This window comes from Dasypus novemcinctus, chromosome 1 (assembly GCF_030445035.2).
Source record: "Dasypus novemcinctus isolate mDasNov1 chromosome 1, mDasNov1.1.hap2, whole genome shotgun sequence".
Classification (NCBI taxonomy): domain Eukaryota; kingdom Metazoa; phylum Chordata; class Mammalia; order Cingulata; family Dasypodidae; genus Dasypus; species Dasypus novemcinctus.
The window spans coordinates 191,544,441-191,811,570 of record NC_080673.1 but is presented as its reverse complement, the minus strand read 5'-3'; the positions used below and the strand labels follow the sequence as shown (position 1 = coordinate 191,811,570).

The window sequence follows — 267,130 nt, the reverse complement described above, 5'->3', positions numbered from 1 at the left end:
AATTTGGTGAATCCCAAAACAGAAAAAGATTATGTTGTTGAACTAACCCATTCCTGTGTGTGTGGAGCCCTTTTGATTGGACTGCATCGGTAAGGCATGACTCAGGTTGGGTCTCCGTCCTCTTTCTGGACCTATATGTAAAGGGAGACGCAGAGAGAGGCACAGAGAAAGGAAGCTGCCATCTTTGACCCTGCCGTGTGAGAAAGGACTCGAGGATCACTTGTAGCCGAAGCTTTAGCACAAAGCCCCCAAGAGGCTGGGCCCGTGGAGCAACTCAAGGACAAAGAAATGAGCATATGCCTGATTGCCTAGCGAAGGCACGGACCCCAGCAGAGGTCAGCTGTCACATGCTTTGCCACATGGCAGGACACCAGGATCACCAGTAGCTGACTTTGGTGAGAAAGTATCTCTGCTGAATCCTTGATTTAGGCATTTCAGGGCCTTAGGACTGTAAGCCTTTACCCCAAATAAATCCCCATTATAAAAGCCACCCCATTCCCAGTACTTTGCATGGGCAGCCCTGTGGCAAACTCAGACAGAGGGGTGTCCTGGTCATTGAAGGAGATTTACAACATCCCTGCTGTCTTCCTGCTAGTTGCGAAGAGAGAGCAGCGGCCCCTGTCCTCTTTCCCCCAAATGTCATCCAAATATCACCCCGGGTGGGGATTACTCTCAGTTGAAAAGTACCATCCTCACTCCATTGTGCCTTCTTGAGAGCAGGATCCTGTAGTATACATCTCTGTAAAGGTTCCCTCACCACTACCACCCCCCCCACACACACACAGTGCCTTGCACTGTGTGCTCAAAACACTTAGATGTTTGCTTAATAGATGAGTGCCAGATGAGGCACACAGAAACACATCAGAGAACATAGAGAACAGAATGTAGCCAGAATCATATTTTATTTTCAGAGGATGCATTACTAGAAATAGAATTGCTAGAAGACTGTATGGAGAGAATACCATTGACTTATTGCCTTCCATTTGCCAGGGCCTGTGCTAGGTGATCTGGGTGTGCTATTTCATTTTGTCCATATAACAATTCTATGTATGACAGATAGAAACCTTAGGCGTGAGAATCTCAGACACTTGTCCAGAGAAGTAGGGATTTGAACCCATTTCTTCAATAGCTAGAATTCTGCTTAACCCCACCTCCACTCAGCACAGCAAAGACTTGGTGGGAGTCAGTTGTCTTTTGGAAAGACTCCATAGAGTCTTTCCAAAAATAATTACTTAAACCCTAAAATATGGTGGTAGGTTGATGTATGTGCCCTAATGAGGGAAACATGTTTTAATCTTAATCCATTCCTGGGGGTGTGAATCCATTGTAAATAGGACCTTTTGAAGATGTTCTTTTTCGTTTAGGTACGGCCAACTGAATCAGAATGGGCCTTAATCCTGTTACTGATGCCTTATAAAGAGGAAACCGTGGGGAGGAACTAGAAGTCGGAAGGCAGCTGAAAATGGGAAGAGAAAGGAGGGGGCTTCTCCATGTGAAGAGAAATCTAAGGAATCCCAAGGATTGTCAGACTGTAACCCGGGGTTAAGAAGCAACAAATGATTATGTTTACTGAATCATTATATAGATGCTTTTTCCTTTTTTACTTTCTAATATATTGTAAAATAGCCAAAAGTAAATACCTGAAATTACTGAAATTCACTAAACTAGAACCCAGGTGCCATGATCTTTAATAATAATTATAAAACGAATAACCTTTATCTTGTGATTGTAAAAATCCTGTAATTGGCCCCCACATGTACTTCTCTCCCCTCTCTTATGATCACAAAACAGCCCCCAATATATTAATATATTAATGAAGGACTAGGCATATAATAATCAGAACATGCTCAGTAATTAGATCATCTCTAACTTATCATGCCAAGCCACTAGACTCATCAGCATAAACCTGTCTGTCGTTTTGCTGCTAAAAAACTATCAGAATTACTGCAGTTCTGGGAGATAGATTTTTAGGCCCATAGGCTACCTGCTCTCCAGCTTTGCACTTAGCAATAAACTCTTTCTCTCTTTGAAATCCCAGTGTCTCAGGAATTGGTCACTGGAGCATGTAGGACAGAAAAACCCACTTTTGCTCAGTGACAAGACCTCCAGAAAACTACCAACCATGGGGGAAACAAGCCTTCCAGCCTCCAAAACCATGAAAAAATAAATTACTGTTAAGTCAACCCATTGCTCAGTATTTATCTTAGCATCTGGAAAGCTAAGACAAACCCTAAAAGTTGACATAGACCTATCATTTAGGACAGAAATACATTCAAAGGTATTATACACTTCCTGACTTCTCAGTCAGTGTTAGCTAACATTACTGATGACTTGTCAAGGACCAAACACTCTTCTAAGCCTTTTTTATATATTATAGCATTTCATTACCAGAAAAACATTTGCTCTTCCAAGGTCATGGAGATAAAGATGAACTGTTGTGTGTGTGTGTGTGTGTGTGTGTATTTTAAAGATTTATTTATTTATTTCTCCCCTCTCCCTCCATTGTCCTCTCTCTGTGTCCATTCGCTGTGTGTTCTTCTGTGTCTGCTTATGTTCTCATTTGTCAGCTCTGGGAACCGATCCTAGGACTTTCTGGAGTGGGAGAGAGGTGATCATTCTCCTGCGCCATCTCAGCTCCCTGATCTGCTGCGTCTCTTACTATCTCTCCTCCATGTCTCTTTTCGCTGCATCATCCTGCTGCACCAGCTCTCCGCATGGGCCAGCACTCCTGCACGGGGCAGCACTCCTGCGTGAGGCAGCACTCCTGAGCAGGGCAGTACTCTGCATGGGCCAGCTCACCACACAGGCCAGCTTGTACCAGGAGGCCCTGGGCATTGTACCCTGGAACTCCTATTTGGTAGGCAGGAGTCCATTTGGTTGAGCCACATCCACTTCCCAGCTTTTTTAAAGTGTTTTAAAGGCCTGAATCCCAGCTCCAGCCCTGACATCCAGTCTTCTCAGGAGAGAAATGCCTGGAATCTTACATCCACTGCCCACTTCAAAAGGTTGCTGGAGCATGGAAGGTGAGAGCGCTACAGTGAAAGCCCTTTGGACATGGCAAAGTTCCACACACGCTCGCTCGGGAGACACTCCTTTATTTTCATTGTGAGGAGGCCACCGACGAGAACTCCAACTATGAAGAAGGAAGCTGACATTTCTATTACCGTGTTCCTCTGCCCCCTAAGCATTCTCCAAGCCAGGCGCCCAAAACAACTGTGGCCTTCAGGGCAGCTGCCCAAAGTCCCCTCCAGCCTTGTAGGATCAGAGTCTCTGAGGCTGGGGCTGGGCATCCATGTTCTCAATAAGTGATTCTTGGGCAAGTAAACTTCGAAAACAGCCAAGGGTGGACTGTCAACTCATGGAAGGGTGTGTGCCTCGGCCTCCATCCTGCTGTCCAACGTAGGTGGTGAGTCATGAATGAGAGTTCTCTGACCAAAAAAGAAAATTTCTGGAGCTACTTCTGACTCATTTGCTCCCCAAAGAATTAACGGAATGACTGCTGATCATCACATGACACTAAATTGGCATTAAGCCAGAGAGTAAAAGTCAAAATCGAAGCCACAGTAACAAGATAGAAACTAGGGAATCCTTCATTCCTGTTGCCCTCAGATCAAAGGTAAAAGACAGACCTTCACTATTAGAAGAGATAAATACCCTAGCAGGGTGATTCTTTTTTTTTTTTTTTTTTTGTCAACACAATAGGAAAACACGTTTCCCTCCCATTTCAGATGACATGAAAGGCACGGAGTGGGGAGGGATGTTGGTCGAGCCACCACAAATTGATTCATGTTGCAATTTGACCCTTGGTGGACTCACCCAGTGATAAATCCGGGAGCCATAAAGCCCTGTTTACACATTTCAATTAAAAGCCTTGAGAACGGGCGTCTTTTCATGGTATTACTAACAGTTCTGGGGATCCTGACAGTAGTGACATTTAGAGAATGAAGCGCCAGGGCAAGCATCAAAGAGATGGACACTTGATACTGTGCATTGTTGGCAATATTCAAATGCTAATCATTCTGATTTAGTTTTCCTTCTACCGCAGGCTTTTTTTTTTTTTTTTTTTTTGAGGTTGCTTAGCACCTCTTTACCCTCAGATTCTCGGATCCACTTGGTTTTGCCTATTACTAACTTCCTAGTCATCATGAGATCCACACCAGGGCTGTTTAAATACTTGAAACCAGAAGCGGTTAAACCCTCTGCTGAAACATTAGTCCAGTGGGAGATATAGGGTTACTTCCCTCAGTCACCAACTCCGCTACACTAGAGTCCAGTGAAGACCTCTCTGTAAAGGCTTCCGGATGCGGGTGTAGTAAACACGGGCTGAGAAGGCCAGGGTGGAGGCAAGAAGAGGGACGGGGGAGAAGGGGTGTGCGTGGAAGAGCTGGCCTTGGAGCAAGGGATTGCTGAGGTTCTGGAAGATGTCCGCCCCTCCCCGCCGCTGCTTGGTGCCTTTGGGGATGAGCTTCTGCACCCCCTAGAATGCCTGGATGGTTCAAAAAGGCGTGGTACGGGCTGGCGTCTCTACTCAGCTTCTCCTCCTTCATCCTGATCATCATTGCCCTGGCAGCGCCCCACTGGCTGAGTGGGAAAATCCTCTGTCAGACTGGAGTCGACCTGGTCAACGCCACGGATCCCGAGCTGGTCAAATTCATCGGGGACATTTACTACGGGCTCTTCCGAGGGTGTAAGGTGCGGCAGTGTGGCCTGGGGGGCCGCCAGTCCTGTTTCACGAGTGAGTATATTTAGCACATGAGAGCTGCTTTAGGACACTTGTTTCTTAAAAATCTGTGAGCGTGCTGATGTCTGAATGTGGGATTTAATGACTGCTGCCTCCACGTAAGGTGTAATGTTGATGTCCACAGGGAGCCTAGGGTCCTTGTTGGGCCTCAAGACGAGGTTTTTTCTTTTTTTAGTTATATGAACACTAGAAATAGATATTTGCATATTTTTATAGTTTACCTCTATCAATAATAGCCATTAAAATATTCAGTGTTTGCTTATGTGTGCTAGACAGTGTATCAAGCACTTTACATGGCTTGTCTCATCTAAGCCTTACAACAAACATATAATGAAGGACTATTAATGCACCCGTTTTGCAAAGGGGTACATTGAGGCAGGGAGAGGTTAGGTAACTGCCTAAGGTCATCCAACAGGGAACAGTGGAGTTAGACGGCAGACTCAGGCCACGCGACCCCAGAGCGTGCGTTCTCAATCACAAAACAAGCAGGTGTACACTGCCTGCCGTGGGAGCCTCCAGGGAGTGCGTTAACTGCTTCCACTTATATTTATGCAAAAGCTTCAAAGTCAGAGAGGGAGCGAAAAGGCCCTGTGCCTGCGCTCTGGAGTCGGACCAGCCGGGTTCGATGTTTCCTGGCTGGGAGACCTGGCGCAAGGTTCTTGAGTGCTCTCCACAAACGTGAGTGGGCACAGGCGTCGGCTGGCATCCAGTGTCGCGCTGGAGCTGCTCGAGGTGCAAACAGAGCAGACACACCGGCGGGGCAGGAATCCAGACAGGGTGTAGGGTGGGTCTTCTGCAAAGGAAAAACACCGAATCGAAGGAAGGCAGTATTCCACCAGCGCTTTGAATCAAACAAGTAGATTGAATCAAACAATTAGATTGCTGCTGCGAGCAGTGAAAATCACATTTAATCAACGTAATGTTAAACCAAGCTGATGAGGAATTTATTCATTACTTGATTTCTATATTTCAGATTTGTGGTAGTTTTTGGAAGTCAGGCCAGTAAATTATCTTACTAAATATGTAAGGACAGAAAGCTGGACTCATTGACAAATATAATACAAATTTATATCACATATGTATGAAGGAAATACGTATTTGCTATACTCAAGAAAAAAATAGTAGTGGAGTTTATAGGTTAATTATATCAATGACATTGAGTGCACTAGTCCAGAATCTCTGAGCACATATTTAGATTTACCCAGCAATGAAATTGGACCCTGAACATCGGAGAAAAATAGTTGAATTAAAAACATAACATTAAAAAAAGACTGGAAAAAAAATGTGCACAAGTAAACATAGAAATAAAAATAAAGGAAATGCTTAAAAATGAATGTGAAAACTATATGTAGCACCTGATTATTTTTTTTTCTTTTAAAAAATGTACTGTGGCAATGAACACATAACATAAAACTTGCCATTTGAGCCATTTTTAAATGTACAATTCAGTGGTATTAATTACCTTTTCAATATTGTGCTATTATCACCATGATCCCTTACTCGATTTTTTTAACTTTTTATTTTGAGATACTTTCAATCACAGTTTGAAAGGACAGTTAACTTACAAAAACAATACAAACTCTGTACAGAGAACTCCAACTGTATCTACCGATCTTTACATTTGCTGTGTTATCCTATCTACCTGTCACTTATCAATCCAGTGTCTGAACACTTGATATAGGTTATAAACATCATGCGCCTGAACACATAATATTACCATGTACATTTCCTAAGACCAAGGAGATTCACTTATATAAACATCTTAACTACGTTATCCAGTTTAAGAAATTTAGTATTGATATGTGGATTAGAGTCTCTATGTCCCCATAATGTCCTTTTGAGCCTTTTCTTCTACCTAGTTAGTTCCCACCCAGGATCACGTATTGCATATAATTGTCGTTGTCTCTTTAGTTGCTCTTTCTTTTTATTTTTTATTGAGGAAACATATATACAGCAGAAACTTTCCCATCCAAACCCTTCCCAAGCATACCTACCATTCATTGAGATTAATCACATTCAAAATGTTGCAGTACCCTCACCACCTTCCATAACTAAAACTTTCTCATGTTCCCAAACAGAAACCCTATACCCACTAAGCATTAGCTCCCCATGCTCCCTGCAGCCATCCCTGTCCTCTTATTTCTGTCTCTATGAGCGTGTGTATTTTCCAATATTTTCTTTGTAGCTACCATGGGGCTTAAATTTAATTCCCTAGATCTGTAACAATCTCATTTGCTTCAGTAGTATACACAACCTATGTTAACACAATCTATGTTCCTAACCCCTCTATCCCTTACCATTGTATAGTTCTTGTCACAAATTGTACACATTAGAAGTTTTAAACCACTCACTGCTTTGTCAATAAATTTTATGCATTAACCTTTTAGATCCTATAGGAAGTGAAAAGTGGAGTTACAGCCAAAATACAATAGTATTGGTATATATATTTGCCCATATTATTACCCTCACTGGAGATCTTTCTTTCATGTGACTTTGATCTGTTGTCTAGTATCCTTTCCGTTCAACCTGCAGAACTCTCTTCAGCATCTCTCCTAGGGCCAGTTCAGTGGTGATAAACTCCTTCAGCTTTTGTTTAACTGAAAAGTCTGACTCTCTCCCCCATTTTTGAAAGACAGTTTTATCAGATATAGAATTCTTGGCTGGCATTTTTTTTGCTTTTAGCACTTTAAATATGGCATCTCACTGCCTTCTTGCCTCCATGGTATCCAATGAGAAATCCGCAGGTAAACTTATTGAGGCTGTCTTGCATTTGACACATTGCTTCTCTCTTGCAGCTTTCAGAATTCTGTCTTTTTTTTTTTTTTTTTTTTGCCTTTATAATGGTTATTTATTTGGAGTAACAGCTTCCAGTCTCAAGGCCATGAAAGTCCAACTCAAGGCACCGTAAGAGGTGCTTTCTCACCCAAGTCAGCTACCATGCGTTGAAGCTTCTGCCTTTATCTTTGACACTTGACAGTTTGATTATAAAATGCCATGCTATTGGTCTATTTAGGTTTATCCTGTTTGGAGCTCATTGAGTGTCTTGGCTGTGCCTATTCAAATCTTTCATTAGATTTGGGAAGTTTTCAGGCACTGCAGGTTCTTCAGGCTCTGTTCACTTTTCTTCATTTTTTCTTCCATCTGCTCATCAGACTGGATGATTTCAATTGTTTTCTTTAAGATCACTGATTCTTCTGCAAGTTCCAATCTGCTGTTGAAACCCTCTAGGGAATTTTTTATTTCTATTGCTGCGGTCTTTGGCTCTGTTTGGTTCCTTTTCATATTTTCTATCTCTCTCTTGATATTTTCTTTGTCTTCATCTATCATTTTCCTGATTTCCTTTAGTTCCTTGTCCATGTTTTCCTTTAGTTCTCTGAGCATATTTAGGACCACTTTTTAAAAGTCTTTCTCTGGCATATCTCAGATCTGATTCTCCTCATTGATAGTTTCTAATACTTTAATCTTCTTCTTTGCCTGGGCCATCACTTTATAGTTCTTTATATGTTTTATAATCTTTTGTTGAAACCTGAACATTTCGATATTTTAATGTGTTAATCCTAGAATTTAGATTCTGATGTGCCTATTCCATAAACTTGTATCCAGCTAATGTTATGACAGAGATTTCCTTAAAAGCCAGGAGAAAAAAAAACGAAGAAAAAAGAAAATACCTTTCTGAGTCTTTGCAAATTGACCTGTGCCAGTGCTTTCCATCAGGGCTTATTCATGCTGAGTTTAGAGAATACCTAAAGGCTAAAGCATAGGGGCTGCCCTGAACCTTTCTGCATATGCATCTTATTTTGTTCATGCCCATGTGGCCTTAGGAATTCCCCAATTTACATGAATACAAATGTCCCATCTTCCCTAAGAAAGAGTTTCCACATATTCCAGGCACTGAACTGTATGTCCTACAGCTAAACTGGGACCAAGGACCTACACTGGGAGCTCAGGTGGCTGAGCCAGTGAGAGGATGGGGAGGGGTCAGCCAGGGATCCACAAGACCCTGTTGCTTTTATTTATTTTTTTCATTTTTTTAATTTTTAAAGAGGCTTTAGATTACAAAAATGTTACATTGAAAATACAAGGTATTCCCATATACCCCATCCATACCCCCTCCCACACTTTCCCCCATTAACAACATCTTTAATTAGTGTAGTACATTGTTACAATTGATGAGCACATATTAAAGCATTGCTACTAACAATGGTCTATAGTACATACTATGGTTTACACTTTTTTAAATATACTTTTAAAAAAATTTTTAAAGATATTTAAATTGCATAAATGTTACATTGCCCCACTACCAGCCCCTCCCACACTTTCACACATCAACAACATCCTTCATTAGAGTGGTACATTTGTTAAAACTGACAAACACATATTGGAGCATTGCCACTAAGTGTGGATTATAGTTTACAGTATAGTTTAAACTCTCTCCCACACAATTTTGTAAGTTGTGACAAGATATATAATGGCTTGGATCTGTCATTCCAATGTTATTCAGGACAATTCCAATGTCCCAAAAATGCCCCCATATTTCACCTGTTTTTCCCTCTCCTTACACTCAGAACCTCCAGTGGCCACTGCTTCCACATCAATATAAAAGTTCTTCCATTGCTAGAATCACAATAAGTCTGTAGTAGAATAACAGTAAGTCTAATCTAGCCCATCATTCATTCCTCAATCCTGAGGATTCTAAGATGGTGATGTCCATTCTGCCTCAAATTGAGATGGGGCTTAGATCCCATGGGGCAGATGGATGGGACTATCTTGCTTGCAATTGCAGACTCTCTCTGTTCCTTGGAATGGTCATTGTCCATCATTATCTCCTTGTTAGTTTTCCTGGGTGAGTCCAATGTACTGGTGAGTAGGTCTTGCAACTCTGTAGAGATGCATGGCCCAACTGGCACAAGGAAAGCCCAAAGATTTTAGTCTCTTGGATATAAACCAACCAACTCTAGTACTAACTAAAGGTTCAAATAGAAGGTGCAGAAGAGCCATGCATAGGGAAACCACAACTGAGTCCAACTCTATCACACTAGGGAACATAAATTCCAAAGTAGGGCCCACTGGCAGAGCACCAAACTTCTGAGCTGTTAGCCCTGCCTATACTGTCTGGATATCTCCAGAGTCCTCAAAAGCCCTGCTATTTGAGGCAATATTTACCGTGGCAGTCAATGGTATCCTGCTGAGATGTGCATCATTGTAACCTCTAGAATGACCTCCCAACTCACTTTGAAGTCTCTTAGCCATATGAACTCATTTGTCTTTACCCTTTCCCCCTTTTGGTCAAGGTCTTTTTCCAGTTGCATTGCTAGTTGCTGCTTCATAGTAATCCCTCAGTGCCAGGGAGGCTTATCCCCAGGAGTCATATCCCATGCCAGGGAGAAAGTAATGCATTTATTTGCTGAGTTTGGCTTAGAGAGAGGCCACATTTGAGCAAAAAAGGGGCTCTCAGGGGGTAACTCTTAGGTAACCAATGATATTAGGCTATGTTTCAATTTCAAAAAACAAGGTTCATAAGTACAGTCATCAATATCAAGGGCCTGTCAATGGTCCATCCTCCTTCACTAGTCACTGCCCCTGTATTTGGGGGATTCTTGTTGTCCCATTAGAGAATGTGGCAGAGCTCCCCAGAATGGGAATTCAATATTCTTTTGGTTATTGTGTGAAGATCCTGCTGCTTTTAAGTACCCTTTTTCTCAATTCAGCACTTGCCCTAGTCTTGCAGGTCTTTAACTATTTGCTTGTCTATTTGGTTTTTTTGGAGCTTTGAGAAAGATGTTATAGCCAATTTTTGCTGATGGTTCAAAGTTTCTGTGGGAGTGATGGAGCCAAGAAGCTTCTCACTCTACCTTCTTAATCAGGGTGGGGCCAGCACTGGATTCAGAACTAGATTAGCCTGCTATCAAGAACTCCATGGGACAAATGGTGAAATTTGAATGGGGATAGAAGATTAAAGGCAACAGAGCTAACCTAATTATTTTGATGATTGTATTGCAGATCCATATGAGAATGTCCTTTTTGAGGAGAAAGACCTGAAAGTTTTCAGTGATGCAGGGCCATCAGGTTGCATGGCTCCACGGAAAAAAGTCCTTTGTGCCATTCTTGCAATTTTTCTGAAGTTTAAGGTTATTTCAAAACCACGCAAAAACTTACATTAAAAGGTGTGGGGGGGGGGGAATGACACCATTTTTTAAAGAGTTGTAGGCCATTAAAATGAACAAACCCCATGAAGGAAGTTCCAAAGCTTGAATAAGGGAGTGATAGATTCCATAGCAGCACTATTCTAAAGAATAAATAGCAAAACAGACCTTAGGGAATGTAATATAAACAGCTCATGATAATTAGATAACAGGACAGGTTACCATGATATAATCACCTTCTTACATACTAGATAATTTATCGATAAGGTTTATTATCTATTATCTGTCTCCTGCTGCAGGAATGAAAGACTCACACACCAAAACTCATGTGCAGGAAGGGTCCCACCAGCTTTCTTTCTCTTGTTTGTATGTCAGGTATTTTTGGATTCAGCTAAGGGCAGTAGTGAAAGTTAAATTTCTCAAGGATGTTTTATCTTGGAACAAGAAACCTTGTCCCTAGACTCACATCCTATCTAGCAGCAGAAATGCAAGAGGAAGTTGTTTTCAAACTTCAAGTGAAAAGAGACAGCTTGTGCAGAGATAAGCAAGGTCAGAGCTATTTTTGCTCTGAGGCAAGAACAGATGAGTTTTTATAAATCATTTAACCATTCCCTTGCTGAGATGGTAGAACTAATCCCCACAGTCTCCATCCCATTAAGATGTGGCACCATGAGGACAAGGATATTATCTTGATCATCAATGTATCCAAAGGTCCTGCAACAGTATTAGGGGCATAGGAGATGCTCAAAAACCTTAGTTAAATGAATAACGATAAAATAATTTCAGACTCATTTTGGACTGTTCTTGTGCAAGATGCCAAACTTGTAACCTCTGTCATTACTAATCCTCGTAAACAACCCTACCAGTTAGGAGAACACTGAGGCTCAGAGAGGTTAAGAGAGTTGCTCAAGATCACGAGCCCATGAATGCAGGAGCCAGGTTCCAACCAGGTCTGGAAATTAAATTCCCCTACATTTTTATGTAACATTTACATAAACTAAGTATCTTTTTTTAAATTTTTTTAAAATGTATTTTAAAAAATTAAATTGCCAGCAGTGAATTGCTTTGACAGATGTGGCCAAATGACTCTCTAACAAGGTAATATACATTAATATTCCCACAAGGGCTGAGAGTGCCTCTTTCACCATGAGTCGTCCACACTAGGTATTGATGACATCCTGATCTTTGCCAACCATGTGACATTATCTACTTTAAGTGTCTGGTGAAGGTTACCATGTTACTCTTGTATCCTAAGGATTGAATGGGCAAGGAAAGGGATAATGAAACCAACTATTAATCAGGCATAAGGTTGCATGTTTTCAATAGAAATGACTGAGGAGTTAGGAAGAGGGGAGGGGAAGTTGAAGAGACTTTGTGAAGGAGAAAAGCAAAGGGAAGAGACAAGGCTTCAAAAGAAGAATCCCTTGAAAAGAAACTCATTTTCCAGGGTGACGTTTCTTGTGTCAATGGGATCATCATGTGGTGATAGTTAAAAATCAGTCGAAATACAGAACTGGAAAGTTAGATCAGAACTAAGGATATAAATGTGGAGTGTCTGGAGCTTGTGAGGGTAAAGGATACAGCAAATTAAAAAGAACCATGCCTCGTTCTCTGGTTTGGGGGACACCTGCCTTCAGTGAACTAAGGGAGGCAGAGGAGTCAGCCAGGGAGCCAGAGGGGCAGGATCAGAGGGTGGGTGTAGAACCAGGAAAACTGGGAGTCCAGGCTTGAGGGAGCAGCAGAGGAGGGGCTGGTCAGTGGCAGCAAGGGAATCAGCAGGGGTAGGGTCAGGAGCTCAAAAGAGGGACCCAGATTTGGCCAGGAGGCAGTCAGGAGAATCCTTAGCGTGATTTCAGAGGGCTGGGTATGTGCAGGAATTCTTCAATTTTCAGAACTTGAAATTCTTCATTTTTATCTACTTTACTGAAAACAGAAACTCAAAGTTCTCTATACTCTATAGTATATAGGACTATAATCCCACACAGAGTTTAAGATCACCTTGCTCCAAAACAAGGGACCGAATGGCTCTAAGGCCACGGCTAATGAAATTGACCTCATATACTCATCATGAGTATTAAAGGAGATGACGGATGCAAAAAGCTCGGCATGAGGATTAAAGGAGATGACGGATATAAAGAGCTCGGCCAGTGCCTGTCCTCAGTAAATGGCAAATATCCTCAGTAATTTCCACCGTCCCCAGGGTACTGATGAGGACATTGAGGATCGGAGAAGTCACATGACTTTGTAGGGGAAAATGGTGTTGAGCAGAGTCCCATTTTACAGTTGTGACAAATGAGCAAAGTTGGTATTTGTATCCAGATCTTTCAATGCAGCCTCACTCTGCTGCACCCTACTACACTCTTCACAGACCCCTCTTGCTGCTGATTTATTGAAGTCACCTCTCAGACTAACCCAGATTAAGGCTTTGAGATCAGGCCTGTGGGATGAATTCCACTGGCCAGTTTCCTTTGCTAAAGAGACACCATCTGGGGTTTATGTGCATAAACTCAGACCAGATCCCAGAGATGCAAGGTCAATGTAACTGAAATCAGCTGGCCATGCACTTTGATTTTGCAGCCTCCCTAAGGAGGAGAGGACTGCTAGTCAGTCCACAAGTGGTGCATCTGGGGGCCCTGTATTCAGCTGGGGAAGTCTCCTGCCTTTTGAAAGTCCAGTGCTTGCAGCCTTGGCCCCATGGCCCTCGATTAGAGCTTTCACGGTAGTGAGCAAAGCTTGGGCTGAGATTGAAACGTTGTCTGTCTCTTCTCTCCCTAGTCTTCCCACACCTGGTGAAGGAGCTGAATGCAGGCCTCCACGTGACGATTCTGCTTCTCCTCCTGCTGGCCTTGGCCCTGGCCCTGGTCAGCATGGGATTTGCCATTCTCAACATGATCCAGGTCCCCTATCAGGCAGTCAACGGCCCCGGGGGCATCTGCTTGTGGAATGTCCTTGCAGGTAAGGATGGCCCCAAGGGAGAGAAATTTGTGTCCACACTAACTACATGGGCTCTGGGTATTTGGATAGACAATGTGAAGGAATGAAAATGCCAGCCACTAGGGGAGTGGGTGTCGCTCAGTGGATGAGTACCCGCTTTCCATGTACGAGGTCCCGAGTTCAATCCCCAGCAACTAAAAAAAAAATCATTTAAAAATAAAATAATGCAGACTAAAATGCCCGTCACTTATGCAGCTTCCCTCACCAGAGTCCCTCACATGACCTTCTGGATGGGCATGGATTTCCCCTTTACTAAAAGTTACAGTATTTGCCACAATAAAGAAGCAAATGGTGAGAGTGCTGAGGCTTAGAGCAGCAAAGAGAGTTACGCATGTGTCTTGTCTCCTAGGGCTGCTGTGACAACGTACCATAAATGGGTGGCTAAAACAACAGAGATTTACCCTCTCACAGTTCTGGAGGCTAGAAATCAGCAGGGCCATGCTCCCTCCAAGAACCTTTCCTTGCCTCTTTTACCTTCTGGTGGTGGCCAGGAACCCTTGGCGATCGTTGGCTTGTGGCTGCGTTCTGCCTCTGTCTTCACATGTGGTCTTCCCTCTGTCCCCAAATCCCCCTCTCCTTGTAAGGACACAGTCACTGAGTATAGAGCCCACCCTGAGCCAGTGGGACCACACCTGAACTTGATGACAGCTGCAAGTTCATGGGTTCCAGATGGATATGGGCAAGGGGAGAGCTACTCGACCCACTGCAAGGAGAAGGGAGAAGAGAGAGGACTGAGAGCTGGGGTGGGAAGAGGCAGGGACGGTGGCACAAGTGAGGAGGTGGACCTGCTGCTGCTGAGGCTCCGAGGAACCTCCATGTAGACCCTAGAGACCAGCAAGTTGTGTGGGAAAATGGGCTGTCTGCCAAAAAGTAGGTCCAATACCTGGGCTGACACAGGGAAATGAGCGCCATCTGGCGGCCAATGGTGGAGTCTCCTCTTCCACCATGCAGCATATTAAGACAGATAGGGTTCATTGGCTGATTTCTCCCTCCTGTCACCTCCCCCTGCTATTGCTGTACCACCCCCTTACACTGGGGGCCACTTACTGAGCATCTTCTAAGGGCTGACCATGGACCTGACAGAGCTACATACCTTATTTCTTTTAAACCTCACAACTACCCTGAGAGGAGGTTTGATTGGACCCTTACTGACAGATGAAGAGCCTGAGGTTCAGAGAAGTTAAAAGTACATCCAAGGGCAAAAAGCAATGAGTAGCAGAGGTGGGATTTAACCACAGCTATAATTGCTATTAAGCCCTTCTCCTTTTCGTGACCCCATGGTCTCATATAGGACCATTTTCATGAGTCAAAATTAAGACAAAAGAGATATGTATGTGCGTGTGTGTGTACTTAAATCATCTGTAATAAAAATAACAAAATCTAAAGAAATGTCTAAAATTCCAGGTTAAATGGTGATAGTACCATAAGGAAGCAATAATCCCTCCCCACCTTTGCCTTAGACAGGGTGGCCATAAAGTCTGGAAATGCTGGTAATGCTATTTTATCATGTACTGTAATATAGCATCAATACATCAGTTATGCTGTATTTGCCTATATTTGCCCACTGGTGGCCACCCTGTAGAATCACTTATTCCCTCAACTCAGCCCCCTTCTGGACTACAAGTATCTTAGCTACCTCTGACTGAATCTTCATGGTGGCAGACATGTAAAAAATGTTCAGTCTTCATTAAATAAATGCATATATCTGTCAATTTCCTTCCCCAGAGAGAGAGCACTCGTCTTCTACTGATGAAAGTATAAAACAAGAGGCAATTTGACAAAACTTTAGTAGCAAAAGGCACAAAAAATGTGAATACCCTTGGAAGAAGCAATTCCACATAAAGGATTTGTGTTAAGGAATAACTGGACAAGAGCACAAAGATGGACATAAATGGGCATTCATGGCAGTACTTTATAATATCAAAAAATTTAAAACAATCTAGATATTCAGAAAGATCACACTTAAATAAATTATAGGGCATCCCTAGAATAAAATAGTGTGCATAATAAAATATTATGTAGTATTGGGCTGTAAGAAAATATTTAATAAGGAAAAAAAGCAAGGTTAACACAGTGAGAACCCCTTAATATCTATTTTGTTAAAGAGAGCAAAATGTAAAGAAATACACCAAAATGTTCATTATATTTCTATCCAGCTGTTGGGATGAAAGTAAATTTGTATTTTCTTCTTTGTGATTTTTTCTGGTGTCCAAATTTTCTTCAATGAACATATAATAATCTGCATGAAATAAATATTCTTTTAATTAATGGAGATCAAAGCCATAGAGAGGAAGAGGGAGAATGTCAATGTTTGAAGCAACAGTTAGGGAAGTAGGTGGGGCTTGGATCTGCATTTCCCCTCTCTCCTCTGCTCCTTCTATGCCTTCCTTCTCTTATCTTTTCTTCTCATCCTTAAGCATAGAAAGAGGAATTCAACAGTCTCACCCCAGTTTGAAATTCCATCTTCCCACATCGTCCTCAGGTCTACTGAGCAATCCTAAGATAGATAACATGTTGAACTTCTCCAATCCTAGAAACTGGATAAGGGGAAAAAATTATCAGGATGGATGTTCCAAGTCGATCTGATATCACGTGTATTTTCCTTCTCACCACAGCCCTCCCTCTTGCTCTTCGTGCTGTCTGGTGTCATCTGCTGCTTTTAAAAGCAAATTAAAATTTGTGGCCCAAATAATTTTTTTAGACTCAAAGCGAGTTGGTCATACATGCCACAGAAATGCTACCTTACCTACCGGTGGGACAACTGCAAAAACGAGCCGTGGGTAAAGGTGACACATTTGGATTTCAGGTGGAGCGGTGGCATTAGCCATCACCAGCTTCATGGCCGCGGTGAAATTCCATGACCTGACCCAGCGGATCTCCAACTTCCAGGAGAAGCTCTTTCAGTTCGTCGTGGTGGAAGAACATTATGAAGAGTCGTTCTGGATCTGCGTGGCCAGCGCCTCGGCCCACGCAGCCAACTTGCTTGTGGTGGCAATCAGTCAAATTCCCCTCCCCGAGATTAAGACCAAAATAGAAGAGGCAACAGTCACAGCAGAGGATATCTTGTACTAAGAGCCTTCTCCTGCTCATAGCCTTTCCCAGATCAGTTCTGTAGGGGGATGGAAGCATCATTTCTTTGCAGCCTTCACACTTGAGTATGTCCAAGAAGAATGAAGTGTGGCAGAAAAGGAAGAACTTTCCCAGAATCCCTGGCCTCCCTGCCCTTCTCTCTCACTGACCTGTAGTTGAAGTGGTTCCATGATAGGGACTGGTCAAGTGCAGCCAGCCGTCTTTCCCTGTGACCCATTGGTAAGCCCTGTGCTCAGGCCACCTGTGATAGCCCAGCTCTTGGGAGGTAAAACTCATTCCCTAGCAGACAGTGACCTTACTGGCAGATTCCTTCCCATTTCCTGCCCGCCATCACCCATCCTCTCTAAACATACGCTGGGGCCTGCCTGGCTACATGTGTATAATTTATGGTACCTGATGCAGCCCTGCTATTCTATCTGCTGCCAGCAGGGAGGGCGCGGAGTCCCTCACCTAATGCACGCACACAGGGAGGGGTGCATGTAGACCACCATCAGCTGCACAGAGAGACCTGCTGGCCATGGGGACCGATTCCCGCTGGTGAAGCAGAGCTTGTGCCGCCTCTTCTCTATATGAGTAAACGCTGTTCCATCCAGTGCCACTGTGAGTTGTGATTTTATTGGCGACACCGACACCTGCAAACCACATGGTGTGGTGGGACTCTAAGGGCCGTGGTTATAATCTTGCTACCCTCCACACAGTGAGACTCTTCCCTCCTGGATGGGGTAATAGGTGTCTTTCTTTCTGACTGAAAAGTCCTGGTCTAGGAATTGGAGGCTCCATTCAAGCCTCAGTCCTGCCACTTGCCAGCTGTGTGTGACGTGGGACAATTCACTTATGTCCACTCCTCCGTTTCCACCATCCTATTTTCGGGTGACCTATATTCTAAGGATAAACTCCATGAGTTTACACTATGTATTTAATTTGTAATAGCACAGTCATCTGGTGTTTGTCCTTTTGTGCCTGGCTTGCGTCACTCAACATAAGAAAAACCTCACACTGCCAGCCTTTGTATACTGTGGGCACTCTATAAATTTAAGGTATTATATGGCCCAATAAATGTCTACTGACTCCTGGTCTGTTTCATACAATATTAGGGGGAGAGGTGAAGAAGAATATGATAATGTCCCTGCCCCTGCCTGAAACACCCAATCTGTCCACATGACACAGGAATCAGCGAGCAACAAATAACCTAGAATGAAAATACATAACGTTTATGGAAGAGTTGTTATATGCTGGAAACGGTTCTAAGGGTTTTACATATGTTAATTCATTAGGTTCTTACTACCTTAGGTCGTAGATACTATTTTTTTTTAAATCAACTTTATTGATATGTATTAATAAAGCGTACAATCTATCCAAAGAGTTCAATCAAAGGTATATTTTTTTAAGACTTATTTATTTATTTCTCTCCCCTTCCCCCCCCCCACCCTGGTTGTCTGTTCTCTGTGTCCATTTGCTGTGTCTTCTTTGTCCGTTTCTGTTGTGGTCAGCGGCATGGGAATCTGTGTTTCTTTTTGTTGCGTCATCTTGTTGTGTCATCTTGTTGTGTCAGCTATCCATGTGTGCAGCACATTACTGGGCAGGCTGCACTTTTTTCGCCCTGGGCGGCTCTCCTTACAGGGCACACTCCTTGCGCATGGGGCTCCCCTATGCAGGGGACCCCCCTGCATGGCACAGCACTCCTTGCGCGCATCAGCACTGCGCATGGGCCAGCTCCACACTGGTAAAGGAGGCCCGGGGTTTGAACCGCGGACCTCTCATGTGGCAGGCGGGCGCCCTAACCACTGGGCCAAGTCCACCGCCCCAATCAATGGTATTGGTATAATCATATATTAATAGTTGTGCGTTTCTCATTTCAGTCACAAAATACTCATCACCACTCAATCTTTCCATACTTCCCCTACCATACAGAGCTGCTATTCTACTTTCATCTCTCTTGTTTATTTGTATTTATATTTTGTAAAAACAGTCTTATACATGCAATATTACCTATATTCATATTTCACATGATGTTTCACCATGTTATATGGTCCCATGTTATATTTTTTAGCTTTCCTTCTAGTAATATACATGTTCTTAGACTTTCCCTTTCAACCACTCTCACACCCATCAAATAGCTCTGCTGATTACAAACAGTGTGATGTAGGAAGCGGATTTTGCTCAACGTATAGAGCAGCTTCCTACCACATGGGAGGTCAAGGGTTCAAACCCAGGGCCTCCTGACCCATATGATGAGCTGGCCCACATGTAGTGCTGATGTGCACAAGGAGTGCCCCGCCACACAGGGGTGTCCCCCATGTAGGGGAGCCCCATGCGCAAGGAGTATGGCCCGTATAGAGAGCCACCCAACACAAAAAAGTGCAGCCTGCCCAGGAGTGGCGCCACACACACACAGAGCTGACACAGCAAGATGACGCAACGAAAAGAAACAGAGATTACCGGTGCTGCTGACAAGAATACAAGTGGACACAAAAAGAATACACAGGGAATGGACACAGAGAGGAAACAACTGGGGTGGGGGGAGGGGAGAGAAATAAATAAATAAATAAATCTTAAAAAAAAAAAAACACTGTGATGTGCTCTCTCCATTTCTATTTATTTCCAAATATTTACAACCTTTTTACCAACTCTGCCCAGATTAATCCTCAGCTTTCTCTTTTCTAACCTCATTCTATTTTCTGGTGATCTATATTCTAGTTATTAACTCCATGAGTTTAAACAATACATTCAGTTCATAATAGCTCAATCATACAATATTTATCCTGAGTCTGTCTTGCTTCAATCAACATAACGTCCTCCAGTTTCATCCACGTTGTCATGTGCTTCATGGCTTCATTTCTCTTATAACTGCATAATAGTCCATCATACCACAATTTTTTTATCCATTCATCTGTTGATGGATGCCTGGTTGGTTCCATTTTTTGACAATCATGGACACCACCACTATGAACATCAGTGTGCAGGTGTCTGTGTCACTTCTCTAGTTCTTCTGGGTATATACCCAGTAGTGGTATTGCCAGGTCACATGGTATATTAATCAGCCAAAGGCATGCTGATGCAAAATACCAGAACTCTGTTGGGTTTATAAAGGGCATTTATTTGGGGAGAAGCTTACAGTGTCACAAGGACCTAAGGACTCCAACTCAAGGTATCATAAGAGGTAATTTCTCACACAGAGTCTGTTGCCACGTGTTGATACAAGATGGCAGGCGATGTCTGCAAGTGTTCAGTCTTTCTCCTCCTCCCAAGGCTCTGTGGTTCCAGCTTCTTCCAATCTCAGTTGTCTCTTTCCCAGGGCTTGTTCCTCTCCTGGCTCAGGGACTCTGCTCTCTCCACAAAGCCAGCTGTAAAATGTCAGGCAAAGGGCTTGTCTCTCTTCCCAGGGTCTCTGCCACCTCTAATGGAGCCTTCTCTCTTTCCTCACGTTTCTGCTTCTCTGCATATTTTCTTCCCAGGCCTCCAGCATTAAAATTCCAACTGTCTCCTCTGCCTTGTCATTTTCTCTGTGAGTCCCCACCCACCGAGGCGGTGGGGACTCAACATATTACTAATGTGGTCCAATCAAAGCCCTAGTCATAATTTAATCAAGTAAAAGTGAAACCTTTGATTTCCATACAATCTAAGGGTATCACTGACCCAGAACAGACCAGTTTACAAACATAACCAGTATTTCTTTTTGGAATTCATCAATAATATCAAACTGCCACACATGGCAAGTCTATATTCAAGTTCCTTAGGAACTGCCACAGTTCTCCACAGTGGGTGTACCATTCTACATTCCCACCAACAGTGAATAAACCCTCCTATCTCTTCACATCCTCTCCAACACTTGTAACTTTCCAACTTTTTAATAGTGGCCATTCTAATACATGTAAAATAATATCTCACTGTAGTTTTGATTTGCATTTCTCTAATCACTAGTGATGTTGAATGTTTTTTCATGCTTTATTGTACATATTTCAGAATTTTCTATATAAAGGATCATGTCAGGTCATAGATACTATTTTATCCCCAAATTTACAGATGAAGCAACTAAGGTATAGAGAAATTGGGTAGGATTTCCGGGAAGATGGTGTCCAAGTAGATAGGCAGAACTCAACTCTCTCACAAGAAATAATGGAGAAAGGGCAAAAACCTACCCGCGGGAACTGTTTTGGGGTTCTGTAGAACAGGAAAGCACTACACATCACCCAGGAGGGACTGAGAGAGGTAAAGAAGCCAAAGGGAAACCATGACTTACTTGCCCCTGTGGCTGGAAACAGCACACATACCCCACCTGCAAGGCAAATAGCCTCGATAAAACCCCTGGCTCAGTGCAGCCAGCTGAGTGGGAGGGAGTGCTCCCTGGGGAAAAGAGGGGTCTGGCAGAGGGTGGAAAGTGGTTTCTTTTCAGTGAGTTTCACCAACTGAGCCCCCTTTGACTCTCAAAAAAGACTTCAACTAGCCCTGAGGTGGCCCCAGGGAGAGGGAAGGGGGCACCTGATCAGGGAGGCTGTCTACCCAGCCACCCTGGGTGAGAGAGGAACTAGGTTAGTAAGGAGGCAGAGACAGAAGCCTAACCAGCCTGGCTCCAGTAAACTGTTAAAAGACCAACTTGCCTGAGGGAACAGGGACGAGAGAGTCAGATAAGCTTTCAGAAGCCTACTTAACCAGTGGAGCCAGTGTAGCTCTGTGAAAGGTTTTTTGCCTTATGTATATGAGATCCCTGGTTTAATTCCTGGTACCTCCTTAGAGAAGGGAAACTGCCAGCTTATCAGGCACACAGCTGGACTGTATAGACAGCTCTTTTTTTCTTGTTTTAGGTCTTCTTGGATCTGTGATTTTTTTTTTTTTGGCTTTTTTCTTCTTTCTTTCTTTCTTTCTTTCTTTCTTTCTTTCTTTCTTTCTTTCTTTCTTTCTTTCTTCTTTCTTTCTTTTTTCTTTCTTTCTTTCTTTCCTTTCTTACCAGATACATCACCTGCAGAGGGCAGGCTGCAGGATGATTGATTAATGAGTACAAGAAACCTGAGAATGGGAAGCCGACTTGGCCCAGTGGTTAGGGTGTCCGTCTGCCACATGGGAGGTTCGCGGTTCAAACCTCGGTCCTCCTTGACCCGTGGTGGAGCTGGCCCATGCGCACTGCTGATGTGTGCAAGGAGTGCCCTGCCACGCAGGGGTGTCCCCGCGTACAGGAACCCCACGCTCAAGGAGTATGCCCCGTAAAGAGAGCCACCCAGCATAAAGGAAAGTTCAGCCTGCCCAGGAATGGCACCGCACACACGGAGAGCTGACACGAAAAGATGACGCAACAAAAAGAAACACAGATTCCCATGCCACTGATGGCAACAGAAGCGGACAGAGAAGAACATGCAGCAGATGGACACAGAGAACAGACAACTGGGGGGGTGAGGGGGGAATAAATAAATTTTAAAAATAAAAAAAATAAAAAAATAAAAGAAACCTGAGAAGCTTCTTAGGGACCTAACAGGGAAGGATGTTTTTCCTGGGTTGTCTTTCCCTTTTCTTTGTTTCCTCTTTTCTTTTCTACCTACTTTATTTCTTTTCTTTCATTCATTTTTCAATCTTCTGTCTTCAGTTGCTTTTCTTTCATCACCTCTTCCTGTTTGGCCTTCATTTTCTCTCTCTCTCCCCTTTCTTTTCTTTTTTCTTTTTTTTCCTTCTTTTTCTTTTTCTTTCTTCTCATCTTTTAAGCCTTTTAATTCAGTCTATTTTTTCTCTATTTTGTTTCTTGTTTCATTTTTTTCTATTCCACTATTTTTATTCTTATTCCTTTGTATTTTTTATGAATTTTTACTCATATTATTATTTTCCTAGCTCTTGTACAGTTTCTCCTCTACCTTTTAAAAATTATTATTACTGCTATTCTTTTCCTCTTCTTATCTTTCTTTTTCTCTGGTCCTAAATTTTTTTCAAAGGAAAGCAGACAGCTGCAAGGATATAGAATAAGAGGAACTAGGTGTCAAAAAGGAACCTTACCCCACACACAGGCACACACACAAAACCCTAGAATAGAAATACAAGCTAACCAACCTAATAAGTCTATCAAGATAAATAGATGCCTAGACACAAACAAAAATTTACAAGCCATACTAAGAAACAGGAAGACATGGCCCAGTCTAATGAACAAACTAAAAAACAGGAGGGGATACAAAACATGGGACAACTAATTAGAAATGACCAAACAACTATCCTGAACCAACTTAATGAAGTAAAGGAAGAGATAAAGGATACTAAGAAAACACTGGGGGAACCTACTGAAGAAATTGTAAACATACATAAAAAGGTAACAGATCTGATGGTAATGAAAGGCACAATGCAAGAAATGAAAAATACACTGGAAGCATATAATAGCAAATATGAACAGGTAGAGGAAAGAATCAGTGATGTCAAAAACAGTACGTCTGAAATCAGATAGATAGAACAGATAGATAAAAAGATAGAAAAAATCCAAGAGACACTTAGGGATTTGAATTAAAACATAAAATGCATGCACTATAGGCATCCCAGAGGGAGAAGAGAGGGAAAGGGGGGCAGAAAGAGTACTGGAGGAAACAATGGGTGAAAATTTCCCAACACTTTTGAGGGACATGGATGTTCATGCCAGGAAGTGCAGCACACCCTAAACAGTATAAATGCTAAGAGACCTACCCCAAGATATACTTATCAAATTGCCCATTGCTAAAGGCAAAGAGAGAATACTGAAAGCAGCAAGAGAAAAGAGATCTATCGTGTACAAGGGAAGCTTGATAAGATTAAGTACTGATTTCTCATCTGAAACCTCGGAGGCAAGAAGGTAGTGGTATGACATAGTTAAGGTGCTTAAAGAAAAATATTTTCATCCAAGAATTCTGTATCCAGCAAAGAAGTCATTCAAAAATGAGGGAGAATTCAAAATATTCACATCAAAAATTAAGAGAGTTTGTTAATAAGAAACCTGCCATTCAAGAAATATGAAAGGATTAAACAGGAAAGAGAGGGTTGAGGAGAGTGTAGGCATGGTAAGAATTGGTAAGAGTAACAATAAGAAAAATTAAAACAACATATGACATATATATATAAACCTAAAGAAAATATGTCTAATACAAATAATTCCTAGATGTAATAACATTGCGTGTTAATGGATTAAACTCTCCAGTCAAGGGACACAGATTGGCAGAATGGATACAGAAATATAACCCATCTATATGCTATCTATAAGAAACTCACCTTAGACCCAGGGACCCAAGGAGGTTGCAAGTGAATGGTTGGAAAATAATTTTGCAAACAATAACCAAGAAGGGCAGGAGTAGCTATACTAATATTGGATAAAATAGACTTTAAGTGTAAAACTGTTGTAAGAGATAAAGAAGGACTATATATTAATTAAAAGGGGTAATCTATCAAGAAGAAAGAATGGTCATAAACATTTATGCACCTAACGAGGGTACCTCAAAATATATGAGACAAACATTGGAAAAACTAAGTGGATTTGTTGGGTAACTTGCAGAAGGGCAGGAATTAAATTTAAGAAGTCTGGAACTAGAGTTTATACTTTTATCTCACTTCGTTCATCTGTTTCTTGATGCATATGCAATTAAAACACCATGTGATAAAATGCTATAATAGTATAGGCTTAAAAGACCAAGGAAGTAATTAATTCTTTGGGATGGTGTTATGGGTTAAATTGTGTCCCCAAAAAGTTATTTTGAAGTCCTAACCCCTCGTACCTCAGAACGTGACCTTATTTGGAAATGGGATCTTTGAAGATGTAATTAGTTCAAATGAGGCCAAACTGTAGTAGGGAAAGCCCTTATTCAATAGACTGGTGTCTTTATAAGACGAGGAAATTTGTACAAAGAGATGCAAGGGGAGAAGGCCATGTGGAGGTGAAGGAGGCAGCTATTGGAGTGATGCATCTGCAAGCCAAGGAACACCAAGGATTGTGACAAACACCAGAAGCCAGAAAGAGGCAAGGAAGGACTCTCCCGTACAAGTTTCAAAGGGAGTATGGATGGACATGTTAACACCTTGATCTCAGACTTAGAATCTTCAGAGCTGTGGCATAATAAGTTTCTATTGTTTTAAGCCATCTAGATGTGATAATTTGGTACTGCAGCCCTAGGAAGCTAAATCAGATAGGGTATGGTTTTAAGAACGTGTCGCAAAGTTGACATGTGATCTGAACTTTGAAAGATGAGTACACTTTTTCCAGTGCTGAAAGAGGCAAGGTTGGAGAAGGGCATCCCAAGATGAGTAAATAATGAGTGTGGGCAGAGAGCATGGAATTACAAGGAGGCAATACCCAGTGGCTGAGAAGGTTGCTCTAATTTACCTGTTAGATAAACTCAGCTGTTCTGTATAGGGTTCTCCTAAGTGGCCCACAATTCCATTAACTGATTTTCCCACAGTGTCTACTGGGATGAATCCTTTCCCAGGTCTCCTAGCCTCATGCTAAGTAAAAGCTCTCTTATCCCCCAAATTAGCTCTATGGAAAATGACACCTGATTTGGACACCCTCTGCCTTTGCTTACCACTGGCCTTCGGGATGTTTTCTTGCTTTTCTTCTGTTCTGAAGGCTTATTATTCCCTGCTGAGCCTTTCCGTACCTCCCAGCTCTCTAACCCCATCCCAGGCACAGAGTCAGTAATGTTTAGAGAACTGATGTCGTTTATCAAGTAATCAGATGGCACATGGCTGGAAGGGATGATTAATGAGATAGAAGATGGATCTAAAAGATGATAACAGAAAGGCAGTCTTAAAAATTCAGAGGAAATGTCTGTGTCACATGGAATTGGAACATTAAGTCCTGCTGACTTTTTTTAAATCAACAATACACATACAGAGGAATTTGGCCACAGTTTATATGATAACTATCTGAGGACCTTGGGACATTTATTCATTCAAAGAGTATAGAACACTGATCTAGATCCCGGCGATGTATCAGTGAACAGACGTAATGCCTGCCCTCCCAACTGTTCCTTCGCAGAGCTGGAGGGAGCTACTCAAACTGCAGCAGCATGTGGTATAGCTACCAAAAAAGTTAGCACAGCCGTAACCTTCGACCTGATCACTGTCTTGTGATGTGACAACTATCATAAGGAGAAGGGGCAGAATCAATTAGTTTTGCTTCCAAGAGGAGAATTAGGGTTGACCTTGATCAAAATAGACGTGTTCCAAGGAGTCAGAGAGCAGGGTTTTTATGTGTATGCATTTTTCCAGCCATAGAGTTTATAGCTTTTGGAAGATTTTCAGAAGAATTTGTCACTCCTTAAAAGTTTTCAAACCTATCAGGCAAAAATACAACCAATGCAAACTGTGGATAGTAGTATATAGTAATATATTAATAATCTTACAGTAAGCATTTTTTTAAAAAAAGGAAATACACTAAGGGAAAGAAACTAAACACAAGGTACTACATATTTCTTGAAGCCATCAATATAAAATATAAATACAAATAAACTAGAGAGACAAAAACAGGATAGCAGCTATGTACAGCAGGGGAAGCATAGAGATTTTGAGAGGTGATGAGTTTTGGGGTTTTTTTTTTTGTATGTTATTATTATTATTATTATTGGAAGAATAAAAATGCTCTAACAATGATTGAATTGATGAATACACAACTATGTAATTATACCAAATACCATTGATTGCACACGTTGGGTGGATTGTATGCTCCATTAATATGTATCATAAAATTGATTTGTTTTAAAAAAAAATTCTTTCAAACTATGATCCTTTAGGAAGCCTCCTTGATGTTACTAGAGATAGCAACATTCACCTGAAAGACAATCTCTTGGGGATACTAGAGAGGCAATTCCTGTATAAAATTTAGGGGGTTAGGTGAAAAGGGAAGAGATTAAATATCTGAATCACAAAACTCACAAACGTTACTCAAAAGTATAGAGAAAATGTGCCTCCTTTATTTTGACTCTAGTTTATCTTGTCTTTTATGAAGAAAAAGTTAAATGCCCAGTCCAATTTAAATTTAACCCAACCTGATCATTTTACCTAGCTCTTTAGGTAATGTTAAGCCTCTCTGGGATAAAGTGGCTGGTTCCTCAGAAAGCCTCCCTGCCCCTACTTGTCTCCCAAAAGTGGCACTTGGAGCACAAGAGAGAGGGGCACACATATCCTCCTGATTTCAGGGCCTCCTGCTGGCTCATGGGCTGCACTGACTAGTATTTGGTTTCTTGTCCACCTGCTGCTGCTCATCCTGCCAGCCTTCCGGAGGCAATCTGAGTGTGGAATAACATGTAAAATGTTCTCTTAATTGGCCCAAGCCTGGGCATTGCCTGTGAGACTTGTCCTGACCTCAGCTCCTACTGGCTGCAGATCCCTGAGCTCAGCTTGGCTTTCACATGTCAAATCCAGGCAGAGTTATGTTACAAGCATACTTCGCTAACTTTCAAAAGGATTTGAAACTCTCTGAGAATTGGATTAAATAAATCTTCACACTTTAAAAAACATGTAATAAAAAATCCTATCTGTCATTGTTTTTTATCTCGTTTTCTAAATCATAAAGCCACCGTGCAATCATTTAGGATTAATGAGAACTAGTGTATGCTTTAGCAAAGGGTGACAACATAATCCAAAACCACAAATGTATGAGTTTCCTCTTACTGCTATAACAAATTACCATAGCCTTGATGGCTTAAAGCAACACTAATTTATTATCTTAAGAGTTTTTGAGGTCAGAAGTCCAGAATGGGTCTTATTGAGCTAAAATTAAAGAGTCCACAGGGCTGCACTCCTCCTGGATGCGCTAGGGGAGAATTTATTTCATGCTCCTCCCACTACTGGAGGCCGCCTGCATTCCTTGGCTCATGGTTCCTTCTCCATCTGCCAGCAGCCACTTCATTCTGAGCACTGACTGATCCCATGACTGGGATGACTCTGACCCTCCTGCCTCCCCCCTATAAGAACACTCGTGATTACATTGGACCCACCCAATAATCCAGGATTACCTTCCCATCTCTAGACCATTAGCTTAATCACATCTGCAAAGTTATTTTTGCCAAGTAAAGCAACATATTCACAGGTTCCAGAGATTAGGACAGGGACATCTTTGGAACCATCCTTCTGCCTATCATAAAAATGCTCTTCAATCCAAGATTGCTTGTTTTAACAATATTCCAGGGAAGAAAGCAATGTTTAACTGTAAAGTTCAGAAACAAAAGGCATTGGCTTAACCATTCTCATTATTAATAGATTAGCATTACAATTTAGAGAATACTCCCTGGGAGTGGGGTGCTCACCTACCTGAAATACATAAACTTATTAATTATGGTGAGCACATCTTTGGATACACAGAGGGGAAAGAGGAAGCCTAGGCTAGGCAAGGCACAAGGAATCTCAATGGTAAACTGTGACTGTAGGATGCAATCACACCTGTGCCCATTTTCAATAAATTTCGATATATGGAGAGTTCTTCTTTCTCTTTCTCTTCCTCCTTTTTCTCCTCCTTCTTCTTCTCCTCCTCCTCCTTCTCCATTTCCTCCTCATCCTCCTCTTCTTCTTTCTTTAGTTTTGGTTGTTAAATTAAAAGTAGAGCTTCATAAGAAACCGCTGGAACTAAATATGACACGCATGAAATTCTTGTCCAATAAAAATAATTTTCTGTCCTACCTTCGTCATATGATCCCATTTTCCTTTCTACTGCAATGCCACCAGCTAGTCAGCAAAAAGAGCCATACCTCAGCATTCCCTTAGTGAAAATCCTCCACCACGCTCTTGAGCAGCACCGAGAAGGGCTGCTGGCCTCACCTACACATCTTCTTTTCAAGAGAATGGACATTTCTGATCCATTCACTCCCTCGTGTCTCCTGCCACCTTGAAATCATTTGGGCTGAGAGAATTGTTATAAAAGAAGAAAAAATATATTGCATCTTTATTCTTCCCCAAGAGGCCAATGGCAAAAGAAAACCTGCTTTCATCGCAAAGTTATTTGTCATCGTTGCTTATTATTTTCCCCAAAACAAAGAACAGCCACCAAAAAATAAGCGTCGGGCTGCTGTGGTAATTTGAGAACACTTTAGTTTCCATTTGGGAGTAGGGATGAGGCTCACCCACCATGGAGGGCAAACTTGCATACAAACTCTATTTGCCAAGCTCTCCCTTGACAAAGCAAAAGAGGAAAGCAAGAAGATAGCACAAGCACGCCACGGCAGCATGTGCCTGAAAGCAGAACACACTGACGTCACGAGGTGCTTAATCAAGCGCTTAGTGAAAAAGTGATTGCAACTAATTTTGAGAGTCTTCAAATTTGGGACCAAAAAGAAAAATGACCTCTGAGATTTTTCTCAAACACTGAACACTCATAATCATTTTTGAATGTGACGTATCCTTGCTAGATTTTCATTATGAATGACAGCAAATTTTGATCATATTTCCTGAAAAGATGATGCAATATTACATCATGATGTAACAAGACAATTTTAAAAAGAATGGTCTCATCCCAATACCTCAACATTTTTAACAGTGTTATTGAGTTACAATTTATATGCCATAAACCTTAACCATTTAAAATGTACAAATCAATGGTTTGGGACATATTAGTAGAATTGTACAACAATCACCACAATCTAATTTTATGACATTTCCATCACCCTGAAAGGAAACCCATTCCCGTTGGCAGTCACTCTCCATTCTCCCACCCCAGCCCTGGGAAGTCACTAATCTGCTTTCTGTCTCTATGGAGGTGACTATTTTGGATGTTTCATATATTAAGAAATGGAATTACATAATACGTCATTTTTTGTGACTGGTTTCTTTCACATAGCCTAATGTTTTCAAGGTTCATCCATGTCTAGCATAATATCCCAACATTTTAACTTCTGTATGCTATCATGGTATCCCTAATCCCAAATTGTGTACATTATGTATTTATTTTCATTTTGCTTCCTTCACATACAAATATTTAATCTCTTTTTTATTTCTATATAGTTTTCTTCACTGTAAATTTGTGTGTTAATTTTGTTTTGTAGGAGGTACCAGAGAGTGAATGCAGGATCTCATACTTGGGCAAAAGGAGCTCAAACCATTGAGCTACACCCGCTCCCCTTCATTATAAGCTTGAATGATTTATACCAGTTTCAAGTTCCATGACATCACCCTGCAGTGGAAATTTCCAGGCCTGTCTTTCCAGACAATCCCACCAGCTCCTGTAAGCCCCATGATTAAAGACAAATATGTTTACAAAATCTAAGCCAAAGGAGGCATGTAACAATAACTACTTTAGTCCTCAACTGTCCCCTCCTGCAGCTGAATGAAAGCTTTATCAGGGAAACGGTGATATCATTTCCAGGGCTGGTGAGCACAGCGATTGGCAACCTCAGCTGAGCTTCTCCTCAGCAAAGGTGGAAGTCACCGTTGTTCCTCCCAAAGGGCCATTGTGGCAAAATGAAAAGTAAACAAGCCTTTCACCAAGGCCAGCCTGGTTCCTCATATTTCTAGCACTTGTTTCTCACACCCAGTTATATCAACAAACATTGCTTTCTTTCCCCTCTTTGGCATTATAGAAAATTTCAAGGATATTCAAAAGCAAATAAAATACTGTAATGTATCCCCATCTGCCCATTACCCAGCTTCACCAATTATCACGTGGCTTGGTAAACTGTCCCTTCATTCACCCTCCACTCCCCACCTCCAGTAACAAAAGCTTCTTACTGAAAATATTTCCAAATGTTGGCCTGGGTCTCCCTGCTCTGTCCTCCCATACCATTCAATTAATTTAAGTCTATTTTCAGTACATAGTTGAGGGGCATTACCCTGTGCCCGGCTCAGAGCTGGGTCCTGGGAACACAAAGATGAATATGACATTGTTTGGGCAGTGGACAGTTGAGGGAGCAGAAACACAAACATGCCATTTGATTATAACGGGAAGCTGGGGGCTGGACACAGCAGGATCCTGACACAGCCTCACTCAGTGGCCGCGTGGTGGGTTTGTAAATAAAATCATTAATAGTAATGACATGCTGGGTGCAATTTCCAGCAAAGTCGCTAGGATGGAAGTGTTTGCATGATGTTATTTTAAAGGTGACACAGAGTTCAAGTAGCTCCTGCAATGGTTGGAGTTGGCTAAATGTGAATGCAGGACTGCTTTTCTGATGCATTGGGCATGAATCTGAAAATCTGACAAACCTAGAGTACTGCAGAGTCACTGTGATGGTCCTTCTGTTTCCTACACTTTCTACAAACTTCCCCTAAGGCAAGCAGACACAGGGCCTGCAACCAGCATGAATGGGGAAAGAAAAGGCAGAAGCACCCATAATTAATACCAGGCTCACAGGTATGAGTCTTAAGTTAAAATATGTATAGACACATAAATACCTATTGAGCTGGCCACAGATGGGGAAGAAATTGGATTTTCTGTGTAAAACCACAAATAAGCCCCACCTGCACAGCAGCTCATACAACCCCCACAGGTCTAGGGCAGCTGACCCCTCCTGAGGTAGAGAGCTGGTGGGGCAAGTTCCCAATGTCGACACGAATCATCTTGCCTCAATAAACTGTCCCAGTGGTACATATCCTTGCAATCTTCTCTGGGACCACTCCGCTCTGAGACCCTCGCATGCTCACAGGTCGCCATGGGAACCAGGGAGGTGCTGCGCCTGGAGGAACCAGGAGAAACTTCCATTCACAATCAGTTTTGAAGAATGAGGAAGAGTTAGGCAGGCAAGTAAAAGGTCTCGGGTGAGGGCTGAAATGCAAGCCGAGGCAGGTCCTGCGTCAAGAAGCTGTTCTCTATAAACAGGGGTCAAGTGCAAGGCAGGAGAGATGAGGCAGGGGAGAGAGGCAGGGCCAATGGTGCTTCTCGGTCCTGTTAAGAAGCGCAGGCCCGATGGAAGGATGAGAAGCAGGACACCTTGCAGCCAGGGTCATATTAGAGAAATCCTTCTAGCAGCACTGTGGGGCAGAGGAGGGTGGGAAGCTGCTGCCGAGGGAAAGGCAGAAGGGAGAGTGCCCAACCTGTTCAGCGATGTAACAGGTGGAGTGGGATGTGGAATTGGGGGTCACTTCTGGAAGTGTTTAAGGCAGGAGAATCATAGGACTTGATGACAGATCGAAAGTGGGGATGGAGGAGGAAGAAGGAGCCAGGGGGTTCCTGAGTTGATGACTGGGTAGAAGGTCAAAGTAAGTAACTAAAACGGGAATCCAGGAGAAAGGGCAGTTTAGGATGAGTTGTGCTGGAGAGCCTGTGCGTGGGATATTAACATGAAAGAATGCACCGCTGAAAATTGCCTCTACGTGTAGAGCATTTCACTAAGCGTGAGACTATCATGATTCTTGTCCCATTTCTGGGACTGTTATGCCATGTGCAGGTTCTGAGCCTCAGTTTCCTCAATATTAATACCCTGTATACCTTGACGCATTGTTAGGATCAAATGAAAATGAGAGAATACAGGCAAAAACTCTTTGAAAACAGTACAAAAGCAGTATCTTTCAAAAAAGAAACTTGTATACTTATACATAAGCTTTCTCAGGACACCAAAGGATAACTTAGAAACTTCACTGAGCTCATTGCGGCCCTTAAGGGTAATTTGCCTCACAATGACAAACTGTTTCCAAGGAATGGACTGTTTATCAAATCCTAGATCCAGTAGTGCAATGTTTCAGAATCCTTTCTTTTTGTTTTGTTCCACTTGTCACCCAAATGCTATAACCATGTGGTAGCAATTGCTGTTTCTGGAAACTCGGTCAAAATGGGCTATAACGCTGCCTCATGTGGTAGGGCTGATGTGTAACTATTAAAAATGATGTGTTTCTTTAAAATTTCTTAGTGGTAGGAATATTGTAAATCAGAGATAAATTGTTTAATTTGAAACAATTAGAATTTCAACTGCCTTAGATCTTGTTGCTTTGTTAAAACCATGAGATAATTGTTTTTATTATTGCTGTTACTTGATATTGCCCCAAAGCATGATTGTAGTAATCACAGTTAAAGCAATCCAGGGTGCGAAATAGTTTGTTTTCTGTGATTCTGAGATAAAGCACTTCAAAAAAGATGCAGTATGACCACCTGTCGCCACTAGAGGGAAGCAATCCACCGGCAATAAACTCCTGGGCTGGTTGGATCAGGGGATTCTGAAAGGCAATTCCAACTCAGATTCATCCTACGATTCTACTATAACTAGATTCCAATGTCAAATTCTAATTTAATAAGGAAAGCCCTTTGTGTATTTTATATATTATTACTGGCAAAGTATGATGGTTGTTATTTCTCAGGGAAGTTATGGGACCCTACGAGGCAGATACTTTAGTGGACTTTTCAGTAATCTAAACTCACAGCAGTAGAAGTTTTCCTGTCTGGTCTGCAGGGGGAATGGAAGGTCCTGAAAAATAAAAATATTTGGTTTGGTTCATTGAGAATTCATCAGATATAAAATAGTCATAAGCAGGGCAACTTTGACAAGTGCCTGGCCTCACTTTCTATCTATGAAGTTTCACTCTTAAAAGTTATTGTCATTAAAACGATAACATGCCCAGAAAACTTGGAAAATACAAGCCTATGAGAAAGAAGATAGCTATTAAACTACTATTAATATTTTTAAGTGTATTTCATTAAATGGTTTATTTAATTGTCAACACCTTCATTTTTTTTCTGGGATGAGAAAAGCAGGATGGAAGGATGGATGGATGAATAGATAGATAGATATAAGGGACCATCTCAATAATTTCCAAATCTGGCTGACGGTCAAAATTATCTAAAAACTAAAACAGAATTAATTCGTTGAGGGGAAGGAGGAGGGAAGATGGATCTTAGAATGTATGTGTATGCATGCGTAGTTCCCCAGTTGATATTTTAGGGTTGGCATTTGGAAACTACTAAATGTGCTACAGATTTTGTGATTGGCACCACAGAAAATATACTGTGCCTGAATGGTTAAGGACTTGAATTAACCCAAATATTGAGACCTAATTGGAATTACACTTCTTTGCAAAAAAAAGAAAATATTTTGCAATATGAAAACCTGTGGAAGACATAGATTTGACATATCGAAAACTTTAATGATACTTTTTTATAAAATCTGATAATTGATTAGAGGAAGTTTATTCTATTTTCTTTTATTTATTCGCCCCCTTGATGCCGGCACTTGCTGTCTGCTCTCTGTGTCCATTCACTGAATGTTCTTCTGTGTCTGCTTTTCTCTTCAGGAGGCACTGGGAACCAATCCTGAGACCTCCGACATGGGGGAGAGGCACTCAATCACTTAAGCCACCTCAGCTCCCTAGTCTGCTGTGTCTCTCACTGTCTCTTCTCTGCATCTCCCTTTGTTGCATCATCTTGCTGTGCCAGCGCTCCACGGTATAGGCAGTCAGCTCTCCATGGCACTGGCCAGCTTAACTTCACCAGGAAGTCCTGGGAATCAAACCTTGGGCCTCCCGTATGGTAGATGGGAGCCCAATCATTTGAGCCACATCCACTTTCCAGAGCAAGTTTATTTGAAGTCTCATCTCCTGAGAGCAGTTTGTCTCTGGAAGTATACATAGGTGAACAAACTGCTGAACAAGGAATGAGAGTCCTCCTTCACTAGAGACTTTCAAGAGTAAAAAAATAAAAGTAGGCTCTCTAGCATTTCTCAGGAGAGTCACATGGGAAAAACAGAATATTCCCCAAGAAGATTCGTTCAGAGAATTATTGAAGTACAATCCCAGCCCTGACAGAAATGAGAGAGTTGATTAGTCCCCTTTTCTCTTAGCTCATGGAGGAAGAAGAATGCAGGGAAGTTTTGAAAAGAGCCTATGGTAACGTGTTCAGTGAAGAGACCTTGGGATTTGCTTCTTTCTTGTGAATTCCGGGACCAGCCTCAGCCATGTGACTGGATTCCCTGCTATAACTGAGCTACAGGTGAGATCGCCCAGGGGAGACTACCTTGAGGAGCGCCTCTGAGGAAATGACTAAGAGTTACCAGAGATGTCTTAGTAACAGAAAGCTCGCAGGCCTGAAGCTGGAGGCAAGAATTAGAAAAGAAAGAGAAACAGCCTCCACAGGCTACAAAGCACGCCTGAGTGACTGAACCTTGGAAGTTATGTAAGGAAAGTCAACGTCATTGTCAACATTCAGGAGACATGAGAGGACAGATGGGGCAGGATTTCAAGAGAAAGAACTGGCTGTTGTAAAAGATACACAGTAGAGGCCTGAATCAGATAGGAAAGGCAGAAGCTCTTTATGTTCCACCAACGGCCAACAAGGCATTCAACATCTATATTGATAATGTAGAGTCTTCAACTGCTTCTGCCCACAGTCCAGCTCAGTGATGCCCAAGGATCACAATGCCTGGTCTGTGGCTTGGAAAGTCCTCTCTGGGGGCCAGAAACAAGTCAGTGCTCCTGAAACAAGCAAGGTTGCCAGTCAAGTGTAATCTATGGACCAGTAACATCAGCAACACCAGTCAAATTGTTAGAAATGCAGAATCTCAGTTACCACCACAGACCTATGAAATTAGAATGTATATTTTTACAAAATGCCCAAGAATTTTATGTAGAGGCTTGAGACACCCTGCTGTAGACCACTGACCTATATGATGGTGGATGAATGGCATCAAGAATGAATGAGGGAGAGTATGGGCCATGATGTGGACCATTGACCATGAGGTGCAGAGATGCCCAGAGATGTACTTACCAAATGCAATGGATGTATCATGATGATGGGAATGAGTGTTGCTGGGGGGGGGAGTGGTGGGGTGGGGGTGATGGGGTTGAATGGGTCCTCATATATATTTTTTTAATGTAATATTTTTACAAAATCAATTAATTTTAAAAAAAAGAATGAATGAGGGACACATTGATTCTTAAGTTTAAGGGAATGCTCAGCATGAGGATTTACTTAATATTTATTAAAATAAATATGGACCGGGAAACGGACTTTGGCCCAGTGGTTAGGGCGTCCGTCTACCATATGGGAGGTCCGCAGTTCAAACCCCGGGCCTCCTCGACCCGTGTGGAGCTGGCCATGCGCAGTGCTGATGCGCGCAAGGAGTGCCCTGCCACGCAAGGGTGTCCCCCGCGTGGGGGAGCCCCCACGCGCAAGGAGTGCGCCCGTGAGGAAAGCCGCCCAGCGTGAAAAGAAAGTGCAGCCTGCCCAGGAATGGCGCCGCCCACACTTCCCGTGCCGCTGACGACAACAGAAGCGGACAAAGAAACAAAAGCAGACAAAGAAACAAGACGCAACAAATAGACACCAAGAACAGACAACCAGGGGAGGGGGGGAAATTAAATAAATAAATAAATCTTTAAAAAATAAAATAAATAAATAAATAAATATGGACCAAAAACAACCAGCAAGATGGCAGCAGAGTATGGAGCTCCTTGAGTCAGCTTGTGCTACAGGGCAGTTACTAATCACCCAGAGCTAACTAAAGCAACTGTTTGGGGCTCCAGGAGACCAGAAGAGCATCCTGCAACATCCTTGAAGAATGGAAAGAGGAGACTGCCCTTCTGTGGAGAAGATTGGTGAGTAAAGCTCCATGCCATTCAGGCAGGTGCCCATCCTTCACTGATGGTACAAGCCACCTCAGGAGCCATTCTGCAGCTGGAATTGGAAGCTCCACTTCCCAAAAACAGGGGAGGAAGAGATGGTTCAGCACCAACTTCAGCTACTGATTAGTAAAATCAGCTGACTAAAGTATAATCCTAAGAATAGCTAAAGTTTGAACCTGTCCAAGTCAGAAAGAGCCTGATAGCCACCATTTTGCCTCCATCCCCAACATGACAGGAAGCCGGGCTGATTGAAAATCACAGTGACAGTAGGGACCAGCTTCTTTCCACCCAGATCAGATTGCAGCCCTAGTCTAGGTGTCAGCCTCACCTCTGGCAGGGAGGAAGCTGGTGGGACCTGTACCAGGCTCTCTGGGTAATTGCAGGTACATTTGGCTGGCACAGACTGAATACTCAGAAGTCTGCTGGAGCAACTGTGGTTGTTTTGGACACTCATGTCATAGACTGCTGCTCACACTTGAAGCTCCATCCTTGCCCCAGGTAGGGGAGGAAGGGGCATGAAGCTTCATCAGTCTTTCTGGACAACTGCATCTAGGCCCACACAACTTGGATTATTATATATGACTGTGAATCTGTACCTACCCTTAGCAAAGGAGGAAGGTGGGAGAAGCTTCATCAGTCCCTGGGGCGTCCACAGCTTACCACACCAACTACACCCTTGGCTCCTACTACACAACCAGCAAGGAAGAAAGCATAAGCAAGCCCTAAACTAAAGAGAGAAACTGCACCCAGAATAAATACATCTAGTAAGCCAGATGCAAAGGCACTAACAAAAAATTAAAATCCATACCAAGTAACAGAAAGATATGGCCCAGTTAAGGGAACAAGATAAGCCTCCAGATGACACAAAGGAGTTGCAACAACTAATCATAGATGTTCAAACAACTCTCCTTAATAAACTCAGTGAGATGGCTAAAGAAATTAAGGATATTAAAAGACACTTGGTGAACACAAAGATTTTGAAACCTTTCATAGAAAAATAGTAGCTCTTATGGGAATCAAATGTGCAGTAAGTTAAATTAAAAATACACTGGAGGACTAAAAAAGCATATGTGAGGAGGCAGAAGAAAGGATTGGTGAGCTTGAAGATATGGCCTCTGTAAGTGAACATACAAAAGAGCAGATGGGGAAACGGACTTTGGCCCAGTGGTTAGGGCATCCGTCTACCATATGGGAGGTCCGTGGTTCAAACCCCGGGCCTCCTTGACCCGTGTGGAGCTGGCCCATATGCAGTGCTGATGCGCACAAGGAGTGCTGTGCCACGCAAGGGTGTCCCCCGCGTGGGGGAGCCCCACGCACAAGGAGTGCGCCCGTGAGGAAAGCCGCCCAGCGTGAAAGGAAAGAGCAGCCTGCCCAGGAATGGCGCCGCCCACACTTCCCGTGCCGCTGACAACAACAGAAGCGGACAAACAAACAAGACGCAGCAAATAGACACCAAGAACAGACAACCAGGGGAGGGGGGGGGGGAATTAAATAAATAAATAAATCTTTAAAAAAAAAAAAAAAGAGCAGATGAAGAAAAGAATGGAAAAAATTGAACAACTTCTCAGGGAACTAAATGACAGCAAGAGACATGCAAACATATGTGTCATGGGTGTCCCAGAAGGAGAAGAGAAGGGAAAAGGGGCAGAAGGAATATTAGAAGAAATAATGGTAGAAAATTTCCCAACCCTATTGAAGGACATAGATATCCATGTCCAAGAAGCACAATGTACTCCCATCCAAATAAATCCAAATAAACCAACTCCAAGACACATACTAATTAGAATGTCAAATGCCAAAGACAGAGAGAATTCTGAGAACAGCAGGAGAAAAGCAATGTATAACAAATTAGGGATACCCCATAAGATTAAGTGCCAATCTCTCATCAGAAACCATGGAGGCAAGAAGTCAGTATTGTGATGTATTTAAGAACTGCAAGGGGGAAACTCCCAGCCAAGAAGCTTAAATCTGGCAAGATTGTATTTCAAAAAATGAGGGCAAGTTTAGAACATTCACATTTAAACAGAAACTGAGAGAGTTTATAACAAAGAGACCAGCCTTGCAGGAAATACTAAAAGGTGTGCAACAGTCTGAAAAAAAGAGAGAGAGAGGCTTGAAAGACAGTCTAGAAATAAAGATTATATCAGTAAAAGTAACTAAAAGTTTCAAAAGAGTGGTGTAAATAAAATGACAGATAAAACCCAAAGATCAAAATGGGTGAAATAAGAACTGCCTTTACAGTAATAACATTGAATGTTAATGGATTAAACTCCCCAATCAGAAGACACAGACTGGAGGAATTGATAAGAAAATATGAGCCATCTATATCTGTCTGCAAGAGACTCACCTAAGGGTACCAATAGATTGAAAGTGAGAGGCTGGAAAAAGATATTCCATGCATGCAGTAACTAAAAAAAAAAAAAGCCAGAGTTGTTATACTATTATCAGATGAAATAGACTTTAAAGGACACTAGTAATGCACAATCTGAGGAGGAAATCACGGAGGAAATTCCATTAACAATAGTGACTAAAAGAACCAAATATTTGGGAATACACTTAACCAAGAATGTAAAGCATTTGTATTCAGAAAACTACAATGCATTGTTAAAAGAAATTTTTTAAAAAGCCCTAAATAAATTGGAAGAACATTCCATGCTCATGGATTGAAAGACTAAATATCATTAAGATGTCAATCCTGCACAAATTGATATACAGATTCAATGCAATCCCAATAAAAATTCTACCAGCATTTTTTAAATAAATAGCATGATTATCAAATTCATGTGGAAGGGTAAGTAGTTCCAAATAGCCAGAAACATCTAAAAAAGGAAAAGCAAAGTTAGAAGACTCTCACTTCCAGACTATAAATCATATTAACTAGCTACAGTGTTAAAAACACCATGGTACTGGTATAAATACAGACACATAGACCAATGGAACTGAATTGATGGTTCAAAAACAGACCCTCACATATATGGTCAAGTGATTTTTGATAAGCCTGCCAAACCCACCCAGCTCAGGCAGAACAGTCCATTCAACACATGGTGCTGGGAGAACTGGATGTACATAGCCAAAAAAAAGGAAGAGGACCCCTATCTCTCACCTTATATAAAAATGAACTCAAAATGGATCAAAGACTAAACATAAAAGCAAGAACCATAAGGCTTCTAGAAGAAAATGTAGAAAAACATCTTCTAGACCTGGTGGTAAGTGGTGGATTCTTAAAGGAGATAAGAGGAGGACTGAGATGGACTACCGATACTTAATGTATGGAGAAGTTTTAATTAGCCTTCCTGTAAAAGTGTGGAAATTGTTGATAGTAACATATTATAGCAAGTAACAGCTGGTCCACTTTCTCTGGCTATGGAATATGGCTGGAAAGGGTAGTCTAGGGAAGTAAAAGTCAACTGAAAGAAAGCTAGAGAATAAAGTAGGGTCTGAAAAGCACAGTAAACCCAAAGATGGATGAGAATTGTGGTTGATGTACAGATACATGAGAGTTCTTTGTGAACTAGAGCAGATGTACATCAATATTGCAGGGTAGTGGGAATGTGGAGAAGTATGGGAAAAATACAACTGGAGTGACCTATGGACTGTGGTTAACTCAACAGCAATATTGTAATATTCATGCATCTATACCAAAGATATACTGTGTTGATAATGGGGGTATGGAAAAAGTGTACCAAATGTGTAGCAAATGTATGCTATGGACCATGGTTCACTTAATAGCCTGATGATATTATCTCATAATCTATAACAAATATTCCACCATAGTGTGATGTGTTGATGGAGGGGTGTTGTATGGGAGTTCTGTACATGTGCACAATTTGTAAGTTCACAACTTCTGTAATAAAAATGTATTTTAAAGAATAATAGGGTGGGTTGGGGGGGAATACACCAAATGTAAGATAAGGACTATAGTTAGTATTAAGACTTTGATGATATTCTTTCATAATTTTTAACAGATGTCTCATGACAATGCAAGGCGTTGGTGGTGGGTTGATATATGAGAGCCCTGTATGATGTTACGCATGTTTGCTTTGTAAGTTCACAACTTTTACTATACACTTATTGTTTATGTATGTCCATGTATAAATGATATTTTTAAAAAGTAATAATAGGGTGGATTGGGGGGGAAATACACCAAATGTAAGACACTTTGGTTAGTAATAATAATTTGAGGAAGCTTTTTCATCATTAGTTAAAAATGTTTCACAACAATTCAAGGTATTGGTGGTGGGGTGAGATAAGAGCCCTGTATGATGTCATGAGTGTTTGTTTTGTAAGTTCACAATTATTACTATACACTTATTGTTTATGTCTGTTTATGTATGAGTGGTAGACTTGAATAAATTTTTAAAAATCTAGATAAATAAATAATAAGGACGTTAGTTACTAAACTTATGTCAATATTGGTTCACCAATTGTAACAAATATACCACACTAATGTGAACTATTAATAATCGAGGAATCTATGTGCGGGAGAGGTTGGGGAGGTTTCTATGGGACTTTGTACTTCCTATACAATTTTTCCGTAAACCTAAAACTCCTCTAAAAATAAAGCTTAACAGGAAGCAAAAAACCTGAGCTCCACATCTACGGATGTGAAAAAAAATCTTACTAATGCAAGATGTTAATCATAGGAGAAAATGCTTTTGGGATATATAGGAACTCTATTATTTTCACAATTTCTCTGTAAACCCAAAACTGTTCTAAAATTAAAAGTTTACTTAAAAAATTTATCCCATGATGTAAAGTACACCAATCACAAAACACCCTGCACCAATCCTTCATCTTTTTTTAGAAGACACAGAAGACATTTCAGTACAATAATAATAACTACTTCGTTTGGGCCCTTTTAATGTTCAAACCTCTGTTCAAAGAGCCTTATTTGTACTGCTTAACTTAATCCCCACATTAAACCTATGAGGTGGGTGTACTGTTATTCCCCTTTTAAGAGGAGGAAACAAGAGGCAGGGAGGGTTTGAACAGCCACTGGAAATGTGGCTGCAGATGCCACAAACATCCAGCCAGTCCCCAAAACCGGCAGTGCCTCAGACTCAGCCGCGAGGGCTGAACAGATCTTTATGGATCTGGCAAATTACCTAGCAAGTCTTTTTTTTCATCATGAATTCTTCCACTGTTGGTGAAAATAGACTGCAAAATATGTAATGGCATAGCTTCCTGAGAATTATACCAGGGTTATTCTTGTGTTGATTTAATTATTATATCAAAAGTTGAAACAGGGAAGTGGACTTGGCCCAATGGATAGGGTGTCCACCTACCACATGGGAGGTCCACGGTTCAAACCCCGGGCCTCCTTGACCCGTGTGGAGCTGGCCCATGCGCAGTGCTGATGCATGCAAGGAGTGCTGTGCCACACAGGGATGTCCCCCACATAGGGGAGCCCCGCAAGCAAGGAGTGTGCCCTGTAAAGAGAGCCACCCTGTGTGAAAGAAGGTGCAGCCTGCCCAGGAGTGGCGCCGTACACACACAGAGCTAACCCAACAAGATGACACAACAAAAAGAAACACAGATTCCTGGTGCTGCTGATAAGGATAGACGTGGTCACAGAAGAACACACAGCGAATGGACACAGAGAGCAGGCAACTAGAGGGAGGGAGGGGAAATAAATAAATAAATAAATAAATAAATAAATAAATAAATAAATAAAGTTGAAACAGCTCTTTCCCAAAAGTCATTTAATACTATTCTCTAAATTTTTTCTTTTACCCTATCACTGCTTTGGTTTGGTTTTGTTGTTTTGTTTTTTAAATAGCAGCACAATATTATAATCATACCTAAAATATTAATACTTTAATCAAAAAATATTAATATTATAATCAAATACCCTGTCAGTGTTCAAATATTTGTGATCATCTCATAAACTCTCTTTTTAACCATGTGAGTCAAGATCCAAATAAGACACACATATTGCAATTGATTGATTTGCCACTTGAATTTTTTTTAATCTTTAAGTGTTCCTGTTCCTTTTCTTTTTTTCCCTTGTAATTCATACAGAAAATGGGTTGTTTGTCCTGTATAGTTTCTCACACTAAAGATTTGGTGATTATACTCCTGTTAACATGTCTCTTTGTCCCTTGTGTGTTCCTTATAAACTGACAACAAAGGTTAATTTTATGTGTCACGTTGGTTAGGTTATGGTGTCAAGGTGTTTGGTCAAACACTGACCTAGAAATTTCTGTGAAGGTGTTTTGTAGATGTGGTTAGCATCTACAATCAATTGACTTTATTGATAATTTGGGTGGGTCTCATCCAATTGGTTGAAGGCCTTAAGAGCAAGAACTGAGTTTTCCAGAAGCAGAGCTTCTACCTTCAGACACCATCTGCTCCTCTCTGAGTCTCCAACCTTCTGACCTCCCTTGTGGAATTCATGTGCAAGAATACAAAATCACTGTTACATTACAGATCTCAGGCTTGCCTGCCCCCACAATCTTGTGAGCCAATTTCTTAAAATAAATCTCTTAATAGATTATTACATGGATATGCTGTTGGCTTTGTTTCTCTGGCAAACCCTGACTAATACGCTGGTAGTTAGGTTTAAAACCTCAATCAGATTCAGATCTGACCTTGGGGAAAGAACTCCTTTCGGTGGTACTATATTCGTCCTGGTAGATCACATCAGGAGGTAGATAATAAATCATTATCTCTTTGCATTGCTAAGATTAATCAGTGTGTTCAGGTGTTACCAGCCTCATCTACTCAGGTTCCTTACCAGCTTTAGCAGCAAGTGGTGGGCATAGCCTAGATCCAGGATTTCATTAGGGTTTACAAAATGGTGATAGTCTAACCACCAATTCTTTAACATTTAAAAGCCAGGTTTCTTCTACGAATAAGTACTTTCCCACATCAACTATTTTGGTACATTGAGGTACAATTCATGGAGAAAGGGCAGGATAAATCCTTGGTTCTATCCCTGATTTCCAGTTTTCAAAATAATGTGTTGGTTCCCTAACATCTTCCAAAGGGGACCAGAGGATTTTGTCTTTGTTTTTGTTGTTTATTGTTTTTCCTTCTGGAATCATTATGAACTCATGGATTTTAACACTATTTACATAACTAAAGGGAATTCAGCAACAAAGTAGGTGGCAGGAACATGGGTCCTGAAACCCAGACCCAAGCTCCAACCAGCCCCACCACTGCCTCCCTTGTGTGATTTGGAAAGCACATCACTCTGAGCCTCAGTTTCCCCCTTTGCTACAATGGAAGTTTATTAAAACCCATCTTGCAGAACTATTGCAAGAGTTAAGTGACTGTGAGATGGAGAGGGAATGTGAGAAGACAGTGAAATAGAAAACTCTAGAAATCAGTCCCTCTGTTGTAGAATTTGAGAGAAGTTCAATTACTTGAGTATAGAGAGGCCAGGACTCAGGAATGATTTTGAGAAGGAAAATTGGTTTATTGACAGCCAGCTGGACTCGGGAACTTTCTGTTTGAATCCCGAGCCCCGAACAAGATTTTTTAGTCCCTTTTATACAGAGAGGAAAGGCCAAATGGTCCTTTTGTTTCAGTTCTCAATAGGCTTGAATTAGCATATATTTCCACATCTTAGTAAGCTCTTAGCATGGACCTCAGGCATTCGATAAGCTTTTAGCATATTTGCTTTGCATTTCCCCTGAATACTGAAAGTTTATAGACCTTGCATTGTTAAACTGTCTCCTGCTCACCAAGGGCAGGACTGCAACCTTTCATCATCCCACACCCACAAGTCAGATAGTTTAGGTTACCTCTGAAGAGACAAAGAGCCTGCCACCCATAGCCCACATCATTTCCCCCCTTTGCCAAAGTTTAACTTGCTAAGCTTTGGCATAATTATTGTTGGAGCTATGAGGTGGATGGCTGTTTGTTGTTTTGATTGATTATTTATCAATCTTTAGTGTAGCATCCAGGTCTGTTTTTAAGAGTTTAGAAGTTTTCATTCTGGACAGCAGAATCCTGGGGCAGGGGCCTCCTGCAGTCATCCTGCGGCCACCGGTGCTCACATGGATTTCCAGTCAGGTTCCAGATCCATCTATTAATTTTATTTTACCCTTGAAGAGTTTACACCTTTAATTTAAAAGGGGTGCTGAAGGGAGACGGATCTCTTTTCTGTAACTGCTTCCTGCTGGCCATGGGCTGTAGTCATTGCCTAATAAGGTGTAAAACTCTTAATTTATTCTAACTGGAGGAAGATGGATCTGGCATTCTGTATGAAGTTGGATGAAGTTTTCATATGGTTAATAAGATGTTCACTCTGAAAGAAACAAACTTAATTAAAAATTTGGAATATCCATTTTTAAAAGAGGACACATTGGATTACAGAGGTAGACAAGGTTAGGTGCCTATAAAGATGGCACTCCTTAAAAGCTGGTGGGAACAGCATATATATTCTTTTTTAAGTTATTCATCTTTAGAGAGAAACTGCAACAGACACTTAGCTTTGTCTGAAGACACATTCCAAGCTGTTCAATGATTGGCACTCATTCGCTCTGTCAGATGCTCCTGGTAAACTGGCACTCCTTGGGCAACTGGCTTCACTCAGGATTAGAACACTAAGTTGGAAATTCTCTTCATTTTCACCTGTGGGAGTGATCAGAACTACAGAATAAAGGTTTTTTTTTTTACACCTTGGTTTTAATTGTATAATTTCTAGCAATTTGGACTTGTTCAATAGGTGACTCACCATCAGCAAGCAAGCCTCACCTTTGCTACACAGCAGAGTACAGTAGAATATAGAAGTTGACTGAGACTGGCTGAGACTGCCACCTTATTCTATAGACATGTTTTTAACTGTTTAGAAAATGATTTTACCAGGAATTTAACATGTCTAATATACTTCTGCACTTGATCCAAAATAGAAAAGATAACATTATAATTATTAGGCATATATTTAGTACAGTATAAAAGTACAGCACTTAATATTAACTAATGTATTACTTAATGCATAAGGATTAAGAGTTGCAATTATTAGTTTTGAGTTTCAGGTTTGTAATACTTTACATGTTATCTCTCCATGAGAGCAGGCCATAATGCCAATTGTGTTTAAGTTTCACTTACTGTATCCTGGTATCATGGCTCCACTTAGCATGTTCTTCAACACAGTGAGCAAGTCGCAGCATCCTTGATCTTAGAGAGAATTTCCAGTATTCTACTAGCCTGGTGCATAGTGCTCTCTGGCACTATGGAACAGAGCCAGTCTGGAGGCGATATCCATTGTACACTTGGCTGTACCGAGTCATTATTGGCTGCTGCAGGAGCTTGAAACTGCAACGTAGTTTCCATCAACTTCAGGAGCAGAACCAGAGGCTGATATAGCAAATATTTTTAATTGAGGGGTCAGTGACCAGCCTAGCCGATAACTCACATGGAGAGGCCACCTGTAATGTATTCAAGGTCTGGTTTGAATGCACAAGAGTTTGACAATGTTAAAGTTTATTCCTTGTTTTTATACATATTTTAAACAACTTAATGCAACACATATATCAAATGACTGTTCACTTACACAATTTTACTATGAAGATAACAGTAGGTACTTTAGTAATAGAAGAAAAATATTATTTTTCATTTTTAAAATGAAAACAGAAGATTTCTAATAGAATCAAGATAACTTTTTATTACCATTTACTTAAATATGTACTTTGCGGTGGCTTTCAGACAGGTTGTATTATCATTAAGTTATTTCTGCTACCAATACCAATCTAAGTTTTAGTTAACAATGACTTCTAGAACTAGAACTATTTAAACACTTTCAGTTTGGCAGATGTTTTACAACCTCCTTATAATTGACTATAACCACATTAACTAGACACCTCATGTTTAAATAAACTTATTAAATTACAATTACCAAAGAAATTTACTCTATTTATTTAAGAGAGCATATCTACAATCTTTTTCCTTTAACCTAATTTCACCAATGTGAACTTACAATTTTCATTACTCTAAAGATTTTGTATAGATAATGTTAATTTAGTTTATAAAGTAACTATGGGAGATTACACTCAAGTTAAATAAAATTGAAACCATAATAGTTTATGCAAGGAATGTTCTCTTTTTCCCTTACAGGAAGCTAAAAACTTCTTTTCTTTAAGTTATGAAAATTAATAATTTAAAAGCATACTGATTACCAGGTTTTAAAATAGATTACACAATTACTTAATTTTTTAAATCATAACCCAGGAAAGATCTCTCTATAGTTTTTATGGACTTTCCTTTACTTACTGAAATTTGTTAATAGAGCCACTAATTACCTTTATTTTGTTGGAAAGAAATCTTCTGGAAGAAAATAAGGCTCACCAGATTGTGGAGAAGAAAATAATTTATTCTCAATCTTGCAAGAAGGGGCGCAGAGCCAGATATGGGTGGTGCCCCGAACAAAGAAAAATGACACACAATTTATACCCCTAAGCCTAGCATGCAAGCTCTTCCTCTGTTTTTTCATAGATTGGATACTTTAGAAGTTACCGCTTATCTGAAATCTAACTTTCTCACGCAAAAGTTTGTGATTTAACTGCTTCCTCTATCACATTCCAACCATTTTAGTTTTTACCTTCTCCCCATTGTCAAATAAGGAATAGAATTTAGTGCTGAAATGGCACCGACTTAGCTCCTTCTTGGGCATCCTTCCACTGCCCATAGGACTGGCCTAAACTGGTCTCCTCCACTGCTGTCCAACCCGGGAGTGGGAGACTGAGGCAGCAGGCCGCCAGGTTACATCAACATTTTTCTTATGTGAAAATTAACCTAATCTTTGTTTTTTACATTTTATGGCTGACAAAAGGTTTAAACTGGGAAATTACCAGGCAAACTGATTCTTAATTCCCTAGCCTAGTAGATAGGTTTAATCTGCTACACCTAGTCTTGCCTTTAAAGCTCTTGCAAAGAGGAGGCCCTTTCCCAATTGTTTCTATAATCAGATTTCTATGACTTTTTCATCCTGCTTAGTTTAATTTGGGCTTTAAGAATATTTATTTACATATATAACTGCATATTTAATTAACAATTTGGATAGAGCTCTTTTAAGAATTTTCATTTGTTAAGTTGGTATCATTATCCCGATGTACGAAGACATACACTGAGCAAATAGGCAGACACAAAGAGTTAGACACAGAAACAAAACTCATTGATATTATTTATAATTTGCATTATTTTATATACTTTTTAGCTTAATTTGGAGTCCTGAAATATATATTACTTGTAACTGCATATTTAACCTCAACAATTTGAGCAAATAGGCAGACATGAATAGTTTGACACAACAACATAACTTTAGTTACTTTAAACTTCTAATTCTTACAAAACAAGTGTGACTGCAAAACATTTCAGAGACTCTTGAAACTCTTCTTAATTTGCACTATGACTGTGCAGTTTTATACTATGACTATGCAGTTTTACACAAGAATTTTCTTTCTTAATGGATTGTAACCAAAATGTTCTCAATGCTTTAGCACTATTTTTTTGTTTCAGAACTTTATATTTTACTTTGAATTTAGCAGAATTTTGGATAAGCAACAAGATTAATTTTATATATATATACTGAGGCTATTTGAAGCCTCAGGGAGACAGACTGCTTTCTCTCATGAATTGCCACTCTTAGGAACACTGACCGTCAAGGCAGGAGACTTCTCCCCCTCCACCCCCCTTTTTGATTTTGGAGATAATAAAACTCCAGTGGTCATTTAACCTTATTCCATTAGGCAGCAATTTATTTAGTTTACACTTGAATTCATGAGAGAAAGGGTTACTAATACCAGGAGAGGAGACAGTGATGTCCCAGCTCTTCTCAATTATGAAATAACCATAGGCAAAGGCAAAGGGTGAGGTTAGGCTTGAAGTAACCATAAACAAAGGAAAGGTTAGTTTAGAATTTACACTTAAATAATAGTTTCAGGCTAAATTCACCCAGCTATAATTTGTTATTGTCTTTCCACTGTTTTATAATATAAATGCATTTATAAATGATTTTAACTCTTAGTTACAGTTTTTATTAATTTTTTAAAAAACCTATTAATTTTATAACACCTTTAAATACCTTTCATTCGACTTATAACATATTAAATGAACTTAACCATTACTTTAATTTTTCCTTTAAAGTAAAAGAATAAATCTCTTGCAGTTAGTTTGAAATAAAAAGCTACTTTTCAGGATTTGATTTCTAGAACATAAATGTTCTTTTAAAAGAGGTAAGACTCTTCTTCAAACACTGAGGAAATGATGAGGTTAAAGCACAAGAAACTATTTTGATAAAAGATTTTCTTTGTATATTGATCTTACTCAATTTTAATAATAAAAATTTTCCTTCCACAAACCTTCTACACTTTCAGTATTCATTCAGGTTTTGTCCCACACTCTACTCTTTCCAATAATCAATCATTTTACCTTAGGACAAAATCATCTTCTGTTTCCTTAACAATAAAAACACACTCCATATATCCCACATACTAAATTACCAGGCAAACTTCTTACAACATATAATTGCCATTAATACTAAACAAGCTTGTTAAAATAATGACCATTTCTTCACTTTAAATACTTAGTAGCATGTAATACCAGAAACAGTTTTTTTGGAAGCAAGTTGGCAGGGGAGACTGGCTGCCGAATAAGTTTGTTATAAAATTGCCTTTTATTATTATTATTATCAATTCAGTTTTTGTTAAATGATGACTTTCTGCAATTAGCCATTTAAATACCTTAATTTAAACAATGCTTTGTAAAACTTTTATAATTATTTATACCCTTAAGACAAATTTTACCTTCACAGAACACATTCTCTTACTTAAAGTTACTACAATACCTTCTAAGAACCTGGGCAGAATGCAAAGGTATTTTGGCTTTGACACCCTAGGGAAGGAACTTTACTGCATTTATTCTGATTCTGCTTTTTACCCCCTTCACTGCAGTCGGGTGCACAACAATCAAACAGGAATGCAGCTTATGAATAGAAGGTGTGGACTCACTGGAAAGGGGCAAGCCGCTACCCCCTTTCCAGCTTTCAGGTCAAAATGGGCAGACAGAACCTACTCAAATTCAGCAACTCTCCAGGGGACCCAGCCACCCTGACTGGGGCAGCCCCAACAAACTTGGGTGCATGGCGCGGACACAGATGGCCTCCAAGCCCCGGCAAAGGGCCAGACCAGAGACAAGACAGCAAAGCATGCACAAACATCTAGACTCCGCAAACATCCAGACTCCTCAGTTTTGCCCCATAATCATTTCACTCCCTTGCCAATGGCAAGGGAGGGCTCCAGCTCAGCTGTAATTCTACTTTACATAAGGACACAACTCCAACACTAGCATTGAGCTGACACAGACAGAAGCACAAAGGTCACTAATCTGACCCACAAGTTTATATATATTTTCACCATGGCTGCCCCCACAGCTATCACAAACTTCAGAACACTTAACATTTGGTATAAAGCAAATTCATTCACAATTTAGCACCATAACAAAAGATTTCAGCTAGACTTTTCCCACTGTTTAAACTTTACACCCAGACCAAGCTCCACCAGAAAAGCTGATCCATTTTCCTGTAACCAAGTTTTTTTTTTTTAATCTAGACCAATTTCCAGGACATTAGGACTTGAACCTATAAATAGCCCTTTTTACTAAAATCAAGACTCCACTCCTTTAGTGAATATAAGACTAGTACCAGATTCTAACATGCAGTTAGACAAACCCAAAACACCAGGGCTTTTTCCCGGTTTTTCTCCAGGACATTAGGACTTGAACCTATAAACAGCCCTTCCTATTAAAATCAAGACTCCACTCCTTCAGTGGATATAAGACTAGTACCAGATTCTAACATGCAGTTAGACAAACCCAAAACACCAGGGCTTTTTCCCAGTTTTTCTCCAGGACATTAGGACTTGAACCTATAAACAACCCTTCCTATTAAAGTCAAGACTCCACTCCTTCAGTGGATATAAGACTAGTACCAGATTCTAACATGCAGTTAGACAAACCCAAAACACCAGAGCTTTTCCCCGGTTTTTCTCCTTTTCCCAAGCCTAGAGAGAACGGCTTCCCCCCAATTTTCTGGGGCTACTAGGGTTCTCTCAGGAGGTGATCAGCCTCCCCTTCCTAGCAATTAAAGCTAGGGCCTTCCAGACTGTACTCACCCGGGGAGTCTTACCTTCTTCCATGTTCGGAGTTCTTTTTCGTTCCCAGAATCTTTCTCTTCAGACCTTCCATTGCTCTCGATTTTTGTTGGGCAGATTCTGGTGGAGCCCACATCTTTTCTGGATTAAATTATTCCAGGGGCACCCAGATTTGGGGTTCACCCGAGTCCTCCCGGCTTCCTCAGGGATTTGGAAGGGGCAGCAAAATGCTACCGTCTCTGGTCTTCGTTTGTTGTCCCTTCATGGTCGCCAAAAATGTTGTAGAATTTGAGAGAAGTTCAATTACTTGAGTATAGAGAGGCCAGGACTCAGGAATGATTTTGAGAAGGAAAAATGGTTTATTGACAGCCAGCTGGACTCGGGAACTTTCTGTTTGAATCCCGAGCCCCGAACAAGATTTTTTAGTCCCTTTTATACAGAGAGGAAAGGCCAAATGGTCCTTTTGTTTCAGTTCTCAATAGGCTTGAATTAGCATATATTTCCACATCTTAGTAAGCTCTTAGCATGGACCTCAGGCATTCGATAAGCTTTTAGCATATTTGCTTTGCATTTCCCCTGAATACTGAAAGTTTATAGACCTTGCATTGTTAAACTGTCTCCTGCTCGCCAAGGGCAAGACTGCAACCTTTCATCATCCCACACCCACAAGTCAGATAGTTTAGGTTACCTCTGAAGAGACAAAGAGCCTGCCACCCATAGCCCACATCACCTCTACCAGAACAACTATTAAACAGGCAGGAACTGTCTGAACCAACTACTTTAAAACTCCAGAGTCCAATAGAACAGTGTACAGAATCCAGGGAAGAGTGGGAGGAAGAGACTAGTAAATTATGGTAAATACAGTAATTGCTCTCTTCCTGTGGCAATTTGCTGCCCAGCTCCTACTCTCACAGCAGGCAGCAGTGGAATCCAACATGTGGTGTAGCTTGCATATGACAGAGAGGGACATAAAAACCTAGTTCTACCTAAGGTCTGGGTAGGGGCTCATGAGCTGATTGCTGGTCACAGGTTTTGATTGGCTACTTCAGATCACTGGGGGCCTGGCTCTGAGGGAATTCACTGTTTCAATCTGCCCCAGACAAAGGTGGTAGAGGAGACTTAAAGACAGTATGCTTCCTCAGAGCTGTGACAGTTTAGACCTGCATTTGTTGGGAAGGGGCCGAGTCAAGTAGCACAGCTTTGGGGAGCCATGGAAGAAGCTCCTGGTGCCCTTCCTGGCTCCTCTTTCACCCCCTTCCCAGGGCTGTTTGGAGCCAGTCCATGCTCCCTTTGTGGGCCCCTGGCCTTGTCCCAGATGGGAAAAACTGGTTTGGGAAACTCCTCTTCAGCACACCCTCCTCCCACCCCCACCTAAGAATTTTCCTTCCAGGCAAAAGCACCTTGAGACAAGGAAAGCAGTGTATGAAACAGTTAAGGCAGGCAGCCTGGGGCAAAGGCTTACCTGCCTTAAGTCTGGAAGTGGAATACCCAGGAGAGGGAAAAGTTCTGTTTTCTGGAAAGTAGAGCAGGCCTTTAAACTCCTGTAGACATGGGAACTCCTAAGGCTACTAGCAAGCACAAACCCAGGACAAGACAAGGGCACAGAAAACACAGGGAAAACCCCGGACTTTGAATTCACCTTATGCTGATCTTTGTGATAGGAGGGCTAAACTCAGACAAAGAGCACCAGTCAATGCCAAGTCAATTTGAAAGTTGTTGAAAAGTGTTTTTTTGCTTAAGTTTGCTTGCTTTTGTTAGCTCCTGACACTCAAGAAAACCCCTGTCGTATCACCAGCTGGATACAAACTCAAGAAACAGACATCTCAGGGAGTAAATCCCAGAGCTAATGTTTTTAAATACTAAAATATACAGTGTGTAACAAAAGATTACAAGACAAATACACAGGAAATTATGGCTCACCTGAAGGAAGAGGATAAAATCCATAAAATATTAAATAAGATCACACAATGTCTACACTGGACAAAGACATTTTTTTTAAAAGATCTTCAATATACTCAAGGGTATGGAGGAAAATACAGAGAAAGAACTACAGTATATCAGAAAACAATGGATAAACAACTTGAGAATCTAAAAAAAAAAGAAATGAAAATTTTTATAAGGAACTAAACAGAACTACTGGAAGTGAAGACCACAATAACTGAAATGAAAAAGACCCAGGAGTGTTTCAATAGGATTTGGAGCTAGCAGAAGAAAGAATCAGTGAACTCAAAGAAAAGAACAATTGAAGTGAGTCAGGCTGAGAAACAGAAAGCAAAAGGAATTAGAAAAAATAAAGTTAGCTTAAGAGACCTCTGGGACACATTCAAGGATACCAATACATGCATTCCAGGAGTTACAGAAGTAAAAAGAAAGAGAGAAAGGGGTATGAAGGATATTCAAAGAAATAATAAATAGTAGCTATGTATGGCAGGATAAACAGAAAGACTGAGAGGTGAAGACCTTCTTTACTTGTTTGTCTGTTTTTTGTTGTTTATTATTATTGAAATGCTCTAATAATGATTGAAGTGATGAACGCACAACTATGTGATTATACCAAGTACCATTGATTGAATAGTTTGGATAAATTGCATGCTTTACTAATATGTACCAATAAAATTTATTTGTTTTTTTAAAAAATGACAGAAACTTCCAAAACTTAGCAAAAGATGTGAATATGCACATCCAAGAAGCCCAGAAAACACCAAACAAGATAAACTCTAAGAAACATGCACTTGTCATGTACTGGTCAAACTGCCAAAGGCAAAAGACAAAGGGAGATTTATGAAAGCTGCAAGAGAAAAGCAAATATTATGTAAAAAGGACTCCCAATCAAATTAAGTGTAAATTTCTCATCAGAAACCATGGAGGTAGGGAGTTGAAATACTTAAAGTGCTGAAGAAAACACTTGCCAATAAAGAATTCTATATTCCACAAGACTTTCTTTCAAAAACAAGGAAGCAGTGATGTCATCCATGTGACAATGTTAAGACACCCCCTGAAAAAAACTTCCCCAGAGATTAAGGAAATAAAAGGACAATTCTCACTTGCTTAGAACTCTGGAGGACAGTAGAGACTTGGGGAAGACTCCACAAACGCTGAATTAAAGAAAGAGAAAAATATCTGGTAGGAAATTTCTGCCCCAGACCCACCAATACACTTTTTTTTAAATTAATTTATTTATTTATGTCTCTCCCCTTTCCCCATGTTGTTTGCTCTCTGTGTCCATTCATTGTGTATTCTTCTGCGTCTGCTTGCATTATCCCGTGGCACTGGGAAACTGTGTCTCTTTTTTGTTGCACCTTTTTGCTGCATCAGCTCTCTGTGTGCAGTGTCACTCCTGGGTGGGCTGCACTTTTTTCACATGAGGCAGCTCTCCTTGCAGGGTGCACTCCTTGCATGTGGGGCTCCCCTAAGCAGGGACGCCCCTACATGGCTCAGCACTCCTTGCGTGCTGCAGCACTGTGCATGGGCCAGCTTACCACATAGGTCAGGAGGCCCTGAGGATTGAACCCTGGACCCTCCATATGGTAGACGGACACTCTATGAGTTGAGCGACATCTGTCCACTTCCCCCACCAGTACACTTTTTCTCCTTCACTCTGTCCCATGCAGCTTGGGGAGTTGCTCAGAGGCAGTGGTTTGGAATGCTCCCACTTCCCACCAGGGATAGTGGTGGTAGACCCCTACACATATCCAGGCACAGGGACCCAAGCCCACAGAGATCCAGGGCAGAACACAAGCCACTGAGAAGTGCTGCATAAAAAGGGACCCCAGGAGAAAGAGAGAGAAAGAGAAAGACGGAAAGAGAGACTGGGGTAAAAGTGCCCTGCAACTGAAAAGTGCTGTGTTTATTCAGCCCAGTTTCTGTTGACTGGAACACCTAAATGCAAAACAGACTTTCCTAGAGTAAGTCACCTTTATGGATTAATCCCATCTGGTTCCCTGGGGCAGGATATTCTAATAGGGAAGAAAACCAGAAAAAAGGTGAGGGTTAAACTGAATTGCTATAAGAAAGAAGGGCCCAAGAACTGAACAGAGTAAGGAAACTGGAGCACTGAATGAGGGAGAGAATATAAACAAATATTAGAAGCTGGGGAGAAAATTCTCTTCAATTTTCTTCAAATTCAATTTCTCTTCAAACATGAACAGATCAGATAAAGATTCTGGAGAAGGAAAAAGGGAAAGTAAGTTTTCTCCTAGAGGTGAAACAATTACACAAAAAATACAGTCTTAAAAATTGTACCACATATCCAGGACAAGAATCAGATGAAGAAGAACTGAGAAAATTGGGTTATTAAACATGGGCTATTCAAAAGGTCTAGAATAAGTTGGACCAAGCTTAAAAGAAGAGCCTTAACACAAAGCAATACAACAATAAAAACACTAGACAAGAGGGAGAAACTGACATTTAGAGTTAACTCATCAAAATAATCAGATGCCTGGAAACCAGCAAAAAATTAAAGCAATACTAAGAAACAGGAAGATGTGATCCAATCAAGGGAACAAATTCAAACTCCAGAGGAGACACATAATTTGGAACAACTAATTAAAGAAGTTTAAACAAATCTCCTAAATCAATTCAAGGAGATGAAGGGAAATATGCATAAAGAGATAAAGGGCAGGAAGTGGACTTGGCCCAGTGGATAGGACATCCCATTACCACATGGGAGGTCCATGGTTCAAATCCTGGGCCTCCTTGACCCGTGTAGAGCTGGCTCACATGCAGTGCTGATGCACACAAGGAGTGCCTTGCCACGCAGGGGTGCCCCTGCATAAGGGGCATAGGCCCCATAAGGAGAGCTGCCCAGCACGAAAGAAAGTGCACACATGGAGAGCTGATGCAGCAAGATGACACAATAAAAAGAAACACAGATTCCCATGCCACTGACAACAAAAGAAGTGGACAAAAAGAAGAACATGCAGCAAATGGACACAGAGAACAGACAACTGGGACGGGGTGGGGGGGGGGAAGCAAGAAAAATAAATAAATAAATCTTTTTAAAAAAGAGATAAAGGAGATTAAGAAGACAGTGTGTGAGAATAAAGAACATAGCAGAATTTATGGAGATGAAGGCACCAGAGTAGAGATTAAAAATACACTAGAGGCATACAACACCACCAAAATTGAACAGGCTGAAGAAAGAATAAGCAAACTAGAAGACAAGACCATCAAATGCATGCAGTCAGAGACTTCTGGGAAGATGGCATACTAGAAAGACATGGAACTATCCTCTCTCCCAGAAAAAAATAGCTAGAGAACAGGCAGAAATAGCCTGGGAAAAAAAAATCTTCTAGAGTTTAACACACCAGGGGAAACCTGGACACCAACCAGTGGAGAGAGGGAGGCAAAGCAGAAGAATCATGACAACAAAACTGAGTTAAAAGCCACAGCTTCAAATGTTAGGCACTGCCCCATACAATAGACACTTTTGAATTCTCAGGCCTCAGGGGCTGGTGGCTATAGATAAAGGGGGCCCCAGGGATCCACCTCCCCAGAAAAAGGGAGAGAGAGAGAGTCTAAGGCTAACTCAGCTTCTGACCCACAAATCTGGCCTACTATGTCCCATGCCATTCCAGGCCAGATGGGGCCATGGCATTGTTTGCCTTGAGAGCCAGCAAGGGACTAAAGCTATTGACCCTCTCAATCTCCTTCTCTACTGACGGCAACTGGTTGTTGAGCATGCAGAGGGGAGTGGAATTACTTCCTACCCAGGGAAAAGGGAGGGGACTACCAGCAAATGTTGGAGAATTGCTTCTGAGAAAGTTTGAATTACAAAGACTCATAGCCTTCAGACAGGAACCTCTGTCACATTGGTCCAGCCCATGTTGCAGCAAGCACACTCCAACCCTGCATTGAACTAAGAGGGCTGTCAAAGAGGGCCATCTGTTGGCAGACCAAAGAAGTGCTTGAGAGGAAATTAAAGGTAAATATGTAAGAGAGGCTTTTTCTGGCCTTTACAGCCTCCCTCCTCAAGGCCCTCAGAAGTGGTCTACAACCAATTACTGGGTCCCTGACCCAGATTTGAGAAGCTAACAGGGACAGTCCTAAGACCCAGAACAAGCTGAACCAAGAATCAAAGAACAGCAGGAACACACAATCTCCCACCACTAAAACCCTATGAAAGAAAGAAATCAAGCATTTAAGTAAACTCAACACCCTAATCAGAGGCCTAGACATCAGCAAACAATTACAAGCCATACTAAGAAAATGGAAGAAATGGCCAAAGAAAAGGAATATATGAAAGCCCCAGTTGAGATGCAGGATTTTGGCAGCATTGGGGATCTCAGTCTCTTTCTGTTGCATCATCTTGCTGTGTCAGCTCTCCGTTTGTATGGAGTCACTCCTGGGCAGGCTGCACTTTTTTCATGTGGGGCGGCTCTCCTTATGGGGTACACTCCTTGGGCATGGGGCATCCCTCGTGGGGGTCACCCCTGCGTGGCACGGCGCTTCTTGCGCATGGCAGCACTGTGCATTGGCCAGGTCACCACAAGGGTCAGGAGGCCCTGGGTCTGAACCTTGGACCTCCTATATGGTAGGCGGACACTTTATCAGTTAAAGCCAAATCTGCTTCCCCATCCACGACTTTTAGAAGGTCATGTGCTCTTGGTAGGACACAGTATCTGAATTTATTTTCTTATCACCTGACAGGGTGAGTATTTGGAAAAGATTATCTCTGTCTATGATTTTGTACACTTTTGTAAAAGCTGCCCATTTCCTCTTCACAAATACACACGCATACACACACATAAACATGTTTTCCCATATACCCCACCCCCACCTCCCACCCCCACTCCTCCCACATCAACTTCTTTCATCAGTGTGGCACATTCATTGCATTTGGTGAATACATTTTGGAACACTGCTACACAACATGGATTATAGGTTACATTGTATTTTACACTCTCCCCAGTCCATTCAGTGGATTATGGCAGGAGATATAATATCCTCCATCTGTCCCTGTAATATCCTTCAGGACAACTCCAAGTCCAGAAAATGCCCCATATCACACCTCTTCTTCCCTCTCCCTGTCCTCAGCACTACCATGGCCACTTTCTCCACATCAATGATACAATTTCTTCCATTGCTAGAGTCACAATGGAATTTTACTCAGCTATAAAAAGGAATGAAATGCTGATACATGTGGCAACGTGGAAGAACCTTGAAGTCATCATGTTGAACAACATAAGCCAGACACAAAAGAACAAATATTGTTCAATCTCACTGATTTGAAATAATTAGTATAAGCAAATTCATAATGTCAGAATCTATACTATAGGTTACCAGGGATCAGAGGGGAATTAGAGATTATAGGGTTGAGGCTTGAAATGTACAAAGTTTACATTTGGGAAGATGGAACTGTTTGGGTAATGGGTGATAGCTATGGTAGCACAACATTGTAGCCCCTTTTACTGCCCAGGGCCTGAATGAGAAAAAGTGTCAGCAATTTAATTCTGCAGTCAGTGAATAGAACAACTCACTCTTTACAAGTGACTTTGTAATACACATGCAGAAAAATGCACACATTTTTAGAATAAAGCGTGGTAGATTTTCACAAAAGGAAAATAGCCTTGTTTGGTGGCTTGAAACAATGTAACCCAGAACAACTAGTGTTCTTAAACTTAAGCCATTCCTGTGGGCATGAACCCTTGAGAAAGGGACCTTTTGATGAGGTCACTTTAGATAAAGTATGATACAGGAAAGGTCTTAATCCTACTACTGAAGGCTTTTGTGGCAGCTTATTATTTTATGAATCCCAAAAAAGAGAAAGATTATGTTTGTAAACTTGTCTATTCCTCTGATTGCATAAAATTCAGCGGAGGTGTCTTCAATTAGACTATCTGTTAACATTAGGGCTTTTGATTTGACTAAATCAGGGTGAGTCCCCAAATAGCTAAGGCCCTGGGGAGAGATGAACCATTTTTCCCTGATAGCTTACAGCCGGCCTTGGGAAGAGAGCCGAGACTGATATAGGAGGCCGGGAAAGAAACCAGTCCTATGCCAGGAGAGAGAGGACTTCACTTAAGCACAAAGTGAAGCCTCAAGAGGAAGAGGAAGCCTAGAGGGGAAGGCAGAGACCAGGCAGAGATCAGCCACCATCTTGCTTCGACATGTAGCAACACACTCTGGTGAGAAAGCAGCCTTGGGTTGGACATTTTACAGCCTTCTAACTGTGAGATTTTACCCCAAATTAATACCCTCTATAAAAGCCAACAGATTTCTGATACTTTGCATCGACAGCCCTTTAGCAGACTAAAACAGCCTTACAGGAATCGTCATGGTGAGAATAAAAGACACAGAGGTAACAGCCAGAAACTGAAAGTCAATGGAAACCAGATGAGAAGGGAGAGGCCACTATGTGCATTGTCATGTGACAGAGGTGCCCAGGGCCAAGGATCACCAGAAGCCAGCCCCAGAACGCCAGTCTTCAGGAAGAAAGCATCACTTTGATGATGCCTTGATTTGGATTTCTTCTAACCTCAAAACTGTGAGATTGAAAAATTCAGTGTATGTAAGCCAACCCATTGCATGGTATTTGCTTTAGCAACAAAGGAACTAAAATACCTTGGAACCAGCAATAGAAGAAGCATTACTGGTATCCAAGAACCATGTCCGCCCCTGCTTGCTCCTGATCTGAACACACTCTGACTTCTCATAACAAGGACTTTTTAAACTTTAAATAAATGATATTATACAGTATGTACTCTTTGTGTCAGATATCTTTCACTCAACATTATGTTTATGAGATTCATCCATTTTATTGCATGTAGCAGTAGTTTATTCATTTTCATTGCTGTATAATATTCCATTGAATGCATATACCCTAATTTATTTATCCATTTTACTGTTGAAAGGCTTTGAGTTTGTTTACTGTTGAAAGGCTTTGAGTTTGTTTCTAGATTGAATCAATTCAAAATAAAACTGTGCATGTCTATTGGTATATATATGTACACATTTCTGTTGGGAATATACCCAAGTGTGGAACTGCTGGGTACTAGGGTATACCTATGTTTATCTTTAGTAGTTACTGCCAAACAGTTTACCCTCTCGGGAGCAATGTATGACAGTTCCAATTGCTCCACAGCCTTGCCAATGCTTTCCTTTATAAATCTTCTTCATTTTCACCATTCTAGTGAGTGTGTAGTGGTATCTAATTATGGGTTTATTTTACATTTCCCTGAATGCTAAAGATGTTGAGCCTCTTTCATATGTTTATTGGTCATTAGCTATTTTCTTTCACGAAAGAACTGTTCAAGACTTTTGCCCATTTTTCTATTGTTGTCTTTTTCTTACTGATTTCAAGTATTTCTTTATTCTGGGTACAAGTTTGCTGCTGATTACATTGGTTGAAAATACCTTTCCCCACTCTATGATGTGCCTTTTCACTCTCCTAAGTCATTTTAATGGGTAGAAGTTCTTTAATTTCAGTCTAATGGAATCAATCATTCCCTTCATTGTTAGTATTTTTGTACCTTATTCAAGATCTCTTTGTCTACTAGAAGGTCTCCTGTGTTATTTTCTTTAAATTTTATTGTTTAACCTTTCACATTTATCTGGAAATGGCTTACATGTTTGATGTGAGGTAAGAGTGAAGATACTTTTTCCCCATATGACTATCCAGTTCATCAGCACCATTTATTGAAAAGACTATTCTTTCTCCAGTGCTCTGCAGTGCCATATTTATCATAAATTAGGTATCCATATTTTTACCCTAATCCGTTTTTAAATATCAGTTTGACATAATTGGCACATTAAATTATACTGAAATAAATCTCAAATGTCGGCATATTTTACTAAAGATCTGGCCATGATACTCTGATACCTCTCATTTTTAAAGTTGGAATTATTCCTCTAGGGGAGGGGTGAAATGCCATGAAAATTCCATTGCAGCTGTAGCCTATTCCAGAGCCTTCCCAACTAATATGAAAGGAAAATTGTTTTAGGGTTAAGAATGTGCATGGAGAGAGAAATATATATATATATATACCCTTCACCACATAAATTCGTTTATGTCATAAAGAGTAACTAGCTTCTTTTTTCAATCCTAGGATTTTCCTAACCTTTAATGTGTTAATACCTAGTGTGCAGCATCAAGAGGAAGCATTTCCAAACTTGTTTGACCACAAAGCCCTTTGGTTTCAGGACTCTTCTCTTAGGGAAAGAGAAGCCATTAGCTTCCTGCACCAAAACTATGAGCCACCCTCACATCAGAGCTCATGCTTACCTTCCTCCTGTTGCCAGTGGGGAAGAGGCGGGCATACTAATGTCAAGGGGTGTCCCTTCACTTCTGTTCCCAAGTGGCCATCCTCTTATTTCCTTTGGGAATTGATGCTCTCATCTGCATCTTTCCTCCTTTCTGGTGGCTGGCTCCTTCCCCAAAACATTTAAATACGCTTTACTTCTCTCCTACCTTTAGAAAACAACTGAGGTGAATGTCAAATGGTACAACTACCTTGGAAAACAGTTTGGCAGGTTTGTTTTTGTTTTGTTTTTAATAAACATACACTTACCATTTAATCCAGAAGTCATACTCCTGGGCATTTCATTGCAGCTTTATTTGTAACTGGAAACAATCAAAATGTCCTTCAATAGATGAATGGTTAAACACACAACAGCTTGGATGGATCTCAAGGACATTATGATGAAGGAAGAAAGTCAATATCAAAAGGCCATATATGGGGAGAGGATGTAGCTCAAATGGTTGAGTGCCAGCTTCCCATGTACTAAGTCCCAGGTTCAATCCCTGGTACCTCCTTAAAAAAAAAAAAAACAAATAAAAATCAAAAAAAACAACTATCATTGGGGAGCAGATGTGGCTCAGTGGTTAAGCACCTGCTTCCCATGTACAAGATCCTGGGTTCAATCCCTGGTTCCTCCTAAAAAAAAAAAAAGCCATGCATGATTCCATTTATATAACATTTTCAAAGTGACACACTATGGAGATGAAAACAGAATGCTGTTTGCCATGATCAGAGATGAGGGGAGGAATGTGGGTGTCGCTATAAATGAATAGCACAAGGGACATCTCCGTGGTCATGGAAAAGTTCTGCATCTTGATCACAATGACGGTTACATGAACCCACAGATGTGGTAAATGGCACAGGAGTATACGCACACTTTTTGATATTATACTGTAGTTATGTAAAATGTAATATTGGGAGAAATGGGGTAGGGGCACAGGAGGCCTTCCAGCACTATTTTTGCAACTTCCTGTTTATCTCTAATTATTTCAAAATAAAACATAAAAAAAACCCACAACAGCAGCGGAGATCAGGGAACACCAAGCAACAGCAGCAGCAGCAGCAGCTCACCACCTACCTCAGACCCCGTGTTCCTCTGCAATGAAACATCTTTCTCTACTTCTTCATAGTCAACTTACTGAAAATAATTTCCTTTAAATTATGCTTTCCATTTCTACCACTTTCTGCTTCATTACCTGATTTATTCGCTTATTAATCAAGGATTTATTAAGTGCCTATTATATTTTATGCCCTGTTGTAGGTTCTTGGGACATGTCAGTGAACAAAACCTTTTCCCTCACGTAGCTTACTTTCAAGTGAGAGTGGGACAGATGGGCGATAAACTAAGTAAAGAAGCAAAATAGCACAGTCAGTGCTGATAAATGCTATGAAGAAATGTTAAAAAAGAAAAAGGGATAGTGCTTGGGTTGAAACAAATGTGATTTTTTTTTTTTTTGAGGAACCAGGGATTAAACCTACAACCTTGTACATGGGAAGCATGTACACTCCCCAAGTTGGGGTTTTTTGGGGTTTTTTTCAATTTTGTTTTCAGGAGGCACTGGGGATTGAACCCCAGACCTCATACATGGGAAGCAGGTGCTCAACCACTTGAGCTACATCCACTCCCCAAAGGTGATTTTAATAGGGTTGTCAGTGAAATCCTCACTGTTCAGGTAACATTTGAGCAAAGACCTGAGGAAAGCAAAGAACTAAATTTGGCATAAATCTGGGAGCCTCATCCTTGAACAACAAGTACAAAGGCCCTGTGGCAGGGGCATGCCTGGCTTTTTCAAGGAGCAGCAAGGGACCAGTGTGATTGAAGCAGAACATGTGAGAGGGGAGAGTAGTAGGAAAAGAAGATAAGGTTATCAGGCGGAGGTGAGGAGACAGGATCACACAGGATTTTATTGGACATTCTAAGTCAGACAAGTAAGTGAGTTGGAAAGACCTTCGAGGGTTTTGATCAGAAGAGTGACATGATCTAACCTATATTTTTTTACAGAATCTGCTCTGTTGAAAATGGAATAGGCCATTGAAATGGCTTTTGCTCAAATAAATAATAACCTCCATGTATTCGTCAGCCAAAGGAGTGCTGATGGAAAATAACAGAAATTGGTTGGTTTTTATAAAGGTTTTTATTTGGGGTAGGAGCTTATAGATATCAGGCCATAAAACATAATTTACTTCCCTCACCAAAGTCTATTTTCATGTGTTGGAGCAAAATGGCGACCAACGTCTGTGAGGGTTCAGCTTCCTGGGCTCCTCCTTCCTGGGGCTGGCTTCTCTTTCCTGTGAGCTTACTTCCTGGGGCTCCAGCTTAAGGCTTCAGCATCAAATTCCAACATCAAAACTCCAACATCAAAAACTCTCCAACTCTGACCTTTGCCATGCCTTTTATCTGAGAGTCCCCATCCACCAAGAGGCGAGTACACAACACCCTACTGACACAAGAATCCAATATAATCTCACATGCCCAGAGGAAAAGACCAGTTTACAAACATAATCCAATATTTCTTTTTGGAATTCATCAATATTATCAAACTGCTACAACCCTCTACCCCCAGATTGTTGGCCTTCACAGCCTCTCCCTTCCTAAACAGGAAGAGAGTATTTTCATTCATATCCAATGATTGTATCAAGCTGATTCTGTGTTTGATTTCTCAAATGGAGCCATGGAGCAAACTGGATCAATAGCTTATGCACACCACCCTCCGCCAGCAGCCTACATTCTGCTAAAAGAAAATTTTCAAAAAAAAGTTAAAACTATGATTCTCATGCAGATTTAAAAGCAAATCTTTTATTTAATTCAAGAGAGAGCCAGGTAAATGTTATAGCTGGTTCAAAAGATAATTCTAAGCTTCCTGACCGTGAAGTATATTATAAAGCTACACTGGTCAAAACAGCATGGTTGGAAACAGATGTGGCTCAAGCAATTGGGCTCCTGTCTACCATATGGGAGGTCCCGGGGCCTCCTGGTGAAGGCAAGCTGCCCTGCATAGCAAGCTGGCCTGAGTGGAGTGCTGGCCTGCGCAGCAAGCTGGCCCAAGTAGAGAGCTAGTGCAGCAAGATGACTCAACAAAAAGAAACACAGAGGAGAGACAATAAGAGACACAGCAGACCAGGGAGCTGAGGTGGCACAAGAGATTGAGCACCTCTCTCCCACTTCAGAAGGTCCCAGGATCAGTTCCCGGTGCCACCTAAAGAGAAGACAAGCAGACACAGAAGAATGCACAGCAAATGGACACAGAGAACAGACAGCAAGGGGGAGTTTGGGGAGGGAAAATAAATAAATCTTAAAAAAAAAAACACAACAGCATAGTATTGGCATAAAGATAGACACACTGATCAGTGGAATGGAATTGAGAGTTCAGAAATAGACCTTTATCTCTATGGTCAACTGATTTTTGATAAGCCTCCCAAGTCCACTTTTCTGGGACAGAAGAGTCTCTTCAATAAACAATGCTGGAAGAACTGGATATCCATAACCAAAAGAATAAAAGAGGACCCCTATCTCACTACCTATAGAAGAATCAACTCAGAATTGATCAGTGACCTAAACATAAAAGTCAGGACCATAAAACTCCTAGAAGATAAGCTAGGAAAACACCTACAAGATCTTGTGGTAGACAGTAGTTTCTTAAACCTTATACATACCCAAGGCATAAGCAACAAAAGAAAAAAATCAATAAATGGAATCTACTCAAATTAAACACTTTTGTTCTTCAAAGGACTTTGTGAAAAAGGTAAAAAGGGAGCCTACTAAATGGGAGAAAATATTTGGAAATCACACATCTGACAAGGGTCTAATATCCATAATATAGATTTATAAAGAGATCCTACAACTCAACAATGAAAAGACAAATGGCCCTATTTTAAAAATGGGCAAAAGAGCTGAATAGACACTTTTCTAAAGAAGAAATAACAAATGGCATAAAAACTTGAAAAAATGTCCTATATCACTGGCAATCAGGAAAATGAAAATCAAAGCTACAGTGAGATATCATTTCACATATACAAATGTTGAGGAGGAAATGGAGAGATAGAGAGATAGGAATGCTTATTCACTGTTGGTGGGAATGTAGAATGGCACAGCCACTATGGAAGTCTGTTTGGCGGTTCCTAAGGAAGTTATATATAACTTCCACGTGATCTGCCATGTGACCTGGAAATATCACTGCTAGGTGTATACCCAGAAGATCTAAGAGCAGGTACATGAACAGACATCTGTACACCAACGTTCATGGTGACATTATTCACAGTTGCCAAGAGATGGAAACAACCCCGGTGTCCATCAACTGATGAATGCCTAAAAAACTGTGGTATCTTCACATGATGGAATATTATTCAGCACTAAGAAGAAGTGAAGTTGTGAAGCATATGACAACATGGATGAACCTGGAGGACATTAGGTTGAGTGAAGCAAATCAGATACAAAAGGGTAAATAATGTATGATTTGCTATTAGGAACTAAACATATGAGTAAATTCATGGAGGTGATAGCTAGAATATAAGTCACCATAGAACAGGATGTAGTTATAGAACAGAAAGCTGAGGCTTAATCTGTACAGAATTGGGTAAAAAATTGTTTGGAAATGAATATTGAGATTATTTTATGAATCCCAAAAAGAGAAATGTTATGTTTTTAAACTAATCTGTTCCTGTGGGTGTAATACTCTTTGATTGCATTAAATTCTGTTTGTGGTCCTTTGATCAGAATATTTGATAAGATCACTTTAGGGCTTTTGATTAGGCTTTGTCAGTGTGGTGTGACTGAATCTCCAACCACACCCTTGCTGGGTCTGATAAAAATGGAGACACAGACAGAGAGACAGACACAGGAAAAGGAAGGTGCCTTGTTTGAACCTGCTCTGTAAGAGAGAAGACTAGGTGATTGCTTAAGCAATCACAAAGCCCCACGAGGCTGGCCCCGCAGAGCAGCTCAAGAGATGAGCCCTGCTCTATGCTTACAGCTGAACTCAGGAAGTAAGAACAGCAGCCAAAGCCAATATAGGAGGCCCTGAAAGAGACAAAGCCTATGCCTGCTTACCCTCAGCTGAGCTCAAACCTCAGTAGGGAGAGATGGGTGGGCCATCTTGTTTCTTTTTATTATTATTATTTATTAAATTGTCTTTTTAAAAAATAATACATAGATCACAAAAAATGTTACATTAAAAAATATAAGAGGTTCCCACATACCCCCCCCCCCACTCCTCCCACAACAACCTCTTTCATCATGGTGGCACATCCATTGCATTTGGTGAATACATTTTGAAGCACTGCTGCACCACATGGATTATAGTTCGCGTTGTAGTTTACACTCTCCCCCAGTCCATTCAGTTGGTTATGGCAGGATATATAATGTCCAGCATCTGTCTAACAGCTGACTGTGATGAGAAAGCATCTCTGATGGTGCCTCGGTTTGGACTTTCCATGGCCTTGGAACTGCAAGCTTTTACCGGGAAGAAATTCCCTTTATAAAAGCCAACCTATTCCTGGTACTTTGTATCAGCAGTCCTTTGATGAACTGTAACATGGACAATAGTTAGTAGTAATACTTTAAGGATACTTTTTCATAATTTGCTACAAATGTTTCACAACAATGCAAGATATTGGTAGTGGGGTGATGGGTGGGAGCTCTGTATGATGTTACGCATGTCTGCTTTGTAAGTTCACAACTTTTACTATACACTTATTGCTTATGTATGTTCATGCATGAAATGATATACTTCAATAACAATTTTTTTTTTAAAAGAAGAAAAGAATTCCAAGATCAGACACATTTATAGACCAGGAATATTGAAATGAATGTGTAAATGGAAACAAAACTGGGTTTAGGCAGGGGAGGGAGGGCTGTCTGTCTGTTATGCCTCAAATGATCAGAACAGTAGATAAGACTATTTGCATTGCATAACTACCTACAATTTACAGAGCTGTAGAATAGCTTGCCAAGAATCTGGATCAGGTAACCCCAAGGGGTTTCTGCAAGAGCCTCTAGGCAATGCATAGTTTCCCACTGAAGCTCAACTTTCCCCTGCATTGCTCAGTCTTCACCCTTGAACCCAGTCTCCATCAATCGTACAAAAACATAGCTTTGACTGGCCCCAGCTTCTACAAGGAGCATTATTAGCTCTATATTTATAACCATGTCAACAATAAACTTTTCTTCCTGCCTTTCAAAATACTCTTTGAACCAACATCACTCTCCTTATAAAACCACCTTTTATTCCAGTCAGGCCTGACGCCTCCACCTCAAGGCAAGCTAACGCCCTCTTAGATACTCATCTGTCTTCTGATGCTCCCTTCATTTATCTGTATCCTTCCCATCTTGCTGGCTCAGTTCAAGCCTTTTCTTGTTTTAGCAGTTATTATCTGTAGGTTACAAGTGGTACCTATCCTCTTCCTTCATAATTAATGCTACATTCATTAGTATTTGATCATGCAGGCATTCATTTTATGAGCACTTGAAGAGGTACACCAGTCTAGACTCTAGATCGGGATACTGGATATAGAGAGATGAAAGTCTGGTAGAAATAATGAGAAGAGAGGTGATTAGTGCTCTGACATTTGTCTTGAGACAGGTTATTTTGGGAGCAGAGGGAGGGTCCATAATCTAGAAGTAGAGGTCAGCGGAGGTTTCCTGGAGGAGCTGGCATCATCAGATCGAAGCCTTGGGGATAAAGGGGGGGTAGAAGGAACGTGAGCATATGTACACAAAATTTTATGAAGTCTGTACTCCCCCCGCCTTTTACAGTCATGCTATATCTTGCAGTATACTTTTGTAGCCCATGACTTCTAACAGAGAAAAAGTGTAAGCACCCTGTAAACTTAGGGTTTGATGGGTGACTAAATCTTGCAGCTCAAAGTGGTCAATACTGCTTGACAAGGATAAAGGTTATGGGGGGGGGGGGGTAGGGGAGAGGAGAGGTACTCTGAAATGTATTTCCCTCTTATCCCGTTAGCACACGACATGTACATGGTGTGATACTCGAAGCAAAGAGAAAAGTAAAGGAGGTTGCGCCAGGAAGCACGTTATGTCTGGCGGGAGCAGCAGGGGACTCACACGCGGGGCAGGGACTCCCCGCAAGCCCCGCAGGCCCAGCGCGCCGCCGCCGCCTCCCGCGCGCTCCAGCCTCACTGGTCGCGGGCAGGGTTAGGAAATTCCAGCGTGAGCTCGCTGAAAGGAAGGAAAAGCTATTAAGCGAATCCGAAGCTCTTTCTCTGGAGCGAAGACAGATCAGTTCTGGTGAGCTTGATGAGTTTATGAATTCATTAGGAACCATCTAGAAGGGGGCGCGAGCCTGCCGTCCTCAGCCCGCCCAGCCCTCCAGGAAGCGCGGTACGGTCTGCTCTGCTGCCGTCCAGCCCTCGGACAGTGGATCAGACAATCTTTCCTTTCTGCGGTTGACACCGAGTCGGCGGCTTTCCTCACTTCAGCTGGTGCCCTCCACGCCCCCCCTGCAAAAATCAAAGATCCCGCTAAAATCCGCATCAGGCATCGGTGTAAATTAAGGGGGATTTTCGTTATCTCTTTTCCCGTTTCCTCCTGTTCTCCGCGTTGCATTCAATTTATACTGTTTATAAGGACTTTAAATTACCTTTGAAAAAATAAATACATTAAATCACTGAGCATTATTCTCAAAGCTGCTCCTTCCAAACCCAGTATGTGGCTAGCGGCCTTACAGTGTGGTGCCCTTGGGTCATGTGGAAGTTCGGAAACTAGGACAGGAACAGAATCAAGTCAGTGGGGTCGTCGTCCCCAGCCAGGCACACCTGAGGCCACGACGCGCCCAAACCCAGGGCGGGTCCCAGAAAGGCGGCGCCGCGTCCCAGGACTGCTGGGCAGAGCTCGCCCCGCCCCAGGCCCCGCCCTCGTGGGCGTGCCCCACTAGCGACTCCGCCCCCTTCGTCGCGGGCGACGGTAGACAGTCGTGCCTTGCGGCTCGCGGGGCCCGCGGGTCTTCCTGGAGGCCGCGCCCCTGAGCCCCGCCCCCGTGGCTCGACCATCCCTGCACGGTCCAGCCCGCAGGCGCGAGACGTCCTCCCGGAGCCCCGCCCCTCCGAGCGACCAGGCCAGCCCGGCGCACGCACGCCTGTTCCACGCCCGCCCGCCCGCGAAGGCCACGCCCCCATGCTCGTGCCCGAGTCCCGCCTCCAGGCACGGACTTGCTCGCCACGCCCCCTGGCTTCCGCCGTGCTCCCCAGACGCGCGCCCAGCGACCCCTCTGCGTCCCCTCCTGACCTCACGCGCGCCGGCCCGCCCCCGGAAGCCCCGCCCTCTGCGCGCATCCGCCCTCACGTCCCGCCCCCAGGGCGTGTACCCGCCCGCCCGCCACGCGCCACGTGCCCGCTGGAGGGCGGTGCAAGGGGCAGCGCCGGGAAGATGTTCTTCTTGCTGCCCCTTCCGGCTGTCGGGCGAGTCGGGCTTCGGCGTCTGGGGTGGAGGCATTTCTGGAGCCGGGGTCTGTCCGCCGGAGACATGACGAAGGTGAGAGTTGGCGGCCCGCTCCGGGGCGGCCGCGGGAGCCGAGCCCGCGGGCGGCGGGGCTTCGGGACGCTCCGGCCACGGTGCCCGGGGCTTCAGCGCTGAGTTACAGAAACCGTTTAGAAAAGTCCCCGACCCTGGTCGGACTCAGCCTTGGCAGGGGCCGGCGACTCCGAGCGGCGGATGTCCCCGTGCGTTCCCTAGCCGGCTGTTTTCCTTCTCTTGCTTCGAGGAACGCTAGGACCTGAACTCTCTGGACCCGAGCCATCTCAGTCGGTGCCTTGCGCTTCTTTCTTTATTTCTTGTGGTCCGCCAGGACCCCAAGAGAGGACGGTGCTAATATTGTTTCCAGCCCAGCCAGGAGAACGCCTCAGTTCAGCAGGGTGGGAATCTCTTCTCTAAGCTCCCAAAGTTAGTTCCCGGGCTGCTCGGCACCTAGCCACCTCCCTCCCCCATGGCTCCTCGGGAGCAAATTGCCTGGAAGGGTTTCTAGAGAAAAATAATGTATGTCTAGGGAAAAGGGCTTTTGCAAAGAGACTCATCTCTTCCTGAAATTAGGAGAGTGTCTTCCAGAAGAAGTGCATTTTCCACCTAATTGAGCCTTCCTCCCCCCTGGTCGTGGAGAAAGTCACAAATGTGAGCTGGCCGAGTAGTACCAGCACAAGCTTGGGAGTCGCTCCTGAGGACCAGAAAGAAATGACTGTCCTTGGCCAGGAACGTTCTAGATAGGGCTCAGACCTCAGAGAAGACAGTGGAAGGAGCAGATACCTGTCCAGTGCTCTTCCCGGTACTGTGTGGCGCCCTTTGCAGGTAACAGCCCAGATCCCCACTTGATTCCAGAGAATCCTGGGAAATGGGTACGCTTCAGAAAGTTAGAACCTGGTAAAGTTACCAACGCAAGGAAACCTACTTTCTTTGTAGGAAAGCTAAAACGGACACTAGTTGGCCTAAGTACTGGTGTGGTTTTGTGGAAAAGAGAAAAGATTGGGTGCTGGAAGGCATCCGGAATCTCCCATGAGCTGCTGAGTCAAACAACCAGGTTTCACTTTCCTTCTGTGTTCAGTGAAAGTAAGACTAGCTGTTCTTTCTACCTTGCCAAGTTGTCCTTAGGCAAACAAAAAACATTATTAAAGTCGTAAATTTCTGTGGGTTTATATCAGGTTTCTGGGGTCTGGGGTTCGTGAAGGAGAGGAAGGGGTCAGCCACTACGGGCTTGGCAGAATGCCCTGCTTCTTCCCCTCCCTGAGAAGTTTTTATTTTGTTTGACTTTTTAAATTTCCTTTCAGCCTAGAGTTAGCCAAATTACCTAATGGTAATGGCAGGTACAGCTAGGGGCTTAACTGCAGTGGGGTCAGAGAATATCCCACATTTGTATTTGAAGGTCTGACTTGGTTACAAACAGATTTGTTTTCTTAAACAAAACACCTTTCTGCTCTTCTTAATTTGGAAGTGAAGCCCTTTTTGTTGTGAAAGCCTTTTCTTGATTTATTAGGAGTGACTGACTGTAAAGGCCTGGGACACATCCCAGGACAGGAAGTAGTGACAGCCTTGCTTTGGCAGCATTTTTTTTTTTTTTTTTTTTTTTTGAGGAGGAATTAAACCCCGGACCTCATATGTGGGAAGCAGGCACTCAACCACTGAGCTACATCTGCTCCCCAATGAGAGTTGGTTTTTTCCCTTTGTTTTTAGGAGGTCCTGGGGACTGAATACATAGGTGGCTCTGTGGGAGGCAGGCACTCAACCTCTAGAGCCACATCCGCTCCCCTTTGGCAGCATTTTGAAACCCTGAGGCAGGCCTCAAGTGCAGCTGATTGTCCAGCACCTGCTCCTTGACCCCCTCACTTCTCCACCCTGCCCCCGCTTTGTTCTTCTGTCCTTGAGGTGTGTACATCTTTGGTGGAATTATTTGCTCTTTCTGGAATCTGAGACCTCCCGCGTCCTTCTCTAAGGGATCTACTTTAATTTTATTCATCCTTTTCAATTGTTTTCAGGGCCTTGTATTAGGAATCTATAGCAAAGAAAAAGACGATGATGAGCCACAGTTTACAAGTGCAGGAGAGAATTTTGATAAATTGGTGTCTGGAAAGCTGAAAGAACTTTTGCCCATGTAAGTGTTCAACCTGTGGATTCCATTTGTGACAGAGCCCTCCAAATTGAAGAGGATTTTTTTTCCTCTTTGTTGTTAGTAGTTAGAAGGCAAGTAAATGCCCTGGCCAGTAATTTATCAATGAAAGTGAAAGTATATGTTTCTGGGATGTGCTTTGGTACTTTTTGTTTCAGTATGAGTGAGTCTACAATTCTGGGAAGTCAGAGAACTTCTAGGCAAATCACAACCTTATTGTGAGAGCTTGATTCAGAAATATCTGGAAAGTACCAGATTTCCTCAGCCAACCCACCTGTCCCAAGTTAGTTTCTTTCTGTCCTTATCCAACCCTCCTGCCTTCCCACTAGCATTTCCACCTTATTTAACTCCCTTTCACCAGTGGGAGACCACAGTGTCCGTGGAATAATTAAAAACCTCTCTTTAATTGCATGCCTTGAGTTTCAAAGGTGTCTCAAATTTTAACACCAATCACCAGGTAATGTAGTTAGACTGCAGTTTCTAATTCAGGTAGTCTAGATGGGGCCTGAGATTCTGACCACTGATTAGCTAGGGTTTAGTGGAGGCAGTGAACCATTTGAGTTTCCAAATCCTTCTGTGCTCAGGCCAAGTTGGCAGAAATAGAAATGTCAACATAAGCCCTTGTGACTATATATTATTTGGACCATGGTAACCTATTAGAATCTAGTAGATACAACTTAATAATAGACACAGGGGCCTTGATTAATTGATTAATCCAAAAGCTAACCTTAAAGAACTGAGAGTACAGAGAAGAGGGGCAGAGACCTTTCTAAGCAGTGGGTCTCAGCTGCATAAACCAGGGCATCTGTGTTCAGCCCTCTGTCTATGTCACGCATCGTCACCCATTCTGTTTAGAAATTGCCTGGTGTCCCATCTGTAGAGAAAACCAAGACCCCACAAAACAACCCCCAAGCTAAACACTGCCATCAAGTCTGCCCCTTAGGTTACCAACCTTTTTTGATGTATCTTTACTAGAAAAGTTTTAGAAGCATTTGGGTCAGCTTGTCACCAAGAGCTTAAATCACCCTGCGGCCACGAGGGATGGGGAATGATTTCCCATCCTGGGCATCACTTTCTGTTGTTGTTTTCAAATAACTTTGTGTTAACTCTAATGTGAATGTTTGGTGAATAGTTTTTTGTTGTTTTATTTTGGGGGGGCAGGTTTGGTTTTTTTGAGGTACCGGAGCCAAAGATTGAACCCCGACCTCATGTGGGAAGCCAGCGCTCAACCACTGAGCCACATCGGCTTCCATGAATTGGTTTTTATGTTTGTTTTGCTTGTGGTGTTTTTTTTTCAGGAGGCACCAGGGTACTGAACCTGGGACCTCGTGTGTGGGAGGCGAGCACTTAACCACTTGAGCCATATCTGCTCCCCTAAATTGTTTTTGAGCTAGAATTAGAGGTGTTGCATCTGAGAAATCTGACCCAAGAATATTGTTTTTTGATCAAAACTTAAAATCCACAGAAGGAATTTGCAGGATATTGGAATAATACTAATAATAGGTATTTCTCACTTCCAAGCAAGCAGAGCAAATTCTAATTCTAGAACAACTCTTCCCTCTGGTTTTAGATCTGGACCACCCCTGAAGGCAGGCAAAACCCGCACCTTTCATGGTCTGCATCAGGTATGAAACGAGGATAATTTTCATTCAGCAAACCCTCAGTGAGCACCTACCATGAGCCAAGTACAGTGGCTGCAGAGTCGAACTGAAATTTTGGGTTGGATTCGTACAACTTTATTCCAGTACTAAGCCTAAGTACGCTTTAAGTTTGTTTAGAGACTAATTGCTGTCAAAAAGCACTGCATTTCACATATTCATAAATCTGATTTTTTCAGTGTCCATGGTTCTGGCACTGTCTTCCATAGTAGAATTATTCCCAGATTCTCCTCACTCCACCTTTGAAACAGGGTATAAAATCTGACCAGGGCACAAGGGCTAGAAAGAAATAGATTTCACTGTGCGTTGATCCCTGTACTGAAGTTCAGGTAGTTGTGTGGAAAGGCCGTAAGTCTCTCCATATGTTCTTCCCGATCATAAAGTCCTTTGAAGAAATAGAGCGGTTGACTGTGTGTGTCTGCAAAACAGGACTTCCCCAGCGTGGTGGTGGTCGGCCTCGGCCAAAGGGCAGCCGGGATCAACGACCAGGAAAACTGGCACGAAGGCAAAGAGAACATCAGAGCTGCTGTTGCAGGTTACTTTCCTTTTCAAGTTTAATATTGATAGAGTTTTTAAGTTTTTTTTTTTTTCCTTCCCACCATCAGTCTCCCTTAATTTCTAAAGGTTCTGAGTGTGAATAGTCCAACTTGGGGTTGGTGAGGATGAAAAAGGTGAAATAAGATTTTGTGTATGGGAATTTTCCCTGAAAGAGTCAAGGCCGTGCTACTGGTCAAAGTTCAGTTAGTGCATGTACTCATAATTTAAAGATAACCTAGTATTGGTGGACCAGATCAGATCAAAGATTGCTCTGATTTATTAAACTTGTCTTTCTCTGTAAAATAAAGCAGGTGAGTCAACGGATACCCCAAGTCTCCTCTTCCTGGGTTGCAGAAGGAGATAATTCTGTCATGAGAGCCTTGGGAGTCCTATAAAAACTGGTTCCACTCCGATGGCTCGACATTAAGAGAGGAACCATATAATTTAATCCCTGCTGATTTCCTGAGGCCTCTGCAAATTGAACTTTGCTTTCACTGTGCAGTAGATCCATTCCAGCAATTACTTTTTGTCAGTGCTTCCTATAAACGTGCTTTGCTGTTAAGGGGGGTTTATTGACTTCTGGAAGGACGCGTTGGCATAGGATATGGAGCAGTGTTAAATGTTTGAGTGTTTTTATAGGTTTGGCTTTTTGAGCCTGCCTTCATGCTTGTGCATCTGGGCGTCCATGAGCCCAGGAAGAGATTTCAGGCTCTGAAATTCAAGCAGGGTTTTGGCATCTGTAATTTGCCTTTGCAAGGAAGGCTGTTGTTTGATGAATTGTTGTCTAAATTTATCTCCTCCTAAGCATGACTTGCTTGGCAGGCTAGACCATGGAGTTGCACATGAGGGATATCTAGAGAGGTAGAAGAAAAAAAGGCCAAGCCTTCCCCTTTCTAGTGTTAAGGGATGTGCCAGAAGAAGGATGTAAGCAAAGGAGTGTAAAGGAGTCAAATGCAGAGGAAGATTCTTAAGGATCTGGTTTTTGAAATGCTCTTTCATCCTTTCTGCCTTCTTACCATCACCTCTACCATGTTCACACAGGAATAACTCAGCTTGACACAATGGTAAATTTCCCTTACTGAGGATGCTTGGTCTTTTACTAGAAACAGAAGCTTTGGTTTTTAATATTTCTTCTTGTGTCAAAGGTTTTATTGCCATTTATTCACTCCTGCAGCCTTGACCTTAGAACCTCTGTTTTATCAGAAAGTTACGGTGTGAGAATTTTCTTCCTTTTTGTAATAGAACTCTTCAGTGTTGTGCAACTTTTAAAATTAAGTAGAGTCATCATATTTACAAATCAGTGACAATGGAAGCAAAGTGTGGGGGTGCCTGTTTATAGCTTGTTATAAAAGGTGTGTGCCTGTCCTGATTTGTCATGGGGATGGTTTTAAAAGTCTTCAGATAGATGCAGTTGAGTCACTTAAGAGCTGAGCAGGAGGACGTGGCCTTTGACTGGAGGCTGTGGTTAAAAGACGCTTTGGAAGGCTTTTCTAAAGCAGTGATAACTAGGTTGATTGATCCTTGGCCTTGTATGTATCAGATGCTTGTTAAATTTACTTTCAAAGTTCATGCTGAGTGGTTATATCATTTTTATTGAGGAGCTTTTGCTGACTTCGTCTTAATGAAGTGCTGTTAATGATGGCCTTTGCTCGGTTCCCTGGATGTAATTACCCTGTCATCATTTCTCTGTCATTTTTAACCAGTACGCTCTTGGTGATGGGGAAGCTTCATCAGGAAGCCCTGTGTCTCGGAAGTAGTACTAGAAGTAGTACTCATAACAGCTGCCACTTAGCCGGTCCAGCTCTGTGATGGAGCCGTGCGGCCGTTTTGTCCATCAGCCTGTCCTCGCCTCCCCTGTGAGGTGTGTGCTTGTCCTCACCTCACGGACAAGGAGGCTGAAGGCTGAGTGGTCAAGCATCAGAGCTGGGAATTGAAACCAGGTCCCGTTGTCTCCACTACACACCCCACCTACCTCTGCCTTCTGATGTGCCAGTTGCCCTTGACTGACTTTAACTTTCTGGTTCCTCTGTCCTTTCAAAGCGGGTTGCAGGCAAGTCCAGGACCTGGAGCTCTCTTCCGTGGAGGTGGATCCCTGTGGAGACGCTCAGGCTGCTGCGGAAGGAGCAGTGCTCGGTCTCTTTGAATATGATGACCTGAAAAACAAGAAGAAGACAGTCGTGTCGGCGAAGCTGCACGGAAGGTGATGGAAGGAAATCAAGATCAGGGCTGCGTTTTGACAGCGAGGCCTTTGGTCGTGAGCTGCCTGTCTTTCGGTGTCGGGCACCTTGCGCGGCCTGTCTCTGGCCTCCCTGTTGCCTCGGCCATGTTCAGAGTATGATAACCAACCCTGGGCCCTGCTCCTGGCGCTCGTCCTGCGCATGCTTCCCTGTGGCTGCCTGGACCCCTCGTGCTTGTTGGTTGCTAGGAAGCCGTAACCAAGTGGGCTCTTAGCTGACAGGGAAGGAACTAGATGACAGAGGAGTCCCAGCAAGTGTCAGTCCAGATCCCTTCCAGTTAACCAGGATTTCCTGGCCCCATGCTCAGAGCTGGAGGCACACAGGTGATGTTATGTGGCCCTTGCCCTCCTGGCCTAGTTGGGGAGCCTTCTCTTCCAGCAGCTGTACTGAGCACCTCTTACATTCCAGCTCTTTTCTAGGGTCTGGGAGACCAGGTCCCTGTTTGTTGGGTGCTGTGACATCGCAGGGGGGCTCTGGGCACTGCCCGGTGGTGGGCAGCTATCGTGACAGGTGAGAGCTGTGCAGCCAGCTTGCCTGGTTTGAACCTGGCTTCAGCACTTACTTGCTGGGTGACCTTGGTTAAGTAACTCTGTGCTTCATCTTCATTTCAGTAGGATCGTAATAACCTATTTCATAGGGTTTGTATGATGATCAAGAGATCAAACTTGTCAAGTGTGTGGCAGTGATAAACTGTCTAAAATACAAGCTGTTCATGTATCCATCCCTGTGCTACCCAAATTAGCTCCTTTTCTGTCCAGGAAGAGCTGGGCCAGTGAAGCTGTGCCCTGTCCCAGCTCTCCTGAGGCCGCTCCTTGTTCCCAGGTGGGTTGGAGTTTAGAGCCCTGCCCCAGGCAGAAAGAAGCGCAAGGGCCTTCAGCTCCACTCAGAACTGTGGCAGGATGCTCCCCTTCCAGCTGGCACTTTGGGCTGCTTCGTTCCTGATGCTGTGAAGGAGACCCCCACGGGCCTTTCTGGGGAAGCCTTTTGTGTCAGTTTACCCGGGAGTGCATTAAAGACTCTATGGTCCAGCCACTTTCATGAGGATTCTAAAATGAAGTGCCAGCTAGGCCCCTGGGAGAAGTGTTTTCTAGCTCTTTGCAGTACACCGTCTGCCTCCCCGGGCCAGACCCACGGTATAGATCCAGTTCCCAGGTGTTCCTCCTCGCTCACCGTAGTGGACCTCTTTTATTCTAGAAGGTAGAAAGCCCTGAAAGCGAGGTCCTGTGACCGGCACACTTGTCTGATGGTGACTCTGCTTTCTCCCATCAGCGGGGACCAGGAGGCCTGGCAGAGGGGAGTCCTCCTCGCTTCAGGGCAGAACTTGGCGCGCCACCTGATGGAGACCCCAGCCAATGAGATGACACCAACCAAGTTTGCCCAAATCATTGAGGAGAACCTCAAAAACGCCAGTAGTAAGACACGGGTCTGCATCAGGTAAGTCACAGGTATAGCACAGGCTTGTAGGGTGTTACCGCCGGAAGGAAACTTAACACGTCCGAAAGTCAAGCTTGCTGGTCGTTCAGAGGAGTGACTTGAGACCAGAGAAGGGAGGTGGCCCCCAGGAGCCACACACTGGGAGAAGGGCTCCGTCCTTTGCCTCCTGTCTTTCATTGCCTTTGAGAGAGTGCCGTGGTTTCATGCAGCATACTGTATTGTTTTTTAACAACTTTATTGAGATATGTCACATACTGTACAATTCACTCATAAAAATTGTACAATTCAGTGGTTTGTAGGAGATTCAGAAAGTTGCACAACCATCCCCACAATCACCTGGGGAAAAAGCCCTGTACCCTTTAGCCCTCACTTCCCAGTTCCCCCAGTCCTGGGCAGTCACTCTTCTACTTTCTCTCTCTAGATTTGCCTGTTCTGGACATTGCACACAGACGGGATCGTACAAGATGCCTGGCTTCCTTCACCTAGCACAGCTCTCAGGGTGATCCATGCTGCGCCATGCGTCAGCACTCCATTCATTCTCGTGGCTGAATAATATTAATATTTCATTGTACAGAGATACCACATTTTGCTCATCATTCATCAGTTTATTGGCACTTGGGTTGTTTTCTTTTTTGGGTTCTTACGAGTAATGCTGTGAGCAGCATCTGTACACATTTTATGTGCACCTGTGTTTTCACTTCTCTTGCATATACACCTAGGCATTGAATTGCTGGGTCAAGTGGTAACTCTGGTTTTGCTTAGTTGTTTGAGGGCTTACGTGTACTGTGTTTCCATTTTAGTGAATTCTTCCTGCCTTTTCTCTGTCTTGTCACAAGGGAAGAATACAGCAGCTTGACGTGGCATGGAATAGAAATTTCTGCCTTGTGGGTTACCTCAGCTAGACACCAGAATTGGTATTCCTAAGCAGTCCTCAAGTATCCTCCTCAGATTGGGTTGTTGGACCTAAAAGCTGCCCTCTCAGGTTCCATAACCCTCTTAGAATCTCTCTGCAACCCTTTAACCAAGGCTGAGCATTTAGGGATTTAGGATTAAAATAAATCAAAAGTTAGGTTTTCTTTACCTAAAGATTTCTTCACTATTAAAGTTATTTCTCAAGGGAACTTCCATTTAAAAGAATTCCCCAATACTTAACTGTGACTAGAGTTCACATTATTTAGGAAAACCCCTTGTTGCCTGAGCAAAGGAATAATTGTAACCTTCGGGAAATGTACTTAGAGATTGATAACATTTTTGGAAGGGTTAGTCTATTTTAATCTGTAGCATTATTTAGGTTCTATCAAGGCATCTTGGGAAAGAATACTCCTTGTTTATTTGAGGAGGAGCATGTAGTGGGTGTGCTGTCACACATCAGGGATGGTACCTGCTGTGTGCCTGGGAATTTGGCATACAGCGATTAGTGAAGGGCTCCTTGTCCTCTAAGAATTCAGGATCTCGTGGGAAGGACCAAGCAGGTAGAGGGCTGTGGAGGATGCTGCAGCAGCACAGAAGTCACAAGGGCTGGGGAGGAGCCAGGAAGGCGCGAAGACGGTGCCTGAGCAGAGTGTGGAAGGTTGCTTTGAATTTAACAGGCCGAGAGGGACGGCTGTTTGGGGTGAGGGAGTCTGTGTGCACTGGTCCTTTTGGAAATTGCAAGGCGTGTGGCCGAGCAAAGGGAGAGTTTCAGCCAGAGATGAAGCAAGACAGGAGGATGGGCCATAGGTCATCAGACTGGCTGTGCCAAACCCTCTCGAGTGCAGGTAGCTGTAAATCACAGACATGCATGCAGGACTTCAGAAGGACAGGACTTTAAAATATCAAGTACTGAGTTTGTGACTAAAAATGCTAACACTATACAGCCTTACTTCTTTGGAAGTGATTTTCTTTTAACAGTCATACCTTCCATTTTATATTCTTTTCCCTTTGGGATTTGGTGGTCGGGCCTGGAAATGTAAGCTTTTCCTCTTGCCTGGCTCCCGTGGCCAGAATCAGTAAAGGGCCCTTTTGTTTCCCCAGCCTAGAAAGAAGAGTAGTGTGGCATCCATTGTTAGCACTAAAGACTGTTCTCAGCGCCTCTCACCCCACCGATCCTGTGTTGATTAGTTCATAACTAGTTACTTGTCCACGTCAATCAAAAGCATCTCAAACCGCCATTGAAACCAGGGGAAGCAATGCGACCACAAGGAAAAGAAAGCAAAGAAATAGGACGTTTTGCCCAGACAGTGGAGTGCAACTTTGTTCTTCATCGTTGTTCACTTGTCTGTTTTTGGAAATGCCAAAGATAAAACAGCAGAGCCCTTAGCTATCTTTAAGCCTTGCTGACCTCACCTTATATAGTTAAAACTTTGGAAATATGTGAATAGAGTAAGGAAAAGAACCAAGTAATAATTATTTATTGACTGTGTGCCGTTGCCTGCAATTGTCCTAGGTGCCATTCCTGAATTCTCTCAGTAATGCTGTTGATCTCTGGTGGAGTTGTCACTGACCTCACTTTTTTGCCCAGGAAACAGGCCCAGAATCAAGTTACTTGCCCAAGAATATACAAAAGACCAGTGGAATGTGATCCTCAAAGCTTTCAAATGGGTCTCTCTTTTAAGGGGTTCTACAGTTTACTTTTTAACACAAGGGTGAGCTTTTTCCAAGTTATTTTGAAATATCAGCGCCTTTACTTTTTGTCCCTTTTCGTCCTGTAGACCCAAGTCCTGGATTGAGGAGCAGGGTATGGGCTCGTTCCTGAGTGTGGCCAAAGGATCTGACGAGCCTCCAGTCTTCTTGGAAATTCACTACACAGGCAGCCCCGATGCAGGGGAACCGCCACTGGTGTTTGTGGGGAAGGGAATTACCTTCGACAGGTACTTCTTTATGCTTTCGTGCTTTGTATTTCATTGACGCCTTTGTATGCACATGTATTATTGAGTGCAGAGTTTGCTTCAGACAGATCTTATACTTCACTCTAAATATATTAAGCTACCAGTTACAAAATGCATGCCGTGTGTCAGACTCTGTTAGGCATTTCACACATGTTGGCAGCTCTGATACTACCCCAGTGTAGTAGATAATTGTAGACATTCTACAGGTAAGGGGACTGTGACTCTCAGAGGGCTTCTTAGTTTGTACAGAGTTCCACAGTGAATGGAGTTGAAAGTCAAGCTCAGGTCTGTCTTTAAAATTGTCTTCCCGCCATACACTCTGGTTCCCCTGTGTGGACATAAAAGATTCTCCACATTGATGACATGGAAGCTGCTGTTTGGATTATCCCGTCTTCCCGTGGCTTGCTTCAGATTGCTTTTTTAGCATACCAGTCAAGCTTCTACTGATCTCATTTAATGACATTGGCATCTTTGTTGGAAATAGTGGACGTTGTCACTGTGGGTTCCTTCACCAGTACCAGTGACCACGTGTCTTCAGTGCTGTGGCTTTGAGCAAGCCTTAAAATCAAGTAGTCTCTGCCCTCTGATTTTGCTCTTCCTTTTCGAATTTACTTTGGCTAGTCCTTTGCATTTTCCTATAAATTTTAGAATCTGCTTGTTATTTTCAATGGAGAGTTAGGCATGAGTTGAGATTTTGCTTAATATCTTTGTTTTTTGTTAAAAAAAAACTTGGGTAGCTGTCTTGAAAATGAAATGGAGGGGGTAGAACTGATACATGAGACCCATTAGGAGGATACAACAGACGTTCAAGTGAAAGGTGGTGGAGAGTTCAGCTAGACTGGGTGCAGGAAAGGAGGGTCAGGTGGATTTGAAACTATCGGCCTACAAACGGAATTTCAGATGTACCAACTTGGCCCTTTGCCCCCATGGGGTTATCCCTGGACTTCTCGAACCAAGGGTTTATTGTTTCTTATTTTGAGCCAGTGGATAGTCTTTAGCTCTAGGTGTAAATGGCAACTATCTAGTTATCAAGACCGTCTGAGGTAAGTGAGAAATAGGACCTGATGTCTAAGGAAAGCAGACTTCAGAGCAGGGAATTAAATCTCCCTAAAGAGTCACCAGGACAAGTCAGCAGCCGACCTTGCTTAACTCAGTCGAAGCTCCTCATGTTCTGCCTGGCCTGCGAAGCAGCCTGCCTCTGGGCTCTTAGAAACTGGAAGCAGAAAAGTCACTCATGAGTTACTGAACCCTATTTTAGGGATGAAGGTTGGAATTCTTGCTAATTAAGGCCACACTTGGCTTCCTGGTTTCCTGCCGTCTCCGAGGCTTTGGGCCCATCTGTGCTTGGGGTTGTATTTTCCCGTCAGGCTACAGCACACCTCTGAGGGGTGTCGGGGAAACGATCTACCTTTGCTCCAGTGCTTTGGAGGAATGCTCTCATTCTTCCATGACCTCCTCAGCTCTCCTGATCAGCTCCTGGCCGTCAGAGTCAATAATGTGACTGAGTCATAAAATTTGCTGAAAAGACAAATTTCCAGGAGTTCTGGGGTCAGGAGTTAATAAGCCAATACAGAGAAGGAATTCGAGTGGTGCTGGTTTTGTGATGTCTCCAGCAGCACTGCTTAAACCTTATTCAGATAGAAATGAGCCAGGGCACCCTTCTGTATCCCTGGAATTGTAACGTAGCTCTTGTAAAGATGACAGTGGCATCTTTTAAAGTGTTGAAATAATTCTGATTCTAAATTGAGAAATTTACGTTTCCTTTGCCAGGTGGATGGTGCTCTGGCGAGGCAGTTAACTCTCAACGGGTATGTTCTTCGTTCTTAGCTCTTCATACTGCACCTTGTCCTTTCCCCCCACAGTGGCGGCATCTCCATCAAAGGTTCTGCAAACATGGATCTCATGAGGGCTGACATGGGCGGAGCTGCAGCTATCTGCTCAGCCATCGTGTCTGCCGCCAAGCTCGGTTTGCCCATTAACATCGTAGGTGAGTGGGGAGAGGGAGTGTTTCCCGGTGAGCTCCTGGAATCAGGTAGAATGGTGGCACACAGTCGTGGTTTCTTTGCATCTGGAAAGATAAAGAAACGGTTTTTAAATAGCTTTTTGTCAAGCAGAAGCTCTTTATGTAACTACGCGTTTTATCGTCTGAACAAATCAAGTGACCTGTTTCGCAACCAGTGAACAGTAACTAAAATTCATTGTTTTCACTTCTGCGAAAAGTGGTTAGCAGTCAGGGGTGTGTGGCGTTAGTTGTGTGGTTTACTGCAGTGGAAATGCCCCGTAGTCAGGGTGGAAGGGCGTTACCGGCTCTCAGCCCTTGGAGGGCTGTGGCTGATTAAATGCTGGGGTGTGCAGAACGCGCCTGGAGCAGCACTAGTTACGGGGTTTCAGGTGCTGAGCTGGGAGTTTGCAGCTGGGGGAGGGGTGTCAGAGGTTAGGTGAGTCACCCACATCCCGTCCATTGCGCCAGGAAGGTGAAGTGAATCCAGTTCTGTCTGACATGCCTCCTCCCACCCCTGTCTTTAAACATCACAGTCTTTTTTTCCTTCCTGAACTATCTGTAAGTAAGTTAGAGACATCATGGCACATCACCCCTAAATACTTCATCATTCATCAGGCTTTTCCTAAAACAAGGGTCTTCTACATAAAGACGACACCCTTATCATTTCCAAAGATCACTACAAAACCCTAATTGACGCTTCCCCAGCATGTCCCATGTTCCTTCATATGTTCTTTCCTGATAGGTTTGGCCCCGCTCTGTGAAAACATGCCCAGCGGTAAGGCCAACAAGCCGGGGGATGTCGTCCGAGCCAAGAACGGGAAGACCATCCAGGTGTGTGAGTGCAGGTGTCCAGCGCCCTGCTCCGGGGCTCCTAGAGGAGCCCATCAAAGCCACAGCTGCACTTAGGGCAGGGACGGTGCCAGGGCCCGGCTGTGTCCCTGGTGCTCGGTAGCTTCACATGCAACACCAGGTGTATTTCTTCCTGGAAATTTTGAGACTGTAATCCCTGCCTCCTTTTTCCTTCTACTCCCTATGTGCGTGTCCTCACACTTTATAGGAGTTTGCCACTCGCGCTGCAGAGCTTGGCAAAGCAGTGAACGTGTGGGCTCTTTTCTGGACATGCCTGTGCCACGACTGGTGGTTTCCACGTTCTGGGCTCAGGTGGGAAACACGCCATTTCTCACGGACCTGCACTCTCAGGGAAGGGGCAGCAGGTTCTCCGCAGTGATGCATGCACGCATGCGTTCACGTGCTACCCGGCATGACTTGGACCCTGTCCAGAGAACGCACGCATGGCCAGGTGGAATGGCTGTGGTTGCACGAGCCGCCTTCAGTTCTTCAGCCTCTTTATATTCAGAAAGCTGTACACTTTTCCCTTCTTGTTATAAACTCACTGGCAGGTGACCTAGCCATTTTCCAATTATTCCAGACCCGAAAGGCATCAGCATTAGGGTGACTTGTGTAGGTAAAAGCTCTGGCCCAGAGATTATGAAATTATATCCAGATTAGATCCAGTTCTGCTGTTTCAGATTGAATGCAAGCACATTTCTGAGACGAGATGGCAAACCTCACACTGGTTTTTTCCCGCTTTTAAATGGGACAGTGTTAGGAGTGTCTGGTTTTCGGTGCTGACTTAAACCGTTCTTTCCTGTGTGATCTGTCTCTCACAGGTGGATAACACTGATGCCGAGGGCAGACTCATATTGGCTGATGCGCTCTGCTATGCACACACCTTCAATCCAGAGGTCATCATCGACGCTGCCACTTTGACAGGTGAGACGGCTTGTTTCTCTAGTTATTGTTCAAAGAAAGTTTTATTTCTTTCTTCGAGTTCACAGATCATCCCCTAGATGTTATTTTGCTAAAACTTGCCTCTTTCTGTTTATATACGAAGATATTTCACCAAAGGAATTGTTTTGCAGTTATATATTGTTTTGAATACCAGGTTTGTTGTTTTAAACCATTCCAAGCTGGACCTTTAAAAAAAAAAAAGGGAGCAGATTGGTTCATCCAGGGCAGCATCTAAAAATGACATTGGTTTAATAACCATTTGATTCAGATTTGAAGAGTAGTAATAAATCCCACACATGAGTAATTTCTCCCCCACCCCCCATGGCTCCCTTGTTTAACTCATTTTGCTCGTTGTCTGCTCTTTGTCTCTCTTTCTTTAGGAGGCACCAGGAACCGAACCCTTACCTCCTATGTGGGAGGCAGGTGCTCAATTACTTGAGCCATATCTGCTCCCAGTGATTTCTTTTTTTTTTTTAAAGATTTATTTTATTTATTTCTCTCCCCTTAGACCCCATTGTCTGCTCCCTGTGTCCATTCACTATGTGTTCTTCTGCATCTGCTTGCATTATCCAGCGACACTGGGAAACTGCGTCTCTTTTTGTTGCATCATCTTGCTGTATCAGCTCTCCATGTGTGTGGCACCACTCCTGGGCGGGCTGTGCTTTTTTCATGTGGGGTGGCTCTCCTTGCAGGGTGTACTCCTTGCATATGGGGCACCCCTACATAGGGATGCCCCTGCGTGGCACAGCACTTGTTGCACATGGCAGCATGCACATGGGCCAGGAGGCCCTGGGGATCAAACCCTGGACCCTCCATATGGTGGACAGATGCTCTATCAGTTGAGCCACGTCCGCTTCCCAGTAATTTTTTTTTTTTTTTTGGTGGCCTGTACAAGTAATTTCTTTTTTGTTGGTTTTTTTTTTTTGTTTCTTTTTTTGCTATACAAAGCAGCTTTATTCAATCAAATGAGTTTCAGATTATATCAAATGATTATAACAATTGAGCAATCACAAAAGAAAGTAATCAATTAAAGACATAGGAGAGAATGAAAGTAAAGACAACCACTCACCAAATCTGGGGAAAACTCAATTTCTGATCTCTTACATGGCTAGGGAGCCCCTTTGCAGTCAGAGTCCTGATTTGAAAAACTGTCCCAGGCAGAGCAGCTCCTCCTGGGTGGGGATCCAACTGGCAGTAATTTCTTTTTAATCATCGTAATGTATTTGATGTCTCCTGACTTTTTAAAAAAATTTTTTTCTACTTGACGTTACAAAGGCGGGGAAAGAGCCCATGGTGGGGTGGCAAGCTCCTCACTTAGCAGAGGCAGCCCCGTGTACTACGGGGTGGAGAAGAGAAGCTCTGAGGCCAGCCCAGCTGTGGCCCTTCATGGCCGGGCCTCCCTGGGCAAGTTATCGAACCCCACAAGCATCAATAACTGGGGATAATTCTTTTTACCTCACAAAGTTGTGAAGACTGGAGGGAGGTTTGGGGAGCATCTCTAATCCAGCGCCTGTACGTGGCAGACATCTGCTGAATGAGGTCTGGGATGCCACCGGCTCCACAGGTTCCTGAATAAATCCCTAAAGGGTGACAGACTTGGTCTTATTACAAGAACCCAACGTTCATAATCTTTCACCGCACACTTTCTGAGAATTTATTCTGTCTCCACCTCTTTTAAGATTAAAATTCAGATCATTTTCTCATCTTTTGGCTTTCTTTGTTTCCCTGGCCACACGAGCCTTTACTTTAGCAGAAATGGTGCTGCGTTTTCTTTTTACATGGGTCTAACAGTAACCCACAGTTGTTTGCTCTCAGGTCCTTTTTTTTAGGCTGGCATGGGAGCCTTGCCGTGGCCTTTGTCTCCCTGTTCACTTCAGCAAACACTTCAGGCTGAAGGGCAGGGGCGGGACGGGGCGGGGGCAGGAGTGGAGGGAGTGGTGGGCAGGGCACAAAGCCGAGACCCCCCGGTGAGGCAGCTGCCCACCCTTTCTACAAACGAGGAGCTGCAGAGACATGCACACCTAAGCTTCACAAGGTAAAAGTGTTCATAATTGCCACTTGGAAACACTGTTTCCTAGAAGCTGTCAGTCTCTTATATTAAAAAACCCTTATTTTTCCATTCCGAGAGCTGGAGAAGGTGGGAATGTTGGCCGCAGGTATCTAAGGGCCGCTGGTTGGGTGAGCCGGCAGATCCTCCTCGCCATGTCCTGGGCTGCCCTAAATACTGAGCTCTTCCTGGGCTCCAGGAGCTGGGATTCAAAGGGGAGAGCCAGAAACAGTTTCCATCCTCAGGAGTTGTTGGCAGGAGGAAGTCGGTGTTCTTTAGAGACAGAAGACCTGGTTTTTCAAAGGGTCCTGCCTCTTAACAGCCTGTGACTTGGGATAAGGCTTCAGTCATCTCACCTGTACAAGGAGTATAGCACACCTGGTATGCAGGTATAGGAAATAGTTAAAATAGAGCGTCGTGCAGCCACTGATCATCCCAAGAGCAAAGAAATGTGAGGTCGTGAGGAAGTTTCATGTATCACTAAAGGAAAAAAGAAGTTTACAGAGCATTATACATTAGTAGCTTGAAGTTTCAGTTTTCCTTGGGTTATCAAGCAGTTTCTTGCAAAACTGCAGTTAAGGGTTAGAGAGCAGCCTGGACATACCTTGTGTTATAGGTAACAATTGCCACCTTGTGACAACTAGAGCATATCCCTTGATTTGAGTGGTGTCTCTCTTCTGACACTCCATCTGCAGGTCCTAGCACTGAATGATGGTGGGTTTGCAGTTTTCCTTTCAGCCAACACTTTCTGAGCCCCTCTGTGCCGGGCAGTGTGTAAGCCTAAGTGTGTGCTTAGGAATCAGATTTGGTTCCAGCTCCAGGGCTCATAGAAGGAGAGCCAGGCAAATACCAAAGGAAACCACTGGCAGCTTACAGCAGAACTAAGGAGGGCAGCATTGAGCTCCAGGCAGGAACCTGGAAGACAACCTGGAAATCTGTATTTTCATATGGAGTGACCTGATTTTTTAAAAATCGGGCAATCTTTTAAAAAGCCAGCCATTGGGACAAAACTTTAGTTGAAATGAAGATGCAGCAGGTAACTATGATTCAGTAATAATAGGCTTTTAAAAAAAGTCTTGTAGCAAATTACTGGGATGTGGTTAAAAATATTGAAAAATTGGAGATGCCTAGATGTCCAGTAGCAAGTAAGTTATACTTCTATCCAAGGACTATTTTAAAATAATTAAAAATATTTTCAAATGTTTGTTTCTAAGAGAGGAATAAATGTTTATTAAAGGATAATTGGAAGGATATATACTTGGACACATACAGTATGGTCTTAATTGTGCTTTTAGAAAAACACCAGAGAGGTCTGGAAGGAAACACCTCAACTACAGAATGTTTTTCCCTGGGATGAGGTTATTAATGTTTGCTCAGGTCTATTTTTGCCTTTTCTTTAATAACTGAAGGTGAATTCTACCCTAAAAAGGCATAAAAAAGGTGTTATGGATTTCCTAGGAGTATCTAGTTTTGAAAATGAAGGAAACATTCAAATAGGGTTAAAGGCTACGTTTTTGAACTGAGCAGCAGAGGAACCTATTTGCCTGAAGAGCCTGAACATTCATCTGAGTGGGGGTGTCTTACAGGTGCCATGGATATCGCTTTGGGGTCAGGTGCCACTGGCGTCTTTACCAATTCGTCCTGGCTGTGGAACCGATTATTTGAGGTAGGAATAATGTACATAGACAGTGATACATAAATTAATGGGGGTGATAATTAAATCATTCTAGCCTTAGAAGGATATCTTGCCTCAGCCCCTGTGTTAGTGATTTTCAGGCTGTGGGTTGTCCTTTGAATTGACATGAACCCCAGCATTTACATTATGCTTTGGATTCTCTGTAAATGTTCCTAAACCCTCCTCCTTCCCTCCAGTAGCCTTCAAATGATGTGGAAATCTGCAGCAGGGACCCTGCCAACCTCTGCCCTCTTGCTGTCACTCCTCCCCAGCTTTTCCCATAATGTTCTCTTCCGGTTCCTTCCTCGCTCTCTCTTTTCCACTTGCTCTGTGGGTGTTGCCCCTGCCTACCCCTTGGTAGGCAGTCTAGGCCACCTTCTTACTTTCTCAGTTCTCGGGGGGAAGCTCACCACGGCTTCGACTAGCACCTCTCCGCTAATGATGCCTGGTCTCACCCCTGAGCTCCAGACTCTCTCCACTTGGCTGTTAGACAGCTCCAGCACCTCATTCATTCATTCATTTATTCATTCATTCATTCACCAGGTAATTACTGGGAGTTTAATGTGTCCCAGTGGTGAGCAAATAGAAAACACTCCTGCATACATTGGTGGCATTGGTTTAGGGGACCGGACTTCGTTCTCACCCTGAGCTGTTGTCCATCTGGTCGTTTATGAAGAGAAGCGCTCTGTTCCTTGCCTCCATCATGCTCCACTGTGTGGTCTCCTTCCAGGCTGGGGAAGCACCTCTCCTCTGGCCTCCCCTCCACCCCGTGCCCCTCTCCATCATGGCACCCACAGCAGTGTTGTTTGTGGTGGTGGTTTTGATGCTGCTTGATCATTTTAAGCTTTTTTAAAAATTAAAGCTAGACATGTAGGCACATTACTTAAAATCAACAATCAAATGTCTATAGGCACCTTCTTAGCTGTTTTCTTCCGGAGGCAGCAGCCACTTTCAAACCTCAGCTGATTCCTTTGCTCTCTACTCCCACGCCTCAGAATAACAGCTTATATTGCTGCTACTTCATTTCTCAGTTTGGGGCCTGATCTTTGATTCCTTACCACAGCATTTAAAAAGATCTGTTTAGGGGTATGTTTTCCAGCTAGCCGGTGGGTCCCTTTGCTGGCTCAGATTGTGATCTGTTTCTTTGTAATCCCTCATATCTGGGAGGTGCTCAGTGTCACCTCAGTGAATGAGCAAGTCGGTAAATGATTATGTGAACAAAGGAGGTTGCCTTAACCTCAAATCCGGTGGCCAGTGGGGCTGTTCCCGGCATGTGCTTCATCAGCACACCAAGGCGATGGCCTCACAAAGACACTCCACCCTCATCAGGCCCACAAAGTTTGTGTGTAGTACAGAGGACCAGCCTGTTCATTTAAACCAAGGCTCATGCCTGCCAAGCAGATGACACCCTCCTCACTTGCTTCCTGTAGGCAAATCGACAAGGGAAATCAAACTGTAGTGAGAAAGATCTTTGTTGGGCTCAGGAGAAGTGTCACGTAATATTAGTTGGGTGATTTTAGCAAATGCCCTATAAATTTATGGAATTGCTTCAGAATACCCTGGTTTCTTTTATAATTCTTAAATATATTGTTAATTAGCTGAAAGAATTCTCAGTTTTAGTTTCATGTCTTAGGGTAACATTAAAATCGCTCTTTCCTTCCTCCATTGAGTGTGTTGAAGCCGTGAATTTACTCAAACTACTTGATCCAGTTTTCCAGTTTTTAAAATACCGTATCTCTTTCTCCTTTAGGCCAGCATTGAAACAGGAGATCGTGTCTGGAGGATGCCTCTCTTTGAACATTATACAAGACAGGTTGTAGATTGTCAACTTGCTGATGTTAATAACATTGGAAAATACAGGTATGTAAAATGAGCTAGGTGTACATTTTTACTATCTTCCTTGGCTACAAAATGACTTTTCAGTTTTATCCCCTTTTACAAAAGGTTTAACTCTCTAATTTCCCTTCAGCATAGTGTTTATAAGCTTTCTGATATCTTTAAGTTTCAAAGTATTGCTGCAACATGTTTTCAAAATTTTGAATATTTTCCAGTCTAAATATCCTTCTAAGCAAATTGTGAAGGAAAGCGATGGAAAAGATGAGACTTTTATAACCATGGTAAACAGGGCTCTAGAATTTATCCTTTACTGCCTAAAGCCTTACCTAAAAATGTCTTTTTTTAAAAAATAAGTTATTTTGGAAGCAGTTTGTGGCTTAACTTCTGAATGGGTCTTAAGCTTGACTGCTGCCCAGGGGTCACAGAGCCCGCTTGGCAAGAACGCGGGGTCTTAGGAGACTCTCGGTGCACATGGCATGGGATGACATAGTGACCTTGGTCTTCCTTTGCAGATCTGCCGGAGCGTGCACTGCTGCAGCGTTCCTGAAGGAGTTTGTGACGCATCCCAAGTGGGCCCATTTAGACATAGCAGGTGTGATGACCAATAAAGACGAGGTCCCGTACCTACGGAAGGGCATGGCTGGGAGGCCTACGAGGACTCTCGTTGAGTTCCTCCTCCGGTTCAGCCAGGACAAGGCTTGTGCCTAGTCCACATCCTCATTTCTCTTCACTCTGTTTTAATTGGCCAGTTGAGCTTCAAAATATTTTTGAATGAATGGAATAAAATCTTTTAAAGGAAACAAGGGTGATATTTTAAAATGCCAAACAAAATGAAATTTGTCTGCTTTGGTATTTCACTATCTGCAAAGATTTTAAAAAGTAAAGCAAATCCCTTGCTTGGGAGGGTTTTAAAGATACTCTATAAATGAGGGTCAATTTTTAAAAATACTACCCAATCACTTTTCTGGGTATATATGGTTAAATTGAGAAGCAAAACTGTATTTTCAGATTGATGATACTGGGAACCTGCCCAACTAAACGTTTCTATGCAATTGTCTTAATAAATCTAACTTTTTGTGCTCGCTGGTGTGGCTCTAGCATTTATTTATAGCTTGCTATGAACCCAGTGACTTAGCTATAACATACTTGTCTTACTGGGTTGTGTGGCGTGAACTGCGTGATTCACCTGGTCACAGTGATGGAGGTATTCTCACTGTTAATCACATTGACTCATTTGCTGGGCTTACCAATTTGTGTCTTAGTGGCACGGCACATCGCTACCAAAAGGAAACAGCCAGAAAGGAACAGTATTGACCTGACAGTTGAGAACTCACCATCTGCCAGGCATTGTGTTAAGTGTTTTTATGTATTAAAGTATCGAGTTCTCTCAATAACCCATTGAGGTAGGTAATATTATCCCCATACTACAGATTGGGAAAAGGAGGCACAAGAGAGGGTTAGTAACATGACCCAGGACAGGGCTGCTAAGTGGTAGATGAGAGTTTTAAACTGGGCTCTCTCCCTCCACAGCCCAGGTTCTTAATTGTTACCCATTAATGCTTTGTGTCAGTTTAGACTTGAGAGGATGTGGAATTTTATTTCAAATTCTGAAGAAGAAACAAGATCATAAAAGCAACTGTGAATTACTCAGATATTGGCTTACCTCCTTGGACTGTTAACAAAATTTCATTTGTGCAGTTTTAGAACAAAGCTCTCCTCTTCCTCTTTTTTTAACTTTTGAATCAAGAGGATAAAATTACCCATGAATAGGTTCTATGCCTCCTTTTTTTTTTTTAAGACGTTGAAAATGTTTGGCAGGAAAAGCTAATTGCAGTTATTTTTAACATTTTAAAAATCTGAAATTATAGAGGATATTACATATAAAAAGGGACTGTAAACAGGCATGCATAGTCATGGTGTTTATAGAATTTGAGAAGACAGGCAGGAGGAGTGGATAAACACAAGCTCACCTGGGTATCCATGCCCAGAAGCCATGGTGTCAGGAAAGATGGGATCAGAGAATTGGAACTACTGGCTTTGGGAAGGAAAACAAAAAATTGTGATTTTTTTCAGAGTAATTCAGAGGGCCAGTTTGGGATTCCATAGAAGGCTTTTAATCTAGGCTTCTTTACAGATACAAGACCATTCAAACTCTGTTTACAAGTGTGTAGAATATGACAAGCATGTCACAGGCCCTGAATTCATTTGTTCATCTAACCTGGTTGAGAGGAAACATAATGGTTATCATTGCCTAAGTGTCTGGCTGCCAGATCCTACAAAAGCCCTTTGATGATCCCAGAACCATTCTTGGAGGCTGGCGGTTAGCATCCCCTCTGTATTAACAAGGGTGAGGGATGGCTGTGGAGAGCAGCAAATCCAAAATAGCAGTAATTTAAAATGTTAATTAAAGGTATAAAATGTGGCTGAATGCAGGGGTGTCCCCGCATAAGGGAGCCCCACACGCAAGGAGTGCGCCCCATAAAGAGAGCTGCCCAGCGCGAAAAAGTGCAGCCTGCCCAGGAGTGGCACCACACACACGGAGAGCTGATGCAGCAAGATGATGCAACAAAGAAAAAGATTGCCGGTGTCACTGACAAGAATACAAGTGGACACAGAAGAACACACAGCAAATGGATGCAGAGAACAGACAACTGGGGGGTGGGGAGGGGAAAGGGCGGGGAAGGGGAGAGAAATAAATCTTGAAAAAAAAAAATGTGGCTGAAAGAAGGGAATCCAAGGCTCAAGAGTAGTCCCAGGGCCACGGGGTAGCCCTATTTGCATCACCAAGCCTTCAAGGCTTCTCAGTCCAAGGCTGCTATTCATGGCAAAATGCAATTGCATTACCTTTTTTTTTCCCCCGTATGTGGGAAGCCAGCGCTTAACCACTGTACCACATTGGCTCTTCTGGATTGGTTTTTTCATTTGTTTTGCTTGTTTTTGGTTGTTGGTTTTTTTTTCGGAGGTACAGGAAATTGAACCCGGGACCTCCCATGTGGGAAGCATACGCTCAATACCTTGAGCCACATCCATTCCTCACCATTACCTTTTTTTTTGTTCCCTACCCCCCCGCTCTTGCGGCTTTTTGCTTGCTGTCTGATGTGTCCATTTGTTGTGCGTTCTGTGTCTGTATTTATTTTTATGTTACTCCCCTCGCCCCTGGCTTACGGCTTGTTTGTTGTCTGTTCTCTGTGTCCATTCGCTGTGCACTTCTCTGTTTTGTTTTGCTTGTCTCCCTTTTTTGTTGTTGTTGCGTCACCTTGCTGAGTCTGCACTCCACAGTGCTTGCAGGCTGGGCGGCACTCCAGGGTGCTTGCGGGCGAGCCTGCCTTCATGAGGCCCCAGGACACGAACCCAGGGCCTCCCATGTGGTAGAAGGGAGCCCAACTGATTGAGCCACAGCTGTTTCCCCTCACCATTACCTTTTAAGGAGTGTTCACTAAAGCCCACATAACGCTCCTGCTTATATCTTCAACCAGAACTGCCATGACAATTGCAAGGGATTCTAGGAAATGTCAGTTTTTAGCTGCATGCATTGTTAACTGATAGGAAAAAGGGGAGAGAGGACAGGAGGTAGGCCTCTGACACCATTGGGGAGATAAGAAATCTGAAGTTCAAAGAAGAAAAAAATTGCTAATGCTTGTGAACTAGAAAGTAGAACAAGGATTAGAACTCAGATCAACAGATCTGTGAAACCTAGCTTCTGTGAGCTCCAACACACATCCTCAGGCACAAGAAACCATTACTGATATTTCTTGTTTATTCTGTATCTGTGGATATTGAATGTCAATACTGGATGCAAAAGGAGAGAACGTGATGGAAAATGAACTTGATGAAATCTTGCAAGTTAAAGGAGGCTTTTGCGTTAGTGCAGAGTAGATCTAAAGATGGCCTTTACCATCCAAGGCTACTGTTTTGGAGTGAAAAATTCATTGATACAGCAAGCATTTATTCCATGCCTGTCCTGTGCCAGGCATTGCAGAAGGTGCTTGGGATGGCAAAGAAAACAATACAGTGCATGCCTTTAAAGAATCTACAATCTAAGGCAGGCCAGTTGTTTCTGAAATCATGCCCTATCACTTACATCAAGCAGGTAGCATTGACCTGCCCATTTCCTGGGTCCTTTTTCTGCTGCCGGCCTGATTCTATAGTCTACAGCTGTTGCTGGGCCACCCATGAACTGTAGGCTCCTCCCTTGTATCAAGATCATTGGGAAACGTTAATCTAAACCCTATCTGGAGGACATTATGTTGAGTGAAGCAAGCCAGACACAAAAGGACACTTACTGTATGATTGATTTGGGATGTGGGTGGGAGGCTGCTCATCGCTTCGTAGATAACCTGAGCTGTATGTATCCTGAGCTGTGCGTGTGGGACAGTAAGAAGCTGCAGCCCTGCCCTTGGTAACCATGGCAATGATTCCAGTCCCAGAAAACAATTTAGCAATAGCTGCACCCCTGCCCTTGGTAACCATGGCAACGACTCCAGTCCCTGAAAACAATTTAGCAACGCAAACTCTATATACATACAGTCAGTCCAGAGAGACTGATAATAGTGATGCCAAAGCTTAAATAAACTTAAACTTGGCATCAAATAGGGAAATATAGCCAGCCTGTGCATTAATTCAAAATTATCTAATTCTGTATCCAAGTGTGCCTGGAAATCCAATTAAGTAATATTGGCCCTTTAGACTGAATGTTCAGAAAGGCTGTGTATTCAAGGTTGCATCCAGACGGAATGTGGACAATATGTTAATTCAAAACCTACCTGGTACTCAAACAACTAACAAAGTCGTTTTCTTTCATAAAAGCACCATTTGACTCCCCACTCTGTATAAAAGGAACTTGAAAATCTTGTTCGGGGCTTGGGTTTGTTTTTTTATTTTTAATTTAAAAAAATTTTTTTTTATTACATTCAGAAAATATGAGGTCCCCTTTACCCCCCACCCCCCTCCCCCCACTCCTCCCCCCACTCCTCCCCCCATAGCAACAATCTCCTCCATCATCATGAGACATTCATTGCATTTGGTGAATACATCTCCAAGCACCACTGCACCTCATGGTCAATGGTCCACATCATAGCCCACACTCTCCCATGTTCCACCCAGTAGGCCATGGGAGGACATACAGTGTCTGGTAATTGTCCCTGCAGCACCACCCAAGACAACTCCAAGTCCTGAAAATGCCTCCACATCTCATCTCTTCCTCCCATTCCCCACACCCAGCAGCCACCATGGCCACTTTCTCCACACCAATGCCACATTTTCTTCGATTACTAATCACAATAGTTGATGAATAGAATATCAGTAAGTCCACTCTAATCCATACTCTATTCCTCCATCCTGTGGACCTTGGATTGGTTGTGTCCACTCCACATCTATATCAAGAGGGGGCTTAGATTCCACATGGATGCTGGATGCAATCCTCCTGCTTTCAGTTGTAGCCACTCTTAGCTCCCTGGTGTGGTGGTTGACCTTCTTCAACTCCATGTTGGCTGAATGGGGTAAGTCCAATAAACCAGAGTGTAGGAGCTGAAGTCTGTTGAGGCTCAGGGCCTGGTGATCATATGGTCAGTCCAAAGATTCAGATCCTCTGGGTATATATTAAACCCCAGCACCAACTACAGTTCTGGTAAACGTAACAGGAGAGGCTTGTGAAAAAAAGATCACATCTGAGTCCAGCTCCTTCACACAGAAACACAAACTCCAAAGAAGGGCCAACTGACATGGCACTGAACTCCATCTGCCATGACCATAGAAACTGTGGGTCTCTGTAGTCCTCAGAAGAACCAATACCCGGGGTTGTATCTACTTTATCTGTCTCTGGGACTCTGCTGAGGTGTGCATAAGGGCAACCCCTCTGATAACCTCCTGGCTCCTTTTTGGAGACTCATGGCCATATAAACTCATTTGTCCTTTCCATTTCCCCCTTGATTCAGGTCAAAAAGCATTTTTAACTCCTGGTATTATATGTAGACTGAGATATTCTGCTGGTCCAAGTTGTCCCTTGTATTCAAGGTCATTTTCTAGTTACATCATCAGCTGGTACTTGGTAGTAATCCCTCGGTGCCAGGGAGGCTCATCCCCAGGAGTCATGTCCCACGCTGGGGGAGAAGGCAATGCATTTACATGCTGAGTCTGGCTTCAAGACTGGCCACATTTGAGCAACACAGAGGTTCTCAGGAGGTAACTCTTAGGCACCCTGCAGCTCTAGGCCTTGTTCTTATTTCAGGTGCACAGGCTCACAAGCATATTCATTAGTATCAAGGGCTCATTGTTGGACCTTCGTTCTTTTTTGGTCTTTGCCGTTGCACTTGGGGAATTGTTGCTGTTCCTTTAGGGACTGTGATAGAGCTCCCCTGGCTAGGAACTCAGCACTCCCTCAACTGTTGTTTTTAATTGTATCCACTATGAAAATATCCAAACATTTTTATGTACCCTGGATATATGCCCTATAGAACTCCCTGCCAACTCTGTGTCCCCTGTCAATAACATCCCACACCAGTATTCCTCCGCTGCCATTGTTGAACCTCTCTGTGATCCAAAACTTCCTGAAAAGTGAGGGGCTTGGGTTTTTAACAGAAAGCTCCCAAGTCCGGCCAGCCATAAAGAAATCTTTTTCCTTCCCCAAATTATTCCTGAGTCCTGGCCTTTCTATAAGCAAATAATTGAACTTCTCGACTTCTACATCATGATTGTATTACTATGAACCAAATACATTGTGTAACATATTGTATGATTAAAAATAAAATTATAGTTATCCAGTACATTTAACTGAGAAATGTAAGTTTTTATTCAACTGTGTTTTCTTTTAGTTTTTAATTGTTTATATTTTCAACTATTAAATGTACAAAGTAAAGTTAAAAATAAAACTCTATCTTTAAGAAATACTAAACAAATTTGGTTAAGCATTCCATTTCTTTTTTTCCTAAACAAATCAAGGCGTGTATCTGACCACATCTCACTACCTCTGCCTCTACCGCTTTTGTCCAAGTCACCATCCTCTTGTCCATACTCCTAGAATGCTGCCTCACTGCTCTCCCTGCCTCCACTTGTTCTTCTGTTATCTGTGCAAGCAGAGCTATTATTTTTAAATGTAAATCACTCATGTCATGCCCCTTTACTCAACAAGTTACTCAGGGTTATGCCAGGCACTCAGCTGAACTCCCTACACTATTATCTCGACCTCTCAGTAATCTTTTCTGAGACAGTGGTCTCTACCATTTTAGAGATGAAACAGGTTTTCCACAAAATCCAAAAGATATGGGTACTTTATGTGTGCTCCCAACCCTGGGTAAATTCAAGAGAAATACCACTGGCTAGTCTCTTCAGCAATTTACATGGTGGCTAGGAAAAGAAACATTTACAATACAAGAAACAGAGTCCTCTTACTAAGCCAGACAGGAAAGGGATTTGCATAAAAGTGAAATAATGTTCCTCTTCTCATTTTCTTTTTGGAAAATAGAATTAATGTTTTTTAATAAAAATATATTAGCATGTAATGGGTTTGTTATTTTAAATTTTTTTTGAAAATTCTGTTTTAATTTAGGTAGATATTGGCAGACATAACCCACATAAACAAAAACTTTGGGATCCTACTTTGTAAGCATGTAAAGGAGTCCTGAGATCAGAAATGTTTGATAATTGTTGGAGTCCTTCCTGCTCTTCTTTTTGTGTTCATTCAGTCAACAAACATTTCCTGTATCTATTTTATGCCAGGCACAGTTCTGGGTATTAGGGATAAAGACAGTCCTTTATCTCATGAAGCTTGCATTCCACTTGAGAGATTTCATTAATGAAGAAAAGAAGTTAGCAAGATAATTTCAGAAAATGTTTAAGTGCTGTGAAGAAAATAAAAAAGGTGAAGTGACAGGGCTGAGAGTGACTCTAATTTAGATGGAGATGGGAAGGTGACCTTTGAGCTGAGACCTTGTTGGCAAAGGGAAGTCCCTGCCTCTTCTCTAATCTCCTCAGCCCTGGCTCACTTGCTCTGGCTTTGGTGGACTCCCTGTGGTTCCTTAAATATGCCAGGCCCCTCTGTTTAGAAAGATCTCCTTCCTAACTTTTCATTCCAGTCACTTCAGTTCAGGTTTCTTCAGAGAGGCCTTCTTTGACCACCTAGTTCAGAGAGCACCATCACACTGACTATGCCCGTACTGGGCTTTTTTTTCTTCCTAGCAATTATCTGTACATGACATTACTAGGTAGTTATTTCTCTAAGTGTTTGTCTCTACCATAATAACAACAGTATGCTCCACGAGGGCAGAGCCTTCAGGTGACTGCTGCAACCCCCAGATCATTAAATAGTACCTGGGACATGCCGGCCTTGATAAATATGCTGGATGATCACTGTAAAATCAAATATAATGGGGAAGAAATGTTACTTAAGTTTAGCTTCTGAAATGAGTGCTCACGTGTTAAAAACAAGTTAAAAGATTAGCAGTGACTTTCTCCTGGATTATAACCATAAGTGTCCAAAGCGAACACTGCTAGGCACATGGGAAGCCTCAATAATGCTAGTCGATTTTGTTACCTGTTTCGTCCCAGGAAAATTTAGGGAGAACTTTGTCTTGTTTCTGCAACAATATCGACAGTAATTGAATTAGTAATTGGTACACAGTGAGCTCTCAATAAATGTTTGTGTAGTGACTGGGTGACCGCCTCGTTTTACAAATTGGTAAACTGAGGCCTACAGGGAGAGGAAGTGACTTGGCCAAAGTTATGCCATGCGTGTGGGAAAAGTCGGAACTAGCACTGGATATCCCGACTCCCGCGAGCAGGCTTGCGCCACCCACCGGAGTCATTAATTTTCGTCTCCACCCAACTCTGTCCTATCCAAAGAGTTCAATTTTCAAGTTAAGAAAAATAAAAGAAAAAGCCTCGCGGCCTCTGCATCCGGAAGCAGGACGGAACCGAAGCAAACAGCATCCGTTTCCTTGGCGATCGAAAGACACTTCCCGGCCACGCCCCAGTTTTTCACGTGACCCTCGGCACCACGTGATCGGACCTCCGGCGCCGGCTCCCGCGCATGCTCAATTGACCACTTCCCAGCCATTCCAGAAATGGCGGCTCCGCTGGGAGGCATGTTCTCTGGGCAGCCCCCGGGACCCCCAGGGCCCCCGCAGGGACTCCCGGGCCAGGCTTCGCTTCTTCAGGCCGCGCCAGGCGCCCAGAGAATCTCTAACAGTACCTTGGTGGATGAATTGGAGTCATCTTTCGAGGTAGGATGTCATCCGGCGGTCTGGATCCTTCTCCCGCCATTCTTCCGCGAGCTGCGCATGCGCAAGGTGTCTTCTGGATGGGGACATTGAGGCTCTGGGAACGTGAGTTACTCGCTTTAGGTCCTACAGTGAGTGTTGGCCGGGATTCTAGAGACACGTCTTGAAGTTTGCCAACCCCCAACTTTGGGATCACGCCACGTTCCCAGCCGGCTCTGGGAACTAGGACCGAGGAAAGGAGGAAAGTTGGGTGTTAGGGAGGGAGGAAGGCAGAAATGACCAGAACTCCGAGCATCTTAAGGAGTTTGCCCTCTAGCAAGGAAGGTGAGCTATGTACAGGTGACTGTTAAAGTACTTGGGATGTGGTAAGAGACACGGGAGAGGTGAAAAAAAAAAAGTACTTTGGTGGTTCCGGTGCTGTCCACAGTGGAAGATTTGCCATTATTGCTGGCAATTAAATAGTATAACTTCGACTTGAAGTTATTTTTTCCACATTTTTAATCCTAATTATGTGACACATTGCATGTAATATGCAGTAATATATGAATATAGTTTGTAAATGAATATATTACTGGGGTTGCACAGGCAAAATGTTTTTACCGATGGCATGCACAGTTAAAATTTAGAGATATTGGATTTAAAGGGCAGAGAAATCTGTTCTGTCTGGGAGGAGGATGAGACACCTTCCGCGAGGTGCTAACCCATAAAGGGACAGATATGTGTTAGAGCAGCACCTGACATTGTCCATGAGGTGAGATGTCTCTCAGTCATGAGTGTTTGCTGAAAGACTGGCCAGGTAGAAGTCTTGGCCAAATCTGGCCATGTCACTCTGCTGCTTAAAACCCTTCAGTGACGACCTGTCTCTCTTGGAATGAGACCAAAACCTTTACTGTGGTCTTCCAAGCTTGACATGATCAGGTCTCTACTTGTGAGCTATCTTTTGCTCCAGCCACACTAGACCTTTTCTGCTGTGCTATTTGTTTTTTCTTTGTGCTACCAGTCCCTTTCCCCCAGCTCTGCATCATTTCCTCAGTGAACCCTTCCCAGGCCCTCTTTGAAGTACTTACCACTAAATCTAGCCCCACGAAGGCAGAGTCCCCCCATTTTGTCCCCTGCCCATTTGTATCTGTAGTGCTAATACAGTGGTAGCAGGTCACAAGTGCTTGATGAATAGTCATCAGTGAAGGACCCCCTTTGTCTTTTGGGCCCTGTTTTGGGTGCAGAGAAATCGTGGCGGGGGGGGGGGGGGCGGGGACGGAGAAGACAGTTCTTTGAAGGAACTTGTTAAGGTATAGTTGTTGCCTGCTTGCCTGTTTCTCATTTCTTTCGAGTACAGCTCCTCGAGGTATCCAGCTTTCTCATTTTTCTGGAACTGAGCAAGTTGCTCAGTAAATGTTCTTGGATGGGATGGAATGAGTGTTTTGAGATCATGCACTCTTGTGGTGGATGGGAAACTTGGAGGCTCTCTCTACCCATCTTCTCCTTTTATGAATGGAGAAACTGAGGCTCAAATAGGGAAACAAATCTTGGATTTGTGGAGTTCAGGACTAATTTCTAGGTCTCTTGACTTTCAGGCAAAGGCTCTATGTCTTGGGTGTACTTCTGAAAAGCATATTCTTTTTTTTTTTTTTTAAGATTTATTTTATTTAGATCCCCCCCACCCCATTATATGCTCTCTGTGTCCATTCACTGTGTGTTCTTCTGGGTCTGCTTGTATTCTCAATAGGCAGCTCCGGGAACTGATCCTGGGACCTCAGCTCCTGTTCTGCTACGTCTTCTTGTTTTATCTCCTCAGTTGCATCATCTTTCTGTGCCAGCTCACCGTATCAGCTGGCACTCCTGCACGGGTGGCTTTTCCCACGTGAGGCGGCATTCCCACACAGGACGGCTCCCCTGCACAAGGGCACATTCCCGCATGGGCCTGCACTGTGTGTGGGGCAGCTCGTGGCGTGAGCCAGCTTGCCCTCACCAGGAGGCCCTGGGCCTCAAACCCTGGACCTCCTAGACGAGAGCCCTATTGGTTGAGCCACATCCGTTTCCCATATTCTTTTTATAGAATGCCTCACATTTGCTTCTCCATGTAACTGCTCAAGTGTCTATAAAAGCCTGTGCATTTAATATTTTCTTTAGAGGGAAAGGGAAGAGGGTCCTAAATTTTTGAAATGGCGTTTCCTCCCACCCTTCTGGTGGCCCTGCTGGCTCTGGGGAAGCAGCCCCAGGTTTGTTCATCAGCATTGGGACTGGTTTCTCCTGGGTGGGATGTTTACCGACAGCTACAGGAGCCAGGTTTCATAAAGCAGGCACCACCACCCACACCCCAAATCCAACAGGAGTTAACTGACAAAGTGACATGCAGAATAGTCTGAGTTTTCTTGATTTGTTGGGTGGTTACTGGAATTCCCCAGGGGAAATCCTGCAATTTTCTCTGTAAATCAGATGGGGGAAACTGCAGGTGTGAGAATTTGTTGCTTCCCTAAGAGCCTTCACATCTAGCTGATGGCCTAAATTTGGGCCCAGATCTCCTGCCTCACACCAAGAGTAGATTGCTCAATGTTGGCAGGACTCTACTTTCCTGAGGTTTGAGACTTCCTTTCTAACTCTTGCTTTCTCCCCCTACCCTCAGCTCCCAGCCCTATCTTTCTTGCTGCTACCAGTTAGAGGGAACTGTAATGGGACTTGGTTATCCATGTGACTCCAAACTTGTCCCTCAGTCCTCCCAGCCAGTCATTAATTAACACGTTTTTATTGAGCGCCCTTTTGTGCCAAGCCATTTTCCAGGCCCTAGGTGTACAGTGGTGAATAATACAGTCAGAATCCCCACCTACTAAGAGGGGCAGATAAGAAGGGACTAAAAGAATGGAATGATGTGAGTTAACTGTGTGGAGAAGATAAAGTTGGGTTGGAGGATGGAGCATGGGGAGGAGAGCACCGTTTAGAAAGAATAGTCAGGGTGGCCTCTCTGAGGACGGTTGACCTGAATCCTGCGTGGGCCAGGGGACAAGTCATGTGAAAATCAAGGAGGGGACTGGGAGTAGAATAGGGCCCCAGGCCCTAGTAAAGAGCGAGGTAGTGGGAAAAGGGGCAAGTGGAAGGAAATGAAATCAGATGCTAGTGCCAGCAGATACCAGCTGCTGCCTTCTTCCAGCTCTCACACTGTAGGCCTAATTGGGACTTAACTTACCAGGCGTCTTCGTTGGCTTGTTGTTATAGTGTGTAAAGCCCAATGAGCTTTAACTCATCAAATAATATACTCATGGAATCACTTCATGAGAAATAATTTCTTCCTCTGAAGTAAAAGTTTCGATATGTTGTTGATGATTTTTTTTTCTGATATAAGATTGTTTGATCTCCTAGGCTTGCTTTGCTTCTCTGGTGAGTCAGGACTATGTCAGTGGCACCGATCAGGAGGAAATTCGAACTGGTAAGAATTCTCTCCTTTTAGACAGTGGTCTTGCCCTCAGAAAGATTCCTGATTGCTGATTTTATACTTGAAGTGTTTTAGTCTTGCTTGTATCCAAAAAGAAATTTCCCTGGGAATAAGATTTGTGTAGATTATCTCTATAAACTGTTAATGCTTTATTCTTTGTTGAGTTTATTAATTGACATCTCATGTCACTTTATTTTTTTAAAAGATAACATGAAGTGCCTTCAGCTTAAACAGTGGGAATTAATTAGCTTTCAACTGTACAGTTTTTTTAATTTTTTGCACATTTTTCGCCCCTTCCTCTACTCCTGCTGTTTTTTGCTGTCTGTGTTGTCTTCTCTTCTCATTTTCTCTCCCGTAGGATTCACCAGGATTCAATCTTAGAAACCTCTGATGGGGGGAGAGGTTCCCTGTCAATTGTGCCACCTCAGTTCCTGGTTCCTGCTGTGCTTCACCTTGACTCTGCCCTTGTCTCTCTTTTGTAGCATCATCATCTTGCTGTGTGACTCACATGTGCAGGGCACTGGCTCACCACGCGTGTACTCGCATGGGCACTCATGCAGACACTGGCTCACCACTCAGGGACTCGCGTGGGCACTGGCTCGCCATGTGGACACACTCTTTTTTTCACCAGAAGGCCCCAGGAATTAAACCCAGGTCCTCCCATATGGTTGGCGGAAACTCTATCACTTAAGCCATATCCACTTCCCTCATGTCACTTTTAATGGGTGTATAATGAGTTTTTCAAATTGGTTCTAGGACAAAGAAGACTAATAGTATGTACTGTTATAAAACAACAACAAGATTTTATTATTTTTTGAGTAGGTGTTACAGAGAAAAGTTTCTTGTGCTTCTCCCTTACTTCCTACCCCAAGTTCTGCCCCCAGAGATAACCAGTGCTACCATTTCTTTGTATCATATTTTAAATATTCTGTTTTAACTGGAAATCAAGGTGCTAATGGCTGGATCTCTAGATCATTTTAAGTCATAAGAACTCACAGCTTTTGTGTTAAGACCTTGTATTCACCCAATAAAAGCATGAGTTTCCCCTGTTGATATGAGTTAACACATGGGGAGTTGGGGTGGGAGGTGCATTGTTAAACTGCAATGGCTGGAATTAATATATATCTGAATATATATCTGAGTAAAGTGCGTTTTGAGATGCTTACAGTTCATTTTTGAGGGAAATATGTGTGTCTAGTGTTTTTTCTTAATACTTTCGGTTTTTTTATTTTTAGGTGTTGATCAGTGTATCCAGAAATTTCTGGATATTGCAAGACAGACAGAATGTTTTTTCCTACAAAAAAGGTTGCAGTTATCTGTCCAGAAACCAGATCAAGTTATCAAAGAGGTACAAATTTACTTTTGTCCTCAACTTTTAGAAAGAGCAAATGTTATCAAGATTCCATTTGCGATTTAAATGAGATATACCCTTTTCCTCTTAGTTACAGTAGTGTTTATAGGTTGTGTATAAAATGTTGCTGGTTGTCAATATTCATGACAACTTGGATAAGTAATGGAGCCAGGGAGTGGGGGGTGAAAGGAGAGAGCTTCAAACAGAATAGCTCTGGTTTTGTTTCATACAGTGGGCTTTTATGGAAGATTTTTTTTAAAGAAAAAGGTGAGCTGTTTCAAAAAAGTTGAAAAACCTTTAGTGTAGATGGTAAGTTCATTTTGGACAGGACTGACCCCAGTTCCTTGTGTCTCCACTTACCCAATGCCTTAGCACAAACGAAGGGCTCTTAAATTTTGTTCAATGAATACAACAAGTGGTGGACCCAAGTTGCTTGAAACTCAAGATTTTGTTTACCTCACCTGTTCTAAACTAGGGGCATTTGGGAATGTGTTGGGGTTGTCACGGAAATTGGAAAGCTTTAATGACATTTAGAGGGTGACCAGGGAAAAGAAACCACTTGTAGGGTGGAGGAATGAAGAGTTGTCCTGCCCACAAGGTCAGTAGTGGTCCCACTGAGAAACACAAATTGAGATTAGTCATTTTCCAAAAGCTTTTGAAGTAACTACTCCCATGAGCTGACCAATTAATCAAAAAGCTTTTTATTCTTCATAATATCAACTGTTGAGAAGAAGGTAATATTACAATTCAACTTGTCAAATCATTTCCTCATCTGAACACTTGAATAACAATACAGGTGTGTTTAAGACCAGGTCTTGGCGGCGGACTTGGCCCAGTGGTTAGGGCGTCCGTCTACCACATGGGAGGTCCGCGGTTCAAACCCCGGGCCTCCTTGACCCGTGTGGAGCTGGCCCACGCGCAGTGCTGATGCGCGCAAGGAGTGCCGTGCCACGCAGGGGTGTCCCCCACCTAGGGGAGCCCCACACACAAGGAGTGCACCCCATAAGGAGAGCCGCCCAGCGCAAAAGAAAGTGTAGCCTGCCCAGGAATGGTGCTGCACACACGGAGAGCTGACACAGCAAGATGACGCAACCAAAAGAAACACAGATTCCCGTGCCGCTGACAACAACAGAAGCAGACAGAGAAAGAAGATGCAGCGAATAGACACAGAGAACGGACAACTGGGGTTTGGGTGGGGGGCGAGAAATAAATAAATAAATATTTAAAAAAAAAAAAAAGACCAGGTCTTTATTAAAGAACTACAATACCCATATTCATAAAAAGTTCTTGAAAATTATATTTTAACATTCCATAATCTGAATTGATAGGACAGTGGTTATGGATCTCTTTTGAACAGATTAAATATGTGTTTTAGACTTCAGCACTTGCCTAAAGCAGGAGTACTGGGCACTAGGTTAGGAAAGAGACTGATTTCTTATAGGCTATTGTTTGAATTTTGTAGCTTGCTTATTACTTATTTTACAAAAAAATAATTAAAAATAAAAACCCTCAGCATTAGACAGATATCTTTCATTGGAAGACTTGCTTTGTCGTATTCAAATAGTAGAGCCCAGCAGAGTAACGGGCTTAGTGTGATCTAATTGATTCTTTGTGTTTCGTATTCATTTCCTAGTGTTCTTGACAAACTGGGAACTGTATTCATTTTTCAGGAGTTGTTTTGACTTGCTTCATTACTGTCATTGTAGGATGTCTCAGAACTAAGGAATGAATTACAGCGGAAAGATGCCCTGGTTCAGAAACATTTGACAAAACTGAGGCATTGGCAGCAGGTGCTGGATGACATCAACGTGCAGCACAAAAAGCCCGCTGAAATCCCTCAGGCGTCCTTGGCCTACCTCGAGCAGGCATCTGCTAACATACCTGCACCTATGAAGCAAACCTGATGAAAGAGCAAAGTGGATCAGCCTGAAATTTATCACACATTTGATCCAACCTGAAAACAGTTTTGCAAAACATGAGTTTTTGTGGATATGGCATTTTGGAAGAACTCGTTGACAGGGAATGAGATGATTTTTACTTTTATGCTTCTACTTAAAGTATTTACTCTATTTTTATAAGCTGTTAATTTCTTTAGGACTTTCTAAAATGCCTATAGCTTTGGTAAACTGGTAAGTTTTTTTGTCTGTAGCTAAGTTTAGACTGTTAGTATGACACCACTTATAGATTTCCTTTTGTGTTTTTGTTTGGTTTTTCTGGTTTTTGTGTGACTTTTCAACTTTGTATTTTTCTTTTTTAGATCAGTTTGTATGATCTGAGGGAGAAAATTAAAACTAGCCTCGGACACAGAAGATGAGGATTTTGGTTCTAGACCTTTTAAGATAATTATTCCTCAGTGGTAGTATAGAAAAATATGTAAATTTGCTACATTTTGGGACTTTGAACTACCTCAAGAAGAGGAATCTAATTTAACAGTGTTTAGTATTTCTGGGGATCTCACAATGAAGCTATTTTGTAAATAGATAGAAGGAATATAATTATATCCTAGATTAATCTAGTGAATTTACCATAGAATTCTCAAGTTGATCATTTTATTTGGGGTGAGTTTGTTATATGTGGTGGTTTAATTTTGAGTGGATTGAGAAAGGGGTAAAAGAGGTGATATGCCAAATTTTGTTACACTGAATGAATCAGTTTAGTTATGTGGTGGACCTGTTCTTACATTGGATGGCAGTTGGGGCACAGGTGAATATGAAGGATTGAAGTTGCTGTGGTTTAGTTTTCTTTTCTTTTTGCTGTTTTAGAGTGCAAGCTGTCCAGATCTGAGCCGACAGTTGTGCTGCCAGGTCTCGAAGTAGTTGATTAAGAGCAAGCCAAAATGAAAGTAACAGTCAAGTCTGTTGGCTTGGAGAATCTGTCCTTGGACAGTGTTTTTAGCCTGGTCCAGCGTCTGGCATGTAGGACACCTTTTCCATGTTGTTTTGGCATCTTCTGATGACAGTGACATTTGTGTAGGCCCAGTCTAGGATGGTTCTGGATTTCCAAGGCCTGTTCTCTTGTGGATCCAGGAAGTGATTGGTTGCATATCTGCCTGCTTTGGGGAGAGGACAATTCATTCGCCACATTTAACTGACAAGCACAGTCTGCTCATTGGTTCTCTCACTTCATAATTGTAGAGGCTGTTCTGGGAGACATCTTCAAGGGTAACTGAAAGCTTATAGGAGCAGAACTGATTTTCGTCCAAGTGTTTCATCCTCTCAGGCAGGCTTGGTTTATATATCAGTCCAAAGCTTGCTGGTGACCTAACCAAAAGGCCAGTCTGTTAGCCACAGCCTGTGCATCACCAAAAATGAAGCTCGGTATGTTCATGGTCTTCCATAGGCCCTGCTAAGATGGCCGACCTGCAGCAATTCCTGCCAGGCTTGGATCCCCAGCACACTTTTTTTTTTTTTAAACGCCTGCCTCCTTCATCCCACCCCACGCCCCGCCCCTGGTTCCTTAAGCAGTGCATAGGGAACTACTTCCCAGGCTTTCTTTGGACCTCCCTGTTTGCTCTGTAACCCAACTCATTGGATGAGCTTGGCTAGGGAGTTGGATTAAAGAATAGTATCCCTCAGAACCAAATAGCTTTGGAAACAATCTGTTAGCATTCACCAAGAATGCCCCACAGCTTCCACTAGCACCTCCCAAGAACCACTGGCAAGGTGCTCCACGGAACATTCAGACTCTTGTGGAAGGATCCACTGGCATCGTCTGAGAGTGCCCCATGGACTCCACGAGCACCGCGTTCGTGAAATGCCCCATGGGCTTTCAGGCCTTTGGTTCTTCCACAGCAGCATTGTGCTGAATCCACCACTGTGGTCACTGCATGAGTTTGTCAATAGCTGAACTGAGTGGAGAGAGCTCAGCTGCCAGTGTCAAGGTGGTTAAGATAACATGCCACAATGAAAGTAACAGTTAAACCGATCATCACTTCCTGTGATAGTACAAGCAAGAGGCTAGACAGGAGAAAGGACCAGCTCACCCAGTGTTCTGGTTTTCCCCTGTCAAGGCACTGGGCCAGGGTCAGGTGGATCAGCACAGACATGGGGGTTGTCCCACTGCTGAGGGAGCCCCAAACAAAAGAATCCTGCCATTTTATGGACCCAGAGGGGAGGGAGAGGAGGGCTGAGTAGGAGTGGAAAAGTCCCGAGTACTGAGTGAAGAAGAAGATCTTCAACTTGCCCCCGCTTCCCACCACTTTATGAAGGTCTCGGCAGAGGCACCTGGGAGGCCTTGGCTGAAGGCTGCTCTGAATGGAGGCATCTGGGCTGGGAATGCAGCCATGCCCAAGAGCGCAGCCAGCCAGCGACCTGGGTCCTCGACTCAACTCCTTTTAGACTGCAGTGGACCGGCTGTGCTTCAAGTCCAGTGTGGGAAGAACAGCTCTCCCCCATGAGGCTTGCCTCATGTAACTGCCTGTTATTGGGCCTAAAGGATCACATGCACGATTGTGGTTGGAGCGGGACTGCTCAGAGGTCCTGCTAATGGATGGCATTGGTTCCAATAGTCTGGGGCCTCAGGCTGGGAGTTGAGTAGCAGGGTCGCCCTCAGCTCTCTCACCGCCCCAGAAAGCATGCCAAGCCTCCTCGTTTGGGAACTGTCTTACCCTCCTGCTATTTCATAGGCCCCCTCAGGTTCTCTGTTGAATTACTGTTGAGAAATACAGAGCAGCATTGTTCTCGTCCCTAATTGGATAAGGTTTTTGATTCTGTTTTATATCATCTCATTAGATTACATCCCTCAACTCAAACACCCTGTTGTCTTCTGAATGGGCTGCGCTTCTGCGGGTGCCTTGGCTTGTTTGTTTCCTCCAGTCTTGAAGGCGCCTTCCCACAGGGAGTGACATCCTACATGGTCCCAGGTCTAGCTCAGATGCCACCTGGTCCATGAAGCCTCCCAACTCCTCCCCTCTGCTTGCCCAGGACTCTGTATTTTTTCTCTCGATTCCCCCTTGTTTGGTTCTCGTCCATGGTTCAGTGATTTATATATCTGCTCCTTGCTGCTTTGAAGCTGGTAAAAAGCATGCACTTTTCCCTTTTGAATATTTAGAGCAGTATGTCCTTCACCTTTTGTACTTAATCCTTACGACTCATTTGCATGTGTATATATGATGTCTGGCGTATATACCTGGATTCCCAGCTTGAGGCCAGTGAACCCCTGACAAAGGTTACAATACTTATTCACCTACTTTTGATGATTAAAAAATTGAATAGATCTCAATTAGAATGTATAGGTTAAGCAAAGTCTTTAAAAGTTTTTACTCACATATCACTTCAAGATTGTTAACCTGGTTATCTCATGCTAATTAGCAGCTCTGAATGGCAGATTTCTTGATTAAAACCTGAACTGGTTAAGTTTTAGACAAATCTTTCAATAATAAGGGGTTCTTGGTGTTAAGATTGGGGACTATTCTACTTGGGGTTTAGTAAAAAAAGTTAATGTATGTACCAGTTACTGCTACTTCTTTCCTAAATTCGAAATTTTCTTTCAAATAAAGATTTTTCAGTCTTGTCTGTAGGCAAACTTTTTTTTTTTAATTCCATATTGTTGGTTGATGAAATAAACTCTGAACTGCTGTCTTTGCCCTGGAGCTCCCATGGGCCTGGTTTTCTTATTTTCTTTCTTTCTGCCCCGCCCCCCCCCCCAATTCCTCCACTCTCCCCATTGTCTGCTCTCCGTGTCCATTTGCTGTGTGTTCTGTGTCTGCTTATAATACAAGCCACTCATTAGGTGGCTCTGGGAACCAATCCTGGGACCTACCGGAGTGGGAGGGAAGGGATTACTCTCTTGTGCCACCTCAACTCCCTGTTCTGCTACATCTTATTTTCTCTCCTGTGTGTCTCTTGTTGCATCATCTTGCTGCGCCAGCTCTCAGTGTCAACTAGCATGCCTGCGTGGGGTGGCTTTCCCGTGCTAGGCGGCATTTCCACACGGGGGCTCTCCAGCATGGGCCAGCACTCCACATGGGCCAGCTTACCCTCACCAGGAGGCCCTGGGCATCAAACCGTGGACCTCCTATATGGTAGATGGGAGCCCAATTGGTTGAGCCACATCTGTTTCCCTGCTTGGAATTAAAAGATGATCTGCCTTCCTATTCCCAAGCTCTGTCTTCATCTAATTTAACCTTTCTAAGCAAAAGCAATACAAGTCACAACCATTTTTATTGCCCAGTTGTTTAGACTTTTATTCAAAAAGCAAAGATTTGACAGTGCATAGAATAAACACGTCTCATGGGCCACGTGCTGGGCCAGCACCAAAGGACTGAGATATTATTTTGCTCATTGTATAGAGTCTGGTCAAATCTCCACCAGAGGGTAAGAGAATCAGTGAGGGGGGAGACTGAGGTCAGCACCGTTGGTGGCCATATCAGTTCCCTTAAACCTCCCGAGAATCCATGCAGTGGGGAAGCCATGCACCAGGAGGCAAATGGCCCAAATCCAAAGACCAGGTTGAGTTCAGCAGCAACTTGACACCAAAGAGCAAATGCTCTAGAAACTTTCACAAATTCCCAAGTTGCCAGTAGAGCCAGGGCAGTGGAGAGGTATGACAGGGAGAGGCTCAGTTATTCACAGAAAAGTCCTTGCAGTGCTCGATGGCAGCCGTGGCTGGCACCATCATGCATACCATTTTGCTGACTCCTCAGAGCCCGGATGAGGTAGGTCTTAGTCCCTCTGTTACCTGCCATGGACTTGAGAAGTGAAAACATCCCACCCAAGCCTGCCAAGGGTCTGCTACAGTCCATTCCTAGTTATTTTTATTGGCTTTCCTGGTTACTTTGAACTTTGTTTTATTCTTTCACATTGTTAGATGTGCATTCTTGCATTTGTTAATTTTACCTAGAAAGAACTTTTTGAGTGGAGATGACTAGCATCCTAAGGAAAAATGAAAAACTTTTAAAGGAGCCGATGGAAATCAAGTTGGATATTCTGCAAAGTGGAGTAGGTACGAGTGCTAAACACCAGAAACACATGTGTAGATCATTAGTAACCTAGTAACATTTCCCCATGGGTGCTTTTTGATAACACTGGTTCACTATATCTCAATGTAAAGAACTTTGTAAAATAACAATTGTCACATGAAACAGTATGAAATGTAATGCCAAAACTGGTTTTAGCCATCACATATAAATCATAGTACAAGCAAGTTATTTGGTTGGTTGGATTTTTTCGTTCATTTCCCTCAGTCGGATATTTTAGAAGAAATGTTTTTCAGATGTCCTCTTTGTGATGGGTCAGGAAGATCAGCTTAGAAAGAAAAGTACTTGGTAAACCATTCCTGGTGCACAGAGCCCTGTTTCTGCTGGGCATCTTTGGGTTGGGCTGTTTCACCATCTTCTGTCCTAAAAACAAACAAGTGTTCTTATTATTTGAAAAAAGTTTTTCAAATTATTCAATATACCATTTAATATTCCTCTACCTTTTGGGGAAAGATACCTACTTCTTTACTCTTCAAAAAACACTAGGGAGACTTCAGGAAGATGTTGGACTAGAACAACATGGGACTCACATCTCTTCCAGCAAAATAGCTGGAGGACAGGCTGAAACAGCCTAGAAAAAGATCTTCTAGGGTTTAGGACACCAGGTGAAAGCTGGACACCACCCAGAGGAGGGACAAAGGAGGAAATTGAGAGGACAGAACTGAGTTGAAACCAGCGGCAGCTGCTGCCGGCACCATCCCCCACACTAAAGACACTTTAGAATTCTGGAGCCTCTGAGCCTGCGACTACAGACAAAGGGGGCTCCAGGGATCTACTACCCCAGGAAAGGGGGGAGAGAGGGACACAGTCTAAGGCTGACTCAGCTTCTACCAACAGATTTGATCTGCTGTGTCCCACAAGCCCGTCCGGGCCAGGTGGTACCACACAGTGGTTTGCCCTGGGAGCCAGGGAAGGACTAGAGAAATCCTACCCTCCAACCTCCCTTTCTTCTAGCTGGGACTAACTGTGGGGCCCCACTAGGAGAGAGGAGAGAGAAAGACACAGCCTAAGGCTGACTCAGCTTTTGGCTCACGGATTTGGTCTGCTGTGTCCCAGGAGCCCTCCCATGCTGGGTGGGGCTGGGCCATTGTCTGCCTTGGAGCCAGCAAGGGGCTAAAGATAGACAACTTTCCCCAGCTCCTCCTCTACTAACAGACTGACTATTGAGGACTAAGAGGGGAGTGGAAATATTTCCAACCTTGGAAAAGGGAGAGGGCCGCCAGAGAAGGCTGTAAAACTGTCTCAGAGAGTTTGAATTACAAGGCTCATAGTCTTCAAGGAAGCTCTACCACATTGCCCCAGTCTGTGTCGCAACAAATACACTCTGACCAGGCACTGAGCTGAGCTGCCAAAGATCACCATCTGCTGGCAGAACAAGGAAGTACAAGCAAGAAAATTAAAAATAAGGAGAGGCTTTTTCCACCCTCTTTAGCCTCCCTCCCCAAGGCCCTAGGAAGTGATTCTACAACCAATGACTGGGTCCAGTGCCCAGTTCTGAGCAAGCAGCAGGACAATCCTAACAATCCAGGTCGAGCCAAGAATCAAAGAGCAGTGGTAACACAGCCTACTGCCACTAAATCCCTACAAAAGAGAAAGAAATTGAGCATCTGAGTAAACTACATCCTAATCAGATGCCTAGATATCAGCAAAAATTTATGAGCCTTACTAAGAAAATAGAAGACATGGCCCAAGAAAAAGATTATATTAAAGTCCCAGAAGAGATGCAGAATTTGAGAGAACTAATCAGCGAGATGCACACAAATTTCCAAAATCAAGTTAATCAGTTGAAAGACAATATGTTCAAAGAGATAAATGACATCAGGTAGACACTGAGCAAACACAAAGAAGAATTAAAAATCCTGAACAAAAAAGTAATAAAGATCATGGGAATGAAAGATACAATGGGTGAGATCAAAAACACATTTGAGGATGTGACAGCAGACTCAAAATGACAGAGGAAAGAATAAGTGATACCAAAGACAGAATGGCTAAAATTGGAGAGGGAAAAGAATGGAAAAAATTAAGCAGAGGCTCAGAGAGTTGAATGACAATACAAAATGCAACAACATACGTGTCATGGGAGTTCCAGAAGGAGAAGAGAAGAAAAAAGGGGCAGAAAGAGTATTTGAGGAAATCATAGCTGAAAATTTTCCATCTCTCATGAAAGAAATGAACTTAGTGTACAAGAAGCACACCGTAGCTCAATCAGAATAAATCTGAATAGACCTACTCCAAGACATATACTACTCAGAATGTCAAATGTCAAAGAGAAGGAGAAAAATCTGAGAGCAGCAAGGGAGAAGCAAACCATCACATACAAGGGATGCCCAGTAAGACTTGGAGCAGATTTCTCTTCAGAAACCATGGAGGCGAGAAGACAGTGGTATGATACAAACAGGATAGTGAAAGAGAAAAACTGCCAGCTGAGAATTCTTTATCCAGAAAAATTGTCCTTCAAATATGAAGGTGAGTATAAAATATTCACAAACAAACAGAAACTAAGGGAGTTTGTAAAAAAGAATATACCTTTGCAGAAAATATTAAAGGAAACCTTAGAACCTGAAAGAAAAAGTCAGGAGAGACAGGCTGGGAGGAGAGTATAGAAGAAAGAAGAGAAGATAACCAAAAGAGTAAAAAGGCAGACAAAATATGACATATGAAAACCGAAGAATAAAATGGAGGAAGTAAATAGTGCATTTACAGTAATATCATTGAATGTGAATGGATTAAACTCCCCAATCAAAAGATACAGGCTGACAGAATGAATTAAAAAACATGAGCCATCTGCATGCTACTTACAAGAAACTCACCTTAGACCCAGGGATACAAACTGGCTTAAAGTGAAAGGTTGGGAAAAAAATACTCTACATGAATAGTAATCAGAAAGGAGCAGGGGTAGCTATACCACTATCAGACAAAACAGACTTTAAATGCAAAAAAGTTATAAAAGATACAGAAGGCCAATATATATTTTAAAAAGGCACAATCCACCAGGAAGATATAAGTCATAAATATCGATGCACCTAACCAGGGTGCCCCAAAATACATGAGACAAACTCTGGGAAAACTGAAGGGAGAAATAGACATCTCTACAATTATCACTGGAGATTTCAATACCCCACTCACATCATTAGATGTAACTAGACAGAAGATCAACAAGGAAGCAGAGAACTTGAACAATATAATAAATGCATTAGACCTAATAGACATATACAGAACACTGCATCCAAACTCAGTGAGTTATGCTTTCTTCTCAAGTGCCCATGGATCTTTCTCCAGGATAGACCACATGTTAGAGCACAATGCAGCTCTCAATAAATATAAAAAAGTTGAAAGTGTAAAAGCACCTTTTCAGCTCATAATGGAATGAAACTGGACATCAGTAATAGACAGGAAAAAGTAAATTTGCAAATGTGTGGAGGCTGAACAACACACTCCTAAATAATTAGTGGGTCAAAGAAGAGATTGCAAATGAAATCAGTAATTATACTGAGACAAATGAAAACGAGAACACAACATATCAAAACTTATGGGATACAGCGAAGGCAGTCTTGAGAGGGAAATTTATAGACCTAAATGCCTATATTAAAAAAGAATAAAGAGCTAAACTCAAAGATTTAACCAAACAACTACAGAAACTAGAAAAGGAACAGCAAACCAATCCCAAAGCAAGCAAAAGGAAAGAAATAATAAAGATGAGAGCAGAAATAAATGAAATTGAGAACAACAACAATAACAACAACAACAAAACAATAGAGAAAACTGGGAAAACAAAAGCTGGTTCTTTGAGAAGATCAGTAAAATTGACAAACCCCTAGCTAGACTAACAAAGAAAAAAAGAGAGAAGTTGCAAATAAATACAATCAGAAATGAAAGAGGGGAAGTTAGAACTGAATAAAAAGAATCATAAGAGGGTAGTATGAGAAACTGAGAAATTGTATGCCAACAAACTAGACAACCTAGATGAAATGGACAAATTCCTAGAAATGCACAAACAACCTACAATGACACTTCAAGAAGTACAAGAACTTAACAAACAAATCACATTTAAGGAGATTGAATCTATCATCAAAAATTTCCTAGCAAATAAAAATCCAGGACCAGATGGCTTCACAGGTGAATTCTATCAAGCATTTTGAAAAGAATTAACACCAATCCTGTTTACCCTCCTCCAAAAAAATTGAAGAGGAAGGAAAATTACCCAGCACATTTTATGAAGCCAACATCACCCTAATACCAAAGCCAGATAAAGATACAAGAAAAGAAAATTACAGACCAATCTCTCTAATGAACATAGATGCAAAAATTCTCAACAAAATATTTGCAAATAGAATCCAACAGCATATCAAAAGACTTATACATCATGACCAAGGGGGATTTATTCCTGCTATGCAAGGCTGGTTCAAATATAAGATAATCAATAACCGTAATACATCATATTAACAAATTGAAGGGAAAAAAACATGTGAACATCTCAATCAGCACAGGAAAGGCATTCGACAAAATCCAGCATCCATTATTTTACAAAAACACTTCAAAAGATAGGAATAGAAGGAAAATTCCTCAATATGATAAAAGGCATATATGAAAAACCCACATCCAACATCATACTCAATGGGGAAAGGTTGAAAGCTTTCCCTCTAAGATAGGGAACAAGACAAGGATGTCCATGGTCACTGTTGTTATTCAATATTGTACTAGAAGTTCTAGCTAGGGCAATTAGACAAGAAAAAAAATTAAAGGCATCCAAATAGGAAAAGAGGAAATAAAACTCTGTTTGCAGATGACATGATCCTGTACTTAGAAAATCCTGAATTATCCACGACAAAGCTACCTGAGCTAATAAATGAATTCAGCAAAGTGGCAGGATGCAAGATCAACACACGAAAATCAGTAATATTTGTGTATACTAGTACTGAACAATCTGAGGAGGAAATAAGGGGGAAATTCCATTTTCAATAGCAACAAAGAGATTCAAATACCTAGGAATTATTTTAACCAAAGAAGTACAAAATATATGCAGAAAACTACAAAATAATGCTAAAGGAATTTTAAAAGACTTAAACAAATGGAAAGACATTCCGTGTTCACTGATTGGAAGAATAAATATCGTGAAGATGTCAATCTTACCCAAACTGATTTATAGATTCAATGCAATACCAATCAAAATACCAAGAGCTTACTTTGCAGAATTAGAAAAGGCAATTACCAAATTCACTTGGAAGGGAAAGTGTGCCTGAATAGCCAAAAGCATTCTAAAAAAGAAGAATGATGTGGAACAAATTTCACTGCCTGACCTTGAAACATATTACAAAGCTACAGTGGTCAAAATAGCATGGTACTGGCATAAAGACAGACACATCAATCAGTGGAAGAGAATTGAGAACCCAGAAATAAACCCTTACCTATAAAACAACTGTTTTTTGACAAACCTACCAAGTTAACATTAACGGGACAAAACAGTCTCTTCAACAAATGGTGGTGGAACAACTGGGTATCTATAACCAAAAGAATGAAAGAGGACCCCTATCTCACAAGAAGGGGCTAAACAAGAATCGACTAAAATAGACCAAAGACCTAAATATAAAAGCCAGGACCATAAAACTACTAGAAGAAAATGTAGGGAAATCTTCAAGACCTTATAGTTGTTGGTGGTTTACCGGACACTATGCCCAAAGCATGTGCAACAAAAGAAAAAATAGATAAATGGGACCTCCTTAAAATTAAATATTTTTGCACCTCACAGGACTTTGCCAAAAGGGTGAAAAGGCAGCCATCTCAATGGGAGAAAATATTTGAAAATCACATATCCAATAAAGGCTTATTATCCAGGATATATAAAGAGATTTTACAACTCAACAATAAAAAGACAAATGACCCAATAAAAAGACAAATGACCCAATAAAAAAAAAATGGGCAAAAGACTTGAACAGACATTTGTCCAAAGAAGAGATACAAATGGCAAAAATATATGAAGAAATGCTCAACATCACTAAGGATAGGGAAATGCAAATCAAAACCACAATGAGATATAATTTCACACCTATCAGAATGGCTGCTATTAAAAAGAGAACTACAAGTGTTGGAGAGGATGTAAAGAGAGAGAAACACTTATTCCTTGTTGGTGGGAATGGAGAATTATGCAGCCACCATGGAGGACTGTTTGGCAGTTCCTAAAGAAGTTGAATATAGACTTGCCACGTGACCATGCAATACCAATACTGGGTATATACCCGGAAGAACTGAGAGCAGTGACATGAACAGACTTCTGCACACCGATTTTCATGGTGGTGTTATTCACAATTGCCAAGAGTTGGAAACAAGCCATGTATCCATTAACCGATATATGGATAAACAAACTGGTATATTCACACGATGGAATATTATGCAGCTGTAAGAAGAAATGAAGTCATAAAGCATATGCAATATGGATGAACCTGGAGGACATTATGTTGAGGGAAGCAAGCCAGACACAAAAGGACAAATACTGTATGACTGCGTTACTATGAACCAAATATATTGTGTAACATATTGTATGATTCCAAAAAAGTTTATAGGTATCCAGTACATCTAATTGAGAAATGTATGTTTTTATTCAACTGTGTTTTCTCATTAGTTTTTAATTGTTTATATTTTCAATTAGTAAAAGTACAAAATAAAGTTAAAAACAAAAAACAAAAAACAGACACTAGAACGGGACCAGCTAACATGGCTAGCTGAAAAACAGGTAAAGGATGGGGTGTGGGACGGGGGTCTCATTACCACTTTGAAAACGGAAAGTTCCCCAGTGTTTCGCTGAAGACTTCAGTGGCTACTTTACTAATGAGGCATATTTTGCAACACTTATTATTTATTTCAGCCACAAATTAGACCGTAAGCCCCAGAAATAAAGACAAAAGCAAGAAATAGTAATAGTGTTAAAATTTATGTAAATAAAAATTACAAATTAGCCTAATAAATTGAAAAGGAGAGAGTAGACTAGAAAGGGAGAGCGTAAAATCAGCTGAGGGGTCTCTTCTGGCATATGGGGAAACTTCATATGAAACAATGGAGCAGAGCTGTACACAGAGGGGCACAACATGGAGGCAAGCCTGCGCGAGAGTCAGGAGCTGGCTCTGGCCATGTCAATAGAGGGCTGTGACCTTGGGCTCTGGGCCTCAGTTTCCTCGGCTGTGGAATAAAACGCTGGATTTTCCCATGACCTCTGGGGAGTTCCTGCCAGCCCAACACTCATCAAGGTATACGGCTCCACATTGGTTCAGACAGCCACGAGGCAGGCAGGGCCTCTGGAACAGGGACCCTTCAGAAGGGGCCTGCTCTGAAATGCAGAGATCAAGGTTCAGAATTTAAAATTTGGCCTCTGAGTGGAAGACTGGACAGGAGGGAGAATTAATAAACACAGGGAAAGCCACGAGTTCCTGAAAGAGAAGCATGCTGTAAGGGTTTCTAGAAAAATAGGTAAGCTCATCATGCATGCTCAACCAAACCTACAGATTAAGAGGGCCTTAAAATTCCAAACTGATACAATAAATCTTGAGAAACCACCTTAATAATAGTAGTGAAAATACATTGGGAGCTTCTGTGTAGGGCCCTGTGTCCTAAGCGTGCCCTATGGATTAATTGCTTTAGTTTCCCATCAGTCTGATGATGTAGGTGCTGTATTATTCACATTTTAGAGGTGAGGAGGATGGAGACCAGAGTGATCAAGCGACCTGCCCAAGGTCACACAGCTAGGAAGGAGACCCAGAATTTGATGCCAAAGCTCATGGCTATGTGAAGAAAGTCCATCCCCTGTGTAATCCACACTGAAGCTATCAGCTAAATGAGTAGTTGTCCCTTGTCTAAAAATCCATGGAAAAAGTCCTTCTGGAAATTGGTGCCGAGAATAGTACCTCCTCTAAAGAATGACATATTTCCTTTCTCTTACGAAACCTAACCTCTTCCCTGTGGCTGGATTGTGATCAGTTCAAGGCAAGACTGGTTTAGCTCTTCTGTAGATCTAGCCCAACGCGGGGTATGCATGGCATCAGGAGTGCGTTCTAACTTCCCTCCTGTCTCTAGGAAAATGAAGTCACGGCTCCAGCCTCCTACCTTGCGGCGGTTTTAGTGTCTGGAGCCTGGGCGGGTTTGTAAGGCTGGCCACAGCCGGGGCTGGGGTCCAAGCTGGGAGACTTGGTTATTGGCGGGGCGTTGATCCTGGAGCTCAGGTCCCCGCTCAGAAAGTTCTTGGCGTAGGAGGCTAGGTTGGGCACGCTGACAACCCGGCTGGGCACGTCCTCCACCTTCTTCTTCTGTTAGTGTGAAAGGGAAGGGCTGTGAGTGCCACCCCAAAAGAGGCGCCACTGTGGAAGCAAATACGGTCTGCCCAACCAAACTTACACGGAAGACGAGGCAGCAATTGTCCTTACAGAGTTACATGTCATTTTTTAGAAACACGTTTTGCTCCAGTCTTGACTTTGTGTTTTCAAAAACATACAGGTCCATAATCCCTCATCCAAAACCACTGGAGACAGATATGTTTTGGAATTTCCTTTTTTTTTTTTTTTTTAGATTTTAGAAAGGTGCAAATGCAGTATGCCATAGAGGCCGACCCACCCTGCCCTCAAATGTATTATTTCCGGAGTGAAACTTACACTTTGTCACAGTAAGAGGGGGACATAAAGACAGGAAGTGAGCTCATCAGTTTGGGTCAGGTCAGGTGTATTGCCAGGTGGGCTATAAAAATCCCTCCTTTTTTAGAACTTTTAGGATTACATGACAGCAGATACGAGACTTGGCTGTGAGTATGCTCATTGTAACCAATTCCCAAACCATGTAAGTAAATAAAGTTAAGGAGTGGGAGATTCTGATTTTCCCCACCCTACTTACCCACTCAGATGTACCCATTAGTACTAGTGGCATGAATTTATTTCAGAAAATTCATAAAACAGAAAAACCTGCAAAAAAATAAAAGCCACCCGTAATCTCACTAGCCAGGTAGAAACGCTGTTGGTTAATACTTTCTCCTATCTCCTGTGGATCTTTTTTCAGCGGCTCTTCTCCTGAATGTACAACACTCCGTCAACAAACTCAGTTGCCTTGAGGAAAACCTGCAGAACTGCGTAAAAACATTACAGCCAGTTTAAGCTGCTTACCTTCATGGAAGGGGTCAAATACCCAGGATGAGGATGGAAAGAAAAGGACCGATTCCGGTGGGACATCGCGCTGGGAAAGGCTGCGTAGTGAAATCTTCTCTCCTCCTGGAAAAGCGACACAGCTGAGTCCAGCCGAGGCTAAGCACACCGTGGGGGTGGGACCCGCAGGGAGATGGCTGTGCGGGGCAGAAGCCAGAAGCCAGAGGCAGCGAGGGGACGTGGGCGCCAGTCCAGCCGCCACCACTGAAGCTTCAAGGAAGCCCCTTTCGTGCCTCTGACCCTCTCTCAAAATGGAAATGGAAGGGGCAAGCTCATGGGGGGGGGGGTCCCTTAAGAAATTAGAGATTTATTCAGCACCTGATCCTACGGCAGAAAATTCATATGTAAGGCAAGAAATGAAAACCCGGGGGAACATAAGGGGATTCCAGGTTCTTTATACTGAAGAGAATTTTCTAACATACACAAAAGCAGAGTGAGTAATAAAATCCGTTTCCCTTTACCACTCTGGCCAGTCTTGCTTATCTGTGCCACCCTCCACTTTTTTCTTTCTTGGGGGATTATAATTTTTTTTTTAATTGGAGTTGTCCTAGATTTACAACCACACAAATACAAAATTCCCATATATTGCACTCTCACAATACAGTTTCCCCTATTATTAACATTTTACATTCGTGTGGTAACTTTGTTATAATTCACAAAACAACAGTATTACAAGTATGCTATTTATTTAGCCAGCTGTTCACATCAGGAGGGTTCACTGTGTTGTGCAGTTCTGAGTCTGTGTGTGGTAACTTAGATCCCACCTAAAATTTCCCTTTTCATTCCTGCAGTATTATTTTAAAAGCAAATCCCAGTCATCATACAATTTCATCTATAAATACATCAAAATATATCTCTCTAAGAAAAAGACTAATCACAATAACTTCATCACATTTGGCAAATGGGCCAGGATTCCTTATTACCACCACCTGATTTTCCACTGGTGGCTCATTTCCTGCTGTCTCATTAACGCAGCTGGAGCAGAGGTGGGGGGGATGGCAGTGGGACACGAGGGGTCCCTGGTGCCCTGGGGGCCACGGGTAAGGCTCTGGATTTACTCGGAGGGAGCTGGGAAGCCACGGGCGCTGCTGAGCGGGGTCACGCGATGCTCCCATTTCCCTGGGGCTAAGATCACCTGGTTCTGCGACCAGAGCGAGGAGCCAGTCCGCAGCTCGGCCGCTGCCCGTGCGCTGCAGATGGGGCTGGGGTGGCGGCGGCAGATCTGGGGAGGAGGCTGGACTAGCTCTCACCCCCGGGGGCCGCGCTGACGCCAGTGAACCCACCACCCGCGGTCCCCCCAGCTGAGCGTAAACCACCGTGCGCTGTCCTGGCGGCCGTGGGCCGGGGCGATCTAAAGACCTTCCTGCCAAAGCCTGGAGCGAGGGCAGAGCCCAGGACGTGAGGGGGTGGGCTTCGGGCCGGCACTGAACAGGACCCCTGGGCCTCGGTGGCTTCTGGAAGCAGGATCAGGGGCAGATTTTAAGGGGCCCCAGGGGTGGCTTTGAAAACGAGAAAGCAGGTGGCCATTTTTACCAAAGGGCCACAGAGCAGAAACTGATTCTATTAAAGTCCAACCACAGGGCAAGCGATTCTAGATCTTCCTACACCCTGTAGGTTAAAAATCAGTATCAAGAGTGGGCAAATGCTGATGGATTTGCTAAAGTGAGGCTTTTGTCTTCTATTTTCCTCCATTAACTTTTTTAGTATTTTTTTATATATATATATTAGAAAACCATCATCAAGTTTCCTCTGTCAGGTGGTTCTAGGAGGATTAAATTTCAGGAGCTCGGTAAATGCACCCCCACCCCCCACCCCCCACGGGTGCCTGCGAGGCCTGCACCGTGGGCAGGGCCGCCGTGGCGCTGCCAGCCTCACCGTCAGCTGTTTGATGATCTCCTCTCTCTCCTTCAGCCGGGTCTGCAGGCGGCCGATGAGCTGCAGGTCCTCCGGCCTGGACGCCCCCTTCCCAGGCTTCTCTCCGCAATCTTTGAGTCTGTATCAAGCAGGCGGGCAGTTAGGCCCCTCACAGGGGTTACTCGGCAGAGACGCAGAACACGTGGCTGGAGGCGCTCTGCTGTGCTTAGCCTGGGCAGACACTGCTCTATGTTCACAGAGGAGGAAACTGAGGCCCAGGCCCATCCAGAGAGTTGGCTGCAGGTTTGGGGGGTGGAACCCAGGACTCCAACTGCCCAGCCTGAGCTTCCCCAGCGCCCCTGAGGCGGCAGGCCAAGAACCAGGGTGGGGTGGGTGGGGGGGTCTCTGGGCGAGAATGTGGGAGCCACAAGGACATGCCCGCAATGCCGGCGTGGCTATGGCGCCATCTGTTGGCAGACTCGGAGTATGGCATGTCCTTTCAGCGAGGAGCCCGAGAGAAATCCCAGGAGGGGTGGTGGGGAGTGGAGGCAGGAAGGAAGGGGGAAGACAACAGCTGGCCTATTGTGTGCAGTTGTTAAGAGCACAGGGTTTGGAGGTGGCTCTGCGTTTGAATCCTGACTCCACTTTTCTCTAGCTAAGTGACCTGGGCATGTCATTTCACCTGTGAGCCTCAGCTCCCTTCTCGTTAAAACGGGCATGGCACTTGGGTGGTGGTGAGGATTCAATGAAATAATGGGCGTCTGGGACCGGTAAGTGCCCGTTAGATGACAGCTGATGACATCACAGTTAGATGACTGTGCGACTTCTGGATGACCTGCTTTGTACTGCAGAAGAGCGCAGGCTGAGGGCCAGAAAACTGCACTTAAATTCACCATGTGCTGCGTGAGCTCGGGCAAGTGGCTTCACCTGTTTGAACTGGGTTCCCACAGTCACCTCTCACTGGTCTCCCTGCTGCCAACCTCCCTTGCCCAGTCGCTTCTCCCAGCAGTCTGAGTGACCCTGTTAAAGGTAAATCAAATCATGTCACTCCTGCTCAAGGCCTTCCAGGGGCTTCCCAGTGCACTGGGAACACATTCCAGCCCCTTCCTGCCAGTGCAGGGCCACACACTGTGGAGCTGCATGTACCCCAGAAAAAACGCTCCTTAAACCTAATCCACTCCTGTGGGCATGACCCCACTGGAAGTAGGACCTGCTGATGAGGTGACTTCAGTTAAGGTGGGGCCCACCTCAATCAGGATGGGACCCTCCGTAAGCAGAATTAAATTCAGACAGAGAAAGAAAGCCATGGGAAGTAAGATGCTGAAATTTAAAGGAACCTAGAAGAAAACTGAGGCCAGAAGAGGCTGCCATGTGCACCATCATGTGACAGAGGAGCCAATGTCAAGGGTGGCCCGGCCAGGCCCAGGACGCCAGTCTTCGGGAAGAAAAGACTACGGACTCTTTCCCGGCCTCAAAACTGTTAGCCATTAAATTCCCATGGTTGAAACCTTTTCGTGGTATTTGCTTGGAAAGTAAAATAGACACCAACTCCCTACCCCCTCCGCCGACCCTGCTATCCCACTGCCCTCTTTCTGACCACTTTGCCTACGTATCCACTCTGCTTCAGCCACAGGAGCCTTCTGTTTTCAGTTGTGCAGGGCAGGGCCCCAGGGCCTTTGCACACCCTACTCCCTCTGCTTGGAATGCTTCTCTTCCAGATTAACTCGCTCACTCCCCACCTCCTTGTGCTTAAATGTCATCTCAGAGAGGCCTTCTCTGTAAACCCTTGCTACTCTCTAGACTCTAAGCCTGTTTTCTTTTTTTGTAATAGAACTTTCACCACCTGCTATGAAGTGAAATATGTATTTGTTTGCTTATTTGTAAATCTAGGAATATTTGTTTGCTTATCTCTAATGGCCCCTTAGCACTCCATGGGAGTTCCATGGGAACATGGTCTTTTTAGTTCCCTGCCTTGACTCCAGAGCCTAAAACACCATGGGGCAAACAGTAGGCCTGTTTGTTGAATGAATAAGTGAATGTGTGTACACATGCCCAAGGGAGCCCCGGGTTGCTTTTCTGTCAACGGGAGCACCCTGGGGGATTGTCATGAAGATGAAATGAGATGATGCAAGGTAGATGGGGACAAATACTCAAGAAACCGTAGCCTTCATCTCTCTGATTTCTTCCAGGTATGGGGGTTAAATAGACTCCAAGAGACAGTGCTCATCCCTCACAGATTCCCAAGGCCGGGCATGGAAAGGGAACATAAACTCATAAAACGAAAGGTGACCAACCATCCCAATTTGCCTGGGGCCGAGGGGCTTCCTGGGAGGCAGGGAAATCCCAGGGCAACTGGAAGGCGCTGGCCGCCCTAGTGACGTGGTTGACGTGGCACGCGCCCGCCGGGTCCTGCCAACACGGGGCCCCGGGCCTGGCTTACTCGGTCTCCAGGGCAGCCAGCCGGGCCTGCAGCCGGGCCTGCGCGCCGGTGAAGTCGGCCACCATGGCCTGCATCTCCTTCCGGTGCTCCTGGCGCAGCGCCTCCACCTCCTTGGCCCGCTGGGCCTGCTCCTCCTCCTCCAGCAGCCTGCGGGCGACAGGGGCAGGCGCTGGGCTCCAGGCCTTGCGCCCCTCGGGCACACTGCCTTTGTGCCGCCCTCCGCGGGGCGGTCTGGTTTGGGAGGCCGTGGGGGCGGGGAGGGGTCCTGCATCCGAGGTCAGCTCTGCCAGGGGAAGGAGACCTGGGGCTCCCGAGTCGTGGGGTCTGGGGGAAGTCCTGCTATGGGGTCCACTTCTCAGCATCCTCTACTCCAGCGTCCCACAAAGGAGCAGCCTTCGGGGGCAAGGGAGGGGGGAAACAGCTCTGGAGGGGAGCCCCCAAAACCTGTCCTTCACTTGGGGTCTGGAGGGAGGCCTGAGGTTCTGAATCAGAATTACTGAAGGATGGGACTCTTTGGGACCAGCGAGACCACCGGTCCAGGGTGGAAAGGCACGATGTGGGAGGGGTTAAGAGAGCAGCGGCTGGAGCGGGGCTGCTGCATCCTCAGTCCCCAGCGTACATTTTGGGGAGGCCACGCCCCACTCAGTGTCCTCACCTGTAAAAGGATGTGACGTGGGCACCACTGCATAGGGTTATTGCGAGGCTGAATGACAGTAATAAAGGTCCAGGACAGTCCCTGACACAGGGTCATGTTCATTAGCCATCAGTATCCTTAACCTAGGCTCAAAACACAGTGCCAGGCGGACACAGCAGGATTCAACGTACATAATCAGCAATACCAAGGGGGAAACGGGCCCTACGGACGGTAAAGGGATCAAAGGGGGAAATGGTGAGCAACTTTGGCCTGGAACTGGGACATGTCTATTAGAGAAATTGAGTTTCATAGGTATAAACCTTCGGGGGGGGGGGGGAAGGTTGTGAATTCGGGTGGTGACAAACTATCCTGCCTGGACTAGGTAGTAATAGTAAGGGCCAAATTACCTGAGTGTGTCCCCCATGCCGGGGACCCTGCTAAGCACCACGCGAGCATTTCATCACACAAAAGCCCTGAGAGGTGTCGGCGTTATCCAGTTCACAGGTGAGACCAGCTTGGGAAAGGTTAGGTGACCACCCAAGCTCTTACAGCACTGCCTGGACCGGCTGCTCTGTCCTGCCTCCCCAAGGCTGGATTTGATGACACTTTTGGTGCCTTCGAGGTCCGAGTCTATAAATTCCCTGATTTACAGAGAAACCAAAGTTCTGGCCTCAATTTCGGGGCATATCTGCAATTTTGCCATCTAGAGTTCTCAGAACGCCAGCACATTCATGGCCAATGGGGTAACAGGCGCCAGCGCTCAGGAATCCTTTCTTTGGGAGGAGGCCGATGGCGAGACCCAATCTGAGGTCTCAGAGGCTTGCCCAGAGGTAGCGCAGGAAGGAGGGGGGCTCGGGGCCCCCAGACCCACCTGCGCTGGTCGCGGAGCTGCAGCGCCTCCTGCCGGTGCAGAGCCACCTCGGCCCGCAGCCGCCGCACCGCGTCCTGGAGCTGCGCGTTCTCCCCCCAGAGCTCGCGGCCCTCGCTGGGCTCCTGCTCGGCGGCGCCCATCGGGGAGGTGGCCTGGCCCGGGTCGTCCCCCTCCTGGGGAGAAGGAAGCCAGGAGAGGGGATTTTAGGAGGTGTAAGGTGGACGGGGCGCAAGGGGCAAGGCGCTTGGGCAAAGGTGGAGCCCGGCGCCCTGCCCAGGCTGGAGCCCGAGTCAGATCCTGGCTGGAAAAAGGTTTATTCATGCTGGGAAGCCAAGGATGGGGCTGCAATCAGACTAAGCAGAACACTCTGCCTGGTTCATGCTTCTGTGCCCTTGTCCTTGCCCTTCCCTCACCTGGCATGCCCTCCCCATCCCCCTTAAACATTGCTGCCCTGGGAAGCCTTCCCTGAGCCCCCAGGACAGCTGATAACACGATCCCTTCTCTGATACCACCCGGACTGGTCTGTCCATCGGAGCCATCCTGCTGATTTGTTTAAACGCTGGTTCCCCCCCCCCCCCCCCCAAAATTCCTTTAAGCCTATCTTCCAGTCCTTAGCTCTCTGAGACAGCTCGGTTTGCTTGTTTCATATCAGAGAGGTCATGTAGTATTTGTCCTTCAATGCCTGGCATGCTTCACTCAACATAAGGTCCTCCAGATTCATCCATGTTATCACATGTGTTTGTACTGTATTCCTTCTTATAGCTGATTAGTATTCCATTGTATGTATAAAACACATTTTATTTATCCATTCATCCATTTATGGGCATTTGGGTTGATTCCAACTTTTAGCAATAGTGTATAATGCTGCTATGAACATTGGTGTGCATATATCAGTTTGTGTTCTTATTATCACATCTTCTGGGTATACACCCAGCAGTGGAATTGCTGGGTCTATGGCAAGTCTGTAGCTAACTTTTTCGGAAACTGCCAAACTGTCCTCCAGAATGGCTGGATCCTTCTGCATTCCCTAAGCCAAATTCAGTATGTAAAGGCATTACCTTCCCCCCAATGTGGGACAAGAATCCTGGGGATAAGCCTCCCTGGCGCCAAGGGATTACTACCAATCACTAACTGGAGAAGCAGCTAGAAAGAGACCTCGAATAAAAGGGTCAATGCAGACCAGCAGAATATCTCAGCCTACTTGATGGATCAAGTGTTAAAAACTGCTTTTTGACCTTGATTAAAAGGGGGAAATGGCAAAGACAAATGAGTTTATATGGCTAAGAATCTTCCAAAAAGAGTCGGGAGGGCATCAGAGGGATCACACTTACGTATACCTCAGCAGGATCCCAGAAAAAGGCAAAGTAGATGCAAACCTAGGTAATGGTTCTCCTGAAGGCTATGGAGATCCACAGGGTATACGGTAATGGCAGATGTATTTGGAGTTCTGTGCCATGTCAGAGGGCCCTACTTTGGAATTTGTGCTCCTGAGTGATGGAGATGGACTCAGATGTGACTTTTCTAAACATGCCTCTTCTGTCACTTTTACTGAACCTGTGGCTGGCGTTAGGGGTGGTCCATACTCAGGAGACTTGAATCTCTGGACTACCCATGTGCCAGCTGAGTCTCAGCAGAATGGCAACTCCTACTCTCTGGTTTGTTGGTCTACCCACATCAGCTAACAGGGAGGTGAAGATGGTCAACCACCACACCAGGGAATCAAGAGTGCCTACAACTGTAAGCTTAGGAATTGCATCATCATCCATGTGGAATCTAAGCCCCCTCTTGATCTAGAGGTGCAGGGGACATCACCATCCCAGGGTCCAAAAAATGGAGGAATAAAATATGGACTAGAGCGGACTTACTAATATTCTACTATAAAACTATTGTGATGAGTAATAGAAGAAATTTTAGCATTGAGTGGAGAAAGTGGCCACAGTAGTTGCTGAGGGCAGAGAGAGGGAAGAAGGGATATGATGTGGGGACATTTTTGGGATTTTGAGTTCTCCTTAATGATATTGCAGGGTCAGATGCTGGACATTATATATCCTGCCACAACCCACTGAATGTACTGGGGAGAGTGTGAACTACAGGTAAACTATTATCTATGTAGTGCAGCAGTGCCTCAAAATGTGTTCACCAAGTGCGATGAGTGTGCCACGATGAGGGAGTTTGTTCGTGTGGGAGGAGTAGGGTGGGGGGGTGGGGAGTATACGGGAGCCTCTTAAAATTTTAATGTAACATTTTTTATGTGATGTATACATCTTCAAAAATATAAAATTTACAAAAATGATGTGGTGGGGGGTGGGAAGTGGGTTATATGGGAAAAAAGAAAGAAAAAAAAATAATAGGGGATGTATAGAAAAAATATACCAAGTGTACACTATGGACCATAGTTAGTGGTAATAGTCTGATGATGTTCTTTCATAATCTGTAACAAATGTATCACAAGAATGTAAGGTTTTGGTGGAGGGATGATATATGGGAATTTTGAACATTATGCATGATTGTTCTGAAAACTCCCAACTTCTCCAATAATAAAACAAAGGAAAGGTGAAAGAAAAAAAAACACAAAAAACGCCGGTCTCCTCCACTGGGCTGGGTGCTTGGGGGAAGGAGCCCTATCTTTTTCATCTCTTTTCATTCCTGTTGTACCTAGCACAGTGGTATTCAATAGGTGCCCAATGAATGCTTGCTGAAATGATGCTAGAATATCAGGGGTGCTGACAGAAACACAAAGATTTCTGTCCAACATTAAATGGAGTCAGATTTAATCCCTGATCAGTGAAGTGGTAGTTTTCCAATGCATTCAAACAGTGGCTGAAGGCCCGTGCACTGCGCATGCCCCACAGGCAGGACCTGTTTGCACAGGGACCATCTGTGGCCTACGTCCCAGGCCTCTCCTGCCCCGGGGCTTGCGAGGTGTGGGATGCCCACCTGGCACACACGCATGGCCTGGACGAGCCCAAGTGGGGAGGGTGACGCCCTGTGGGATCTCCTCAACCATTTGAGGACAGAAATGTGAATGATTTCATAGGGCTCCTCTGAAGATCCCAGCGGGATGGGACATCCCTTACCTGCCACCAATTTGCCAATGCCTCCTTGAATCTGGGTTCCCCTTCGCTTTTTCACTCCTGCTCCCTGGGGCTGTTCCTCCCTGCCCAGCCCCCCATCTGTGTGGGTCATCACACAGCAACCTGAGGTTCCCTTCCATCCACCTCCTGGAACACATTCTGTCTCCCCTTTGATATACTTAAAGGACTGTGCTACACTTCCAGTGAGTCATCATTTCTTAATATTTTTCATTAAACGTAGAAATTGTCTTCAGGGCCTCAGCACCGGCAAAATCTGAAGTGAATGATCCCCATGTCCCCAGGACCTTTAACAGAGCTGGGCCACCGACTAACCATGCCCATCCACAAATGCTGTCAGGGACCCTACCGCCTGTAGAACTTGGTGCTGAGTACTGGGAGAGGGGAGAAGGTATAGTAGACACAGCCTTGCCCTGCAAAACCCCTCACAATCCAGCTGAGGAAACAAGAACCTCCAGATGGGTTCCTAACAGCAGCAGGCAGAAGATCTGCACTGCCAGGTGTGCTGTGTCAACAGGCAGGCCTCCAGGAGCTCAGGGTGGGGGGGGGGGGGGCGGGGCCCGCATGGAGGGATAAGCTGGGCAGGGAACAGGGAGAAGCACTCCAGGAGGGGCTGAAGCTCCTCAGGAGGACGCAGAGGACCTGTTTATGAGCAGAGGGGGAATAGGGCCAAGATACCGGTGGTGGCCAATGAACAAACATTTTGCAACACCAGGTTCTGATGGCAATGGGGAGCCACTGAAGGCTTTTACAAAGTGCTTTATTTATTTTTTATTTTTTTATTTTTTTTTAATTTTTATGGGTTAGCATTTATGTCTTTTTTTTTTAATGCTACATTAAAAAAATATGAGGTCCCCATATCCCCCCACCCCCCTCCCCCCACTCCTCCCCCCATAACAACCACCTCCTCCATCATCATGAGACATTCATTGCATTTGGTGAAAACATCTCTGAGTACTGCTGCACCTCATGGTCAATGGTCCACACCAAAGCCCACACTCTCCCACAGTCCACCCAGTGGGCCATGGGAGGACATACAATGTCCGGTAACTGTCCCCGCAGCACCACCCAGGACAACTCTAAGTCCCAAAAATGCCCCCACATCACATCTCTTTCTCCTACTCCCTACCCCCAGCAGCCACCATGGCCACCTTCTCCACACCAATGCCACATTTTCTTCGATTACTAATCACAATAGTTCATGAATAGAATACAAAGTGCTTTAGATGAACACCTGTGAGCCATCCCTGATGGACAGGAAGGAGGGAGGCTTGGGCAGTTAGGAGGTGACTGTATTTCCAAGCTAGAGTAGAAACTGTGGACACGCAAGGAAGGGGTGGAATGGCAGAGTCTGACCAGGAAGTTCAAGGAGAGTTAGCCTTGACCTTGGGGGACAAGCAAGCTGTTCCCACGCATGTCTGGGAGGTATTCTGAGAATTCCCCCTGCAGATCGGAAGAGTGACCCAGACCAGCCGCCTCTAGGATGTGTCTGGCCCAACGCCCCCTGAGATGCTGCTGTATCCAAATCATATAAATAGCGTGCAGCATTTAAACCCTGCTATGGGCTTTTTGAAGATGTGAGCCTGCAGACCCCCCAAGTGTCCCCCCGACCGGTGGAAGGAGAAGGGTCATCCCCTTGCAGACAGGGCAGTACTAGAGCACCCAGAGCCTCTCCTGTATGGGACTTCTGGCGGCAGTCCTAATGCTGTTCCAAGAGGGGTGCGGCAGGGCGGGGTGGGGGCACTGACCTCTGCAGTGACAGTGTGGTCCTCGCTGTCCCCTGGGGACTGGGGGACGGATTGCTGTCTGCCCAGGCCTCCCAGAGCCCTCAGCTCAGCCTGCAGGGCCTCCAAGTCCTTTAGGTGCCCAGAGCAGGCGGCCCGCTGCTCGGAGAGTTCCTGCCTGAGGGATTCTGGAAAAGGGAGAAGAGAAGAAAGTCAGGTGCACATCAAGGCTGAAAGCTGTCCTGCAGGGACATCGGTCTCCAGGGTGGCTGCTGAGGGCTGGGGGTCAAGTGTCCCAACCTCATTCCAAGATCATAGAAATGACAGCCACTGGTGAACTGAGCACAGATCCCATGCCAAGCCCATGGGTGACTGTTCTCAATTAAGCCCCAATGTTCTATCCCAGCATATTATCCTCTCCATTTTAGGAGAGGGTAAGTAACTTGTCTCGAGCCACACAGCTAGTAAGTGGTGGAGTCGGGATTCCCAATTTCAAGTAGTTCTTCTTCGCCCTGAACCACCTGCTTGGCCATCGCTGGCTGGATGGGATGGGTGTCCAGGTGGGGGAGGCCAAGTCAGGAAATCAAGGGGGGGGCAGGGAGTTGCCAGATGGCTCAGGGACTTCTTCTGGGGATGAGGGTCTCAAGTCAAAACTGTAGCATTTATGTCAATTTTTAAGGACACGATAAATTCACAGGCTCTCCCTCCCAGGGGCCTGGGACTCTGGGTGGATGGAGGAGACAGGAGATGGCAGGTCATCCTGCCAGGGTCAGGATTCAAATTCACAAGTGCCTTCTCCAGGGAAGAGAAAGGCCAGAAACTGGAGTTTCTCTTTTAAGGATGGTGGGTGATATGGTATAATACTTCCCAGTAGGACAAAAGGCAAAGAGAACAATTATTTCAAAATAAAGGTACTTCTCCAGCTTTCTGATAGAGCAGACCCTGAGCCATTGGTTTTTTTTTTTTTTTAAGATTTATTTATTTATTTATTTCTCTCCCCTCCCACCCCCCGCCCCCGGTTGTCTGCTCTCTGTGTCTATTTACTGCATCTTGTTTCTTTGTCCGCTTCTGTTGTGGTCAGCGGCACTGGAATCTGTGTTTCTTTTTGTTGCATCATCTTGCTGTGTCAGTTCTGTGTGTGTGCGGCACCATTCCTGGGCAAGCTGCACTTTCTTTCGCGCTGGGCAGCTCTCCTTAAGGGGTGCACTCCTTGTGTGTGGGGCTCCCCTATGCGGGGGACACCTCTACGTGGCACGGCACTCCTTGCGCGCATCAGCACTGCGCATGGGCCTGCTCCACACGGGTCGAGGCCCGGGGTTTGAACCACGGACCTCCCATGTGGTAGACGGACGCCCTAACCCCTGGGCCACATCTGTTTCCCTAGCCATTAGTTTTTGAAAGAAGATGATTTCCAAGCGCTAACAGATTTGATACTTAGTTTTCTGTATGAACTTTGAAGGCTCTTTGTCTTTTAGTTATTACAAATCACTCCTGAGATATTTTTCTGATAATCTCATAAGCTACAAGATAAGGACCCAGCACAGGCCTCTCAGCAGAGCAAGTGTTGGACATGTACTTGTAAAATCAATGAATGATGTGCAGTGTAAAAATTAATGATATTGTAAAAGTGTATCCGTTGCAAAAGATTTCCAATAAGCTGGTTCACCTTCTCCCAAAGGCCCGTGATACATTAAGAGAAGCTTCACGTATTCTGTTGATTTTAAGATTAAAAATTAACTGGGTCATCATTCCTCTTGAATAGAATTTTAATATAGTGAGTTCTACAGCTTATTCTCTTAAGAAAAACTCAACTCAATTTTTGGAAAATGGTATCACAAAAATAAGTGCAATCAAAACCATTAGCAAGGCACAAGGTTCAGCGTCTTGATTCATTTCCTGGCTCCATGTCTATCTCACTCACCTTCCCATCATCCAAGTATCTGTCCATCCAACAAGCGTGTGATGGCCCCAGCGCACCGGGCATTCTGGAGATGCGGCCCCACCCTGCCGCTCCACAGGTGCAGGCCAGCTGTGTCTCACAGATGCTGCCACATGAGGATTTAGGGCTTGGAGACTCTAATACCACCCTGTCGGTGTGGCCAGTGCTTCCTCCTCCCAAATGCCACCCATGAGGATGCTTTGTTTTCCTCACTGCAGAGATGGCCCTTTTTCCTGGGACTGGCTCTCCAGGGTCACCAGGAAAGAACCGGCTGCTGTGGGATCAGAGGAGCCAGGCAGGGGAGGGGGCAGGGACATCTGTGTCAACTGCTGCTGCTGTTGAGTGTTGGGATTGTCAGGGTTGTCCAGCCTGACCTGGGCTTGGAGAGCCTTGGGCCCCGAGATATGCCACAACCTGGGTTTAATCTTATATAATGTGTCTTCATTAGATGTTGCTAGCTTTAACATTTCCCAGTTGAGCCACCTCCATTCCAGGATAGCTGCTAACTGGGTAATCTGTGGACGTCTCTCTCCTCCCTGCTGCTCACACCATTTCCTCCAGAAACACTCAGTCAGCAGGACACACTTTCTAATGAAAACTCAACCAAGCAGCAAGGCAGAGCTTGTTCAATGATGGAGCTAAAGAAATTGTTCTTCCCCAGAATTCTCTTAAGGAAAGCCCTGTCTGTGTTGGGAAGAAATCCTTAGTAAGGCTAATGTGGCATTTAAATGCTATGCATGAAACGAGGAGAGGAACTTCTTTTGCTGTTAAGAGGGAGCAGAGGTAGCTCAGGTGGTTGAGCACCAGCTTCCTGCATACAAGGTCCAGGGTTCAATCCTGGACTTGGGTACATAAAAAAAAAAAGAGTGAGACAGGAGATGAAAGTAAAGGAGAAAATGAGGGAGAGAGGCGAGCATCAGCACTGGGAGAGGGCCCGGTCAGCAGTGCAATGCTGGAATCTTCAGTGACAACAGTAGCAGGCAGTTACTGTGCATAGCATGCCTGCCAGGTTCTGGCCTCAGCGCTTCCTGTGTCTTTACTCAGCAATCTTCACGACAGCCCCAGGAGGGGAATACTGTCCTGATCCCCATTTGGGAAACAGAGCAAGCAAGCAGCTTGCCCAAGGTCACACAGCAAGTGAATGTCAGAGCCGGACTTTAAACCCAGCTCTGGAACAGGTTGTTGTTTTTTTTGTTTGTTTTGTTTTTAATGAAATAAATCCCTTAATTTAGAATTTTAGAAAATACATGTGTGTTGGCTCGAGAACTCTTAACTGTCTCTGCCATATTCCAGAATGTTTCGTGAGCGTGGCTTTTGATGTGAAAACTGAAGAGGGACTGTTTAAGGTGCTAATGTGAGATAGGCAAGGAAGTGGAGGCACATGCAGGCATCTGGAAGCCTGAGAGCCCCGCAGATACGGAGAAATCCTCAGAATGGAAACGAGAAGTCAGGCAATGCCATCTAGCTCTTAGGAAGGCTCAGAGATGTGGGCTAGATTCAATTTTAATAATAATAATACTTATCAATCTCAGATGATAAGCATTTAATAGTTTATATCTCCTTTAATCCCCACAATGACTGCATGAGATAAAGACAATTGTGACCCTATTTTATAGAAGAGGAGACTGAGGCTCAGGGAGCTCAGGCCCAGGTCACACAGGTTGGCAGCAGAGCCAGGCCTGGAGCCCTGGCCGAGCCCTGGGCCCTCCCTGCCTGTCAGCCTGGCCTAGTTTCCGAACTCGGGTCTCTGGCCGTGCGCGCACGGTGGGTTTGGTTGTGTACCTAGCAGCAGGGTCTGCTGTGCCTGCATCCGCTCGCGCTCCCCCTGGAGCTCTTGCCTTGCCTTTTCCTCCAAGGCCTGGAGCTCCAGCAGGTGTGCCTGGTGCTGGATCTGGAGACTGTGGCTGGATTCCTTTTTCAAACGCTCCTCTGTGGCCTGCGGGCAAAAGTGAAGGAAAGGAGGCATGACTGCAGATATGCAAGGAAAAGGCTTGTCCCCTCTGCCAAGCCCCTTCTCTGAGCTGGGGAGTTCACCATGCCCCTGCATGGGGCGCTTATCCTGCTGCAACGAAGGCTCCCACCCATCCACGCAGGCAGCAATGGCCTGGCCACAGCTGCCATTTTGTGCCATGTGGACCCACCCACTCCCATCCACAGCTGATTGGACCACAGTGGACACCTGCTCCAAGTTGGGTCAACTCCTTACAAATATGGAGTGAAGAGGTGGGAGAAAGAAAGAGACAGAGACAGAGAGAGACAGACAGGTGCTGACTGGGCAGCTTGAATTCTAATGCACTCTGGAATATGAGGTGAGCGTCTTATACCTGCCCAGGACCAGAGCATCACAGCAGCTGTCTGTGAGGAGAAGCCAAGGCTGATGTGCAGAGCAGAGCAGAAATGATACACAGAAGGGTGTCTGTAGCAGTTAGACAGAGTTATGAATTCCAAAAAATAGATACTGGATGTTTGTAAACTGCTCTGAATCTGGGCAGGATTAAGTTATGATTAGGGCTTTGATTGGGCCACATCATTAGGGCCTTGAGTCCGCACCCCTTGGTGGGTGGAGAGTCACAGATAAAAGGCATAGCAAAGGACAGAGTTGAGGCATTTTGATGTTGGCATTTTGATGTTGGAGTTTTGATTTGGAGTTTGATGCTGGAGTCTGAGCTACAGCTCCGGGAAGTAAGCACACAGAGGAAAGAGAAGCAAGCCCCAGGAAAAGAGGAACCCTGAGCCAGGAAAAGAACACAGAGGATTAGAGACAGCTCCTTAGACATGGCAGAAACCCCAGGGAGAGACACAGAGCCATTCACCTGATAGTCTACAGCTGACCTTGTGGAGAAAACAGAAGACCTGAGCCCAGAGAGAAGCAAGACCTGGGAAGAGAGGTACACTGGCAGATGTTGCCAGTCATCTTACTCCAACACATGAAAACAGTCTTTGGTGAGGGAAGTAACTTATGCTTTATGGCCTGGTATCTGTAAGCTCCTACCCCAAATAAATACCCTTTATAAAAACCAACCAATTTCTGATATTTTGCATCAGCACCCCTTTGGCTGACTAATACAGTGTCCCTCCAGATTTTTAGACCCTGGCCTAGTTTGGTTCTGAGAAAAGCTTTGTTTTGCCCTTGGGTTCATGTATTTATGTATTTATTATTTTATTCAACAAATATTTACTGAAGGCTGAGTATGCATCAGGTACTCAGAGTAGGTGGTAAGGACAGTTTGGCTAACTTGAATAAAAGTCTCTTCCCAGTCCTTAGCTGGCTCAGGCTGGTTTCTGTGGCAGGCCACAATAACGATTCCTGCCCTGCCCCCCTTTCCCGCCAGTCCCAATCCCTGGAATTTGTAATTATGCTACCTTACATGGGAAAAGGGATTTTGCAGATGTGATTAAATTAAGGACCCTGAGATGGGAAGATTATTCTGGATTATCTGGACAGTCAATGTAACCACAAAGGTCCTTATAAAAGGGAGACAGGAGGGTTGGTGCCAGAGAAGATGTGATGATAGAAGCAGAGGTTAAAGTGAAGTACTTTAAAGATGGAGGAAGGGGCCACAAGCCAAGGACAGAGGCAGACTCTAGAAGCTGGAAAAGCCCAGAAAACAGATTCTCCCTTAGAGCCTCCAGAAGGAATGCAGCCCTGCCAATATCTTGGTCTTAAGCCAGTGACACTCATTTGACTTCTGACCTCCAGAGCTGTAACATGATAGATTTGTGTTGTTTTAAGCCACCAAGTTTACAGGAATTTGTTACAGCCACAAAAAGAAACTCATCTTGTTATTGTTTTTGCAACCCAGAGTGTTTCAGTTAATCCATGGCCCCACAATTTAGACAAAGAAACTGAGGCTAGAAGAGATGAATTTGCTTTCCTAAGGTTGCAAAGAAAAGATGCAAGAGTGGCTATTCCCTCTCCTTTTTATTTTTTTAATTAAACAGAGGAGGAAACCAGGGCTTAGAGAGGTGAGGTGAGCTGCCTGAAGGCAGGCGATAAAGAGGCAGGACTGTAACCCGTGGCTGGCAGTGTCCAGGGCCCAAGCTCTTCCCACCTCCTCATGCAGCCTCTGGGAACAATGAGAAATAGGTTTTGCCAAATGCATAAGGTTCCTGCTAGGCGAGAACACAGCCGCGTTTGAGCTTGAGTTAGCTCCTTGAACCCAAGAGTGTGCTTTGAGTCTGTGCTTCATTACTTCCCCAGCACGCAATGGAGAGATGGTCTTAGCCCTCCCACGGGAAACGTAGTCATTCTGTGGTGAGTTTATTTAATGAGAAGTCAGAAAAGCCTCCTACTTCTCAAACTCTCAGATGCTTTCCTCCTCTTGCGCTTGCTGCAAGGTTCAGAGAACTCCAACAAGTGACGTTTTATTCCCCAGGAAATTGGGAATGGAGGGGCTGAAGCAAAGGTTTCCAAAGATGGTGCCCCACTCTGGGGACAGCAGGATTCGGGTCAGCATCGTTAGCTTTCTTGCTCGGAATCCCTTGGCAATGAGGCTCTTGCAGGGTGGCCTCCAGAGTTCACGCATCCCAAGCAAACTTCTCCAGCCTTTAGGGGAAGTTTACTGCTTGTGTGGCCTGTTCAGGACCTCCCTCTGTGCTCCCAAAATAACTTGCCCAATTCTCTCATGGCTCCAACCCAATGAATTACAGCTCTTAAGAGTCCTGTAAGATACATACTATTATTATTCTATAAATGAGGAGACCGAGGCACCAAGACACGAAGTGAAAGGCCTAAGTTCCCACAACTACAAAAGTGACAGATCCAGGATTTGAACCCACTCTTCAGCACCGTCCTTTGCCAGGAAAGATTATATGTCTGCTACTTCCAATCAGAATTGGGACTTGATTTCTTTAGTGATGTTTTGGAACTGTCCCCAAGCAGACTGGATCCAGCAATGAAGACCCCCTGAGTCTGGTTCCAGGGTCTCTAAAAGACTGACTGGGAGCGCCATAGGTGCATGGGTGGGGTCTGTGGGTGGTGGCTTGGTGACCAGATAGCCAGCCAGCAATTTTATTGGAAACCCATAAATGTGAGAATCCTGAAGTGTTTTCTTTATAGTAGTTCAAATTCCTTGGAGAAGGTTCTTCTGTCTCCTGTTTAAGAAACCTAAGCTCTTTTTTTAAAAATTTTATTTATTTTTATTTATTTATTTATTTTCCCTTCTCCCCGTTATCCACTCCTCCCCAACCCCCCGGGGTTGTCTGCTCTCTGTGCCATTCGCTGTGTTCTTCTGTGTCTGCTTGCATTCTTGTCAGTGGGACAGGGGAATCTGTGTCTCTTTTCATTGCGTCATCTCGCTGCATCAGCTCTCTGTGTGTGTGGCGCCACTCCTGGGCAGGCTGTACTTCTTTTCGCATGGGGCAGCTCTCCTTACAGGGCACACTCCTTGCACATGGGGCTCCCCTACCTGGGGCAGGGTACTCCTTTTGCGCATCGGTGCTGCGCATGGGCCAGCTCACCACGTGGGTCAGGGTTTGATCCCTGGACCTCCCATACCGTAGATGGACACTCTATCTGTTGAGCGAAATCTGCTTCCCAAGAAACCTAAGCTCTTAACTGCTTGCCTTCTGTGGCTGAGCAGAAGACACTGCTGGGGGTAAGATGCGGGTGGCAGGAAGTGGTCCATCCAATCTTCCAGAATACAGATTTTCACTTAAACCTGTGCTCAGACCCAAACCTCATCTGCGCCTTCTGCACCTGATGCTTTCTAGTTCAGAGATTCTCTGGCTCAGTGTATCCAGGGGTTATGCCACCATTTATTCTTAAATGAGGGGGACATGATAGCTTCACTGTGCTCAGTGAGCTGGGAACCTGGGTCTCAGAGTCAGCTCCCCCATCTTTCTCTTGCCTTCCATAATTAGCATATCTAACTCCTACCCTTTTCTGAGCTCTGCTGGAGAACCAGTTTGGTTCTTGCCTTTACTCTCTGCTGTTCTTGTTTCTTGTCTTTACATTTTGTGACTCAAGGCTCCAGATGTCTTCTGTGTTCTCCTTTGCTGTTTATGGATGATTTTCAATAGGAGAGGATTCAAAAGTCTTTATTCTGCCATCTTAAAACCAGAAAACCCGTATTTTTTTTTCATTTAAATATCTTTACAACCCCAAGAGGTGGGTATCAATATGCCCGTTGTATAGAAGAGGAAATTGAACTTGAGGCTTGAATTCATGGAGACCCTTGACCAAGGAGCTATTATGAGCTGGGTAGGAAGGTTCCTGGCTTCAAGGAAGTTCCAGTTTGGTAGATTTGATCATAAAAAAAGTAATTCGAGTGTGATAACTGTTATGATAGGGGCAGGACTGCTGCAGCAGTCACAGCCAGGTCCTCCTCTCCCTAAGAGGTCAGGGAGGGAATGCCTTCTGCAAAAGTGATGTTCAGGACCAGCCAGAGGGTAGAAGGCGACAGAGCAAACATGCGTGAAGCTCCCTGCTGGACTGCACACTGCCGTGGGCCTGACCACACACACTACAGCTCCCCACACCTTCTGGAAGGTCTTCACTGCTTAGCTGGTCTTAATAAAGCTCTGTGCGCCTGACTGCCCAGCATGCATCGTGCATGACATCGCTCATATGAAAGAAATGACCACAAGCAGACAGGGAAGGAGCACAAGAAGCCGGAAGGACCCAAGTCTGAATCCTCGCTTTGTGCTGACGAGCGCTGAGGCCCTGAGCAAGTTCCTGAATCTCTCTGAGCGCCTTTCCCCATCTGGATAATGACAACGCTGCACCATTACTCTGGGGATTGCAGATGATGCACGAACCAACCACCCAACACCGAAACACTGAGCGCACCAGCAGGCGCTCACGGGGCAGCGGTTCCGTACGCAGCCGCCTTCCTCACCGTGGCGCTCACCTTGAGCTCCTGGTGTTTGGCCTTCTCCAGCACCCGCAGGGCCCGCTGGTGGGCGGCCTCGAGCTGGGCCCTCGCCGCCTGGCTCTGCTGAGCGCTGTCCTGGAGCTGGCGCTGCAGCTTGTCGCGGTCGCGCGCGGAGAGCTGCTGCAGCGCCTGCAGGTCGTCCCGGTAGTCGCTGGCGCACTGCTCCAGGGCCTGCTGCAGCTGGGAGACCTGCGCGCGCGCAGCCCGCCCTCAGCTGGGGCCTCTTGCCCATCGGGGGTTCTTTTTTTTTTTTAATAAATAGTTTAGGAGGGTCTGCTCAAGCTAGCTTAGCCTCCTCTATCTGTGCAAACTGAGAGGCTGGAAGCACCACCTTTAAGAACCCGGGGCGAGGCCAGCGCCCCCGGGCCCTCCAGGGTGGGCAGAGGGGCTGGGACGTGCACTTTCAAGGGCAGTCAGGCGAGGATGCGCACCCTCTCCAGGGGTTCTGGGGCGGATCTCACTTGCGGAGGCTTCCCTCGCGCAGCCCCTTGGGCGCGGCACCCTACTCACCCATCGCTCCTCCCAAGGGCTTTTCCCCCTCTTGCTTTTTCCCCGAAGTGCTTCTCGCCTTCTAATAGATGACATAATTTGCTTACGTCTTACGGCTAGTATTTGTCTGTCCCCACCTCCTCTGCTAAAATATAAGCGCCTTAAATGCACGGGTTTTCTGCTTTGTACACTGATGTATCCCAGGCCCCGATAAGAGGACCTGGCTCGTGGTAGAAGCACCAGGAACCCGCAGTGGGGGCCGAGTGAGTGAATACACAGGACCAAGAGGCCCACCTTGCCCAGGGCCCAGAATGCCCTCCCCAGCCAGGATGAAAATCAGGTCATGCCTGCGTCTCCAAAGCTGGAGGAGGAAGGGGAGGAGGAGGGGAAGGGGGAGGAGGAGGAATTGGAGGAGGAGGATGGGAAGGAAGAGGAGGAGGAGAGGGAGGAGGGGAGGGGGAGGAGGAGGGGGAGGAGGGAAGGAGGAGGAGGAGGGGAAGAAGGAAGGGGGAGGGGGAGGATGGGGAGGGGAGGATGGGGAGGAGGGAGGAGGGGAGAAGGGGGAGGAGGGAGGAGGACGATGGGGAGGAAGGGGAGGAGGATGGGGAGGATGGGGAGAGGGAGGAGGATGGGGAGGATGGGGAGAGGGAGGAGGAGGGGGAGGAGGGCAGGAGGAGTGGGGAGGGAGGTGAAGGGGAAGGAGGGGGAGCAGGAGGAGGCGGGGCGGGCTCAGCTCCAGGGCAGTAGCCACCCCGGCCCGGCCATCCTTCCACCTGGGCTTGCAGCCGCGCTTTCTGGCTCTGCCACTCCTGCTGCAGACGCTGGATTTCGGAGGCCGTCTCCTTTACCGAAGAGCCCAGTGGCGACGGCAAGTCACCTCCCTCCGTGAGGACCACGTTGAGCCTTTGAAAACATGGAAGGCAAAAATCACAAAAGATCCTAGGCTGGCATGCCACCACCCGGCAACACCTCAGCTCTGCAGAGCGCCACTCAGCCTGGGAGGAGGGAGCCCCAACAGTAGGTGGGGTGGGGGTGGGGAGAAGCATCTTGTTTTCCAAAAAGCAGCCTGACCCATAAATTCTACGTGTTATCCCAGTGTGTGTTGATAAATGATGAACAACTGTCAGAATGATTGAGAGCTTCGAGTTCTTTACACGCTACTTCAGAAAAGAGGGCCCTATGGTCTAATTTCACAATTCGTCCTGCATATGAGGCAATAATGCCTTACTTTATTTTTTATTTATTTTTTGCTGATATTTTAATATTTTATTTTTTAAATACAAGGAATCCATTTCGATTTTCCATTCAACTGTCAATTACTCATAAAATATTTATATTTTTCATGCTGTCTGGTCCCTTAGAATTTGGAAACTCTTGATTAATATACTTATTTTCATGGAAATATATTTATTTACCTAATTCCAAAAAGAAAATGTCCTCCTTGTTAACAAGATATAATTGGAAATGCAGCTTAGATAACTAAAGCTTTAAGCAGAATATCATAATTGAAAATAATGTTGGCTCAATCTTAAATCTTAAGATGACTAAATTCATAGCATATTCCAAAACTTGCTAATTTTGTTTCTTATTATAATTATTATGCTTTCTCTTATTTGTCATCTCACCTCTAAGATAATGACCACAGTTACCCTCCAGCCATGCTAATGCACCATGCTTATGTGCCATGCTAATGAACCAGACTCCTGTAGCTTGTACTTGTACTTAAAAAAAATTGTTTTTGAAGATATTTGAATTACATAAATGTTACACAGAAAATATAGGGGATTCCCATATGCCCTGCTCCCCACATTGCCCACATTTACCTCCATTAACAGCATCCTTCTTTAGTGTGATGCATTCATTGCAACTGATGAACACATTTTGGAGCACTTCCACTAAGCACAGATTATAGTTCACATTGTAGTTTACACTTTCTCCCATCAGTTCTGTAGGTTATGGGAGATATATAATGGCCTGTATCTGCCATTGCAATGTCATTCAGGACAATTCCCCAAGTCCCGAAAATGCCCTAGTATTCACCTGTTTTCCCTCTTCCTGACGTAAGAATCTCCACATCAACAATATAAGTCTTCCATTGCTAGAATCACAGTAAATCTATAGTAGAATACCAGTAAGTCTACTCTAGTCCATCACTCATTCCCCAATCCTGAGGATTCTGGGATGGTGTTGCCCCCTCCACCTCTGATTGAGACGGGAATGCCTTACTTAAATACCATGCTTTATTCTTTCAAATATGATCATCTCTTTTATTGACTGACCCCAAGTATAAATAGGTTTTTATATAAGTAGTAGGGACAAGAAAATGCTGACTTAAGACTGTAGCAGTTTCTGCATTCTAGAACAGATGCCGACAAACATCTTTGGAGATCTTCCCTCCCTCAATTCTGAACTTTTGAGCCAGCTGAGAAATACAGAGGTAATTGATTTAGATTGGGATGTGAAGTATTTATTCGGTTTAATAATGTAACTGGCTGCTGCCTGGTGGGCATCTCTACAGGACGTGATGCTTTGCTTCCTCTGGCAAGGATATTAAGCCAGAGGCCAGACGTTAGGGGTTACAGTCCTGGGCTATAGAGAGCATGAGCAAGAGGCAGAGGTGAGAAGGCCTAGCAACATGAGCACAGCTGGGGGGCTATGGAAGAGACAGCAGGCACCCCTCAGAGGAAGGGCAGGATGCTAGGAATAGCACAGCCACATGCCTAAGAGCATGGACGCCAGAGCCAGATTGCTCAGGTTCAAATTCCAGCTCTACTAACTAGTTATGTGACTGTGGGTGAGAGCTTTAAACTGTCGGGGCCTGAGTTTCCTCATCTATAAAATGGGATTAAAATGGTACCTCTCATGCATTATAAGGATTATTATAATATAATCCCTAATATATAAGGATGAATGGAGTCAGTATTTGTAAGGTATTTAAAGCAGTGTCTGACATGTAGTGAGAATCACATAAAGAACTAACTAAACACATGATAAAGAGAGAGGGTTTCTTCCTCTGCATTATAATTCTTTTAGGCTTACCCTCGAGCTTTTGGGAGATGTGCTAAACACAGCCATCTTTAAGAAGTGATGGTTGGGGACATCTGGGCCTAAAATAGACCCAGGGTTAGGTGACAACTGGAGGTAATCAAAGAGCAGGAGGGAAAGCCAGTCTGGAGCAAGAGGGACAAGAGGCACCAGGGTGAATCTATGGAACAGGTAAGCAATCCCTGTGGATCCTTGGGAAGGGACTCGACTTCATCCCAGAATGGGGACTTGGTTATTATTCCTAAAAATGTTTTTTGTTTTTTTTTAGGTAAAATTTTTATACAGTGAATTGCACAGATCTTAAGTATACAATTCAGTGAATTTTCATAAATATATACAGTCATGAAACCAACACCCCATTACCTCTAAACTCCCTTGTAACCCCTTCCAGTCAATCCATCCACCCACAGGCAGCTAATGCTTTGATTTCCATCACCATGGATTAGTTTCACCGGATCTTAAACATCATACAAACAGAATCATGCAGTAGGTATTATCTTGTGTCAGGTTTCTTTCACTCAACATAATTAGTCTTTGTGATACATCCATCTTCTTGCATATGGCAGTAGTTCATACTTTTGGTTGCTGAGTACAAGTCCATTATTTGAATGTACCACAATTTGTAGATCCTTTTTCCTACTAATATCGTGCCTTTACACTAGTGAGCTATTAAGAATAAAGCTCCTAGAAATATTCTCATAAATTATTTTTGTGGCTATATGTTTTCAAATTTTTGCTTAAATGCCTAGGAGTGGAATTGCTGGTAGGAGTTATATTTAGCTTTTTAAGGAACTATTCAAAATAATTTTCCAAAATGGTTGTACCATTTCACATTTCAACCAGCAGTAGATGAGAGGTCAATTTGCTCTACACTGTTCCCAACATTTCGTGTTGGCAGTCTTTTTAATTTTAGCCATTCTATTAGTATGAAAGGGCTGTCACTGTGGTTTGAAGTTGTACTTCCATGGTGACTAAAGGACGTTAAACATGTCTTCATGTGCTTATGGGCCATACACATATATTTTTTAAAAACTTTTTATTGTAGAAATATATATATTCATATAACTCAAAACTTCCTATTTTATCCATTTTCAAGTGTATGTAGTATGAATTACCTTCACAATATTGTGCTACCATCACCAATATCCATTACCCCAATTATTCATAACTTCAAACAGAAACTCTGCACCCATTAAACGACCACCACCCCATCCCCCTGGACCCTGGTAACATGTAATCTACTATCTGTCTCTATGAAATTTGCTTTTCCTGGGTATTTCATATCAGTGAGATCATACAATTTGTCTTTTGTCTGGCTTATTTCACTCAACATGATGTCTTCAAGGTAACACATGTTGTTGCATGCATCAGAATTTCATCCCCTTTTTAGAGCTGAATAACCCTTGTGTGACTATTCCATATTTTTTTTATCTGTTCATCTGTTGATGGACACTAGGGTTGCTTCTACCTTTTCGCCATTGTGAATAATGCTGCTGTGAGCACGGGTGTACACGTTATCTGCTCAAGTTCCTGCTTTCAATTCTTTTGAGTATAGACTAAGAAGTGGGATTGCCAGGTTAAACGGTAATTCTATTTTCAACTTTCTGAGGAACCGCCAAACTGATTTCCACAATGGTTGTGCCATTATACAATGCCAACAGCAATGTTTAACATTTCTATTTCTTTGCATGTCATTGGGGCTCATTCTTTCATTCCAGAGACTCTCTAAAGCTAAGGCCTGGGCTGGGCAGTGCACCCTGGACTTGCTGATCATGGTGTTGAGAAAATGGCATCCAGCCTTGTTCTGTTCGTCCCAGACTGGACCATAGTTAGAAGGTAGGGGAACTTTCTGCTCATCCTGCACGTTGATGTTCAAGACAGGTGAGGTTTGGAGCCAGGAGAAGGATGGGCTCTGGGCAGCTCTTGGCTATTCAAGGACTACAGAGTCTACCTGCCACTCACATTTAGACCATTTCTGTGGTCCTCCAGGGAAATAAAAACCAGTCCATTTTACTTATATTTTGATGCAGTTTTGACAAAGAATGTGTTAGAGCTGAAAATGAAACCTCAGTAGAGCATTCCTGAGGCTGAGGGCACTTGGTGGATTTCAAGTTACCTCTGTGCTCCTGTTGGCATGAATAATTGAAAATTGCTTCTACTTGATTTCAATTCCCTGACCCCAGGCACCACTCCTCTCTTTCCCATGTCTAGTTTTAAGTTATATGTTTAATTTTCATGTTACTTCACATTTCCTGATAAGGGATAGAAGCTCCTCAGAAGAAGGTTGCCATGTGTTGATGACCAGGACACTGAGATTTATTCTACTCCACTGTTGGGTGGTGATTGTCACCCTCCCTGCCCACAGCTTCAGGAGGTTTTGTTGGACTCCTTCCCAGGCCTGCTGCTACAGTTGATCCTAGAGAGACCCACTGTGCCTTTTCATTGTTGATGCAAGTGTGTCAAAAATGGTTTCAGAGAAAAACGTAGAGGAGCCTGTGGGTCAGGACAGGAAGCTGGCCTTGGAGGCCCCTTCATTTCAAGATGGGATAGGGCAAGCAGAACTGTGTGTAGCCCTTTTTAAAGGAAGTCTTCTTCCCTGTAGAATGCTTAAAACAATACAATTTCCAAGTTAAGAAAGAAGAACCTCTGAGTGTGTTTAGGGAAGGATAATCTCATGAGGTACAACACCTCAAAGCGATCCAGATGGGAACTTTGCTTTGCTTGCTTTTCAGTGTTCTCTTTAGGGTATATCTATTCTGGTTTTCTGGTTTTCTGTGAACAGCCTGGAACCTCTGGTGACCTGAACACTGTCCTGAGGTTTCCTGTCCTTGAGAATCTGCCTCCAAATCAAAGAGGTACAAAGGGAAGTTTCGATTATAAGAAAGCTGTAATTGGCGCTGGGGTTTAATGTATACCCAGGGGACCTGAATCTCTGGACTGACCATGTGATAGCCAGGTCCTGAGCCTCAACAGACTTCAGCTCCTACACTCTGCTTTATTGGATTTACCCCACTCAGCTAACATGGAGGTGAAGAAGGTCAACCACCACACCAGGGAGCCAAGAGTGCCTACAACTGGAAGCAGGAGGATTGCATCCAGCATCCATGTGGGATCTAAGCCCCCTCTTGATATAGATGTGGAGTGGACACAATCATTCTAAGGTCCACAGGACGGAGGAATAGAGTATGGATTAGAGTGGACTTACTGATATTCTATTCATGAACTATTGTGATTAGTAATTGAAGAAAATGTGGCATTGGTGTGGAGAAAGTGGCCATGGTGGCTGCTGGGGGTAGGGAGTGGGAGGAAGAGATGAGATGTGGGGGTGTTTTCAGGACCTGGAGTTGTCCTGGGTGGTGCTGCAGCGACAGTTACTGGACATTGTTTGTCCTCCCATGGCGCACTGGGTGGACTGTGGGAGAGTGTGGGCTATGACGTGGACCATTGATCATGAGGTGCAGCGGTGCTCAGAGATGTATTCACCAAATGCAATGAATGTCTCATGATGATGAAGGAGATTGTTGTTATGGGGGGAGGAGGGGGGTGAGGGGGTGGGGAGGATATGGGGACCTCATATTTTTTTAATGTAATATCAAAAAAATAAAGACAAAAAATATATTTTAAAAAATAGCAAATAAAATACAAAAAATTAAATCTTAAAAAAAAAAAAAGAAAGCTAGTGCTAACTACTGTCTTGGTTCAGTCAAAGGATAGGAAATGGAAAATAATCTTTCTTTCAACAGTGAATGCATCAATTATAAGGAATAGAATGATCCCCTAGCTATTTAGGACATTAGCTATTTTGAGCTTATTCAGCTTGCAATGACCCTGGGGCCCTCCATCATATTCACCTTCACTTCCGCTTTTTTCTAAGTAGCTTTTTATTTAAAATCATCAGTCAAACTCCACAGTGTATTGAGATTTCAGTACTTTTCCCATTAACATCCTCTTTTGGTTCCAGTATCCCATCCAGGGCACCACGTTGCATATAGTTGTCACATTTCCCCAGCATTTCAATTTTTTTTTTTAGGAAATGTCTGTTCAAGTGTTTTTGTTCATTTAAAAATAGATATGTCTTTATTTTTGATTTATGGGGGCTCTTTATATACTCTGGATACAGGATGGATAATTTCCCCCAGTCTATGGCTTGTCTATTCATTATCTTAATGGCATATTTTAATGAGCAGAAATTTAAATTTTGATGAAGACCAATTTATCAGTTTTTAATTTGATGATCAGTGCTTTTTATATCCTGTCTAAGAAATCACTGCTTACCCCAAAGTTGCAAAGATATTCTGTGCTTGATGATTTTAGCTAGTATACTTAGATCTATGTGCATGGGGTGAGTAGAGGTTGAAGTTTTTTTTTCCTCTCACATGTTTATCACATTGTTACAGCACTATTTGATGAAAAACTTTTTCTATTGCTATTGAATTGCCTTGGCACCTTTAATAAAAATTAATCGACCTTCCATGTGTAGTCTATTTATAGACACTCCATCCTTTATTATGATTGATTTGCCTATCTGTACACCAATACCTCGCAGTCCTTACTACTCTAGCTTCACAGTAAGTCTTGAAATCAGGTTGCCTAGGTCCTCCAACTTTGCTCTTCAAGACTTTGTGTGTGTGTGACTTTTTCTAGGTTCTTTTTCTTTTTTTTTATTATCTATTTCTACAATAGGCTATTGGGATTTTATTTGAGACTGAATGAATCTACAGGCCAAATTAGAGTAAATTAACATCATAACAATATTATTACAATTAACATCTTAACAATATTATTACAATTCATTATCAATTTTGTAAATGTAAATAAACACATTTTTACTTCTTTTTCTTTTATATTCTAATTCACAATCATTCTGTCTGCAAATAATGACATTTTCACTCTTCCTTTCTAATCTGCATTTCTTTTTCATACTTTATAGCCTTGGCTAGGACCTTTGATACAACGGGAATTTGTGCCTTACGCCTGATCTTAGGGGGAAGATGATTACTGTTTCACCATTAAGTATGATATCAGCTGTTGTGTTTCATAGATGCACTTCAACAGGTTGAGGAAGTTTCCTTCTATTCATAGTTTGCTGAGTTTTTAATCATGAAAGGATAATAACTTTTGCCAAAGACTTTTCTGCAGATATTGAAATGATCTTTTTTTTTTCCCCCTTCATTTTTGAATGCAGTAAATCATACTGATTGCTGTTCAAATGTTAAACCTACTATGAATTCCTGGGTTAAATCCCATTTGGTCATGATGTAATATCTTTTATGTATTGCTGGATTTCATTTTCAAATATTTTGTTGAAGATGTTGTATTCATGAGGAATTCTAGTCTGTAATTTTATTTTCTTTTAATGTCTTTGTTAAGTTTTGATATCAGGCTTATGCTGTTCTCATGAAACAAATTGGGGGTGTACTGTCTTCTTTTTTTCTGAAAGAGTTTGTGTATGATTGGTATTATGCCATCTTTAAATATTTGAATGAATTCCCTGGTAATGCCATCTGACCTGGAGTTTTCTTTGTGGGCATGTCTTTAATTAAATATTAATTTTGTCATAGTTATAGAGCTATTATATTTTCAGTTTCTTTTTGTGTCCATCTTGATTAGTTACATTTCTCAAGGAATTTATGTTAAAACAAATTATGGGCATAAATTTGTTAATAGAATTGCTTATTACCCTTTGATAGTTTAAAAAATTGTACTGATGTCCATTTTTCATTCCTAATATTAGTAATTTGCATTTTTCTCTTTTTTCCCCAATCAACATTGCTATGGTATATCTGAAATACAGAGTATATATTACAGAGTATATTCCAATATTTGAAAAAATATGTTTACTCTTCAGTAATTCAGTGTAGTGTCTTTAAGTGTCAATTAGATCAAGGTGGTTGAAAGTGTAGTTCAGATCTTATATCCTCATTGATTTTTGACTAGTTATACTACCAATACTTGGAAAAAGTTGTCAAAATCTCCAACTATGATTTTGAATTTCTCCTTTTAGTTCTGTTTTTGCTTCATTATTTTTATTTTTATTTTTTATTTTTTTTGGAGGTATCGGGGATTGAACCCAAGACTTTATACATGGGAAGCAGGTGTTCAACCACTGAGCTACATTCATTCCCCTCATTATTTTTAAATGATGTTATTAGATCATATACATTTAGGATTGTTAGGTCTTCCCAACCTCTCTGTCATTATGAAATAGCCCTTTCTATCCATAGTAATATTCCTTGTTCCAAAGTCTACTTTCCTTATATCAATTTTTACTTCCTTATGTTTACTGTTTGCATGGCATATCTTCTTCCACCCTTTTATCTTCTTTATATTTACAATGTCTCTCTTGTAGATAGCATATAGTAGGATCTTGCCTTTTTATCTTCTCTCTTTTAGATGGAGTACTCAATTTACATTGCAGTTATTGGTATGGTTGGGTTGAAATCCATTGTCTTGCTATTTGTTTTTTTATTTACCCATTTTTTCTTCATGCTTTTTATTCTGTTCTTCCTTTCCTACTTTCTTTTAAATATTTTTTTCAGTATTGCTCTTTAGTTCCTTTATCGAATTTTTAGCTCTTCCTCATAGGGTCTATTTCCATTAACTAATTTTTTTTTTCTTAATGATGTCATATTTTCCTGCTTCTTTGCATGTCTCATAATGTGTTTATTAAATCCTGGATATTGTGACTTATACATAGTAGGGAATCTGGATCATGTCATTTTGCTTTCAAAAAAGTTGAGTTTTGTCCTGGTGGGCAGTTAAATTACTGGAGTCTCTTTTGATCCTTTCAAACTTGGACTTGTTTTTTGTTAGAGCCAAGCAATATTGTCCTCTGTTTGAGGGTGTCCAAAGGATTTGAGTGCAGCTACCTCTGTCCTCATCCCCCTCCCCCTGCCCCCCCTGGGTAGGGCACAAGCCTGGTCAGACAGAGCACCTTGGCCAGAATGATTGATTCAGGCATGGACATGTGCCCAAGCTCAGTCCATTAAAGTCCTCTTTGAAATTTCCCCATTGTTTTCAGGAAAGAGGGCCTTTCTTTCCTTTTGGGATTGCAGTCTAAACAGGACATGGTTTGTGCCTGCCAGTGGTAAGTGGTGGAACCATTTAGCCTGGAGGCCTGATTCCAGAGTCTGTCATCCTCTTTACTGCTATACTCATCTGTCTGATAGATACTGAGATAAAAGCTGGTAGGAACCATGGCTTTCATGTCATCTGTCGGGACCCCATATAGAGAAGTAAAATATAACCTGGGAAACTTTATCCAAATACACACATGGTTCGGGTGGACCCTAGAAACAATGAAGCAGAATCTTGTGAGGCGGTGTGACAGTCTGTAGTACTGTTCAGTAAATATTCACTCTCCCCTTTCCCTGCCTCCTGTGGAAATCATATTCTTATCTCCCCATTGATAATGGTCTTGGCCACTGGACTTGCTTTGGCTAATGGAATGTCAGTGGAAAAGAGAGTGAAAGGTTCTAAGAAGCACTGCGTGCTTCCACCAGGAATTTTGAGCTCCTTTCCTTCACTTCGACAGGGTTCCAGAGTGAGAAGATATGTGGAACAGACTTGAACCCTGCCCAAAGTTAGCTGCAGAGCAATACCACCTGAACTCTGTGCACACAAGCCTGGCAGAGCCTGGCAAAGTCAAGAATAAAGAGAGAACTAACCTATGACCCCAAAATCCCAGATACGTTGGGAATATTCGTTGCTGCAGCAAAAGCTGACTAATAGAGGTGACATAGGTGGAGGATTTCCCCCAAGTGACAAAGCTCCCCTCCCCCCCTTAAAGAACATTTGGGAGTCTAAGGAGCAGAGGTTTGGGGCCAATCCAGTTCTGAATCTTGAGTGCGTTTATTAACCTGCTTGAGTTTCAGTTTCTTTATCTATAAAGTGGTCTCTCTGAGTTTTGACATTAAATAAGAAGACATACCAAGTGTGTCTGTGTCCTCCCTGAGCATGAGGCAAATACTTGAGGACAGAATGAATGAATGGATTTTCCAGATCTGAGTCCTCACTCAATGGCGCACTCAGGAGTGTACATGTCCTTCTATACCTGTCTTCTTCATCGCTGCTGGCACCTTCTTTGGCTGCTAACTTGTCTTGATATTCCTCCTCTCTGGGCAGGGTCTGAGAAGATTCATTCAGCTTCAAGCATGGATCCTAAGGCAAAAAAATTGCAAGATGGGATTAAGTAAAGTTTACCCTCTCTGTTTCAACCTGTGGTTTACAGGAAAAGGAGAACAGAGGAGAATATGTCCCCCTCCAATTTCCTATTGCACACAGCTTGCAGGCTTGGGATGGCGAGGCTTGTGATGACAGGCTTAGTGCAGGGCCTGGCTTATGAACAGTGTCAGCCTTGACCTTGTGCCTGGCTGTTCAGTCCACAAGGTGCTTCACACAGTGGAGGAAATTAAAGCAAGGAGAGATTAAGTAAATTGTCACGGGTCTCATTGTAAGGGTAAGGCCACATTGGGAAAATAGGAATAGAACTACATTGGGAGGTGGGAATTGCAAGTGCCTTCAGATAGATAAATGACTTAAGGCAGCCTCCAAGGAGAGTGCCAATAAATAACTCAGGACTGCCCACAAGAAAAGTGCCAATAAATAACATGGGGCTTTTAGAAGAAAAAAAATAGATACACTATCTTCAGCTAACCGCAGTGTTCCACTTCTGTGCCTGCTTGCTTGCTCGTAAACCCCCTCCCCCTCCTAAAAGGTTATAAAAACACCTCTTCCTTGAGACTCAGGGCTGCTCTCTCCTCTGTGTAGGATGAGACAGTCGCCACGCGGCTAATAAAGCTCTCAATTGGAATTATATTCAAAGTCTGAGTCTGGTCAATATTGCTAATCTATAACACTCATCACCGGTCAATGATGCAAACAGGATATGCAAGCAGGGAGCGTGACTCTGGGGCCTGAATTCTTAACCGCTTCTGATACTGTCTCCCTTGTGTAATCCACCAAGCGGTCCTTGCTGTGCCTGCTTCATGGGACTCTTGTGAGTATCAGAGAACAGTGCTAGCACACGGCCAGTGGTGAGCATTAGCAACTTAGTATTATTCCCATTTTATAGATGGTGGTTGGCTACCTCTCATTATGTAGGATCAGAAAATACGGAAATTGCAGAATGACCAGAAATACTGAAAAACAGGGTATGGGAAAAGAATATGGAAACTATGAGTTAACATGGACACTTTTGAATTTTCTATTAATTATGTACATGCTATCATTCTCCACTTTCCACAGAGCTACAGAGATAAAAAATACTTTCTTATTTTAAGACTTCTACCTGTCACGGTAACCACTATCCATGGAAAATAGTGTCCGATGAGCTAGGCACACATTTGTCGGCTGATAAATCTCATTAAGTAACAATAAACCGCAGCCCCCAGTTTTCCACTAACTAATCGCAAGAACTGGAGTTTCACCAACTGTAAAACAAAGGGTTAGCTTAGGTCTGTGGCTTTCAAACTGTGGTTCAGACACCCTGGGAAGTCCTCAGGGGTCCCTAATGTGGGGTGCAGGGAGAGACAGAGCTGAGACCAGTGGGTGGGGCCTTTGGCCTTGACCTAGAACAATACTGTGACTTCTCTAAGAGGCCACCAATGTCAGGGCCAAGAATCTTCCTATTGCCAAATGCGAAGGTCACTTCCCGGGCCTTGGCTTATATGATCCCTCAGCAGAAATACCTTATGACTCCACCCTTCAAAAACCATTCTCTTTGTCAGCTTCCATGCAATGCTCTCTCCTGCATTTCCTCCTCCCTCGCCAACTGCTCCTTCTTGGTCTCTTCTGCTAAAGCTTCCTCCTCTCCTGCTTCAGGCCTCTGAATTCTCCTCTTTCCCCGTGTGCTCCCTAAATCCCACCTAGTAGGCCCATGCCACTAAATGGCACATGGCTACTGAAGACAAATTTATTTCTCTACTCCCAACCTTTCCCCAAAGCCTGAACTTGTACATCCAGGCATCACTCAGATGACCTGAATGTTTAATAAGTTTCTCAGAACTGAACTCTCGGTCTCACCTCCCCCAACACCAAGGACACTGTCACCTCAGGGCCTTTGCACTGACTAGTTCCTCTGCCCAAGATGCTCTTCCCTTTGATATTTGCATGCTTTGCTCTCTCACTGCATTCACTTCCACCACGAGACCTTCCCTGGTTTAAAACTTGAGCTCTAGTACTATACGGCCTATATTTAAATGCCAGTTCTTCTACTTATTAATGATGCAACCTTGAACAAATTACTTAAGTTATCATGAGGATTAAAATGATGAATAAATGCAAAGTCCTTGGTAATTAGCACCAAAATTAATATTTCCTGGGGTTATTATTTACTGACTACTTTCTCTAAAGTATCACATCTCCCTTTGTTTTTCCCCACCTTGTTCTGTTTTCTTAAAAGTACATGTGATGCTCTGGCATTGTTTACTTTTTTGTTACCCATTTGATTCACTGGAAAGTAAGCTCCATGAGGGCAGGGACTTAGCCCTCTTCAACATTGTTTCCTTGGTGCAAAAAAACAAAACGAAACAGAGCATGGCACATGGGGAACACTCAGTAAACACTAAATGAATAAACCCAAATGAAGCACATGGGGCCACGCTAGGATAGTGGAGGACCATTTGCCTCTATGCTCTCCCTCTGCACCCCCTCCCTCCCATGGAGAGTCTGAAGGGCCTGGGGACTAATTGCACTTCTCTAACTGCATTTCTCATGAGAAATCCACGGGGCACAGGGGTTGGAAGAGGGGAAGAAGTATAAATATGGCTGTAGATCACAGTTTGCATGTTATCAAGCTCTGCTCAGGAGCCCTTTGTGCCTTGATGATTCCTAAATTCCAAGTTCTGTTTGCATCATTTGTGTGGCCTCTAAATATAGCACACCACCACGTGATGCTGGAGCCCTCACCTCCAGAGAATCTGAGGAGGGGCAGCACTTGGAAACCCACTGCCCACCCTGCCCAGGAGACCCCGGGTGGGACGCTCAGCAACAACGACCTATTCAAGAGAATAAGAGGGCCATCTTGGCTGAGCTGGATCCTCATCTCCCAGGATTTCCTTCTCTGCACAATTCTGCACAACGTGACTCTGCATAAGCTGGGAAGGTGAAAGTGCAGCGGCCGGCACACTCTTTTTGTGCTTGGAAGGCTGATGCAGGGCGCCAGGTGCAGCTGCAGCTCATGCATCCTGCTGCCAATCTGCTCGTTCACCTTGGTGCCATGGCCAGGGGCCGGGCTCTCAGCTCCTCCCGCCCCTACCGGGTCTGCGCTGGCTTCTCTCTGTCCTGTGCCGGTGTGTGCTGTTCTGGGGCAGCTTTCTGGCTTTTCCAGCTCCCGCCAGATCCTCTTCTGGCTTCTCCGGATCCTGGGCCAGGTGTTGTTTAGCTCCTTGACGAAGGATGCCAGATTCTCTTGCAAAACACCCACATCAGCCAAGGTGGAGGCCTGCAGGCAGTCAGAGACCCACACAGTTCAAGTTCAGCCTCACCTTCATCCTTGATCTTCCTTCCTCACTTCACATCTGTCCTTTCTTTGCTGACTACCAGCCCTGCTGACTTTAGGCTCAGCACAGGATATAGAAGCAGCAGTTGAACAGAAACCTACTGGCTCCCCAGTTGTGTCAGGTGAATTCTAAGTGATTACTTTCTCTGATCAAACCCTGACTGATATACCCTTTCATCTCCAGACCCTGTTTATCCTTCAAGGCCCTACTTAGCTTGTCACTTCCTCTAGGAAGCCTTCATTATTCTCTTTGCTGCAATTATACCGTCTCTTCTTGGAGTCTCCTTAACAATTTTCTTTGGTACTGTAATTTTTCCACATATATTTATTGATTGCTTACCATGTGCCAGGCCTTGTCCTAGGGGAGATAGCAATAAACAAAAAAGACAAAAGCGCGAGGAGTGCCGTGCCCCACAGGGGTGTCCCCCGCGTAGGGGAGCCCCACGCGCAAGGAGTGCACCCATAAGGAGAGCCGCCCAGCGCGAAGGAGGGAGCAGCCTGCCCAGGAATGGCGCTGCCCACACTTCCCGTGCCGCTGACGACAACAGAAGCGGACAAAGAAACAAGACGCAGCAAAAAGACACAGAAAACAGACAACCGGGGGAGGGGAGGGGAATAAAATAAAATAAAATAAAAATAAATAAATAAATAAATCTTCAAAGTGTTTAAAAAAAAAAAGCGTTTAGCTATAGAAGCATTTTCTTTCTTCCTTCCTAGAAAATCAGTGAAAGGTGAAAGTAATCCCACATATGGTTTAAAAAATGTTCTAAATCTTACAGCCAGTAACTGAGAACATTCCGTGTTCTTTTTTCATAGCCTGAATCCTCTCTTTCCTGTACCTAACTGGAAACTGAAGTGTAGCTGGTTCACACGCCAGTGGCTGCACAGACCCACCTTTGCCTGGAAATATCAGGTATTTGGGTATTTTGGAGGCCATGAATTCCTAGAATGCCTACTGGCAAGTATCATAGTCCAAGCAAGACAGTTTTATGAGTCACCTGTTAAAAATACATGTTTTGTATAATCCTGGGGAAAATTTCACAGTGAATGTGAAAGACAAAAAAATCAGAGTTGCATAATACTACAATAAAATGCATAAATGATGATTAAAATGAACTAGATTAGGTTTCAAAAGGAAAAGTGAGAGCTATGAAGAAACCTTGGTAAATAGAAAGCACAAGATATGTCAGCAAAAACAATTCTACCTATACCAGAAATCATAATAAACAAAAACAGGCTAAGTTCAACAGGGAGATCTAGCCTGATAAAAAGAACTGTTAATTAAAATAGTCTAATAATGAACCTGTAGGTGTCTAACAACAAAGCCTCAAAACATAAGGCAAAAATGTTCAGAACTGTAAGAAGAAACAGGCAAATTTATAACTATAAATTATGATACACCTTTCAAAAACTGATACATCAAGAAGACAAAATAAGCAAAGATATGGAAACTAAACCTCAAGTTTAATATAGCTATAGCTGCTAACATTTATATGGTACTAAGTATGTGCTAGGCACTGGTCCTAGTACTTTATATTTAAAAATCATTTACCCCAGAAATGTATGAGGTGGATACTCTCATACCATTTTTTTTTTTTTGAGGTACCAGGATGGAAATTGAACCCAGGCCTTGTATGTGGGAAGACAGCACTCAATCACTGAGCCATATTGACTCCCTTGAGTTGGTTTTTATATTTGTTTGCTTGTTGTTTGCTTTTTTGTTTTTAGAAGGCACTGGAAACAGAACCCAGGACCTTTCATGTAGGAAGCAGGTGCTCAACTCCTTGAGCCACATCCACTCCTCATATACTATTTTTTTTTTAATTTTTTTATTTTTTATTGACTTTGTAATAATATTACATTAAAAATATATATGTGAGGTCCCATTCAACCCCACCCCCCCACCCCCCCCTCTCCCCCCCCCCAACAACACTCGTTCCCATCATCATGACACATCCATTGGATTTGGTAAGTACATCTTTGGGCACCTCTGCACCTCATATACATTGGTTCACATCATGGCCCATACTCTCCTCTATTCCATCAAGTGGGCCCTGTGAGGATTTACAATGTCCGGTGATTACCTCTGAAGCACCATCCAGGGCAGCTCCATGTCCCGAAGACGCCTCCACCTCTCATCTCTTCCTGCCTTTCCCCATACCCTTTGTCCATTATGTCCACTTTTCCCAATCCAATGCCACCTCTTCTATGTGGACATTGGATTGGTTGTGTCCATTGCACCTCTATGTCAAGAGGAGGCTCAGATTCCACCTGGATGCTGGATGCAATCCTCCCATTTTCAGTTGTAATCACTCTAGGCTCCATGGTGTGGTGGTTGTCCTTCTTCAACTCCATCTTAGCTGAGTGTGGTAAGTCCAATAAATCAGATTGTAGGTGCTGGAGTCTGTCCTCATATACTATTTTAAAGATGATGAAACTAAGGGAGGAGAATAAGTAACTTGCCCAAGGTCATACAGCTAATGAATTAGAGAGCTAGGATTCATATATATATATATATTCTTCAACTTTTAAGCTGGGAATATATGCTGTTTTCTAGCATATAGGGAACATTCGTAAAAACTGACCCCATGTTAGACTACAAAGCAAATCTCAGCACAGTTCAAAGTGTTGACATTCTACAGACCAGGCTACCTGATGTCAGTGAAATAAACTAGTGGGGTAAAAAAAAAAAATGTGAGACAAACTTTAAAACTTCTGGGATAGGGAAACGGACTTTGGCCCAGTGGTTAGGGCATCCGTCTACCACATGGGAGGTCCGCGGTTCAAACCCCGGGCCTCCTTGACCCATGTGGAGCTGGCCATGCGCAGTGCTGATGCGCGCAAGGAGTGCCGTGCCACGCAGGGGTGTCCCCCGCGTGGGGGAGCCCCACGTGCAAGGAGTGCGCCCGTGAGGAAAGCCGCCCAGCGTGAAAAGAAAGAGCAGCCTGCCCAGGAATGGCACCGCCCACACTTCCCGTGCCGCTGACGACAACAGAAGCGGACAAAGAAACAAGACGCAGCAAACAGACACCAAGAACAGACAACCAGGGGAGGGGGGGGAATTAAATAAATAAATAAATCTTTAAAAAAAAAAACAAAAAACTTCTGGGATACAGTAAACATATACACTTGACATTTCTGGAAAATTTACATTTACCAGAAAATGTTCTAGAAGTTAGAAAAAGACCAACAAAATAAACCCAAGGAAATTAGAAGTGAAAGACATATGAAAGACAAAATGAAGTAGAAAAAGAGATCCGACCAACATGTCTGAAAGCTGACATTTTGAAAAGGTACATCATGCTTCTGGCAAGCCCGAGGAGGGAAAAAGGGAAAAGGAACTTAAAGCAACATTGATAATAGGCAAGGATCTCACCACAGCTATCATAGCGGTGGAAAAGAATTCCAAATGTACTGAGCCATGAGGACTGTGAAAGAGAATCTGCAGGATGTAATTTTCTGGGTCACCTTATTTCGACTACAGTTAAATTTAAAGGAGTCCTTGGTGGGGATCCAGCCTCAGAGGAGGATCAAAATGCTGCAGGACTTGTCATTGTCCTAAATGATATTGCAGGGACAGATCCAGGACGGTATGTACCCTGCCATAACCCAGTGAAGGGGCTGGCAGAGAGTGTAAATTACAATGTAAACTATAATCCATGTGGTGCAACAGTGCTCCAAAATGTATTCACCAAAAGCAATGAATGTGCCACACTGATGAAAGAGGTTGGTGATGTGGGAGGAATGGGGGAGGGGGGTATACGGGAACCTCATATTTTTTAATGCAACATTTTGTGTGATCTATGTATCTTTTTTAAAAAGATAATAAAAATTTCATTTTCAAAAAATGAATTAAATTTTTTAAAAAATGCTACAGGCTGAGGGACCTGGATTGTGCCACGAGCTCCCAGCTACATGGCATGGGTCTATTTATAACCATTATCTTGTGGGGACTTACACCTCTGTCAGGGAGGCAGGAAAGGCACTGCTGTCCTTGCTTTACAGGAGGGGAACTAAAGAGTGTGTGGAGAAATGGCCGGAGGTTAGAATGTTTCATGACGCAAAGTCGGGTCCTTAGATCATCAGGTCCTTTCAAGACGGAAGGGTCCTGAACAACCCGCAACTGTTTGCAGAAAGAAACATTCGAGCCTTGCACATCATGGGAAAGATGTGATTACTCTGGCAAAATGTTACTGAAAGGATACAAAAATACCTCTTCTCCCGTCCCTGCTATATTCAACAAATACCATGTGGAAGCTTGGGTTGAGGCTCTTAGTCCTTGAGACTCTGAGTCCCCTGTTCCCATCTTTTCTTTATTCTTATCTCTTTCTTAAGTTCTGCGGCATCTCCCGTTCGAGTCATTCCTTTATTGAGCTGGTCTCAACAAGAGTGGGGTAGTCCAGTGACTCGTCTAGGGTGGCCCGGTGGGGCCCCGGGCTGGCTGACTCCCATCTGTGTCTTCCCACGTCACTGCACGGTTCTAAGCGGTGCCACTGAGGACACAATGGCCAGCTCCCAGCACTGAGTTCAAACCATTTGGGGCAAAGTGCTGCTGAGAAGTATCTGCAAAGCGGACTCCACAATCCACCTGACACAGGAAGGCTCTTGAGTTTTCCCCAAATCAACATGGAGGTGAACTCAGTAATCCTTTTTGTTTCCATTTACTTGTTTCTCCATCCTGAGACACCAGAAACTGGGCTGTCCTGCCAACAGAAGAAGGTGGCTACCTCCGAGCGATTTGTGAGAAGAGAACCCAGTGTTTTTCTAGATCATCCTCCAGCCAACCGCTAATATGTGAAGGATTTCTTTTCTTTTTTTTAAAGATTTATTTATTTATTTAATCCCCCCCTCCCCCGGTTGTCTGTTCTCTGTGTCTGTTTGCTGCGTCTTGTTTCTTTGTCCACTTCTGTCGTTGTCAGCTGCACGGGAAGTGTGGGCGGCGCCATTCCTGGGCAGGCTGCACTTTCTTTCACGCTGGGTGGCTCTCCTTACAGGCGCACTCCTTGCACGTGGGGCTCGCTCTCCTTACGGGGCGCACTCCTTGCGCGTGGGGCTCCCCTACGCGGGGGACACCCCTGCGTGGCAGGGCACTCCTTGCGTGCATCAGCACTGCGCATGGCCAGCTCCACACGGGTCAAGGAGGCCCGGGGTTTGAACCACAGACCTCCCATGTGGTAGATGGACACCCTAACCACTGGGCCAAGTCCGTTTCCCTGTGAAGGATTTCTTAAGCTAACCTTTCCATGACCAGGACTCAGAGTGGTACCCTCATTTTTATTCAGTTGTCAGGTCACGTATCTGCTCATGTCAAAGCGGGTGTTTAGCATCTGCCATGAGCAGGTATGTGAGGTGTTGGCAGGAAAACAACTAATAAGACAAAGTTATTGCTCTTGACAAGCTTACAGTCCAGCAGGAAGGAAAGACACATTTCCTGACAACTGCAGCAGATGTAAAAAGCAATGGTGCTGGCCAAGGGGCCCCAGAGGCAGTATACTTCTCCAAGCTCCGTGCTTGGGCAGGTTTCCTGAAGGCAGCAAGGTGGGGTGGCAGTGGAGAGGAGAGTGTTATCAGCAGAGCGGGTGGGAGCCTGGACATTTCCCATTTCCTAAGACTGGCCCGACTTATTCACATTTGCGAAAGGCTGCTGCAGGGAGCAGGAGACAGCTCCCTGTCTTTCCAGCTGCATTCACTCCCTCTCCCTCCCCCTGCGCCCCCTGTACTGCTTTCCCCTAGGCCCTACCCAGCCCTTCAAATCCTTCTCACTCTTTAGGAGCCTTGAGCCAGCAGAGCCTGGCGCTGGCAAGGCTCAGCTGCTCCTCCTGCAGGCTTCTGGAGAAGCTCCTCTCGAGGGGAATTCTGGCAGAAACACTGCCCTTGTCTCATCCCTCAGGTACCGAGGCAGCTGGATTTCAGCCCAGTCCCTCTGGAAGCCATATGGAGCACAGCCACCGGCAGGAAGGCAAGTCAGGGGCTGCTGCCAACAGTTCAGGAAGGGGACTGTAAATGTTGCACCAGGGCATGACAGGAGGGGAAGGGAGGCAGGAACCAATCGAAATAAACTTGGCAGGGCTGGTTGGCTGTGAGAGGGTCAAGGATGCACCGAGGTTTCTGCCTGGGTGACAGGATATACGGTGCTCAGATGGGGCATGCAGAAGGAGGAGTGCTGTAGGATGGGGAGAGAATGAGTTCTGTTTGAGCTGTGATGAGTGTGGGATGCCTGGGGACCCCCGAGGAGAGACATCCTGCTGGCCTTCGAGGGTGTGCATCTGAAGGTCAGGGGAGAGGGCAGAGGGTCTGGGGAGCAGGAACCCACAGGCTACAGGTAATCCCACAAATGGAGGCAGCACACAGAGTGAGCCTGAGAACAAGAACGCGAGACCACAGAGTTCTAAACTTAGCAGTCTATTTCCAATCTCCAAGGCTGGTCTGTTCTCAGTCACCCTGCTGAAAATGAAGAAACCCAGACAATTTTCACCATCCAAAGGACTCTGGAAGGGATCATTCCTCCCTCAAAGCTACTTGGGAAGTCAACGCCTCCCATCGCTCTGGAAGCCCAACCCAAAGCTACTTGCAAAAGGCCTCACTGGACGTCTGAACCAAATCTCCTTGTAATCCATTTTTTTTAAAAAAAGTAGCCATGGGAGCGAGTGTAGTGCAGTGGTTGGAGTGCCTGTGTCCCATGTACAAGGTCCCAGGTTCAATCCCTAGTAACTACTAAAAATAAAAAAAATTTTTAAAGTAGCTATGTGGGCTCACCCAGGACACCTAACAAGGAGGTGAGGATGGACAACCACCATACTAAGGACCTGAGAGAGTCTACAGCTGCAAGCAGGAGAGTCCCATCTGTCAGTCATGTGGGATCGAAGCCCCCTCTCAATTTAGAGGTAGAGTGGGTATCACCATCCCAGAGTCCTCAGGATTGGGGAATAAAATGCATTCTAGAGTGGACTTACTGGTATTCTACTATAGAATTATTGTGACTTAAGCAATGGAAGAAATTGTATCATTGATGTGGAGACAGTGGCCACTGGAGTTGCTGAGCGCAGGGAGAGGGAAAAAGAAGTGTAATATGGGGGTTATTTTCAGGACTTGCAGTTGTCCTGAATGATACTGCAGGGACAGATGCAGGACATTACATATTCTGCCAACACCCACTGAATGGAATGCAGGAGAGTCTATAATCCAAGCTGTGTAGCAGTGCTCCAAAATGTATTCATCAATTGCAGTGAATGTACCATACTAATGAAAGAAGTTGTTGATGTGGGAGGAGTGGGGGGTGTGGGGAGTGGGGCATACGGAATCCACTATTTTTTTTAATGTAACATTTTGTGTGATATATGTATCTTTTTAAAAAATTTAAATATATATATATTTTTTAAAATCTTAATTTTAAAAAAAGTAGCTATGGATTGAACCCAGGGAATAGGAATATAACATTTAAAGGCAGGTCAAAGATGAGATCTGATGACAGAAACAGAAGAGGAAGGGGCAAAATGGGAGGAAAAATTAAATGGAAAAGAAAAGAAGCCAAGTTAGTAGTTTTAAGAATGAGCAGGGAAGAGTTCAGAGGAAGTTGAGAGGCCCAGCTTACCCTGGTAAGAGGAGATTCAGTGGAACACTGGGAGAAGAATCCAGATGCAGTGGGATGAGGAGAAAGTTCTGCCAGTGATCCTCCAGCTGCGGCCCACCCAGACAGGGGGGAGAGATACAGTGTCTTCCAGCTCAAATGGAGTTTTCTGACAACCAAAACCCAGCCTCTTCCACAAGGGCTGGGCCCAAATATTCCTTTCCTCCCTCTCCCTTGTCTTGTGTACCTGGCATTTTTGGGTCAAAGAGCATCATTTAAAAAGAGCTGGGGTGCCATTTCACAAATAAACCAGATTGTGGAGATCAAGAGTTGGCTGAACATCAGGCCTAGTAACTAATATTCCTTTCAACTGTCTGCTCTGCTATGAATTCTGAGTAGAATAAACTCTGGCTGCCCACTTTTGTTTTCTGCTTGGGATTCCAGTGTATCCTCTAGCAGGAATAATTCCAAGCCAGTGCTCTCTCCAGGGCCAAAGTGGTTTGGGTATGGACAGAGTGCACAGAAAAATAAATAGCTCTGCCTCACCTCCAGGCCACCCACCACAAAAGCCTCCTCCCCACTCCCCTGAAGCAAACGGCTGGTTATTTTAAACCCATGTTCACCGCAGGTCTTCACCTTTCATCTTCCAGGCATTTAACCTCTGCAGTATTGTGTCTGTTTTAAAGGTACACCCATGCCCAAGAAACCTCCTGGAGGACAATATTCAAAGTCATTCTCAAGTTCAGTTGACAGGCTTTCAAAGGAAGCATTAGGAACATCTTAAAAATAGAACACCTAATGTAATGGGGGTTTTGCTGAAACGATTACAGGGGACGGTGATAGACACTATAAAGCCATCTGACATTTAAAAACTCTTGAACAGTTTTGAAAAGTACCTTCATATGCTTTCTACCACTCAGTACGAGTCTCTGAGGTCTGAAGGGCAGGAAATACGGCCACCATTTAACTAACGAGGCACAGCACAGAGTCGCGGCTAAGAGCACCGGCCCTGGTGCCGCCGTATGGGCCTCAGTTTCCCTTTGTGAAATGAGGATAATATAATACCTGCCTCACTAGTGAGTTAATACATGAAAACACTTGTGCCTGGCATGTAGGAAGTGGCCCATCTACACCTGCTGGTGTGCGTACGGAGGAAACGGATCTCAGAGAGGTTACTGGGCTTGCCTGTGGACCCCGAGTAAGTCTGACGTGGAGCTGGGCTGGAACCGGGTCCCGATGCTGGAGCAGAGCTCCTCCCCTGTCCTGAACTGCCTTCCTGTGCTGCGGAGCCCCTCAGCTGGATGACAGGAATGTTGTCTCCAAGGAGACAGATGGAATTAGACCCCTCAACTCACACCTGACCGACAACATGAGTTGAATGGCCCGGGGACAGGTGGACATCTCAGGGCAGTTATTTAAGAGCTTGTGGCCACTTTCTGTTGGCCCCAGGAGAGCTGATGATCTCAGATTCATATGGACCCCCGGCTACGGGACAGGTGACGGCTGCTCGGCAAACCACACAAGGCCCCCACTAAGTTGGGGACGCCTTCCAGGCCAGGGGGAGCTTCTGAGTGCCCCTCATTTGCCCTCCATGTGCCGCTCCTTCCCCTGGCAGGTCTTCTGTGGTGAATTTGTGTTCCACTTTGGTCTCAAGGGTGATGTCACTGCTCGGTAAAACCTTCCTGGACCTCCCAGGCAGCACACAGCCTGTCCCATTTGCCATCTGGGCTGCCATTATCACATCCCTTCTCATACCGGCTTACTGGTTTTTATTTCCCCCATTTCAATCTGAGCACCTCGGGGACCGACATCCAGCCCAGTGCCTTGTGTCGTGACAGCACACAGATACCTGTTGACGCGAAATGAGCTGAACACTGATGACCGCAAATGACTCTCCATTTCTTTCTGGAGAGGGTGTCGGCAGAAGCAGCTATGAAAACAGTAGCCCCCAGCCCAGTGTGAAGTAGGCACCAGTGGCATCTTCCAGAAAAAAAGGTTTCCTTCAGAATTACCAAGACTGAAATGGTTTTCTGGAAACCAGTGAATAAAACTACACTGAATCTGAGAGAACCAAGGTGATTGGGCACGAGAAACTAGGTCCAAAGGTCCAGGGACGTCCCAGCTAATTTTGGTGAAGGTGGAGCCACACCAAGAGCCAACCCTCTGTCCGCCGCTCTGTGAGTGGCGTGAAAAGTCCCTTCTCAGTCGGCGTTATTACTTATATTTCCTCTGATTCACTGAAATGCTTGGGCAGAGCAGCATAGGGTCTAAACTGAACCCAAGTCTTGAATAAACTTAAATTTTATAGCCACTCAAATCACCAAGAACTCCCCTGGGGAGGTGGTCATTTAATAGCCCGTTCTGGGGTCCCCGATCCCACCAGCAAACTGGCCACAGAATTGTTCAAGCCACTGAGCCCAAACACCTGTGTCCTTGTCCTGTGGAGCTGCCACTGCTTTCTTTTGCTCACCCATGTGTCTGAACGAGCCTGGGAATTCCTCCAGGACGTCTGGATCTCCAGGGCTGAGGCAAAGTCTCAACGCATTTGGCTGGCATATCGTTGGCTTGCAAAAAAATATTTGAACCACGTTATCAATTTTCTCTGATCCTATTGGCAAAGTTCCGAAAGTTGTGTGACTCACTGTGTTGGCAAGGTTTTGGTTACCGGGCACTCCCCCGGGCTGCTGGTAGAAGTGGGCACTAAAGCAACCTCCGCAAAAGCCACTTTGGTAGCCATGTCTGTGAAAGTTTAAAACACACATACCACTGGACCCAGCAAGTACTTACACATGGGAGAAGGACATAGCTACCATCCTAAGAAGGCCAGGTGCCATTTCAGATGCTGATTTCATTTAATCTTCACATAAACCCTCTGCTGTAGGTGGTGTCATCATTCCCATTTTACAGACAGACCCGAAGCAAAGAGAGGTTAAATCATGCATCCAGCCAGTAAGAACCCAAGCATCTGGTTTAGGAGTGAGCTCACCTAACTACTATACCACACTACACTCCAGCCACAGTTCTTTCCATAGAAGGATCATTGAAAGTAGTGAAAAATCAGATAAAAATGAATGCCCATCAGAAGGGAAAGGTGAAGTATATTATGGCTTGTCTGGACAAGCTGAGCGCCAGAACTTCTCTGGGTTCCCTGTACAAGTACAGCCACTGCGCAATCTTCCTAAACTGAATTGTCTACTCATTTTTCAGCCTGTCAAGCTTTTTTTTTCTTCTCTCCCCTCCCCCCCGTTGTCTGCTGTCTGTGTCCATTCGCTGTGTGTTCTTCTGTGTCCACTTGGATTCTTGTCAGTGGCACTGGGAATCTGTGTCTCTTTTTGTTGCACCATCTTGTTGTGTCAACTCTCTGTGTGTGCGGTGCCACGCCTGGGCAGGATGCACTTTCTTCACGCAGGGCGGCTTTCCTTACGGGGTGCACTCCTTCCACGTGGGACTCCCCTACGCAGGGGACACCCCTGCGTGGCATGGCACTCCTTGTGCGCATCAGCACTGTGCATGGGCCAGCTCACCACATGGGTCAGAAGGCCCTGGTTTTGAACCCTGGACCTCCTGTGTGGTAGGTGGACACTCTATCCATTGAGCCAAATCCGTTTCCCTTGTCAAGCTTATTTTAAATCAACCTTATCCTTGACGATCCCCGTCAACTCCATTCCAACTCTCTGCCATTGTCACTTTGAGATGCTCAGAAATATCCACATGTTTGTGGAACAACCTTTCTGGAAAACCCTGCAGGATGCTGGTGTAGTTCAGCTGTCCCTGGAGCCAGGAGGTCTTTTGGTAAAAGGTTAGCTCATGAGGCTGGTTCTTGAGACAATGAGGGAGAATGACAATATTTACATGTTCCTGAGGCAGCACTCTTCAGGAAGGACTGGGGACAGCTTCACAGCTGACAGGGGACAGCCCCGTCAAGGAAGAGGCCTCTGCTCCTTTCGGCTTCTCCTCCAGGGTTTTGAGGGGTAGCGGGGCCTGCTCAAGAAATCAGAAGAAGAAACACAGTCCTGGCTGTTCTCCCCGACCCTAAAACACACTTGGGGCCTCTCCTTCCTTGAAGGCTCCCAGGTATGTACGTGATGCTTTTACAGACAGAGTGGGGGTTGGAGCCACAGAAGCAGTGGTTCTGTCCTGGCGCAACTGCTTGGCCACCTGTGGTTGTGCCTAAGTCACCGGTTACTCTGACCTCCTCTGTGAAACGGACACATGGCAAGTTGCTGTGGAGCTCTACTGGAGCCATAAATGGGAAGATTGCTCTGTACCTGACCAGGCACCACACAAACCTTCAGTATTTTTCAGATCCATATCCACTTGATTTTTGGCTCACTGGACCTTGTTAAATTTGCAGTTAAGCCTGGGTCATTGCAGCAGAGTGCCGTGGAGGCTGCTGGCAGGAGCAGCCCATGAACCCAGGGAGAATGGGGTCACAGGAGAGAAACTGCAGTTCCTGGGGTCACTCAGGTACGTGGGAAATGGGTTCCTAAGAGACGGAGGGTGAAGTGGTGAGATTTAGACTCAGATGCTTGGTGTTTTCCTACCTGGGGTTGGAAGAGGACCAGAAATTTGGGGCAGCATAAAAATACCAGTGGATTTTTATTGATTTCTTTGGGGAAGATCCTGGGGATTGAACCCGGGTCCTCATATATGTAAAGGCAGTGCTCAACCACTGAGCTTCGCCGGCTCCCTACCAGTGGGGTTTTTTGTTTTTTTATCCCCCACCCTTGTGGCTTTTTTCTTGCTGTCTGCTTTCTGTGTCCTTTCGCTGTGCGTTCTTCTGTGTCTGTATTTATTTTATTTATTTATGACCCCCCTGCTTGCGGCTTGCTTGCTGTCTGCCCTCTGTGTCCATTCGCTGCGCGTTCCTCTGCGTTTTTGCTCGTCTCCCTTTTTGTTGCGTCACCATGCTGAGTCGGCTCTCCATAGTATGCAGGTGAGCCTGCCTTCACAAGGAGGCCCCGGGACGCGAACCCAGGGCCTCCCATATGGTAGACGGGAGCCCAACTGATGGAGCCAGAGCTGCTTCCCTACCAGGGGGTTTTTGGTGGCCCCAGCTGCAGAGGTTAAGAGGACAGCTGGAAGAGGAACCAAGTTGTCATTCAAGCCAGGGCGCTCGAACACTGACCTCAAGGGAATTATTTATGCTTCTGACGTCACTCAGGCCTCCGGCTTTCACAGCGTGCCTACCGTGTGCCAGACAGAGAGTCGGACAGCAGAAGGTCCTGCCCTGGAGGAGCGTCCCCACCAGGGCAGCCTCTGGTGGAAGGGCTATTGGGAGGTGGAGGGCCGCGGCGGGGGACCCGCTCCCTGCGGGCTTCGTGCTGGCAGAGTGAAGGCCCCGCTCCAGTTGAGTGCCGCCTTTCTCTGCCAGGCAGGCTGCACTCACACAGGCGAGAGAAGATTAATCGGACCAGACTTGCTCTTTCTCAGACTACGTGGGTAATTACTCAGAACTCTATCTTCTTTGTGGTGTTTGTAAATGGATTTTGCGGTGACTTTTTTCCCAGGCATTTTGGCTGTGCCGAGGGGGAAGATAAAAGAGCCCATTAGCATCAGCACGTGTGGCTGGGGACTGTGAAGTGCTGGAAGCGAGAAGAGAAATACCCTTAATTAAAGCAGAAGCAGCCAGAAGTTACCTGGGTCTCTAAAAGGCTGCAGCGGTGGCAGTCTCGTTCCTGGGGCCGTTCCTCAGCTCTTTGAGAAGGTACCTTATTTTGTTGGATAAATTCTTCCAGCCTTAAAACCTAAAACCGAAGAAAAAGGAACATTAGGCAATGAAGAGCCAGGACGCCTGCACATGGCCATTAATCTGAGTGCCAGTTCTCGGTTCTGGAGAAAGGACTCCAATTAGACAAATTCTTCCAGATAGGCTATTTTTAACTAGCTAGTTGTTTAATTTTTTCCAGAAAAAGATGAGCCTGACAAGTTCCCAGTATCCCATACTTTCCTTTAAATTATTTACATACTTGTATCTCTCCCAGCCTGGAGGGCAATTTTCAGTGGCTTTTGTATCACCCTGGAAGGCCACCCTATTTCTTTAAAAAAAAGGTTAGCTGGTAAAGAAAAGGAGCAATATTAGAGAACTGTACAGATAAGACAAGAGAAGAGTTTCTAGAAAGTGCTATTATGTTGTAAAGCCTTAATTAGGAGTACTATTATCAACCAACAAATTGCAACGAATCAGTTAAACAGACTGTCTTCCCTGCTCTAGACTTTGAGGAGGATGAGGCCAATAACCATAAAGGAAACTCAGACATCAGTAACGCACTTTCACAGAAAACCTAATATTTGTCAGGTACCACGCTAGGTGTGAGGAAGGGAAGGGAGGGACAGAGTGACAGCAAGATGGAAAGGTAATAAAACATGGTCCCTGCCTTTAAGGAGCTGTCACTTTACAGGGGAGAAAGACCTGTGATTCTAACCAGAGCAACATTCAGTAGAGGAAGTTACAAAATAAGAGCTGCCATTTATGATTTACTCTGTACCGGGCACAGACCTAAGTATTTCACAGTATTAACTCTTTTCATCTTCACCACCTACCACTATGAGGTAGGTACTAGTACAGAGGACGCACAGCAAAAGCTCTACTCGAGGACAGCTGGAGCAGCTATAAGGACACCTGCTGGTGATGATGGTGGGAAATGGTATTCCAGGCATCTGGAATTGTTGTTGCAATGGCAGGTACAATGGCAGAGGAAAAACAAGATGTGTGTGAGAGCAGAAGGGAGTTTCAAGTGGGGGGAACCCCCAGAAGGAGTGGATGGGAGGTGGCAGAGTTCTGGGGAATAATGCTGGTAAGCTAGCGTAGGCCCAAATTGTGAAAAGCTTGAGGACTAAAGATTTTAGGGAGGGAGGAATTGGGGCCCTTCAGCAGGTTTGGGTTTTAGAACATCATTTCTGAAATTAGCTGGCTTAGAGAGAAAGTGGAGGCAGGGAGATCCATGAGAAGGCTCTTGTATGATTCCATGCACTATTACAGAAAAAGAGCAAGGCCACCTGAACTTCCTCTTGGCTTTACATATTGAATATTCAGAAAAGAAATATTAAAAGATGATGAAACTCTCCTCATAGTGTATCTTGCAAAGGTTTATGAAATACTCAAATGAATCCTGTGCTATCATTTATATAATATCTATAAGCAGGTTAAAAAATAGAACCTAGGCAAGCTATTCTGAAGATCTTGTCCAAGGCATTAGAGTAGAAAAAGGGGAGGGGAGAGGACCCCAATGACTTGACAACTGCTTGGATGTGGAGGGTCTGGGGGTGAGGCTGGGAGAGGAAGGGGAGGAGGATGTGGTCCCTGGAGACTCTGGTTTGTTAAGTGAGCAGCTGATAACACCACAGATAGAAGGAATCAAGGTAGAAGAACAGGGCTGAGACACTACGTTAATGTGACAACTTCCTGGTCACACCTTGCAATCTGTAAACACTCAGGTCCCGAATGAGCCTTGGCCATCAAAGCGGCAGTATTGGCATAGAGGTTAAGAGTGAGATCTTCAGAGCCACGACATCTGGGTTTGAATTCAAGATCTGCTGCCTATTAGCTCGGTGACTGTGGGAAAGTGATTTACCTTCTCTGTGCCTCTGTGATCTCATTTGTAAGCCAGAGATAATAATATACTGTTGGGAATTGAATAACATACCCCCAAAATGCATGTTCAAGTCTTAACCCGTGTTCCTGTGGGTGTGAACTCATTTGTAAAGAGGACCTTTGAAGATGTTATTAGTTTAGATGTGGACCCCTTTGTGGAGAGGCTCTTCCAAGATCCTTTCCAGATGGGGCAAAAGTGAATCAGGGTGGCCTTAACCCGTATGCCTGGAGACCTTAGGAGGAGGAAACACGGATGCAGTCAGTCAGTACAAGTCAGTGGAATTCAGAAGAGATGCCAGTGAGAGAGTGCCACATGGCAGAGGATTGTGGGAAAGCTACCCTAGAAGGCCACAGACATCAGAGAAAGCATGGTCTTGCTGACACCCTGATTTTGGACTTCTAGCTTCCCAAATCATGAGCCAATAATTTCTGGTGCTTAAGCCAAGGAGGATATAGTATTTATCATAGCAGACATAGCAAACCAAGCACCTGCTCTGTAATGTGGTTGTCAGGATTTTAAAAGTTCATTCATGCAAACAGCTCAGGATATACCTTGTGCTGAACAAAGGCTAGTCACCGTTATTTTCAAAGAAGGGTTTCAAGGGGCAGTCACACAATATAGGAAACCTCCCTTATCTCTGCAGAGCAGAATGATCCAGGCACAATTTAAAAAACTGATGGCTTGGCTCAACAGGAAGGGAGTAAGGGAGGGAAGGAGGAAGAGGGAGGAAGAGGAAGAGGGAAAGAGAAAGAAGAACAGAGGGAGGAGAAATGACTTTGCTGGCAGCCCCTCCTTGGCCTGGAATGAAGCAGAAGCCTCTTTAGCACACCTTCTACTGAGACCCCACCTCTAGACTTTCTGATATACCATGTCTAAGGTACAGCATACTGATTTTTTTTAATGGCATAGAAAAGCATTAGAGAGAATTTTTAAATCTGTGCGCTCACAACTCACCTGAAGAAATGACACATCAAAATACATTTGCAAAGACAACCAGCAAGATGGCGGCGGAGTATGAAGCTCCTGGAGTCAGCTCGTGCCACAGGGCAGTTAGTAAACACCCAGAGCTCTCTGGAGCTAGCCGAAGCACCAGTATGGAGCTCCAGGAGGCCAGCAGAGCATCCTGCACCATCCTTGAAGGAATGGAAGGAGGAGGCTGCCCATCTGCCGAGAAGACTCGTAAGTAGAGGCTCCATGCCCCAGAGGCTAGTGCCCATCCTCCGCTGGAGGCACAAGCCACCTCGGGAGCTGTTCTGTGGCTGGAATTTGAAGCTCCATTTCCCAAAAATAGGGGAGGAGGAGATGGTTAGCTACCAATTTTAGTTACTGATGAATAAATCTGGCTGGCTATGAGCAGCTAAAGTTTGACCCTGTGTAAGTCAGAAAGAGGCTGGTGGCCACCATTTTGACTCCGCCCCCAGCATGAGAGGAAGCCAGGCTAACTGAAAATCACAATGACAATAGGAACTGGTTTATTTCACCCAGATCGGCCTGGAAACCTAGCCTAGGCTTCAGCCCCACTTTTGGCAGGAAGGAAGCTGGCGGGCCCTGCATCTGCCTATCCAGGTAACTGCAGGTACATTTGACTGGCACAGACTGAATAATCAGAAGTCTGTCAGGGTTACTGCAGTCATCTTGGACCCGCACTTCATAGATTGCTGCCCACACCTGCAGCTCCACCCCCACCCCAGGCAGGGGAGAAAGGGACGTGAAGCTTGATCAGTCTCTGGGCAACTAGAGCCTAGGCCTGCATGACTTGGATTATTCCACACAGCAGTGACTCTGTCCTTATCCCTGGCAAAGGAGAAAGTTAGAAGAAGCTTCATTGGTCCCTGGGGCAATGAGAGCAGTTTGAGCCTCCACAGCCTACAGCATCAACTACATCCTTAACTCCTACTGCACAACCAGCAAGGGAGAAAGGGCCGGAATTCCCAAACTAATGAGAAAACTGCACCCAGAATAAATATTCTAGTAAACCAGACACCAAGACACCAACAAAAATTTACAATCCACACCAAGAAACAGGAAGAAATGATCTAGTTATAGAAAAAGATAAGCCTCCAGATGAAATAAAGGAGTTGAGACAACTAATCATAGATGTTCAAGCAAATCTCCTTAATAAATTCAATGAGATGGCTAAAGAGGTTATGGATATTAAGAAAATATTGGACGGTGGCGGACTTGGCCCAGTGGTTAGGGTGTCTGTCTACCACATGGGAGGTCCACGGTTCAAATCCCGGGCCTCCTTGATTCATGTGGAGCTGGCCCATGCACAGTGCTGATGTGCGCAAGGAGTGCCGTGCCACGCAGAGGTGTCCCCTGTGTAGGGGAGCCCCACGTGCAAGGAGTGCGTCCCGTAAGGAGAGCCGCCCAGCGTGAAAGAAAGTGCAGCCTGCCCACGAATGTTGCCGCACACACAGAGAGCTGACACAACAAGATGATGCAACAAAAAGAAACACAGATTCCTGTGCCACTGACAACAACAGAAGCAGACAAAGAAGATGCAGCAAATAGACACAGAGAACAGACAATGGGGGTGGCGGAGGAGAGAAATAAATAAATAAATAAATCTTTTAAAAAAATATTGGATGAGCATGAAGAAGAATTTGAAAGCATACACAGAAAAATAGCAGATCTAATGGGAATTAAAGGAACAATAAATGAAATTAAAAATACACTGGAATCATAAAATAGCAGACTTGAGAAGGCAAAAGAAAGGGCTGATGAGCTTGAAGAAATGGCCTCTGAAAGTGAACATACAAAAGTACAGATGAAGGAAAGAATGGAAAAAACTGAACTAGGTCTCAGGGAACTAAATGACAGCAGGAAATGTGCAAACATACATGTTATGGGTGTCTCTGAAGGAGAAGAGAAGGGAAAGGGGGCAGAAGGAATACTGGAAGAAATAATGGTAGAAAAGTTCCCAACCCTGTTGAAGGACATAGATATTCATGTCCAAGAAGCACAACATACCCCCATCTGAAAAAAATCTAAATAGACCAATTCCGAAACACATACTAATCAGAATGTCAAATGCCAAAGACAAAGAAAGAATTCTGAGAACAGCAAGAGAAAAGCAATGCGTAACATATAAGGGATATCCAATAAGATTAAACACTGATTTCTTACCAGAAACCTCAGAAGCAAAAAGACAGTGGTATGATATATTTAAGATACTAAAAGAGAAAAACTTCCAGCGAGATTGTCTTTCAAAACTGAGGGCGAGTTTAGAATATTCACAGATAAACAGAAACTGAGAGAATTTCTAACCAAGAGACCAGATTTTCAGGAAACCCTAAAGGTTGTGCTAGAGCCTGAAAAGAAGAGACAGGAGAAGCCTGGAAGTCTAGAAATGAAGATTACATCAATAAAAGTAACCAAAAGTATAAAAGAGTGTTGAAAATAAAATATGACAGATAAAAGCCAAATATTCAGGAATAAACTTAACCATCAATGTAAAGCACTTGTATTCAGAAAACTACAGGTCAGTGTTAAAAGAAATCAAGAACTTTGTGACTTAAGCAATGGAAGAAATTGTATCATTGATGTGGAGACAATGGCCACGGGAGGTGTTGAGGGCAGAAAGAGGGAGGAAGAAGTGTGATATGGGGCATTTTCAGGACTTGGGGTTGTCCTGAATGATATTGCAGGCACAGATGCAGAACATTGTTTATCCTGCCATAATCCACTGGATGGACTGTTGGAGAGTGTGAACTACAATGTAAACTATGATCCATGAGGTGTGGCAGTGCTCCAGGATGTATTCACCAAATTCAATGAATGTGCCTTACTAATGAAAGGCGAGGTTGATGTGGGAGGAGTGGGAGCGAGGGGGGGGGGTGGAGTATATGGGAACCTCATGTTTTTTAAAGTAACATTTTGTGTGATGTATTTGTCTTTTTAAAAAAGAAAATGAAAAAATAGACAAAAAAAATGAAATAAAAAGTGGCCTAAATAATTGGAAGAACACTCCATGCTCACAGATTGGATGACTAAATATATTAAGATGTCAATTCTACTCAAATTGATACACAGATTCAATGCAATCCTGATAAAAATTCCACCAGCATTTATTTTAAAATACTTGAAAACAAAATTATCAAATTTATTTGGAAGGGTAAGATTTCCTGAATAGCCAGAAACACCTTAAAAAGGAAAAGCAAAGTTGGAGGACTCCCATTGCCAGACCTTAAATCATATTACCCAGCTACAGTGGTAAAAACAGCATGGTAGGGGTATAAAGACAGACACATAGACCAAAGGAACCAAACTAGTGATTCAGAAACAGACCCTACCATCTATGATCAAGTGATTTTTTTTAAAAAATGTTTAATTATCCTTTTTTTAAAAAGGACATAGATCACAAAAAATGTTACATTAAAAAATACGAGGTTCCCGTATACCCTCCCTCCCTACCCCCACTCCTCTCACATCAACAACCTCTTTCATCAGTGTGGCACATTCATTGCATTTAGTGAATACATTTTGGAGCACTGCTATACTGCATGGATTATAGTTTACATTGTAGTTTACACTCTCCCCCAGTCCATTCAGTGGGTTATGGCAGGATATATAATGTCCAGCATCTAAACCTGCAATATCATTTAGGACAACTCCAAGTCCTGAAAATGCCCCCACATCACACATCTCTTCTTCTTTCTCCATCCTCACCAACTGCCATGGTCACTGTCTCCACATCAATGATATAATTTCTTCCATTGCTACAGTTACAATAGTTCTACAGTAGAATACCAGTAAGTCCACTCTAATCCATATTTTATTCCTCTATCCTGTGGACCCTTGGATAGTGATGTGCACTCCACCTCTAAATTGAGAGGGGGATTAGATCCCACATGGCTGATGGATGTGATTCTCCTGCTGCAGTTATAGGCACTCAGTTCCCTGGTGCAGTGGTTGATCATCTTCACCTCCCTGTTAGCTGAACTGGGTAAGTCCAATAAACTGGAAAGTAGGAGTTGCAACTCTGCTGAAGTTCAGGACCCAGCTGGCACATGGGCAGTCCAGAGAGTCAAGTCTCCTGAGTATATACCAACCCCAGCGCCAACCATAGGTTCAGTAAAAGTGACAAAAGATGCATGTGTAAAAAGGTCACATCTGAATCCATCTCCATAACACTCAGAAGTACAAATACTGAAGTTTTTGAGCACAGAGGGGTTCAACTATGGCAGGGGAGGAACACTGGTATGGGGTGTTATTGATGGGGACACATGGTTGGGAGGGAGTCTCCAGGGTATGTATATAGGGTATATAAAAATGTTCGGATATTCATTGGGTATTTTCATAGCAGTAGTTAGAGTTACAAATGACAACTGAGGGAATGCTGAGTTCCTAGCCAGGGGAGCTCTGTCACATTCCCCAGTGGAACAGAAACAATCCCCCAAGTACAAGGACAAAGATCAATGAAGAAGGATGGTCCACTGATGAGCCCTTGATACTGATGACTATGCTCATGAGCCTGTGTGCCTGAAATTTCAACTAGGCCTAGAGCCACAGAGTGCCTAAGAGTTACCTCCTGAGAGTCTCCATGTTGCTCAAACGTGGTCACTCTCCAAGCCAAACTCAGCATGTCAATGCATTACCTTCCCCCCAGAGTGGGACATAACTCCTGGGGATGAGCCTCCCTGGTGCTGAGGGATTACTACCAATCACCAGCTGGTGATGCAACTAGAAAAAGATCTTGAATAAAAGGGGAAATGGTGAGAGGATTGGGGGGAACAGTTGAATATGGGTGACTGTCAGGTATATGGTTGAAATTATAATGCTGAGAAAACTCTTTAGAGAATAAAATGAGGAAGGATTACATGTTTAAGGTGCATCTGGGGGGCATCTTGTACAGGGGCAGGCTTCTAGGGAGTGTGTGAGTGCTCATTTTGTCATAGTGTGTTATATCATTGGGTGGAGACCCATACAATGAGTGTGAACATGTACCCACATCCTGGGGAGACCTGATCTGCTCAAACAGAGGGAATTATGTCTCTCAAGAGAATCGGGGAAACGGACTTTGGCCCAGTGGTTAGGGCGTCTGTCTACCATATGGGAGGTCCACGGTTCAAACCCCGGGCCTCCTCGACCCGTGTGGAGCTGGCCATGCGCAGTGCTGATGCGCGCAAGGAGTGCTGTGCCACGCAAGGGTGTCCCCCGCATGGGGGAGCCCCACGCGCAAGGAGTGCGCCTGTGAGGAGAGCCGCCCAGCGTGAAAAGAAAGAGCAGCCTGCCCAGGAATGGCGCTGCCCACACTTCCCGTGCCGCTGACGACAACAGAAGCGGATAAAGAAACAAGATGCAGCAAATAGACACCAAGAACAGACAACCAGGGGAGGGGGGGAAATTAAATAAAATAAATAAATCTTTAAAAAAAAAAAAAAAGAGAATCGGTGGCTCCCAATGAGTTAGGGCAGTCTAGTAGGTCAAACCCTTGTTTTAAGTATCTTTTAAATCTGGTCCCTCAAGTAGTGAAGACTGATTGTCACTGTGGGCCCTGAAGGGAGGGTAAGAGAGGCATAGAATAGATGGAAGCAGGGTAACTGGGGGGCATTGGAAGTTCTCCACAAGATCATGTAATAATGGATATAGGACATGTTAACTTACACCAACAGTGCATAAAAGTCTACATGCTAAAATGTAAACCATAATGTAAAACATAAGGAAACTAAAAATTCAAAAATGTGTACAGTTTAAAATATGAACCATAATGTAAACCAAAACTGAACCATGTTTGATAGCTATGTTTCAAAATCTGTACATCAGCTGCAGCAAATATAACAGGAACATGTAAAAAGATAATTGCTGGGAAAAGAGGAAAAGGGTTTGATGTTGGATATATGGGGGTCGCCTATATCGTATATGTGAATTACTGTGATCTAAAACTTTTTTGAAGACAAAATTAAAAGTTAGAAAAAAAAAAAAGGATGTAGACACTGAGGAAGAAATGAAAGAAAGTGCCTTGCCATTGTACATACAGGGCAACACCTATTACAGTGAGGAAAGGTAAAACATGAAAAACAAAGCTTTAAAATATTTTTCATTCTTTTAATATACCAATTTATTTTTACTTTATTTTAGTATCTCTAAATTAGTATGTATTCTATTTCTAAACTTTTAAACCCATCATATTTCAATTTCCTATTAATTGAATTTGGCAATATATTAGCCTTCATTGTTGAAGAAGTTTTGGGCCACAGAGGGGTTCAACTATGGCAGGGGAGGAACACTGGTGTGGGGTGTTATCAATGGGGGGTACATGGGGGGGGAGTGAGTTCTCCAGGGCATGTATATAGGGGACATAAAAATGTTCTGATATATGTTGGGTATTTTCATAGTAGTTACAGTCACAAACATCAACTGAGGGAGTGCTGAGTTTCTACCCAGGGGAGCTCTGTCATGTTCCCCAATGGAACAGCATTAATCCCCCAAGTGCAATGGCAAAGACCAACAAAGAAGGATGGTCCAATAATGAGCCCTTGATACTGATGACTTTGCTTATGAACCTGTGTGCCTGAAATATGAACTAGGCCTAGAGCTGCAGGGTGCCTTAGAGTTACCTCCTGAGAGCCTCCATGTTGCTCAAATGTGGCCACTCTCTAAGCCAAACTCAGCATGTCAATGCATTACCTTCCCCCAGAGTGGGACATAACTCCTGGGGATGAGCCTCCCTGGTGCTGAGGGATTACTACCAATCACTAACTGGTGATGCAACTAGAAAGAGACCTTGAATAAAAGGGTCTACTCAGACTAGCAGAATATCTCAGCCTACATGTAGGATCATGTGTTAAAAACTGCTTTTTGACCTTGAATAAAAGGGGGAAATGGCAAAGACAAATGAGTTCATACGGCTAAGAGTCTTCCACAGAGTCAGGATGTCATCAGAGGGGTCACACTTATGCACGCCTCAGCAGGACCCCAGAAAAAGTCAAAGTAGATACAACCCTAGTTACTGGTTCTCCTGAAGGCTATGGAGACCCACAGGTATATGGTCATGGCAGACATATTTGGAGTTCTGTGCCATGTCAGAGGGCCCTACTTTGGAATTTGGGCCCCTGAGTGTGATGGAGCTGGACTCATGCCTCTACACTTGCCTCTTCTGTCACTTTTACTGAACCTGTGGTTGGTGCTTGGGATGATGTATACTCAGGGGACTTGAATCTTTGGACTGCCCATGTGCCAGCTGGGCCCTGAGCCTCAGCAGAGTTGCAACTCCTACTCTTTGGTTTGTAGGACTTACCCAGGTCAGCTAACAGGGAGGTGACATAGTCAACCACCACACCAGGGAATCAAGAGTGCCTATAACTGCAAGCAGAAGAATTGCGTCCATCATCCATGTGGAATCTAAGCCCCCTCTTGATCTAGAGGTACAGTGGATGTCACCATCCCAGGGTTCACAGAATGGAGGACTAAAATATAGACTAGAGTGGACTGATATTCTACTATAAAACTATTGTGACTAGTAATAGAAAAAATTGTAGCATTGAGGTGGAGAAAGTGGCCACAGTAGTTGCTGAGGGCAGGGAGAGGGAAGAAGAGATGTGATGTGGAGGCATATTTGGGACTTTGAGTTGTCCTAAATGATACTGCACGGTCAGATGCTGGACTTTATATATCCTGCCATACCCACTGAATGTACTGGGAAAGAGTGTGAACTACAGGGTAAAATATTATCCATGTGGTGCAGCAGTGCTCCAAAATGTGTTCACCAAGTGCGATGAGTATTCCGCAATGATGGGGGAGGTTGTTGGTGTGGGAGGAGTGGGCTGGGGGGTGGTGGTGGTATATGGGAACCTCTTATGTTTTTTAATGTAACATTTTTTCTGATGTATATTTCTTCAAAAAATACAATTTACAAAAATGATGGGGTTGGGGGAGGTGGGGAGTGGGTTATATGGGAACCTCTTATGTTTTTTAATGTAACATTCTTTGTGATCTATTAACTTCAATTTTAAAAAGTGTGAAAAAGGGGGAGGGAATGGTAAAGACAAATGAGTTTACATGGCTAAGAGACTTCAAAATGAGTCAGGAGGTCATCAGATGGGTTGCGCTTATGCACGTCTCAGCAAGATCCCAGAGACAGCCAAAGTAGATACAACTGCAGATATTGGTGCTCCTGAGGGCTACAGAGACACACAGGTTCTACGGTCAGGGCAGATGGCTCTGGAGGCCAAGTGATTTTTGCCTAGCCTGTCAAACCCACTCAGCTTAGACAGAACAGTCCATTCAACAAATGGTGCTGAGAACTGAATATTCATAGCCAAAAGAAGGAAAGAGGACCCCTACCTCATACTTTATCTAAAAATTAACTCAAAAGTTCAAATATCTAAATATAAAAGCAAGAACCATAAAGCTTCTAGAAGAAAATGTGGGAAAATATCTTCAAGACCTGGTGATAGGTAGTAGATTCTTAAAGGAGATTAAGAAGAGGACTGAGATGGACTACTGATGTTTAATGTACATAGAAGTTTTAATTAGCTTTACTGTAAAAGTATGGAAATGTATAGAGGGGATGGTGACACAGTGAATAACAGCCAGTTTATAAATGGGCATGTGGCTGAAAATAATAGTCTAGGGATGTAAATGCCAATGGAGAGAATGCTAGAGAATAATCTAGGAATTGAATAGCACAGTAAACCCAGATGTGGATAAGAATTGTGATTGATGGTACAGATGCAAGAGTGTCCTTTGTGAGCTAGAGCAAATGTACATCACTATTTGATCATACACAAATATAGGAAAATATGGAGAAGCATGGAATAGTACAACTGGAGTGGCAGATGGACTGTGTTTAGCAGTAACACTGTAATATTCTTGCATCTATGCCAAAGATGTACTGTGTAATAATAGGGCAGTATGGAAAATGTGTGCCAAATGTACACTATGGACATGATAACCAACAGACGATATTATCTTATCTGTAACAAGTGTTCCATCTCAGTGTGGTGTGTTAATAGAAGGGTCTTGTTTGGGAATTCTGCACATGTGCATAACTGTTTTGTAAATTTACAAATTCTGTCATAAAAATATATTTTAAAAATAATAATAGGGTAGATTGGGGGGAAAATACAGCAAATGTAAGATAAGGACTATAATTAGTAGTAAGATTTTAACAATATTCTTTCTTAATCTATAACAAATGTCTCACAACAATACAAGGTGGTGGTGGAGGGTCAATATATGGGACTCTGTATGATGTTATGCATGTTTGCTTTGTAAGTTTACAACTTTTATTATATACTTATTGTTTATATATGTTCATATATAAATAATATAAAGATAATAATAATAGGGTGGGCTGGGAAAAAATACTTTGGTTAGTAGTAGTATGTTTTTTTCAATCCAATTTTAGCAAAGGATCTTATTTGCTAACCCCAAAAAAAGGAAAACTCAGAAACCTACTGCAAGAACATTCTATAATAAACATTTTAAATCATCCTTCCCTCTCTATCCAAGGTGTGCTCTTTAATGTATATCATGTTTTAGAGCAGTCAGATGTACAGAAATACTCTGTCTGAGGGGCACATGGCACTTGATACATAAGCTCCCACTTTCTGGTATACCTGACGGTCAAGGGGAGCCTTTTTTTTTTTTTTTTTAAATCTCTCCTCCCACTCTTCCTACTTCAGTTGAAAAAGTATAGAATTGATTTTTTTCCTCCCAGCTGTGGTTAAAACACTGAATATTGAAAAATAACTGGATGTCTCTAAATTTTGGGTTACATACTTAGGCATTTACAAAGAAAATTGAGTCTCAAGTTCTATTGCTCCCCAAAATGGCTTACAGAAGAGAGGATTTAATTAGAAAAGCTATAAAGCTGAGCCATTCTAAGATGGAGAGAAACAGGCTTTCTCAACCATCAATGCTTGCTGATCACAAACCCTGGCATGAGATTCCAGTCCCAAATACAGAACACATTTCAGAGAGAGCCAGCAGAGTACTGAGATATTTGAACAGAATAGAAATCTGGTGAAGGCACAGAGTGAAGAATTCCAAGAAATTTTTGGTGCCATTTTCATTTAATAAGCCAGTAGTACAGCAACCTAAAGACCTTGGCTGTGATCACACTAGGATGTTTTTATGGAACTGCTGCAGGAAAACATGATTGGCAGATGGCATCCTCTGGTTCACTGTGCTAAGTGAGCAGCTCCAACACGGACTTATGGGAGAAATTTAAGGCTGGGTAGTGGAGCGGAGGTATTTCTTGCCAGATGGGAGCTCTTTGGTCAAGACGCCTGTCGGGAAAAGGCTTTTGGCTTCCTCTTCAGGGATGGCTGGAAGAACCATCACGCTGTCTCCATCCTTCCAATCAACTGGGGTAGCAACCCTCTTTCCTGCTGTCAGCCGGGGAAAAATAACTACTCTGAGAATCTCATCCAAGTTCCTTCCGGTGGTAGCTGGATGGATGATAGGCAGCTTCAGTTTCTTATCAGGACCAAAAAGAAACACCACACGAGCTGTCCCAGGTGTGCCTTTTCGTCCTTCTCTGCTGGGTCCAGCATTCCCAACAGAATGGCAAGGTCCCGATTTTTATCATCGAGGATGGGAAAAGGCAATGTTTCTGTGGGCGCCTCACCATTGTAGGCATTGATATCCTTGCTCCAGGCAAGATGGGCTTCCACACTGTCTACTGAAAGGGCAATCCACTTACCATTCCTCTTGGCAAATTCTGGTGCCAGCTTTGCAGCTCTGCCAAGCTCCGTAGTGCACATTGGAGTAAATCCTGAGGGTGGGAAAAGAGAATTCCCCGAGTCTCCCAGACAGTCCTGGAAAGGGAGGTGACTTTGGCCTCGATATTGGGGGCCTCCTCCCCAAGCAGCAGACCTCCAGGCACGGTGGCAGCGGTGACGCGGTAGGGCGAGGAGACGCAGCTGTCAGCGCCCAGCCGGCTGGCTCTGGCACCAGTAGTAATATTTTGATGATTCTCTTTAATCGCTAGTTAGGGTATTGGCAGAAGGGTGAGGTATGAGAGTCCTGTATGATGTTATGTATTTTTTTTTGTAAGTTCACAACTATTACTATACACTTATTGTTTACGTATGTTTACATATGAGTGATACACTTCAATGAAATTTTTAAAACTTAAAAAAAAAACACTTGCAGCCCCTGTACTTCTCCCTGATCCATTGCCTGCCTTCTTTTTCATCTAGAAAACCAATGATCCAAATTTGGTTGTATCTTCCTCATGCATGTCTTTAGATTTAACTCTGTATATATCCCTAAACAATAGATATTTTTTTGCATGTGCTTCTGTACTCTTAAAAGCTCCCCCAGCAGGTTGTGTTGCCAGGCCAGGGCTAAGGAACTGGTTTCATGGGCTTGCGAGAGTATGGTAGAGGTGGACCTCTTCTGGAAGATCTGAGGTGGGGCTGGGGTAGCAAGGAACAATCTTTCGTTTTTTTCTTCTCATCAGACTCTCAGCTAGCTTTTTCCAGCCTTTCACTAGTTCTCCTCCCCAGTAACGTGGTCAATAGCTCTTTTAAGCTTTTGACATTAGCCCGTGGGTGGTATGGGCAGGTGGGTCATTTGAAGCAGACAACATTGTCCAGCTAGTCTACAGCCATTCTATCCCCCATGCCATCTGTATCAGTCAGCCAAAGGAGTACTGATGCCAAGCACCAGAAATCTCTTGGCTTTTATAAAGGGTATTTATTTGGGGTAAATCTTAGAGTTACAAGGCCCCAAAGAGTCCAACTCAAGTACTCTAAGAGGTACTTTCTCACCAAAGGTGAGGGTTCAGCCTTCCTTCTTCCTCTTAAGGCTCCATGATTCCAGCTTCTTCCAATCTCAGCTGTAGGCTGCCATAGGGCTCATTTCTTTCCAGGCTCAGCTGCTCTGGTCTCTCCATGAGCTCAGCTGTAAACTATCAGGCAAACAGCTTAGCTGTCTCCAGGGCCCCAGGATCAAAGCTGACAAAGTTCTCTCTGGTATCTATGGAGCACCTGTGTCTTCTCCTGTGTGTCTTCTTGATTGTCCTTTTATAAAGCCCACCAAGGGGTTGGGGACTCAACCCTGGGCCATGCCCTATGATCTGTGGTCAACTTAAAAGCCCTAAATTGATTTAATTAAGTAAACTTAAAACCTCTGAATTTAATACAATCAAAGGGTAACATACCCAGACGAACAGACCAGTTTACAAACATTATCAATATCTATTTTGGAACTCATAAATAATATCAAACTGATATACCATCTTTCACCATGGAGTCTGGAAAGCAAAATACTTTCCCTGGGTCCCTTGCAGCAAGGGGTGGCCATGCGACACAAACATGCGACACAGAGAATAGAAGTCCCCTGAAAGTATCTGGAAAAACATGTGCTTTCCCAATGAGGCAGGCAGGCCTGGCCATTACCATCGTTCTCCTTTCTTTCTGCTTCAAGTTTAGACATGATGACTGGAGCAGTGGCAGCCATTTTAAAGCTTGAGGGAAAATGGGTTGACTTCTACACTAGGTACAATAGACCCAGTGCCTAGGGTCCACACTACTGAAGGAAGCTCACGAAAATGTTTTAATTTCTTTTAAAATCAGAAGAAAAAAATCTAGCCTAGATTTTATTCATCTTTAACCATTGTAGTCCTAAAATATGAGTTTAAGTTTTATCTTTAATAGAGGAAATCCCCAGTGAAGGCAAAAGTGCCTAAGCCCACAAAAGTGATTATACAACTCAGGAGAAGGAAAGATCAAGAGAATCACAGATTCCTCAGTCCTGATATCATTGAGCCTCAGAACCAAAACCAGCAACCTCCGGCCTCCTGCTTTTATATAAGACATTATACCCCGTTTGCTCAAGCCTCTCAAAGTCAAGCTCTTGTTATTTACAGCTAAATTCTTTTCTTGTCTGGACAGGATTTCTTTCCTTCCTTCCAGGAAGGCTGCAGCTAAAGAGGCCAGGGCATCCCTGCCTGCATCTCAGCTGACCCGAAACTCCCAAGGACCAGAACCTTCACTCCCAAGCACCACAGTTATTCGGGGCTTACCTCGAGCAGAGAATTCTGGAGCTTCACATTCAGAGCTGCTTTTTCTTCTTCCAGCTGCTTTATTTCCTTTTCTGATTTCTTCCTCACTTCTTCCAACCGTGCTTCTCCTTCCTAAATGATGATGGAAGAATTAGCCGCTCAAGACAGGAAGACAGAGATGGGATGCTTGCTCACACCCCGTGTCTTATTCCCAAAGGGAGTCAAAAGTAGCTTACATGAGTCATATGATACTGTAAGAAACACGTGAGAAGGCAAAGGAAAGCACGTATGAAATTCACACTTGAAGTCTGATATATACGGGGTACAGGGTAGACCCCTGGCTTTAAAATTTCTGAGTCAAATAGGAAAAGAGACTGCTCATTACAGACAAGGTTCTCAGCGTCCCCTAAGTTAAAAGAGCCAGCTGCATTCTCAGATACAGGGAAATATTCAAAGCAGCAGGCACACATTAGTCAAAATGAAGTGAGGCACAGGGCTATCAGCCTCTGTCCCTCACGACAGCCTGCGAGGCTCAGCACAAAATAGATCCACATAAAGGAACATTCTGGAGACCATGTGAGGGGTATGGCTGTCTTAGCTGGGTGACTTTGAGCCCATTTCCTGATCTCTCTGTGACTCATTGTGTCACATGCTTAGCATAGTTCCTGGTACAGAGTAAGGGCTCAATAAATATCACTACTATTATTCTTATAGGTGCATAGCCTTTCCAATCTGACTTAATAGCTGGGGAAAATTTGCAAGTCAGAAAAGAGTCGACATATTCTGTTGCCCTCAGATAGATATCAGGTCATTCATTCAACGAACATTTATTGAGACCTGCCATGTATCAGACATTGTTCTCAGAGAGGAAGATACAAAAGAGAAAAATCCCCACTCATCAGGAGCTCATATCTGATTAAGAAAGACAGGTAGCAATCAAAGTCAATATGTACAATTGGGTAAACACCTTGCTGGATGGTGCCAAGGGCCAAGGAGAAACAATAAAACAGGAAAGATGGTTGTGGTGGTTTTGAGCTGTATGTTCCCCAGCAAAACATATTCTTAAACTTAGTCCATTCCTGTGGGTGTGAACCCATGGTAAGTGTGACCTTTTGATGAGGTGACTTCAGTTAAGATGTGGCCCACATCAATCAGGATGGGTCTTAATTCTATTACTGGGGTCCTTTATAAGAGAATGAAATTCAGACAGATAGGGAGAAAATCATGGGAAGCAGAACCTGAAATAGAAGTGAGAGGTCAGGAAAGGCTGCCATGTGCCTTGCCATGCGACAGAGGCACCAAGGACCAAGGATTACTGGCAGCCAGCCTCAGAATGCCAGTCTTCAGAAAGAAAGCATCAACTTGATGATGCCTTGATTTGGACTTTCTATTAGCCTCAAAACCATGCACTAATAAATTCCCACGGTTAAAACCTACCGTTTGCATGGTATTTGCTATGGAATGTTAGTGGGGTAAAGAGGGCATGTTAAGGTTTTAGATAGGCTAGACAGAGTCCTCTGTATAAAGTGATTTTTAAAAATTGGTATTATAAAGCATAAAGCATAAAACTTGCTTTTTAAACCATTTTTTTAGCATATAATTCAGTGGTGTTAATTACATTTGCAATGTCATGCTACCACCAACACCAAAACTTTTTCACCACTCCAAACAGAAATTCAGTACCCATTATGCAATAATTCCCCAATCCCCTTTCCCCCAGCCCCTGGTATCCTCTATTTGTTTTTCTGTCTCTATGCATTTGCATATTCTAGATGTTTCATAGAAGTGGAATCATACAATATTTTTCCTTTTGCACCTGGCTTATTTCACTCAGCATAATGTTTCCACGGTTCATCCATGTTGTAGCATCTATCAGAAATTCATCCCGTTTTATGGCTGAATATTATTCCACTGTATGTATATATCCCCCCATCCTGCTTATCCATTCAGCTGTTGCTGGACACGTGGTTGTTTCCACCTTTTGGCTGTTGTGAATAATGCATCTTGAACACTGGTGTAAAAGTATCTGTTGGAGTTCCCACTCTCAATTCTTTTGGATATACAGCTAGAAGTAGCACTACTTGTTATTTTATGTTTAACTTTTCGAAGAACTGCTAAACAGCCTTCCACAGTGGTTGCACTATTTTATACTCCTACCAGCAATGGATGCATGAGGGTTCCAATCAAGAGGAAATAAATTTTTTTTAAAGGTTTTTATTTATATATTTTCCTCCTACTCCTCATTGTTTGTGCTCACTGTCTGCTCTCTCTGTCTGCTCATTGTGTGCTCATCTTCTTTTTATTTTTAGGAGGCACTGGGAACCAAACCCAGGACCTCCCATATGGGAGAGAAGTGCCCAATTGCTCGAGCCACCTCTGCTCTCTACTTGCTGAGTCTCTCATTGTGTTTCCTCATTGTCTCTCTTTGTTGCATCACCTTGTTGGGTCAGCTTGCCATGCCAGTCTGTGACATCAGCTCACTGTCTTGCTCATCTTCTTCAGGAGGCACTGGGAACAGAACCCAGGACTTCCCATGTGGTAGGTGGGCACCCACCTGCTTGAGCCATATTCACTTCCCGGAAGTGACTTTTGAGTGAAGACCTGTATTAGGCGTGGTGCCTAGCCAAGTAGATATTTGGGAGTGAGACAGGACCTGAAGAGACCTGGGCTGTTCTCAGCACAAAGAGGAGGCCACTGTGGCTGGAGTGGAGTAAAGGAGGTGGGGCTTGGCAGGGGATGAGGTTAGAGGAGTCTGAGGAGGATCACAGAAGGCCTCATACATTAAAGACTAACAGGTGAGACACGGGAATGGGGGTGGAGATTGGGTGAGAGCAGAAACAGGGAGGCCAACAGGCTGCTGCAATAACTGAGGTGAGAGCTGATGGTGGAGGGGTGGGAGCAGCGTGGGGGGAGGATTGGGGGATTCTGGATATACTTTGAATAGAGAGCTGAAAGGAGAAGAATCAAAGAGGACACCAAGGTTTCTGACCTGAGCACGTCGTTAACCGAGATGGAGAACTGGAGGAAGGAGCAGGTTTAGGGACAGTATGAGGAGCCTGTCTTGGATGGGCTGAGTCTGAGGCATCTGTAAGACATCTAAGAAGGCATGTGGATAAACAGGCCTGGAATTCAGGGGAGAGTGTGCTGGAGGCATAAAATTGGGAATCACCAGCACACAGGATGTTATCTTAAGGCATGAGTTGAATGAGAAAAGCTGGGGGGAGAATAAAAAGGCAAAGAGGAGAGGTTCAAGAATCAAGACCTGGCACACTCCAGCTTTTCCTACGAATCTGACAGTTCTGGGGAGTGCAGTTCTTCTGTGCTGCCCACAGAGAAGGGACCTATATGCTCTGAGAATAGATGGACATCAAAACAGCTAACATTTACTGAGTATTTACCATTTGTTGGACACTTGACATGGATCTGCTCTTTGAGCGTACAACAAACTATGAGCTAGGCACTATTACTAAATCTCATTATACAGATGAAGAAATAAAGCTTAAAGTTGTTTAATGCCTTGCCCAAGGTCAGGCAGCCAGAAGTCAAGAGTCGAACTCAGGTAAGAATGACCACTCCAAGGGGCCTCTTCTCTGCCTTCTTAAGGAAAGTGGGGCACCCAGTACAAATGCCTGCCTGGAAAGTCTTTGCACCACTGCTAGAGGGAAGCTGAATGATTTCCCTGTGGGCAGGTCCGAGATGCTCCCCAAAGCAGGGTGGAGAAGCTGGAGGTCCAACCTGCAGGAACGAGAGCCATGCTCTGTTTCAGAGGAATGGGGTGCACTGGGGCCAACAAACAGGAACGTGAGGGGCCAAAGCTTGTGATAGGAGATGACCTGAAGTCAAAGGGATACCAGTCATTTACACATTCAGTCATTCGTTTGTTCAACCAACCAATATTTACTAGGAATCTAATATATGTCCAGTACCATGGAAGGGCTTGGGATTCAATTAGTGGTGTGCTAGTCAATGTTAATAGCCAGTTTTCCAAAAAAAATTTAAAATAATAACTCAATTTGTAGCCTTTGTTATTTCCACGGTGTCAGTACTCCTACCAGGCCAATTTCAAGCTACACATAATGTCACTGGACACAGAGTTGGGAAGAGAGGCCACCTTCAAATTTCGTGAACCAGTACTGCCTAAATTCCTAGGGTATGTATAATCAATCAGCTTTGGTTGTTGCCTTGGCAAATGGACCTAAAGTGAAAAAGATTCCTCCGAAGATGGAAATAACTGATTTCAGCAGCACTTTTTGGCATTAGTAAGCTTCATCTTACGAGCAGAATAATGTGGTTTGCTGTCAGAAAACAAACAGTTCTGTGTCACTGGAGAATACAGATGGAAAGGATGCATGCCCATTTCCAGCTCAGCCCAAAGTGACCTTGAGGATTTCAGTAAGCCTTAAGAGTCTCCTAACCCAGGGGGTACTGGGTTCCTGGCCAGTGGTGCTCTGTCGTGGTCCCTAGGGGAGCAGCGACAGTCTCCCAGGTACAGTGGCGGGGACCGGGAGGGAGTGAGGGTTCAACAGTGAGCCCCTGATGCTAATGACTATGCTTGTGAGCTGATAAACCTAAAATAAGAACAAGGCCTAGAACAACTTTGTGCCTGGGAATTTCCTCCTGTCAGCCTTCATGTTACTCAAATGTGGCCAGTCTCGAAGCCAAACTCAGCATGTAAATGCAATGCCTTCCCCCCAGCGTGGGACATGACACCCGGGGATGAGCCTCCCTGGCAACGAGGGACCACTATCAACTACCAACTGATGATGCAACTGGAAAATGACCTTATACGGAAGGTTCAATGCAGATCAGCAGAATATCCATGTCTACATAAAATACCATGACTTTAAAATGCTGTTTGACCTAAAGTAAGGGGGAAATGGAAAGGAGAAATGAGTTTATATGGCTACGAGTTTCTAAAAAAGAGTCTGGAGGCTGGCAGAAGGTTTGCCCTCATGCACAACTGAGCAGAGTCAGAGAGACAGATAAAGCAGATACAACCCCCAGATATTGGTTCCTTTGAGGGCTAAAGAGACCCATGGGAGTTATGGTCATGGCCGATGGGGTTAACTACCAGGGCAGATGGCCCCTCTTTGGAAATGGTGTTTATGTGTGATGAATCTGGACTCAGATGGGATCTCCCTTCATAAGACTTTCATGCCAATGTGCTGGAGGTGCAGTTAATGTTGGGGTTTAAGATATATTTAGGGGATTTGAATCTCTGGACTGACAATGTGATAGCCAGATCCTGAGCCTCAACAGACTCCAGCACCTACAATCTGATTTATTGGACTTATCACACTCAGCTAAGATGGAGTTGAAGAAGGACAACCACCACACCATGGAGCCTAGAGTGATTACAACTGAAAATGGGAGGATTGCATCCAGCATCCAGGTGGAATCTGACCCTCCTCTTGACATAGAGGTGCAATGGACACAACCAATCCAATGTCCACATAGAAGAGGTGGCATTGGAATGGGAAAAGTGGACATAGTGGACGAAGGGTATGGGGAAAGGCAGGAAGAGATGAGAGGTGGAGGCGTCTTTGGGACATGGAGCTGCCCTGGATGGTACTTCAGAGGCAATCACCGGACATTGTAAATCCTCACAGGGCCCACTGGATGGAATGGAGGAGAGTATGGGCTATGATGTGAACCAATGTATATGAGGTGCAGAGGTGCCCAAAGATGTACTTACCAAATCCAATGGATGTGTCATGATGATGGGAACGAGCGTTGTTGGGGGGGGAGAGGGGGGGTGGGGGGATGGGGTTGAATGGGACCTCACATATATATTTTTAATGTAATATTATTACAAAGTCAATAAAAAATTAAAAAATTTAAAAAAAAAAAAAAAAAAAAAAAAAAATAGTCTCCTAACCCAGGTGAAGGGAAAAATCAACTACCAAGACAAGAATATAAGGAAAAAGATGGATACTAAGGCTCCCAAATATATAATTGCTGCATCCAGCACTTGGAAGAGGGTTCCTCTAAATTACAGAATTTGCAGAGTAATTTCACAAACTCTGTTCTCACTAAATCCTAATAAAACCCAAGAAAATAGGCTTTACTGCATCCATTTTATATGGCTCACATCTATTTTCTGCTTCCCTATTCAAATTATCCCACAATTGTAAACAATTCAAGCAAAAACAACAGGTGAGTTGCACATGTAGGAGCCACTAAGAGAAGAACAACCATTGAGCAGCCCCAGAGAATCACCAAGCAGAGATTTCCAGCGTGGTTTTAAAGTAAAACACGTTAAATTTCTTCATAGGAAAAGTTATGTATTTGCAAATTATTTACAGCAAAGTTACTAGTACAGAAATATTTAGCCATGCTTCAATATTTGTTCACCAATTGTAACAAATGTACTACACTAATTAAAGATGTTATTTTTTTAATTTTTAAATTTTTTTATTTTTGTCTTTATTTATTTATTTATTTTTAAAGATTTATTTTTATTTATTTAATTCCCCTCCCCTCCCCCAGTTGTCTGTCTTCTGTGTCTTTTTGCTGCGTCTTGTTTCTTTGTCCGCTTCTGTTGTCGTCAGCAGCACAGGAAGTGTGGGCGGCGCCATTCCTGGGCAGGCTGCTCCCTCCTTCCCGCTGGGCGGCTCTCCTTATGGGTGCACTCCTTGCGCGTGGGGTTCCCCTACGCGGGGGACACCCCTGTGTGGCACGGCACTCCTTGCGCGCATCAGCACTGCGCATGGACCAGCTCCACACGGGTCAAGGAGGCCCGGGGCTTGAACCGCGGGCCTCCCATGTGGTAGACGGACGCCCTAACCACTGGGCCAAAGTCCGTTTCCCTGTCTTTATTTTTTTAATGTTACATTAAAAAAATATGAGGTCCCTATATACCCCCACCCCCCTCACCCCACTCCTCCCATAACAACAACCTCCTTCCATCATCATAGGACATTCATTGCACTTGGTGAATGCATCTCTGAGCACTGCTTCACCACATGGTCAATGGTCCACATTATAGTTTACACTCTCCCCCAGTCCACCCAGTGGGCCATGGCAGGACATATAATGTCCAGTAACTGTCCCTGCAGTATGTTATTAATAAGGAGAAATATGAGAGAGGAAGGGGGTGGGGTATATGGGAATCCACTATATTTTTAATGTAACTTTTCTGTAAGCTAAAAATTCTTTAGAAATAAACTTTAAAAAAATTCATCCAGTAAAAGCCTAAGAGGCCATTCAAAATGAAGTTTAGCAAACGAACACTAATCAACATGTGGGGCATTCTGCAGACACCAAGAAGGGTCACATCTCAGTAGTAGATCTAAGTAACACTAGTGCAAAAGATACTCTAGACCCATTCTAATAAACCTTAAAAGCAAGTCTGGAGGGATCAAGCCAGTTTGAAAGCAATTTAACTGCCTGCCAAAATAAAATTCAGCAGTAATAAAAGGAATACAATAAAATTCCAACTTTCAATAATTTAGCAATCTTAATGTCTAGCACCCATTCAAAATTTACTAAACATGCAAAAAAGGCAGTAAAATGTGACTCAAAACCAGGAGAAAAATTAGTCAATGGAAAAAGACCCCAAAATAACAGAGATGAAGATGTTCAAAGAAATTACAAAATATACTCAAGCTTTAAAGGAAAAGATGAATATAATGAGAGAAATGGAAACTATAAAAAAGAATCAAATGGAATTTCTAGAGCTGAAAATTATGATAATGGAAGTGAAAAATTTACTAAATGGGATTAAAAGAAGAATAGATTATAAAGAAGAAAAGACGAGTGTAGATACAGTAATAGAAACTGAATCCAAACTGAAGCACAGAGAGACAAGTCCGAAAATAAATGAACAGATCCTCAATGAAGTGTGGGACAATATCACGGAAGGCAGACAGAAAAAACTGAAGAAATAATTTGGGATGAAAATGATAAACTTACAGGTCCAAGGAGTGAAGGGAATTCCAAACAGAATAAACACAAAGAAAATCATACTGCAACAAAACATAATCAAATTGCTGTGATTTGAAAACAAGTTATAAGGAGATAATCTTAAAAGTAGCCAGAGAAAAAGAGACACATTCTGCATGGGGAAAAACCCAGTGAGTGGTTGTTGATTTCTCATTAGAAGAAAATGTAAATGAGAAGATGGTGAATGACATGTTTAAAGAGCTGGTAAGAAAAACTGTCAACATAGAATTCAATATTCAGTCCGATTATCCTCCAAAATGTAAACAAAACGAAGCAATCTTCAGACAAATAAAGCAAAGAGATATACTGTAAGCAGTCTTATCCCACAAGAAATGGTAAAGGAAATTCTTCAGACCAAATGAGCCTCAGTGGACACTTGAATCTACCAAAGTGCAGAAATGGTAAAAGTACATAGGAAAATATAAAAGTTTTTTTTTTTTTCATTTTAAAAATTCTTCCAATATAAGGCACAAAAGAGCTAACACAACCTTGTAAAAGAAGAATAAAGTTGGAAAACCCACATTTCTTGATCTTAAAACTTATTACAAAGCCACAGATATCAAAACAGCATGGTACATATAGACCAATGGAATGAAATTGAGAGCTCAGAAATCAACCCTCACATATATGGTCAACTGATTTTTTTTTATTGTCTTTTTTTTTAAAGACACATAGATCACAAAAAATTTTACATTAAAAAATATGAGGTTCCCATATACCACCCCCTCCACTCTCCCCACTCCTCCCACATCAACGACCTCTTTCATCATTGTGGCACATTCATTGCATTTGGTGAATACATCTTGGAGCACTGGTGCACCGCATGGATTATATTTTGACAAAGTGACAAAGACCACTCAATTGGGAAAGAACAGTCTCTTCTATAAATGGTGTGGGAAAAACTGAATCTCCATATGCAAAAAAAAGGAAGACCCCTACCTCACACCACATATAAAATCAACACAAATGTATCAAAGACCTTAATAAAAGGGCCAGAACTATAAAATACCTAAAAGAAAGCCTAGAGAAGCATTTTCAGGACCTTGTGTTAGGCTATAGTTTTTTAAGCTTTACACCAATGCACAAGCTTCAAAAGGAAAAATATATAAATGGGACTTAACCAAAATTAAAAACTTTCGCACTTCAAGTGACTTTATCATGAAAGTAAAATGACAGGCTACATAATGTGAGAAAATATTTGGAAACCACATATCTGATAAAGATTTAATATCCAGAATATAAAAGAAGTCTTTCAACTTAACAACAAGAAGACAAACAACCCAATTTAAAAATGGGCAAAACACTTGAAGAGATAGCCCTCCAAAGAAGATATACAAATGGCCAGAAAGCATATGAAAAGATGCTCAACATTATTACCATCAGGGAAATACAAATCAAAACCACAATAAGATACCATTTCATACCCATTACAATGGCTGCTATTAAAATATGGAAAATAACAGGTGTTAGAGAGGATGTGAAGAAATAGAAACACTCATTTATTACTGGTAGCAATGTAAAATGGTGCAGTCACTGTGGAAGACAGTTTGGCAGTTCCTTAGAAAGTTAAGTAAAGAACTACAGTATGACCTGGGAATCCCACAACTAGGTATATACCCAAAAGAAATGAAAGCAGGGACTTTGAACAGATATTTGTACACCAATGTTCACAGCAGCATTATTCACAATTGCCAAAAGATGGAAGGAACACAAGTGTCCATTAACTGATGAATGGATAAAGAAAATATGGTATATACATACATAACAATGGAATATTATTCAGCCTTATCAAGGAATGAAGTTCTGATTCATGCAACAACATGGGTGAACCTTGAAGACCTCATATGGAGTGAAATAAGCCAGACACAAAAGGACAAATATTGTATGATCTCTCTGATTTAAAACAATTATAATAAGCCACCTCATAGAGTCAGAATCTAGAATATAGGTTACTAGGGAACAGGGTGGGGATAGGGAGTGGGAAGTGAAGGCTTAAAATGTACAGAGCTTCTATTTGGAATAATGCAAATGTTTTAGTAACAGATAGTAGTGATGGAAGCACAACATTGTGAATGCAATTAACAGCATTGAAATACATATCTGAATGTGGTTAAAAGGGGAAATGTTAGATGTATATAAGGTAAAAGAATAAAAGTTTTTTAAAAATCCATGGAACTACACTACACAAACAGTGAATCCTAAGTTAAACCATGGACTTTATATAATAGTACTATTATAAAATGTGCTACCATCAATTGTAACTAATGTTCCACACCAATGCAAGGTATTGGTGGTGGGGTGTTGCATGGGAATCCTGCCAACCTACAACTTTTCTAATATAGACAATAATAAGTAAATAAATAAAAATTTCCCCAAAAGATAATTTTTAAAAAGATAATTGTTTAAGTAAATGGAAAATAATGTACTATGGATTTTATGACTTGTATAGAAGTAAAATGTATGACAACAATTGCACAAAGGATGGGGGAGTAAATGGAAATATACTGCTGTAAGGTTTATATATGTGAAATAGTATTTTATTTGAAGACAGATTGTGATAAATTAAAGATGCATATTACAAATCCTAAAGCAACAAATACCAAAAAAAGGCATACCTAATAAGTCAATATTGGAGATAAAATGCAATACTCCCCAAATACTCAGTGAATCTGAAAGAAACAGCAAAAGATGAGAAAAGAAAAGAGAACGGGTGTGACAAGTAGAAAATACAGTAGGATGGCAAACTTAAGCCAGCTATATTGGTAATTGCCTTATATGTAAATGGTCTGAAAGCCACTGGAGAGTAATAAAAAATAATTAAACGGTAATAAAGTAAACACTAAAAAATAAGTTTAAATAATAGTATGAAAAAATAAGACTCAACTCTAAGTTGTCCACTTTCACAAAATCACTTTGAATGGGAAGATACAGATAGGTTATAAGGAGAAGCCTGAAGTAAAAGGACCCACGCAATATTAACTATAAAAAGGCTAGAATGTTTATATTTATCAGAAATAGTAGACTTTAGGACAAGGAATCTTTCATAAATGACAGAAAAAGATCAATTCATCAAGAGAACATAAGAACCCTAAATTTATATATACCTAATAAAAACGTTTCCATTTACATGAAGCAAAAGCTGATAAAACTGAAAGGAGAAATAGACAAACAATTTTTATTTGAGATTTCCATACTTCTCTCTCAGTAATCAACAGATCAAGGAGAGAAATAATCAGTAAGGACATAAAAGACATGAACAACACTGTCAACCAACCTGACCTAATTAACAGCAGCAGAATTCACATTCTTTTCAAGTACACATGGAACAGTCACCAAGGTAGATCATATTTGGGTCATAAAGGAAACCTCAACAAATTTAAAAGGAAAGACATGAGAGTCTATTCCTTGACCCCAAAGGAACTGAATCAGAAACCAATAACATAAAAGTATCTGGAAAGGTCCCAAATACGAAACAACATATTTCTTAATAACCCAGAGTACTTTTAGAGTACTTTTGAAAGTTAAACATTGGAAAATTTTGAGCACATCATCTCATCCATATTTATTATTTAAAAAAACAGATTCAGACTTATTTAAGGTTTGACTTATTTAAGATTTGAAATTCCTTCCTATAGGTACAAGGCTTTTCCTACAATGACTTGACCCTGGTTTTTTCATGTACAAGTCTTACCTGCACTGCCAGACTCTGAGTTACTTGAGGATAGGACTGATTCCTATACCTCTGCATTATGCAAAACACCAAGCAGGCATCCAATAAACGGGAAATAAGCAGTAAATGGATAGTGGCAGAGTGAGGACCTGAGAGCTGGTCTCCCCAGGCCCAGGGCAATAGAGCATTCTGTTATACCAGACAGACTGGGAAAGGGCTTTGGAGTCAGACAGGACTGATTCAAATCTAACCCGTGTTACCTCTTAGCTGTGTGACACTCACGTTACTTATTTTCCCGGGCACCTCATCTGTGAAATGGGACAACAACCCTGCTCACAGGGCTGAGATGAGGTTCTCCTCATCTAGTGGAGGGCTCTCATTCCTTTTGGCTGCCCAGCATCTGACCACCCCACTTTGAATGTCTGGGAATGCTCCACCTGATGCTTCAGAGCCATCTCCCTACCATAGAACCAGTGGATGCCAGACTCTCGCCTTCCCAGGCTCTCCTGCAACTAGAGCTGGGCACATGACTGAGGCTGCAACAATCAGACACACCCATCTTGGATTTTAATCGGTTATCAGTGATATGTACAAGCAGGATTCACAAGAATCTGGTAAGAGGTGGCAACTAGAGTTTCCAAGGACAGTGAGGCCAGAGGTTCTAGAGCAGCACTGACCAACAGTGCTGATGGAAATGTTCTAAAGTACAATGTAACGTAGCGAAGTATGGTGATCCTTCCGAGGTGTGCCACGCAACGTGGTAGCCATATATGGCTACTGAGCACTCGAAATGTGGCTGGTGCCACAGAGAAACTGAGGTTTTTGTTTTCTTTAATTATAATTAACTTAAATGTTAATAACCACAGGTGTCTAGTAGCTACCACATTAGACAGCACGGTTCTCAGGGCACATTCAGGGCTGAGGATTGGAGTTATCAGCTGTGTAAGGTACAAGTCTCACTTGGAGCTGGCAGAAGTATTCTCAGCAGTTCTGCAGAGGATTTGGGGCATTGTTTCCAGCTGGATCACTGCTAAGCCCAAGTCCCCGGTCTCCCATAATCTTTTACTAAATTCCTTTCCTGCCTAACCCACCAGGACAGGTTTGGGATGCTTGCCGCCCTATGTGAGACAAATGAGCTATGGGATGCAGAAGTGTCTAGAACTGTGCCAGCTCAGGAAGTGCTCCATAAATCTTCATTTCCCATCCCTTCCCTAGGAATCAACAAGCTCAAAAAGTGCTAATGAATAAATAAAACTACTGTGCGGGAAGTGTACTCTGTCTGTCCTTCAGGATTAAGTGAAAACATCACCCAATCCCAGGGACACAGAAGGGAGACCAGCCTTCTGGGTCCACTCACCACCAGCTCTGCCCAACTCCGGTGGTGTCTCGTGTAGGGTAAAGTAGCATTCAGAAGGATCCACAACAACCCACACTCAAGGGGCCAAAGAAATAATGTACTTCTTACTCTCAAGGGGAAAATGATGCGTATTTTAAGTCCATGAATGATAGATTTGTGGCCTCTTCAGGCCTTCACTTTCCCCTAATCTGCATGGCCTAATTTATATTCTCAGTTTATAGAAATGAGCAAAAAGAAAAACAACAAAGCCAAGAGGAAACACAGTTTAGTGCTACGAGATTCATTCCCACATGGACTCATGTCTTGTGATTAAGTGTGAAGTGGGATTTGCACATTCAGAGGCAGGTTACTGGGGCCAACTCTTGGCTCTGGGAGAGACGCCCACTCTCCCACCGATTGTGACGTGGGAAGGGAAGAGCCTCAGGCTGTTTGTCTGACAACTGGACTTAGGCAGCAGCTGCAGCTCTGAAGGAGATGCTTCCAATACAGCGTCCCACACAGTGAGTCAGGAGGTCGGGTTTGAATCCTAGCTCCTCTCCTCACTATCTGTGAGACTTGCTATGTTCCATCACTGAGCCCCTGTTTCCTCACTGCTAAAGTGGGCAGAGGAACACCCACTGTAGGGAGCAGATGTAGCTCAAGTGCTTCCCATGTACAGGTCCTGGGTTCGATCCCCAGTACCTCCTAAATAACACAAAACAAACAACACAAAAAAACACCCCCTGTGATACTGTTGGAAGACTTAAATGTGTTTACATATATAAAATGTCTGGAATATGGTGGACTAAATAATTGATATCATTCAATGAACAGGGTAATTAATAGCAGGCACCACTTACTGAACTTCCAGTACACTTTGTGCATTGAGCTAAGTGTTCACATATAATATACCCTATTTAATCCATACTACAAGCCCTTGCAGGAAGTATTTATCCCAATTTTGGAAATCAGGTTTCAGAGAGGTTAAGTGACTTGCCCATGGTCACAAAGGTAAGTGAGTCTTAAGGACTAAGGCAGGACTAGTGTGGTTCTTTCATTACATATTTCTGTCTTTCCCTCCCATTTCTTAACAAGCTAAGTTCTTCCTCCATTTCCCAAATAAATTCTTTTTACTGGCCTAACTAAAAAAAAAAAAAAGTGAAGTGCTGGTATATGCTACAACATGGATGAATCTTGAATACATCATGTTGAATGAAAGAAATCAGACACAAAAGGACAGATATATTATTTCTCTCATATGGAATACTCAGAATAAACAAATTCATAGAGACGGAAAGCAGAATAGTGGTTGTTAGGGAAGATTAGAGGAGGGATTGGGGAGTCACTGCTAAGTGAGGATGAGTTTTGGTTTGGTTCAATGGAAACAGTCTGGAAAAAGACAGTGGTCACAGTTACACTATATGGTCAATGTAATTAGTGTCAAAAAATTGGCCACTTAAAATGGTTAAAATGATTTTTATGTTATGTATATTTTACCACAATTGGAAATAAATTAATTATTAAATAAATAGTTAGCTCAACAAATAAAAAATAGACATCAAGCCACATGTTGGCCTAAAATGGATTCAAACCAACCAACCACAAAGTAGTATTTCTGAGGCTATTGGGGAAATTTAAATAGGGGCTGGGATTAAAAGATATTAAAGAATTACTTGTAAAAACCCTCAGTGCTGGCCGAGCGCCTGGATTCAGACCCCACCTCTGCCGCCATTACCTTTAAGACCACAGCGTGTTATTTAATTTGCCCCCACCCCCGACCAGAGAGAAATCCAGAGACCCTCACATTCCTCATTGGTAAGACAGGCTGGTAACAACAGCACCTCCTAGAGAGCTGGGAGAATTAATGAGGCAATTCTGTGGGAAAACAGTATCATAGTTCCTGGGACATCACAGGCACGAGGTTGTTGCAAGAAATGAATCCGTGTCATGTCAGCGTGTGAGAGGGACAGCGCGCAGCTGTGTGCAGAGTGCCCCTCCTACTAACGGCGCGACTTCCTGCTGAGGAGGAACACAAAGCCTCATCTCTTGTGTTTGCTGGGGGAAGCGAACAACATGCGTGAATGCCGTAGGAAAAGAATAAGTGTAAATCAATCAGTTATTACAAGGAAGACTCTTTATAATCCAAGAACCTACATTAGCAGCTTCAGGTTTTCCCTGAAAGTTCATCACGGGTCACTGAGGGCTGGAGTGCTGTGAGGTGGTTAAGACTGGTAGATAGGGAAGCGGACTTGGCCCAGTGGTTAGGGCGTCCGTCTACCACATGGGAGGTCCAAAGTTCAAACCCCGGGCCTCCTTGACCCGTGTGGAGCTGGCCCATGCGCAGTGCTGATGCGCGCAAGGAATGTCGTGCCACGCAGGGGTGTCCCCCGCATAGAGGAGCTCCATGCGCAAGGAGTGCACCCCGTAAGGAAAGCTGCCCAGGGTGAAAAAACAAAGCGCAGCCTGCCCAGCAACAAAAAAGCACAGCCTGCCCAGAAACAGCGCCTCATACACGGAGAGCTGGCGCAGCAAGATGGCACAACAAAATGAGACACAGATTCCCGGTGCCGCTGACAAGAATACAAGCAGACACAGAAGAACATACAACAAATGGATACAGAGAGCAGACAACTAGGGCAGGGAAGGGGAGAGAAATAAAAAATTAATCTTAAAAAAAAAAGTGGTAACCAGTATGTGTTAGATAAGTAATTGGAATAATTTGGTGCAGGCTCCTCAAGGCAGAGAGAGCCACACTTCTTTTTATAGCTAAATAATATTTCATTGTATGGATATTCCACATTTCGTTTATCTTTATCCAATCATCTGTTGATGGACACTTGGGTTGCTTCCTCTTTTTGGCTATTGTGAATAATGCTGCGATGAACACTGGTGTAGAAATATCTGTTTGAGTCCCTGCTTTCACTTCTTTTGGGTATATTCCTAGGAGTGAAATTGCCAGGTCATATGGTAATTCTATGTTTAACTTTCTGAGGAATCACCACACTGTTTTCCACAGTGACTGCACCATGTTATATTCCCACTAACACTATACAAGGGTTCCTATTTCTCTGTATCCTTGCCAACACTTGTTAGTTTCTGTTTTGTTTTGTTTTAAATAACAGCTATCCTAGTGGGAGTGAAGTGGTATCTCCTTGTAGTTTTAAATTGCATTTCTTTAGTGGCAAATGATGTTGAGCATCTTTTCACATACTTATTGGTCATTTGAATATATTTTATGGAGACATGTCTATTCAAATCCTCGGCCCATTTTTTCATTGGGTTGTTTGTCTTTTTGTTATTGAGTTGTAGGAGTGCTTTATTTATTCTGGTTATTAAACTCTTATCTGATACATAGTTTCCAAATATTTTCTCCCATTCTCTAAGTTGTCTTTTTACTTTCTTGATAATGTCCTTAGATGCAGAAAAGCTTTTGCTTTTGATGAAGTCCAGTTTATCTATTTTCCTTTCGTTACATATGCTTTTGGTGGAAAATCTAAAACTCCATTGCAATTACTCCATTACTGTCTTTTTTGGGGGGGGGTATTTGGTTGCTTTTTTGTAGTGTACCATTTTGATTCCATTTTTGTTTCCTTTTCTCTATATTTTTTGGTTATTTTCTTAGTAGTTATCTTTGTAGTTACATTTAACATCTTATACTAATAACAACCTAGTTTGACTAGTACCAACCAACTTTCAGCAGTATACAAACTTTCTACTTACATCTCCTTACCTCTCCTTTCATATTTATCGTCTCTAATATTTACATCTTTATACAGTGTATAATGTATATTCATTAACATAGATTTAAAATGTTATTTTGCACATTTGCCTGTTAAGTCACATGGGGTTGGCAGCAAGTTACCTTTACCAATGTTCTTTATTTCTTCTTATGACTTTGAGTTATTGTCTAGTGTGCTTTTATTAGGTTGGTGCAAAAGTAATTGCGGTTTTGCATTGTTGAAACTTGCCATTTAATAATGGCATACCTTCTTAAATAAATATGGTTATGTTACACATCATTTTAATGTGCACTTTTTGCTTTATGTATTTGGCTAATGACATCACTTGCTATTTAATATTTATTTTAGGCTATTGAAATGATATTAGACAAAAAGCAAATTTGAGCGATTTTCTTATTTGCATTCAAAATGGAACATAAAGCAGGGGAGACAAGTCGCAACATCAACAACGCTTTTGGCCAAGAACAGTGCAGTGGTGGTTCAAGAAGTTCTGCAAAGGAGACGAGAGCCTTGAAGATGAGGAGCGTAGTGGCCAGCCATTGAAAGTTGACAACAACCAATTGAAAGCAATAATGGAAGCTGATCCTCTTACAACTACACAAGAAGCTGCCAAAGAACTCAATATCGACCATTCTATGGTTGTTTGGCATTTGAAACAAACTGGAAAGGTGAAAAAGCTCAATAAGTGGGTGCCTCATGAGCTGACTGAAAATTTAAAAATCAGCATTTTGCAGTGTCTTCTCTTATTCTACACAACAAACCATTTTGATTGGATTGTGACATGTGACGAAAAGTGAATTTTATACAACTGGTAACTACCAGCTCAGTGGCTGGACCAAGAAGAAGCTCCAAAGCACTTCCCAAAGCCAAACTTGTACCAAAAAATGGTCTTGGTCACTGTTTGGTGGTCTGCTGCTGGTCTGATCCACTACAGCTTTCTAAATACTCATGAAACCATTAATCTGAGAAGCATGCTCAGCAAATTGATGAGATGTACTGAAAACTGCAACACCTGCAGCCAGCATTGGTCAACAGAAAGGACCCAACTCTCCATGACAATGTCCGACTGCATGTTATACAACCAATGCTTCAAAAGTTAAACAATTGGGCTACAAAGTTTTGCCTCCTCTGCCATATTCACCTGACCTCTCACCAACCAATTACCACTTCTTCAAGCATCTCAAGAACTTTTTGCAGGAGAAATGCTTTCCACAACCAGGATACAGAAAATGCTTTCCAAGAGTTCATCAAATCCAAAACATGGATTTTTATGCTACAGGAATACACAAACTTATTTCTCACTGGCAAAATGTGTTGATTATAATGGCTCTATTTTGATTAATGATTAATAAAGATGTGTTTGAGCCTAGTTATGATTTAAAACTGACAGTCTGAAACCAAAATTACTTTTGCAACAATCTAAAATATTTCAGCTTGAAGGACTCTTTTTTAGCATTTCTTTTAGGGAAGTTCTTCTGGTAATGAACTCTTTCAGCTTTTATCTATAAATGTTTTAACTTTTTCTTCATTTTTGAAAGATAATTTTGCCAGAAATGGAATTCTTCATTGACAGTTCTTTTCTTTAAAGATTTTATACATGCCATCCCATTGTTTCATAGCTTCTGTGGTTCCTGATAAGAAATCTGCTGTTTATCTTACTGGAGACTACTTGTATGTGACCAGCCGCCTCTCTCTTGCTTTGGATTTTTGGCAATTTCTCTAATGAGTTGTACAGATCTTTTAGAGCAGGGGTTCTTAGCCTTTTTATGTTTCACGGACCCCTTTGCCAGTCAGGTGAAAACCATGGACTCCTTACAGAGTCTACACTATACTGTGTGTCATTTAATAAATATATCACTATCACACCTGCACCAACATGTCCCCACAAGAACAATGTTTTTTTTAATTTCAATTCAAGCTCATAGACCCCTGGTTAAGAACCCTGTTCTATCCTGCTTGGAGTTCACTGAGCTTTCTGGATGTGTAAATTCATGTCGTTCATCAGATTTAGGAAGTTTTCGGTCATTATTTCTTCATACACACTCTATGCCCCTTTCTCTCTCTCTTGCTCTTCTGTGACTCCAATGGCATATGTTAGTTGCTTGATGGTGTCCCATAGGTCCCTCAGGCTCTTTCATTTTTCATCAGTTTTTCTTTCTGTTCCTCACACTGGATGATTTCAATGCCTTGTCTTCAAGTTCGCTAATCCTTTCAAATATGCTGTTGAATCCATCTAATGAGATTGTCCTTTCAGTCACTGTACTTTGCAGCTCAAAAATTTCTGTTTGTGCAATGAATGTCTCGAGGAGGAGGTTGTTGTTATGGGGGGAGGAGTGAGGTGAGGGGGGTGGGGGGTATATGGGGACCTCATATTTTTTTAATGTAACACTAAAAAAAATAAAGACAGAAAAAAAAAGAAAAGAAATAGTACAGTACCCAAAGGCTAGGAATAATGGGAATGCTTATTGGATAGATCTGGCTTTTGTGGTGCTTGAATTTTATTCATTTACTCACTTTTATTACATCTAGGAAAAGTAATGTGAAATTAGAAATAAATAACTAATAATACAAATAAATGTTTTCTAATGAGAAATATCACAAAAAAAATTCTGTTTGGTTTCTTTTTATAATTTCCATCTCTTTACTTAGGAAAACATTTTCCTAATTTACTTTAGTTCTTGGTATATGGATTCCTTTAGCTCATTGGACAAATTCAAAACAGTTGATTCAAAAGTCTTGGACTAATAATTCCAGTGTATGAGCTTCCTCAGGGATGGTTTCTGGCAAATTCCTTTTTCTCTGTGAATGGCCCATAATTTCTGCTTCTTTGTATGTTTTGTAAATATTTTTGTTGAGAACTGCACATTCTAAGTATTGCATTGTTATAACTAGAAATCTAGTTCTCCTAGTCCTCTAAGATTGGTAGGTTTTTATTGTTGCTGTTGTCATTGATGAAGGCTGGAGCCATCAATTTGTGACTTTACCAAACTATTGTTTGCTCACATTCAATGAATGGAAAGAGAAAAGAGAGAGAGAGAGAGAGAGAGAGAGAAAAGGTTCAGCTTCTTTAAGACTAGTCTGCCACTTTTGCCTGAGGGAGGTTGGAACAACAGCTGCTCTCAGAGCTGCCCCCACTCCCCAGCGATCTGAAGGAGCTAATCCAAAACAATGATCCGACCAAAGCCCCACACTATCCCTCCCTGCCCCCCACCCAGAATTTGGAGAACTAGATCCTTACAGCCCATTCTGCTACCAGCAAGCTGCTCCAGAAACCAGGACTACAGTCCCTACTGCTGCCTGCCACAAGGTTGGGGGTGGGGATGAGGGGTGCAAGGAGGATGAAATTCACTGATAAGTACTGCAATTTACAAGCTCTTCCCTGGATGCTTGGTCCACTAGACTCCAGATTTTCAAAATCCTTTATTCAGATGGTTCCTACCAGTTCAATGGTTGTTTTTATAGAGGAAGTGATTTCTGCAGCCCCTACTCTACCATCTTCCCACAGTCTTCCAGTATTGAGTTTGTGGTTGATGTTGTTTCTCTCAGTTTTTGCTGAGTGGGTAGAGATGAATTTCCCTATGTTACACACTCACATGAAACAATTCCACCCAGTGTCTAAGACTACAGGCCCTACGCTGTCATGATCTTAGGAGTGCCTCCCTGTCTCCCCTAAAAGACTATGAGCTACATTTGGGCAGGGACCATGTCCTTCATCAATGTGTGCTCAGGGGGAAGCAGACTTGGCCCAATGGATATGCGTCCGCCTACCATACGGGAGGTCCACGGTTCAAACCCAGGGCCTCCTTGACCCATGTGGAGCTGGCCCGTGTGCAGTGCTGATGTGCGCGAGGAGTGCCCTGCCACGCAGAGGTGTCCCCTGCATAGGGGAGCCCCATGTGCAAGGAGTGCGCCCTGTAAGGAGAGTCGCCCAGGGAGAAAGAAAGTGCAGCCTGCCCAAGAATGGCACTGCACACATGGAGAGCTGACACAAGATGACGCAACAAAAAGAAACACAGATTCCTGGTGCCGCTGATCAGGATAGAAGCAGTCACAAAAGAACACACAGCAAATGGACACAGAGCAGACAACTGGCGGGGGGGGAGAGAAATTAATTTTTAAAAAATCTTAAAAATATATATATACATAAATTCTTTAAAAAAAATGTGTGTTCAGGGAACTAGCTCAGATCTGACACGCAGCAGCACCTCCAGAAAGGTCTGAGGAAGGAAAGAAAGAATAGAGGAAAGGAAGAAGGTAGAGGAAAGGAAAAGGAAATAGATCAGCATCTGTACTAAGCAGAATTGTGTCCCTCCAAAAGACATGTTCAAGTCCTAAACCCCAGTGTCTGTGATTGTGACCATATTTGGAAATAGGGTCTTTGCAGATATAATTAAGTTAAGATGAGGTCACTGGGTTAACATGGGCCGTCATCTAATCTAATGGCTGATACCCTTAAAAGAAGAGGGAAATCTGAATTCATCAGCACATGGGGGAGAACACTATGTGAAAACGGAAGCTAGATTCGAGTGATATGTCTACCAGACAAGGAACACCAAGGAAAGCCAACAAACATCAGAAGCCAGGAATAAACCAGGAAGTTTTCCCTAGAGTCTTCGGAGGGGGTGTGTCGGACACCTTGATTTCAAACTTTCAGCCTCCAGAACCGTAAGAGAATACATTGCTGTTGTCTTAAGCACCCCGTTTATGGCATTTTGTTACGGCAGCCCTAGGGAACTTATTTTAGTATCTACCAAAGGGAATCTTACCTTCTGCAGCTTCTTCCGTTCAGCCTCCACAGAAGAGCGAACTGATTTGATTTCCACCGTGTGCTTCTTTACCAAATCCTCCAGTCGCTTCACCAGCTGGTCTCTGAGCTGTTTCTTATCTTCTTCTGTCTGATGTTTGATTTTGCGTAGGTCTTCTTCATATTGTTGCTTCGTATATTCTGTCTCAACACTTTTCTCTTTTTTGGCCTGTAAAAAAAACAGGGTCTTATAAAACCGCCAAGGCGGAGAAGGATGGTGAGGAGCAGGGAACCACCATTTCTCTTTTATAACTTTTACTCGTGTTTATATACTGACTTTATAGATTTTATAACATGCATTACAGAATGTAATAAAGTTTATGAGGCTATATATTTGTAAGAGACTTTACTTTATCCATCCTTGGAAAAGGGCTCTTTGGAAAGGTGTCTCGATTGTCACTGAACTAGATATATCAGTCCCTATTACCATAGTTTATGAAGAAAGCTTTGCTCATTTTGAATATATACTGGGATCCTAAGCAAGTTCCCAGCTTCCCAGGAACTGACGATAAGAAGTTGCAAGTATTCAGCTTCTTTCTCAGTCTCCTAGTTCCAAATGATGTGAGGTCAGCGGGAAGTTGGCTGGAATTCTGCTCTCATACATACCCCCCTGAAAGCGTGGGAGCTGCTACTTGCAAGTGGATTTCCTGGTTGGCAGTCAGCTTCTACGCGAGGCTCATTCCACCAGAGCCTCCTGTGACTTCTCCATCCCCAGGGCTGGGTCAGACATTACCTGTGTATCTGTGCCTTCTTTCACGCATGGACACTCCTTGGTTAAGCTCTGATCTTTCTGAGGCTGAAGACTGCGGACTTCCAAGCCATTCGGCTCCCCCACAATTTCATTCTCTGAAACTGGCTCAGTCTTCATCTCATCTGCAAATGCAAGTTTCAGCATCATTCAGAAGCTCAAGGCCTTCTACTCTCCGGTCCCCATTTCCCTATTTGTTTGGCCCACTACCCTCCTACGTGATCCCTCTCCTGGCCTTCAAGCAGGGTCAAGGTAATGATTCCCATCTTTGCCCAAAGCAGGATGCCTAAATGCTTGCCCCGCTCTACCTTCCTGAACTAGTGGAGTCCAAATTTGTTATGTGCTTATCATAGACGAAACAAATTTGAGCATGTCCCCCAATACATATAAATTGGAAATAGGAATAGGCAAAAAATAAACATATGGAATTGCTACTTTGTCCTCCCATATTCTCTGAGGTACTTTTGAGACCACTGTTCTAAACCCTCACGACCCTTCTAGTTCCAACTCGAGCCTTTCCCAATCCCACTGCTCCAGCCCACTGTGACCTCTCCTTCCCCAGACACTTTTCCCCTTGCTGTCTGGGCCATGCCCATGATACCAAGGCATGCACAGCCTACAGTGTAACTGTCCCATAAGCTCTCCAAAGGCAGAGCCACGCCTTTGCCTGTACTGCCCACAGTGTTAAGCTAGTCACACTAGGTATTCGAGAAATTTCTGTTGCGGGAGTCTAGCGGGGGGAATTTTGGAGTCAGATATTCTTAGATGCAAACACCAGCTCTACCATCAACCCTCTGTCTGATCCTGAGCCTGTCACTTTAACTTTCTCAGTCTCATTTCTTCAGCTGTAACAGAAGATACCCATAACACCAATCTTACAAAATTATCAGGAAGATCAACTAAAGTAATTGTGTGAACTCAAGTTAAAAATATGAAGTACCATCAAGTGTGGTAGGGAGACAGTGCTGAGAAGTTCAGGCACTGTGCTGGGCTCGCTGGGGGGGCCTTTGAATCCCACCTGTAGATGACACACCTGTGCCGGCTCTAGGTGAGGCAGCTCTAGGTATCAGCTCACCTGTGGCCCTCAGGGTTGGCCTCACACAGCCCTGCCCTCCTCTCTGCTCCCCCAACAGTCTCAAGGCAGCAAGTAACCCTGTGTGAACCTGGGGTTAACTTTTGACACTTAGGAAATCGTTCCAGGGCATCTCACCAGTTTTCTGTGACACGTGACGTTCCTGCAGTACCAGTCTGTCTTTGGCCACGGCCAGCTTCTCCCCCAGTTTTTTTGCAGTGCTTTTCAACTCTGAATTCTCCTGCCGAGCCTCCCTGAGCTGCACGTCCAGATCCTAAAAAGGCAGGAAGGGCCTCATTTCTCTGGTTCTAGGGCTGCACAGTAGCACACGACAGTCATCCAACCTGGAAGGCAGGTGAGTGCACAGCAAAAGCTCTGGGGCCTCTGGAATCCAGAGCTCGGGGTCCATCAACTTCCTCCTCATCCTCTGATTGGCTGTTTCACCCCAGGCAAGTTATTTAACCTTACCGTAGTAAGGATTAAAAGAGCTCAAGTGCCTACCATGGAAAGCTTGTTCAGGGAGTATTAGAGCATCAGCGGCTGTTACTTAGACGGGGCTCTGTGAATCTGAGGGGCTCAGGCACCTGGCTCACCCATGGTCTGGCTCTCCACGGAACACAAAGCCCTAAGGATTTTAGGACAGGCAAGTATTGTCATGTTATGGGCAGGGGCTTTCTAATGAGATTCATCTGAGTTCAGGAACTTACTAGCTGGGTGTCCAGCCAGGCCAGTCCTTAAACCTCCCAATTTCGGTCTCCTCACCTGTAAACTTGAAGTCTCACATCAGGGACCAGGTAGTCTAGCTCACCTGGGGCCTTGCATTGAGTAGGGGGGTTCGATAAATATTCAATAAATACCCTCAAGGGCTCACAGAAACAGCGCACTCCTAACTCTACAGGGAAAAACATTATTAATTCATGAACCCTAACATAAAGCCTCTTCAAACCTTAAGCTTCCCCCAATCTGCATGACCTAATTTATCTTCTCAGTTTAGAGAAAAGGGAGGGCAGAAGGGAGGGAAGGAAGAAAAAGAAGGAAGGATAGAAGGAAGGAAAGGGAGGAAGAGGAAAGAAAGAAAGGAAGAAAGGATGAAAGGAAGAAAGGAAGAAAGAAGAAAAAAGAAAGGAAGAGAAGAGAAGGAGGGGAGGGGAGGAGAAGAGAAGAGAAGAGAAGAGAAGAGAAGAGAAGAGAAGAGAAGAGAAGAGAAGAGAAGAGAAGAGAAGAGAAGAGAAGAGAAGAGAAGAGAAGAGAAGAGAAGAGAAGAGAAGAGAAGAAGAGGAGGCTTCCACGTGCCAATAGACTCCAGCCCGCCTCCTTCCACCCACCCCAACCCCAGCCCTCACTGAAGCTGAAGGGAAACTTAGACTTTCGAGTCAGGCTACCAGGGCAACCTGTTAGATCTGGGAGAGCCACAGTCCTCGGGCTTGAGCCCAGTGAAGATAAGGATGCCACGCCCCAACCCCGCGCCCGCGGGGGGAAAGCAGGCGCCTGGCTGGCGCAGGAAGCGTTCGACCCGGGGCCGCGCTTACTGCCGGGTGGAAAGTCATCCCGCTTTACCTGGATCCTTTCCTTCAGCTTTTGGGCGTACTTCTTCAGGTCACTGATCCTGCGGCCGCGGTGCTCCAGGTCCCCTTCCAGCTTCCGCACCTGCGCCTGCAGGGCCGCCTCCTGGCCCTCGAAGTTGCTGCGCAGGTCGGCCTCCTTCTCCTGCCACTGCCACAGCGCCTCGCTCACCGCCTGCTGCATGGCCTGCCGCACGGCCTCGTTCTCCCGCTCGTAGGTGGCCCGCAGCTCCTCGGCCTTGCGGCCGTAGTCCTGGCTCAGCTGCTGGTTCTCGGCGCGCAGCCGCTCCACCTCCTGCAGCACCTCCCGCAGCTCGGCGCCGCGCTCGGCCGGCGCGTCGGGGGCCCGCGGGGGCGCGTCGGGGCCCGCCAGGTGTCGCAGCCTCTTCTCGTAGTCCGCCTTGAGCTCCAGCATCTCCCGGGAGAGGGTCAGCACCCGCTCGGCGTGCTCGGCCTCGGCCCGCAGCTGCCGCTCCTGGGTCTCCAGCCTGCACGTGGCCGCCTCGGCCCGCGCCTCCTGCGTCAGCCTCTTCTGCAGCTCCAGGGCGCTCTCCAGGCTCTGCACGCGCTGCCGGAGGGCCGCCTCCTCCGCCGCCGGGGCCCCGGCCTGCCCGACGCGGGCCTCGGCCTCCGCCACCGCGCTCTGCAGCTCCTCCTGGTGCGTTTCCCGCAGCGCCTCCAGGCTGGCCTCGGCCTCGTCCTGCCGGGTGTTCAGGGCGTAGATCACCTGCGGGAGAACAGAGCCTGGGCAGTGCGAGCGCCTGTGTGGGGAGGGGCCGGCCGGCCAGGCAGCCCGGGGTGTCCCCCCAAGCAGGAGAGAAACCAGTGGGCTGGGGAAGGGAAGGAAGCAAAGCAGGGGAGTGCTGTCACACAAAGGGCGACCCCCTGGCTAAATTCCACAGGGGACCGGTGAAAGAGTGTTAAAGCAGGGAAGTGATGTGATCTAATTTGTTCCTCCAAATGTTTTTTAAGTTACCATTTATTTATTTTATTATTTTTAGGAGGTACTGGGGCTTGAACCTGGGACCTAGTACATGTGAGGCAAGCGCTCAGTCACTCAGCTACCCCTAATATACCACCCCCTCATCTGTTTGCTGGTTTTTTTGCTCAATATTTGCTCTTGCTGTCTGCTTGTTCGTTTTTGTTTGCTGTCTGCTCATTGTTTTTGCTTGTTGTCTGTCTTCTTTAGGAAGAACCAGGAACCAAGCCCAGGGCCTCCCATGTGGGAGGTGGGCACTCAACTACTTAAGCCACATCCACTCCCCACTAATTTGTTTTTTTTGTTGTTGTTTTTTTATCTGACTGCCTCATCATCTTTTTGGTGGGTTGCTTTGCTGCACAGCGGCACTGCAGGGGGCCCGTGCTTCTCCGAAACAGTCTGGGGTGCCTTTTTTCTTTTTTTTACCAGGAGGTCCTGGGGATCGAACCAGGTCCTCCATATGGGAGCTCAATTGTTTGAGCCACTGCCGCTTTCTAATTTGTTTTTTAAACGACTGCTTGTGGAGAACAGGCTGAAGGAAGGCAGGCGCATAGCCCAGGTGAGAGACCAGTGGCTCTCAACGGGGTGGGTTGGCCCTCTCTGCCCCAAGACCCTTTGGCAACATCTGGAGACAGGTTTGGTTGTTGGAACTGGAGGGGTGTGTGCTGCCAGCATCTACTGTGTAGAGGCGGGGAATGCTGCTAAGCCTCTTACAATGCACAGGGCCCTCTACTACTATCCCCCCCAACTCCCCCACCAACCAATTATCTGGCCCCAAAAGTCAGTACTGTCAAAGCGCAGGTAGAAGACGATGGACTAGGGTGCCGCAGCAGAGATGGAGGACATGTGACAGCCCAGAGAGAGACAACAGGATATGGTCATGGATCGGATATGGGAAGGGACGGAGAGGTGGGAATCTGAGCAATGACTGGATGTTTCCTGAAATGGGAAAAAGTGTAGGTAGAACAGATATGGAAGAGAAAATCAAGAATTCCACTGTGGACATATTAAATGTGACATGCGTCTAGAAGAGATGGCAACAAGGCACACAGATAAATGCCTGGAGCTCAGCGGGGGAAGCCTGAGCTAGAGATGAAGGAGATATGGAATGGGGAGTGTTGCAGTTCTTGTTATTTGCTTGAAGAGAGATGCCAGAGCACATTCTATGATGATGGGAATGACAACACAGACAATCCAAAAATTGAAGACGCAAGAATAAGAAAAGATAATAGAGGCGGCGGACTTGGCCCAGCAGTTCGGGCGTCCATCTACCACATGGGAGGTCCGCAGTTCAAACCCTGGGCCTCCTTGACCCATGTGGAGCTGGCCCATGCGCAGTGCTGATGCGCACAAGGAGTGCCCTGCCACGCAGGGGTGTCCCCCGCATAGGGGAGCCCCACGCGCAAAGAGTGCACCGTGCAAGGAGAGCCGCCCAGCGGGAAAGAAAGTGCAGCCTGCCCAGGAATGGTGCCGCACACACGGAGAGCTGAGACAACAAGATGACGCAACAAAAAGAAACACAGATTCCCGTGCCGCTGACAACAAGAGGCAGACAAAGAGGAAGATGCAGCAAATAGACACAGTGAACAGACAACCGGGGTGGGGGGGGAAGGAGAGAGAAATAAAAATAAATCTTTAAAAAAAAAAAAAGGAAAGATAATAGAGGGGCAAAATCCCTGAGCAGGGTAGCATGCAAGATATGGGTTTTGAGAGCAGAGAGGACGTGTCCTTCATGGTAGCAGGGGGAAGGAGATGAGGTTTGAGGCAAGGTCATTAGCTAAAAGTGTGCCGAGTTTGGAACTCCCTACACACCTAGCATAGACTCTTCAACATGTTTACTATTGGACTGAAGAAGGACTTTGTAAGGGTTGATGAGACACTGAAGGAGGAGAATTCCAGGAAGGAGAACTGTAGGAGCAGACTTGAGTGTAACATTTTAGAGACTAGGCTTTGGTGTCTACCTTGCCTGAGTTCAGAGCCTTGCTCTGCTATTTGCTGGCTGTGTGACCTAGGGTATGCTGTATTATCTCACTGGGCCTTAGTTCCCTCATTTATTCAATGGGGAGAATAATGTTCCTGCTTTAATAGGCTGTTGGAGGATTAAACGAGATAGTGCTTATAAGTGGGTAGCACGGCACTTGGCTCACAGTCAGCCCCCAGTGAAAGTTGGTCTTTTCTCCTATGGTGGTCCACGGAGCACTTTAAGCTGGACGGGGTGGGGGTGGGGTGGAGGCACTGGCATTTCTTGTAAGGAAGGCAGTGTGGCAGGACCGATGGAGCTGGGCTCTTCTGGAGGGAGGAAGACCCAGATGTCATCCTACCTTGTATAAGAGCTTGGTGGTGTGGCCTAGTATCTCCTCTCCTTCCTTAGACAGGAACCCCTAACTCATACTTAGGCACATAGCCACATTTCCCAGCCTCCTTTCCAGCTTGGAGTGGCCCTCACTCAGTTCTGGCCAGTAGGATATAAGTAGAAGTGTCATTACTTCTTCCAGGATGTCTTTCTTACTTGAGCAGCCATCGTGGACCCTGAAGTGGATGCCCTGGGCTAAGGAAGGCAGGATGGCGAGGTAAGAGGAATCAGGGTCCATGAGAGTGGAAGAGCAGGCCAGCCCTGGGCTGAGTCCAGTGGGGTTCATTTGGGTTTTCTGTCAGTCACAGACAAGCCTAATTCCAATTGATAAATACCTTCTGACTCTTTATACACTCCGAAGATACTTTGCTTCTCTAAGCCTCAGTTTTCCTATGAGCAAAATGGAGATAACTCAGACCTCACAGGGGTTTTGTGAAGATTACATCTTTTAAGTGTCTGGTCCATAGTTGGTACTCATTAAATGTTTATTCTTTCACTGCTCCCACCACGTCTCCTCAAAAGAAATTGCCCCTTGTTTCTAAAGCACTATCTTCCCTCCACGCTCAACTTTTGATCAGATCGTCCCTACTTCTGGCTGTCACACCTCACAGGTCCCTTGACAACCCTTCTTCTGCCACCTGCTTGCTTCCTTCCACTCACCACCTATTAAACATCAATGTTCATGGCCCAAGCTCCCATTTATAAACCCACCTTCTCAGGAGGAAGTCAACTTCAAAATCCATCAAGACAGAGGAATGAGTCAGCAACAAATAGAAATACTGAGCATGTCAGTAAGTTTTCCCTAAGTTTTAGAAATCCATGGCTGATGGTTTGATTTCAGAGAAAATTTCAGCAGAGGGCTGTCGGGGTCTTAAGAGATTGAGGGCTGTAGGTTTAGCTAAGCTATAATGAAAGACTTACAAGCATCAGATCCTGAGGAAAGTTTCCCTCAAGTTTTGCAGCAGGAACCAGAAGTGAAATGGAGAAGGATAAAAGGAAATAATATCTGTGGAATGCTCAGAATATAAAAAATTTACTGGGTTATTTTTATATATATACCATATATACTGGATTTGTTTATATATATTTTTTATATATATATATTTTCAAGTAATCTAAGAATTGTAGAAAACGGGCATGGTAATATCTATTTTACAGAGGGGAAGCTGACATTGGGTGGTATGGTGGTTTGAAGTTGTATGTACCCCAGAAAAACATGTTCTCAAATGTAATGGGTGTGAGCCCATTGGAAGTAAAACCTTTCGATGAGGTTACTTCAGTTAAAGTGTAGCCCACCTCAGTCAGGATGCATCTTAACCTTACTACTGGCATCCTTCGTAAGTGGGGTGAAATTCAGATGGACAGAGAGAGAGTCACAGGAAGTAAGAAAAAGGTGAAATTCAACGGAACCCGAAAGAGCACTAAGAGGCCGCCATGTGACTGCCATGTGATAGAGGAGCCAAGGACCACAGATTGCCAGCAGCCAGCCCCAGAACGCCATGGTCTGCAGGAAGACAGCAACACCTTGAAGACACCTTGATTTGGACTTCTTTCCAGCCTCAAACCACGAGTGAATTCCCATTGTTTAACGTCACCCATTCCATGGTATTTGTCTGAGCAGCCTAGGAAACTAAAAAAAGTGGCGTTAACATACAGCAAAGATGCTGAAAAATAGGCCTCAGAGTCTGCTGGGTCTGGGCTCACCACTTGCTAACTGTGTGACCCGGGGTAAGCTCCTGACCCTCTCCAACTCTCATTTATCTCATCTAAGACATGGAAGTCCAATACCTGCCTTCACTTTTTTGGAGATCAAAGAGCTTAATGAATGGAAAACCCTAAAGAGCAGTCTGGGTGCACAATAAACATGGCAGAAATGTTGCTGTTATTATTTTAACTGTAACTGACATTATTGCCAAAAGGCATTGAGTTAAAAAGTGGTGGTGCTGGATCCAAGGTTAAAAGAGACAGAAACACAAACTGGTTTAGAATCAAGCTGATAGTATTCATTATTCAACATATTTAAAGCACTTACTATCTGCCAGGCCTGGTGCTGAAAGAATAGGGACCCTATTCTTTGAGGTGGTTACAGGCTAGCAGTAGGTGGTGTATTGTATAATATTTGTCCTCTGTTTTTCCTTTCCTCCCCTTCCTTGCCATGGTCCTCCAACTCTGTGAATGGTATTTACTTTTCTTTCCCTTGATGTTGGGCTGGGATGAGTGACTTGCTTTGGCCAATGAAGTGTAAATGGATGTGTTGTGAGCTTTAAGAGTGCTTATGTGCTTTGCTTGTTGTCTTTTACTTCTACCATCTGCCAGGAGAACAGCATAGTCAGGGCAGCCACTGGTCCCAGAATGAGAGACATATGGAACAGAATGGAATTCAACCCAAAGCCTGGAGTTAGCCTAGTCTAGCCAAGCCCAGCTGAAAGCAGCTGAAGAGCAGGCAACTTGAGCATGAAATAAATTGTTGTTATTGTAGGGCACTGAGATTTTATTGTTGTTTGTTACACAGCATTATTGTAGGAATATCTGACCAATACACAAAGGGAGAGAGACAAGTAAGCTAACATACAGGAGTACTTGAGGTACTCTGCTAGAATTCTGAAGATGCCCAGAGAAAGGCATAAGGGAGAGAGGGATCCTATTTACTCCAGTAATTCTTCCCCTTCTCTCCTGTCTCATCATTAGTGGCTCTCTCCCACCAACTTATAAATGAGCCGTGCAAATTTTATCATTAACAAAAAATCTTTTGATCCTGTGCCCCCATTTCTCTGCACTGCTTTCTAGCAAACTCCCCAAATATGTTGATTATACCCATTATAACCAATTCCTCATCTGCTATTTTCTCTTGAGCCCTCTCCAATTAGGCTTTTACCCCAAGTAATCCATCAAAATAGCGCATCGAGGTCACTGTCACTTACAACCTCCATGTTGCTATAACAAATGGCCAATTCTCTCTTTATCTGTTCAACTTCTCAGCATTATTTGGCATAAGAAATCGTTATCTCCTCCTTGAAACATTGTCTTCACTTGGCTTCCAGGATACAACACACTTCAACCTCACTGGCCACTCTTTTTCATCTCCTTGGCTAATTCCTCCTCATCTTCCCATCCTTCAAATAGGAGTGTCCCATAGGTTAGGCCTCACACTGTTTCTCTATCAACATCCCCTTGGGGATCTCATCCAATAGGTGACATTATGTAACATCTGTTTGCTAATGACTCCCATATATGTCCAGGCTGGACCTGCCACCTGAATTCCATACTCATGTATCCTGCTGCGACCCAAAAGCTCCACGTAGATATCTAACAGGTATTTGAATTAAATCTCAAATTTAATTCTGGATATTTCCTTCAAAACCCATATTTCCCACAATATTGCCTACCTCCCTTGAAGGCCACATCCTCCTCCAAACTGCTTAAACCAACAAGTTTGGAGTCTCTCTGGCTTTCATCTGTCTCTCACATCCTATATCCACTCCATCAGCCAATCTGGAGTTACTTTTCACTAACTCGTACTCTCCTTCATCTGAGCCATGAGCACCTTACTCCTGGCCAACGGCAATGGTCTCTTAACCCTTTTTTCTACTCTGCTCCTAGAAGTATGTCTCTGCACTGCTCAAAACCTTTCCAATGGCTTCCCAGTGCACTTTCTGCAAGTCAGAGCACCTGAATGGTCAAAAGGGCTCCCATGACATCTCTGAACTCACCTCATCCTATTCTCTGTCACTCACTCCACGCCAACTATACTGGCATCCTTGCAATGTCTCAATCAGGCCAAGCATGCTCTGGCTCCTGTGTCTCCCACAGGCCGTTCTCTCTGCTGGGACACTTCCCTCAGACCTCCATATGGCTTGCTCCTCACCTTCTTTGGGTATCTGCTCATATGCCACTTTATCCGCGAGGCCTTCCTGACCACCCAAAAAATCCTTGCTCTCCCCACTCCTTTTCCTGCTTTATTTTTCTCCATGTCACTTTTATCTGACATAAATTAAACTTGTTTTTTCATTTGTTTGCTTGCTTATTGGTCTCTCCGACTAAAATATGAGTTATATGAAAGTGAGGATTTCTGCCTGTCAAATCCACTACCATATTCTCTGGAACAGTGTTGGGCACATGGGAAGATCTCTGTAAATATTTGTTGAAAGAATGAAATATCTCTTTATTCGAGCAGAAAAGGCATTAGAGAGCAGGGGATACCTGAGCTGGGTTCTGAAAGATGAGCAGATGCCAGCCAGGTGGACAATGGAGAGGGAACCACAGGTAAGAGGAGTGTCATGAGCAAGAAGCAGCACAAGGTATGAAAAAGGGGACTGTGCAGGGACTTGCAAGGGAGTACTCCTGGCCAGAGTCACAGGTAGGGTAGAGGCAGGGAAAGGGGAGGACAGCGGGATGCAATGCTAGAGAGGTGGGCAGGCTCAGACACTCAAGGGTCCAGCATCAATATTAAGTTCAGACTCTATCCCATTTGAGTAGTTCATGGTGAGCATGTGTGGGAAAATAGCTTGAATTTGAACGTGGGAACCTGGCTTGAAGTTAAAATGTTTCCATAAAGCAGATAAGAAGTGTGGACTTAGGAACACTGGACCTTGACTAGATGGAGCACTGTCTTGTCAGCACGAAAACTATTTGCCTGCGGAGGCATTTGAACTTTGTATGGCCTGTTCCTATTATTGTAAATGTTGCAGTTAATATACAGCTTGAAAATAAATATAGATAATTACTGCTTTGTAATTTCTAATAAATACGATGTAGAAACTAGGGTCGAGGCTCTCAGTTCCAGAAGCTGTGAGTCCCCTGGTCCCATCTTTCTTTTCTCTCTTGTGTCTTTCTTTCTGTCCTCTTATTTCTTCAGTTCTGAGTCATCTTCCCTTCTTGAAAACCTATTGCTGAGCTTGTCTCAGCAAGCATGCTGATTCCCAGGCCTTGCCCCTAGAGATCCTGATATGGCAGGTCTGGGGCGGGATCCAGGGAGCTGCATTTTTAACATTCTTTTGTTAGGGGCCTCAGACCCAGAAAGCCAGATGGATTCATATTTTGGGGAACTGTGGTTTATGTTCCATGCAGGCAGCTCTTCTTAGCAGACTCAGCCTCTCTGGAGTTCTGGGGAATAAAATCTAGAGGGGTCATTAGATTTGCCAAGATCACCCTGGCTGGGTAGAGGAGAAGGATGGGTCCAGAGGATTCTCTGGCTTGAGGACAGAGGCGACAGTGTGTCATCCCTATTCAGAAGCATGGTGTTCCAGGATGCCAAGACATCAAAAGTCCATGGTCGCTGCTCATTGCCTTATATCCCTGCATGCAGAGCCGAGCCTCAATTTTCCTGGCACCAAGTTAAAAAGAGGACTAACTAAACAGGAAGCTCTGAATTTGGAGGCTAAGATATCTGGGAAGGACAGAAATTGTGACTGCTACTCTGAACAAGGCTGGGCTCCTTCAAACAAATGGGCTTGGGATGGATTTCTAGATGGAGTCCAAGACGCTAATTAAAATCTCCTAATTGCCCATCAGAGAGCCGTGGCTAGGCACCTAACTGCACACTCTGATTAACTGAGGTCCGACTGTCTCCCAAACCAATTTAGACTGAGCTTTAGTTGAAAGGTAAAGGCAGTCTCTCCAGAAGGCTCTTAATTAGAGCCCCCTCCTCTCACTGGTCCAATCTAATACCCACAGGAACACGGGCCTTCTTTCTTTTGAGGGACTTTTCAGAGGATGCATAAGATGTGGGACCTGGAAAGAGACCATCTGGTCAATTTCAAATCTCCAATGACTTGCTCAGAGCTTTTTGAAAACATCGGCTAGAGACAGTTCCCTTGGATGGTCAACTTGGTCCGTGGGTGTGCATATGCATTAGTGATGGGTTTTTATGATTAAAAGCAGCACGAAGGAATCTTAAGAACTCCTCTCATGGGAAATATTTTACCAAGAAGTATTCCAGGCCTGAGCATCAAAGCCTATAGTCATGTCTATGAAATGAAAGTTCATTTCAAATGAAATGAACATTCAAATGAAAATCCATGGACGCTGAAGAGCAGACATTGCAGCTCTTCAAGTTTACATGTTTAGGAATTTATAAATTTAAATTCTGAAAGTAGGCTCTGTGTTCGAGCTTTAGATGTGCTTATCTATTTTTTCTTATAAATGATATAATGATGACTGCTAACATTATTTTAACATAGAACTTTCTAGTTCACAAAGCATCTTTACAAGGTAAACCCTACAGCATGAAAGATAAGTGAATGTTTTATTTTCTCCACTGTTCTCTAGGGGAAAATATCTCTTTAAACATTTTGTAAGGCATCTATCCTACCTTCTACAAAATCTTCAGATCAAACAGCATCAAACTAAATACCCTTGCCCAAACAAGACCTTAACAAAGCCCAAAGATCCATTTAGGATCCTGAGGTCACCTTTGTAAATTGTCTTCCCCGTCATGGCTGATGGCCTGTGGCCTCAGGGACAGCGACCGGGAGTTCTATGGAATATTCTGTCCGATTCTCAATTTATGTGTATTGCTCACATAACCTGATGAAGGACACCTGAAATGGAGAGGCTGCATTGGACCAAGTTCATCGGCAAGTCCATCTTCTGTGTCTGGCTCGTGCTGTCAGGAGCATCAGGGGGAGCACACACTTCTTCTTAACAGCATGCTGTAGCAGTGACCAAAAGGTCAGGAAAAGATTATTTTAAGTTAAAATAAAAAGGATATGAAATGGAGGCTGCAGCATGGTCCCACTTTTGTTTTAAAACTTATACGTTCACATGCTCACACACAATACACGTTGGCAAAGAAAAGGGTCAAGAATATACCACAAGACCAGGGTTATCTGTGGATGGTGTGATCAGTTTTTCCCTTTTTGCTTTTGTGCATTCACCATTTTTTTCTGTGATGAGTGTGTGCTGCCTTTGTAATAAAAAAATTTTTTAAAACTAGATTTTTTTTTTTTAAACAGGGCTATCTCCTCAAATATTCTCCACCAGTTAACCCACAAATAGGTAAACCTGAACACAAGCTCTGGAAGGAGAAACAGACCCTGACAAGACAGGGCTGAGTCCTGAGGCCTCCCCAGAGGGGTCTGGCTTTGGCCACGCTGCCTCCACTGGGCTGGTGAGAGACAGACGCTGGCCTATTTCTGTCCAAGTGCCCCAGTTATGGTAAATCTGTGGGCTCTTCCACTCAGGACCTTGGTTCTGCCGGGGAGACAAGTTTAAGAGGGTCATGTTGCTGCTGCTGTGTGTGAGGAGCAACTGAAAGGAGCTTCCTAAAGCCTCCAGTCCTAAAGCTTCCAGAGAGGGAACCACAGGAAAATAGGAGATGCTGGGCAGCTTGCAGCCACTCTCTGCTCTTGAACCTGAGCAGAAACCTCTCAGGGATGAATTAACAACACAAGGGCAGTAGACGTTTGCCAAGTTGAGGCCAGGTCTGTTCTCCGTACTGCCTACATGTTCCTGGAATCCCCTCCTCAAAACCAGCTTCATATGGCTACTCTAGATTAGGGCCTCTTCATCCCTTGCTTCACTATTGTGTAATCCATAGACTAGACGTTCTTTTTAAACTGAAGTGTTTACTACATGACCGTCCTGCTCAATTCTTCTCAGGTGCTCCTTGCCACCCACAGCAGTGGCTCTCAACCTTTCTTGCCTCAGCGTATCTGAGGGGTGGGACATGCTCTGTGGGGGGCTCTCTACTACCAAGCTGACTGGCGATGTGAGAGCAGGACCACATGTTCACCTGTAGGTCCCAGTGCCCAGTGCTGGGCAAGTGGTGGGCACACAGTAGGTCCTTATTGAGAAGTGGTTAAAATGACTAGCAGGGACTGTTTGTTATCACCACTGTATCCTCATCACCTAGTAGAACCCTTGCTCCATCCAGATACAACAGGTAATGAATGAATGAGTGAAAAATGAACCCTGTGTGACTGACAGGCAGACACCATTCAGATATGCTATATGTAAATGAAATTATGCAGTGCAGCTGCCTCTGAAGAAAAGGCATGTAATTATTTTCCCCCTCTAACTGAAAAAATACTCTGAAATATGGCAGGTTTTCCTCTCTCATTCCCATGTTATAAACTAGACTTGTGCCCACTGAAAAGATAGGTTCAAGTCCTACCCCCCAGTCCAGTCAATGAGACCCCATTTGGAAATAGGATCTTTGAAGATGTTATTAGTTATGAGACCAAACTGGGCTAGGTGGGCCCTTAATCCAATATGAAGGCTAATGTTATAATTTGGACACAGACTAAAAGAGCCAGAGAGAGATGGCCATGTGATGGAGGCAGAGTTTTGAGTGATGCCACCACAAGCCAAGGAATGCCATGGATTACTGGCTACCCATCAGAATCCAGGAGAGAGGCATGCAATGGAGTCTCCCCTTTAAGAGGAGACATGGGCCTGCCAACACCTTGACTTCAGACTTCTAGCTTCCAGAACTGTGGGGTTATATGTTCCTGTTGTTTTAAGCCATCCAGTCTGTGTTGGCAGGTCCAGATTTGTTATGGCAGCTTCCAACTAAGACACCAGGTAATAAAGTCAGAAAGTTGTGGAACCCATTTGTGGTGGTTCGGAACTGTGTTTCAAGAAAATACAGAAAACCATGTTCTTCAACTTAATCCATTCCTGCGGTTGTGGACCCGTGGTAAGTAGGACCTTTTATGAGGTTACTTTGGTTAAAATGTGGCTCACCTCAATCAGGATGGGTCTTAATCCTATTACTGGAGTCATTTATAAGTGGAATGAAATTCAGACAGATAAGAAAGAAAGTCACAGGAAGCAAGAAGCTAAAATTCAACTGAACCAGAAGAGAATGGAGAGGCCAGGAGAGGCTGCCATGTGCATTGCCATGTGATAAAGGAGCCAATACCAAGGATCGCCAGCAGCCAGCCTCAGAACACCAGTCTTTGGGAAGAAAGCATTGCTTTGATGATGCCTTGGTTTGGACTTTCTCTTAGTCTTAAAACCTTGAACTAATAAATTCCCATAGTTTAAGCCAACCCACTGCATGGTATTTGCTTGAGCATCCCAGGAAAACTAAAACCATTCTCTGAGGAACACTAAGTAAACACGTAATAGGTGTCAGTTCCTGAATCCAGAGCTCTTCCCACTTAGTTCAATTCCAATGGCTATATGTGGAGTTACATAAACTCTAATTAGCACATTCCAGAGGAGAGGATCTAGGAGGTTGGCAGTGATGGTTCTGATAATAAAATTAAATATAAAGTCATTACCATTTTCATTAATCGTGAAAGTCTTCTTTCTCTTGGCTGAGTTCCCTAAGTCAGCCTTATAAAGTCTGCCAGTGCTAGATGGTAGAAAATGGTATTTAGTGCATATTCCTGAAAGTTTGTTCTTTCCTTTTAAAAAAGAAAGATTCATGAAACCCATGTTCTTGCTGACACAGCAAGTATAAGCATGTCTTCTTGACCAGATCCTTTTTATCCATAAAAACATGTGAAATCCCTTTAAAAATCATCATGTCTTAGCAACTAAATACTAGAGTATACAGACTTACTATTATTATTTTTTAAAGATTTATTTATTTTATTTGTATTTCTCCCCCACCCCGCCCCAGTTTTCTGTTCTCTGTGTCTATTTGCTGCATATTCTTCTTTGTCCGCTTCTGTTGTTGTCAGCAACACAGGAATCTGTGTTTCTTTTTGTTGTGTCATCTTGTTATGTCAGCTCTCTGTGTGTGCGGCGCCATTCTTGGGCAGGCTGCACTTTCTTTCACGCTGGGCAGCTCTCCTTATGGGGTGCACTCCTTGCGCGTGGAGCTCCCACCTACACAGGGACACCCCTACGTGGCAAGGCACTCCTTGTGTGTATCAGCACTGCACATGGGCCAGCTCCACACGGGTCAAGGAAGACTGGGGTTTGAACCGCGGACCTCCCATGTGGTAGACGGGCGCCCAACCACTGGGCCAAGTCCGCTTCCCCGGACTTCTTATTAATCAGGACTCTTCTAGGAGAGAAAAAAGAAACAGAAATCCTACTGGCTTGGGTGAAAGGAAATGTATTGGCTTATTATGTCTTAGTTTCCTAGAACTACTGTAACAAAGTACCACATACGGGGTGGTTTAAACAACAGAAATGTATTCTCTCACAGTTCTGGAGGCCAGAGGTCTGAAATCAAGGTGTCAGCAGGGCTGGTTCCTTCTTCAGCCTCTGAGAGAGAGTCTGTTCAAGCCCCTTCTAGTTTCTGGGGGTTGCTGGCAATCCTTGGTCCTCCTTGGAACATAGCTGCATCCCTCCAATCTCTGCCTCTGTTGTCAAATAGTCTCTTCCCCTGTGTCTCTGCTCTGTGTCTCTGTGTCCAAACTGTCCTCTCTCTTTTCTTTTAAACCTAAACCAGGTTTAGGGCCCACCCTATCCAGTATGATCTAATTTGTTTACCTCTGCAAAGACGCCACCTCCAAATAAAGTCACATTCCCGGTACCGAGTTTAGGTCTTGAACTTTACCTTTTGAAGACATAATTCAACCCACTATAGCTCATGTACTTGAAAAACCCAGAGCCAGTTCTAGCTTCAGATATAGCTAGGTCCAGGCTCTCTTAAATTATATCATTTTAACTTATCTATCTCCACATAGCAGCTCTACTTTCATCTGATTGACTTAATTCTTTGACAGTCTCTTGACAAGGCAGCCACAGACAGCTCCAAGATAACATTTTGCTATCTTAGCATGCCCCTAGAAAAGTCTCCAAGCTGACTCTGTTCACCTCCGTCCAGCTCTGAGTGGGATAGAGTATGCTGATGGGCTAATTTCAGGTTATGTGGGATCCAGGGGAATGGATTGGCCCAGCATGAACCACAGGGACTAAGACTGAAGGAGAGTTACATAGCCAGGACCTCAAAGGAAACTGGAATTTTGCTACCTGAAGAATGGCTGCTGTGTCAGCAAGAGCAGGAGATGTCCACTACCGCTGGCAAGCCTGACACCTCCAAGAACACCCAATATGGTTCCCTAAGCACCGACTTCAGAACTGGAGGAGAGGAAAGAGGTTAGGATGCGGTCCCTACTCCACGGAGAGACAAGAAGCACATGCACACACGGGAGCATGCCAAACATTCAGGTGGAAAACTGGCCCTGTACCGAGGGCTACGGGCCCCTGGAGGAAGCACAGGGCAGACAGACAAGAGACTTGAGTTCCAACATCCAGTTCTAGCCCTTGACCTTAGACAAGTCCCTTGATCTTTTTGAGAAAACTAAGTCCCTCTGATAATAAATGAGATGACTAAACTAGGCTGACATTTGCCAAAGCGAATGGGTGTGAAAAGGGAATTGCATGGTCACATAAGCTTGGGAGAGTTTGGGCAGCTCTGTCATCGGGAAATTTGTTTTATGGTCTTTACCCCAGCAGTTGGCCATTGAATTTTTAAATTTTGTATTAGAGTGCCAATTAACACCCCTCAAAATACATTTTGGGAAGTGCTGGGCCAGGAGGTCTTTAAGTTTTGAGCTAGGGTGTTAAAATGACAAAGGCACATGACATGAGAACAAACGCTGGAGAACTCAGGACTGTGAGATCCCTGCTATCTGGATAGAGTGCAGGCTGCAGTGGTGAGAGACCCCCGGGGATGGAGAGGATGGGACCTGAGGGTCAGCAGCAAGGAAGAGTTCCAGACAGAGAGTAGAACCTGGGTCAGCTGTGGAGGGGGAGCCGATGCTGACGTGGGAGAGCGGGGAGAAATGCCAACGTCAGCCTCCAAGGAGGTATCTCCACATGTTAGTAGCAGTCATCTCTAGGTGGTGGGATTACAGGGATTTGAATTTTTTTTTTAAGCTTCCATTTTTGCATTTTAAAATTTCCTACAGGGAAGCGGATTTGGCTCAACTGATAGAACATCCACCTACCATATGGGAGGTTCAGGGTTCAAACCCAGGGCCTCCTGACCCATGTGGTGAGCTGGCCCACGCACAGCACTGATGCGCACAAGGAGTGCCATGCCACATAGGGGTGTCCCCTACGTAGGGAGCCACACACACAAGGAGTGCACCTGCAAGGAGAGCTGCCCTGTATGAAAAAAGCACAGCCTGTCTAGGAGTGACGCTGCACACATGGAGAGCTGACGCGGCAAGATGACACAACAAAGGGAGACATAGATTCCCGGTGGCACTGACAAGAATGCAAGCAGAATGACCACACAGCAAATGGACACAGAGAGCAGACAACTGGGGGACGGGGAAGGGAAGGGTGTAAGGGGAGAGAAATAAATAAAAAATAAATAAATCTTTTTTAAAATTTCCTATAATGTATATATTATTAATACTTGGTCAACTAAAATGATTAAAGAAGAGGATACATTTTTAAATACTTTAAAAAATCACAAACTATATCAACTAATTAACTAGATAGCTTTTCTATGTTGGTATTTAATTTCTGGGATTCTCCCATAGACCCCTGATCACTGGCATTTTAAATCAAAGGGCAAATATAAGGATAACTTCATAAAAAAGATCTATTCTCTAGTCAACCTTTCATTTTTTCCCTCATTGTTCCCTAATTCATTTCATGCACTCTAACTCCTGAGAAGATGCTGAACATGCAAAACCATGGAGCGCAGCAAATGCCACACTCAGTCACCCTGCAGACGATATTACAGACTAGGACAAATGTAAAAGCAGCAGGTCTCTTTGGGGAACATACACTCATGAACAGTACTAAGCTCATCCTGTGTTAAACAGATGGCAAAGAAGCCCAGAGTGCTGGATAGAGGATGGTGACTGCTCGTGTTGAGCTTCCAAACTCTGGGTGCTCGGGAAGCCAGTTTTAGAGGGGCATAAGTAGATGACGATGCTGATGCTGTATTAAAATAGTGATGCTGCAGTTGAGGCTAATAACAATAAGATAATAGCAACTAACACATCTTGAGGGTTTCCCAGGTGCCAGGCACTAAGGCAGCAGCTTTCCACACACTCTCTCATCTAATCTTCCCAACAGTCCCAGTAAGTTAAGTACCATTTACAGACAGGTAAACTAAGGCACCGAGAGGCTGGGTCATGTGCCCGAGGTTATGTGGCAGGAAAGTAACCAAACTAGGACTCTCTTCCAACTCCAGAGCTTTGTGCTCTTAGCCACTGTATAAGCCATTAAAAGAAAACAGGAGTGCCAGGAAGTGCAGAAGTCCCCAGACTGCCATGATCTTAAGTAAAAGTGAATCCTAACTCTGCTTTTAGTAGGATGCAGGTGTGTTATGACCACCCCCCAAAGACCCACACATGTTCTGAATCTTAATCCCCTTCCTATGGATATGAACCCATTGTAAATAGAGCCTCGTGGAGATGTTGTTTTTAGTTACAGTGTAGCCACCTGATTGAGGGCGGGCCTGAATCCACATGACCAGAGGCCTCATAAAGAGGAAGCTGCAGGGACGAGCCAGAAGCTGGAAGTCATTTGAAAGCAGGAGAGCCATGTGGCAGGAAAACCAAGGAACCCCCAGGATTGCCAGCAGCTAGCACCAGAACACTGCCATCATGAGGGAGAAGGCCAGCCTTGCTGACTGTCTAGAGTTTGGACTTCTCCTAGCCTCAGAACTGTGAACCAATAAATTCTCACTGTTTAGGCCAGTCCACTGTGTGGTTTTTGTCATAGCAGCCTGGCTAACTAAGACAGCAGGTAAAGCTGCTATATAACAAAGACTCCCCAAAATACAAAGGGCCATGAAGGTTTTTTTTCCTTCTCACCCGCATCCCAAGGTGGGTAGTGTCAGAAGTGGGTGGAGGGTCCCTGACTACTTAGCTCTGCCATCCTCAGCTGCAACTTCTGTATCTGGTCCCAAGGCCTCTGCTATGGTCATCATTGTTCCCATCCAGTAAGAAAGAAGGCCCAGGGAAGTGGATTTGGCTCAACGGATAGAGCATCTGCCTACTACATGGAAGGTCCAGGGTTCAAACCCCGGGCCTCCTTGACCCGTGTGGAGCTGGCCCATGCGCAGTGCTCATGCATGCAAGGAGTGCCGTGCCACGCAGGGGTGTCCCTGGCATAGGGGAGCCCCACGCGCAAGGATTGCACCCCGTAAGGAGAGCCACCCAGCGTGAAAAAAGTGCAGCCTGCCCAGGAGTGGCGTTGCACACATGGAGAGCTGACACAGCAGGATGACGCAACAAAAAGAGACACAGATTCCCAGTGCCGATGACAAGACACAGAAGAACACAATGTGAATGGACACAGAGAGCAGACAATTGGTTGGGGGGAGGGCAAGGAACGGAAGAGAAATTAATAAATAAATAAATAAAATCTTAAGGAAAAAAAAAAAGAACGAAGGCCCAGGTTGGAAAATAACCTAGAAAGTGCACACATCACCTCTGGTCACTTCCCATTAGCCTGAATGGAATCCCATGGCCATACCCAGCCACAAGGGAGGCTGGGAAATACAATCTCTAGCGGGGCTGCTGTGTGCTCAGATGAAACAGAGATGGTCTATTACTGAAAGGAATAAAGGGCACAGGCGGACAATTAGGAATTCCTTGCTGCCTGCACCATCCTCCTGCCCCCTGAGAACCTTACAAATTTAAAACTAGATCTTGCTTTTTAACCTATCTATAGCCGCTGTATTATGTACAAAAGGAGAGGCTCAGAGAGATTAAGCAATTTTGTAGTATCCTTCAGAGTTGAGCCAAGAGCCTGTTTCCTGATGTTTAGTCCAATGTTCTTTATTTCTAAATTAAATCTTCAGGCTAATTCTAAAGAGAAGCCATCAGATTTCTAAATTGTACCAGATCACCTTTTAAAAATGTTACGTGATTACAACATTGCTCAAAAGTTCTATGTAGATTCAAAAGAAGCTGGTAAATGTCAAAAAGAAAGATGAATATATTCACAGAATTTTTAAATTGGAAGAAAAAATATCAACAATACTATCTTCCTAATTTTATAAATCAGATAAACTTCGAATCAAAGAATCTACTGAATTCTACGTGGTCACACAGCTTGCGTGGAAGGATGAGAGTTGGGCCCCTTCGCTCTTGAATTTCAGTACTTCTTCCACAGTACGTCAAAGTCCCTCATGAGAAGGATAAAGCACCTGGATCACAGTATAATCGTAAAATTGGAGCTCATGAGACTCCCAAGAAACCCCACTTCTATCTCCTTGGGCATTATCTACAGAATCAATTACTCTCTCTTCCAGCTCACAGTCAGGAACCAGCCAGTTTCAATTCAACAACCTTCTTTAGAGAAATCCTAGTCTTGCAGCAAGTACCATACTAGGGACTGAGGCAAGCGAAGCTACAGAGGCCCTGGTCCCTGCCTGCAGGAGCTTACAATTGAGTGACCAGTTTATAAAAAAATTAACAATGAAGTAACAGAAAATGACACAGCAGCTGGATAGAGTAGTGGATACTTTATTCATTTTCCCAGAAAACAATACCCACTGTCTTCCTTTAGGGACCATGCCCTCCGACCTCAGAGGGGATTAGGTGTCCTAGGCTGGGCTCATGGTGGAAGCCACCCCTCTAACCAGATGAGTGTAGAATGAGTATGTGACCAAGCCAGGCCAAGGACAGTTCTTCCTGGGCATCTTCTTCATTGAGCTGGGAGGGAACCTCTCTCTTGTTGTTGGGTCTCAGGGTTAGAGGGATGTGAATTCAAAGTGACCTGTGATCTTGTTCTCACAGAAAAACCTGCATTTAGTAGGAAAGAGTGACCCCTGACACAGACCCGTGCAGGCGTATGAGTGGGAGAGAGAAAGTGTGTTAAAAAAATATAATAGCTGGAGGCAGACTTGGCCCAGTGGTTAGGGCGTCCGTCTACCACATGGGAGGTCCGCGGTTCAAAACCGGGCCTCCTTGACCCGTGTGGAGCCCATGTGCAGTGCTATTGCACACAAGGAGTGCCCTGCCATGCAGGGGTGTCCCCTGCGTAGGGGAGCCCCACACACAAGGAGTGCGCCCTATAAGGGGAGCGGCCCAGCACGAAAGAAGGTGCAGCCTTCCCAAGAATGGCACCGCCCACACGGAGAACTGACGCAGCAAGATGATACAACTAAAAGAGACACAGATTCCCAGTGCCTCTGACAACAGAAGCGGACAAAAAAAAGAACACGCAGCAAATGGACACAGAGAACAGACAACTGAGGGGGAGGGGAAGGGGAGAGAGATAAATAAAAATAAATCTTACGGAAGCGGACTTGGCCCAGTGGTTAGGGCATCTGCCTACCACATGGGAGGTCCGCGGTTCAAACCCTGGGCCTCCTTGACCCGTGTGGAGCTGGCCCATGCGCAGTGCTGATGCACGCAAGGAGTGCCCTGCCACGCAGGGGTGTCCCCCGCATAGGGGAGCCCCACGCGCAAGGAGTGCGCCCCGTAAAGAGAGCCACCCAGCGGGGAAAAAAGTGCAGCCTGCCCAGGAATGGCGCCGCCCACACTTCCCATGCCGCTGACGACAACAGAAGCGGACAAAGAAACAAGACGCAGCAAATAGACACAGAGAACAGACAACCGGGGGAGCGGGCGGGGGGGGGGGGGGGGAATTAAATATATAAATAAGTCTTAAAAAAAAAAAAGATATAATAGCAAAAAATACCTGGGTCCCTTATCATTATCCTCATCAGAATTCACATTTTAATGCTTATTTTATGCCAGGAATGATGCCTATATATAATGGAGGCACTTGGTATCATCATCTCACTTTAAAATGATACAGGAGTGATATTAATTAAAATTATACTGGTATTATTACCCTTCTTTTACAGATGAGTAAACTGAGGCACGAATAAGCCAAATAAGTGGCCATGGGTCACAACAGTTAGGGAGAAAACTAGGTTTCAAATCCAAACTTGTCTGACTCCAAAATCTTTGTTCTTTCCCTTGCAATATGTTGCCCTGTGTCCACAAGCCACTGTGCTCCTAGCCAAGGTGGCAGCCCGAATCTCCTGCACTGGACTGAGTCAAGAATTCACACCATTTGACCACGAGGCTGCATTTACCTGGGTGGCTTCTCTGTGTTGACTTGGGGTGCACTCCTGCCCCAGTCCAACCTCCTCTCTCCTTCTCAAGTCTTGCCTCCAGCATGGCTGCCCCAGGAAGGACATCAGACTCTGCCTCTACAGCTCCCACGTCCTTCCAGAGTACAAGACCACGATTCTGACACCTCCACCACACCTCCACAGGTACCTACTCATTCACCAGGCTGTCTTAACTGAGTATTTACCACAAGCCAGGTGCTGTTCTAGGTTTGGGAATCAGTAAACACACTAGGCCGAGATCCCTGTGCTAGCGGGAGTGGGAGATAAGACAGTGAACAACAGATGTACCGAGTGAGCTCGTGAGAGTATATTAGCAAATGGTAAGTACAGGGGAGAAAGGAAAGGAGATCAGGGGAAGGGAGGGCAGGAGAGTGTGTGCTGGTGGGCCATTGTCACTTGGAATGGGAGGGCTCAGGGGGACCTCACAGAGAAGGGGATGTGGAGGAGACGAGAGGCTTACCAGGCAGACATCCGAGTGAAGAGCATTCCAGGCCAGGGCAGGGGCCCTAAAGCAGGAGCTCCTGCACGTTCAGGAGCAGCAGGGCGCCAGCAGGGCTAGAACAGAGGGAGTGAGGGGAGCAGTGGGAGCCGATGAGGTCAGGGAGTGATGGGGACCCCGTGTTGCCGAGTCCAGGGCATTGGCTTTTACAGGTGAGGAGAGCCAGGGGTGGGTTTGAGCAGAAGGGGACGTGATTTGCCTTCAAAAGGATCATTCCAGCTTCTGGGTTGAGACTCAACTATCGGGGTAGAAATGGGAAGGCCCATTAGGAGGCCATAATCTAGCGGGACCTGCAATCCAGGCATCTCAACCCAGCGTGTGCCAAGGTGAACTCTCCTCGCCCCGTTGTCCCTCCCACGCCCGCTTCTGATGCCACCTTGCAGCCAACCTCGGTAGGAACCTGAGCGTCCCCTCTGACCCTTTCCTCTTCTTTCCAGTCCATGTCAACCAGTAACTGGAGACCGTACAAGCTGCCCAGTGAAAAAGCCCTCCCTTCCAGCCCTTGGAGCTGCTCCTCCTCCCACTGCTGTCCCCCGGGCTTCATCACCTGAGCCTGGTCTCCCAGCACCAGGCCCCCTTCTTCCTTCAAGGCTCCCTCCATACTGCACCATAGCACCACACTGAACGCCGCTGCTTATACCACTGCCCGGAGGGGCTCCCGGCTGCACACCGAGTTAACTGATGCTCCTCCACCCAGCACTGCATCCTGCCATCCAGCCCCCACTCCCGCCCCCAGTTCCCATGCTACAGTGACACTGGGCTATGCACTGATTCCTAAAGTAGCTGTCCATCTTCAGAGCCTCTACTAGGTCTTGCCTTCTCCCTGCATCTAGAATGCCTTCCCCTCCACTCTCTATCTGGTGGAACTGTCCTCAAGATAAAACTCCAGGTGCAATGTCACCTGAATTCCAAAGCTCCTCCAGTGCCACCCTGAGGAATTCATCCATTCAAGAAATGTTTACTGAGCCCCCAGGCATTTGGCTGGGCCCTGGGGGTCATTCTCTCCCAATCTGAAGACAGGTTTCTTCGGGTCTAAAGACAGAGAAAGAGATGCAGCCAGGGGTACATTTATTACTTCCTGTCCATGCCTGTTTGTTGCCCTCATCATACCATATTATAGACTCCAATGCATGTGTCCAGCTAATATAATTTATTTCCCAGACCCCTTGCAACCGATTGTGGCCACATGGCTAAATTCTACTTTGTGAGATATGAGCCAGAGTAGTACGTGGCTTGCAGCAAGTCTCCATAAACGGAAGGAAATGTGCCCCTTTTCACTGCTCTTTCCAGCAGTGTGGGATGTAGCTGCCATGGCTGGGGATTCAGCAGTTATTCTGGGCCATGAGGTGACCTTGCAGACAGAAGTCTTGCAGCTAGCATGGCAGAGAAGACAGAAAGTGCCTGGCTCCCTAAACCAAGAACCTGCCAACCTGTAACTGTTGGTCTCTGTATGTAAAAGAGGACTAAACCTCTACTTTGTTTAAGCTATTATTTTGAGGTTTTCTGTTTTATGCAACCAAACCTAATCCCAAGTAATAATAAGTCCCTTTGTCTTGCTCACCTTTGTATCTCCTGAATCTTGCCTGGTGTTGAAACAAAATAGGTGCTCATCAAAAATGTCTGCTGAACTGTAAATGGATGTTTATTAAATGGTCCACAAAGAAAAGATAAAACATAAAATGAATATTACACATGCATATATAAAACAAATGTAGATATTTATGGTTCAGCGTTTATTTGGAGGCTAAGTAGGGATCTTTCCCTGTAGCTTCTAAGACCCAGTTGCTGAGCTGTTGTTTCCAATCTTCAGTTCTTGAGAGAAAATACATCATTTTGCCTTTGGAAGAGTCCTGCTATCAGGCAAGCCTCATTGTTCGAATCACAATAGACAGACAAGAAAGAGTGGCAGCTGGCCCGTGGGAGGCTAGCTGAGACGTTAAGTCGTTTTATGATTATTCTTATTTAATATTAATAAAAGGTAACTGTCATTAGGAGCCAATCTCCAGGTCCCCAGGTGCTTTGCATTATCACACCTCAGCAGGTGTTTGTGTTTTATATCATAGATTTCTTTTTCCATTAAAGCAGTCATCTCTGCTGGCTCTGCATGCAAAGCAAGCCGCAAAGCCATGCTGTCTCTTGTCCTGGATTTTTGTAGCTAGTGGGAATGAGCAGAAACTTGTTATTTTTCTTAAAAAATATATACCCACAACCAATCTCTTTGTAAGGAGAAATAAATTACCCTTAAGAAATGAAGTATGTATCTCCCTATACATACATACATTCCCTTTTGTCGAATTGTTCAGAGAATGTTGAGTGCCTACTATGTGCCACGTACTGCTCTAAGTATTGGGAGCAAAGAATGCTGAAAACAAACCTAAATCTTTGCATGCATGAGAATAACAGTCTAGTCAGACAGTAAACGTGCTGGCTCAGTTTTCTAGAGCTACCATAACAAAGTACCCAACAACGGGAGGCTCAAAAACAGAACTGTGTTGTCCCATAGCTCTGAAGGCTAGAAATCAAGGTGTCAGGATTTCTGCTCCATCGGACCCATAAGGGAGAATCCTTCCTTGCCTCTTCTAGCTTCTGGCGTTGGCCAGCAACCATGGGCATTCCTTGGCCTGTCCATTGTCTGCTGCCTCCATCTTTCCATGACTTTCTCCCTGGTGTCTGTGTGTCCATATTTCCTCTTCTCTTAAGGACACCAGTCATACTGGATTAGGGTCCGCTCTTTTCTAGTTTAGCATTATCTTAACAAATCACATCTTTAAAGACCCTATTTCAAATTAAGGTCATATTCAGAGGTACTGGGGGTTAAGACATCAACATATCTTTTTGGGGACACAACTCAACACATAATGTATGCTAAAAAGTAAAATAAATGATTTGATAGTGATAAGAGCTCAGGAAAGAATAAAGCAAGAAAAGGGATAGTTTCGGGGGATTAAAAATTGCAAAGGGTGGTCAAAGCAGGCTTCACTGAGAAGGATTTGAGTTAAAAACCCAAAAAAAAAGAGAATGAGTGATGAAGTTTCTGAGAAGCATTTCTGTCAGAGGCTCAAGTGCAAGGCCTTGCAAGGTGGCATACTGGGTTCAGGATCAGCAAGTAGGCCAGTGTGCGGAGCAGGGCATACAACATAGATGGCAGGAGAAGAGGAGAGCAGTGATGGGGCCGGGTCACGGAGGAGAGCTGAGAACTACGATGGAGCACAGAGGACAGGTGAGAGCAGTGATGGAGCCAGAGCACTGAGGACAGGTGAGAGCAGTGATGGAGCCAGAGCACTGAGGACAGGTGAGAGCAGTAATGGGACCGAGTCACAAAGGTCTTGCAGGTCTTGAGGAACATCAATTTGTACCCCATGTGAGATGGGAGAGACACTGTCCACCAACAACTACTTTCCCTTTTCAGTGATCTTCCTCCCTGGAGGAACCCAGAGCCATCCTGTAGTCCCTCTGTCTCCACTAAAATATATTTTGGATAGTTTAGTCACACTAGACAGCCAACAACAGAAACCATTCTAAGCAGATTCGCACCCAAGAAAAGCAAAGTGAAGAGCATGAGTTTGTACAGTCTTCACAGGGCAATAAACTGTGGGCCTTTGTTCTCTGACTACACATTGAATCATGCCCCCCATAAACCCTGAAAATCCTAAACCCCAGTGCCGTGGATGTGAATTCATTTGTGATCCCGTCTTTGAAGATGTTGTCAGTGAAGGTGAAGCCCAACAGAATCACAGTGAGCCTCAATCCAGAAAGACTGGAGTCCCAGAAGCAGAGGAAATGTGGGCAGTGAGTAGGAAAGAGTCTGCCTTGGGAAGGAGGCAGAGACTGAGTTATGAGCTGCCAGCCAGCCACTTCTAGAAGGCTACGGACTTTGAAGAAAGAGTGACTCTGCCCACCGCCCTGACGTTGAACTTCCAGCCTCCAAAACTGTGAGCCAATAAATTCGTGTTGTTTAGGCCAACCATTCCATGCTCTCCATTATGTTAACAGCAGCCCTGGCCAACTGAGACATCTCCCCACTGGTGCAGTCAGAACTTCTCCAGTTACAAATAAAGCAAATCCAAGTATACTCGTTTTTTATTGCTGCAAAACAAATGATCCCAAACACGGCCACATCAAACAAGCCCTGCAGGTCCAGGCTGATGGGCAGCAGAGGAGAGGACCAGGGGAAGTGGTGCGGACTTTGGCTTTACCTCAGTTTCCAGTCTGGACTTTATTTTAGGAACTGTGGTATCAACCAACAGAGAATGGGAACAGCTCTCTCATCTTAGTTAAATGAGAAAGTGAGGGAGAGTCAGAAGTGGCAATTGCTACTTGCTTTTTCCTCCCTAATGTCAGAACCTGAGAATGCCGCTGGACGGGAAGCTCTGTGCGGCACTATGGGGTGTCCACTCTGGCTCCCGAGAACCGTGGGCTGTGTTCTGGGGTACTCACAGTCCCAGAAGGGAGTGCCCAACTACCTGGAATTTTGGTAATTCCCTCCCTGCCTCCCAATATTATTTTGGCCCAAAGGACCCAGGTGTCACTTGGGGCATCCTCAAAACGGCTGTCCCTGGAAGACGTGGGGATCAAAACCCTTTGGGTCACCAGCCATCCTATGAGCTAGGCCAGAGCTGTCCTTGGATTTGACACGTGACTCCGTCCCTTGCTGTTCAATCCTCCCTTAAGGTTTTTTAAAAATCATTTTATTTTTCATGATCAAAGAATTACATGATCAAGGTATAAATAGACCAAAAACAGAATAAAAATAACCTCTATTCCCACTACTACAAAGGAATCATCACTCTAACATTCTGATGTGTTTCCTGCCAGGTTGTTTTTGTAGGGACGTGTTTTCAGGTGATCATGGTGTGTATGCAATTTCATTTCCTCATTTTCACATATACCATTGTTGAAGTGGTTTTTCTCCCTTCAGAAACATCAAGCTTAATGTTAACGTAAAATTCCGTCATGTATCTCTATCATATTTTATGGCTATATTACTCTATTGTGAGACATTTATGTTCAATGTTTCCTTAGAAAGACCTACATTATAGCTTTTTTCATATTTTGGATTTTCCCCTCAGGGACAGATGCTCAGAATTGGGATCTGAGGATGAGCTTTTTAAGAGTCATCATCCATACTGTCCCATTGCTTTTGAGGACCCTGGACCATTTCATGCCACCGCCAGCCTGAGAGCGTCTGCCTCACAAGCTGCTTATCTTCCAGGGGCCTACTCTTCTTTACTCTTCCTAAGTTCAATGGCAAAAACGGTTATTTAATTCCCATGGCCCTGTTTTAAGCCCACGAACCTCAATTCCCAGAGATGCTGGTGAGACGTTGAATTACATGACTTAAAACATTTCACTAAGTCTATAAAAGCCATTTTAGCCCTTCACCATGCTCCATAGTCTCCTATTCTCATGCAGGGTTTCTCAGCCTCAGCACGGTGGACATTGGGGGGTGGATCGTTCTCTGTTGTGCGCTCCCGTCCTGGGCACTGTAAATGGTTTAGCAGCCACAACCTCCCAGTTGTGACATCCAGAAACGACCCAGGGAAAAAAATCGCCCCCTGACTGAGAACCACTGTTCTAGTGAAAAGTATATCGCGCTCTTCGTTCAGGTTCCCGTTCCGGTGTTAGCGTTTTATTCTCTCACACCTTAGACCTAAAGGTGCTTACCCGACACCCTTTCCTGCCTTCTTTGCCAGCGGAGTCCCAAATTTGTTCCACTGTCACCCCTCCCATGGAGTCCCATGGACTCAGGGTGTGAATTATGCCTAATTAAGCTGCGTCTAAGCCAGGCTCATCTTCTCATTTCCCCATCAGTGACTGGTCTAGGGTGTGGGCGTGGAGACGTCAGCTGAGAAACTTCGGGGACAGAGTTCTTCCTTAATAACAAGAAGCACAGGAAAACGGACTTGGCCCAGTGGTTAGGGCGTCCGTCTACCACATGGGAGGTCTGCAGTTCAAACCCCGGGCCTCCTTGACCCGTGTGGAGCTGGCCATGCGCAGCGCTGATGCGCGCAAGGAGTGCTGTGCCACGCAAGGGTGTCTCCCGCGTAGGGGAGCCCCACGCGCAAGGAGTGCGCCCGTGAGGAAAGCCGCCCAGCGTGAAAAGAAAGAGCAGCCTGCCCAGGAATGGCGCCGCCCACACTTCCCGTGCCGCTGGCAACAACAGAAGCGGACGAAGAAACAAGATGCAGCAAACAGACACCAAGAACAGACAACCAGGGGAGGGGGGGGAATTAAATAAATAAATAAATCTTTAAAAAATAAAAAATAAAAAAATAACAAGAAGCACAGATGGATGTTTGTCTTCTTCAGCAGGTATTGTCTTATGTCTGTGTGTTGCTGGGACTCCTGCAGCCACCTTGGGATACGTGAGATACTACTGACATGCTGTGGGCAGAAGAAGACGCTGGGAAGCACCTGGCCTGTGACGACGTCCTCGAGACACTGGCTTAGCCAGCCGTGGAATGGGTCTGCCTCCCGACTTCTCGTTTTATGTGTGCTGACACACCTCTCCACTGTTAAACTGCCTTTGCTGTTCTTAATAGTCCATGCTGCTTCCTTAGACCACGGGAAGCCAAAACATATACCGTCAGAACTAAGCTTAACAGGAATTGGCCAAAGCAGCACAGCAGTTATGAGAGGCCAGGCATAACAGAGGTGGAGTGGACATCACCATCCCAGGGTCCACAGGATGGGGGAATAAAATATGGATGAGAGTGGACTTACTGATATTCTACTATAGAACTACTGTGACTAGTAATGGAAGAAACTGTAGCACTGATGTGGAGAAAGTGGTCATGGTAGTTGCTGAGAGTAGGGAGAGGAAAGAAGGGATGTGATGTGGGGGCAATTTCGGGACTTGGAGTTGTCCTAAATGATATTGCAGGGACAGATGCTGGACATTATATATCCTGCCATAACCCACTGAATGGACTGGGGGAGAGTGTAAACTACAATGTAAACTATTATCCATGGGGTGCAGCAGTGCTCCAAAATGTATTCACCAAATGCAATGAATGTGCCACAATGATGAAAGAGGATGTTGATGTGGGAGGAGTGGGGGGTGGGTGTGTGAGCAGGGTATATGGGAACCTCTTATATTTTTTAATGTAACATTTTTTGTGATCTATTTATCTTCAAGAAAATACAATTTAAAAAATGATGGGGTGGGAGGGTGGGGAGTGGGGTATATGGAAACCTCTTATGTTTTTTAATGTAAGATTTCATGTGAACTATTAAGTTTAAAAAAGATAATTAAAAAATTAAATTTAAAAAATTATTGCAACAATTGTACGCACCCCTGGGAATTTTCTAAACTGCCTTAGTTGTTGTGTCTTCCACTCTTTGCATCTTAACCAGCTCTGCTAGAGCCCCAACCATGGTGTCTCAGGGAGGTGGTAAATTCATGTCCTATCCAGCCGGTTTCAACATCCAAGTGGTCTGTGTGACAGCCTTTCTCTGGGCAGTGGCCTTCTCACAAGTCAGATTTTAGAGCCGTGGCTCCAGGGAGGGCCGGCCTGTTGAAGAAAGATCTCAGCCAATGGGCTGAGACTCTAGAGAGCTGACCCTGACCTCAAGGAACCAAGCAAGCAGGCTCAGGCAGGCGAAAGGTATGGTGTGGTGGAAGCTGCCCCTCAGCTGCTGGGAGCTCAGGGAAGCAGAGGAATTCCAGAGCCCACCACAGAAGGTAAGGAGAGCTCTTGATATGCAGCGGCTGGCTCTGTTTGCACTGCCCAAGTCTGGGCAGGACTGAGGCTGGAGGTCTCAGCACCAGTTGCTGTGGGCGCTAGAACAGGCAGGGGCTCACAGGGCCAGCGCTACCTTGTTAGGAGGAGGGTACTACAGCCCAGGATAAAGAACCAGGGTTGTGGAACTGAAGTTTCAAGAGAGACTTAAACCCATGACTGCTACGGGTGGATGGGTGAGCAGATGGACAGGAGGATGAGGAGACGGGTAGGAGGGCAGTAGGGGAGGGGTGGCTAGGCTGAGGTCCTAGGAGGGTGAGGAAGGGAAGAAAAAGGTGGGGGCATGGCTGAGGGGACAGATGACCAGAGGACCAATGGATAAACAGATGGATGCATAGATGAGGAACAACAACTCCTGGGTTCCGCGCTGCTCAGCGACAGCCATGAAGGAGCCCTTGGGGAGACCAGCAGGCCACATTCTCTTTTTAAAGTGTAGCTCCATTTCATGGGTTGGGAAGTGATGAAGTTCATCCCAAAGTCAGACCCCAGGACGATGCCCAGGGCATCGCAACCGTCTACTACATAAAACTGGCAAGTGTTATAAAAAAAAAGAAATAAAGACGCTTTCTGCAAGTCAGATACGGCAATGAGAATTTCAAATGAATTCCTAAAATGCGATGACTGCGTTCATAAATCTAGTATCAGCACTGAGAAAACGCTTTGACCTTTACTGCATCTAAGATAGCTGCGCTAGTTAAAATTTCACGAACACTAAAAGATGAAAGCAACGCACATCTTTTTCCATGTGCGTTGACTGATGTCTGCCTTCCTCACTAACCTCAGTTCTTTGCCATTGAGGGTAGGAGCTATTTCTCATCTACTTACAGTGTTTTAATTTGTTTATACAGCCTTCACTTAGCTAAATACTGAAACATCCTTTCAATTTTGGTAGCTGGGCTTTTGCTGCAATTTTCTCTCACATCTGCTCGACTCCTGCCCTGACATTTGCTCACCAGCCCCCAGCCCGCCCCAATGGGCTCCCTCCCTTGTGTTCCACTGCACACCGCACATGCCTCTGTCACATTACATCCATCAAGGTCTATTTGGAATTGCTGGTTTATTAATACATTGTTCCCTGTTTATCACGAGTGCCTTCAGGGCAGGGAACACATCTTATTCCTGACCTACTACCCAGCACACAAGAATGTTTTAGGAGTAAACAAATTGTCTTGGCATTCAAGACTAAGCTTTATCAGGACGAGGCTTTAAGAAACCCATTAACTGCAATAAAGTAATAAGATCCACCCCTCCCCCTCCAGGAAATACATTTAACTACTATGTATGCTATTTTATACTGATAAACATTTAAGAATGTATTTAAATGGAAGACAACACAATTTTGGCCAATTCTCCACACACCTCAATCAGCTCGCTTATTGTCAATAGTACCCCATCATCAAGTAATTCGGAGAAAAAGCCTGTTAAATACCAGGGTGGGCTGCTGAGAGGCTGTTGGTAGTCGCTCTCTGGAGGCCCTTAAGTTGGCTAGGATGAAAATACATAACCCAGAAGCTTTCCAGTTATAAAAGATAACCAGGTAAAAATGTTAAGGAAGGAAATAGCCTATTTATGAAAGCAGCAAATACACATGGGAACAAACTACAAAAAGATGTGTAGAATTTACATCTAGAAAACTTTAAAACTGTGGGACATAAAGGAGGAAATGAGTAAATGAGAAGACTTACCACATTCTTGAATAAGAAGACTAAATACCATAAGATGAAAATCCTCTCTAAATCAACGTACAAATACAATGCAATCCTTAACAGGTTTTGGGGAGGTGGGGGACCGGATGAACTGATTCTAACATTCACAAAGAAAAAAAATAAATAAATAATAAATAAATAGGACTATTTTAAAAAGATAAGTTGAAGAAGTTTGGTATTGTTTATAAATTTCAAAAATAGATATTGGGTTTTGTTTGTAAACTGGTCTGTTCCTCTGAGCCTATTAGTACTGGATTCAGAGGTCTCACTTTTACTTGATTAAATAATGATTAAGGCTTTGATTGGGCCATTCAGTAGAACAGTGAGGTGGAGACTCACAGAGAAAACAACATGGCAGAGAAGAAAGAGGTTTTTTTGATGCTGTAGCCCCAGGAAGTAAATACACAAGAGAAGAACACAGAGGAATAGAGATGGCTCCATAGACAAAGCAGAGGCTCTGGGAAGAGAGAGAGCTTGATAGTCTATAGCTGACCTTGTAGAGAGAACAGAGCAGCTAAGCCCAGAGAGAAACAAGACCTGGGAGAAAGACCAAACTTATCCCAGCCTACAGCTGATACTGGAAGAAGCCGGGACCATGGAGCCTTAGGAGGAAGAGGAAGCCTGAACCCTTGCAGATATCTGCAGCCATCTTGCTCCAACATATGGGAACAGACTTTGGTGAGGGAAGGAACTTACGCTTTGACGCCTGGTAACTGTAAGCTTCTACCCCAGATAAATACCCTCTATAAAACCCAACAGATTTCTGGTATTTTGCATCAGCACCCCTTTGGTTAACTAATACACAAGTGTAGTATTACAGATATCAAAGCTTATTATAAATTTATATTATTAAACAGCTCGGTTTTAGACAATGAATAGATGATTAGAATGGAAGAGAGTCCCAAAAATAACTGAAAAACATGGGATAGCTTTATTTGTGGTAAAGATGGCATTTCAAATCTGTGGGGAATGGTTGAATTATTCAAAAAATGGTGTAGGACAATTGGCTACCCAGTTGAAAGGAATAAGATTGGATCCCAACCTCATTCCTTTTATCAAAGTTAATTCCAGATAGGGCAGCAATTTAGGTGTGAAAAATAAAGCCATAAGAGTATTAGAAAAGAACGGATTGATTTGTTTATATCTATTTTACATGGTATTTATATTATGTTATAGAGTAATAATTTTGGAGAAGGTAAGGGCCCTTTGAAACTATTATTTACCTACTTCATTAGTTTCCTATTGCTGCTATAACCAATTACCACAACCACAATGACTTAAAACAACACAAATTTGTTATCTTACACTTTTTGGGTTAGAAGTCCAAAATCGAGGTGTCGGCAGGACTGCATTCCTTCTATGGCTCTAGAGAAAACTATGTCTCCTTGCCTTGTCCAGCTTCTAAAGGCCACCTATATTTCTCAATTTGTGGCCCCTTCCTCACATCACTCTACCTCCTCCTCCAGCTCTGCTTTCCTCTTACAAGGACCCTTGTGATTACAATGGGCCACCCAGATAATGCAGGTAGATCTCCCCATCTCAAATGCTTTAACTTAGTCACAGCAAAGCTCCTTTTGCTCTGTAAGGTAACACATGCACAGGGTATAGTCACTGGCACATGGACATCTCTGGAGGGGCACTATTCTGACTACCACACGTACCCAGCTATTCCTTTCTCCTTCTTAACAGGACCCCAATTATGTTCTAGCAGCTGTTCCCCCCTACCCATTCAGCTCTGCTGACTCAGGGGGAGCAGACCCTATTCCCACATCCATTGCCGGGGTGGGTCCTGATGGGTCTAGGCCATTGGATGTAGAGAATTCTTCTAGTGATGGTTATTAATCCAGAATGGTCATGAAATCTAAATCTACTATTTAGCTAAAAAACTACAGGAAATATGAATACATGGCTATATTTGTATAGTATATTACAAAATCAGTGGAAGGATCAACTATGAAATAGAAACTAGAGGAAAGCAGATGTGGCTCAAGCGATTGACCTCCTACCTACCACATGGGAGGTCCCAGGTTCTGTTTCTGGTGCGTCCTGGAGAAGATAAGCAAGACAGCAAGCTGGCATAATGGGCTGGAGTGGTGAGCTGATGCAACAAGATGCCACAACAAAAAGACACAAAGAGAGACAACAAAGCATGCAATTGAGCACCTCTCAAGCAATTGAGCACCTCTCTCCCAAATGGGATATCCTAGGTTTGGTTCCTGGTGCCTCCTAAAGAGAAGATGAGCAGACACAGAGAGCACACAGTGAATGGATATCGAGAGCAGAAAACAAGTGCAAAACAATGAGAGGAGGGGAATAAATAAATAAAATAAATTAAAATATATATATATATATATAAACTAGACTTCACTGAATAGACCTTGTCTGCAGATAATACTTTGAAACCAAGTAAGTGCTTTACATAATTCTTTTTAAAAATTAAATTAAAATAATAAAAATCTCCACAATCAGAAGAAACATGAAGCACATAAACCTGTTTACATTGTATTAAATTGGTACGTTAACCCCACAGAGAGGAATTATTTCAGTGACTTTAGAGCATGGCATTTTACCTGTACATTTCTGTGGGATAGTTGCTACAGGCTAAAAGAACTTAAAAAAAAAAAAGATTTTTTAATAGTCACATCATTGTTGTTAGTGTTGCTATTGTTATTCTGAAAGTTTTGAGTATGTATTATGAAATAAAACAAGTGATTATTTTTGTTAAGAACTGAAATTTTCAACAAGGTTAAATAAAAATGTTGACCTCAATTTGAAAAGTAGCAATATGAACTCATTAAATATTTTATCTTTATAAAATACTTATTTTCTAATGCTGTTTAAAAAAGGCCTAGATACAAGGAACAATTTAGTAGCACTGAGTGCCCTTAGTATATAGATTGTGGTCTCTAAATACCATTTTCTACTAAAAAGAAACAGGGCTTCTTGGGGCAATGACTGGTTCCAGTTCTGGAGCAGAAAATACGTGAGATGACCCTGAAGCATTTTGTCACAACAAGAATACAAAAAGCAAGGAAGCTGTTAAAGATTACTGGGGCCATGTCCAAAGGACTGAGGGAGTGAAGGCTGGAAGAAAATCCTACTAATGAAGGGTCAATTTGAACATCAAAAAGAATAATGATAATGATGGATTGAAACATATTAAGTACATTTAAATCTATTAATTCACAGTGATATTCCCCTCCAATAAAAAACCTTATTGGTCACTTTTGGAGAATAGTAGGTAGCCAAACCATTATTTTAAAAATAGATTAAAAAATACAATCCAGCATTTATTTTACATTTACAAAATGGAGTGCACCACAGGATAACCAAATAATGGACAAGGGGAAGTTTCTCTTCATAGAAGTATTTTAGCCATTACAGGAGCTATTAAATTTAGAAATCATCATTGCAAACCTCTAATGAAATGGTGGCTCAAGCAATCATTTCCAAAGACCGCTAATACAAAGAGAAAATCAGTCATCAGTTTCCTGATGGAAACTGAAACCTCCTATAAAGTTTTTGTGTCAAAAAAAAATTGAACCTGAATCTAATCGGTCTTCTAGACATAATTATCAATTCACAGAAATACAAGTGACCGAAGACCATGTTAAAGAGCATCACAGTCAGTGGATGTGGTTCAAGCAGTTGAGCACCCACCTCCCACATGGGAGGTCCCAGTGCCTTCTGAAAAGAACAAAAACAACAAAACAAAAAACCAAAACAATAACCAAAAAAAAAATCCAATTCAGGGAAGCCAGTGTGGCTCAGTGATTGAGAGTTGGCTTCCCACATACTAGGTCCCGTGTTCAATCTCCTGCCCCAGGTACCGACACACACAAAAAAATGAGCATTACAAAGATGCAACTGGCAAAATCCAAACTATTGGAAACTCTACAGGAGGGAGAAACCAGTTTCCTATACAAGTAAAGAACAAAAATTAAGTGTGTGTATGTGTGTGCTTGTGTGTGTGGATCTGAAACTATAGATTGAGAGAAACTTAAACATATCAACCGTCATATATAGATTCTTATTTGAGTTATCCTGATTTGAAAAAAAATGTAAAAATGTTATGTGACAATTTATGAAATGCTACAAGTATTAGAAGAAAACTTGTCTAAATAGGAACACTGGAACTTTGTGATATTAAGAATTTACTCTTAATTTCTTTCGGTGTGACAATGGTATTGTAGATATGCTAGAAAAAGAATGTTTATCTTTTAGAGATAGATATAGAAATATTTATGGGTGAAATACATGAGACTGCTCAAAAATTATCCAGAATTAGGAAGTAGGTAAGGAAATAGATGAAGCAAGATCAGCATGCTTTGGTAATTTTTGAAGATGAGCCGTAGAGGTACATTATACTTTTCTCTCTACCATTGCATGTGTTTGAAACTTTCATAGCAAAAAGTTATTTAAAAACAACTAGGAAAGTCTTGTTTGAGAGCACATGATTGGTAGAACCTGAATCATATTGAGAACTCTAGCTGGAACAAATTCTTAGAAATGCAGTTTTAAGATTTCAGCCTCTGCAGTGCATGCTAGAATTAAAGTTGAAATGTGTATAGAATGAAAAGATCAATAGGATCCACTCCCAAATTTATACTTCAAGTGCTGATCTTCTCCTTGAATTCCAGGACCTTTTCAAATGTTCAACTGCCTGCTTGACATTTCCACTTGGAGAGTTGGGACTCCTGAAGGTCCAGATGGCTAAATGTTGCTCCATCTTAGAACATGCAAGTGGGCTCACAGGACCCACAAATTCAACATTTGGAAAGTGAAACTAATGATCTTCCCCCATTAAACTTACTCTGCTACTAACAAGCTGAGTGACCTCAGATAACCCTCTCAGCTCCTCTAGTCTCCTCTTTGGGAATTGGGAGAGTAGCTAAATTATTCCAGGCCATTTGCAGCTAAAGGAATATAGAGGACTAAAACACGCCCCGTTTATCAGTACTAATTTAACTGTATATTGTTCTTGAAAACATGCCACCTAGGAAACAACCTGTGTCCATCGACAGATGAATGGATAAACAAAATGCGGGCTATACATACAAAGGAGTATTATTCAGCCAGAAGAAGGGATGAAAATATGAGATGTACTACAACTAGATGAACCTTGAAAACATTATGCTGAGTGAAATAAGTCAGGCACAAAAGGACAAAGATGATATGATTTCACTTACATGAACTATCTAGGTCAAGCCAGTTCTTAGATAAAAAGTAGATTAGAAGTTATGGTTACCAGGAGCTGGGGGAGAGCAATTGGGGAGTTATTGCCTAATGGGTACAGAGTTTCTGTTTGGGGCAATGGAAAAGTTTTGGTAATGGATGGTGGTAGTGGAAGTACAACATCGTAAATGTAATTAATGACACTGAATTATACACTTAAAATGGTTAAAATAGCAAATTTTATGGTATACATATTACCATCATAAAAAACAATTTTTAAAAAGCCATAATAAAAATCAATTTTTTAAAAAAGCCATTAAGAAAGGGACTAAAGCCATATATGTGAAGCAGCAACTCCATAGATCTTCAAAGATTTCATAATAAATCTTTTTATCAGTTTAGCCACCAGAGATCATTTGTTCACTACTGGCAACTGCAATATATTTGGCCAGAAGTTCAAATAGCCCATAATTGCTTTCAGTATGCGCTAGTGTATCCTAGAACCAACCAGTCAAATAACTAAATGCCTGTTTCCTTAGTGTAACAGCCAAGGAACTGTCTGCCATTGTGAAGATAATTTAGATGGCTGGGATATTTTGGGCCCAGTCTTTTGTATCTGTTTCAGAAATGTGACAGGTGCAATTTTTTTCCTCCAAGGCCAGAGGAAGAGATGGTTTTGACCTCTAGTACCTGATAAAGCGTCTGCGGAAGGGCGACTTGCCATTTTTATTGCATAAGTGAGGGCGCTTCCATGGCAAAGTGAAAGGGGTGATAAATAAGATTCTTGGAGCCTGTTAAATGGCACTCAGCGGGAGGGAGGCCAAGTGACAGCCACACACCCAGCTGAGGATCACACCAGCCCACTTCTCTCCACAGCACTTTACAGTTACCAAGCACTAACCGGTGGCTGCCTCCATTTTCTTTCTCTGCTCACATGGCTGAACTGATTTAGGAGGGTGAAAACCAAAAACAAGTAAGCTAAATGAAAATGGGAGTAAGAGATAATTGGGAAAAGTGAAAAAAAGACGATCGGTCTCTATTGTCCAATGCAGAACTTAAACTAGGTATAAAGATAAAGCACTTTAACTGAAGTTTATCATTTTTTCAGAGGCAGGGTGTGACGGTTAGGCTAAAGACAGGTAATGGTGCGCCGTTGTCTGGTCAAGTAAGCACTGGGCTAATTGTAATACAAAGGCATTTCATGGACTTTAATCATCAGTAAGTTGATGGTATCAATGGCTGATCCATCTACAATCAACTGAGGAGGTTGCCTTCAGGAAACAGTGATGTTTCATCCAACCAGTCCAAGGCCTTAGAAGGAGAAGTGATTTCAGAATTCAGAGAGAGAATTCCCATCTGTACTTCAGATAGCCACTGTCTCCTGGGGAACTCATCAAAGACCTCCATCAGAGTCCCAGGCTTACAGCTTGCCTTATGGAATTCGGACTGGTGCATACCCATGGTCACGTGAGACGATTTTATAAAATCTCACACTACTTACAGATATCTCCTGTTGGTTCTGTTTCCCTAGAGAACCCTGACTAATACACAGGCTAAGTCTGATGTCAGCCTGGATATCCTATCCTTTGAGATTCAGAGCAATTTGACTTGACTCTCCCTCACAAGTATGCCAGCACCATTCGATCTTTTTGAGTTTTGAGGGGGCTAGGTTCTGTTTCTCCCATCTAGTGGTGCTATCTTGCTTCTACAAACATTGCCTAATACCTTCACTCTCCCCAGGACCACCTCTATAGGGGCTGGGGGTGGCACACTTTGCTGCAGCTTGCAGACAGCTGGATGGTTGCTCCTGGGTAACCAATTTCAAGAAGAACTTCAGCCTTTCTCAGTGGTGTTTTGCACCTACTCTGCCATTTGCTTATCATGTGTACACACCAGGGCAAGTACTGGTTCCAATAGCCAGGTGAGGAAGCTGGGGCTCGGGGGTATTTAAGGGACTTTTGGAGGCTCCAGACAGTCCATGGCACCCTGCCATGTGAATCCAGACCTGGCTGCATCTTGCTGCATCCCCTAAACATCTCAGGATTTCATGATGCGCTCAGTTTGTAAAGAACTCATGTATAAACTCTCACTTGAGCCTAGCAACAGTCCCATGGAAGAAGTGGAGAATAAGATGGCCATTTTGCCGAGGAGGAACTGAGAAGGTCCAGGGAAGTGAAGTTCTCAAATCCAGGCTTTCAGGAACAAGCCCTTCAAGGCTACCCCTAAACTCTCTCGTGCACATGCTCGCTCTCTCTCTCTCAGGGGTAAAAAAAGGACACATCTCTAGGCCACAGGCTATGCATTTAACATCGTGAGACATTGACAGTTATATGTGAATTGTCCTTTTAATTTTCAGAGCACTTAGAATCTGGGAAAATGGGGAGGCCTAATTCACCATTCAAACACTAGTTTACCAGCAGGGGACCATCACATTTGCCTAAGAGCCTGCTTAGGCTTCCTGGAAGAAATGCCCTTTTTCCAGGGACTCTGGGCTTGCTGGTTGGGTCTTGCCATGGTGAACTGAAGGTCCTTCAAAGGCAAAGGCCAAAGGCTGCTCCAGCCGGAAAGAACGGGGACCTCACCCTAAGTCAGTAGTTCTCAACAGGGGTTGATCTGCCCCCTCCCAAGGGACATCTGTCAACATCTGGAGATACTTGCAGTTGTCACTACTGGGTAGTGGATTGCTACTGGCATAGAGTGGGTAGAGACCAAGGACAGCCTCACCCCTGTGACCCACCCCAGCCTAAAGAATTATCGGGAACAAACTGTCAGTAGTGCTGCAGTTGAAAAGCCCTGCCCTAAGCCTAAAACATTGCCCAGGCTCCATCCTGGGTCCTGGTCCACTGCCAACACAAAAGGGATGGCTGCAGGAGCAAGCACAGGGGGTGGTCCTCCAGCGTTCTCTGGCCTTGGCTCTCAGAAACCTCAGAAATGAGCAGCTTGTTCCTCCAAAGAATGAACCTTAAAGGACTGAAATTGTGAGCTTGCTCTTTAGGGCTTTCTCCAGGAGTACCAAGAGCCTGAGGGAAACCATGTCTCTAATCTTCAGGGATGCTCAGCTGAGCAAGTGGCAGGAGCAGCAGCAGCCTCAGGTGCTGCTGAGGAGCGGCTCTTCCCAAATCGGATGGAAGACGAGAACCAGAAGCTGCAGCGAGGAGGCACGAAAGGCCACCGTGAAATCGGTACACAGCAGGGAAAGAGAAGGTGGAATTTGCTGGGAGTTGTTAACTGCGATACCTTTTGCAATTGTTAGGTAAACCCTGATGATTCTCCTGGTGTGCCCTGGAAAAACAAGGATTTTTATTTCACTTTCTCCCTGCATCTACTCTGAGGCTGGTAGGTAAGTTGGGTTTTACGCCTACAAGAAAGGTAAGGGCAGGGAGGCCGAGGGACCTTCAGAGGATAACACAGACACTGGTAAAGCTGGAACTAGAACCCAGTCCTCTGACCCCAACACCTGGCTCCCTACACCAGGTTCTACCAACCCTGGTCCATCACCCTACTGACACCCAGGCCATCAGTGACCAACAATAATGCCTTTTTTTTTCAGTTTGCAATCTACCTTAACTCTTAGCACCATCTGTTATCGATCGGCAACCTCCCTCTTGAGAGGCTCTCTACCCTCTGTTTCTGAAACACCATCTTCACCTGTGTCTCCTGTTACCCTTCTGAAGACTCTTGCTCAGTCTCTCTTTCATGGGTCAGCTATCCCAGCTTCTGGTTTTGATGGTCTCCTCTCACTCTGCAAACTCTCCATGGAAAAGCAGTCAACAGACTTATCTCCATGAGGATCTTGGACAGGATCCCCCAGGCCAAAGAATCGAAGGCCCCAACATAGAATATGCCTGTACCAAATATTTGTTGAGTGCATGAGTAAATGAACAAATGATCCTCTATGTGTTGATAATTCCTAAAGCTGAATCTCTACCCTAGATATAGCTTCTGAGCTCTTGACTTATTGAATTAGTCAGCTACTGCCCACAGTAATGCTGCATAACAAACCACCCCCTGAAGCTCAATGACTTAAAACAAGAAGGATTTATTCTCATGCAGGTTAACTGTGGTTCAGCTGCTCCTGGCTGAGCTCACCAGAGTGGCTCTGCTTTGGCTCCAGGCCAGGAACACATGCTCCTCTCAGAGATCACCATACTGCACGAGCACATTCAAGGCCCTGCCTGTATCCACATTCTCTAACATGCCAAAGACCAAAGCAAATCTCAAGATGAAGTTCATCAAGGGTATGAGGAAGTAATCTTTGCTCCTAGGTGAGGGAGGGGGCTAGAAGTGAATGAGTGAGTATTTACTGTACGATAATCCAAACTAGCATAACTATGTACCAAATTGCCTATAAGACATCTCCCCATTAGATGTCCCACATGCCCCTTAAATTCTCCATGCAGGTTGCTGAAAATCTGGCACTCTGCTCACTCTTTCCTTCCGTAGAGTTGGGTCTTCTTATCCATATTAACTAATGAATTTGAACAGAGCTCTGACTGTCAACTGCCAACTCCCCGGAAGTCTGAATCATTCTGCCTTCTGGAACCCACCTCTGTCCTGGCTCACACAGTTGAACAGATCTCCCATTACAGACATAAGCCTGACTCATTCCTGAGTTTCCTGTGCCTTCCGGACACCATGTCCCTGGAAACTCTCAAAGGGACATTAGTTTCCCAGCTCCTGTTTTGCTCAGTGTGAGTCCTTCCCCCACCTGCCACCCCCAGACTACCAAGGTCACAGTTCTGTGCTTCAGCTTGCCTAAGTCTCAGTGAGGAGACTGGCCACCGGGTGGTCCTTTTGAGTAGTGACATCCTCTATTGGCCACAAACTTCTCTTTTTGGTTCTCCTCTGGGGCCAGGATCTCACAGACTCAGCAATGAGTCCCCAGTCATGAACTTGTACTTAGGACCCACCAAAGGGGAGACAAGAGAGACATGGATGAATGAATTACTGACTAGCTTTCGCTCTGCTGAGATCAGATTTAGATTATATTCAATGAGTGTGCGTGCTCACACACACGTGTGCACACACACGTGTACTGACTTAACCCTGTACTCAGCCCTGTCTCCTCCCTTGTATTTACTCAGGCTTCTAGTGTTTAGTCACTAGACAATGTGATAGGCTTCTGAGGACAAATGGCCCTGCTCCGGGGAGCCGGAGGACAGGAATAGCAAGTCTGAACGGATGCACTTTGGCAGCAAGAAGAGGAAAAGCTTTGTAAGATGAATGTTGGCACTCCGGCTGGCTCTTGCCTGCCATATTAATTCTCCCTTAAAAGAAAACTGACCCATTTTTTCCAGCCTACAGCCCTAATGGACTCCTATTCAGAGGCTATCCTTCTCCCCTATAAAGAGCTGCATTGTATTTAGTGATAAGCCTTCTAATGGAATTTGCTATTTCTGGGTCTCGGGGAAAATGCCATTAGGGAGCACGCGAGCCGAAGGAAAAGAGTCGTTTGAGCAGCATGCTTTGTCAAGAGCAGTCTACCCTGGCAGAAAGAGGAACAAAAACCAGACACAGCTTCCTTTTCATTTCCTTGGAACTGGTTTGGCCTCACCAAAATGGTGACAGGGACAGCAGGTCTCAAAATGTGTGTGTACTCCTTCTCATGCCACCCCCACCCCATCCTAACAGCTTCTTACTCTGCTGTGACCCTTGATGTTTCTGTCATGATCATGAAAGCAAAATCATTCGACAAGTGCAAAGCTAGACCAAGGCCTGCGGGGAACCAGGGCAGGCTGGTCTCCGTCCATCCTTCAAGTCTGTATGTGGTTGATAATCTGCTTAGGAGACTGAATGCAACATGAGGAGAAGGATGGGGGAGACCTGCTGAGGGGAGAGTTAATATTTCTTTTATTGTCTGGAGCAGTTCAGCTCTGGTCCCAAACCTGCATAATTACTCAGCAAAGCAGAAGCCTTGTGGTTAACTGGAGGCCCTCCTTCAGAAAGCAGTTTACAGATCATCTTTAATTCCTCCACAAGGTCCTTCCAAGTCCCACCTCCAAACCAGGATGGCTTATTGACGGGAGTGCAACCGTTTTTTGCATCTCCTGGCATTTCCAGGGAAGTTCTGGCTCCTGGTATTGCCCAGTGGTGCCTCAGCATCTGTTTTAGTTTGCCAACGGGCTGCTGATGCAAAGTACCAGAAATCTGTTGGCTTTTATAAGGGGTGTTTCTTTAGGGTAAACGCTTATAGTTCTAAGGCTGTGAAAAGTCCAGACTGAGGTGCCATCAGAGATGCTTTCTCACCAAAGTCAGCTACTATGATCCTGGTGTTTTCCATGTGGTGAAGCAAGGTGGCCACCGATTTCTGCCAAGGTTTCAGCCTTCTGCTCTGGGTTCACCATCTCCTCTTGTGCTGTTCCACGGGCCCAGCCTCTTGGCGCTTTGTGCTTAAGTGATCCTCTCTCTCACAGGGCAGGATAAACATGGTGGCTTCCTTTTCCTCTGCCTCAGTGAGCCTCTCTCTTGTGTTTCCACTTATATTAGAGCCAGCAAGGGGGCAGAGACTCGCCCTGAGTCACACCTCACTGGCATAGTCCAATCAAAAGCCCTAAATCGATCATATAAAAAATCTAATCAAAGCCCCTCAACTGAATTTAATACAATCAAAAGGTTTAACGCTCAAAGGAATAAATTAGTTTACAAACATAAAATTTCTCTTTTTGGGATTTATAAAATAATTTCAAACTACCACAGCACCCATCATAGATTGGGGGCTTGCTAACATGCCTACCCCTTAATCTGTTCTCTTACTGGCATTTTTTGTGTCTTGGCATTAAGAAGTGTTGAAGATATAAAAAAATATATGAGACATACAACCCAAGTAAAAAGTGGGTGTATTAGTCAGCCGAATGGGTGCTGATGCAAAATACCAGAAATTGCTTGGTTTTTATAAAGGATATTTATTTGGGGTGGGAGCTTACAGATACCAGGCCATAAAGCATAAGTTACTTCCCTCACCAAAGTCGATTTTCACATGTTGGAGTAAGATGGCTGCCGACGGCTGCAACGGTTCAGGCTTCCTGGGTTCCTCCCTTCCAGGGTCTTGCTTTTCTCTGGGTTCAAGGTTTCTTTCTTCCTGGGGCTTGCTTCTCTTTCCTCTGTGTGCTTACTTCCTGGGGCTCCACCTTAAGACTTCAGCATCAAAGGCCAACATCAAAACTCCAAGATTAAGAACCCTCACAACAAAAGCTCCAACTCTGTCTTTTGCCATGCCTTTTATCTGTGAGTCTCCACCTACCAAGGGCTGGGGACTCAACATTCTAATGACATGGCCCAATCAAAGCCCTAATCATAACTCAATCATGCCCAGTAATAGACCAGATTACAAACATAATCCAATATCTACTTTTGGAATTCATAACTATATCAAACTGCTACACTGGGCAAAGGACTTGAGTACACATTTCTTCAAAGAAGATATGCAAATGGCCAAAAAGTACATGAAAAGATGTTCAACATCATTAATCATTAGGGAAATGCAAATCAAAACAGCAATGAGATACCACTTGACACCCAATAGGATGGCCATGGTAACTGTATTAGTCAACCAAAAGAGTGCTCATGCAAAATACTAGGAATGTGTTGGCTTTCATAAAGGGTATTTATTTGGGGTAGAAGTTTACAGTCACAAGGCCCTGAAGAGTCCAACTCAAGGTACTAGAAGAGGTAATTTCTTGCCCACAGTCTGTTGCCACATGTTTATGCAAGTGTCGGGCAACACCTGCGAGGGTTCAGCCTTCCTCCTCCTCCTAAGGCTCTGTGGTCATAGCTCCTTCTGATCTTTGCTGTAGGCTAGCAGAAGGCTCATCTCTCTCCCCAGGGCTCATTTCTTTCCAGGCTTTCTCAGCTGTTCAGGGTTCTGATCTCTTCAGCTGCAAACTATTAGGTGAATGGCTCAGCTCTCGCCCTGGGGATCCAGCACCCGAAACTAAACTCTGTGTTCTCCTTCTCTGTGTATTTACTTCCCTGTCTTTGATTAAGCATTGGTTTATATAGCCCACAGCTGTAGGCTTGCTGCAGGCAGGGACTCAATTAATCACCCTAATAACATGGTCAAATAAAAGCCCTAATCTTGATTTAATAAAGTAAAAGTGAAACCTCTGAATCTAATACTCTCAGAGGTACAGACCAGTTTACAAACACAATTCAATATCTATTTTTGGAATTCATAAACAATACCAAACTGCCAAGTAATTAAAAAAAAGAAAGTAACAAATATTGGTGACAATGTGGAGAAATGGTGAACTTCATACACTACTGGTAGGAATGTAAAATGGTACGGCCACTGTGTAGAACAGTTAGTTGTTCCTCAATAAGTTAACACAGAATTACCCTATGACTCAGAAATTCCACTCTTAGTTATAGACCCTAAAGAACTTAAAACAGGTGTCCAAACAAAAATCTGCCCATGAATGTTCATAGTAGCTATATTGACAAATCCTAAAATGTGAAAACAATTCAAATGTCCATCAACAGATGAATAAACACATTAGAGTATATCCACACCATGGAATAATATCCAGCCATAAAAAGGAATGAGGTACTGATACATCCTACAGGTGGGTGACTCTTGAAAACATTGTAAATGAAAGGCCACATACCGTAGGATTCCATTTATATGAAATAACCAGAATAGGCAAATTCATAGAGAGAAAACACAGATTGTTGGTTGCCAGGATCTGGAGTGGGGGGAAGGGGGGAGCGGGGACTGCTTACTAGGTGCGGTGTTTGCATTTGGAATGATGAAAAAGTTCCACAGCTAGATAGTGATGAGAGTTTTACAGTATTGTGAATATACTTAATGCCACTGAATTGTATACTTTAAAATAGTTAATGGTAACTTGTGTGATGTACATTTTTACAACAGAAAAAAAGGTGTAAGACAAGATCCTTGTGCTCAAAGGTTTAACGGTTCAAAGTCATTCTCCTCCACTTACTGGACTTTCCTGAGTGAAGGGCACTAAGCTAGAAGCTGTTGGTAGTTCACTGATGAGGATGGCAAAACAAAGTCCTGATCATGCCAGAGTCTTGCTAGTCCAAGAGTATTCTGCAGATCTGCAGCATCAGCATCACCAGGGGGCTTGTTTAAAATGCAGATTCTCAGGTCTCACCTAGCCCTACTGAACCAGAAACTTTGCAGTAGGGCCCAGCCATCTGCTTAACCCTGAAGTTTGAGAAGCACTGACCCTTCAAAGACCATTTAGAGCAAGGGTTCTTAACCTGGGATCCACGGGCCCCTGAATTGAAAAAAATCAACTTAATATCTTTATCTTCTCTGACCTCAATCTGCCACTACATTCTGAGAAAGGGTCTGTGGTTTTCACCTGACTGGCAGAGGGGTCTGTGGTACAAAAAAAATAAAAATGTTAAGAACCCCTGATTGAGAGGAAAGTAAAAGAAATAAGACAAACACACACAATCCCTCTGATACCAGACAGGGAAAGATCAGAGACAGGAGAGAGGCCAAAGAAATGCTGCAAGGGTTTTGGTATCAAGCCACACATCATGATCACCAAGGGGGTGGGGTGGTCAGACATGTACCATTGCCTGAGCCCCACCCAAAATTTCTTTTGTAAAGAAAATTGTTTCATTAGAAAGCAAAAAACAACTCTTGGATTGACTCTGACAATTATCAGAGGAGAGTCTGATTCTGAGCAGTAAGAAGTTATAGGTAACAATGAAAGGAAGATATTGGAATAGAAAGTTAGCACTAAGAGAAGGCAGCATGTGCCAAGTACACTGTTGGCAAGAAGGAGTACAAGATTGAACAACCCCTTGGACTTGCATTTTAGCAAAACGAGAGCCTGAAGTTCAAGGGATAAAGCGATGCCAGTGGCCATTCGGAATTCAACAGGTAGGGGCCTGTCATTTAAAAGGAGACTAGCTGCCCACCCATTCTGCCCCAGGAGGCTGGAAACTCTATTCCTGATGATGACATGAATGATTCACAAGATGTTTCTGCCTCATCCTCGAAGGTCCCACAGCTAAAAAAAAGGATTCCTCAGGAGAGCGAGACCGAAACAGAAGAATTACTGGTGTGCTGTCGTTCCACCGGACTGCTGAGCCATGAGTGGAGTACTTGAGCAATCAGGAGCATTTCCCAAGTACATCCTCCTTCCCTGGAGGCTTAGAAAATAGAGAGCAACTTCAAACAGGTCCATTAAACCCCATGTGAATGGACAACCAGGGCCTGTGATCATGCCATCGTAGTTGGAAAGTAATTACTCCACTGTCTCTGTGAACATGAGTGCTGCTCTGGCAGATGTGTCCCAGTGTGTTAGGACTGGGGGAGCAGAAAGCCATAATAAGCGCCTTCTAGCTGGCAAGCTTCGGAGTTAGCTCGTTATATTGTTGTTAACTAACAGCTAAACCCTCCTCTCCCCAGGCTGTTCTCGTCCAGTCTTCCTGATATTCTTTCACCGGGATCTACCTGTAACCAAGGGGAGTTCTGCCCACAGGATCCCTACACAAGGAAATCATCTAGCAAGAGTGCAGAAATAGTCACAGGAGCATCCAGCGCAGAAATGGTTTTTATAATCATGAAACACTGGAATCAACCAAAACGTCCAAGAGGAAGCAACTAATCTTAGGGAACCTTCCTGGGCCCCTCAGATTGTTAAATGTTTTCATGGTCCTTGCTTCGCAGCATGTCAAAAGCATAAGTCAATTATTGAATAAAAACAGTAGAAGCTCTTTGAACCCACTTCCATCCAGCCACTGCATAGCTAAATGGGGACTCAGTCCTTCCTCTGGAAAGCCTCCAGACTTCTGCTCACACTAATCCTCACCTGTTTATGCCAGTTGCATTTGTTATTGTAATTATGTAATTTAACACCACATTAAGTCAATTAAATATGAATGTGAAAAGGAAGTTGTTGTTCCTACGAAAAATAGGTTGAACGCTTTGGAAAGACTTCATAAAGGCAAGGTGCTGAAGAAAAAAACCTGGTATCCAATTAGGTGTGACAGAGAAGTGAGAAAGACTGGGAAAAGAGGTTTGAAGGTTTAGAAGGATTCTGAACTCAGATCGTTTTACATATATTTAGATTCCATTATTTACTTGAAAGACACCCAAATGGGGACAAGGACAGATGCATTGTGGATAGGGCAATCTTCTGTTCCAGTTGGCCTGAGACAGTCCCTCTTCTCATCTACCTTCTCTGGGCCCTGTCTGGTTAAGTGCCCCATTTTGGCCTCAGAAGTGTCCCAGTATGGGTGATAGATTAAAAGGTCACCCTAAATATAGGTGTTGTTTATGCGAGGAAAATAAGGCAAGTGCCACTCAATGGCCATTCCCCAGGATTTAAAACTGAGCCTCAAATTAAAAGATTGGCTACTGAGTGTTCATTTTTGTATCTGGGTTTGGTAATTTTTTCTGTGAAGGGTCAGATAGTAATTACCTCGGGCTTTGCAGGTAATACAGTCTGTCGAAGCTACTTAAATCTGCTTTTTTAATGCAAATATAGCCACAAATAATTTGTGGGAAAAAAAATGAGCACGGCTGTGTTCTAATAAGAAAACTTTTATTATAAACACTGAAATTTGAATTTCAGATAATTTTCATGTGCCCCAAAATATGATTTTCCTTTGATTTTTTCCAGCCATTTAAAAACGTAGAAACCATTCTTAGGGCTGTACAAACACAGGTGGTAGGTTGGATTTGGCCTGGAGAAACACAGTATGGTAAACTCTGTTGCATTAAAAATTTTCTCTTTTTTACTTATCTGTATTTTTAAAATTTTTCAAAAATGAGCATGTTTTCTGTGTGACTGATGGGTTGTTAGTGTAGCCTTTGTTTTACACTCTGTAATTCTGGTGTCCTGAGGGATTTAGAGGTGACCAAGCAGAGGCAGTGAATCCTATCTGTCATTGTGGTCTGGGACTGGGAGTGACTAAATCAGATATTAGGCTGGGGAGCGAATGGGAGAAGAACATGTGTTCGTCAGGGCCAGCAAGTTTTCCATTGTACTCTGAAAACCTGAAATCACATATTGGCATCTCCTGGGTTCTAACCTGGTGAAAGGGGCCTCCCCACTCTCCTATTTTATCCTAAGAGCAACAGGAGGTCCAGGAAGAGTTCTGTACGTTGAGTCCCCCAGTACACACTTGCTGAGCACCTGCCACCGACCAGGCACTGTTCCAGGCACTAGGGAGAGAGGAGAGACCAAAGCAGATGGAAATTCCTGCTCTCATGGTAAGGAGGGGGAGGCAGTAAACAGGCAGGTAAAGGTGAGATGGGAACTAGCAGACAGAGCCAGGGCACTTCTGAGAGAGGCGCAGGCAGCTGCGTTCATCTCAGTGGTCAGGAGAGCCTGTCTGAATAGAGGTTTGAGCTGATCAGAGAGAGGAGACCACAAGCCTGGCTCTGAGCCTGGCACATCTGGAGACCTGGAAGAAGGCTGAAGCGGATGAGGAGATGATGCAGAGAGCCAGGCACCGACCAACTCAAGGGACCATGACAAAGAATTTATTCTAAGCAAACAAATTTTATCCCACATGAAACGGGAAGCCATTGGTGGGTTTTCAATGGAAGAATCACATGCTCTGATTTGTATTTTATATTTTAAAACATAATTCTTGCCACTATATGAAGAGTTAGGACCAGTTAGGATGGGATGGTAGCTTAGATGAAAGTGGAAAGGAAAAAGAAGAAGGTAGACTGATCAGGGTTATATGTTTTTGGCATAAAATCAACAGTAGTTGCTTCAGAACTGGATTTAAACAGCAGAAAGACACGATTCTTTTTTTAACGGCTTGACTGAGATATACTTCACATACCACACAACTCACTCATTTAAAGTGGACAAGTCAACGGCTTTCAGTATTTTCAACCATCATCACAATCAATTTTTAGAACATTCTTGTTTTAGCTTGCTAAATGCTGCAGAAATGGGTTGGCATTTATAATGGTAATTTATTAGGCTAAAAGATAACAGTTCTGAGGACGTGAAAGTATTCAAATCAAGGCATCAGGCAAAGCTCTCTCCCCGAAGGTTGGCTGCCGGTGAATCTGGACTCGGGTCACGTGGCAGGGCCCAATGGCAGCTCTGCCATTCCCTGCCTTCTCCTCCAGGCGCACTCTCTCTCTGAGCTCCACTGTGGGCGACCAGGCACACGGCAGGGCATAACGGTGGCATCGGCTCTCTCTCCCCTCTCCTCTGGCCTCGTTGCTGGTTCTGCTTTGGGCTGCTCCATCTGTGGCTTTTCTCTCCCCTGGGTTCGTTAGGGTCAGCTGCTGCTCCCTTGTGCCTGCAGCTTCGTAGTCCTCTGTTTATAAAGGACTCCAGGAAGAGGATTAAGACCCACCCTGGGTTCCACAATCTAATCACAGGCCTTGAACTGAAGCGATCCAATCAAAAGGTCCCACCTGCAGTGGGTTTACAGGCACTGGAATGGGTGTGCTTTAAGAACAGGATTTTCTGGGATCCACAAAAGACTCAAACCAGCACAATTCTAATGACTCCAAAAAGAAATTGTGTACCCCCTTAGCTGTCTCCCTTGATCCCCACCCTTATCCATACACCCCCAGTCCTAGGCAACCTAATCTACTTTCTGTCTACAGAAATCCATACATGGATGTACCTATTTGGGATATTTCATATAAATGGAATCATATAATATGTGGTCCTCTGTGACTGGTTTCTTTCACTTAGCATATTTTCAAGGTTCATCTATGCTGTAACAAATATCGGTACTTCGTTCCTTTTTCATGGTTGAATAATATTCCACAGTATGGATATACCACATCTTATTTATCCATTCCTCAGTTGATGGATATTTGCGTTGTTTCCATTTTTGGCTATTATGGATAATGCTGCTGTGAATATTCACGGACAAGTTTTTTGTGTAGACAAGTTTTCATTTCTCCTGGATAGATACTGTGTTTGTTAGGCTAATGGATCAACTTATGTCAGGTTGTTGTTTGACCCAGTTGTTTAGTCAAGCAAGCACAGGGCTAATTGTAATACAAGGGCTTTTCATGGACTTTAGTCATCAATGAGTTGATTGTGCACAGAGGGCTATTTACCTCTACAATCAACTGAGGAGATTGCCTTCAGCAATGAGTGACATCTTACCCAATCAGATGAAGGCCTTAAAAGGACAAGTGATTTCAGCATCGCAGGAGAAGCTGGAATTCCCATCTCTCTTCAGCTTCTCCTGGGGAAATCAAGGAAGACCTTCATACGGGTTCCTGGCTTGCAACCTGCCTTACAGAATTAGGTCATGTGAGAAAATTTTATAAAATCTCATACTATTTACAGGTATCTCCTGTCTGTTCTGTTTCCCAAGAGGACCTCCGTACAGATTCCTAAGTGGAACTGTGGGGTCATATGGTAATTCCATGTTTAATTGTTTGAGCTGTTTTCCACAGTGGCTGCCCCATTTTACATTCCCACCAGCAGAGTAGGAGGGTATGATTCAGTTTCAAGATGACTCCAGCTGTTAAGTGGAGAAAGGATTGGGAGATAGCTGGGGGTTGGGGGGGGGGTACTGAGGAGACCACCATGGTCTTGGCAAAGTTCTAGGCATTTTGGCAGGGTTCAAGGACACCAAGCATGTGGGGCACTTCATACCGTTTTATGGCAAAAAGCTTCACTGTGAGACAGCCGTCTTTACACCATGAATCACATCATTAAATTAAAAGATTCCAACAGAAAGGGCTTGTTAAAACAGATCCACGGTTTTCACACTTAGGATCCTAAAGCAAATTGGAACGGAACTGCTTAAGCACCTGTCCCCAAACAAGCAGGAGGATATTTTCAGAGAAGCTGAGGGCATCAGGAAGTGCAATAAAACTTCCACACCTCAAGCCAGGCAGACCTGGGGCTCAAGTGGCAGCCTGTTGTGAGGACAGGAGACATCCCCACAACAGGCTCACTGCCTGAGGACACTGCCCTGGGCAGTTTCCCAGTTCAGGAGGGCAGAGAAACCAAGCCTGCCCCGCTTACTATTTGCCAGGCACTGGGCTAGATGCTCCACTTACATCCATAATCCTAGCAACACTTCACAACAAATCACCAGCAGAGGAAAGCAATATTTTCCCCAATTTACAGACAAGGAAAGTTGGTGTGTTTGAACTGGGAAGTCCGAAAAGGCGTCTTTGAATAGATGGCATTTTAGCTGATACCAGGCAGGCAAAGATCAGCAAGAAAGGAATTCAAAGAGAAAGAAATCTGCCCAGGCTTAATCAAAAAGTTGTCCATCAGCTAGGAGTCTTCATTTTTTATTCTCACGTCATTTAATTTATATTCATTAGAATAAATAAGGGAAGCAGCTATCTCCAGATCAAGTTTAAATTCATCAAAAAAGACAACCCTGCGTAAAAAAAAAATACAATTCCTTTTCTTTGATATTTCTGATTTTGTGCTCAGGTGAAGACGCTTCCCCCAAATGAAGGAATTAGTTCTTACTATAACACTTTACTAAAATCCTCAAATGAGACTAAATCCTAAGAACTGCTGTTGGGTCTTTAGGAAGGTCCAATAAACACAATCCCTCTTCCTCACCCATCTAATTGAAATAGGACAATGGACCGAGCTAGCACCCTGTTACTGATAAAGCTAATACTGGAGATGGTGGCTTCTATCTGCTGACAAGTAGGGCTTGGATACTGACCCCTCCCAGGCACCCTGCTCAGCCAGTGCAGACCTTCCCTGGAGGACGCAGGCCATCCTGGAGGACGCAGCCCACCCTGCATAACTGAGGCAGGGCAGCGAGGCGAACGTGTGCTTCCAAGGGCAGATCACTCAGCCGAGCGTCCTTCCCTGCCACGCAGAATTGCTCTGCACCCATGGGCTCCCCACCGTCCACAAACACTCCACAAACACTTCTGAGGTCTTCCTACGGTGCAGAAGCTGCAGGCACTGTGTCCAGCCCTGCCTCTTGCAGGTTCTTCCAACAGAACCGCTGTGATCGGAAACTCGGGTGACTCGGAGGGTCCCATGGCGTTATTTCCCCTTCCTACTGTGAGTGTGGCCGCTTCTGGGGGCTTCTCTAATCGCTCCAGACCCTCACTTAGAGATGGTGACGGGGGACGGGACGCCGGCTCCCCCACTCATTTTCTTTATTGAAGTTCCTTTATTGAAATTTCCATGTTCAGGTGAGAGAGCCACACAAGGGAGCCGCGGGTGGAGACTGCAAAAGCGGAGAGGCCGGGAGAGCCCAGGAGAAGGCAGGACAAACTTCCCACCGACAGCTCTGCCGTGAAAGGAGAGTGGGTTTGTGGAAGCTCTTCTCTCCCAAATCCTTCCTCTCTGCGGCACCTCACCGTCTGAAACTGCAGGTGTTCTAAGCTGGGGGCTCCCAACCACGCGTGCACGTCAGAAGTTCTGGAACTGGTGGAACTCAGAACCGCCAAGACTGCCACTTTTCCCTCCCCTCCGTCTAAGTGACTGCTGCCAGGCGGGCTCTGGACACTGGTGGCTTTTTGTTTGCTCGTTATTAGCTTTTTATTTACAAATAATTTCAAGCTTGGGGGCGGGGAGCTGCAAGAAAAAGAGTAGTATAAAGAGTACCCACTGTACCCAGATATACCTATTCTTAACATTCATCTCATTGGTTGGATCATTTGCTGTGTATATATATATATAAAGGCAGAAAATACATACACAGTTTGCTAGTAAGATATCATACTTCCCATACTTACTTAGCTGCCGAATGTACTGCCTCAGACTAAGAATATTTTCTTGCATAGTCACAGTACAGTTATCAACTCCACTAAGTTCAACATTGTTAAAATACACTTATTTTCTCTACCATCCGCGCTCCAATTTTGTCAACTGACCCAACTGTCTCTTTGTAGCATTTTTTTCCCTCCAATGTAGAAGCCAGTCTGGGATCAGCACCGCATTTAGTCATCACTTTTTCACGGGTATTTTTAAAAGCTCTCCAGGTAATTTTAATCAACAGACAGAACTGTTGACCACTGTGTAAATGAGTATTTACGAAATTGACACGTATTTAGTGTCTACCAGCTACAGAGTATTGTGAATAAAAGGAATGTATTATTTTAAAGCACATACTATATATACACAAATCAACTATAAAAGCAGAGGAATATGTGTAATGAAAGAAATATTAACCAAATCTGTGGGAGGAAACTAATTACATTTAAGCTTACTGAGGATCTACTATACACCAGCATTGTACTAACAGCTGGAAAAACAGATGGATAAGATGAAAATTAATACACTATTAATAATTAACACATGATTAATTATAAAAGCAAGGTTTTTCTAAGGCTTCTTGGAGGAAGTGGGACTTAAAAGATAAGAAGATTCAACTTTTAGAGTTGAAAGCGTTTCAGGCAGAGGAAACACCAAGCAGAAAAACAGAGAAGGAAGCCAGCATGGGTGGAGCTAGGAACCAACTGTACTTCACTGTGATTTGAGCACTGGGTACATGGGGGATGTACTAGAAGATTTCACTGGAAAAAAAGGAAGCTGGAGAGTCTAAGATGGTACAGTCAAGTTGGGAAACAATTTGGCAATTTCTTAAGAAGTTAAACATAAGTCTACCATATAACCCAATAATTCCACCTGGGTATTCACCCAAGAGTACTGAAAACTCGTGCCCTTATACATGAATGGAATGTTCATAGCAGCAACTTTCCTAACAGCTAAAAAGGTGAAACAGTCCAAATGTCCATCAACTAGTGAATGGATAAACAAAATGTGGTATATCCATACACTGGAACATTATTCAGCTATGAAAGGAATGAATTAATGATATGTGACACCACATGATGAACCTCAAAAAGTTTATGGTTTAAGTTTAACATCTAAGTGGAAAAAAGCAGATGCAAAGACCATATATTACATAATTTCCTTTACATGAAATATCCAGAAGAGGCAAATTTACCGATACAAAAAGTAGATCTGTCATTTTCTGGGGCTGGGGATGGGAATAGGAATTGACTGCAAATGGGCATAAGGGAGGGATTTATTTGGGATGATGGAACTATCCTAAAACAGGATTATGGTTATAGTTGAATGACTGTAAACTTACCAGAAAGATATTGAATTCTACACTTGAAACAGGTGAATTTTATATGTAAATTGTACCTTAATAAAGCTGTTTAAAACTAAGCAAGAAATTATGAATCAAAATCAAGCATACCACAAGTTATAACAATCTTAGAAATGAAAAATATAATCATTAAAATGCTAAAATTTAATATATGGGGAATAACTCTCTCTGGACTGGGAAACTTAGAGAATTGGCAAATTGGAAGATAGGATTGAGGAATTCACCAGGATGCAGCACAGAGAAAAAAAATTTTAAATAACATTTCAGGGTCTAGATGGAGCGGCTTCCTCATTCATGTAGTGGGAGTTATAGAAAAGAGAATGTAGACAATGGTAGGGAAACAATATTTCACAAGAAAATTGTAGAAAATTATCCAGAATTAAATGAAAACGTGATCCTTTAATAGAAAGGACCTACTAGTTTTGCAGAGATAACAATAAACTAACATCTAGATAGTCCTAGGGAAATTGCTGACCATCAAAAATAAATAAAGGGGAACAGATGTGGCTCAAGAGGTTGAATGCCTTCTTCCCACATGGGAGGTCCCAGTTTCAGTATCCAGTGCCTCCTAAAAACACAAACAAACAACAAGAAAATGGGCTAAAAAAATAAAAAATAAAAAAACAACTTAGGGAGCCTATGTGGCTCAGTGGTTGAGCGCTAGATTCCCACATATGGGGTCCCAGGTTCAATCCCTGGCCCTGGTACCTCAAAAGAATAAAAATAAAAATAAATCTTAAATGCAATCAAGGAGAAAAGGCAGATTGACTACAAAGGAATGAAAATTAGATTGACAATTTTTAAGCAGAAACAATAGCAAAATCCACTAGAATTTTATACCCAAATAAATGATCATTCAAGAGTGAGGGCAAAAGTAAGACATTTTCTAATATACAAAGAATACCCTGCCCCCCCACCAAGACTCCTACACAAAGAACTATTTAAGGATGAGCTTCTGCCAGAAGAAAAGTGAACCCAAAGGGAAGGTTTTGGATTTGAGGGAAAAAAACTAGTATGCACAGAATTGATAAGATATCTGTATATTTAATTACCTTTTAACTATAAAACCTATTTTATATTTACAAAGTAAAAACAAAACTAAACAATATGAGAAAGGGGAGGCCTGTTAAATGGGTAAAGAATGTAAAGTACTATGATAGGAAGAATGAATTACAAGGTCACTTTGTTAGAAAAAAATTATGAGTAAGTATGAATGCTGAAATTTTTAAAAATCAGGGAAGCAGACTTGGCCCAATGGATAGGGCATCGCCTACCACATGGGAGGTCCGAGGTTCAAACCTGGGGCCTCCTTGACCCGTGTGGAGCGTGCTGATGCACGCGAGGAGTGCCGTGCCGTGCCATGCAGGGGTGTCCCCTGCGTAGGGGAGCCCCAGGAGCAAGGAGTGCACCCCGTAAGGAAAGCCGCCCAGCGTGAAACAAAGTGCAGCCTGCCCAGGAATGGTGCCGCCCACACGGAGAGGTGACACAGCAAGATGATGCAACAAAAAGAAACACAGATTCCTGGTGCTGCTGATAAGGATAGAAGCCGTCACAGAAGAACACACAACAAATGGACACAGAGAGCAGACAACTGGGGGAGCGGGGTAAGGGGAGAGAAATAAATAAAAAATAAAATCTAAAAAAAAAATCAATTTGTAGAAGAGCAGAAATATAGCCTAACACTTCCAGACCATCAGTGGAAAATGAGAGCTTCTAAATCACACTGCTAATCCAATGAAGGCAGGACTGGAGAAAAAGGAAGTAATGAAAACCACAAGATATGATAGAAGAATAAGCCCAAATATATTAGCAATCACAATAAACGCAACTGGATTAAATTCCCCTATCAGAGACACAACGAAAATAAAACTCATAGAAAGGTTAAATATAAAGTGATGGAAAATATGTGACATACAAATAGAAGCCAAAAGAAAGGTGGCATATCAATATGAATATGAAAAATATGTAATTTAATCAATTAGCACAAAGAAAAATGATAAAAAGAGGCATGATCTCATAAGAATTTACCACAATTCTAATGCAGAATATACTCTGAGAAATACCACCTAGGATATGCCAGGGAAATGCTGTCTTCTTTCCTGCTGCATCTTCAGTCCTCCATAGATATTAATGAATAGAACGGTCGCCCTATTAGGCTGGAACGATCTCTTTAGGTGTTTGCCACACCACCACAGAAGGGGCCGGGGCTTACTCACTTTTATGACATCATACTCAGCACAGGGCTTCGCACACAGTGGGCACTCCTGAAGTTCAAACTGAATCAAAAATTCCTCTTTTGCGTAATCTTCCCTGTTCCTGCCCATAATGACTTATCCTTTGAACCACTCCACTTAGCAATTGATTATACTGCACCACTTTGAGTTTCCTCTCAATATTTCAAACCTTGTTTCTCCCACGTTATTTTAGATTCTTTGAAAAGAGAAACGATGCCTTATACTGTGCCTAGTGCCTCGCCAGGTAATTGAATAAACACATTTTGGGGTTGATGTACTTGGAGGTGAATGTAAATTAGAGGGACCAGGGGCACGCGTCAAGCCTCCGAGGGCCATCCCATTGCTTCTTCTCTGTCCTTGATTACAGAGATCATCATTTGGAGACAGGCTCATGTGCAAAGGACAAGTTAACGGGAGGGACAGGGACGGCAGCTAGTGTCCAGTTCTTAGGAAGCCTTAGGAAGCCTCTTAGAGAACCTTCGGGCTCTCTTCCTTAGAGAGGGGAGATTGCCTGTGATAGCACAAAAAAGGGGGTGGTTGGGAAGTGTGTGTGCGGGGTGGGGGGTGCGGGGTGCAATGAGAAAAGAGGAAGGGAGGAGAGCAAGTTCCTGACACCACCCGGCAGAACCTGGCCCAGACCTTCCACTGGCAGGCATGCTAAACACATCCCCTCGCACCCTGGACAGGAGATAGGGAGCCATGCTGTTCTCCATCTTCCATCGGGCACCCTATGACAGGAGCTCCTAACGGGGAAGCAGCAAAGGGGTTAACTATGGACACTGAAGGCACCTCCTTGCCAGTGGTCTACCTGAGCAAGATGCCACAGTCTGTGGAAGGTTCAACCAGGGCTCTGGGTGGAGGCAGGGAGATGGGCTGGCTGACCTCCCAAGGTCCTTTCTAATCCCGTAATTATAGGGTGAATCGAGCCCTTCCCCCTTTATACTCTACTCACGTCTGCATCCAGTTGGATAGTAAGTCCCCTGGGCTGCCTTCCAGGTCTAGTACGGTGCCAACAAGCTGCTGGCACTCAACAAACGACTCAAATATTTGTTGAGTGAAGGAATAAATGAGTCAAGTGTTTAAATAGAGCCCACATGACCTCCCCAGCTGTAGAGTACGGCGATGAATGAAATCACAACATGTCAGGCATGAGCACTTCGGCAGAGCTAGCAAAGGAAATACACACACACACACACCAGCACTCAATTCCTATTCCCTTCCCACCTTGGGGAAAGCACAGGCCACCTGCTCAGCAAGGCAGGCTGCAGGAGTTTGCCAGGCGAGGACCCTCTGTCTCCGCTGCTTTAGGATGGTGCAGCGGAAGGTCAAGCCAGGGAGGATTAGGACCGCTTTCCTTCCCGGCTGGCCGCCGAGACAAAGTTTCCTGTCCCGATTTCGGCCCAGGCCTCCTGTCCGAGAGGCGCGCCCGCACCCCCTCCCCGGCCCGGGGCGCCCGGGACGCGCAGCTCCCGGCCCGCAGCGCCGCCCCGTACCTTGGTGAGCTGGGCGATCTTCTTGCACATTTTCACGTGGATCTCGGGGTCGCCGTTCATTCTCCAGCTGGCGCCCCCGCGGGCATCGGCTTGGGAGCCCGGGCAGGTCCCGGGCGGGTGAATTTTGCTGTTGAGAGCAGAAGCCATCGCTAAGACGCGTCCAGCGCTCCGAGGCCCTGGCTCCGGCGCTCCCCGCCAACCGTGGGCACGTGCGTGCGCGCGCGGGCGTGTGCGCCTGGCAGCTTTCTCCGGGGAGGTGGCACTGCAGTCCCGCCGTCGGTGCCGCGGCGTGGCCGCTGCTGCCTGGCGGCGCCCGCTTCCCCCGCCCGCAAGCCCACCCTCCCTGCTCCCGCGCTCGCTAGCTCGCGGGCTCTGCGGACACCCGCCCCTGCGGCGGGGCGCCGGCCACCCGCACCTGCCGCGGGCGCTCGGCTCGCCACTCCCCGGCCCGTGCGCGCTGCGCGTCCAATGGGAGCGCTTCCGCGGCCAGAAGCCGCCGTCCCCGGGAGGCCGGGCGCGGGCCGGCCACTGCCCTCCCGGACACGTGGGCTCCGGAATCGGCGGCGACTGCACCCGAGGCCAAGGAGCGGGGAGAGCCGGTTCTGCCTCGGGCAGCCGGGGAGCGCGGCTTGGGAACCTCCGGGCTTGGCGGCAAGGGGGGACCGCCAAGAGAGGGGCGGGGACGTGAGAAGGAGCGCGGGACCGCAGGAGATGCGGGGTCCGGGGCGTCCCGCGGGGTTAGGGGTGGGAAGCCCCACCGCATCCCAACCCCCACCCCGTCCCATCCCCCATCTTGGGGAGGAGCCCACACGCTGCGGGAGGACTGCCGGGGATCTCCGAACAAAGAGAACAGGAGAAAGGGGCGGCAGGGGGGCGGGTGAGCGAGATCTGGGACCCGAAAGAGCCGAAAGCGGAGTGCGGGCAGCCGGAGGAGCCCGGAGAAAAGTCCCAGGCGAGGTGAAAAAGGGTGGTGGCAGGTGTGGGAACGGAGAGAGGAAGGGAATGGAGGAGCAGGTGAGTAATAGTTGGAGCTGAAATGCTGAGTAAACGGAGAGCAGGGCAAGCGAAGTGACTTGTCCAAATCCACGCTGGTTACGGGCCGCCTGGAGCCAGAGTCCTGTCAAGTCTCCAGATTCCAAGCTGGTGCCTTTTTAGTTTGAGGGGTTTGTGTGCTTCTTTGTGTCTAACTCTCCCTGCATTTAATCAGTGGACTTTGGAGAAAATAGCAGCACCCGGATGAAATTTTCCTATAAAGCAGAGATTCTTAACAAGGGGTCCGTGAACTTGAATTTAAATTCAATAAAACGTTATTCTTGTGGGGACGCGTTGGTGTGGATGTGATATATTTATTAAATAATACACAGCCTAGTGTGGATTTCGTAAAGGTGGGTGGTTATTATCTGACCGGCAAAGGGGTCCACAGAACAAAAAAGTTAAGAACCCCTGGTATAAAACTTGAGTAATAGCGTCATCAGTAATAAGCAAGTTGCACGGTTAATTTCGTTTTACAAACCACCTTTTATCCATAGTTTTAATAATTTCGATAAACAAAGCAAGCAATCTTTAAAGGACCTCAGAATTCACAACCCCTTTCCTCCACACTATACCCATTTTTTGTGGAGGAAATCGACCCAGAAAATTGCACCAAGTAGGGCAGTTACAAGTAACAGAGCCCCTGTTCGCTATTCGTTTAGAAAACAAAATGCCCCAGTCACTTCCAAGAAGTTGACGCAAATTTTTGGGCCCTACCCTCGACCCACTGATTGATGATCTCTGGAAATGGGGGTCTAGGAATTCACACTTTAAACAAGCTCCTTACTTAATTCCAAACGACTTACTTGTTGTTTTGCGGGATCTTAATACCCTGCCTTTTCCAGCAATTAAGCCATTGTGTAATCTAAAGGAAAA

General features: G+C 44.0%; 4 protein-coding genes and 1 pseudogene across 4 annotated transcripts; 3 read left to right on the top strand and 2 right to left on the bottom strand.

Moving 5' to 3' along the window:
• The first annotated feature begins 4,235 nt into the window (after positions 1-4,235).
• On the top strand, positions 4,236-17,555 carry CLRN2 (clarin 2). The gene is made up of 3 exons (XM_058299489.1): positions 4,236-4,735; positions 13,660-13,839; positions 16,685-17,555. The coding sequence occupies exons 1-3, from the start codon at positions 4,483-4,485 to the stop codon at positions 16,948-16,950; spliced, it is 699 nt and encodes a 232-aa protein (XP_058155472.1). The 5' UTR covers positions 4,236-4,482; the 3' UTR covers positions 16,951-17,555.
• Positions 17,556-68,653: 51,098 nt separating this feature from the next.
• Positions 68,654-90,527, top strand: LAP3 (leucine aminopeptidase 3). The gene is made up of 13 exons (XM_058300541.2): positions 68,654-69,242; positions 71,231-71,346; positions 72,932-72,986; positions 73,449-73,554; positions 75,597-75,756; positions 77,063-77,227; positions 79,918-80,076; positions 81,957-82,081; positions 82,839-82,927; positions 83,767-83,869; positions 87,521-87,600; positions 89,360-89,469; positions 89,958-90,527. The coding sequence occupies exons 1-13, from the start codon at positions 68,886-68,888 to the stop codon at positions 90,151-90,153; spliced, it is 1,821 nt and encodes a 606-aa protein (XP_058156524.2). The 5' UTR covers positions 68,654-68,885; the 3' UTR covers positions 90,154-90,527.
• Positions 90,528-98,409: 7,882 nt separating this feature from the next.
• MED28 (mediator complex subunit 28) lies at positions 98,410-109,025 on the top strand. The gene is made up of 4 exons (XM_004474223.4): positions 98,410-98,660; positions 102,012-102,078; positions 103,320-103,432; positions 105,142-109,025. Exons 1-4 carry the CDS (start codon positions 98,502-98,504, stop codon positions 105,337-105,339), a joined length of 537 nt encoding a protein of 178 aa, XP_004474280.2. The 5' UTR covers positions 98,410-98,501; the 3' UTR covers positions 105,340-109,025.
• A 552-nt stretch (positions 109,026-109,577) lies between these two features.
• On the bottom strand, positions 109,578-265,513 carry FAM184B (family with sequence similarity 184 member B). Its single transcript, XM_058300526.2, has 18 exons — positions 265,223-265,513; positions 208,041-208,772; positions 206,622-206,757; positions 205,397-205,536; positions 204,626-204,832; positions 183,191-183,301; positions 167,254-167,361; positions 150,601-150,707; positions 140,276-140,405; positions 138,990-139,202; positions 133,921-134,074; positions 130,224-130,387; positions 125,384-125,556; positions 123,879-124,025; positions 121,460-121,577; positions 119,546-119,650; positions 118,503-118,702; positions 109,578-110,774 (listed from the first exon to the last, which is right to left on the bottom strand). Exons 1-18 carry the CDS (start codon positions 265,367-265,369, stop codon positions 110,681-110,683), a joined length of 3,186 nt encoding a protein of 1,061 aa, XP_058156509.1. The 5' UTR covers positions 265,370-265,513; the 3' UTR covers positions 109,578-110,680.
• Positions 180,385-182,601, bottom strand: LOC139438692 (peroxiredoxin-6 pseudogene; annotated as a pseudogene).
• Positions 265,514-267,130: the final 1,617 nt, after the last annotated feature.

Bases quoted from the DNA above. Each gene is read 5' to 3' on its own strand.
- LAP3 (XM_058300541.2), top strand. From the start codon at position 68,886: ATGCTCGTGCCCGAGTCCCGCCTCCAGGCACGGACTTGCTCGCCACGC. The intron at 69,243-71,230 runs GTGAGAGTTGGC...AATTGTTTTCAG, and splicing joins CCGCCGGAGACATGACGAAG to GGCCTTGTATTAGGAATCTA. The intron at 83,870-87,520 runs GTGAGACGGCTT...GGTGTCTTACAG, and splicing joins CGACGCTGCCACTTTGACAG to GTGCCATGGATATCGCTTTG.
- MED28 (XM_004474223.4), top strand. From the start codon at position 98,502: ATGGCGGCTCCGCTGGGAGGCATGTTCTCTGGGCAGCCCCCGGGACCC. The intron at 98,661-102,011 runs GTAGGATGTCAT...TTGATCTCCTAG, and splicing joins AATTGGAGTCATCTTTCGAG to GCTTGCTTTGCTTCTCTGGT. The intron at 102,079-103,319 runs GTAAGAATTCTC...TTTTATTTTTAG, and splicing joins TCAGGAGGAAATTCGAACTG to GTGTTGATCAGTGTATCCAG.
- FAM184B (XM_058300526.2), bottom strand. From the start codon at position 265,369: ATGGCTTCTGCTCTCAACAGCAAAATTCACCCGCCCGGGACCTGCCCG. The intron at 204,833-205,396 runs GTAATGTCTGAC...TTTTTTTTACAG, and splicing joins AAGAAGGCACAGATACACAG to GCCAAAAAAGAGAAAAGTGT. The intron at 119,651-121,459 runs GTGAGGCTGGCA...TCGCTTTTCCAG, and splicing joins AGATCATCAAACAGCTGACG to GAGGAGAGAAGATTTCACTA.
- CLRN2 (XM_058299489.1), top strand. From the start codon at position 4,483: ATGCCTGGATGGTTCAAAAAGGCGTGGTACGGGCTGGCGTCTCTACTC. The intron at 4,736-13,659 runs GTGAGTATATTT...TTCTCTCCCTAG, and splicing joins CCGCCAGTCCTGTTTCACGA to TCTTCCCACACCTGGTGAAG. The intron at 13,840-16,684 runs GTAAGGATGGCC...TTTGGATTTCAG, and splicing joins CTTGTGGAATGTCCTTGCAG to GTGGAGCGGTGGCATTAGCC.